This window comes from Athene noctua, chromosome 15 (assembly GCF_965140245.1).
Source record: "Athene noctua chromosome 15, bAthNoc1.hap1.1, whole genome shotgun sequence".
Lineage (NCBI taxonomy): Eukaryota > Metazoa > Chordata > Aves > Strigiformes > Strigidae > Athene > Athene noctua.
Genome location: NC_134051.1, coordinates 13,488,676 through 13,777,033, shown reverse-complemented (window position 1 = coordinate 13,777,033; position 288,358 = coordinate 13,488,676). Strand labels below are relative to the sequence as shown.

At 38.4% G+C, this 288,358-nt stretch overlaps 9 protein-coding genes across 22 annotated transcripts in view; 5 read left to right on the top strand and 4 right to left on the bottom strand.

Moving 5' to 3' along the window:
* SNX29 (sorting nexin 29) overlaps positions 1-73,226 on the bottom strand; it is a 133,533-nt gene extending 60,307 nt beyond the window's left edge. For 2 of the 3 annotated variants that reach the window (XM_074919778.1, XM_074919779.1), the window contains exons 1-18: positions 73,136-73,226; positions 67,701-67,765; positions 66,805-66,857; positions 63,121-63,245; positions 56,685-56,865; positions 54,715-54,785; positions 53,598-53,846; positions 51,166-51,535; positions 50,377-50,495; positions 47,108-47,186; positions 46,525-46,607; positions 38,415-38,478; positions 37,031-37,159; positions 27,226-27,308; positions 22,887-22,993; positions 12,446-12,562; positions 10,000-10,055; positions 8,942-9,023 (exon numbers count right to left, since the gene is read on the bottom strand). In XM_074919778.1, the coding sequence (XP_074775879.1) occupies positions 8,942-9,023; positions 10,000-10,055; positions 12,446-12,562; positions 22,887-22,993; positions 27,226-27,308; positions 37,031-37,159; positions 38,415-38,478; positions 46,525-46,607; positions 47,108-47,186; positions 50,377-50,495; positions 51,166-51,535; positions 53,598-53,846; positions 54,715-54,785; positions 56,685-56,865; positions 63,121-63,245; positions 66,805-66,857; positions 67,701-67,765; positions 73,136-73,142 (2,040 nt within the window). In that variant the 5' untranslated portion in view covers positions 73,143-73,226. Of the gene's footprint in view, positions 1-7,399; positions 7,677-8,941; positions 9,024-9,999; positions 10,056-12,445; positions 12,563-22,886; positions 22,994-27,225; positions 27,309-37,030; positions 37,160-38,414; positions 38,479-46,524; positions 46,608-47,107; positions 47,187-50,376; positions 50,496-51,165; positions 51,536-53,597; positions 53,847-54,714; positions 54,786-56,684; positions 56,866-63,120; positions 63,246-66,804; positions 66,858-67,700; positions 67,766-73,135 lie in introns of those variants that run through there. The other variant, XM_074919780.1, reaches the window with a different exon arrangement.
* A 2,582-nt stretch (positions 73,227-75,808) lies between these two features.
* TNFRSF17 (TNF receptor superfamily member 17) lies at positions 75,809-88,859 on the bottom strand. Its single transcript, XM_074919790.1, has 6 exons — positions 88,848-88,859; positions 86,788-86,883; positions 81,832-81,898; positions 77,545-77,679; positions 77,088-77,216; positions 75,809-76,324 (listed from the first exon to the last, which is right to left on the bottom strand). The coding sequence occupies exons 4-6, from the start codon at positions 77,657-77,659 to the stop codon at positions 76,068-76,070; spliced, it is 501 nt and encodes a 166-aa protein (XP_074775891.1). The 5' UTR covers positions 77,660-77,679; positions 81,832-81,898; positions 86,788-86,883; positions 88,848-88,859; the 3' UTR covers positions 75,809-76,067.
* Positions 88,860-92,729: 3,870 nt separating this feature from the next.
* On the top strand, positions 92,730-119,278 carry GSPT1 (G1 to S phase transition 1). Of its 4 annotated transcripts, none has more exons than XM_074919785.1 (15): positions 92,730-92,748; positions 104,840-104,887; positions 105,301-105,342; positions 106,097-106,324; positions 107,367-107,400; positions 108,906-108,983; positions 110,576-110,756; positions 111,120-111,274; positions 112,711-112,851; positions 113,601-113,694; positions 114,032-114,112; positions 115,811-115,984; positions 116,428-116,517; positions 116,792-116,960; positions 117,543-119,278. In XM_074919785.1, the coding sequence occupies exons 3-15, from the start codon at positions 105,321-105,323 to the stop codon at positions 117,593-117,595; spliced, it is 1,500 nt and encodes a 499-aa protein (XP_074775886.1). In that variant the 5' UTR covers positions 92,730-92,748; positions 104,840-104,887; positions 105,301-105,320; the 3' UTR covers positions 117,596-119,278. The 4 variants fall into 4 exon arrangements, with proteins under 4 accessions (XP_074775886.1, XP_074775883.1, XP_074775882.1 ...); XM_074919782.1 differs by lacking the exon at positions 92,730-92,748 and adding an exon at positions 93,458-93,896; XM_074919781.1 differs by lacking the exon at positions 92,730-92,748 and adding an exon at positions 93,458-93,896 and having other exon boundaries at positions 104,840-104,890.
* Positions 119,279-125,765: 6,487 nt separating this feature from the next.
* Positions 125,766-132,793, top strand: RSL1D1 (ribosomal L1 domain containing 1). The gene is made up of 9 exons (XM_074919787.1): positions 125,766-125,857; positions 125,946-126,085; positions 126,840-126,978; positions 127,601-127,749; positions 127,912-128,013; positions 128,616-128,709; positions 128,795-128,923; positions 129,682-129,885; positions 130,999-132,793. The coding sequence occupies exons 1-9, from the start codon at positions 125,822-125,824 to the stop codon at positions 131,341-131,343; spliced, it is 1,338 nt and encodes a 445-aa protein (XP_074775888.1). The 5' UTR covers positions 125,766-125,821; the 3' UTR covers positions 131,344-132,793.
* Positions 132,794-139,998: 7,205 nt separating this feature from the next.
* On the top strand, positions 139,999-156,569 carry RRN3 (RRN3 homolog, RNA polymerase I transcription factor). Its single transcript, XM_074919786.1, has 18 exons — positions 139,999-140,110; positions 140,295-140,403; positions 140,891-140,947; positions 142,612-142,701; positions 142,789-142,918; positions 143,415-143,474; positions 144,518-144,581; positions 145,056-145,125; positions 146,784-146,882; positions 148,071-148,166; positions 148,671-148,806; positions 149,737-149,867; positions 150,996-151,126; positions 151,968-152,152; positions 152,720-152,828; positions 153,256-153,408; positions 154,357-154,444; positions 155,142-156,569. The coding sequence occupies exons 2-18, from the start codon at positions 140,311-140,313 to the stop codon at positions 155,298-155,300; spliced, it is 1,851 nt and encodes a 616-aa protein (XP_074775887.1). The 5' UTR covers positions 139,999-140,110; positions 140,295-140,310; the 3' UTR covers positions 155,301-156,569.
* Positions 156,570-157,618: 1,049 nt separating this feature from the next.
* On the top strand, positions 157,619-164,641 carry NTAN1 (N-terminal asparagine amidase). Of its 2 annotated transcripts, XM_074919788.1 has the most exons (10): positions 157,619-157,760; positions 158,713-158,815; positions 158,905-158,970; positions 159,592-159,700; positions 160,697-160,770; positions 162,075-162,128; positions 162,896-162,949; positions 163,473-163,570; positions 164,045-164,158; positions 164,327-164,641. In XM_074919788.1, the coding sequence occupies exons 1-10, from the start codon at positions 157,680-157,682 to the stop codon at positions 164,504-164,506; spliced, it is 933 nt and encodes a 310-aa protein (XP_074775889.1). In that variant the 5' UTR covers positions 157,619-157,679; the 3' UTR covers positions 164,507-164,641. The 2 variants fall into 2 exon arrangements, with proteins under 2 accessions (XP_074775889.1, XP_074775890.1); XM_074919789.1 differs by lacking the exon at positions 164,045-164,158.
* A 1,489-nt stretch (positions 164,642-166,130) lies between these two features.
* On the bottom strand, positions 166,131-198,677 carry PDXDC1 (pyridoxal dependent decarboxylase domain containing 1). 4 transcript variants are annotated; one of them, XM_074919076.1, is made up of 24 exons: positions 198,501-198,677; positions 194,369-194,371; positions 191,172-191,245; positions 190,571-190,636; positions 188,170-188,253; positions 187,121-187,267; positions 184,672-184,861; positions 182,008-182,076; positions 181,428-181,506; positions 180,562-180,646; positions 179,649-179,697; positions 179,440-179,541; positions 179,109-179,234; positions 177,823-177,873; positions 176,539-176,602; positions 175,134-175,222; positions 174,325-174,430; positions 173,056-173,227; positions 172,252-172,370; positions 171,282-171,403; positions 169,196-169,288; positions 169,007-169,103; positions 167,685-167,789; positions 166,131-166,853 (listed from the first exon to the last, which is right to left on the bottom strand). In XM_074919076.1, exons 1-24 carry the CDS (start codon positions 198,519-198,521, stop codon positions 166,591-166,593), a joined length of 2,376 nt encoding a protein of 791 aa, XP_074775177.1. In that variant the 5' UTR covers positions 198,522-198,677; the 3' UTR covers positions 166,131-166,590. The 4 variants fall into 4 exon arrangements, with proteins under 4 accessions (XP_074775177.1, XP_074775178.1, XP_074775175.1 ...); XM_074919077.1 differs by lacking the exon at positions 194,369-194,371 and adding an exon at positions 192,112-192,114; XM_074919074.1 differs by lacking the exon at positions 194,369-194,371 and having other exon boundaries at positions 198,501-198,666.
* Positions 198,678-200,171: 1,494 nt separating this feature from the next.
* Positions 200,172-272,416, top strand: LOC141966324 (bMERB domain-containing protein 1). Of its 3 annotated transcripts, none has more exons than XM_074918849.1 (6): positions 200,201-200,717; positions 244,863-244,986; positions 262,072-262,145; positions 265,278-265,392; positions 267,050-267,132; positions 268,569-272,416. In XM_074918849.1, the coding sequence occupies exons 1-6, from the start codon at positions 200,402-200,404 to the stop codon at positions 268,679-268,681; spliced, it is 825 nt and encodes a 274-aa protein (XP_074774950.1). In that variant the 5' UTR covers positions 200,201-200,401; the 3' UTR covers positions 268,682-272,416. The 3 variants fall into 3 exon arrangements, with proteins under 3 accessions (XP_074774952.1, XP_074774950.1, XP_074774951.1); XM_074918850.1 differs by lacking the exon at positions 200,201-200,717 and adding an exon at positions 217,360-217,609 and having other exon boundaries at positions 268,569-272,404; XM_074918851.1 differs by lacking the exons at positions 244,863-244,986; positions 262,072-262,145; positions 265,278-265,392; positions 267,050-267,132; positions 268,569-272,416 and adding exons at positions 202,829-202,899; positions 204,115-204,144; positions 204,314-208,530 and having other exon boundaries at positions 200,172-200,717.
* Positions 272,417-279,245: 6,829 nt separating this feature from the next.
* The window catches only part of MARF1 (meiosis regulator and mRNA stability factor 1), a 27,300-nt gene continuing 18,187 nt past the window's right edge, over positions 279,246-288,358 (bottom strand). Inside the window, exons 20-27 of one of the 3 annotated variants that reach the window (XM_074919020.1) lie at positions 288,330-288,358; positions 287,609-287,836; positions 286,603-286,833; positions 286,282-286,494; positions 285,435-285,495; positions 285,195-285,335; positions 283,992-284,162; positions 279,246-283,439 (exon numbers count right to left, since the gene is read on the bottom strand). The exon at positions 288,330-288,358 is cut by the window's right edge and continues 174 nt beyond it. In XM_074919020.1, coding sequence (XP_074775121.1) covers positions 283,207-283,439; positions 283,992-284,162; positions 285,195-285,335; positions 285,435-285,495; positions 286,282-286,494; positions 286,603-286,833; positions 287,609-287,836; positions 288,330-288,358 — 1,307 coding nt within the window. In that variant the 3' untranslated portion in view covers positions 279,246-283,206. The remainder of the gene's footprint in view (positions 283,440-283,991; positions 284,163-285,194; positions 285,336-285,434; positions 285,496-286,281; positions 286,495-286,602; positions 286,834-287,608; positions 287,837-288,329) is intronic. The other 2 variants (XM_074919022.1, XM_074919021.1) reach the window with 2 other exon arrangements.

Below are 288,358 nucleotides of genomic sequence, written 5' to 3'. Positions count from 1 at the left end.
TATTTTTTGTTATATTAAATCTTCTCCCTTTTGATATTTGTTTCATAAAAATGAACAATACGGTGTCAAATATACAAGAGAATGCGCATCAACGCATGAAGCTTAAAACCAGCCAATACTGTTTTACTAAACAGAAAATGTCATGTATTTTAGGCCTATCCACTTGATTACATACATGCACGGTTCACTGTGTTTCTGTAGTCACAGTTCTGTTTCTATTCACCAAAACAGCACTAAAGTGACTGGACACTAAAGAATAAAACCAGTATGCCTACACTTTTGCTGGATAGAATCAATATCTTTTTCATTTTCAACACAAATCGAATCAGCACAGAAGATTTCACTCAATAACATAATTAGGTCCTTTTGACAGTGAAATATTACTTAGAAAATCCAAAAATAATTAACACCATTTCACAAACATGCACTTTGAACTCATACAGTCATTGCAATGCAAGACAACCACTGCAGGAAGTTTCTGCAGAAGAGAATATAGGTAAAATGACAAAACTGTTGGCTTTTTCTCCAAATTAGAATATGTTGGGTGCTCTGGCCAGAGAAAGGAGGATATCTCACCACTCCGTTTGTAAGTAAGATAACTATTTTTTATCTTGGATATTTATTAGATGTAAATTCTTTTCTTCTTTCTGTAGTAGATAAAAAATTATTTGAAAATTGAAATTCTTTTTTTATTTTCCTTGTACTTTTTGGGTCCAGATTAGCATTTCTATAAGCAAATCAATGTATTAAGTTGTATTATGGTTTTCTTTAGACAAATAGACAGATAATTACAGAAGTCTCCCAGGACTGATCTCGTCTTTGTATAGTCCCTCCATCCCAGCCACTTAAAAACATTTCTACTTTACCTACTCTTATGCTCCTCTGACACATCCTCAGGTCCCATTATGTAGAAAGTGGGATCATAGAGTAATAGAATCATAGACTGGTTTGGGTTGGAAAGGACCTTAAAGATCATCCAGTTCCACCCCCCTGCCACAGGGAGGGACACCTTCCACTAGCCCAGGTTGCTCACAGCCCCGTCCAACCTGGCCTGGAACACTGCCAGGGAGGGGGCAGCCACAGCTTCTCTGGGAAACCTGTGCCAGGGCCTCACCACCCTCACAGGGAAGAATTTCTTCCTCATATCTAAACTAAATCTACCCTCATTCAGTTTAAAACTGCTACCCCTGGTCCTATCCCTATATTCCCTGATCAGGAGTCCCTCCTGGAAGGCTGCTCTAAGATCTCCCCGGAGCCTTCTCTTCTCCAGGTTGAACAGCCCCAACTCTCTCAGCCTGTCCTCACAGGGAAGGTGTTCCAGCTCCACGACCATCTCTGTGGCCTCCTCTGAACCCACAGGAGCAGGTCCATGTCTTTCTTATGCTAAAAAAAATTATTGCCTAAATAGAATTGTTTGTCAAGGTGACATAAATAATCTTGGATATTACGAACCATTTGATTTCAAATCCTGTGGCTGATGTAGGGCCTGTGCATTTTACCTCACCCTGAAATTCCTCTTTCAGTTTTCTGGTATAAGATCCTGCCCCATAACCTTGGTCATCAACAGCAAAGTTTTTACTGGAACCAAGTCATGTCACTTTGTCATCAATTTCTTTTTGACCTTTTAGATCAACACAACATTTTTGGCTATGCACCCTCAAACCATCTCAGAATGCCATGAGCCATATACTTCTCTCAAATTCTCCCCATCATTCTAGGCCCTTTTCTTCTCTAGTTGTCCTGAGCTGCTCTGAGATGGAATATGACTCTAAGACTATTTCTTTCTCCTTTTTGCCTGCTTAGTCCTGCAGCTACTAAAGTAATCCAATTCCTCATATATCAGGGAAGTGAAATTCAACTTACTTTTGCAATTTTTCGCCTACTTTTCAACTATTTTAACTGTCAATCCATCGACTTCCATCTTTGATGAAATACTAAGGCTATGCTGGCTCATGTATAAATTAAAAGGGCAGCAGTCATATCTGGCAGATTCCAGACTCTGCTTTCACTGTTTCATCTCTCACCCGAAGAATTCAGTGGGCATTCTCCCCCTCAAAAACTCTGGAGTATTAGATACGGTTCTCCTCCATCTCTTTTATGTTGTTTCTGTGAAAATTCTTCCCTCAGTTTAAGCAGGAGCATTGAGGTCCTGTGAATAGCCCTTTTATTCAAAACTATACTGCTCTTCCTTCAGAGAGAAAGTGGAGAGGTAAAATAGAACATTTTTTGAAGTAATATATAAAAATACTGTGAGAAAATATATCAGTTAATATTAAACAGTAAGACTGAGGAGAGTCAAAGGAATAAAAAAGTTGTAAGGAAAGCATTCTTCTTGATGATAATCTTAGGGGAGTCCTATTCATATGCAAATAGCAATAGCTGTGTCTGATTAGCATGTTTATCTTAAATCTTATTTGGTATAAGCTAAAATGTTTACTGCTCTGCAAACAAGGCAGATCTGCAAGTAGACATTTAAATACTGATATCACTTTAAGGATCACAAAGTCTCGGTTTCATTATCTTAAGTGTCAGCCATTGGTAATTATAGCAACAAAAGGCATGACTAATAGCATTTGCTGTACACTTCACAGGAAAGTGGAATCCTCATGTATGTAGAGAATAACAAGATACTCTACAGTTGAGAAATATGATAAAGTAATATTATTGCAATAATTATCTTGCTTCACAGGCACTAAAGAAACTGCAACTATCACCATCTAGAGGTAAAATGTAAATGCAAAATTTTTTTTTTATTCTGATGTGGATTCTGTCTTTATCCATGTGAATACACTAGACAAGATGTTATTTTCTAATGGTAGGCTGACTGAGCAACATCTGCCTCACAAAAAACACGGACATCACACCGCACAGATCGCAAACAGGAGTGATTAGAAAGCAACTAGTTAACTAGAGAAGACAGGATGTTTATATGAGAAGAGCAGACATTTGTCAGCATGACCCTGATTTTACAGAGCTGCCTAATATTTAAATTGCTTGTTTCTTAACTATTATTTTGTACAAAATATGTTAGTTTCTTCATATGTGGCTAGGTCCTTTAACGTCTACAACTAATCAGTTTATCACTTACTAATAACCATCACAAACCTTGTAAGAAAATAAAACCTTGAAGCTTCTTTTTAACTCGAAGTGGATAACTGTAATTGTTCTAATGTTCTCACTAGAAGATATTGTTACAACACAGACTGAGCTCCTGCAGAGCCCAGATAATTTCATCCAGTAAAGTCTAAATAATCCTTGTGATTTGTTGATTCATAATAAGAACATTAACTGGTCATCTAATTTAATCTTTCTACTCAGGTGCAAAATTTATTATATTAGTAATCTGTTAGCACTAATGAATGGCAAGACAGTAGTTAAGATATAAACCTTAAGCAAAACAAAGCTGAGCAAGTATAAAGACAAGGGATGTGCTTCTGAAAACATCAGAATGGGTTTGCCATGCATAGCAGATAAATACTAGTGGAAGGAAAGCCATTTCATAATCATACCTTTTATATCCATTTTAGGACTGAATTAGTCATTCTTAGCACAGCATTACAAGGGCAACTCATGTTTAGTTAATCCTACACCATGATCTCCAAGTTTCTTCCACTGTACTGTTACTGTAAGGCATATTGATTTCAACAGTTCAGAAAATTCCTTGGTGAATTATGAAATTATTTCTTTTGTCACACTTAAATATGACCAAAAAAGTATAGTGATATTTATGCAGAAAAGCTGCCTATTTTCCAAAATATTGCTATCTTTGTGTTTGGATTGATTTTTCTTCAATTTAATTAGCTCAATTATTTTCTGAAGTCATAAACTTTCAGTATTCACAAGCTCTGTGGCAAGATGTCTTGCACCCCAATTATATGTTGTGGAGAAAACCACTGTCACATACTTGTTCTGAAACTGCAAGCTAGTAGTTTCAATGGATGCTCCGATTTGCATTCTGAAAGAGTTAAAAATCTCTCCATGTCTTCCACGATTTGAAAGATTGCTATCATATTCCCCTCCAGTTGTCTTTTTTGCAGGCTGAGAATTTCTAATATGCTCCTCAAATGAAAAAGCTTCATTTTTCACCTGTATTCATTCCAATTCTGATATATTTCTTTGGAGAGGACTAGAACTGCACACAGATAAGCCACACATTATATATAGCATAACAGAGTATTCAGTTTTTCTATCCCTTTCCTAATGATTTTTAACAGCTTGGTTTTTAGACCTCCCTAAACCCTTTTAAAAATTGTGTCAGATTAGCTACTTTAAAATCTTCTGGTACCCAAGCCAGAAGCTATTTATCAGTCAGTTTTCAGCTATTTCACCCTTGAACTGATAGGTTCATAGTCTTTCAAACCTATTTGAGGTGCTCTGCAATTCTTTCCACCCTCTTTTGGTCATTTCCAAGGCACTTGATACATACACAGTAGATTATTTTCTGCTAGAAAATATGCATTTATGAGCAAAAAGGGACAGAAGAGGCACAGCAATTCTAAAGTGCATCAACAGTAAATGTGACATAGCAAATCTCCACTGGCACGCTGTCTTACTCCATCAAGTGAAGGGATCCTGAGATACACAATTTCAAATCAGCAAAGGTTAATGAGGTGGCTCATAAAAGGAGGGGAGGAGAGGACAATCTCTTTAGCTTTCTAGTAATAGAAAATGCAGGAGAAATCTAACCATGTTAGAAATACATTTACATGAACTGCATTTGGAAAAGCAGCAGTCAAGGTCCATGCCCTTCTGTAACATCTTAATTTTGCAGTAACACCTTAATAGCATTATGCACAGAATCTAATTTTTGGGCAGGCTAAGCATCTTAAGGCTAGTTTCCAATTAGCGTTAGGTACAGTCGTAAGTATTTAGCACATCTAAAAACAGTGCTTACCCAAAGCCAAAGTTTCAAACTCTGCCTTTTCCAATTGGCACACCAGCTTTCTTGAAGTTTGCTTGACATATTTTTCTCCGAATTAACCAGCACAACCAAGAGCCAGTTTTTACTTCCCAAGTTACAGTTACTCAAGTACTTTCAGAGAAAACTGAACTTCAAAAGATGTGGGTAATGATCTCAATATCAACATTTTGCACTATTCCTACTTTCCTTTACATTGATATACTACAAGCAATTGATACAAAGAGTTATACATGCATTTTAATTTTCTGCCATTGGAGAAAAAAAAATAATAAAACAGCAAAAATAATGTTTATTATGAATAAGAGGACTCTCAGAAATGAGCTCAATCATTTATCCCAATTGTCACTCCCAATCCTTGTCTGTTCATTGCATACTGGTCGCCTGGTAAATATCCTCTTCCACAATTTCAACACTGAATCAAATTCCCTGTAATCAGGAGCACATGTTTTGGCAGAGATTTAACAAGATAAATGCACAGTGCTGTTATTGAGGCTATTTTGAAGTTTTATAAATTAATGCTTTCCTGGTAGCTATAAAATGCAGAACATATATTCAGCAAGCACATGACTACATATTTGCTCAGAGATGTGGCAATCGCTTCAAGTGTTTCATCACAGGGTATATCTATTTAAGAAAATTTCTTCACATGCAAAGTGACAGAAAAAGTTATTTGCTAGAAAGATACTCTTCCCAGCCATACTCCTGAAATCAAAAACTGGTAGGAATGCTATTAATGTATTCTTCCATAAGGAAAGATCTCAGCAGGTACCAAGATCAAAGTTTAATAAGAATCCTAGAAGTTTTAGATCACTTCTACAGGTAAGTCTTGCTTGCTTTTTTTCTAAATATAAAAAGACAAAGTTGAGCAAATACTCCACTGTTCACCAGAAGAATACTATGACATTCTGTGTTGTTCTGTAACTAAAAACAAACTAGTCTGACTACAGAGAGTCTGTATCTATTCTAGATGGCTGCTTTTAACGATCCACATTACATGTATGTCCCATAAATCACTACTGTGAACACATAATGAATAGAGCATATTCAGAAGAACTTGTACATTTTTCAAACACATATATCAATAAACAGAATTTTTCAGACTACGGATACCCAACATTATAGGTATATATTGTAGACAAAGAACTTAAAATTCTGAAAGTTGTCTTTTTGTAAATCTAGAATTTTCAGTCTTTTAGAATTTTGCAGTGATATTTTGATTTCTTTTTTCCCTTCTCAAGAAGCTTAGCTTTCAATCACAAGTTCTTTGTTTTTTTCATTGATGATGAGTAATGGATGAAATCTATTAAAACCCACTCCATACCAGCACAACCTATTTTCTACAATGTCATGCCAATAATAAATAGAAATAAGGTGCAAAAGCACAATAAAAAACCCCTAAATTTTGTTCAAGTCACTGTAGTTAGACCCTTAACCATAGCAAACCGAGAGCAACATCTAACCCTCTACTCACCTCACCATATTTTGGATAAAGCCCAGAATCTCTTATAAATTGGGAAGCTTAGTTTATCTAAGTATTTTTCCTATTAAAAAAAAGATTTGCAGAACATCTATAGCATGTATGAATTCTCATATTTTCCAGGCTTTCATGATGCCAGTTGTATAGTCATGTACAGTCAAACTGCATAAAAAGTATCGTACTCTTCAGTAACTAAGCTTGATATCAAGTTACAAGTAAAACAAACCAAAATTAAGTTCTTCACAGAAATAATGTTTTTAATCCAGTTCTAAAATACCTTAATGAAAAGCACTTTATTACTTTAAAAAAAAGATAGATTTGGCATATTAGATAGCAACCTTATAAATAAATTGGTCTTGGTTCATGTCTTAGTAGTAACAACACTAATTAAACTCAAAATGCAAAAGCAATTTTAATAATAAAAAAGGATTCTTTCTTCCCATTCAACCAAAGAGAATGCAACTGAAAAAGCAAATAATAAAAGTATTGAAAAAAACTGAACTATTTGCAATTCTCCATGACCCTTTTTCAAACAGATATATGCTTATGTGCTTTTCCTTCACATCCTCTTATTTTTTTCTGGCTATTTAACCACTCAGGACCCCCAAACTGGCAGCATATTTTTGGGTTTTTTTAAACAAAACAGCCTCCCTATGCAGTAATAATACTACCACTGAACTTAAGAACCTTTAATAATATACAAAGGCAGTTTTCCTCCCATTCCTTCATCTATTACAGCATCTCCTCTTAAAGAGCTGCCTCTAGCTAAACTCTCTGCTCATCTACAAGCAAATGAAACAATTTTGTTTCTACTTCTTACTAACCATCCAAATGAGGAGGAAAACCTGTGCAAGCAACAGACCATTAGTAAACACACCTCAGACAGCCATAGTTTAAGTTCTTATTAAGTTTTTTATTCACAATTTACACAGAAAAGATTTTCTTTGCAGTGTCTCCCACTGCAACATTCATCTACAGAGGCAGAAACATTAATTCCAAAGATGACTACTACCAAATCAAGGGTGACTAAACAGCACTGTAGACAAGGATGAAGTGCCTGGGGGCCTGACTGGTCTTCTAGATCCTGCCAGTGAAGGAAAAGGCTTGCCTAGGAGCAGACGGATCCTGCGGATCAATACCTGGTTGCACAGCAGGTGCCACTGACAGATTTGACTTTTATGATCATGGGACTGTCTCTAAGGATCAAGGGCTACTGGGAGAGATGAAATCCACCTGACACAGTGGGAGAAGATCATGTTTGCCAACAGGCTGACCAACCTGGTGAGGAAATGGTGGATAGGGTGGGAAGTAAATGGGTCTATGGTGATAGGAAAAGAAATCTAAGAAATAACAAAGCAGGATGAAAGGAATAAAACAGAGCAACCTAGGAAATAAGCAGGAGAAACCAGAGCTCCTCTAGCGGTCACACAACTGCAATATCATTAAAGTAACAGACGTGTGGTGGGATATTGATGCTTCTAAGAATTTCTGTGTTAGCCAACTGGCGTCTGGGTTTAGAACGTGTAGCCAGTGACAGCAGAGCGGAGGAATATGTGAGAGCCAGAAAGACAAAAATAATCACACTTGTCAACAACTTGGGTTTCCAAAAACACTTGTACACCTGAAATTTAGTATTTAATGCTTTTAAACAAATTACTAACTGTTCCGTATTGGTAGCTTTTCATTCCATTATGTAAAGTTTTATTTTTCATTGTCTTTTACTGGCCAAAAGGTGGGTGTTTTCCTGTATTTTTCAACTATCTGTCAACACTTCATAAATGATTCAAAATCCAACAAAGATCATTCAGAGTGAGTGGAATGTTAAAAAGCTTCAGAATTCTTGCTCAGAGCTAAGTACATGTGGCTGAAACAAAAGTGGAAAAATTTTACAGCTGCTAATAATCCACAAGTAAAGAAATACAAACAGCCTGGAACAGCATATTAAAGAGCGTTTAAAGTTTTCCATGCCGTTCTATCCATGGAGGGTACAATTGTTCTGAAACCAAGAATCCAGGAATCGAGCAACAGTACGGGATTTCAGTGCTTCCAACTACAAGGCAGGCTAGAGCACAAACCCCTAAATTCAGACCCAGCTGAAGCAGAACACACTATGAACATGTCCTGTGACACATAGTGAAGGTTTGCTGCACCATTCAAAATGTTTTTGAGTGAGCTGCTACAGAACACCACATGTGTCAGTCTGTCAGGCAACATTCCTGGTCATTGATAACCCCAAAATTGAAATAGAATATGTACATGTATATTAAAGAAGGCATTACTGATTAATACTAAATTGTTGTATTTCCTGGACAATGCAGTTATCTTATTAGCATGTTTTTAAAATATTAAACTATTAAAAGTCAACCCTCAAAATATGCTATTTGGATAATCAACACAATCTTATGGATTAATATATATGAAGTTACTGCTACTGTTCATTAATTGATCTCTAATTAAATTATACTGAGATCTTCAAATTATTAAGATGTGCCGTTTTAGTCAGAAACTTTTACACAGTATGTGTGTTAAGACGTATCACTTACCTGATAAACATGGAATGCATTAGCAGCTTTTCCACGCAGAAAGACTGAGGGAATCCAAACATTAATAAGAGCACGATTTGATCTGAGGAGGAGAGAGAAAAACTTAAAATAGGGAATCATATTTATGTATAAGAATTGCAAAGCAACTACCTCCAGTGATTTAGATAAGGATCAAAGTGATCAACAAAGCAACTTAACATCTCAAATGGAGTATCAGAAAAATTGTAGTTCTGCCTAAACCTTTTATACCTGCTGTATCTAAAAGCATTCTCTAAAATTAACATAACTGGAAAAGGGCACTGAAACAACTCCTCTTGCAGATTTTTGGGTTGGTTTGGGTTTTTTTACACCATGCATTTGATAATATTTGATTATACATATGAAACAAAAACTATTCATTTCAACAAACTCAACATTTTGGTCCACAAAACTCAGCAAAAACCTGAGTTCTTTAAATAACAGAAGAGTACTGCACAATTATGGAGAAGCCATTTTCATCCACACTTTGTAATTCATCTCCAAATTTCTATGATTCAAAGACATCAGCTACATTTTCATGCCCTCATCCACAAAAAGCTATATTCATTAGTCTGACTAACAAAGGCAAAACTCCAAATCACAACACTGTAGAATGATCTGGGATGACCAGCTGGGGTTTTTGTCAAGTTTTTTGTAGTACTATTTGTAGGCATCGATTAGGATTTATTCTGTAAAAATGAGAAAGTCCATCACATTAGGAATAGCATCTAGCATCTATGAAACCCAAAGCAACAGAAAACAGTAACTTTTTGGTGCTTTGTAAGAAAACCAAGACCTAGTACACTGAAAGAGCACTCCAAGAGAATCTTCATAAATCTAAACTCCTTGCATTCAATATTATTAAAAACCACACCAGGGCATGGACTGTGAGCTCTCCGTACTTTTTAACAATGGAATACCACCGCTGAGAATTCAGATACAGGAAATAATACATAAAAAGCAGTTTATTGAATTTGTTTACTTATTCTTCTTTTCCACAAAGACAGTATGAAGAGAAAAATATGTCTTATGAAACTTACATTTCAAAATCTGACAAACTCTGATCTTCAGATGTTTGACTCAAATCTCCAGGGACCTATATTTACAAAACAGAAGTAATTCCCACACAATGGTTATTATGCTTTCTATTAAGAAAGCATAATATTATAAGCAAATTGCAATTCACCATTGCATTTAAATGCCATTTAAGAACTATTACTGAGAAACAATAAGCTATCGTGGAACAGTATTATTAACATATCACCCTTGCAAGTAATTATGTTAGAATTTGCTATACTTTTCTAAAGAAACAAACTGGGGCTTGTTAAAGCATGTAATTTTGAAGGGCATAGAAAACCCAGAAAAAGACATCACTATTAGGCCTTTATAAGCAAAGTATGCTAAAACAAAGTACATTGTGTGTATAAACAATTTATGGGAAGAGATGAAGCATATAAAACCTAGTGATCACTTTCTTTTACAACCAACATTCCATTAAGAGAAAGACACATGATCATTTCATTTTAGCCGTGTTCTTAAAAATATTATGTAATTACAAAAGTTCATAAAGATGGCAATGATGGACTAATACCTGCAGAATCAAAAGAAGTAGCGGTTGTGAGAAAACAAGATTGAAAGTGTTTACAACTGAAACAGCAATAGCCTTTTACCTTACTTTAAATCTAGTTAAACATAAAAGGATATCTTGTCTCCTTTAAATACTGTAAAATGTAAAGCATAACCCAGAATAGTTGGTGTGTTTTGATGAAGAAAAACAGCGAAAAGTTGTGAACTTCCAGAGACAGCTTCTATGTTAGAGCTATGGTGAACCAATATTTAACTATAATGTATGTTGCATGCATATTAATGTTTTTCAGAATATTTGCTGCCTAAGAAACTTAAATATATATTACTGCTTATTGTAAAAGAATATATATATTTATTGCAAAGCAATATAAAATTTCAAGGGGGACTAAAGAAAATCCAGTTCCCAGATGTTTTGACAGACTAGCTCTAGACCTCCTAATGCACAAGACAAAACTGAATTTTGCCTTCCCAAGAGTAAAGCGAAGACGAAGTCATTCCTGTCAGAGAAGAGGAAAAAAGCAAGATTTGTGCAGAGCCAAGACAGCTCCAGGGCATATATACAGGACATATATACATAATCCTGAACACTCTGCTGCCCTTTTTGGGAGGAAAGAGGTGGGAAGGGGCAGTATGACCTCTCTCTCAAATACCACCATCACCTGCCATCTGTTCACAGTCCCGTCCAACCTCCAGTGGCAGCACACAGCCTGGCTTTCCAGGGCTCTCATGCCAGAGAAAGATGTTCTTCTATCTTTTCTACAACCTGCATTCTCTCTTTGATAATTTACATTACAGCCATTAAAATTGATTATCAGCATTAAAAGGAAAAGAGAAGACAGTGAAGAATCATGGAAGCTATTTTTATTACAAACTGCAAATTATATACTATTTTAATAATGAAATGTTAAGAATGTGGCTGATCTTTTCAAACATTTTAAAGGGGGATCAAATATTCATATCCCACTATTTCTGGCAGTTACACACTTCACCCACTTTTAAAGTTCCAATTAAAGTCTACTAATTAACAGACAGGCAATCAGCACAGTTTCGTTTACTAATACAGAATTAAAATGTATCCACTTCTTAGAATTAATGCAATTAATAAATACAGTCCTAAAGACTTTTGCAATTCACAGTTTCATTTTGGACAATAGCAACTAATAACAACTAGCATTTAGCTAGCCCTTAAAAATATAATACCACTTCCACTTCATAAAAATTAGAGAAATTAGTTTTCTCCCAGTAACTACTGAATTAGGATATGGAGATACATGGTTAAAAACAAAACCTCTGAACAGTGACATACAGCCCAAAATCTCCAAGTAAGTGCAGGCATAATACACACATGATTTATCGTTCATTATTTCTTAACACAATAATTTGATTGTTTCCACCTAAAAGACTGAAACTTATAGATTAAAACCTGCTTCACTAATGCACACAGAACCATCATCAGCAACTTTACATAAATGTTATGATAAAATAGGCATGAATGCTTCTGGTGCAAACATAAAGTAAGGAGCAATACTGCATAATCATGAACAAAAATTATCAAAATAATGCCTCCCTCAGAAGATGGACAACTATTAGGAACATCCTCGAGTCCTGTCTCCTCCCTGTTCATTTTCAGATTTCAATCCAATTCTTTCTTTTAACACAAAAAGCCAAAGCAAAGCAATAGTTGGTAGAGAACAATTTTATTGTCTGAATATATCTATTTTACATTCAATTCTGCTAAAGAGACTCCAGCACTATCAAAAATATCAAGTAAGGTGTTCTTGACAGATGTATTATGAGCTGTTATTTCTTATGAGCTAATATATATTTGATTTTATCACAAGTAGTGGTTTTGAGCTTATTCCAGAATGGTATTCTACACTGTAAGAAATAAACACTTACCGGCCCTCTCAAATCAATTAGTTCTTGTCTCATCTGGGACACAAGAGCTTCTTTAGCCATCAGAGCACGGTGCAGCCTCTCATTGAATTCTATTAGTTCCCCATGCATTTCAGCTACCTAAAAAACAAAGCCAAGAGATAACTGTGTGGTAAACTAGAAAAAACCACTATATAATTTCTTACATGCATATCAACTTTTATTTATATTTTTTATTTTACCATAGTCTCCAAGTACTGCATCTCATTTCTAATGCATTAGTTTGAACTGACCATTAAGAACAGACACTGTTACAATAACTTTGACTCATACCTTGAAATGTAGGTTTTGATATTGAATTCAACAAGAGAAAATACAACTCTATGTCTAATTCTATTCCTATCAGAGAAGATCCTATGGCAACTGATTCTAATAAAACACCTATTAACTTATGTTCTCAGTTTTATTCTTTGATGAACACAGCAGTAAACAGTTACAAACTATTCACCCTATTTTGAACTGGGAATAATGCAAAATGCACAAACTGCATTAAACTTTGTGAACAATGCATGAGCAAATATATTCTGCACTCTTTATTTGTGGTTTTAATAGGATTGGAGCTCCAAGTCCACTCACCCCAGGCAATTCTGAGAAGAGCCAAAGGAGTATAAATACCACTGACACAAGCCATGCACAGGTAAATAGTGTGGCCTCAAGCATGGCTGGTTTAGACACCAATTCTAGCCATGTCTGTGCTCTCCATTTTTGGGTCAAAGTGTCAAGAAAGCACCAACTGATGCAGGATGTTTATAAAAGTGAACAGGGCTGGATGAGTGACAAGGATGAAAAAGATACCAATTTACAGAGCAAACTATGTTTGTTAGTTCCCTGACAAGAGAAGCAAGAAACAACAAAACTCAAATCAAGGTTAAAGATTATATTGAGCTCTTGAATTTCTCTTACACAGAAGTGTAAACCTACAGCTTAAAGGGGAAGAACTCCCAAGAGGACAAGAGCTCCCAAATAGCAAAGGTCCAAATAGTAGCAGTAACATGTTATCATCAAGAGAATGAGATGGGGAAACTAGCAGAAACAGGAAGGAAGGCTAAAAGAAACTTAAAATCTCTGTTCAGCAAGATTTTACTCCGATCAGAACCATTATACTATAAAATTGAATGTAAGTTTCAATTACGATGGATGATCCATCAGTATAAAATATACCTAGCAAGGGAGTTGTCTTGAAATGATAATGCTATTCACAGCCTTACTGAAATTTGAGCCAAAAAAAGGACTGTAGAAATCTTTTCAAGGGAAAAGAAAGGCTCTTCAGAAAACCCCACTGTTAGGAGTTTCCAAGGAAATCCTCTCTATATGACTCCTGTATTAAGAAAAGGAATACTGACGAGGGCCATTATCAGAGGCGGAGCACCAGATGAGCAGTCCCAGGGTAGAGCAAGAAAAGCTACAATTTTTACAGTAGTTAGGTGAAAACAGAAGCAGTGAGCAGTTGGCTCCTCTAGTGGGCGTAGCAGGCTACCACAACAATGTCGTTAATCATGTTTTTCAGGTTACAGCAGCTCTCATATAGCCATCCAAAGCTAAGAGAATAGTAGAGGCAACGGGGTAACATTATGAAAGCACAGCTGAGTAAGATGAACACCAATCCACTACCTTCAACAATAGCACAGGGGTTTGGACTACTGCCAAGTCTCTCAAGTGTTCATAGTTTCCCTTCTGGAGGCAGTTCACTACTATCTATGAATTTCATGCTTTCCTTTTCTTAAATTACCACTCTGCCTTCTCCATCTTTCCCAGGGAATTACGTCAAGATAAAGCAGTTTAATTCAATTTGGTTAATTTAGTGTTTGCTTTTAATTTAGTGCTTTGGTCCAGACAATGTGAATCCTTCACATAATCAAAGCAAACAGAAAAAACAGCTTCGATTTGGCAAGCCAGGAGCTGACATCACTAATTAAAAATTAAAAATAAAAATAATTATACCTGAGTTGAACTTTAAGTATTCTATTCCAATTTCTTTTTAAATAAGGAGTCCTTCAAATCCGGTAATTCATCAGTGTGGCACATACGCGAAGAGCACTAAACTAAGCCCAGATATGGTTTGTCCAGACTGATCTCTCTCATTAATTCTGAATTTACAAACTATTCTGAAATACTCAGCAAATTAAGAGCTAAAAACCAGTAACAGTAGTTGAACTAACAACACACTTTCCTTGTAATGGGACTATCAGGATGTACAAAAGCTAAAGATTTCAGAGTGATTATTTAAACACAAACAGGCATTTTTGTTTGCCTAATTACGTAAGCAGTTTTAGATTAATATTGATGCTTTGTCTTACACATCACAATACAAAAAGCCTGCAACACATCTGAGTTACCATTTAGTTCCACTCCACACTTTCCGAAGTGCAAAGGTTTAACATATTATTAATATAGTTTCAAAAATCAAAAGCTTTTTTATTATTTTTATAGTGTACTAAAGCAGCTTTAATTTACTGGCTTTGTTTCTGTTCTTGTCAAGCATTTTTGTTGCACTTAATCCTGTTAGAAAAACTAAATTCCCAGCCTCATAATTAGACTCTTTTCTGACTCCTCCTGATAAAAATCAGGATGTTAGGATTTCCATGTTATCAATTAATGACACTACGTATTCATATCTCAATTGTTCATTCAACATCAGCCTTGATAAAGATTCTTTGATTTCAAACACTTGTTAGTAATTAGTAAGCTTATTTTGCAAAAACAGATATATCTAAATGCGTATGAACTTCTACATTATGTTTAACGTGGTATGTGCCACTTAGCAAGCAGTTTTTCTTCATAAATTACAAACATTTATGAACCAAAATTGCCAACTTTACTAGATAAAGTAATAATGTAACATCATTAGCTCTGGATCAATTATTTTCCATACTAGCTTAACCACTCATTCCAAATCAAAGTGAGTGTGTAATATTTTAAGAATATCATAAGCCCCTCTCTGATTCAGGTTAGTATCAGCAGGTCATTGTTAATCACAGAGAGCCTGGGTTGGGAGGCAGAACTTCCTCGTATTTCACATATAAAAAGATGCAATATGTTACTACTTGCAAATGCACAGAGAAAAACAGTAGTACTGATAGCTGGTTGATTAGTTATCAAAAGCAATTTACAAATTTATGAATGGATGCAAAACTCAATAGGTTACATATCTGAAATCATGTTTGATTTTTTCAGTGCCTGTCTCTATCAGAACAACAAAATCCAAACAATCTGATGTAATACCTGACTGTTTTCTCTCCCTCTAATCTGGATGTCCTTGAAATAACTTTCTGCTTGCAGGCTTGATTAATGAGTAAATTCAACAGCTCGCTCAAAACACTGGAAGTAATACAAAAATTTATGTGTGTCCCTAGCAAAGTTAAATAATAAGAAGAAAATTCAAGAGCAAATAAATCAGCAAATCACTTGTTACATATTATCAAAAAGGACAAACTGTCACATATGTTACTTGTGAAAATCACTTTTATTAGTAATTTACTTCAACACTTTTTCTTGTCAAAGAAGAATGTATTACCATCACAGCAAACCAAAAGGAGTGATGAGATGTACTTCTGAATAATAATATTAATTTAGGTTCCTCTAACTTTTCCTGCATCAAGGTCTGCTAAAAATAAAGAGGTCTCCTTATAATTAGGGGAGATAATTAGCAAGAGACCACTTTTCGTAAACATTCCTAGTCTGCCTCCAAGAGAACAAGACTTGGAACTAAATTAATATTATTACTGGATACTAAAAATCATGGACGTAAAAAAAGTAAATTCACATGCCACAAAACATTACCTAGTGTACATCACTTTGATGATTTAAATTTTTTCAAAAAAAACATTGAGACTGATTTTTACCTAACAGGCTTTACACTAAGACCAGGTATCAACTGTCCTCCCACAACTTGTACAGATCCAACAAAAACACAGATTAGCACAAGTTTTATATTTTTATACTTATGTTTTAGATACACAAATGCTAAAATTGGTGAGGTCATCTGACCTCAGAGTGTACAGATCCAGTATTTATTAATGAACGTGGAACCACAAAGTGTAACAGAAATGCTTCTTTTCTTGGTTATCACAGTCTTCCCATTGTTGTCCCCCATAAGCCATGTTGGAATTGCAATAACCAGACTTCCCACACCTTCTGGGCCCCTGTAGTCCCTCTGGTGAGAGGGCTGCTTAAAGTCATGTCAACCTGTGGTTTCACTATTCCACAGGCATTAATTTGCTGTCACTTATGCCCTTGATAGTAACTCTCTGTTCCTAAACTACTAACCATTCTCTTTTCCTTTAAATCACGACAGATTAACATAGGTAACATAATCAGCAGTTGTTGCCATCCTCTAGGTGCACCTTGGTGTTCGTGGTGTCCAGTGTTTTACAATAAGGAAATCTTTAGCAGTGATCACAAAATACTGCTGCTCTTTGTGTTCATTCATTCCCATCTACACCGTGTGCAGGACTGTCAATCAGACGAGGAAAGTGATCTGAATGAAAATATCTCGAAAATAATTTTTAAGCCAAACCAGGTTCTCAAACCGGTTTGCACCAAGGACATAGAAACCACTGTTGCATTGCAACTGTGGGGTAGGTGTCCTGTGATACAGAAGCAGGACTCACACAGCAGATTGGCTGCTTAAATTGATACTGCCACCAAAGATGCAACATAAACCATAGCATGTGTTTCACCTGAAGAACTTCGTCCATGCTTTCTCCAAGTGTGTGATTTGATATAACAAAAGATACTACCTCTTCCTGAAATCTTGCTTTGATAGCTTACCTTTAACAGTTAAAATACAGTGAGTAAGATAAAAAATAGCTGTGGTTCACTGAAAATGCCACACTGTTTTCTCCTTGTACAACTTGCAGAAGAAACAGCTTAGCACTTACCACAGTTATTTACTATTAACTGGTAAATATTTCTGAGCAGTGACTCAGAAATAAATTTGTTTGTAAAGCAAATAAAACAATCTGACCAGTGTGCACATTAAATGGCTCACTGATTAAGTGGGCACACCATTCTTGACTCAGAAAACTGTTCATCTTACTCAGCCAGGACTAGACTGTCAGTGAGAGAGTAGTAACTTAAAACTGTGCATTGCACACACTAAGAAGTGAACAGCTTATTCAAATTATATTTTTTTTTTATTTGGACATGAAATCTCACTGAGAAAATAAATATACACATACATAAAAACATATTTCACAATTCTTATTAAATAAGACAAATTCTTTTAAGAAGCACAAAAAGAATTTACCCTTGTGCCAAAGCACACTGGACAGATGAAATTACATCTCGCTGTATTTCAGTAACTGACAAAAGCTACAGAAGGCCTTGTGATTCCACAGGAAAGTCCTGACCAATTTAATAATTTAAGACGTGTTTTTTAATATACTGACTTCAAACACAACTAACATTTAAAAACAAGGCTCCGTGCCATGCTAAGACCTTTAAATTAGAAATTAAAATAACAATTTCCAAAAGTGTCACTGTCCACTAATGCATTGATCTCATTTGCCTCCTGAACAAAATCTCATGCTGAATGAAAGTATGCTAATAAAGGAGCTGTCAGTAAATAATATGACTGACAGAACAGATACAAACAGAAGAGATCAAACTTGCACTGTTTATTCAAAGCTAACAAGAGCCAAGGATTGTTTATTTCACAAAAGGGTATTTTTCAATCCTCTCCTTTGAACAACCGTTAAATCTAAGCAAACAAGTGCTCTTATTTAATAATTGTACTTGTAGGCATTTTAATATCTAGGAGAAAAAAAAAAAAAAATCCATCTTTACAGAATCCTGTCAAAGAACACAAAACTTATCTTCTTTGATTTCCAATAAAATGGGTCATGTAGTTCAATGAAATGGTACTCAAGAGAAGTTTTCAATTAAGTTATTTAATATAGCAGTGTATTTCTTAAAGAAAGGTTTCTTTTCATTCTTGTCTTAGAATGTCATTAATATGTAAGAGCACATACTCTTAATACAGTGAAAGGTTCTAGGTTTACCAATAGTTTGTAGAGTCACTTGGGGATCAAAATCAACACAAGAACAAATCAAAATTATTTTTAGAAGAAAAGCATGACAAAAAAAATTGAGAAGCAGTCAAACAATTCTTCATAGCCAGAAATGGGGCTTTTTTAAGCAGGTAACTAATTTGTTCCATGCCTGTCACGGCCTTTCCACATTCTTTAACATGAGATGATTATAAGTAGCGCTTTCTGCAGACATTACCAAAATTTCTGTATCATCAAAATTCCCCACTTCAGAAGAAGAAATTCATTACAATATATTGTTACCTGTTACACTAAACAGAGACAATTCTACAAAGATGCTGACACTTTCTGGCAAAGCTTTTAGTGATTTAAGGTACCTTACTATGTGAGAAGGGATTTTGTAACAAAAAAACCCAAACAAAACTCATGTATTGCATCATGAACAAAGCCATATTTCACATTTGAAAATCCTCCAATATTTAGAAATTTTAACTATCTGACAGCATACTACTGAAAAATTCTTAGTAGAAGATAAATCTGACCAAAATTACATAATAATACATCTCCAGATTTTTTAAGAATGAAAGGCTCTTTTGCACTTTCATTTACTAACAATGGCAGCAGCACAAAGAACCTTAAAGAACATCACACACCTGCTTTTCACATGATACTATAATACTACCTTACTCCATTAACCAAACAAAAAAACCAAACAAATAATTTAAAGGTCAAATATTTAACAGTGTTTAAAAAAAGCCACCTATCCAGCTACAGATACATGCCATAATTTGTTCTTTTCCTGTAATTGCTGGCTCAAAAATACCCTCAAAACTGCTTAAAGCCATTTGAGCACTTTCGAAATGAAACGGAGATTAAAGTTAAAAATCTAGAAGACAGTTTGAGTTCAAATAATCAGTAGCATGCTTTTGAGGCCTCGGGATGCAACTGGCCAACGAATTACTTGTTCAACAAGAAAGAACAGAAGGCATGAAAATTCAGAGTGAAACTCTCCAGAATGGTGAAAACTTAGCTTAATATCCAAAATTACCTTTCATAGATATTTCAAATGTTTGAAACAATTCAACTTTTCAGAAGAGCTGCATAATTTGGCAGGAATTTAAAAAACATACAACTTAACCTTTCTGACAGATGTCAGATCTCATGAATATCTAATACTCAGAAATAAACTCTCTCATCTACTGACTGTATTTATTTGAACAAAGTGATTCACATCTTGAGTTCATGGGATTGGCATATGCACCTTCCACGTCAGAAAGTCTCCCAGGCTCACATACCAAATGCTCAGAGATCAATTTGTCAGACATAAAAATACAATAGTACAGCTACCACATAAAAAGCGGAGTCTGTGAGCTTTAGGAAAAGGTACAAGAGTATTTTCACATTCCTTAAAAAGAAAACTGCATGTTTTCATGAAGATTTGAGAAATACCTAGTTAACTTATGTAGAAAAATTCTGACTCCAAGAAACATTTCTTGTACAGGCTTCTACAAGGAAAGCCTTAGAGAGTTGGAGAGGATTTTTTTTTTTAAACTATTTGGTTTGTCTCCAACATTCCTGTAAGAACGAGTGTTTCTGCAGAACAATAAGGGTTTAATATCTTGCAATACAAGTTTCAGTACATCAAAAGTGTGTTATTCTAGCATAGGAGCTCCTCATTCCCTAGTCTGACAGGATTAGTCTATACCAAGAAACCGAAAATTCTATGTAGTTTACTGAGTCTTTAACACAGTACTCTCATAATACAGTTTTGTACACCACGAGCATAACCTACAACATAACTTTGATGAAATTAAAGTCCACCCCTAAAATTGCTCTAAAATAAAGTACAAAATTATCAAAGGCTGAAACTGCAAAGAAAGTTTAAGTCATGTTCTAATTAGATATATATACTAGTTAATTACTGGTCTACAGCCACAAAAAGAAAGAATAGACCAATTGGAAAGAGTGTCTTACAGACACCAGTCTGACCACAGGTCTTTTAAAGATGTACAAACACCATAATTATTTTAGCTTTTTTGTCTGTTTTGCTTAATTTTAAAACCTTAGCAATATCATGTCAGCAAGTCTCTAGTAATTGTTTGATTTGAGTTTAGCTGCAATGCAAACTATGAAGAGTTTGTCTATCCCTCAGTGTGTAACAGGAAAACTTCTGGTGATACTACTCTGACAAGCCTTACATAAGCAGAAGTGAATGAAATATATTTTTACCTTACAGCAAACTTATGCTAACAATGCATAGCAATGGCCCAAAACATATCTTACAATTATTTTAAACACACTTTATTATTCATGGCTTGAGAGTTGTATAAATTGACCTACTTTCTCTTCTAAAACAAAATAGCATTCTAGTCCCAAAGCATATGACATTGGAAAACATATGGGAATTGCTAGAGGTATCCAAAGACCTAGCAATATCCCAACAAGCTTTGAATGGGGAGTTTAAAAGAAATTGTAACTAATTAGATGTTGCACTACTATTTCTAAGGAAATACACCATAAAAAAAATATGCAGAATTGTTACAAAAATTTCCTAACACTGTTTTAAGCATAACAATCAGTAAAAAGTTTCTTAAGTTTCTTTACTGCTTCAGAATTTTTATTTGTGACTTCTCTTTACCCACTTGGTTCAATCAACCAATCTACAGATCATAATTAAAGAACTTTGATAAATACAAACATTTTTACAAACATGTAAGAGACTGAAAATTTCTTCAATATATTGTTATGAAAAAATCATTTCCAGTGAAAACAAAGGAAAAAAAAATTCTAATTACTCAGCAGAACCATTATTTTTATTCTCTTGACAGCTAGTCATTTCCCCGTGGGGAGACTTCAATATCCTGATCAGCCACCAAAAAATTCAAGGGAATATTTGTCTTCAGATGAAACAACCTACTAGGCACAAGGTAACAGTTACTAAAACTGCTTAAGTCTGAACATTTTTCAGACCCAGTTCTAGCTGAATGGAACTGCCAGAACAGCATTCAAGAGTGGTTTCTATCCTAGTCCTCAATGTGGAATACAATGCAAGCTAACCTTTGAAAGTAAGACTTCACATCTTTCATTTGTGGAGAGAAAAAGGAGTAATGACTTTTGGTAAATACCTCTGGATTGTTACAGGAGTTACATCCTATTTTGAATATGCGAAGATATTGTTACAGACTAGTGAGACCAAGATACGGACCTCCTCTTCTGGATGTGATCTGTAACAAGGTTTTCCAGTGATTACATCTACTGTTGTGCCATCAGTGCTACTGCTAACACTGTCTCTGACAAACTCAGAAGTGTAGCAACAAACTCCTGAACATGCAGAACAAACTGAGTAGAAGCAAGGAGGACGCTTTTAAAGCTGAAAGAGATTTTACCTGTGTTCTTAATTAAGATATTCTTTTGATAGGTATAGAACAGAGGAAAGGAGTCAGAAGAACCCAACCAAAGGTATGCATTAGGGAGAGAATTAGTTTCACATGGTCCTATGAGAAAAGGATAACCAAGTATGAATGTTTCAGAAGAACGGTATTAATCTCTTCGATGCATGACCTGCATTTTTAGTCATCTTCATGTTAATCTGTTAATATGAGTATCCAATTTCAGAGTATTTTGGGCAAGAGAAAGACAGAGAATTGTTTTACTTTTTATAAAAATGTTCATTTAATATTTAATAGGAGATATGGGTATTAGATACTAAATTTCATTACTTCTGTCTGGAAAAATCATTTGTATTTAAATTTAGGATGAAACCCTAATCTTTCTTTTTTTCCTTTAATGAATTTTACATTAGTGTTAAAAGTGAATCTTGCATTAAGAACTTTTTCTAACATGGTCGTATCAACAGAACTAGTAGCTTCCACTATCTGTTTCCATGCTGCAGTATTCAATAAGCTATATGGTAAAGCAATACAAAAAGAAAACGCTAACAATCAGAAAACAGTATGAAAGCACAGAAGAAGCTACAGATTTCAGTATGTCCTCATTTTAAAGCTCAACTAACAAAACAGTAATGCCTGTAACTATGTACTGTAATTTAGACAATACCTGAAACCTATTGTCAGTGATGGTTTCAACTTCACCATCATCAGTTATAACCTTAAGGACCTTGTTTATTTATTAAAACCTTCATTTTAACATCAAAGTATAAATGTGTACCCTTGTTAGGAAATGTTTTTAATTATCTGAATTGCTTTAAATATGCTTTGAAGTTGAATGAACAAATTCATACTTTAACCACAGAATCCTGAAAATTAAATCTTTCCTTTTTTCTTTTTAAGGCAAAAATTAGACTCTTCTTTACAATAACGGAGAAAAAAATAACAACCAGACAAAGAATCTATTTGCAGCTTCAAATGTTATGTTACAATTATGATTCCATAAATCTTGTACAGTACAAACTTTACCTCAATCAATTTTCTTTCATAAGAGCTGGCTAGTTCCTCATTGTTTTCTACTTGCTTTTGCTCTGGAATAGTAAGTTCACCATCAGTGGTCCAAATGTTTGGTAGAACTAAAACAAAGAGATACCTCAAATTAAAAAGTTACATTACATAAACATCTAAGACAACCTGTTTAGAAGTAATAGCTCTTAAAGAAATAGTTATTAGAAGTTTCAAAATAGGATTAATATTAAACAATTTTACAAGTACTAAAATACAAATGATACAGGAAGCTTTCTTGTGAGCAATATTAGACAGGTAGTCTCAACAAAAAAAAAATGCAAACTAAAAGCATTTGGCTGTTCTGTGAGTACAGCTAACTAATATATGTAGGTAGTAACTGCAAATCCTACCTAAAGCCTTTGAAAAGTAAGCCTATGCTCCTCTTTCAAGTCTTTTTTCTACTTCACTTACATAATATAATTTCATAATACTTGCACAGACTACTTACATATCATAGAAATTACAGAAAATAGGGCTGAGAATGGACATTCCATACTTCATCTAGTATTTCATGTTTTTGAGTAAAGCAGAATCAGCTGCAATTATTTCATTCCTGACAGTTAATTGTCTAATTTATACCTTGAAACCTCAAATAATGGAGATTTCATGCTTCCCTGCACAGTCTATTTAAATTTAAGTATTCTTCTCAGAAAGGTTTTCTTGATAGCTAATCAAACTTCCTTCACCTGCCATTTAAGCCCATTGGTTTTTTTCTTATCCAGTGAATGAAAAAGTTTTATTCTATTTCTGTTCCTAGCTACCCTATATGTATTTTATGATCACTTTAAGACCTATTCTAAGTCTTCTCCAAGTTACAAAAAGTAAAATTCAACTTTTTCTCACAGATCATGAATTTCTAAAAAAAACAAGTTAGCACATATAAAGTAAGTAAACAAGCCCTAATAAAAAAGGTTTAACAAATGCTTTCACCATTTTTCAAAATCCAGTCTATATATACGCAACCACCATGAGGTACATAGAGGATATCATAATTCATCTGACTAAATACTCCTAGACTGTGGGAACTGGTTTTGCTTTGAGGAAGAATATATATATTCAAAAGTTAATTATTATTATTTTAAGTTAATTCTGAATGTTATTTTAAGAGCCGTTTCTTGTAAATCTTGCTTGAAGTTCCTCAGCCGAAAACTTCTAAGATCAGCCTTTTCATATACATAATATTATTGTATCTAAGCAGGTCTGAAAAATGGTACACATCCAATTCCTGCCGATGGCTGAGAAATCAGGATGCTCATTTATTAAATATTTAAATACCAATATCAAGCTGCTCAGTCTATGGCAGTGATCATTCATTTTGAAAGCTGGTACAATATTCTGAACTTGTCTGCATTCTGAGTCTTGGGCAATTTATTTATAATCACATTTTCTGAGTGTTTTTTTGGTTTTTTTAAGTCACCACAAGGCAAAGTATTATGCTGAGTTTCATTTATTATTTTAGGAAACTATTTAAAAGCCATACTCAATACCATCTGATCCAATTATTGTGGCAAACATGTAGATTCTTCTCTATTTATAGTCAAAAAAGTAACAGCAGAAGCTCAATTTATTCTGACTCTTTCAAAACAGTGTCACAGAAAGTCTAAACACACAGTGCTCTAAAATCTACAATACATTTAAGACTTTTGTTTTGATACCATTTGGAAGAAGATTAATCATTGTTGGAATTACTCATTATGATAACATAGGGCAGCAGTGAAATTAGTTGTATGCAACAGTTTATGCCTCTGATGAAGACAATTTCCTAGCATTACAGCAAAAGATGACAGCTGGGAGTATTTCAAGTTGAAGCAGATAAGAACTCTATGACACCATCTACATGTAAGGCTAGCTGAAAAGCCAAGAACATTAACCTATGAATGTGTAAATTATTACATATAAAGAAAGCAACAAGAATTTTAACTTAAAATGACAAAAGCCAAGAAAACAGTAGTTTCTTCATCTTATTTTCTTCACATAATTGTCACAACCTCAGAACACAGTAATAAAATAGGTCTTTTAAATATACTCTGTAATCCTTCTGAGCATGTGAGCTAATTAAGAACAAAATGACTTAGTACAGGTTGTTACAATCACTTTAAGTTATACCACAATTGGAATTCAATAATTTGCCTGAAGTTACACAAAGAACTATGTACTGCGAAGTACAAATAGCTCTTTCTAATAATGCAAATTCTTACTTATGAAAGCTCACACCCGAAAAATAAGAATGCCTACGATGAGATAATGCAAGTTATTTATATAAACTATGAGAGCAATAGTTTCTATAAATCTGGTAAAAGAAAAAACTTTTTCTCATTTCACTCTTCTTTTTTCAAGTGTATCTAAATATATTAGTTCTCAGGCATTATTTTCATGTTTAAGTACTTTTTTTTGGAGTCAGAGGCCCAGTACTACTAAAAATTCAACTTAAAAATCTCCAATGGTAGCTAAGGAAAAAATAATTTGGTTTTATAAAACTATAATGCATGAAGTTAGAATATAAGAAAAATTACTACAAATAGTGCATATAACTGAAATTTATTCTGGTCACTAATGATAAATATTACAAAAAATTACCGCGGATTGATAAAATATCCTTTGAGCATAAAGCATACACGTATTCATTTTTAGAGATGTTGGTACTGTTCCATCCCCCTTTTTCATCTATAAAATCTGACCGTCCTACTCAGTTTCTATTCTTATCACTCATTAATTTGCATAATTTTAACATGGCAGAATATAGCTAGCCTAGGAATATTTTTTTTCCTTTTCCTATAATTGCACTCATCATGGAAACTGTCAGTATCCTAATGAAGGATAATTTCTGCTATTATAAGAAGCTTAAAAGATGGTTTTCGTGAATAATTCTTAATATGAATCACTACACTCCAGCAAAGTCGGAAGTAAAAACATGTGTTCTCACTAACAAAATTGCTTTTCAGGATGAATGAAGTTTTTAAACTCCAGATAAGTTTACTTAACTAGCCTTTAAGAGGAGAATTAATGTAGTATTCATTCATACAGCCACTTACATGACCACAATATTGACAATTAAAAAAAAAAAAAAAAAAAGATGTATGGTTCTCATTTCTGAAAAGCTACCTCTGTTTCCCAAAACACCTGTGGTCAGTGGAAATACAGGTCCCACCAGGTGATGATTCAGAATCAAGACTCGAGTTCACCCTGTCATGGACAGTTCTAGCTCCACTGACCACTGAATAAAACAGGTAACACTGCTGATAATTTAACTCGTTATCTTTCAGATATAAAATCTGCTCATTAGAATCAGGGCAATTTAGCAAAGAAAGTTAAATGTCTGGTCTTAAAACGGAGTCTATTTCAAACAGTCTGAAAATACTGATTTCCAAAACAACAGTAATGGTATAATCTAAAGATACTAAATTTTCTCTTCTCAAAAAAATTATTCTTATGTTCCAGTATCACACTAATTCATTGGTTATTTTTTAAAATCACATTTCATCTGATAGCTTTTTCTTGTTGAAAGAAAGATCACCTCATCTAACAGAAAACGTTCTGTAAAAATAAATACAAAAATCTACATCGGTATTTTTCTCAAAAGGAAAAGATATCAAATATGTTATTTTTTACTATTGGGAGATACTACCCTACCATAGTTTGGAGAGGTGAATAGGGCTTATTATTATCTCTTGCTAATCCCACTTTCATGTAAATTATTTCATTTGTTTTGGAAAAGACTCAGCAAGGAAAGCAAAGACTTCTTGAGGGTTTCTACTAAGCAGTAATTTGATGGTATGCCATCACATTCTTTTTGTTTGATATCTGTCTGCATTAAAAAACTGTTCACACAGCAGCAAATACCCAGTCAGAGATGCGTCAGGGACAGTTCTCATAGAAACAAAACTGTCATCTTTTCAGATGCTGATATTTTCCAACAGGGAGAGGGCTGATGTCATACTAGGCAGCATGTGGAAGTGTGAACCATGTTCCCAGCCACACTAGGACTGTTTTGTGTGGCTGAAGTTTTCTGGTTATGGACCAAAACTCTCACAGCATCGGGTGGCTGGTTATCTACAGAGATCCAATCCAGGATCAGTCAGGAAAAAAAAAAAAAAAAAAAAAACAGATTCTTATAAACCAGAGGCATGCTTGTTCACTGGTTATTCTTTCATTGTCAGTTTTTTTATACAATTCCAGGAGTCACTTCCATCACTTTGTTAGTATATCTATGCCTCCAATAAACTCTGTCTCAATGGTTGCATACAGCAAAACAAACCCTGTGCACAGAATTTCCCCCCCCCCCCCTTCATTGTATCCTTACCTTCCACTGTTTGACCTTCTCTTCTGAGCATCTGGACAGCTCCCACATACTTCTTAAGTTGCACTTTCAGCACCTCATTTTCTCTGTTGATAAAAAGAACAGAATAAATAAATATTATTGTTTTCTCGAAATAGAGAAAAGCCTCTTTCAATGGAAAAAAACATACTTTCTGTAATAATAAGCTTTGTCTGAGTTGTGTGATCAAGACGAAAAAAAAGCTACCTGCACATTAAATAATACATCAACAGCAGAGTACCAGGAAACCTACTTTTCCAGGGCCACATAAAGGCATCAGTGAAACAAATTATCTCATAATCAAAAACTTTTCATTAATTGTTTAATTTAGATTTTCTTTACTATGATACATTGACAGAAGAAAAATGATACAGACTATCTAAATCAACAATCAAAAAAATAAAGATGGGATACTAGCACCTTATATTTGGGGGGAAATAAAAGGATTTTAACCAAAGGAATTTTAACTAAAGGTGACAAAATGCATGTCTGAAAATTCATTATCTAAGCTCGTTCAGTTAACCAAGTATGACGGGTGTTTATACAAAAAAAACCCGTAACTAAAACGTGTTGAAAGACAGGGAACTCAGACAACTTTTACTCTTCTTCAAGGGTAGAAAGGGTACTCTTCAGGGTAGAAATACAGAGGTGCTACAGCTGCGGCAGAGAACATCACACACAAGAAACCTGCAACTGGTTAGAGAAGACAGAATATGGGCAGGTCAAGAGCAGTACAAGCTCTAGGAATGGTGAAACCCCAGATATGTAACAGATTACAGGCAGCTGTAATGAGATTATACACCAAAAGGGAGGCATTTATGGGAATTTATTTAAGAACAAGAAGTATTCAGAAACACATGCAAATATGTTTGATGGTCCTTATACTATATATATATATATATACACACACACACACTACATATATATTATATATACACATACACAAAAATAAACTGCTGATGTGAGCAATGCCATATTTATATATAAAAAATCTAGATTGGTACTATATTCATATTTCAATGGATTTCAAATCAGTTTTCTGAACTATGTAATTCAGTTTTATTCAGTTCTTTAGTAGGAGGTTGCTAGAGATGAAACTACTGATTAACTAACTATCAAATTTTAATGAAGTCCTTGATGATTTTATGCATTTTATGATATTTTTTGTTTCCTAGATACAAAGCACAAATCCATTTTTCCACCAGCAATGGACGCTAATATTCAGATTAAGGAAAAAAAAATCAGAAATACAGTTTAATTCTATATACTACATTAAAACAAGTCTAAATAATTCATTCATGAAAAAATATTTATATGACAGCTAGACAAAGTTTCTCACCAGAAATGTAAATATGTCTACATGAAATAACTGTATATAATTACAATACGTTGAGTTTTAAGGATTCTCATGGAATAATCATACACCATTCATTTGAGAATAGACTGAGTACCTTCTGTCTGTACTGAGACAGCATAAAAAAAAAAATCTTTTTTTTACTACTGTGCCTATCAATTAAAATTCATACAGTACAGATGAACTTTAGAAAGACTTTAATTCAGTTAAGATTTTTGATACAAGACTAAAATTCAAAGCAGGATACTATCACCCAGTCACAATTTTCTAATATGCCTCCTTATTATCTTACAAATTCTTATTCTTTGACAACTTTCTCATTACTACTATTCAGCTAGATACCAAAGAGGGTGCGTTCTGATACACATTAATTTATATAGGTCTTTCTATTGCAGCATGCTTAAAAAAATAAATTGGCAAGCACCCACTGTAAAGTCTTTAATGACTTCAAGAGGTATTATATCACATATTCATAGCAACTATGTTGTAGGAGGAGAAACTCCTGTATAGGAGTTAAGGGTCAGATTTGCAGGAGTTCTCATCCAGCTGAACCAACAGTAATACGTATTGTTACGGGTCTTAAATATTTCTATGTGAAGGTCCCAGCTTTACTTCTGTAACTTTTCCAAACTTTACCATCTAACTTGGAGCTAAACTGTTAGCCTGTCATGAGACTAGTGATAAAAACAATGCTTTCAGCATCTTTGAAGTACTCTGAACAATTCCACATTCTGTGCCAAGGAATAAATAACAAGACTGTAAGTAAAAGTTGAAGGGGATAGAGGAAAAAAAAAAAAAAATCAGGCTGAAATACATGGGAAAACAGAAACAGAGAACTATGCCACTAAAAGCACACCCACCTCCAAAATCTCGATTATAATAAATTTTCCTGTCTGATCACTTCTCCCATGTTAGTAAGTAGCTGAAAGACAGAGTGATAATATGCCATTTGTACTCCTACAAATTACTCTTTTTGCTCAAATGGCACAGATCTAGAGTGTGCTGTTGATTAAGCTTTGTATCATAGGTGATTACTCATGCAGAACAATGATATAAAACATACTTTTCTTGGGTTGTTTGATTATAAAACTAGAAAACTGCACATTAAGCACTATATGGAAAAAAATACTAAGGTTCGAAATCCAATCACAAAAAAATGGATTTAAAGCATCCTATGAAACCAGAATTTAACTCCCTCTCGGGTCTCTTTATGATTTATTACTATTTGGGCACACGTAAAAAGCAGATTAGCAGAGCTTCTTTGAAGCTTTGCATCTGCAAGACAAAGAAAAAAACATATGCATTTCTCCACATTTTTTTCCTTAAGACAAATACAAAGTTAGTTTCTGACAGAGCAGATTTATCTCCAAAATCTCTCCAAAAGTATGACTAAAGAAATATAAACAAATTAAATACAGCAACTTATAAATGCCACACAAGTAGAACAGCAGATTTAATTGTATTCCATCTGAACTTTTTTCAACTAACTGTAGGAGTTTCTCCATAGTTCTTTGAATATTCTCCAAAGAAAACCAAATAAAGATATTTCCAAGTTCCAATAAATGTTATTTATAAGCTAATGCGGTAAGAATCAACCTTTTTTAGCAGAGTATAGGTTATTCTATAGCAATTTTATCCAGTGAAATTACTGATGATGCAATTAAACTCTGTAGTCAGCTTTTTGCTTTAGTACTTCTCCCAAAGATAAATCAGAATATTACAAAATTATATGTATCTACTCTCAGCCATCAGCAGTGTCTTTGCTTAAAACCAGAGGAAAAATACAATACTAAATATGGTAGTGAATCAGTATGTAATAACAACTGCAAGCAAAGAGAAGAAGAATGTAAGTATCAAAATCTTAAATGGTGATACATGAATAACTTTTATCAATTTTCTAAAATGGAAGATACCATCTCATAAAATCCCTAAAATGATAAGCATTTTTATGGAGAGACATACTTGAAAATTCACCTGAACCACTGTATGTATTCAAAAGTTATATGAAAAATCTTAATGATTCTACTAAAGTCCTGTACTGAAAGCAAGTTAGAAAAAGGAAAAACATTCAGTAAATTTCTTTCAAGAGTATGCATATGGTCAGGGCTTGTTTATACAGCAATACTTGACTGGCGTTACTATAGTGTAAGGAATCCTTTTTGCCAAAGCTTTGAAGTAAAACATTAATAATAAAGGATTTACTTTTCAATGGCAATATTCAGTGACATTGATCATATTAATACAGAAAGAAAATATTGTGTTGCTGAAAATAAATTTTCTTTTACATTCATGAATGGTACACAGCCATAGAACACCTCAGCAACAACAAACTTATTTATTATCTTTTTGGGAAAATTATCTGCAATGACAAGGAATGATCAATTATATAATAAATCTAAGTTGTCAAATACCTTCAATTCCCTGCCTAATTTTGAAGGAAAAATAATTACACTTCCTCTCAATTTCATTATTTAAAAATTAGCATTTAAAGAAATCCTGCCTAAGAAAAAAAAAAACCTGCTGTAAGAATAATGAATTTTTTTTAGCAGCATAAAACAAGTTCACATTTGGAAAACATATGCCTAACTTCTATGTATACAACAAATGAAAAGGTAGCATGCAATATTACTGATAAAGGCATATCCTCACCAAAAAGTTAATTCATGCCAGGAAAAACAGCAACTGTTCCCTAAGGACTCTCATAACGAGAGGATGAATGTAACAGGATAACAAGCAGCATGTTCTCACATCAAAGGGAAGATAGCATGGAAGAGAGATGCTATTCATCTGGAACACAGCAGTGGATCAGCCCCCCCCTGCTGAGACTTCTGCTGTGTTCTTGGAGAACCACCAACACCCCGCAGGTGAAATCTCCCCCACCTTCCTTGTGCTATAGCATCCCTTTTAAAAACTATCATTATAGCAGGACAAGGGGAGTTGAAGGAGCTTGGTTATTTTCTAGTAATGTCCACAAAGTTTCTGTGACAGATAGTTATGCCTACTGAAGCATGTATACACACACCAAGCAGAGTCAAGGTTTACTATGCAAGTCAAATTAGATACATCTTATGTTTATGAAAAGATTTCTGGCTGTTAATACTAACACCAGTAAGACAGCTTTTATAAAAGCTGACTTCCAACAATTTTATTAAAAGGTTAAAGAATAATATCCCTTTAAGTTGTGATTTATGTTGCAGAGGAAGAGGCCTTATAGGACTTATTTTCCTACACCTTAACAGAAAGAAGAAAAAAAAAAAAAAAGGAAAAAGAAAAAACAAACCCACACAACTTGTTTCTGAAAAAGATACAAAAATTCCTCTAGGGCTTTTGTAAAATGAACATGGTAAGAAAATAATTTGAAAGAGTAGTTTCTCATGTATCTCAACTATAATGGCCTGAAGAATACTTTAATTAAGCTACTGGCACAAACATCAGATAGTAACAAGTGCTTTCTGTGGAGCTGATGCCTAAAACGAGTCTTATTTCTAAATCCAGGCTTATCGAAAAACAAAAACAAAAAATCCAACAGATGTCTGTGTCTTGATAAAAATTTAGTGGTTTAGAAAACACTATAAAGGTATCAAATCTCCAAACACTAAAAAAAAAAAAAAAAATTTAAATGCATGAATCTTGAGAATGAATTGATATAAACAACGTACTGCACGAATATGGAGAATCTACATACAGAGATTGGGCTAGATGACTTCCAGAGATGCCTTCCAACCTGAATTATCCTATTATCTTACTATTAGGCAGTGCAAGATCACAATTAATTGTAGTCATATATACCCTAAATGAAGTAAGAAAAAAAGAGAACTATTACCCATAGAAGTGGAAATTGAACTATCTCTGAAAAATACTGTAATGAAGAATAATGTGATAAACCTAACTGCTTGTCATGAAAGACAAACACCATATGCATGATAAACTGAAAACTATTCTCATGATAGCTTCACAACACAGACTGTGTTCAAATCTAAATTATGAAAGGAGGGTTCTATCTTAGCACTGATATCACATCCGGATGGCTTTGTGGATAATGAATATGGAGAAGTTGCTTATCTTATGAAATAACATAACTAATTTTTTATAAAATGTTTTTGGAACCTGTGACATGTCACCAACTAACTAAGCAGGAAAAAAATCATTGAATATGGGAATATTCAAATTAGTTTTCACAAGCAGGGACAAGATATATTTTCTCCTCTCTCTAAGAAGCTGCTTAAGGTAGTGATGCAATCATTTCAAGATGCATAGCACATCATTTCACCCATCATAGAAGCGCTATGGTCATGAATGAAGTGTTAAAAGAGATTAATATAAAATGCCAAATGCGAAAGCAATGTGGCTTAAATAACACAGACACTAGATAAAAGGAGGCAGATTAGGTTACAGAATGTACAGTAAACAGAAGATACATAAAAGTGTAAAATATAGTCAAATTTTCAACCCTTATTTCCCTACACGGCACATTATCGTCATCTCTTTCTAGCTGCTTTTCTTGCTACAAAGCTTGATCTTTGTAAAATGCTTTCCTCCAACATTTCTGAAAATAGTCTAAGAATATGCAGTCTGAGATTATCCAATTTCACAGTCATCTCCAATAAATTTCTTTGCCTAACAATGGGATGTAAAAGTATTCCATACAGAAGAAAAAAAAAATCTCAATTAAAAAACCTTTGCATTGCCAAAAATCCACGGGTACAATACATCCATGCAATTTGAGAAAGGCTCATTGATGAAGAAAAAAAACGAAAAACAACAAAAAAGGGCTTACAAAATTATACTAGAATGTCTATTTAGTGTATTCTAACAGAAGGCTAGGAAATAGGTAATAGGTTGAAAGCTGAGACTCCTCCTTCTGAAACAGTATCGTAACTGTTATGAAAGAGCTAATCAAATACTTCACATGGAATAGTGAAATTACCACTACTTGAAACTAAAATGACCTAAGAATTTTTCCATTTTTCAAAGAGAAATTCAGAAACTGAGGAAAATTTCTCTATGTAAGCTAGCATTTTGTCTAGGAGATCAGAGACTCTGAAGAGTCTAGACCAGCTGAATAAACCAATTTTGCAGATATCCAGAAGTAATCATTTCAACACTGACTGATGTGTCACTGAAATTTGTGTCTTCAAAGCCTTCAGGAAGATATTTACGTCGAATTCTTCAGAGGAGCTTTGGGGACACACATAAATATCAGCGCTCACAATCTGAAGCATATTTGTTTATCAAATTACAACAGATTGTTATGGAATGATTTTCTTTGCCTTAAGATGTTCAGAATATTACAGTTGAGGAAATTTTTCTACTCTAGTCATGTGATCAATTGTTTTCCAGGTAAACCATGAGTTTTCACTATTACAGAATATCTGAAATTTAGTCTTGTCTCGCTCACCTAGTATTATGCAGCACTTACAAGGCTTTTCCAAAACTTTTGTTATTTCAAATTATTCAGCTTGCCCAAATTCCTGGCTTAAGAGATTTTTTTTTTTTAAATCTTTTTACTTTTATTATTGCAGCAGCATCACCTACAGTGTACAACATGAACCAACAAAAGAATTTAGAAGAAAAACCTATATTCCAAAATAACTGTATGCAAATTTCTTATGTGCTAGAAAATGAGCTGCAATGAATCATTAAAAAAATGCATCCAAAGTCCAAAATAACCAGCGATACAAGAATTTGTTGTACCTAAGCAGCTCTCAACACTGTTTTTGTCATGCGACAAGGTAAACTGACTTTCAGAAGAGCAATCAACAAAATACACCCAGTCTCCACAGCAATAAGAGAAATTAAACAAACATTTAAAAATAACAAGTTGGGCAAGTGAGCATCTCTTTAGATCTTGTTATAAAAGCTCCTTATCTATTCTTTAAAAAGGTATGTGCATGACAAATATCTGATTCACCCATATGTCACTGCAAATTCTAAAACTGTGGGGGAAGTGAGTCAAAGAAATATGAATATACAATTCCTATAACCTGAAACATGAATATTAAATGATGAAGTATTTGCATTGTCTCAATTGCTCTACATCACATGAATGTCAAACCCACTTATGCATATCTCTCCCTCCCTCAAAGTGAGTAGTTTGTTTTGATGTGTCATCAAAAGCAGAATTAGTTCTTTTTTTTTTTTTTTAAGAAAGCTTTATATTTATGACTTTAAGATACAAGTTTTGCTATGCAATAAAAAGCTTATAGGAATCTCAGTTGTGGTACTTCATGACTGACACTAAGCACTCTGCCTGCACGTGCAGAAAACAAACACTTCTCTGTGATAAGGCACAGATTACTAATCTTATTTAACATTTGGGATAGGTTTGTTGTTTGCTATACATGTGAATCATCCCCAAGATTTTAGGCATCATAGGTTAATCTAGAGCTTATTTAGAATTGTAAGAAGAAAATAATCACACTCTTACAGCAGCACTTACCTTCAAAAGTCTTTCTTAAGCTAAATTACATTTAGACAAGGGTTAAAATTCTTTTCCTTCACAATAGCTGTGGCACAAAGTCAATCTGGAGGCAAGTTACTACTGGGGCCCATATTGTTTAACACCTCCATTAAAGACCTGGATGCTGGGACAGAATGCACCCTCAGGAAGTTCACTGACAATACAAAACTGGGGAGCAGTTGATAAACCAGATGGTTATGCTGCCATTCAGAGGGACCTGGACAGGCTGGACTCAGACAAATCCCTTGAAGTTCAACAAGGGGAAATGCAAAGTCCTGCATCCAGGGAGGAATAGCCCTAGGTACCCATATATGCTGTGGGCTGAAAAACAGCTCTGCGGAGGAGGAACTAGGAGTCCTGGTGGAAAACAGGCTGACCACGAGCCAGCGATGCACCCTTTGCAGCAAAGAAAGCCAACAGCACCTTGCATTGCCAATGGGTCACTGCCAACAACACTGCCCAGAGGGGCCGGGAAGTCTCCCATCTCTGGAGATAGTCAAAACCTGACTGGAAGCAGTCCTGAAAAACCTGTTCCAGCTGACCTTCCTGGAGCTAGGGGGAAGCAGTTACACCACTTCAGAAACTACTGTTGATGCTGTTTGGCAACAACTGTTGCTTATGATACAGTTGTTGATAAAGTGGTCAGCCACGAAAACTTGACAACAGGACAAGAAAAAAACATCAGCCCAAGGAAAACAAATTAATGCTTAAATAATGAGATAGAAGGAAGACAGATCAGATGAAAATGTCACTGAAGAAGATGGATAATCCATTCTTTACTGCTTAGATATGTAAGGGTACATACAGAAGGGTATCTGTGTCAGCAGCAGCTGACACTGACATATTCTATAATACTGAAAGCAATAAATATAGCCAGAAACATTCCTACTCAATTTAACTGACACTAGGACCACTCAGCACAACTTCTACTGACTGAAGTAAGAACTTGCTGGGAGGAGAGGGGTCCCCATACTAAACTCAGTGTGGAACTATATTAGACATCTACCAGAGGAATACTGCGGAGTAATATTAAAATTAAATAGTCTCCAAAACAAGCTCTCCCTGGGTCCAGGTGTGAGAGCTAGAACCCCAACAATCTATCTTGTGTATTTTTGGAAAGAAAAAAAAAAAAAACACAACAAATCCTTATGTTTTACACATGCACCAAAGCAGCCATTTCCACTATTAGAATGAGCATTTCATTATTCTGGGACAAAAACATCAGTCAGTTCACAATAAACATTGACACAGTTAACACAGTGTTTCTGTTCCCCTCCTTGCCCTCTATATCAGATTTGAGGTTTGGAAACTACTGTTTGCAGACAGTGCTAGGTACTTCAACATCATTAATATCAAATAGCCAACAGAAAGAAAAAACCAAGGACCTCAGTATTGTGATTTGTTCCAGATTGGGCAGACAGCTATACCAATAATCTCCCAAATATCAAGTAAAACAAAAACTAATTTTAAAAAAAGAGGGGGGTGAGGAGGGGGGCTAGAACTGAGTGAAATAGATATATGAAGAGAGAAAAGTCTTCTTACATTTACCTTTCACATACACATATTCCTTTGTATCGAGTCTCATTATCTAACTGTCGCTATTTTCATGGCTTATATTTCTTAATATTAGTCTAATTACTTTTTTAAATTAAACTTGTTGTTGTCATAAGTTCAGCTCACTGATATTCTTTCCTCTGGAGCTATAACAGTGGTTATACTAATATTTTAAACTCTCACTTACTGTTAACACTTAACAAAACAAAAACCACAAACCCACTGAATTTGACAGAAAATCTTCCAAAGGTTTTTTTTTTTTCAGCTTAAATTCAGCTAAAGGCCATGGGATTTTTCATCCTAAATCACTTATGTTCTTCTGAAAACTAAACTACTCGAAAATGATTTTTTCTTCTTTGCAGAATTTTTCATTCTCTTGTTCCACTGCTGTTACCTTTTATTACACTTTCAGTGCTTCTTACCGTGCCAAGGCTTGGACTTTTGTGGCATGTCGCTCTTCCTGTTCTGCTACTTTTCTTCTCCAGTTGTCCATTTCCTGCCTTAGTGCTGCTGAATGCTCCATCTCTCCATCTAGCAGATTTCTCAGAGATCTGGAATAAGGCAGCAGGCTCTGTTAGAACACTGCCAACACTACCTAGTAATTAGAGAATACTCTACGAATCACGGAGTAGGTTGCCTGAATGATACCATTAATGTCATCCTATCCTAAAATTTTATTATTTAATGTAATAAATTCACCTGAATTGATTATACAACGATATGAAAAGCTACAAGGAAAAAGGACCCAATCAAAACAGTTGTGCTTACTATTAATTTTTATTACAAACTCATCAACATGTCCAAAGCACAACTGTTATGGTATCTATCGTACCTCCATGCAGAAAGAATTTATTATAGAAAACAGCTTATAATCTGGTGTCAGTGCTTCAGTGCAAGTCCATACATCTCAGGAATAATATATAAGCAATATATTTATTAACAAGAGCAGGAGATAGGGGTCTTGTCTCTACTGAGAGCACTGCCATAGACTTCTCTGTGAAACCTTTGATGAGATAGCAAGGGTCAGCATGAAGCATAATGGTAGAACCCAAAACATCCTGGTCCTTCTGCCAAAAAATGCAAAGCTGAATGGGGCAATAACTTGCAATTACTGGAGTAGGGAGGATAAGAGGCAGGAAAATGGCATCAGTAAGTAGTCAAAACATGAAAAAACCACTCACACCAAATTAAAATATCTACAGAAAAATGTAAATTAACAAAATAGCCCTTCTACAGCATAATAACAGTATGCCTTGAATATATTTGTATTTTCATTAATCTAATGATGTGTTTAAATAGACTAAATAAATACAATGTAGGTCTGTCAGCATTTTAAATAAGCAACATCATTTTTGCATTTACATCATCATTTTGCCCCAAGTGAACATAAAGACACTCACAAATGACAGCCACTTTCAGCACATTGTTAGCCACCCTACATCTTTTCTGCACTGGAAGTGGAAAAAATGAAATTTTCTGAATATTTGTACAATGACAAACTTTTACTCATTTGGAAAGCTGTCTTAAAAGACCTTAAGAATCATTTGGTTTTAAGTTTTGGTTTTGAAAAAAACTACAACTGGCAAAAAGTCCCGAGAAAAAAAGAGTTATATGTGATTCAAATTCAAATGAAAAATTTGATGTGCAGCATTACTCTTCAGAATCAACAGCTGAATATTGAAGCGTTAAGCTTACCTTTCACAGACAAATAATAGATAGATGCATAACTTTACACAAAGGACAGTTTGTATTAGGGAACAGATTTTTTAAAATTATAGTGCCTCTTGACTAGAAAAAGAAAACTACCTATTCTGTTCTTCCAGTTCATCCTTTCTATTCATCATGGCCACAATAGCTTGACGAAGTTCATCTAAAGAGAAGGGACAAATAAAGGTGAATTTGTGTGTGTATTTTTGCTCATTTGAAAACTAGATGTCATGTACATAGTGGCACTAATTCAGCACCATACTTAAGATGTTACCAACATCATTTGCTATTCAGCAAAGCACAAAAAGATGCTCTTAATCTCATCACTATTTAAGCAATCTTTCAAAAAAAGTATTATTTAACACAGTATCAGAACTATTGAACAAATCAGATTAGTCTGCATCTGGCTTTAATACAACTGTTTACAAGTTCGCCTGTGGCTGCAGCTGTTTTGTTTTAATCACAGAGGTATGGGACTACACCTTTTCACTACATGCATATTAATGAGATACACTGTTTTTTGTTTAACATCTTCAAATTGCTTGTTTTCCTTGCTTGAAATTCTGAGGAAATATAACTATTACAGTGAGGCCAGAGTAGAGATAGCGTCATTGCTTCTTCATGGCATTTCTTCTAAAGCTCAGTCTTAAAGACTAGCTTAAAGACGATGGGATTTTCTGAATCTTGTAATCTCCTATGAAAACCTTTGTATTTCCTACAAATACCTTAAAAATACTTTCTGTCATTACATTGAGAATAAAAATTGTTTTTAAAAAATTATGACAGAAATTCAGAATTTTTAAAGACTTCTTTACTATTTACTATAACTTTACAAAAAAATATTAGGACTCAATCACCTAATCTAAAACAGATTCTGACTTCCAGATCTTGCATAAATACATGAAATACAACAGATCTTCGAAGATTTGAATGGCTTCTGACAAACATCAGGATGGATACATGTCCTAAACCAGATTTTTTTTTTTTTTCAATTTCATTAACAATTTCACATATGTTAATCAATAACTTCATGAGAGCTTCTGCAGGGACACAATTATGTTAAAATATCCCTCCCAACAGTTAAATGAAATGCTCCTTCATTTATATATAATAAATCAGCCAATTCTGTTCCACAAATATTCAAAGCAGATGTCAGCAAGTTTCTTGTGCTTTTACTGAAAACACACTATCAGAACTGGTATTACTTAATTGCTTCAAGTAAGCAAAGTCATTGGACAACTTTTTTCCCCTTTACACTCAGTTCACTGATTTACCTGTATCTTTCTTAGTATTTTCTATAGTTACAGAAGTTTGGGCCAGTTCACAAAATAACTTAACATTGTCCTGTGGACCAGATTAAGTCTGCCAAACTCCAGTAGTGGACAATATGTGAAAGTTTTTACTATGTCAATCAAATATTCAGTGCAGACACCATACTTGCAGTCTGGCATTGGTAATTTGCTGGATTCGGCAGGGTTCTCGTATCACTTGAAATCAGCCAATCCAATTTCCTCATGCTAGATTTTTTCCAAAATATTTCTGCTTCTTTACCCATGCAGAAAGTAGACGATTACTTTCCTACGCATTCCACATTACAGCTTGAGAACTGACATTAGCAAGAAACATTTCAGTAGGTCATTAGAGGCATTTTGCACTCCATTAATTCAGCACAGAAAGAATAATTATTTTTCTACAGTAACTTAGCATCTTTATATGAGTTCTCTATACAGCTATCAAAAAAAAAAAAAAAAATCCAAATCTTGTAGAAAAGCCAAAAGTGAAATTTGTGGGTATTAAATACTAACACACATTAAAAAAGACTTCTACTTTCTCCCTCGATAATACTACTCACATTCTAAACCAAAGCTGTGATTACATGGCTACTTTAATCAGCCTTCCTAAGGCTGTGCTTTTCCAGGTTACCTTAGCCATCATTGCTACCACCTCCCTTGTTCAGGCACTGGTATTTATACACAGTGTCCTACCTCAAAACTGTTTTCAATTTTTTTTTTTCTGCTGGGCTACTTTTCAGACAAGCAGTTGCTAAGTGATCTTAGAGTTTAATACTGTTACTGGCACAAGACACACAGCAGAAAGTGGTCAGGGCAGAACAGAACAGCCTTTTAGTCAATAAGGACAAGGAATAAAAGGAATACCCTTTCTGGCAAGAATAAAGTTCATATTGCATTGAACTGACCAGGTAACCACTGTGATTCACATAGCAATTGTAGAAAAACTTAGAATGGAAAGATTATATATGACAAAATTTGCTGTCTTCCATTATTTTCATTACTATTTTTCAAAAGATGGTCTATGACAGCTTGTATTGACTATCATTTATTTTGAGGGGGGGGGGGGGGGGGAAAAACCACACCAAACCCTACATTCTGCAATTTAAGTGTGACATTTTATAGCTAAATGTAACACTTTGTGATCATGAAACTCTACACACTATTAGTATTCTTTTTGTCATGATGAGACAGTCACTTTGAGGGCAGACTGGAAAGGTTGGGGGTTTTAAGGTTTTTTTGTTTGGATTTTGTGGTTTGTTGGTGGGGTTTTTGGTGGTGGAAAATTGGTGGGTTGTAAGACGTGAAAAAAATAATATATAGTGTCGTGAAAATGGACCATAATCCATCAGCCTAACTGTGAAATTATAAAATTGTTCTGTGGATGAGAAGAATAGAATAATGCAGGCAGTGTTCAAGACTTGTACAAGTGTATAACACAAGTAAAAAACATCCATAGTACGCTTTCAGGACAGTAACACTAACAAAATAAAGATCTTCAACTATAAAGTTGAATTCAAAGTCCTCCTCAAGAAAGCATCAAGGCAATAGCATTTTAAATATTTCAAGAGTGCCATTAAAATACAATAATGGACAATCTGAGTTAGTTGCTATTATTTCTTTAGCTCTGAATAAATTAAAAGCCATTGCTACTCAGACAAGTTATTGTGGCGCTGGCTCTGCACATGCTGGAGTGACTAATTGCCTGTATGCATACTCAGTCTGTTTAAACGTGTACTGATTTATTAACATTTAAACAGTTGAAGCTATTATAAATTGTCTTCGTTTTTCCAATTTTACCAGCCTATTCAAATTGTAACCTTAACTGGACTAATAACTTAAATCTTCTTTCTCTTATTCCACCCAGAATCTTCTTTACAAGTTGAGAGTTGAAATTCCATCTTCTCTCACTCCCCATCTCCAACACACACATAGGTAAGCAGAGCATGAAAACAACATTCTATTAAAGACCACGGTTTGCATAAAAGAAGAAAAAAGACTTTTGCAATAAAAGATGTTAAAATGCTTTTTATTTCCATTTGCCTCATTTTTTCTGGGAGTTATGGAACTGACAATACTGTGGAGACACAGCAAAGCAGAAACTCCAAATTTCATTATTACTTATAGGACAAAAATCAATGCTTAATTTAGGACCATGAAAACAAACACACTTCATACTCAGCACTTCTTTCTAATTTAGTTCAACTACGGATAGCAGTGGAGATGTGGAAGAAAGCATCAACACAAACAACTAATGTGCACTAGGAGCCCAGGGCTCCAAGAAGGCTTATACAGCCTGTGCTTACCCTAGCAGCAGTATTGCTTCATTGCTATACCAATGTTATTTCTTCTTGAAGTGATGAGTATTAAGGAGGCACATTTTCTATCAATTACTCAGAACAAACACAAGAACTATCTAGTTTATCACCAACACTTCTTTAATCTCTCCATCCACAGTATATATACAACGAGTCAAACATTCACTACTGTAATTCAATATACAAAATGTTACCAAGAAAAAAAAAGACATTTTAATTTCATGATCTTCTGATGCAAGTAACTGAACGGACACTGTCCTATTTAATTCAGGCATAACATTCAAAACTCAAAAATCATGATTTCTTACTCTCACATATGCTTCTTGAAAAATTTTAGCAGCATGTCAGAACAGTCAGCTGAATGCAAACAAAGTAAACCCATTAACATACACTGCGGCAGGTCCACTTCAAATCTGCCAGAACATCCACAGTTCACAAGCTTTTGTTCATAAGCTTTTGTGTTAGATTTTCCTCTGTGATCAGTGTATGATCATATGATTATAACCTAATTTTTTCAGCAGACTTATGTCTCATTCATTGTGTGGGTTAGAAAAAGGAATAAATAAAGTTTAAAAAATCAGGGTTGTAGCAGCAACCATACATTTGGCATTTTCTGACTTCTGGACTTCACAAGCTCAATCTTTCTCCCCCTCTTTTTTTTTTTTTTTTTCTTTTTTTTTTTTTTTTTTTAAATAAAACAGTGGGAGTATGGCCAAGTATACCCACTTCAGAAAACTGTTTGATGCTAGAGTTCATGTCCTACTTCTGAACTGCTTTGTGCTTGATATGTCATTTACATTCTGGAAAATAACATTAACGGAAAGAGACACACTACTGTTATTAAGGATCAGCATTCAACACCAACATATCTAAAATTCAAGTGATAATCAGAGTTTCACAAAGACAGATATAAGAACTAGTGAAGTCTTTCCAATTATGTAATCTTAAGAGATATTTTTGCAACAACTTCTTCAAAACGATTCCCATGTGTAAACCAGTAATTCCAAACCAGGTCTTTATCAGTAAAAAAAACAACATAAAAATCCAGGAATGTGCTAATTAAATTTTCCATATTAAACGTCACTTTTTAAAGTGTATTTTTTCTCTAAAACGTTTTTTAATTCACTTGCATGCTACATGCAAAATCTAGCTTCTATAAAGCTTTTATAAGGTCACATTCAGAGCATGAAATATATAAAAAAGTGCCATGCTTTCAGAAACACCTGTCAATGTCCCATCAACCTCCAGAGCAGTCATAAGTTTCATATGCTGTTTAGCCAAGGATTGGGTAAGTATGGTTTGCAATCACCTGTTATGAAGAATAAGCTGTAAGTGAAATCATCTCTCAGTGTGCACAAGGTCATGCAGCACTCCTCTGCAATCCTGCAGATAGAATATCAGGGTGGGCTGGGAGCAGTCTACAGGAATTATTTTTTTATTTTCCTGAGTGCAAATTTACACAGATATTTTCAGAGACAAATAAAACTTCCAGCAGACTGGTTACATCTTAAATCAGAAGTCTGACCTTTAAAGACACGCTCCCTAAGCTGACTGCAAGAACATTGGCTATTAAGGCTTTATATAGTGCTCCAAAATCTTGTAAATATTATCCTGTCATGTCACTATTAATAGGGCAAATTTTAGTAGGAAACAATTAGACAAAACTGTTCTACTGTATAGAAGGTTCCTGACCAAAAAAAAATTCTGCAAGATGAACTGCAGCTTCTTCTTGGTGATGAAATTCATACGCCCTCTTTCCACAGCTGTGCCTTCAGAGAAGTCACAAGAATTTAGTACCTGTCAGTGACCAGTGGCAACCAAGTTACAGAACAGGTCAGAAGCTATTTAGAGGACAGAGGAAGTACAAAAACATACACCACAGCCAGGATAAAAATATAATTTGTAGGTTTGACTATTCAGTAAAGTTCTTCAGTGATCATGAAAAACTCGTGGCTTTCTCAAGAATATATGAAAAAATATGGAATAATGTACAATGCTACAACCTTTGTGGTTAAGCCCAGTTTTAAAAACTGAGGAAAATTATAGTGGAGAAACTAAGTTCCCAATTATTTACTAAAAATAGCACTATAATCAAAGAACCTTGAAAAGAAGGACACAAGTGGCATCCTTCTAAAATGAAAATTTTGGAACTTCCTTTTTTTCCACCACAGAAACAAAATGGGGAGACTTGTGCTGGTAGGACGGATTTTTCCTGTGTAAAACAATGCTGAAAATATAATCTTCCAATGACAATAATTGAAGGAAAGTTGTTTGCGATTCAAATACACCAAGATAAACACAATCTTTTAAAAACTGGAAAATGACATAATGGAATAGGCACATAAATATAAAACTTCTGACAAACTTAACTCTTATACAATTGGTTATAAGACACAATGATCTGTAAAGAAGGGCAAATTTTCAAATTATGTCTAACATACACAGCAAATCCCTATGGATTAGGATTTCTCTTGAGTGGTATTAGTATTCTTTTGAGACATACCTACTTCTAAGCTAACCTATACTTTACAAATGCATGGGACAAATTCAGGAAAATCATTTGAAATGGCAGAAATTTTAAATTATAGCTTTCGTAACATAATTTTCTAGCCTGTATATCAAAAGAACCAAGAAAAGGTTAGTACTATACTATTAAATTGGAAGGAAGCAGGAAAAGAATAATTTGGGAAAAAAAAATCATTTCAGGCTTTGTCTTCAGAAATAAGAAGCACAAAAATCCAATCACTGGAAACCTCACAGCTTTTCTCACTGCACTATTGCATTCCATTTTTCTTGTCTGATGTGTCAGAATTAGTTGCTACGCAACCAAGCTATGAGCCTCACCATTTAATAATTCTGCTGCTAATTGCAATAGAGAAAAAGAGCTTCAGTGTCTGGCTTTGTCGTAGCACTGATTTCTTCCTGTGCAGAGAATCTACAACCAATAACAATGAACTTAAAAAAGCATTTTTATTGAATGTATCTGGGATCAGCTATTATAAATGTATTAACTTATATGTATAGTCAGCTGAATTTATATTATAATGATAATTACATTATTTACTAAGTGTTCTATTGGCTTTAAAGATTGTTTTGACATGCTTCCACCCTTCCTTCCACCAAAACCTTCTCTAAAATGGGAAATTAATGATAGTGTGTATGTCTCTGTTGATCCTGTGGTTCATTTCATTTACAAATTGCTAAGTATCAAGAATTGAAAAATCTCAAGATTTACTTTCTATTGTATAGCTGTCTTCACTACACATACCAACTAACTGAGCAACTGAAGGAGACCAATTGCGGCCCCTGCTGGTACCTAATACACCTGTGAAATAAATTTAGTAAGAGTGCAATAAAATCAGTTTCCCATTAAAATTCTATTACTGAAAAATAAAATAAAAATGTAAGAGTTGAAGGATATCGTAGTATTAACATGAGCAGAGAATATCCAGTGACCAAAGTATCACAGTAACTATCAACAGTAACTCCATCTACACCTTCAATTATGTCACTTAAGTCTCAAACCAGATTCCAACTTCAAAAAGTACTTTGTAAAACGGGATTTTTCAGCTTTGTAAAGTTCAGTCAGCAGACCCATGCCAGAGCCTGAAATAGTACCCAGCAAAAATGCATGCTCTACCTCCTTTAACATATGTTGAACACAGATATCGTTTGAACATGACATTAGAATATCTTAAGGGTTCATTCATTTTGATAATTTCATAATTCGATTTCAGAAAATAATCTTGGCTGCATCAGTTCTAACTTCCCAAATTTCATCATTTGGAATTTTTACATATTTAAATTTATAAAAACAAACAAACAAACACACACCCCAGAGTCATATACACCTGTTCAGTTACAAAACTTTTTGTACAGTGAGGAAAATAAATCCATACTGGCTTACATGTTTAGACATGTAGTTAGTTTAAGAACTAGGTCTTTGTTCTACAAGCTTATGTGAAGAAAAAAAAGATTAAAGATAGGGTAAACAAACTGCCTATACTTCTACTAATCTATTTCTACAGCAAAGGCTATTTTATCCTGTCCAGCTCAACTCTTAACACCGCTGTAAATATGACTGTCCTCCATCTTAATCTTAAATTTTTGGTTATGAAAGCCCATATTTAAGTTTGGAGCAGATTTCTGTATCAAAACCACAGATTGAGTATACATAGAAAGAGTTCCAGGTTGGTTTGGGTTTTTTTCCCTACTAGGCATTAATGAAAGCAGGCAAAATAATTAAGATCACATCAGAACCAACCATTAGTGTTATCAGAGCTTGCAGAGATTTAAAGATGTTAATCAAATTAAATCATTATCGTTCATTTAACCACTGAAGCCACATCTTGGGTAAAAGATGACATCAGAATCTCTGTGGAAAGAGACGCTAATGTCACAGCAGTTGCAACGAACTATAACATGAGATCTGCAAATTCAAAAATCATTTTAGTGCAGACATTTCTAACATGGCCAGCATATCAGAAATGAAGTGCTGTATGCCTCTATAAACAGATCTTACTGAAATAAAAATAGAAATGAAGAGTTACAGGACTATAAAAGTTAATTCCATCAATTTAGATACATCAAGGAAGTACTTACTAATTGTCATGGATTCTGGCACAGTGGCTGAAGGCAATATAGTGCTTAATGTATTCACTTGAGCTGGAGGATTGACTTCCACTCTAGTCATAAAAGTACAATATCATCAACAAATGGAAACAAAATCCTGAATTCAAAAGTTAAGAAAAAAGCATTCCAGAAAATAGCATTGTCATAATATTCACCCATATTCAATCAACTTATGTTTAATTAGCCTTTAATGTATGTGCTGTGAGTCTGATTTTACACACAAAAAGATCCAAATCAACAGGCCATGCAGAATACACTAAAAAATAACATAAAAACCAGCATAAAACCTGTTTTCAAAAGCAGGAGGCTAAGTCTGCCTGTTACTCGATATGACTACGTGGCTTCAAGATAATTATGAAAAGTTCCATCTATGAAACTATGCAGTAATGAAGTGTAGGCTTTTGCATTTGTCTTTCCAAATATCTGCAAAAGTACCCTGATAAACAGTTTGTTTTCCCAGCACTGAGTAGCTATACATTAGGTAACAATAAGTTGGCAGCTACAGGGTGAAGATTTTTTTTTTTCTTTTACGAAAAACATATTTGACACATACCTGTAAGGAAGATCAGATCTTCTTGGAACCAGTTCCACAGCACGAACATGTTCATGCCCCTCTCCATTCTCCAAGTTATCTAAAGTAGAATGCATAAGCATTAGATTTCTTTGGTTAACAGTACTTAAAAAATAAAATAAAAACCAGAAGAAAGGTAGTTACATTTTTTAACTAGAAATACTGATCTTTACTAAAGCTTTTAAACACTTTAAATTCTTTCTCCAAGGTTGCCTTCTGCACATTCACCCTGAATGCCAGCAGGACCCTTAGAAACACAGCCATCAGTTTAGGAAAACTAGTAACGCACAGTTGCTAAATTATAATTTAGATGTACTTTTACATTAATATCAGTATTGCCAAGCTATGAAGAAACTTCTTACTGAAGTTATTTTTGCAAGCCCCACGATTTCAATCACCATATGGCATCTGATACTCATTACAAATCTGTTTGGGACTTGGAGGAAAAGAATTTGTGGTTAGTCCCCCGTACAAGAAACCTTGCAAAGACACCAGTCCTTTATGCATTGCCAACAGAGAACCATGGCTTTTCTCTGGCTCTTTATGCCTATCCAAACATCAGGAATCAGACAGGTAGGTTTTTTAAAAGCATGGATAATATGCATCTGTCCACAGATGCACAACTGTCAGGATCAAAATATACACATCACTGGGCCTGTCATTACGGTAGTTCAGGTGGAAATAAACAAAAATCAAATTTTAGCGATCTTTTCTGCATTTCACTATGTAAGGGTTATAAAGTTACCATAGAACAACCCTAAAATCATGAGTTAAAGTATCATGGAACTGAAAAGCAGGAATTCTAGAAAAAAAAAGTTAATGGGAATTAGAGTTATGTCAGAATGACCGTGGAGGAGAAAGTTCATTTTTAGAGTTTACTGAAGCTCAGTTCCTAAAATGCATACTCCATTTTTGTTCCAAGCAACTGAATTTTGACTCAGGCTTTCTCATCTCTAGGTACATGGAGATATGATATGCTCTGACACATCCCTAAGCACGGCAACAGACTAAAACTGAAAACACTGATATCAACATACAACACTATAGATTATGCTGTAATCCACGTCAAATATATGTATGTCTTGTTATTGATTTGCATTAAGACCTATAAACCAAAATATTGGGTTAAATTATATACTTTAAAAGAGCTCACTAAGCATGTTTTAGCAAAAATGGTGTCATAATAATAGTGAACTTGCCAGTTACTGGGCTGAACTGCCCTCAGAAATAGCTAACCCACGTTCCCTCTGATATCATTCATCTAACAAAAGTGTAATTCCAAAGTCAAGCAAACAACCACCTAAGACAGCTTTGGATCTCATCAAATTGTCATTATGGCTGGGGAGAGGGTGAGCATACCCATGCGTATCACTCTCCCTGACTGACTGACATTTGGGTTGCATGTTGGGCCTTTTAATGAAGACTGCCTGCACACTCTGGCAGTCCAGGACTGTTCAGAGGGGCCCAGCGAGAGACTGGAAAGTTGAAATCAGGGAATCAGAGAGCAGAATCTGCACTGCTGTTTCCTATAACTGTTGAAGGTTCCTTTCACTAGCCCCACACTGTATCGTTCTGGCTTGCATGTTGGACCATAGGGTCTACCACAAAAACAAAGAGAGGCAGGAGAAGAACTTAAAATATCTGTATACTGTGCCAGAAGAGATCGGAACGGGTCTGTTGATCATCTCTAGCAGTCTGAGCATTGTCTTCAAAACGGTTCTAAGATGAAGCAAGATGAAACAAGGGTCTTTGGTATCTCCTTAATAAAAGTTACATGTTATATTTTTTGTTACATGTTTTGTTATTCTCTCTGGTCATCTGTCTCCAGTACTAAGTCTTGGCTTGGTCTCCAGGCTTTTGATTTCAGCTACAATCCCCTGGCTCTAGCTCCTGAGGCCTTGTGACGCTTGACTGGAGACTATCTCCTACAGCTCAACTGTGAGATCCCATTTCACACACACCCCCATAAACAGGAACCTGCAATCTGTTGCAGTCAGCAAACACTTATAAGTCTATGGACTTTTTCTAACAGTTTCTGTATAAAATTTAAGAGAACACTATACAACAAACGACATAATGTTTTCTAAATCCATTTCTCCATAAATTGAAAAATGAGATAGCACAAGAAACAAAAAATGAAAATGTACTTTCTATTTTTTTTTGAACCACTGGCATTTCTTAAGAGGTACGTGCCTTGAATTACAGCAGAGGGCAGTACAGCATTACTTTACAATTCACATTCTCACCAAACCTACAGAACTGAGTTACACTTTTTCACAGGTCTTCAATTAACGATCCACTTAAACTCTCAGCACGTATAAAGTATATGCAAAAAATATGAACTATGTTAAAAACATTATTTGAATGCCACTGAGAAGATTTCAAGTGATCACGGAAATGAGAATATATACCCAAAGTTTTTATAAAAGCAATGTTTCATTAACAGCTAGCAAAATATTAACTCAGGGAGGGGGAAGGTTTTTTTGTTTGGTTTTTGTACCAATACATTACCATGGCCTGCAATGACAGGACAAGGGGCAACAGTTTTAAACAGAAAGAGGTTAGACTGGATACAAGGAATAAATTTTCTTATGATGAGGGTGGGTGGTCAGGCACTGGAACAGACTGCCCAGAAAGGTTGTGGATGGAATGCCCCTCCCTGGAAGGTCAGGTTGGTCAGGACTTTGGGCAACCTGATCCAGTGAAAGATGTCCCTGCCCATGGCGAGCAGGTGGACTAGATGACCTTTGAAGGTGCCTCCAACACAAACCATTCTGATTCCCATAACCTTTTCCAAAGAAGTATTTCCTAGCCAATCATTCCTCATCCTGTATATAAACAGACAACAGCTTCTACTGAACTGCATCCAATATTTGATACTTTCTCCAATCTGTCAAGATTAATTTGAATTCAAATTCTCAAACACAGTTGCAGCTTCTTCCAGGTTAGTGATATCTAGAGAACAAATAAGGATACTTTCTATTCGACCATCCTAAACATTAACAACATAGAAAACCACAGCTTAATCCCAACAAAACTCTGGTTTATTTTGACACTGATAAATCCTCCTCAACTAAATATCTACTCAAGTGAAGAATTCTGATTCAGATCTAGACTAAATTTAATTGAACCTCCCATCCCAGTTATACAATATCTCCTATGTCCTTACAATCCCATTATTTCTTGACATGGTCTCATGTTAGAAATTCTGTTATAAAGTTTGCTGGAATTCAGCAGATTAAAATACCTACCTGTTTGGGAGTAAGAGCCAACAGCACTGACTGGAAATAGAACATCGGAGTCATCATTCAGGACCTGTAGAGGAGTCCAACTGCATATCTGAGAATTGCATATGCCTATTTCATGAGGCCTATATTTAAAACAAACAAAACAACCTATTCATAACAGTCAACAAGCCTGCTCACAATGCTTATATTTCTTTCAGAGATATCACTGCCAGAAAAATTTTTATTTCAATCTGCTTGCCAATTTCTTGGTTCAGACATACATAAATTCATAAAAGATGAGACCATTCCAAAGCAGATGACACAAGCAGTACTTGCCTGTTTTTCTCCAAAAGGATTTCTGTGTCAGAAATAAAGAGGGCATATTAGTATCTAAAATTATTCTTTTTCTCTCAGTTTTGTCTTAACTATCTAAACTGGTGGTAACAGCCTTATTCTTTAAAATATGTGGTTTTACTGTGAAGTCAAAAGAGAGGTGATATCATACTAAGAATAAGGAAGCTTCAAATACACCAGAATTACAGACTGTATCATGCAACAATTTCAATAACTGAGAATCTGAAGGAGAACAATTCTGTTATCTTGAAATTTTGGTTTTCAGTGGAACTCAGAAGGAAAATACCATCACCACAGCGGTCCAACTGATTTAAAAAAGGGGGGGGGGGGGGGGGGGCAGGAGAGGAAAAGAAAACCTATAGTTCAGTTAGTTACACAAATTTGCCAGTACCCACCAAGGAAGTTGGCAGAGGTGGGGAGCATGGAAAATTTACCACTGATTCCTGTAACATTACTTACTTTTCAGGAGCTTCAGTTTCACCTTCTGTGCATTTATTTTCTAACGTTTTTCCATACAGCTCATCCTCATCTGCATCTTCATCATCAATGCTTTTCACATCTAGTTTCTGGTATTCATACTCTCCATTCATGAATACTGAATTGCTCTTCCATGAATGGTTACTTTCACTCCCACTCAAATTTTTTCCAAGAGTGCTTTCAGATGAGGGTAATACAAAAACTGAAGATCTGTCTACACTCTCCTCTGAACTTTCTCCTGTAATCAGTGTCTTTGTGGCATCTCCCAAATTTTGCTCATCTTCCTCTTCATCAAATGAGATAATATTTGTTACTCTCTTCTTCTTTTTTCGATCTTTTTTATATTTCAAATCTAGTAGCAACATAAAGGTTGACATAGTTTAGAAAAGAGAATCAATGTAATACACTTGTTTTTCTCTTAAAAGAGTTCATGTACTAGATGAGATCAGTAAAGAAAGAACACTTAAATCTACAAGACATTTCATTATCTTTCGATACACATGAGCTTTAAATCTTTAATTATCACCTTTATTTTACATGCCTTACATAATTCAGATTTTAGAAGATAAAATGGAGGTGCATTCATAACAGTATTCGACTGGAACTGGAAAAAAAAGTTCAACAAACTTTTAAAATGAAATTCAGCATAGAAAGTTAGCCTTCCAGTCACTTTCTTCCATGGAATATGGCTAGTGTAGTGTATCTTGCACAGTATGTCTACACAACAGAGAAAACATGAAACACTTCTGGGGAGAAAAAATTAAAAAGAACTCACAACACAAACAAAATACACAACTTGCAATCAAATGAAGCTAGGTTTGTCTATATTCTCAAAACAGAGTCAGTTTTCAGAAAAAGAAATTAAACTTGTTCCCTCCCTCAGCTAATTAGCTCTTGGTCTAGAAATACACTGATATCCTCTCTCATTACATCACATCTTTGCTGTGACAGCGCTTATTTTTAAATTATTACCTATTCACACTGATTCCGATATGCACATGAAGATAAATGATCTTGCAAAGTTGAAGCACTTTAAGAAATACCAGAAATTTACTCACCAAGACAACTCACACTGGGACTAAACTGTTTTGCTTAATTCAAGTCCAGCTGTTATATATCCACAAAACACATAAACATACTTTTAAGAGTAAGAGAATGTTAAAACCCATTCTGGATGCAAATACAATTCCAGAAAAGAACATAGACTTTAATGAAAACATCTGACTTGCTCTAACATTCAACACATAATGGCATTTGAACAAGCCACATTTTTTTAAAGTGACATTTAATTGTAAGTTGTACCTTACTGTACTGTATACACATGTACTGTACACATAATATGTTGTAGACTTATGTGCAGCATATGGTCAATTATTCCGTTATTTCATCTTGCAAGCCTATTCTATACTAATAAAGTTATCCCAAGTCAAGTATCACTTACTATTTTAATTTCATTTAAAGTGCTAAACAACAAAAACTTTACCACAAGCTTGTTTTGAAAGCTATGTTTTGAGACTAAGTCTATTTTAAATGTCAATTAAAAAAAGACTTTATCTTAACTTCTGTTCCAGATAGCATTCACATGTGGGGTTTTTTTTTTCCCTTTCTGTCATAACCAAAACAATTTAAAGCCTAAACTCAAACCTTCTTTCTTAATTGAAAAACACATATATCCCAGAATCTCCCTGCAGTTTTGTACCTTTACAAAGCAAAACATTCTTTCAGCTCAACTTCTGGAAATAACATTAATAAAATATTCCTTTGCTATTTTTGGAATGGAAAATGTATAATGAATATCACATTTTGCTTGATTAATTTCAGGTTATAAGAGATTAAGACTTTGGGTCTTTGTTAGTAATGAACATCCTACAAACTGGTTGCCACACTAACACATTTAAAGGTAAAAAGAGCATATGAGTTAATTTTTATTTGCGGTAATTACATACTTCACATAGGAATTCAGACTGTAAACATGGGTACTGCTTGAAGAAGATTACAAACAAAGATTTTTATCTGATCTATATAACAACAGATATATGGCAGTGTATTTCTGACTGATAAAAGCGCCAAAAGAAAACATATTAAAAGTGAAAAATCATTACATCAGAAACTGCAAGGCATAATCTTATGAATAAGAAATTGAAATTCAGGTTCAAGCAAAGCACTAAGATAGTTTAGCTTTCCTCTCACGGTGATAAAAGAAAGCTAAAATACACATTTATCACCCAGTATTCACACCAGTATTTCTAAAAATTTTCGTAATTTTTATTTCACACTCAACTAGTTTGTATGTGTAGTGAACTTATTTTAAGGGGTTTGTTCCATCATAGTGCATTAAATTTAATTGAAAAAGTTAAACACACCTGAATATTTCATAAGTTTCTGAATGACACTAACATTGCAAAAATGCTTACCTGAATTTACATTCTTTGAGAGAACAGGAAGTGGGTCAGTATCTTGATCAGGTTTTATTAGAATTGAGACACCAGATGATGCAGTTATCTCTCTAAGAAGGCTGCTAACACCCTGAGTGGATTCTTTCAATAATGAGGTTACATTTTGCGTTGATTCCTTTAACAAATCAGACACGGTGGGTGTGCATTTGCTCTGTCCATTTAAATCCTTATTATCAATGTTGATTGCAAAAAGAATGGAGTTCAGACCTTCAGATAAAAGAAAGGGGCAAAAAAGACCAAAAACCCACAATATACTTCATACAAAACTTACGAAGATACAACCTAAGGATTAACAAAACTATGACACGTAAAACATTTTTCCCCAAAAAAATCCCACTGTTCTCCATGCATGAATTCTTATCCTTTCATGTACCATTCATTCTTTTTTAGATGATATTCAAGCTGATGCAATCAGTTCTGAATTTATCTTGATGGCTGTTCAGCTGCACATTAAACAAGCAGTAAGTACTGGGAACTCGTTTATTTATAACCTTTTATTCAAAACCATTTCACTGCAACTTTAATATTTGTTGGTTCCTATATTCTATTTAACAAAAACTCCTGTGAGCCCTATCTTGCAGAATGAAGCATGTGACCATATACCAGAGAAAAGGGGTGTAAAAGATTATAATACATCACTTCTGTGGTCAAAGTCTAGAAAAGTAAGTTATCTGTTGCCATTCCTTACTCTTACTCTCCCTTCATGTATCTACTTAGAATTTGGGTCTTACTATAAAAGTCTAGCATTGTTCTCTTCTAGTCAGGAATAACCCATTTTGTTTTCTCTGAATTGCGCTAGCTTTAAAAAAATGTCCACCTTGTCTGATGAATAGTTAGAAAATTTACACGAAAAACTTTTGAACTGTAGGAAGGCCACATCCAGTGTTTTAATAGTTCATCAATTCATAGCATAAATTGGCATAATACCTTGACTCCTCACCCTGAATGTGCACGTGACACACATTCTCCACATAAGCACAGACTGTTAGAGAAACTCCTCGTAACCAGAAACCGATATAACATCCCAAAACAAAATAGTTTTCCAAGAACAGTAGCATTTAAGAGAAAGTCTTACCAGCTGCCATTGTAGGGATCATACTAGAACGTTCTTCATCCATCAAAAAAGACCAGTCTTCATAGAAGACACTATAATTTGAAAGGAAAAAAGAAAAACAGAATACAGTCCTAAACTAACATATATGCCACTTATAAAAGACAGGAAAACTCTGAAAAGTATGCATACACCAATGAATCAAATTATATATCACAGTAACTCCCTGAAGGCCCGAAATACATAGAACTCCCTGAACAGTTATCAAAGAATTGCTAAATGGTATTTTGTCTTCAGTTTAGCTCTGCATTTTTTTAATGGGAAAAAGCCACTCAGGGCAAGGAGGTTCATACTACATTAGCAGTCACAACATTTCTCTACACCTATTGCTATAGTGCAAATTTAAGTTTTTGAAGAGCTATAGTTGATCATAATTACTAAGCCATTTTATAAAAGATTAGAATGCATGAATACAAGAAAAAGATCCACTTCATCTTGAGCAACCTGGTCTAGTGGAAGGTGTCCCTGCCCATGGCAGGGGGGTTGGACTAGATGATCTTTCAGGTCCCTTCCAACCCAAACCAGTCTGTGACTCTGTGATTCAGTGACCTGTTTCAATATCCAAAACCACATCAATTACCCTACATTGGTAGGGTCAACTAGGAATTTGGATGTATTTTAAAAAAAAAAAAAAAAAAAAAGGTTAACATGAATTTCACTGCAAACACATGAGTTTAATTGTAAACCTAGTTCTTTTTAGTAGTGGGATGCTGTATTTTTACTATCAGCCTTCAGTTAACTAAACATAAAAACAGATAGCAAGAAAACCCTCAATCTATATTAAAAAATTTTGAGAGTAATGTAAAGCTATCCAAAACAGAAAATAATTGGGAATGTAAACTGATTCTGTAAATCCACTCTGACTTTGGGTAACATTTAAATCTTAAATATTCTGGAATAAACCTTTACAGAAATACTGTTTCATGTACAATGCAGAGTCCACTGATAATCCTGATATTGTGTGAGTATTGCTATAAGCATGACAGCAATTAGTGACAAACCAATACAATGGTTTCCAGATTTTTTTTTCCTTTTTCTGTTTCATTCATCTTTATTTGATTTCATATCAAAATCTGCCTTGCGAGAAAGATACAGAGGACTGGAACAGACTAAATATGAAATGGAGGTACTAACGAGCTCAGTTTGGGCAATAACCTTATCCAGTACATCCATTAACTGATGCAAATGGAAATAATGCCTTTCTGCTGAGTCCACTGAATTTGACCAAGCTCAACAGTTATTGACAAAAAAGGAAAATACCTCAAATTTTCAAAAAGAAAAGGAGCTGAAGAAAAAGGTAGGACCCAGTAAAGTACGAACTTAAGTGCATTTTGCACATCCAAAGTACTTTAGGATTTCACAATGCACAGTAAGTTATTCTCAGTAACTCTGTAACAAGTTCATAAACTGGTACAAAACCGCTTCCAAGTGATCTGCAGTAGCAGCCGCCTATTGCATGACTGCTGGAGCTTTTTCAGTTAGAGGATGAGCATCTCCAGAAGGCAAAGGGCAATTACCCCTGATGAACTGGTAAGACCAAGGCTGCAACTGTGTACTATTTTAATGGAATGAGAGTGGCACCTCAAAGCATGGTGTCAAGGTCTCAGTGAGGAAAACTGTTGAAAGAACAGGGAAAGGAATTAGGAAAGAGGATGGAAATGGAGATGGGGACAGAAGCATATATTCTCATGTGCTAGAAAGAAGCCAGTTTCAGGTCACATATTGATATAGCCACAAACCACTACCTTAATTGCTGCCAAAATTTCAAAAATGAACAAAACAGAAGTTTGAGGTTAAGTGGCTTCACTGGCATAGCCATTAATGTGATGTATTATTACAGCTGTGTTTTTTGGTTGGTTGGGTGGGTTTTTTTCATCTCAGTACTTCACTCATCAATACATTTCCCTGCATTACAAATATATCAAATACAGTACCTGAGTCGATTCTTATCTGCAAGCAGCATATGAACATATCTTTCCAGGGAATGTTCATTTAATGCACAGCGCAACCAAGCCCGGCCTCTACCAATATCTGTAGTAATGGTCTTCAGAGAGTAAAAGCGCTGCAGTTCATGTTTATTCAAAACTTCTTTCACATAGTACCAAAACACTGGCTCTGGAATAAAAAAACAAAAAAACAAAACACCACACCAAAAAAGCTAAGCTAATATCTGAATGCATTTACATGCAATTTTATAAAACAAACAGGAAATGGTCCATAACTTTAAACAAAGGTCAATGATTTACCGTCTTGGTAATAACTCTCCAGTTATTTATTTCTACAGGACTTGGACTATTTGAACACTTAGAACTTTTCACTTCATTGAAAAAGCCAAACACACATTAAAGGATTATATCTTACATTTTTAAGTAGAATTCATATTTAAAAGCACATGTAAGCTAGTCTTTCATCCATAGAACAGATTCACTTGTTCAGCTGGGAACACAGTATGCAATGGGAAAAAGTTCTTTAGAACTCAATCTTACTACTGATGGTGAAATGTTAAAAGCTAGGTCCAAAGAATAGGTAGCTCCAGAATTTGTAGACATGCAAATGACAAATTCATGTTACTTCAAAAAACTATTTAAAAGGCAGTAATACCCCTTTCTACTAAAATACTTTCCTTGCCCTGTCCCTAAATATTGATGAAAAGATTTTTTGCAGTTGCCTCAAATTTCTCAATTGGAGGTAACAAAATTCTACATCAGTAATGCTAAATGTACAGTAAAATACCTAGTATCACCTAGTACCTCCTGTTTCTTAACTGAATAAGAACATATTTTAAGGACACATTAATTACAATTAAGCTCTTACCATTATCTCAGGGTGAAAAAAAACAGCCAAACATCAGATAATTCATCTGTAAGACTTGAATCAGAATCATCTAGGTTGGAAAAGACCTTGAAGATCATCCAGTCCAACCATTAACCCAACACTGACAGTTCCCTACTCCTCCAGATCCCTCAGCGCTGTGTCGACCCAACTGTTCAACCCCTCCAGGGATGGGGACTCCCCCCCTGCCCTGGGCAGCCCATCCCAACGCCTGACAACCTGTCCTGGAAAGAAATGCTTCCTAATATCCAGTCTAAACCTTCCCTGGCGCAACTTGAGGCCATTCCCTCTTGTCTATTGCTTGTTACTTGGTTAAAGAGACTCATCCCCAGCTCTCTGCACCCTCCTTTCAGGTAGTTGTAGAGGGCAATAAGGCCTCCCCTCAGCCTCCTCTTCTCCAGACTAAACAACCCCAGTTCATGTGGCTTTGATTTGTTAAAAATAGAATTGCTTTAATGACTAGAATGGTTTGAAAGTTGTTAACCTATACAGTTAGTAACATATTAAGAGACTGAATGTTAAGGAAAATAGGATATTTTTAAAAGCAAAAACATCTGACAAACTCAAGCATTACAAAAAAATTTAAAATGCATCAATCTCTCAAGGAAGACATGCAGGTACTCCTTTTGACGGTTTAATGATTGTCTTTGCTCAACATTTTTTTAGTTAACAAAAAAGGAAAAATAATTCTATTGTACATGTGAATTGTGCACTGTCAACTCAAATATTATGCTGGTTTTTCATCATAATCTCCATCTAGGCAGCATAAAGCAGATGTTTAAAGATGGGTAAAAAATTTCCTCAAAGACACAGAAAAAAAATTCACAAAAGAGAAAACAGATTGAGCCTGCCACTCCTTGCTTATCACTTTTCTGAATCTTTTTTAATGCAGTAAGAATGTTAAGAAAACACCATCCATGATGCTTTTCTTTCTCTCTGCTAAATAAAGAGCATGCAGTCAGATTTTGAATAGGTTTTCACTACAGCTTATGGCTTCTTTTGGTGAAATATGCTCATTTGAGGGTATATGGTTTTTTACTGATCTCTGCTGAAAGCCAAATATAGTATTAGATTAGCAAAGTTTGTAACATAATTTTAGAAACCTAAACACACGACAAGCAAGTTAGACTCATTAACTAAAAATTTTGCCAAACAGGCCTGACACCTATGCAAGAATAACCCAGAGACCTTCTAAATTACACAAATGTGCAAAACACAGAAAGCATTGAATTGACAATGTAGGATGCAAAAATAAAGGTATAGTTTGCTGAACTAGGACCTCATAGGCACATTAACATGCAAAGGTCCAGTGAGCATATAACAGCATTCAAATATCATATGCCCTACTCCTCTGGCTTCAACTTATTTGATTTGCATTTCAAAAATAAAATGCATGTATATGTAAAAAAAAAAAGGCAACCCTTAAAACACCAAATTTGTATCACAATGATAGTAACTTAATTATTTTGTTTTTTCTTTTGACCAATAAAATTCATTTTTCCACCTTGCTAAAGCTCAAAACAGTACTAATGTAGGAAGTGAAAATAGTACAATGAATAGAGAAAAGAAGAAGATTTCCCCTTGTGCTGAGAGTGAAACTCAGTGTTTCTTGGCATTCTGATTATTTACAGATATCAAGGATTTTTTAAAATCAAAATTTGGATTATCATCAGTTTTTAATCACAATCTATTAAATGGAAATAAAGTAATAGCATTCCATACTTACATGTCCTTTCATGACATACTTTATGAAAACAGTAATGTAAGTAGCGTTTTCAAGTTACTAAATTCCCTTCTTTGAGTAGCATTAAATGAAAATCCAAATTCTAACTGTTGATATTATTTTTCATAGCAAATAATCCATTATTTGTTATTTAGAAGTAAGATCATTTTAATTTCAGCAAAATACAATTTGTACAATTTTACTGTAGACAGAGGAGACACTGACATTATGCATTCACCCAAATATCAATCACCTTGTGAAAACAGTTTATTTAATTTTAATAATATCACAGTTCCAGTAACTGCAATCATTAATCAGCACCAAAAGGCAATCATGTCTCAAGATGAGTGCAGAGATCAGTCTAAAGTCAGGTTCAGTGCCTTCTCATGCAGAAAAAAAAAAAAAAGTAAACAACTTACACTGTACAGCCACTGTGCATTTCAGTGTCTGTTCTGTCAAGTAAGTTAAGAACAGTTTCATATTTGTCATGAGTGTCTCACAGTAGAACATTCTTTGCTACAGTTGGAAATATTAGTTCTCTCTCTTTTAATTTAGAGTATCATTAAATAAAGTTTATATTCCATAAGCCTTAGTCTATCATTTTCATTTCTAACCACAGCAACTAATAATTTTACCACATTAGCCCTCAGCATTACTCTACAATGCCCTACTATTCCTAAGCACGTTATGATATGCAAATTAGTAAAACTATAAACATACTGCAACTTAGTGACAATTTTGAAATACATTTCCATTTTTGGTATTGACATGATTTGAGGCTGCGAACAAGCCACATCCATAATTCTGTCATGGTTTATCTATCTGTAAATGGATAATACTACCCTATAGTTACACCATCAAAGCATAAACATTAATCTGTAGCAATATGCAGCACCAGAATGACAAAAAATAAAAAAGCAACAAAGACAACATTTTTCTTCAGCTTGGAGACGAGAAGGCTTACAGGAGGTGCCTAACAGCAGTCCTCCAGTACCTACAAGAAAGTCATCAAGACGACTGATTTAGGCTCTTTGCATCAGCACATAGCAGGAAGACAGCAGACAACAGGCATGACTTAAAACAAGAGAGGCCTAGACTGGATATAAGGAAAATCTCTTTTATCATAAGGATAGCCAAATATTGGAACATTGTTGCCCAAAGAGGTTGTGCAGTCTGTGGAGGTTTTCAAGTCCCAAATGGATAAAGCAACTTGAACGACCTCGTTTAACCTCACTGATGAGCTCTGCAGGACTGCAGACCTCCTGAGCACCCTTCCCACTTGAATTAGCCTATGATCCTCTGACTGAGTGCAGAAAAGACGCTGCTATGAACTATTACTGCTCTTACTGACAGAAAGATTACTCTAATAATACAGTAGAAAGAGCAGCCAGAGGCAATGGAGGAGTTGATCTATTCACGAGTCTTTCAACAACATTGTCCTAATAATTTTTAGTGAATACTGCATCAGCTACAGTATTCTCACATAACTTTAACTGGAGTTAAACAAAGAGACCCTCATATTGTTACAAACTAAATACAGAATACCAGTTTTATTGTTTGCTGGTTTTGTTTAGATTCTTAAAGAAGCTGCATGTCTGTAATGACCATACCAGCAACTGATACCAAATCACATCGATGTTAGGAATGTGTTTACTTGAATATATATTTTAAAAATTAAAATATTTTTAAGGATTTTTAAGTCATAGTTCTAAGGAGCTACTACCGAAGTTTTTATTCAAAACTTCATTTAAGAAAAACAAAGTAAAACACTGAAGCTCTTAAATGCAAAATGATGCTACACTGTTTACAGCCATTTGAAAGTACAGTTTGTCTTAGAGAATGTGTAAATTTCAAATGAAAACCACTGCTGAACAACGGTATTTTTCAAATGTCAAAGCCTGAATGTATAGCCTAAACAACAGTATTCCACTGTGCTAAAGAAAAGATGACACCGGTGATTATGTTAGACAGAATGGAACATAAATCATACCAGACTCATTTGCCTGAAAGTGATAAAAATATAGTTGTACTTTGCAACTGCTTTCAGAAAAAAAAAAACCACCCCAACACTGTAATTCACACAGATAAATGCAGTGGAACCCAATAATTTCCATTAAAAAAGGAAAAAAAAAAGAAGCTTCTCTTCTTAGTCATTGTACAGCATTCAATGTACTGCAAAGCAGTCATGTTTTTGTTCTTTTGTTCTTGAACTTCCATACATTGTTTAACTTTACTAAGGAGTAAAAATGATGTTTTCTTCCTTCTCCCATTCCCCATAGATAACTTTCCCAACTCTCTCTTCTTCCTCCACATCACCTCGCTGACAAGCCCCCAAATGAGACACACATATGCACTAATATATAACTAAGTCGATACTAGGTTCCCAAGCATCAAAAATGCACCTTTGTACTTCTGACCATTAAATATGGGAACAAAAATTTCATACACACTTGACATTACCAACAGGCAAAAGATAAATCATAAGAATTATATGTAATGTCTCCAAATTTAAAGACACACTATTTGCATAAATCAAGAGAGGGCATGACAGGGAGAACATTTTCTGCACCAAAGCATAAGATTCTCAATTGCAAGTTCGGGAGATAAAAAGTAGATAACCAAATCCCTACCCATTAAAGAGCTGAAAACTACCCAGAGGCTGAAAGAGACCACAGAGTATCTAATCCCCAATTACAAACACATACAAGGGAGAAAAAGCATACAAAAGAGCAGAAAAATCTGTAAAGATTGTGTAAACAGCTGAATTTTTCTTACTTGTTCATTTAGAGTCCACAAAGTTTCGAGTCTTGCCCATTACTAAGTAAATAGGCAAACACGGGGAAGTCACCAGGTTCTCTAAAAGCACAGCTATTTTAGCTCCACAAAAAAGCCAAGTCTGGAGCCTTTAACCCATTAGCAGGAAAGTCAGCATGCAAAGACCCAACATTGCACCCTGTCATCCACAGGACACATCTGTTGTTACAGCAATTTAAAACCCCATTATATCAAACTACACATTTTGTGTTAATGTAATATCCATTATATGCAGTTAGTTGTCTGATGTAACTGGAAGTTATGGCTGGAGATCAAAATGTAATAACAATTCTAGTACTACTGAGTATATTTTTTTTTAAAAAAGCAATCCAAAACACCACTATGTGTTACATGTTACACTTGACACAGTTTCAGAACTTCTTTTCTTGAAATGTGGAGCAAGTAATAACTCTGTTTAAGAAGAAAGATACTGTATGTCAAACTTCACAACAGAACTGATGAACGCCTTCATACACTTTTGATAAAAAAACAGGGGAAACTTTAAGGTGAAAGGAATCTTATCTCTAAATGTGGAGAAAGTAATTTAAAAAACAACCGATATAAGTAATGTAAATTTTGCTTTTAAAATTATATCAATCCTCAGAAGTTAAACATATCTGATGCTATAGAATACGGCAGTTAAAGAACAGAGTAAGACAAGGTTAAGAATTAAAACGTTGTGGTAAAAACTTAACAGCACAATTACATAGTGCTCATCCCTACCAGAATTCAAAAGAAATGATGCCAATAATACTATTCATGATGGAACTGTAGGAAGCGCAGGTTTCTAAACACCAAGATTTCTAGACAAACTTGGTATGAAATTTAAGCTAGATTAAGAAAGCAATAACTATTTTCACTGTTTAATGAGAGTCCAAGTATTAAGTATGATACCAACAGTCTGCAGTTTGGTGCACTGCTTAAAATTTCCATTGGAAATTATATCACTTGCTTGCAATTATCAACTGTTCAAAATAGAACAGTTATGATTAACAACTTACCTGTTTCAGTTTTACTGGAGAAACCTGCTGCCTGTTTGATTGCTGCTGCTGTTAATGCTAGTCCTCGGCTCCTCCTCAGACCATGCTGTAACACAGCTTCAAACTGAGCACACAAACAAGTGACTCTGCAACAGAATGTTTAACGAAATCATGTGAAAAACCCATCAACTATGTTCCTATACAGCAGGTTTATTCCAAATCTCTGAATAGGGAACGTAAAGGTGAGCCACTATCCTAGATGTAGTGACAGACTTTATGTGCTAATCTCATTATTTGCAAACGGTATAATCTACTTATACCTACAGTCTCATGATGACTATCCAAAACTGGGGCACAAATTACATTCAGAAGAACTGGCAATCGATTTGAGAAATCATCCTCACCTGCTATGGTGGCTCTTAGTCGTGTTATTTCAGCTTCAGAAATACTTTTCACGTAATGCAACTACATTTTCATAAGTACATGTTGTACTACACATGCAGGGAATGATTTTCTGAAAATATGCTATAACTTCCTATACGATTAATAGACAATTTTATTAATTTGCATTAGGACACTGTAATTCAAGCCTAGGAAAACAATTAAAGTCTTTCAGAATCCTTCAGAAATCCTAGGCATAGGAAAATAAGAAAGATTTTTCTGAAGATGTGTTGAAACTTCAGGTTTTGATGTTCTCTCCAATGCTGTTTATAAATTTTCTGATTTTTATTTTTTTTTAAACATAAACCACTTAATATATCAATTTTCACACAGGTAGAAACATTGTAAAACTTGTAAAGTTTTAAAATTCTGCCTGCCAAAGAATGGAATTCACTGTAACCTACAGGGAATAACTGTTAAGGTATAGCAGACATGAATACAACATGTTTGTTTGAAATCTTATTTTCTCTTGGTTTTATTTTTGCCATTAAATAAACAATACTTAAAACTTAAGCTTTGAGAAAGCTGTCACGTGGCTGACAAAGCTTATTACTAAAAGGAAGGATGGATACTTTAACCAAGTTCAAGCAAATAAATAAGAATAGTTGACGAAGTGGCTCACGGCTCTGCCCCAGCATTCCACAAATAGTGTTCTACTCAGGGTCACAAAAAAATACAAGATCTGAGGGGGAGCACTGACAGAAAAAGAGGTATATTTACCACAACTGCCCTGAACAGAAGAGCTTTTAACACATAATGCTTTCCAATACATCTACGTTAGGAAAACTTTATGAATAAAGCAGAATAGAATTCAAACACTACTCAAGATGACTGTAGAACAGTTGTGATTAATTTTTGCTGAAAAGACTGTTGCTGTTAAAAATGGAAATTCCAGTAGCTACATGACCCCCTCCATGAAAACAAAACAAAAAACCTAACTTTATCAATTCAGAAAAAGCAGAACAGAAACTAGGTTCTGTGAAAGAGCTCATATTATTAAAAATCCACGTGCACTGAGAATCAAAACAAGAAAGCTGTGCAGTATTTTACAGAAAAATTTAGCCACTAGTAAAACCAAATAAACTCTTTTTTGAAAAATCAGATATACTACAATGCCCAACATACCTAGTGCATTTACTGGAAAGCATCACAAGGGGTATGTTAAATAAACAAATAAAGAAAAACATAGAGAAGTCTAGCATACACAGACATAGTAGAACTCGAACGATTATAATCTCAAGGACTAAAAAAACCACTGGGAGAATAACACTTGGATAATCATGCATTTTACTGGATTTTCATCTAAACTCTCAGACTATCCTCATTTTTAATATTGTCTCACAATATTTAGCATAGTAACAAGCTCAAACACCATGAAATTTAGGGAAAAAAAAAACCTATTACTGCAATCTCCACTTCCTTTTTAATCCTACAACTGCCTAGCTATAATCCATTATTCAGGTTGTCTACTGAATTCTAACGAAAATATTTATAAGTAAAATTTGGCCAGCATTGTAACTTTGGAATCCTACCTCTCTCTGTTTATCAGAAGACAAATACTAAATATCATCATTCAAATCATTAAACAGATGTAAGCAAGTAAGTTGTTCAGGCAAACAGAGCAACAACGTAAAAGTTTTAGATCCAAAGGATTTGCTCTACATAGGAAGTACTTACTTCTAGCCATGTTTACACAGTCTACTACAAAGGCAAACATCGCCAATACACTGCCTCGCATAAACCTAAAATTTATTAAATAACGATCTACAGCTGATGCTTCTGTGCCAACAGCTACAGCTGCACCACCAGCCCAACTGCTAAGGTGCTTCAGCCTCAGCATCCTTTCATCCCACCTGAACCTTCTCGCTTCCTCCCTCACACCAGCTTCCATCCAGCAAACCCTGTGCTGAAGAGAGCCTGCACTAAAATGTTTCCACTAAGCTAGTTCAATGAAACACTACTTCTCTCTTTCCCCAAAACACTGTAGGCTGAAACAGCCAAGGGCAGGACAGGATGACAGTAGTAGCCAAAATCAGGCATGCTTAAGCTGCCATGCAGGAGCATTGAGCCTGGTGTTTCATGCACACAGGTAATGCACAGGAGCTACATTACAAGCTGCTCCTCAAAGGAGATGGGTCTGCACTCTCATCCCTTGTTGGTTTTTTCCTCCTCTTCTGTACTTCCCATTTTTCAAGCCGCATGATCTTCCCCTCTGTGCAGAAACTCTAGCATTCACCAGATGTTTTACTAATTTAACTCACCAAAATGGCACAAAGTTAACCTTTTGCACTGTTTCTTCTTTTATTAAATTAATTCAGAGGGGACTGGATGATCACCAGGCATTACTTAAAAAGATGATGGAAGGGAGTAGTACTGAAGTCAGAGACCTTGAGGAGATACATGAACCCTTACCACCCCTTCAATAGCAATGAATTATCATGTTGGTTTTCCAGAGGTCATGAAACCACACCCTTAGACATGTTCTTAAAGGCTGAATTGGGAGGGCTCTGGAGAGAATTTTATGCATCACTTATAAATGATCAACAGATAATTAACTTCTTCCCAAAAGGCAAAGTCAAACTGCAAGGGCATAAGAAAAATGACAACAAAAAAAATGCATTTAATTCTGGTGCTTTAGTTATCCAAGATTCTTTGATAGGCTGGATTCTTAAAAAGACTCAATAGGATGCAAAAAACACTGCAATTTCTGTCTGCCACTCATCTTCTTAAAAGCCTTAGGAACCAATATACCATATCCAACAACAAAAACAACTAACAGGAATTAAATTACTTCTTTTTTTTTACTTACTTAAATAAAAAGGAACAACTTCTAACAGAAAAAGAAAAAAAAAAACACACCAGGTTTAAAACATATCAGGGATAAGAAACAATATGAACAAAGATTTTCTTAATGTCTGTGTTAAACACACTTGACACTTACTTGTCAAGCTTCACAACACACAGGTGTATTGGTAAATATGCATTCATTTTAAAAGAGGTTTTAGGGAAAACAAATTCTCCCAATCTCATGTTCAGACCTCACAAGTCAATGATTTGTCATGAACTCTGCAGCCAGTTAAACACCTGTAACTTCATACAGAAGAACACTCTTTGTTAAACTGGCAGATTTGTAGTAAGATGAAAAATTCCCATGTCAGTGTTTGTGTAAACAAAAGGAACTGGAGGGGGTTTCTGTCAAGTACTTTGTGCCCTATGTTTTATGTCTTGATACAAAAGTCTAAGCATATTAGAAGACTATTTTACCTGCTATCAGAGTCAGAAGCAATTTCTTTTCTTCCTCCAAAACGTATTTGACACTGCGATAAACAGATTTTAAGAAATTTATTACAAACTCAATGTTCTGAAATATTTCCCTATAAGAAACAAAGTCATAACAAAAAAAAAAGCAGTACAAAATAAAGCACTGACATATACAGCTTGCAACCAAAAAGTGCTTTACAGAATCATGTTCCACTAAAGAGCAACTCCTGCAGTTTAAATATATCCTTGCTAGCCAGAACAACACACCTGAAAGTCCTTCAATAAATTTAAAATTTAGTAAAAATTACTACTTTTGAGTTTTAAATGTACACCCACAAAAATAAACACTGCTTCTATTCAGTTCAGTGCTATAATTACGGAAGATTCATTCTTTATGAAACGTATCCATGGCTTACTTTTGAGGCATTATTTTGCCTCCCAAGCTCTCCTGAATTGAATCCAGTCTATGAAATTCTACTTTCTGAAATTCATGCTGATGCAAGATACATACATAAACAAATCTTTACTAGTACTTTAACCATTCAGTAAAATCCTAGTGTGAAGAAAACAAGCTGCTACTGTAAAATGTTAACCAATTTAGCCTTCACAGTACACTACAATTTAGTTCAGCCATGTATTACAAATACGTATATTTATATGTTCTATATTATTATATATATTAATAACATATAGTACAAATATAATGTGTAAAGAACATGAATTTTAAACAAATACTGCATAAAAGGTGTTTGCTAGCAGACAAAAACTCAGTAGCAAGCTGTGAAAGACAAGAGTTCTTCTTTGCCTGGTAAAGAGGAGAAAAAAGGGCAAAGACAATTGCTGACAGTACTGACAACTCAGAGTAAGTATACTATAGAAAGAAGCACTGGACTTCTTACCTGTTTGACTGCATCCAGTAGACGCTCTAGAAGAAATTGTCTTTTAGTGTCATTGTTCTGTGAACCTGAAATTCAACAAAATAATAACATTTTAAAATAAATAGGTTAAGAAAAATACATTTGGGCCGACACAAGGGCCTTGAAAACTTTCTTCCCATGCCAATTATTTCACTACATTTATTAATGTATTTTCTCTAAATAAAATGATGCAGTATAAATTGGTTGGATTAGTTGAATGATAGAGCTCACAATGCAACCCCATAATGTTCATGCTGGGACAATTACCAGGGTAGTATATCATCATAGGACAAGAAAAGAATGGAAAATGAGAAAGAGACAGCAGGAATACCTTCTTACTGTTCAACAACCTTACTGAAGAGTTTTAAGTCAGGTGAACAAAGAACAATTGTTATAATAAATCCCTTAAAATTTAACTGCCAGCACAGTTCTTCCTGATTAACACCTATAAAATTTAGTTTGCTACTATACAAGCAACTACACAAGGCAATCTTTAACTTCTCAATAACCTCAACAAAAAATAGCATAATACTTTGTTTATTGGTATGTGCTTTATAAACTCCCATGAATATGTGCAAAATTTATTGTTTAATTAACCTACATCCCCTCTATAATTTCCTTATTCTGAGCTTAAATTCAAAATATCATTCAAATACCTCTGTGACCTCTCTGGAAGTAAAATAATTTTATTCTTCTTTTCCTCTCAAGGAACATACAACTAATATATGCATAGACTGAAAGCCAATTATCAAAACTCTGCATGAGCAAGTTCCTCCAGATGCTGAAAATCAAACACCACACAGTAAATCCTCTGGTAAATAGAGATGACATCAAAGATATGTGTCTCTTCCTCTTGCTGTCCAACACTGCAATGTCTCAATCCCAGAATTTCCTATCTTCATAATCACATTCAAAGCAGCTTGCCCCTCAACCAGCAAGAGCGCACTAAAATTATTCTGCCTTTGTTTCATCTTAAATATGAGATTAGGAGAACTAAAACCCCACAGTAAGCCCATAATACACAATGCCAGAATAAAGAAAACAACAGGAAAAATGTGCAAATGTAGCTGCTAGCTAACTAAACTTCACAATGCTTATTTAGCTGATTATAGTGGATTTTCAAAAGTTATACTTCCAGTTTTGAAGTCTAACTCAAACTGTGCAGACATGTGATATATGAATTCTGGTTCTGTTATTCAAATACTCCGATGCGTGCAAACTCAGGTGAAGATGCAAACAATGGTCAATGCTAGTAAAGGACTCTAGAAACAAGCCCCATACCATGCAGGTTTTAACTTCCAAACAACTACGCCATTTATGCCACTGTGAAGATAAGGTTAAATTCATATAAACCCTGCTACTCCACTTTGTGCTCCTTCAGAGATGACAATTTTATTAAATTATATTCACTGTTCCTACCATGCATGCATTGCCAAAACCAGACACGTGCCTATGCATCTAAATGCCTTACAATAAATCACATAACTGTAAAATAAGGAAAATAATTAAATCCCAACTTTTACTACAACTCCTCATACACAGTAACATTGAATACACATGAACCTGCCCATTTTCCCTACTGTTTCAAAACTCATTACCTCTGCAGCCTTATGATATCCACATAGCTGCGAGAACAGGCATAGTGCAACATTTAACAGTGTGAACCTACTTCAGAGCAAATACGTGTAATTAATAGTTTTGTGACCTGAAAAACATCTGCCAAATGAAAATACTAAGTATGTGGGTTAAGTTTGTTTTCCAAATGCAATACATGTTAGTTTTTAAATTCATATCTCTTTGGCATCTTTGTATTTATCTGGTAACACAGAAACAGTCTGCAACTAGACACCAGACTGTGAACAATATATAAAAAAAAAAAAAAGCATAAATACAGAAAACCTGCAGATGATCACTATGCTATTTGATGTTCTAAAAGACTAAGTCAGGAGATATCAAACAGCCTTAATACACAGACTGCACTGTAACATGTATTTTGTCTTTATTTTACTTGCAAATTTGTACTAATAACAATTACGACTACACATGATTACAATCAATAATTTCCATAAGCAATTCAGATCACCTTCACCATTAACAGGGCTATGAGGCCACATAATGTCTATACTGAGGGCTGGCTGAGGTTTCTGCCCAATGAATGTCTTCAGAATTCTCCTACTGCTGTGCTTAACATAGAAATTTTGTAGGTAGAAGAAAAAGAATATTCACAAAGTCTAACATTTTTTAAAAACTAAAAGATTAAGTTGCGTGCTTTTACAAGCAGAAGACATTTTTCTTTGTAATAAGCCTAGAAAAAGTAGTACTATTTAGCAATGGTTTTGTTTCAAGTAGATGGAAGGTAAAAATAAATCTTTACTAATTCTGTTTAAGATTTTGCTCTTTTACAGTCTTCATTTTTTAAACTCTTTTTTAAAAAAAAGGCATATTTTCAGACAAGAGCACTGATTAAGTGTGATCAACTGTAACTGACTAAAAGACTAAAGAGTGTATTACAAACTGACCAAAATACCCTCCCACTGATTCAGAATAGTGGTAAAAACTGCAGTAACACACACACAAATACAAAACCTAAGAATGCATAAAAACAGCATTACTCAGAAAAAAGCCTATATTTAGACTATTGCAATAAAAAAAGGAAGTTCATACATGAGTCTAAAAATAATTGTGAAAACATAAGGCTGCAAAAACTAAGAAACTTAAAGAGACTCCTCTCATCAACAACTACTCAATTAAAAAAGGGTTAAAAATAGGGTCAGGTACTGCACCTGCCACTGTGACCCTTGTCATTTTTTGTTGTTCATGGTCATGCTTTCCTGTTTTTAAAACAAACTTCTCTCCATACCCTGTCAGAAATATACACACCTACAGCAGAAGAAAACTGACCATGCAAGTAAACTAAAACGGGATTTTCATCCTGTTCTTTATAGGTACAGCTCTCCTCAGTGCCACATATAGCATATAGGTTAAAAAAAATAGATCTCAGATCGCTCTTGAGGTCTTGTATGCAAAATTTCAGACTGCAATTCCTTTTGCTTGCTCTAGTACAGGTTCAGAGGGTATAAGTTTACATAAAGTAAACACAGACCTAACTTAAATACTACCTTCTACTACATTGTTATGATTCTACTGCCTCATCCTGAATTAGTCGCACTTTTGTATGTTTTCTGAAACTGTCACAACACCCCTAATTCTTGACACACACATAAATCTAGTATCCTTGCATTACTTCTCTTTAAAATTTAGCCATTCAACAGTCCAACAAAATATGAGGATGTAATTAGTAAGCAGCATTAGTAATATTAAAGTAATGCTCAAATCAACAGGAAGTTACCTTCACATCCACTAGAAATACACTGTAGCTAAAAACAATACCTTAGAAATAATTATAGCCGTTAGGGAAAGAGATTCTTCTGTCTATATTTTAGGAACAGCCCTTTTACTTTTAAGAGCTAAAATTGGGCAGGGAAATAAGTATAGACAGTGCTTTTATGGCCACTTATATTAGATGATGTTAACATTACCTTCATCCTTCATCTGAAACAAGTATGATAGTGATACACATTTCTCTGTCCTGATCTGTTCCACTTACATTATTCCAGAAAAAATACTGTAGAGTATTGTACAAAGCTTGGCAAAGTTCAAAATTAGTGTTCTTTATGTTATCTTGCTGTCTAATTGAAATTGTTGGAAAAGCTGTACAGGTCTTGGCAAGGGCTACACATGTAGTCAGCCATACAACTGAACTACTAGCCTTAATGTCACCTTAGGCATTATTATAAGTAATTACATGTTTTCTCTCCTCATAAACCTGTATCTCTTGTTTAAAAAAAAAAAATTTAAAAAAGATTAAAGGCATTATAAATAACTACATGATGAGGCTTTGTGCCACCAGAAGGGCCACCTTGCCTTTTGAGTCACCGAATTCAAATAGTGCTCCCAAAGATGAGTCTCCTAGGAAGATTTAGGCTCTGATTTGCACAAGGATAGTCCCAGCCTGGATTCACCACTGGCAGGCTGAGGTTTTCCATATGAAAGTGCTGATTCTTAAAATCTTCAGAATTAGGATTGTCTATATTGTGTCAAGATCTAAAACATTTGAGAAAAGTTATTTTTCCATGGCTTGAAAGATTTGACAGTTACTTGCATTTTTCACAATAATCTTTTTTACTCTTCATTTCTCCTTCCATAAAAACCTTTGGTTCTCTTCTTACCACAAAGATGAGAACATAACAGAAAAAAATACAACTGAAATGTTATCATTTTTGGTTCCTTTTCAGAAATTACCGCTGTCCATAAAACATTTAGCATTTAGTTATTCCACTTAACTCTTCAATATTTTTTAATATCTTTGGCAACAGATCTCACCATGTATTAAATCAGGGTGGAAGAAACGCATAGGATCTAATTTTCAGATGCAGAGGTTGTTGGCAACTTCCATTACTGAAATTGTATAACCAGAACCATGAAAGCATTTACTGAAGCACCTCCCTTCTTAAAAAAAAAAAAAAAAAAAAAACAAACCAACCCTTGCCAATGTGTTTCGAGACATACTAAGTCCTTTATGTTTACAGTATGAATCTATTAGAATTTATTCCACTGTCCGAACAAATAACTCTCCATGCTGGAGTGCCTAGGCTTCCTCCAGTCCTAAAGTTTATGGGTCCCAATTCTCATTCAAAGCTTTCTACGATTTCCCATCACAGACACCGCAAAAACCTCAGGATTTAGCACATCCACCCAACAGATTCACTGTAACAGAGGCCAGGAATGAACACATCCACAGCCTACATGTCCTCATCGGAACAGGTAGAGAAACACCAACGATCCACCCTAAATACTGGAAGGGACAACTTTTTCCAGTAGCCCTGCTTCTCACCTCTCCCACCAGCTGCAAAACAGTGAGTTCATTTTTATTATTATTTTTATTGGTCATTTATTTTCCCGGGAATATTTCCTGAGATTTTGCACAGTTGAGGCAACGGAGATGCCCGAGCCCAGCATCGCTTGTCCTGAGAGCCAGTGCCACGCTCAAGGGCAGGCTGTAGGATTGAAAACGAAGTAAAACACCACTTCGGGGAGGGGGGGGGTGAGAGCCAAAACGAGGAGCGGGGTGTGGTGATGGAGGCAAGGACTGAGCCCTACCCCGCACTGCGGGGCCAGACAGGCCAAAGTCTCCTGTGCCTCGCCGCGCCACGGCCCCACCGGGGAGAAGCAAGGAGGGAGAAAGGGGCCTCGGCCCGCGGGGGACAGGGCCACGCCTGCCCGAGCAGGCAGCGGAGCGACGGGGACCCCCCGGGCAAGCTCTGCCCGCGCCGGCCCCGACAGCGCCCCAGAGACCCGGCGACCCCACCGAGCGCGCCCCGGCAGCGGAGAGGGCCCCGCTCCAGCCCTCCACTCACCACTCATGGTGGCCGCGGGGCTCGCACCCTCCGTCCGCCAGACCCGGTCCCTCCTCCCGCACAGCCCAGCGCCGGGCCGGCCAGCGCACACGCTCCGCCCCGGAACCCCGCCCCGCCGCCCCGGAAGGTAAACACGGCCCCGCGCCGGAGCGGCGGCCCGGCCGGGCGGCGGGGACCTGCCCTGCCCTGCCCTGCCCTGCCCTGCCCTGCCCTGCCCTGCCCTGCGCCCGCGGCCCCGGCCTGCCCGCCCTCAGGGGCTCCCGAGAAAAAGGCGCGAAGCTGCCAGGCCCGGCCTCTGGGGGCGGCAACGCGGGGTGCTCGGCCCCGAGGGAAACCCCCGGGCCGCTCCTCCACCTCTCGGAAAAGCCTGACGGCCCGCCCGTGCCGTAATTCTGTGGGAAAGTGAAGAAATACCGGGCAGATGAAAGTTGAGAAAAGCGGAAATAAAATCCTGTCACATGTGCCGTGTAAGCTAAGAGTTCTACAAGGTTCACGTCTCAAAAAAAAAAAAAGGTACAGAAATTGTGAAACCTTCGATTAAAAAAAAAAAAAAAAAAAAGCAAGCAATTTGCTTAAATGTTGTAGACTCGTTTTAAGGCATCATCTGGCTGGTTTGTTGCACACACTCAATATAGTGCTGTGTGTTTGCCACATCTTCCACACTGTGTCAGGCAACAGAGCATAGCTTTTTCTTGTTTTTTTTAAGATTTCCTAGATAATAACAGCAAATTTCGTACCTCTGTGGGCCTATTTCAGAGTTGCTGGCTATGTGTGACCAGACCTACACAGCTAACTCATAACTGGCCCAAACGTTGTGGTCAGCCTCCTAAAGATGCTGTAATGGCGATCGTTTGTAAATTTTGTGCAATAATTTGCTAGTCTTAAAACATCTGAATTCATCATTCATTCAAGAACCTGAAATAGAAAATTATCTACAAGTAAAAAGATTGTTGTTGTTTTTGCAGTTTTCCAGGAGTTAAACTGGCCTAATACTGGGAACATAACATTAATGCTTGGGAGACAAGGTGGCAAAAGTACATCCCTAATTTTAGGCCATACAGTAGCATAGCATGACTATATTTAATCAGCAGTCCTTGTACATATAACAAGGGCAAGTATAAAAATTAGTAAAATAGAAAGAAATCTTTATAGAATACAGTCTGAAAAACTCTTTGCACTTAAAGGAAAGTCTGCACCATCAGGAAATACATTGGGATTGCAGGTATGGTGCTTTATAGCACCAGAACCTCGCTTAGTGTGACCTGGAGATGCTATCAGAGCTCCGTACTCTACAAAAATTCATGCATAAGAGTAACTGCCATCATCTACCTGGACTTGTGCAAAGCATGTGACACTGTCCCGCAAAACATCCTTGTCTCTAAATTACAGAGACATGTATGTGATGGATGGACCACTCATGGGTAAGGAATGGGCTGGGTGGTCGCACTCAGAGAGTTGCGGTCAGTGGCTCCATGTCCAAGTGCAGAGCAGTGACGAGTGCCGTTCCCCAGGGGTGGGGTTGGCACCGGCGCTGTTTAACATCTTTGTCGGTGCCGTGGACAGTGGGATGGAGGCACCCTCAGCAAGTTCACCAACGACACCGAGCTGTGTGGTGCGGGGACACGCTGGAGGGAAGGGATGAGCCATCCAGAGGGACTGGACAGGCTGCAGAGGTGGCCTGTGCAAACCTCAGGGATTTCAGCAAGGCCAAGGGCAAGGTCCTGCCCGTGGGTCGGGGCAATCCCAAGCACAGACACAGGCTGGGCAAGGAGAGGACTGAGAGCAGCCCCAAGGAGAAGGACTTGGGGGTGTCAGTGGATGGAAAACTGACTGTGAGCCAGCAATGTGTGCTCACAACCCAGAAAGCCAACCCTGTCCTGGGCTGCACCCAGAGCAGTGTGGGCAGCAGGGTGAGGGGGGGATTCTCCCCCTCTACCCCACTCTCTTGAGCACCCCCCCTGCAGTGCTGTGTCCATCTCTGGGGGCACCAACATCAGAAGGACACGGACCTGCTCGAGCGGGGCCAGAGGAGGCCACAGAGATGATCAGGGGCTGGAGCACCCCCCTGTGAGGACAGGCTGAGAGAGTTGGGGGGGTTCAGGTAGAGAAGAGAAGGCTCTGGGGAGACCTTAGAGCAGCCTCCCAGTATTTAAAGGGGCTACAGGAAAGGTGGGGAGGGACCTTTGATCAGGGGGTGTGGGGATAGGACCAGGGGTAACAGTTTTAAACTGAAAGAGGGTAAACTGCAAGTAGACATAAGGAAGAAATTCTTCCCTGTGAGGGTGGTGAGACACTGGCACAGGTTGCCCAGAGAAGCTGTGGCTGCCCCCTCCCTGGCAGTGTTCAAGGCCAGGTTGGACGGGGCTTTGAGCAGCCTGGGCTAGTGGAAGGTGTCCCTGCCTGTGGCAGGGGGGTTGGGACTGGATGATCTTTAAGGTCCTTTCCAACCCAAACCAGTCTATGATTCTATTATCATAAGAACATTCCTATTTCAAGCATCATAGGAGCTATTTGAAATTATTCTTTACAATACTGGGAATGCATTGTGGGTCTTCATTTCTGCCTCTTGGAGCATTCATTGTGTACCATCAAGCAATTTTTGTTACAAGATCTGAATTTAACATACAATATGTATTTGCAAACTTGTTTATTGATGGATTTGTATATATCCAGCAGAAGTAGATACAATCTCTAAAGGTGGAAAAAGCCATCCTATGTAGGGACTTTCAGAAATTAAAAATTCCAATAACTAATCTGGTACCTGAGAATAATGTAGAAATACTTGACCAAAGAGATACTAGAATCAGAAATAATATGCCAGTATTAACAAAAGCTCAATGGCAGATCTATAAGGATGATGTACTAGCCTTCTCCACTGACTGCAAGTATTAATAGCTACACTGGAATAACTCTATTATTATGCAGGAAATAGTCACCCTGCACCCAGGATATAGTTGCAATAATCAAAAGATTTTGTGGTAACTAGAACAGTAGCTCCTTCTTCTGTAGCTGGTAATGGAAATGAAGTTTCACAGCCAGTCTGAGGTTTTACCAAGCCACAGTCACTGCAGGTACATTCTTCCACTGAATACATTAATGTTTCACTTTGAAGTGAGTATCTAATTCCTTCTGTATTCACACTGCTTTCAGTATTAGCCTTGAGAATATTATTCAGCTCCACAGAAGAGTCTGTAAATATACAAAGTTAATTTAGTAAAGACGTCATGCTATACCAGACATAGAGTTATTAAAGATCCAAATTTCATTATGTTCCAACTATGTCCCTAGACTTAGTGAAAGTTTTAAGATACAGTGAAAGTTTTAAGATGTAGTTATATGTGATAATCTTTTGTTCTATGATAATATACCCCTTATACTGCAGGATAAACATTTAATAATCTAACACGTATTTTCTAATCTGCTATTATTTACTGGCTGAACAGTCCACAAATATTGGTATTTGTAAAATGTAAAAAATAACAATTTTTTCACCTAACCAAAATATATCACATATGCTTCTCACAGATCACAATATTAAGTAAAATTATTTAATGATTTTTAAGATGGAAAGCTAGTATTGGATGTGTATCATGTACCTGGGTAGAATTCCTTTTGCATTCAATGAGAAGAGGATGAAACCCTTATAAAGATCTTTTGCTATTGAGGGTCATAAATGATTTCTCAAACACCAACAAGCCAGGTGTGAATATGCAACAAAACAATCCTGACATGATTCAGAACCAACAAAGAGAGATTGCTGCTTTTACAAGTTATCATTTGGATATTTTATTCCCTGATAACTTTAATAACTTCATTCAGACTATTTGAGGAATATAAAACAATCCAAAGACAGTTATCAGAATGGTATAAATTATATGCAAAATTTACACATGGTAAGTAGCTAAAATGTACAACAATTAAACTTATTTGATAAAGAATCTTATTTATTCACCTGTGTTTTTCAGTTTTTCTTTTAGTTTCTTTAGATGCTTCCATTTAAAGACCATTAAGGTGAACAGAGTGAGCATTAAAATTACTCCTAAGCCCAAACAAATCCAAAGAACTCCACTTGAATCAGTACCTTATGAAATATAAAAGATGCATTAAATTAATTGTAAACAATAACCAATGACCAGTAAACACATAAAACTTCTACATCAAAAGAGCAACTTTATTTCTATTGAGTGACAGCTCAAGTAAAGCTTGAGAGCTTTAAAAATTTACTCTTCTTAACACAAATACTCATATAGGACACACTGGATATGTCTTTAATATTTTTGAGCCCATATATTATTCTGAGAAACACTTTTCAGGTTTTAGACTTTAAGTATTTTAAATGGAATTGTAAACATAAAAACAACATGAAAATGCCCGGCATAGTCACAAAGTATTGCAGAAGCATTACTTACTCTTATCACAGTAGTTTTCACATGAAGGTGGCGGAGTACTAGGACATCGAAGATAACAAGGCTTACAAGAGAGCAGCAAATTATCAAAGTATTCATTTTGGGGGCAGTGTGCCATCAGGGTCGGTAATTACGGAACTGAAAAGCCCAAGAAATTGTGAAAGAGTGAGGATCATCTACAAAGGGCTTTTCAGTTCTCAGTTTTAGCAAATTAAGAACAGCTAGCAATAATAGTTAGACCGATCACAGTACCACTACATAGTATCATGTTAAATAAAAAGGATTTAACTCTGAGGCCCCCAAGGAATTACTGTTCCTTTTTTGGCAATTCACAATTGTAGAAAAACTGAACAGCTGCACCAAGATAATTTTCAATGTAAATTTCGTCTGAAACAGAAAATGGTTATTTATGGAAGCCATTTCTTGAACAGGTGCTAAACATTACAAACTGTAGAAAAGCAAGATCTCCAAACAGGAGTTCATAATAATTGTTCTTGGGTTTAGAATTTTGTGGTTTTTTTCATGGTGATGGGCCACAGTCATTATGTTTTCCTGTAATATGCAGACTATGCGATGCCTAATTTTTGTTCTTTTTGTCTAGTCCAAAGAGCATACGATGAAAAAAATAGAGGCAGGAGGCACAGCAGTAACAAGATATAACCAATCCAGTTTCTAGGTTTGCCCCTGACTCATTCTGCAACTTCAGACACTTCCTTCGTGCCCGTTTCCCTGGTGTCGTGGTTTAAACCCGGCTGGCAGCCAAGCACCACACAGATGCTTGCTCACCCTCCCCCACCCCCAGGGAATGGGGGTGAAAGTTGAAGGGGTAAGGGTAAGGACACTCATAGGTTGTGATAAATATATAATAGTTGAAACAAAATAAAATTGAAATAATAATAATAGAAAATACAAATGGGTAATGCACAGTGTGATTGCTCACTACCCACTGACCAATGCCCAGCCTGTTCCAGGTTAATGATCCCAGAGAAGAGAGATCCTGAAACCACCATCCTGAAAACCTGAGTGGAGCTTCCCAGTCAACCCTTAGCTATATACTGAGCATGACGTCAGATGATATGGAATAGTCCATTGGCCAGTGTGGGTCTGTTGCTTTGGCTGTTCTCCCTCAAAGCTTCTGGTGTACCTGTGCACTAGCAGGACAGGAGAAGTTGTCAAGTCCTTGATTTCTTAGCAACAACTAAAATCATCAGTACGTTATCAACATTCTTCTCATATCAAATCCCATACTGAATCCAAACCACATCACTATTCTAGCTACTAAGAAGGAAGGAAAAGAAAACCAATTAGCTCTATCCCAGCTGAAACAAGAACACCTGGATGTGGATGGACAATAATATTTAGAACACACAGATGATTAAACAATAACTTTTTGTAAATGAATGATTTTCTGATTTTAGATGAGATACTGTTAAAGGACAAGTTCAACAATTACTTCACAACTGTGTTCTACAAAATACATCTAAGGCCTTCAGTTGTAATGGAAAGACAAAAATCTAGAGATTCAGTGACTGGGATATTGCTCCTCAATTCCAAATTATCCTCATTTATCTAGTCTACGACATTTTGGTCAGCTTTTTTGCTTGGTTCATTTTGGGGGTTTTAGATGGTTTTTTGCTTATAACCACAGTTATATGTGAAATTTAATCAGTTTACAATCTAATTGTGAAATAAGACTTATATGTATATTTTCCAATTTTGATTCCAAACATTATCTGCATTTTATCCCTTATTTTTCCATAATGCAGAACTGTTACTGTACTAAAACTGGAGTACCCAGCATGGAAAAATAGGTGTGCCATAGGTTTCAATTCTCGTGGTAGAATGTACACCTCCTTCCCAGCCAGGTGATGGGGCACACTGAGCATGCTTAGATTTGTCTGTGTATATGCAGTGAGTGTATCATTTCTGAAAATACATTTGGTCTTCTCCCAGGAAAAAAAAGGCTTCAATAACAGACTGCCATAATGAAAATAATTTACACATCTTACTTGTATCTTGACTTTTTAATCTAATAGAATTTATTTTAAACACAAAGTTAACCAGTAATATCTAGAAAGTTACTGTAAGTGCCTCGATCCAGTATCAGTGCCACAGATAGAATTACAGACTTATTTATAGTTAAATTTCTGCTCGACATAATTAATTGCCTTTTTGACTACAGAAAGGGAAAAGACAAATATTGTATAAGGAATTGTAATTTCATATCACATTACTATATATGAGACTTATTTTGCCACAAAATGCACCATGTGGAAATACACAAATTGTTTTCAGTGGAATAGTCTACAAAGCAATCTGTCTGTCGGTCTCTAGCACATGGAACTGCTTATGGTGGCTTCTGCACTTGTTTCTATAGGCCAGGTGCACAGCTGGAAGCTTTTCTCCCTATTCAAGATTAATGGATAAACAGGAATTGACAAAATCTGATTTAGGTGTGATATGGATACAGACTGTGGGTGATGCCAAAAATTTCACCAGGAAGTCAGTGCCAGTGCTGAGGTCATAAAACTCATTCTGACTTGCTTCCTACATTCACACTCTAGGGGAAGAAACCTAAGTTAGCACTAGAATATCATTCCTATTTCTGATGAAGCACCATGTGGTAGCTTATGCATAGAGTGATTTGAGTTTTTGCTTTTATGATGCTGTTTAACCTTTTCAGTCATGGCAAGGACAATCACATGTGATCAGAAGGTGCCAGATACTTGTGAAAGTATCTTTGTGGTATCCACACGTATGATAAGTGAATTTCAGAACAGACAAACTGGCTCCAATGCTTTAATCTTTTGTCAGTATAATTCCACTGACTTCAATTAAATGCTCTCTAATTTTACTGGAATTGAATATTTTCATATCTATGACTTGTTCTAAGACCCCTTATTATTTTAGAAAGGAAACAGCTAATTCTATAATTATTTTCTTCAACTGATTCCAACACTATACACCTGCAGGATAGGTACAGTCTTTACTGTAGTAGAATTCCTTATGAAATCAACAGCTCAAATTCCAAAACTCTCAAACTATACTCAGCTGCTGAATGCTTCTAACATTATTTTAGTAGTCTAGAGAAATCACGTGTGCACTATAACAGATAAATGAACTTGTTCCTTAATCAGTTTCACACTTCTTTTTCCCCCAGTTGTACTAGGGGTGTGGGGAAGGACTGCCTGTGTGTGTTTCAGCTGCTTTTATTACAGTTTTCTTGCCTCATTTTTTTAATGTACAGTAATGACACTGGTTTGTGGGTTTTTTATTTTGACTAAATTGTGTAGGTCTATTTATTTTGAACACTAGCTTCCTTGAACAAAGTAGTTTTGCTAAATAGGTGGGTTTATAGCATTTTGGTATTTCACAGCTTCACAACAAAGAGAAAGATCAGATTGACAATGGTGAGTATTTTTGCTGGGAGATAGCAAAATACTGTTTTACACAGCATGTAGAAATCCCAAGTAGGCCACACAGATAATATAAAGCTTGAACAATGGTAACTGATAAACTCCTAAAAGTTCAGTGTTGTTACCACAAAGAAAGAAACCTTGAAATGCTTGCTAGCAGTAGGTTTTGTTAAACAGAACAGCTTTATGTGCCACTTCAGGTCTCCTTCCAAATTTTTTTTTAATGGAGGAGGGATTCTACTGAGAGGTGTCCATGGCTTCTCCCATATACACCGAACATTCTATACCACCGACCAAAGAGCAAAAAACAATGCTTAGCACTCCAGAAGTCAATATATGACCTTTAGTGGTTTTTGTAAAACAGACCTCAAACAAAAATGCGCACAGATACTTACAAGGTAGCTTCAAAAGGTATCAGCTGAAGGAGGATGTAACTCCTACTGTAGGTAGTACTATCAGAGTCTCCACTTTACTTTTTGCTATTAAATTCTTTCCTGTTTTCCTAGTCCAGAAGAAGTGCATCTGGTTTTACTTATTGGCAATGGCTTTTCTTGTGTATGCAAGATACCTCTCTCTCCAAAACAGCATGCTATCACTGTACTTTAATACATCTGCTGTGTGATATGCAAAAGTGTTAATACTGTGATTCCTAAAATATTTTGTCACTCTAATGTAATAAGATACATCCAAAATCAGACTATTTTGGCACAAAGACGATTCATGTGTAATTAGTAAGACCGGTCTGTAAGTCACCAAAGATGTGGCTGGATTATATACAGCTAAGCTGATTAAATATCTTGGGTTTAGCAAAAGCGATAGTCCTGCTCTTCACTCTGCAGTATTCTGAAGCACAAGGAAGGGCTCTAGGGCTTACCTGACCACGTGACAAGCAGCTTTAGTTTGTTAATCCAGTTGGTTCCTAAAGCTTTACTCCCTCAAGCCTGGAATAAGGGCCAGAAACAGAACAGAAAAAAAAATGAAGAGCTGATTATCTAGTGGGGATGTAAAACTAAGTCCACCACGGAAGTACCAATTTGGCAAACTAATGTGCCAATATCTTAATTTAAAAGGTCCTGTCAAACTAAGTACAGCAGAAATTAACTTGTGTCTAATATGATATTGTGTACTTAGGATCATAAAATATTGTGGCAGGTATGCTTACATTCTCTATAACCAGTTGGCCAGAAACAGTTTTCTGGCCAACTAACAGTGGCTAGTTAGAGTTCAAACACATTTATCATAAGACATAGAAGTAAATACAAAGAAGTGTCATCTTTCCAGTCAAACTGTAGGAAACTTCCCCTCAAGTAAAAGGCTAAATACAGCTCATTTCATCAGAGCTCTGGAGAATACTGCTGCTTCTTACAGTAATAATTTTCCTCCTACGATTGGACTACTATTTCCCAAAGCCTACAGCCTTTAGAGATAAATGAATTTTTTGGATCGCTATGCCCCAAAACACAAATGCTTGATTATTAAGCAATACAGTACATTTTTCAGACATAGGAAACTGGGGAGCAATGGTAGTAAAGGGTCTCTAATGTGTCATTCATAGAAACAACCACCATACAAGTCGCAGTCTTTTCTCTTTAGCTATATATAGTTTCACTGATGTATGTAATGTCAAAACAGAGGCAACAAATGGTAGAAAAACTATGAGGAATTACAGCTGTCATGGTCTGTTGCCTTTGTTTTCTGCACATCCAAACATTCCAAAGTCCTACTTCTCAATGGTCTGAAAGCAAGCATATAATTGGAAGATCTTGATAAGCAATAATTCCCAGGGATAGACCTTGTCTACACATCTAAAACAAATATTATTTCAAAATCTACGTCCTGTGGTTCACCTGCTGTTTTCACTGACTACATATCTCAGAACTTCTGAAGACAAGTATCTGTAGAGCGTTTTGAAATTACATTTTGGGGGACCATTTCTCATCTGCCCATGCCTCTAAAAACCATACCAGAAATATTTATTCTCAGAGCAGAAATTAATCCAACATAACTGTTTTTCAATTCAGTAAAACACTGTGTTGCTCACTGTCAAAAACAAGTGTCAAACTGTGCCAGAAAAAGCTAACTCATTCGACAGAGGATTATTTGGTGCAGTGCGCAGAAAATGTATTTGATAGTTATTACGTAGATGGGGTGATGGCACTTGCAGTACAACAGATCTGGGGAAATAATGCGCTACAGGAATAGGGAAGACATTTTCTATCTTAACAAGATTCTTGTGCAACCTTAATTTTTGAGTAACTTTGATAGGAGGAAGTTAATATTTAAAAAAACAAACCTTTAAGCATTTTGTTGGGAGAAGTGGCTTTAATGAGAGATGTAATACCTGAATTCAGAAGCTGTTTATAAAGTAGAATATTGGATTCAGACAAGCAATGAAACAAAACCCAGAAGCATTAAGAATAAATTCATTAAGTGAGATTAAGGTAAGGATATTGTTACTTAGAAACTGTAGTTATGTTAATAATTTATCCACTGCCTAATATAATACACATTAAATCCTGTAAGCAGCAGAATATTTTGGTTTATGTAGACTGCACACACACACCCCCAAAAAAATCTCTAAGATGACTGGATACTGATGGTTCTCCTCCAGTGATATTTACCTTCAGAGAATAATAAATATATGGCTTATTTACCAGTGAAGTTACATTTCAGTTTCTTTTCAGTTACAGGATTTACAGGGCTTGCACTGGCTTTCCACGCAGAGTTACATGTTGCTACTAATAAATGCTTTCTCCTTGTCACTTGGTTTTGCTCCAAAAGGATGACAGAAATTAGTAGAATTGTGAAAAATAAGAAAGGATTTATTGAATATAATAATGAGTCATTTAACTGTAAATCCACAAAGTATTGCCAGGCAAGTATTTCTGCAGTTACATTACTGTAACTTTAGTTCAAAAACTCCCCAAGATATCCTCCAAGAATAATATAATTCAGACAAGTTAAGCTGACTTGCTGAAGTTGACATTATTACAGAGAGTAACGGGAAATAAGTTTAAGAAGAAAAGTGTCAACTGCAGAAACAACAGAAAAAAGAAAAGGAAAAAAATTTCTCAGATTTCTCCTAAAGTGTTTCAGTCTGACTCAAGAGTGACACCCAGGGACAATTTATAAAGACCAGTATGAAATATACTTCTTTGCTCTCCTAATGATTATCAACCACTGACAACTCCTCTCTGAACTTCAAACCTACATCTGGAAGCATTTGTTCTTTAGAAGAATAATTTTAACATACTCTAAATTCTACTAGGGTATCAAACTACTGAACGTGATTTCAAGAAATCAAATCATTTTTACTTGTGAAGGGAGTACAGGTAAGTAACAGCACAGCACAGACCAGGAGGTAGTATCTTGAAGCTGTACACACACACACACACACACTCTAAATTTACAACCTTCTATCATGTGAGCAGAAGTTACATGCCACTTTGGCAGAATATGAGCACACTAGGCACAGAGCATCCAGCCAGAGCATTATCTGCCATGAAACCAAATTTGATTGTTGGTTTCCTTAAACATCTGGAGAAGCCTAAGACTTCCAGAAATCCTTGTCAGTGCCCATGTTTATCATGTGTTAAATTGGTATTACTTATATGACAGAAATTAGCCATCTGAAAAAGGCAAGGAGAATTTTATCTGTCACTATTTAATTTGAAAAAAGCTATTGTGAGTTTCAACACTGAAATAATAAAATGAAAACTCTGAACAGAAAACCAAAGAAAGTAATACTATTATATCAATAATTGAACATAAAGACTGAAATTCATCTCTCACAGAACAGTAGCTTAAGGTCTGTTTACCACACATAACTTCAACAACAAAGCTTTGTTCTGACACTGCCTTGGAGTTTCTCTGTTCGTGACTGTGCCAGCTTTTTTGCCTGACTGTACTTCAGAAATTCTGCTGGCATAATTACATAGCACCGAGAGAAAGAGGGTTTTCTGCTAGGACTATTACATTCCCTTCACAAACAACATTAGCTAGGCTGACAAAGGAATTCTTCTGGCTGTATAGTTGCTTCTACATTGGTCGTTTTATGCTGGCACAGCTCTTCTGGGTAGCACATGTAATTCTTTTTTCCACTCACTAAGGCAACTGACCTACACTAACAAGTCTTACAGTACCAGGCTTGGTCGGAGTCCTCTCCAATTCTCTAAAGCTATTTACAGAAAAAAAATCCAAAGAAAAAAGTCTTTTATCAATCACCTCATCACAACAATCCTAAAAGTCTTCGAGATCAACGTAGATACAAAAACCCCACCACTTTTTCTTCCTAAAAGTTACTGTACTTCAAGGAACAGCAGTGTTACAGACAGTTATCACCTAAAAAAGCGTTAAAACTGTCTGAAACGGTTATTTTCAGAAATCCATATTTTGTTAAATGTATGCTTTAACTGTATGGCTGGGAGGAGATAAACTGTTCTAGGAATGGGGTACACACTGCTAATGAACAAAAGGAAGGGGTTATTAAAGGATCAATCATGTTCATTAACTTTTACAAGCTGCACAGAACAATGCTCTTTTTAGACACAATATTGTTTAATGTCGTTGAGCACAGTGCAAAACCAAGAACAATGTGGATTTTGCCTGTTTGGTTCAGCACATTTTAATTAGACTGCTGCGTTGAAAAGAGTGATGTTGCTACCACTGAAGAGAAAAATGTTCCTTAAAAATAGTAATTAAAATAACAATACTATAAACACAGTCAACTAAATCCCAGATAAGTTCTGTATCCCTTCCTGTGTTCAAAGTTTACTTAGCTAGGAACCAAGTTATGTAAAAGATTAAGTGTGTAGCACAGAAAACCAGTATTAATAGACTCTGAACCTTCTGGGGAAAGAAGATACCTTTTCATTTGTCTGACATTCCACATGTGCCAACATCATTATGTAACTACTAAGGACAATGCATAAAACAATAATTGTGCAAGCAAGTTTGGATTAAGCTAATACTTGTTAGAATGCCAGTTTTTTATGTTAGTGCAATAATTTTTACAGAATGTAAACTTTTTTTTCCCTTAAATTTCATAATGTAAGCACTAACATTTTGTGTTGGAAAAATAATCTCCCACATGCTACTATTTTAGTGACTTTGCGGATGAACAAAACAACTAATCAGTGGTATAATGCCAAAAGGAGTAATGGAGTTACAACAAAAATAAATGTGCATGAACACCTATGAATGACATGAAGTGCTTAGCATACACTAAAGTCTAACAAGAATTTTTCTTCTGATAATTTTAACCAAATTCTCTAGCCATTCATTGTGTGGACAAGTTTAGGTAATACACAATTACTTTATTTCAAACTCCCATGTACAGCATCACACAATGCCAATATATGCTTTCCCTCAAGACGGGAGGGAAATTGTAATTAATTTAGCCATCCCTATTCCAGAATAATTCCCCATGCAAATTGCTTTCTCTGGAATAAAAATACTGGCATAGAATAATTCTAGAGAATTAATGCTATTTAGAAACAAGCTCACTATGTCATTCTCACAATTTCATAATGAAGTAATTATTTTCTACAACAATGTTAACTAGCTATAGAAGAGCTTTAAAAATCCCATGACGCTGTTATTCTTTCTTCATAACAATAATGCCATTTTGCTTTGGTCATTACTGAAACTAAAATCTTAAGGGATCTCTAATGGACAAAATGCTCCCTCAACTAAAATTCTGGAGAATTAAGAAGAAAAAAAGAAAACATATGAAAATCCCACATGGAACTACTTTTCTATTCCCAGCTCCCTGGAGACAGACTGACAGCATCTAAAACTTTCCACATGAAACAAGTGTTATAAAACTTACCACATGTATAAGGCAGGAGATCTGGCCTGGAAATGTTATGGAACCCAACAGTGGACATGGCAACTCTAAGCTTCTCCACGTCAAGGAGTCACTGCACTAAGAAAGGGTGTAAATAAACAGCATGTTACATATCCTGCATTAACCCCCTGTATTGGTATTTTCAGTCCTAAGTTCAACATTTTCATTATCGCACAAAAACATTATTTATTAACACGTAAAATTATGTGAGGTACAGCTGAATTCTGTTTTGATTGCGGGGACTCACCTTGTGCCTGTGTGTCAGACTGTAAGCCCCACTTTAAATGCGAGCCATATTTTCTATGTCTTTACCTCTGTATCAAGCTACAAGATTGAAAATTTGATGGTATCCAGAATTGCACATTCTCTCTGTTTCTTGTCTCCTGCTAGAACAATATTAGCTTTCAGCCAGTGGAAGAACGTTTCCTGAGGATTTGGCACTTAAAAGTTATCATTGTTGCTCAGTCAACCCAGCATCCCAGCCCCTGACATTCTCAGATTTGTCTCAAGTCACAAGGAGCAAAAATATCCTGTTTCCACTTATCACTTCCAGAGAATCTATGTATCTTGGGCTTGTAATATTTACTCTCCACATCTAACAGATTTACAGGTAAAAACAAATTTACTCTAACAAAGCAGAAGGTTAATTTTTTAATCAAAATGTTGCTAATCAAGATGAAAGCATAAGAACACTTGAACAGAGGTCTGGATTGTACTTAACAGGATTTATTTTCAGCTGCTTCAGTATCTTAACTAACATGATGCCTCCTCCCACCAGTCCTACACCTGGCTTTCAGATCTCTAAAACCACACAGACTCTGCCTTTCTCCAAAATAGATTCCCCGCTGTCTCTAACTTTTCCAATCATACCTCAGTCACTGTATACATCATTAAAGTGATCTCATTCTTCCCTTCCTCGGATGTGTGTCCTTTGCTCAGCACATTCCTTCCACATTAAGCAATCCTGTTATTTACAACATTTTCAACTGCCATAAGGTTTATAAACTATGTATAGATTCTTCACAGTGGGCACACCTAAACCCCCATCTTTGTTTATTTTGAGCTTTGATAGCAAAAGAGCCCACACATAACAAACAGCTTTGATAGCAAAACTACTTACCTAACAACCCTCACCCTAGTTTATCAGTCTGGAGACTCATGGTACCAAAAGCACAGAAGAAAATCTATCTAAGGAGTAAACTGCAATGACTGTGCATTGAAGGAGAGGAATCAAAGAACTAGCTAGCACACAAAATACAGATTTTTCAAATCTGAATAGGCCAACTAAGCAATAGATCACACAGCTGAGCCTCCAATTAAAGTCACCTGAAAAAAACCCAAAAAAACCAAACAGATGGCACTGATAAAAAATACGACTTGTCAGTCTTTTTTTCTAGAGATATACAAGCAAGAGAAAGAAAGGCTGTGTATACACACAAAAGTGAGAGACACATGATTACCTAAGCTAAACATATGAAGCAACTGAGAGATAAGGAGATGGACATGGAGAATTATAAACAGGTATTTTAGTGTATAGATCCATGTATTTCCTGTATTATCTAAAGTAAAAACAATTAAATTTATTTTTTGAAGCCTGCAGTATGTGCTTTAACTGCTCCAAAAGAAATGCTTTAATTCTAGACTAGAGACCTCAAAAAGAAGAATCTTGCTCAGAAGCACTCACCAACCTACAGTGAAATGTGTAAGAGATAAGCTGTTAAATTCCTTTGAGGGTACCCCTGTGCAAGCTTGGAGTAATTCTACAGCTGGACTGTGGAAGTGAGTTTATGCTGTGGTGCTACGTTTGGAAGACCAAAGAAGTCTTTCATTTGAATCTTCTCCAATGAAATAGCTTAAAATACATAAAGATAAAACAAATACAGCGATTATGTGAGTGTCCAGCAGAGGGAGAGTAACAGGTCAGAAACAGCTAACATTTGTTAAATAGCAGGGTTAGGACAAACAAGTGAAAAGATGTTTCCAGGTCAAGATATATTAGTTTGGATTATACATGATCTTGTGCCTCTTTGTAATTCACTTACACTTTCAGGAACACCAGCAAAGCTTAGGACAGACTTGGCTTTTGAAGAAGCCATCATGCTGAAACATAGTGTGTTTTTTGTTCTGTAGTTCTCAGCTACATCTCCACAGGCTACCTGGAAAGCAAATTTGCTGGAGTTTAAGAATATTAATTTATAATCTCCTGGCACCTAATCAAACCTAATCTAACTCAGCATTTTCAGTTCTGTGTCAGGCCTCATTAATATTATGAAAGGTATTTAGAAAAATTCTTATACAGCCTTCCTTCAAGAGAGGCATATCACTTGTACTTAGGCACAGCCTTAATGCATGTTTTCCACAAAAACTTTCTACACATTTAACTCTATCTGCTTCTTCTAAGTAATGCTAAACTTAATTTCTAGAATGTCTTTTAAGATCGTTCCTTCACATAAGCCTCAAATAGAGCCATGCTTCTGGAATGGCACTTTCATAGCTGAGCAGTTTCCTATACTTTTCTTTTAATAATTTACCTTGTAACTCTTGTCTTTTCTTCCTCCTAGGTAAATAACTTGTTCTTTTAGCTTTGTTTTTAAAGGCTCATTCTGACTTCAAAGCAATTCTAAACATCAGGCTACTCATTTAAGTGCATAACTAATGTACATATTTGAATACCTTTAAATTTCAGGGCATGGCTCAAAGCGCGTCACTTGAATTTCAGCTTGCTGCCACACCAGAAAGGGAAGTCTTACTCCTTTCCTGCTCCTCCCAATCTCAGCCAAATGCTTTCTTTCCCATTTTGCAGCAGCTCAGCAACTTATCTGATCTCAAGGTAAACTGAGTCAATTCACTCATAACCCAGCACCCTAAAACCACCCTCCTTCCCCCTTAGACTGCTGCTATTTAATGGAGTTTAATAAGCTTACCTGTTGGCTGCAAGCTGTAACCTGCTTGAAGCTGTTAACCTGTTTGAAGACCTCTAGTGATATATATTTCTCTTTTCTGCTTCAGTTCACATAATTAAAACATTGGTATTTCACATCTATCTGCTAGGGTATAAAGTGCTTGTGAGAACCTTGGATGAAAGTTACTACTGAAGTACAGTACTATTCCTAATATCATATGAGTGAAGACCTTCATTTCACTGCTATAGGATTGGCTTATCATTGGCTGCAAACTAGTGGTGAAGCTACCTTGAGATAGTTTATATGTGAATAGCCTGCTCTCACTAAAAAAAAGTCCTGTTCCTCATTCTTACTTTATACCAGATCTGGCATTTGTCAAACACCTCTTAAGAGTTGTTTCATCTCAGTAATCCAGGAGGAAAAGAAAGTCAGTTGTTCTGTAGCTAAATTTAATGAGATAGACTGATTCTGCGAAGGGTCTAACAAGAGCTAGAAGGCAGCACAAGGACAGGTAGAACTGCAGCTGTGGAGGAGATGGTTTCTCTGCACCCCAGTCCCCACATGTTAACCCTGAGGTGGTCCAGTCTCCTCTTTTCTAAGCAGTGCTTTAATAATTTAAGTCAGTCCTGATGTGATGGTGGATTTATATGGGTGGTTCTCAGTAAGAAAAGCTTTTTAGTATTTATTAAATGAAGAGCTAAACATTTTGATGCAAAAGAGATTTAAACAAGAAAAACTTTTACAATGCTTTAATATTTCAAGAGAACATGACAATGTACATATACAGATATTTTGCCAGTAAAATTATCATGATTCCACTTAGATTTTGTTTGGAGTACCAGCTGTTTCTAAGTGGAAAAACAAACTACTAGTCCTGTTAAAAATTTATTATTTGAGTTTACACAATTCCTATGTGTGACACAGCCTGCAAAACAGGTTTGTACACTCTGAAGGACATCTGGCATCTTCTGAAATTCAGTGGACTAATTGTTTATATCCTAGCAAGTACCTGGGGAATAAGTACCTGCCAAGAAAGGAAGGAATGTTGGATAACACAATTCTTTTCCTCTGAAATCAGTGGTAATACACACTTCCATACCCCTGATTGAACGCATATTTGGCCTCACTCCCCGCAACCCACCAAAAAAAAAAAAAAAAATCACAACTCAGTAATTTAGGAGCTGGCAGAGCGAAGCTCCATTTCAAAAAACCTTCAAGAGCCTTTTTAAGGAATGCCAAAGTATATGTAAGAATTTCTGTCCACATGTTCTGTGTGCTGGTATTCTTAAAGTAATTCTTAATTGCCTTGAAAATATAGTACCCACCTCCACTTAAGCCTTTCCTGACTTGTAGGCTGTGTCAAGGCTCCAGTAAAAAACAAGCTTGCAATACAGCATTGCAGTCATTATAAACCTGAGCTATTAAATGCTCATAAGGATGGTAAAAAGTGTACAATAACAAGCCACTTCTGTCAGCAGAATTCATGAAGCTTGTTTTCCACTGGATTTTTATTATTCCACAGTAGTAAACCCATGAGCTCCTTTGTTCCAAATGGTGTTAGCTTGTTTCCATACTAAATGAAATGTATCAGATACCTACTGGTTAATAAATGTCACACAGCAAGCAAAGGTTAGTATTTAAAAACAAAACAAACCCAAACAAACCTTCAGTAAGTTGAGAGTGCTATATTGAGGTGTTCCTTGTGATACTAGGGAAACTTATTTCTTAGTCCTGTAGCTTTACTTCTAACTGCTTCCTCCATTCCCCTAATAAAAAAAAAGGATCATATCCTATTCCTGCTTCTATCCCAGCCTTCAGTGGAACTGCATATGATTTATTTTTTATTTAACAAAAACATGATTCCAACACACAACTGAGAAACTTACTTGTAGTTTAACAAAATTCTAAATATTACAACAGTAACACCGGTGAGAATCTTTAATTATACTCAACTTTCAACAGTAGAGGCCCTGGAAATGCATATCTGAAAACTGAAATGGAATTCTGCACAAGAGAATAATGAGAGTGGCTTTCACAAAGTCTTTAAAACTCATTATTTAGGCTCTAGTGAGGGTAAGCTCTTGGTGCTTGAAGGAAAGACTTCCACTTAGCAAAGGTGTATAGTCTTTCATTGTGAATTACATTTCTTTTTCTTTCAAAATGAATTATCTGTGGTGTTGATAGGGATTTTTTTTTTTTTTTTTTTACTTTTATAAGTGCTGTCCTGTACACTAGTGTTTTCCCTGAATATGATCACTTGGAAACACATTTTTCCATTAACACAAGTGCATTACCTGCCAGGTAGAATTTTTTGCTTGTCAAGGGTGTACATGTTGCTGTTGGTGTGCAGCCAGAAACCATCTGGTTCTTGTGTCAGTATAAGAGTTTGTGTAGTTCTCCAACCAAAACTGCACCAGATTTTGTACTGAATGGAGATCTTTACATTTTAGTTCTAAGCCCATCTGCTTTCAAAACAACTCCATAACCTGCCCTACAGTGTTTTAATATAAATAATGCTGCAGATGACTCAGTCCTCACATGTGAACACTCCAAGAAACTCCCTTCTCCCAAGCACTCGCTTCATCTAGTTATAAACACTTACGCTGAACCTTCTAAGATGAAATGCTGCCACAGACATGTGCAACCTGCTAACCAAAATCTACTCGTTTCCCCTCTGTTCTTCCCCATCTCCTCCAAATATACTTCAAGCAATGTCTTCTGGGGTTGTGGGTGGGGGTTTTTTCTAGTAAGTTTTAATAGTCTTACCAGTCAAGGGCCTCAGTACTTGACAAGTCCTACCGAATTTGGCTTAACTGGATTTTCAAAAATTATAATAACCAAGTTAAAGTGTGCTGTAGAATTGCCAAAATTGGAACTTTTTAACACATCCTGTCAACTTAAGGCTGGACACGCACAGAGACGTTCACTCTCGACTCACGTGGGAGCACGTGTGCTCACAAATCTTCCTTTGGGAGGTTTGCTGACCCAGCGCAGGTGCCATCCCTTTATGTCACTCTGCACCGGCACTTTCTAGGACTAGGTAGGTGCAATTTTGCATAGACAAAAGCTAAACCGAGCATGTCTTCACCTGACCTCCTGACGCCGAGTCCTTAAGGGAGGCGGGAAATCCAGAGAGGTGACACCCCGCCCGGGCCCGCGCTCTCTCCTCAGCCCCCGCCGCGCACCCCCGCGGGCCGGGCCGGCGCTCCGGCGGCGACAGGCGCAGGCGGCCCCTGGGAGCGCCCGGGACAGGCTCATCCCACACGGCTGCTGCCCGTCCCCGTCTGAAACGACCCCGCTGCAGGATGCGGGAACGGGGAGCAGCCATCCGGCGCCGCTGCCCCCTCGCAGCCTCCGCGAACTGCACCTCCCAGAGACCCGCGGGGCCAGGCACAAGCGCCGCCCGAGGGAAGGCTGGCGCCTGGCCTGCCGGGACGGGTAGTTCGTGTCCCGCCTCGGGCGTGCGCGCCAACTACATGTCCCGTCTCCCCCCCCGAAACTGGAGGCGGAGACAGCAGAAACGAAAAGCGAGCGCGAAGGCCGACTGGAATTGTAGTTTCCTAACAGGCAGAAACGGCAGAGAACTACACTTCCCAGCTCTCCCGGGGAGGCGGGACCGGGGCGCTCGCGCAAGGCATGGTGGGCGCCGCAGTTCCGCGCCGCGCCTCGGCCGTACTGTGGGGGTGGCCAAAAACTACTAAAATGGCGGCAGGGGAGGCTGCGGGGAGGGCGTACGGGAGCTCGGGGAGGCCAAACTGCGCTCGCGTCGGGGCGGTGGAGTACACGCGGAATCGCCGGAGCGAGTGCTGAGTCGGTGCCGCCGCCGGCTTCCCCCTTACCCCGGACGCTGGGAGACGCTTCGGGGCCGCAGAGGCTTGTGGGGCAGCCACAAAATGGAGGCGAACGGGAGCGGCAGCAGCAGCGACTCGGCTCCCGACTGCTGGGATCAGGCGGACATCGAGCCGGGCAGCGGCGCTGGCCCGGGGTCCGCCCCGCCGGCCGCGGAGGCCGAGGCCCAGCAGGAACTGCTCGGGGCGGCCTTCAGCCGGCAGCTGAACGTCAACGCCAAGCCCTTCGTGCCCAACGTCCATGCTGCCGAGTTCGTGCCGTCCTTCCTGCGGGGGGGCCCGGCGCCCGGCCTGCCGCCACCCTCGCCCCCGCCCGGCCTGCCGCCGCCGCCGCCCCACGGTAACTGCCGGGACGGGGCTGCGCCGGCGGGTGGGCGCTGAGGGCGGAGGGATGGGGGCCATGTTGGAAGGGCGCGGGGCCGTGCTGCGGAGGGGCCCGGGGCGCGGGCTGTCGGGCCCCCGCGGGGGAGGAGGGAACGGGCCGCCCGGGGCTGGAGCGCGGCGCGGCGGGCCTCCGGCGGGCGGGCGGGGGAACCGCGCCGGGCCGGGCCGGGCTGGGAGGCGGCCGGCAGCGTGGGGACCGGGCGGGTCGGGCTGACGGGGTGCGGGCGGGGCGCCTGGGCGGCAGCACCGGAGGGGGGCGTGGAGGGCAACGCGGGGCGGGGGGGTCCGGGAGGCGACCCGGCCCGGGGATGGGACAGCGACCCGGCCGGGGGGTTGGGGCCCTGGGTCCTAACGGCAGGAGAGCCTCGTCAGCGAGGGGCGAGGGCAGGCGCGGACGGGGGTACGGCCGAGGGGGAACCTTGGCGCGGGAGAGGGGCTTCAGGGAAGGGGCGTAAGGCAGCAGAGCCTGGGCATTGTAGAGGAGCTGGTTGCGGTGTCTGATGAGGCCCCGAGAGTTTGTGGGGGCCCTGGGAGGGGGTCTCCAGGCTGCTGTGGTACAGCTGGGGTGCTGGGGGCTCTGCGGGCTGTGCTGCGGGAGGCAAGCCGTCGTACAGGTGTTGTGCTCAAGGAGCAGCAGTAACTGATGTGGTCTGGCTGTATGTGGATCCTGCGTATGTTTCTCTGGTACCTTTACTCGCAAAAGGTCGCCCATGATGAGAGGAAACCACGTAGCTCTCTTCTTCCTAAAGCATTAAGTTATCGAAGATTTTGGTGGTAATAAATTCAGTAGTGCTGGGGAGAGCAGCCTTGGTTCAGCCATCAGTGGTTCAGGTGTATCTTAAATGTCTTCTTTAACACTATATCAAGTAGGGTGGTTTTTTGCTAGTATCATGCTGGTAAATGATTAGTAGGAAAGGGAGGTTTGTCCAGCTGGCCTCAGTTAATGGAATAACTTGAAATTTACCCTGCTTTTAATTTCAAAGGATCTTTGTGTACGCAACCAATGTTTATACTAGATTTACTTTGCATATGGCAACTTAAAGGAGAGCTGCTTTTTAATTTCCGGCTTCAAACTGAAGGTACTTCCAAACATCAGATATGCTAGTTAACTTTGTGGTAATATTTTAATGTCACTTCTGCAGCTAAGGAGTTTGAGACCTGATCGAGTATGATAGTTTAACACCTTCTTGTGTTTTTCCTACAATTTTCTGTATTCTTATTGGTACAATATGAAACAAGCTAGTATTTCAGATACTGATTCTAGTAACTTAATTTCACTAAAGCAACTACTTGTTATGTTTGTCACTTTCCTGTTGATTGTGGCTTATTATTTGTTGCATTCTGATTTAATATGTTAATTAGTCTTGCCTTTCCTAGTATTGAAATTTGTCAGATGTTAATAGCTAAAATCTGTAATTTTCATAGATAAAGCTTTAAATTTTTCATAACAGTATTAACCCATTTTTTTTTTGTGTTAGAGCAAATGTTAGATTATGTGTGTTTTATAGCTATTTAGCACTCCTGAGTTGTATCACAAATTGTAGCTTGTTCTATGCAGTCAGACCATATGTAAGTGCATTAAAATACACTTCCAAGAAGCCATGGGTAGCCTCTTGGATTCCATTTAGAATAAATGTGTGTGTTAGATCCATGGCTGTAGACTTGATAGCTTGAGGCTGTGCTGATGAACATGTGATGCACCTTTAAATAATCTCCAAAATTTGTTCTAATGTTTTTCAGTCATTGCAACCTGCAACTAAGTCTTTTTTACCTATGTAATCAATACTGTGACTGAGAACTTTCTTGGGGGGGTTGACTGTTATTCTAATAACTCTGATTTTTTTTCCCTGGCTACTTTTGTAAGGTTTCTTCTAAGGTTTCCTATATTTAGATATATTTTTTGTGGGATTTAAACTACATTTCCTCACCTGCTCTTTTTTGTTTTTTCTTCATGCTTTCCTTTTCTCCACTCTTTTGCTACTTCTGAGGCCTGTGATGAGCTTTGTCTTTCCAGAGACTAGAGACAACTTTCCTGAAAGCTTCTTGGTCATCTGGAATGATCATAGTAACTTTTATTTCCATCTTAGTTGCTGAATACATTTCCTATGTAGTGCTATAATCTACGTGGTTTGAATTCACCTTGCTTTTATATCATCTTTAAGGCTTAAAATTTTGAGTTTATATAATTGACTTGGATGTCCCTAAGATTAAGCAGACAAAAATCTGCAGTTAAAAACAAAACTAATCTAGTTTCTTTCTTAACTAGAATACTATACTTGTTACATACTTTTCCAGGTCTGATGTACTCAGTTACAGAAAGTAATTGACAGTCTTGTCCTTGCAGATGTTCGTATAAGGTGACTACTACTTTCCTGGCTAGAAAAACTAGGTGGAGCTTGCTCTGGAAATAAGTCAGAACAACATGTGATTAGACAATGGTGCTGAATAGGTTACTTTTCAGCAACCCAGTTTGCTTTTGCTTCCGTAGGGAGTTAGGTGTTCCGTGACACTCATTCTTCATTACATTGTGAGGAAAAAAAAAGATTTCTATTTCTCATCTGTATTAAGGTCTGTACAAATACTGGTTTGTACTGGAAATAATCTAAATCTTGATTATTAGGAAGAATCTGAAAAGCTGGGTGTCAGTTTGAGAACTTAAGTGGCCTAAAGTTAAGTACTAGTAACACTTTTCTTCTTGTAACTCTCTCTTGGTGAGGTTTTGTTCGAGTCGTAATTCCTTAGTAGTTCAAAGGATGTTGCAGGTAAAGATAAATGTGTGGTAGCAGCATGGCATATAGAGAAATTCCACAGAACTGATCTCTGTTGTGTGGCTGAAGTGTGTAATAGTGTTTCCTTTTATGCACACTAACTTCATTTTTTTTAGTAACTTGTGTAAAATTCCTGTCACTTCTTATATTTAGGGCACTGAAATAACACTCACAGAAGCAATTTGGGGAACAAGATGTTAACTTGCTAAAATTGGGAAACTCCCAAGACCTGCATTCCAAGTAGTTTACTTTAAAGCTTATGTTTTATATGTACTGTCTTTTGATTGCAAATTGTATATTAGGGAGAATATCTGACTGATGTTTACCACTAATATAATTTTGCTTGCAGATAGTTTCAGAATTTGTTTGGAATTAAATTATTGTTTGATTATATGCAAAGAACATATGTTATTTAAATTTTTGAACCTAAGAAACAGATTAAAACCAATATGTTCCAAATGTGGTAGCCACAAGGACTTGCATTTATCAAATTGTGTCCAACTCAAACTCATTTGTATAAAATTTCTCTTTGTTGGCTTCTATCAGAATATGAAATAGAGACTTCTTGATTTTCTGTCTGTGACAGACATTGCTCTACCACAGTTCATGTCAACTATGTCATGAACAAGTTGTACTTCTAGGGAAACTTACAGTAGGTAGTAGTTGCTGGACTAGCAAACTCAACTAAATTAAGGCAAAGTGTGATAGTCAGTAAAATTACAGTAGGTTGTGTTAGGCCCTCCAAACATTCTTAATCACAACTGCTCCTTGCAGCTGCACTGTTCTGTAGAATCTATGACTTTTTTTTTTTGCTATGGTTTATTCATTTTGTAAGTGTATTTAAGATGTAATTACATTTGGGTGGCTTTTTGTTTCTATATCAAGGCATGATTCAGAGATGTAGGGGAACAGTTACACCCCCCACCCCCGCATTAATAGGATTTCTACTATCTAAGTTTTATTTGGATCTCATGTATGAGAGAAGTGAAAAATTTCTGAAAATGTGCTGTCAGCCTGCATTCTTGTGGTTCAAGTTTTGTCATAGTTCTTGAATATTCACAGTATTCTTGGTTAAAGTGATCACAGCTTCCTTGTATGGGCCTTATTTTATGTTAATTTTTCTTCTTTTTAGATGTCATTTTTAAGTACTCACTGTTGACTTTGCTTGGAGCAGGAGACTGAACTAGATAACTTCCTGGGGTCCCTCCCAACCTGAATTGTTCAATGATTTGAAGTATGCAGTGGTTGTGGTAAATAAAAAGTGTGATTAGTGCAAAAGTAACAAGAACTGAAACTGTGTGACAAAACAGCTAGTGTAAAGAAAGATAACATTTATCCTTTTGGTGGTACTAGTGCTACTGCTTCATTTGGTAGCGCTCTCAAGCACTTCTCGAGCACAGAGGTAAATCTCTGAACATAGTGGTTAATGGCTACGGTTCAAACAACTTGCACCTTCAGTCTTGAGCCAAGCAAACATCTGGCTTGAGATTCAGCACCCTTTAGGTTGCTTCACTTCCTAAATATCCTCACTCACCTGCAGTAGTCACTTTTGGAATGGTTACGTTCAAGCAGCTGGACATCCTCAGCCTTCAAATGCTGTAAATAAATGGACATAGCATCTATCTTTCTGATTTTTTCCCTGCCCTCATTCTTCTTGACTTTGTAGCTAGCTGGGACATCCATATATTCCACCTCCCCCACCAATCAGAAACAAAAGAAGTTTCAGTATCTGCCTCAGTTCTGAAGCCTGTAATTTCCAGAGTAGAATGTTGTATGGTGTTCCCCAGCACTGATCATTTCTTGTTTTGCACCATTCTCTGTAGTCTGTATTTTAAGACTCTTCAACAATCCAGTCCTCAAAAGACTTCACTTTGCATGTACACTTGCTAAGAAAGTCTTGTTTGTCTAAAACTAGTAGTCACCATTCAAGAAGCTATCATGTTAAAGTATTACATAGTTTACTTGTATTGACATTTGAATAACCTTATGCTGATGATTTCCTCACAAGTAGGGTGTTGGTAATGCTACAGTTAATACTTCATAACTAAACCTGAATTGCTTACATGACAGCAAATCGGTGTCATATTGTGAATATCAGTATCTGGTATAAATTCTTCTTATCAAAAAAATCTTGATTTGAGTCATCACTTGACTACTAGAACAGTGTTCTTCTGTATCAGCTTCTCTAGACAGATGAACCGCACAACCTCTTTTAAAATGGTCAGTGCAGAGAAAGGCTGGATGTCTTGGCACTGACTTGCCAGATGATCAGATATAATATACCTGTGTGATGCAGTCAAGGTGCCAATGTATTACAGAGATGTCCTTTGTCTGCATGTGAACTGTCCCCAGGAAGGTAGCCAGGATTGTGTTGCTTCTGTTAGAATAATTCATCATGCTTGTGGCCTTTGCATGACTCCAATAAAAGGTAGACCACTGGGAGCTGGCTGTGGACTAGATCAACTGTCCTGGAGTCTACATGCACTCTGCTGACCATGTGTTTAGCACCCTGGTTTGGACTAGTGATTTAATGTATTTGAAAGCCTGATGTTGTTTTAAAACTTGATTGTTCTGTCAAAATGAAGACTAAAATAATTTGGAGTAATTCTTGGATTCTATTAGCAATCTGGTTTTACAATTCTACAGAATTTCGGGATTTCTCTACTGTTTTGTATTGAGACACATGCAAGCAAGAGAGGCAGCTGATTGTATGAAGCTAACATAGATAGATGGTTTTATTTTGTTTTCTTATGAAGGAATAAAGCTGTCAAAATTCAATCAGTGAAATTTATGACTGTTTTGAAGAGGTCTATGTGAAAATGACACTGAATTTCAGTACAAAAGTTAGTTTAGGATGGGTGATGCAATATTAAAAATGTGTTCTCTTGAACAGTCTGAGAATTTATGTGCAAATGTTACTACTCTCTTATGTGTGAATTTAAGATCCTGAGCTTAATCTGCTAAAACAAAACCATGGATTGCTTAGGTTTGGGGTTTTTGTTTTTTAATTTCTATTCCTACTGGGTTATGAGAGATCTTTGTTAGAGAATAGAATCCTTACCTGTTCTAATACAGAGCTTGATTTCTTGACTGTCTCAAAAATAAAGTTATCAACAGAGCACAAATACTTGGCCTTAAGGAAAAGGGGTTTTCATTATATTCCCTGAAAATCCCCATAAGCTTCCTTAGACTTAGTTGTGTAGCATGCTGGGTATAGATAAGATAAATTTAAGGTGTGTCCTCACAGGGGAATGAAAGAAGTGGGCCTTTTACTAACCTAACATGTAGTAAAATCCTATGAATGCAATGCAAGTGCTGATTGTTTTTGGTGAATTTAAAAAGTCATGTTTAAACTATTAAAGGTGCTCTAACATTGCTGCATTTTAAAAACTGGGCATACATCTCCATGTCCACTGGTGAAGCTAGGACATAAGCTACGAAGCAGGGCAGAGACAAGAAGCAAATAATTTTGAGTTTAACTTTCAAAACAATTGCCTTAATTACAGTGAACTCTTGAAAGCCTTTTCTTTCTGTATGTTTTAAAATATTGCATATGTAATACTTGTTTTAGCACTTATTTGTGCTTAAAGTAATTTTTTTTATGTTTTTTTGTTAACTAAGAATCTCTTGGGCTATTTTATTCTGATAGTCATGCTCTGTATGTTTGAATTGGACCTTTATTTTTTTTACTCTGGTGTTATTTCCTTTATGCTTTCATTTAAAAAAAAAAGGTGGGGGAAGGGGGCAAACATCTGTTATGTAATTCATGAAAACTGTTGAGAATATATGACTATTGCATAAATATGTACTGAACTGGGGTATCCAAATCACACAGATGAAAAGGTGATGGGAATCCTAAGGTGGGTGTCATGCATTTCTTCAGCCTTCCAGGAATTCCTGTGAAGGAACTTGATGTCTGTATTGGAGGAGCAACAACAAACTCACTATACAGACCACCTAAGACACTTCTTTGAAACTGAATTTGCCTTTTTTAATTTGTTTTTAAATCTGTCACTATGCCCTGTTCTGCAAACAGTTTCATTAACCCCATAGTCTGCCTCAGTTGTCAGGCACCAGTAGTGTCAAGGTTCTTACCTCTGCAGCTGCAGAGCAGGCTGGGAGCTGTGAGCGCTGCCATGCTTAGCAGCAAATTACAGCCTCTCATCAGTTCTCTAAAGGCATTTGAATTGTGGCTCAGGTAACTGCTTCTGAGGAGTTACCAGTTAGCCACTGAACAGCATCTGCTTGTGTGAGCTTATTCTGTGCATCTGGTAAATACTGCAGTTTATGAAAAGATGGAAGTGTCATTACTGCTTAATGCTTGATTTTGACTTCAAGACTGTATTTTAACTGCAGTTCTTCCAATACTCATTCCTAGTTTACCAGCTATACCTGTTCTATATATGAAAATCTTGTTTCATTCTCATGTAAATTTAATTACAAAGCAGTTTTCTATTGTTTCTATATAAGCATTCTAAACTGTTAATGCTGTCAAGTTCCTGGCTTATGCTGTTTTAAAACAATATTTTCAGAGGTTGAGTGGTAACTTTTTATTTGTTCTACGTGTGCAGCTTTGATTATTATACAACAGAAATGCATGCAAGTGCAAAATGATGTAATATGCAACAAACTCATCAGCTGTAGTGGAATGTCATGTGAATGAAATAGGTAGTGGATTCTTGCAGTATTTTTTTAGGACACTAGCTGTATTTTAAAACACAGTGATTGGTCTCTAAAAGAAGTTGTGCAGTTTTGGACTGCTGGGAGTGTGCATACTCCTCCAGTGAATTTTATATTAAATAATAATTTTTACCTTATTCAGACAAGACTCTGAATTACATACATCCCCGTCTGGTGGTCTACCAGTAGATAAATGCAGCATGTGTATCCATTTTTGCCTTTGGCATTGACAACAAAGATATTAGAAAAGATGTTGTAGGGCTTTGATGTTCAAGAGGACTAAAGATAACTGCTCACCTCATGTAAGAGTAAGGTTGTAACAACATTTCTTGACTTATGGTTCGAGGAGAAAGAGTATGGTGGATGCTATGTAAAATCTAGTTGTTTATCATGTGTAAATCCAAGAATTTGAAGCATTATTTTGAAATTTGGCATCATTTCATGTTCTGACTTTAAAACCAGATTTCATACAAACTGCATTTTGAATCCTTCTCATATGTCAAGATTCCTATCTGAATGATTCTCACTGACAAAGATCTAGAATTTTCAAGCTGAACTTGAAATGTGTTTACAGATTTTTCTAATTTGTGTTTAATTTGCTGTATGTGATGTTTTTATAATAACAGAAAACAATGTTAACCATAAAGGTTGTTGGTTACTTTTCTGACTTAGAGAAAACACAAAATTAAAAACTTGGTGTATCTACTTCAGTGTTTTGGAGAGATCAGGATAAGTTACAAGGACTGCTTAGAGCCTTTCTCAGTTTCCCTCCTCTTTAAAGGTATTTTGCTACAATGTCTGTCTTTATGTTATGTGCAAAATAAGAAAGGTTACTTCAGTTCACCAGATTTGCCCAAACATTTTGCTGTGGGGACAGTGAGGAGTTTGGATTTCTCGTGTCCTAATCCTGTAGTGATTTCTAGGTAGTAAGCCTATCTCAACTAGACTTAGGATTGTCACCTCCTTTTTCTGTGATCTGAAGATTCCCTAGGTGTTTCAGAACTGAAACTTAAAGGTGAAGTGTTTTTCCTTGAATTATTGAGATAGTCTTTCTGTCCTCTCTGCCATGGCACTAGTAGTGCTCTCCCACCCAGCTGATACGTTGCTTCAGAGTCTGATCCACCCAGAAGCTGATAGATCCTTTGCTAGTTCAGTTTTTGGTCAGACCAGCTCCTTTGGTGGAGCTTCAATAGTTATATGTGCACTAGGGCTGACACGAGAGAGGAGATGACAAAGAGCAAAATGTAGCGACCCAATGGTCTAAGAAGCAGTAGGACTGCATCTCTCTTTTCTGGTGACTGTCTTAAAGGCATACTTCAGGCAATCTGTTCACTTCCATGCAGAGCAAGTGATAAATCTGACCCTTTAAAGTCAGACTTTTCTCTTGTATATTTGTTTGCAATGTACCAGTGCATGTTTCATGTAATTCAGTGTCCTCTCTCAAAGCATGTCTGCCACTTGTGTACCAAAGTGACCAGAATTGAACAAGTGGCAGTGGTCATAACTGAGTATGTGTTGCCCTTTGATTGTGTGGCATTAGTACTGTGTTGGATTCATAAACAAACTGTCCCATTGATTCTCTTGTGTGCTAGACTTGTACAAAATTTAACAGATGGACCTTTTTAGGTTAACAATTTCTTACCTCCTCTCTGTTATTTGTGAAGAAACTTTTTTCCTGTCTGCGTGCCTGCTCTGTTACAGACCAGAAAGTAAAAACTGAGTTTAGTATGAATGCTGTTGATTGACAGTGTATGTCTAAGGAATTAACTCTTCAACCACTTGCAGAGCTTCTGTTTCAAGGCAAGTGAATACTGTCATTCAATACTTTTTTCATTATGGACAAACTTCAAGAGTGAAATCAAAAGCTTGTTGACACAATCTTGTAATAAAAATATTTAGGCATCCCAACCATAGTATGTGTGAAATAGCCAACAATCTTCTGATGCATTACAAAATGGAGGCTTTAGGTTCATACCTAGGTTCTATGCCACCTGCTTACCACACTTGAGTCTTTTCCAGCTCTCAAATGGGAGTAATATATCATTTCTTACAAGGAATCTTCAAGGTATTCTAATGTTTTTACTTACTGTGTTAAATCATTCTCTTAAAGTTTTGTTTGTGTGGTTTGGGGACCCTGGAGTGCAGAACATATGATGTAGCACAGGAGTGTAGGGGACAGTTTCTTCATCTGTGTTGCTGTGCCCCCCTCCACTGTTTGCTGCTGGTCACTGGGTGTTGTGCTGTGACCCACATTCACCCTGCCTGCAAGCTTTGTCCCCTGGCCCTCTTCCAGCTTTTGCAGTGCTGCTCCAGTTTATAGAAGTCTGCAGCAAATACACAAACAGTGCGAAAGCAAAGAGGCTTAGATTCAGATCCTTTTCTGTATGTTTTTGTTCTTTTGAGGGGATTTGTTTCATCTTTAGGTCCCATCGTGCATATAGAGCAAGTAATGCTCTAAGATTTGTGGTTTTATAATGGGATTGAAGGAGAGCTGGAGTACAACTAAATAGAGGGTATGAATTTGATATATGGCTGAAAAAAAATAATTAACTTGTTTCAAAGAATTATGAAGTTGAATTTATACCAAGAGAAAACTAAATAGGTTAAGGGTTTGGAGATAATTATAGAAGGCCTCTCGATTATTGGGATAATGTCCCAAAACATCAAGTGGTGTAACTGTTAATTGGAACTTATCACTCTTGGTAGGTTTAACAATTAGTTATACCTCAGCATATAGTTTAGTGGCATGAGTAGTGCATGTGAAGGTTGTGATCTATCCAAAAAAACTTACTTGTGGCTTTGATATGCACATGACTGGTGAGATTGCCCTGCAAGTAATGTGACTATATTAGGGTGTTTAAGAGGACTGGCAAACTTAACAGGCATGTTGAAAGAGTTTATCATCTCTTGACCCTAATAACTACAGAAGATCTTAAAAATTTATTCTTAATAGCTTGTTTCAATTTTCTTATGTGAAATTGAGGCACAATAGCATCATAGATATGCCTATAAGCTGAAGCTGGCTGAGCCTTTCCATACAATTGTGACACCACATGTGCATTGTTTCTTTGGCTACAATGAAACTGCTTCGATGTTTCTAAACACCATTTAGATACTAACACTTAAAATAGCCAGCATGCTGGAAAGGGATGGGCAGGTAAAATACTACATAGAGAAAAATTGCTTCCTTTGAAACTTGCTTTAAGTGTATCTTTCCATGTGCAGAAAAAAAAAAAATGAACTGGTTTTAGAACTGGTGTATTATTTTCACAACTTTGAGGCAGTGTTCTTCAGAAGTCTCTGTGCTTGGAGGCTATATTTAGTACTGCTTGGGGGGGGTTGATGTGTTCTTCGATTCATTTGCAGTGAAGTTGGGAGATGGTCTTTTATGCCTAAATGTGGAAATTGGTTACATCAGTGTGTCTTAAAAGTTGAACTTTGTTATCTGCAGGTGCACCTGTAGAGGCTTCTCCAGAGGAGCAGACAGCCTCTTGTGAAGGTAGTTGTTTTTGTGTTCTGATGGTACACAATACAGCTCCATTAAACATGATTTTTAAAAAATTATTGCAGAAAGTCTCCCTTTTTTTAAAAAATCTCTATGAACCTTTTCCAGTCTTCATTCTCTTTATCCTTGTACTACTATTGTAAGGCAGTGTGGCTATCTGGTTATTTATCATTTTATAGCCAGTCAAGCAAAGCACATAAAGACCAAGTGGTTTACTGAAGGTCATAAAGCTTGCATGATGTAGAATTTTAAAAATTGAATCCGTGTATTAAGTAGCATTGGCAAGTGCCCAAACATCTGAACTATCCTTTTATTAATTTAATTTGGTCACTGTGCTTTTCTTTGTTCTTGATACTGTCATGCTAAATATGTGTCCTTAAGGATTCCTTTTTTTTTCTTTTCCCTAGGTTCAAATGCTGCTGTTAACATGGAAATTTCAGAATCTGTTGGTAAGATGAGAATTGTTCCATTTCACTATGATAGTACTATAAAATACTACTGTAGTGCTTTTGCTGAATCATTGCAAACAAAATTGAAGAACACCTTATTGAGCCTTGGTGGTTTTGGTCCTTACTAATTTTTGTTGTGTCTTTATACTTGGAGTGGGAAATAAGTAATCAAACACTAGTATGTGTTGACAGGTGCAAGTGGATTACTTGGACACTGCAAAAGCATCAGTGCTTTATTAAAAAATAATTTCATATCACAAAATAGTCATATGTGTGAAATGGTGATTAACAAAAACTGAAGTGATCAGTAATAGGAGCAATCAGAATAAGGAAATCGTACCTTTTTTCTTGTATTTGTATGGCTTTTGAGAGAACTTAAACCATTATCCCCCTAGTTTTCTTTCTAAACATATGGTAGTGTGTGTATGTCTGTGAATTCAGATCAGCATGATGGTTTGAGTGGATCTTCAGATTATTTTTTTTCCCTTGTAAAATTGTTGCCTTTTTAAAACAGAAGCCTCTTAATCTCTGTGAATCATAGTCTTCTGATGTCAGCACACAAGCTAGCTTGAAGACTCCCAGTAATAACAATTTCAGAAATGAGTAGCAGTTGCCCATTTTTATATAGGAAGACACTAACAGACTGGATAGTTGAAGTCTTTTGATTTTTATCTTTGGGGCAGGGGCTTTTGTCCATAGTCATTGCTTTTGATTTCATTAACTATTTGAATATATTTAACTGGTTAATTTTTAGTGGAAAATGGAGAGACAGAAATGTCCCCAGAAGAGTCATGGGACCACAAAGAAGAAACAAGTGAAACAGAGCTAGGAAGTGGTCCTGCAGGGGATGCAGGGCCTTCTGAAGAAAGTGCTCAGGAAATGATGGAAGAGGAGGAGGAAATACCAAAACCGAAATCTGTTGTAGCACCACCAGGTGCTCCTAAAAAAGAACATGTAAATGTAGTATTCATTGGGCATGTAGGTAAGTTCTAAGTGAACGTGAAGTAATTGGATCTTTGTGTTATATGTTATCCAGAACTCAGAAGATTAGAAATTAATCCTGTTCTTTGTAGGGATGTATGTATTCACCATGTCTTGAGGTCAAAATGAACATTCATTCTAATGAAGCTGCTCTGGAAAAGTTAAAAAACTTAAAGTAGTAGAGTGGTAGAGTCCCAAGGGGTAGAGTGCTAAGGATAGAGCACCTGTGTTCGCTCAGACACAAGAGCGTCTGTATTCATGATTTCTCAAGTACCTGCTCTATTAAGTGCTTAAGTGATGTATATGTGTTTGTGTTCCAAAGAACAAAAATCAGAAAGCGGTGCTCCTTTTCTGGTGGTTTTAAATATTTCCAGATGGTTTTTATTAACTGTTATTAAATTCAGAAATTATTATTCAAAATATTAAAAATTGTAGAGCTGTGGACAATAGATGACCATAACTCGGGAATAAAAGAAGCATTTATAGCAAAATGTCCCAATTGAATAGTTTCAACAAACTTCAGAAAATTCTTCAGTGGTGTCAAAAGTACAGAAGAATTATTGAATCTTGAGGTTTACAGTAAATTCTGTATTTTCATTTTTAAAGTCTCTTGACACCTTAAAAGTACTGTAACTTAGTCCTCGGGTAAATTCAGGGTGGAGTGCCACAAAGTAAGGAGGCAGTGGGCAGAGGTACATTCCAATACTGAAGAGCAGCCCACAGAAGTTAGGAACAAAAGAGAGAAATCAGGGAAAGGGCTTTTGTAAGAGCTTCCCACAAAACCAATCTTTTGCTGGATCACTGCTTGTTGAGGTTTTTCTTTGTTATGGACAATGCCAAGTTTGTGTGTATGAAACCAGAATTTTCAAAATTCAGTGTAATTGAATTGATGATGAATTATTATGGAAACAAGGGAAACAGATGCTTCAAAAGGATTATGATTTTAAAATCTATCTCTCAAAATAGATTACCTTGTTCATAATTGTTTTCTTTTTTTAGTATTTTATATTGTAAATGACTTAGTTTTTAAAAATTTTTTTTAGATGCTGGCAAGTCAACTATTGGAGGACAAATAATGTAAGGAAATTCAAATAAACTTTTTAGATTTGCTGTTCTTTCTTGTGAATTAAAAACAAATCAAGTAAAATGAGTAATATTTATGGCTTTAGTCAGCATAGATTGGTATTTTTATTAAAATGTTACTTTTCCTGTTAATTTAGTTACTTATTATCTTTGGAATTTCTTAATTCCAGCAGATCTAATCTTAACACTATAGGAGTTTTACTTACTTAATGGAAACAACTATGCAAAAGCATACATTAATATATAAAAAACCTGAGTCCCTTTCTTAGAACATGACTCTGTTTTTATTCAACATTTTAAAATACTATCTGGAACTGCTCTATACCCTTTGTCAAACTTTGTCCTGTTTGTGAAGATTTAAAAATATTATATACCCTTGTTCCCTAGTGCTAACATTGTCAGACATAATTTGATTTCAAAATGTGAAATTATGATAGTTAATCTTTTAAGTCTTATTTTAGAAACAGTATATAGAGGCTGTGATATTTTTGAGACAAAGTAAATCCATGTAGCTAGATCTTACAGTTTGTAAAAAAAAAAAAATGAGAAATGGAAAGTAGTACACGAAGAAATAAAAGCTATCCTGCTGATGCAAAGTATTTCTATGATTTTAAAATAATATTCTCAGCAAAAGCGGCAGGTCTTTGTCTTGGCATTTTCATCTTGTTTTGTTTTGACCAAACTGGAATGTTGGAATTGTCATGCTACATTTAACCTTGTAGTTCATACTAGAGCAAATTAGCATTTTATTATCTGATGTGTCTGAGTGTTCTCCTTGTACAAGGAGATGCCTATTCTTACTGCTCCTACCAATGTGTTATGTTCCTAAAGCTTTTTGTGGTGTTTCATTTTTGCAGAATATCCCTTTGTAAGGGATATAATATATCCTTTGTAAGAGGGGAGAGGTGGGAAAGGGGGTGCTGTACCAACTTTGTCATTAACTCTTTATTTATGGTTATCATTAATTTTCCTTATAAACTAAGTAGATTACTACCAGAAGATCAGGTAGAAATAGGGAAAAATATGAAGGTTTTAACTGTACACTACTTGCTGCTTCTCATAACTGAAAGATCTTTTAAAATATCAGTTTCCTTGTTCTGTCTAAAAAGAATTAAACAAAAAATATTTTTCTTTTCAGAAATGGAGGAGTGGGGGTGGTGAAAAATTTTCCTCTCACAATTCTTACTTAATTTTGAAATATTGGATTAGTCTCAGAAACAGACTTAACAGATGTAGTTCATTTTCAAAACTTGCCTCTGCAGAGCATTTTACAATTAGGCTTAAAAAAACCCCGTTCCTCATACTTCTGCTAAAGTAGTACTGGTGTACTTTTACATATCAGATAATGGTGTGGCTTTTTGTGGAGAAAAAATTCCACTTCTGCTTGCACCAGGTTGTTCCAGTTTTTCAAAATAAGCTGTAGGATTGTCTTAAGTATTTAACTATTTGGAACCATGTTTCTGCTTTATGTAAAATTGCACTTTTTTACCCCTCCTTAGGTATTTGACGGGAATGGTTGACAAAAGAACACTTGAAAAATACGAAAGAGAAGCTAAAGAAAAAAACAGAGAAACATGGTATGAACTTACTGAAGATAATAGCGTGCTTTTGTCTTTGCCCTGTGATGAAAGTGAGAAACTGGTTTTTGGTCTCTGTCCCTGTAGTGCTGGCTTCCTGATGGAATGGGTTTTAAGTGCAGGGGGAGGAATCCCTTGTTTTTCTTCAATACTACTTTTAACTAAAACTATAGAGACATCGTGATTCACATTGGAACAGCTTTTGCTGCTCCAGCGTTTTGGAAAACATAGCTGGTAAAAAGAAGTACAAGGCAGGCACTTCTCTCACATACAGATAGAATGACCTCAAGAGCTGCCTGTCTTTCACCTGTAAACAGCAGAGAAATATCTAAAGGATAGAGATTAAAGCTGTCAGTTTGGCAGACATGAGGAGAGAGCAAGTTAATAGTTTTGGCTGTCACTGTATATCTCTATTTTATATGAACAAAGATGGGATCTGCAATTCTTAAGTTACCTCCAGGCAAGATGATGATGCTGTTATGTGGATTTTTTCGTGGGCCTCTAGTTTGTTTTGGGTTTTGTCGTTGTCTTTTGTGAGGTTGGGTTTTGGCTTTGTGTGTGTATATACAGCACATATAGCAACCTGCTTTCTCCTTCAAACAACCCTTGGAAAATTTGATTTTCTTTCGGGAAGCTTTCCATTTTTGGCTGTGGTGGAGGAAAATAGGGGTTCAACGGGTTCTGGAAAAGAAGCAGCTGAAGACTTCCTTAGGGGTAGAGCAGCAATAGAGCACTCAAGGGGTGGGCATTGACCTGAACTAATTGTATTATATGTGAGAGAGTGGGACAGGAAAGGTGACATGTTCTTTTTGTCAAGCAAGCATCATCCCCCTATTAGGAGTTGACCATACTAATAAATATTTTGGGACCTTCTTCAAAAACCCTGGACAGCTTGAAAAACAGATTTCCTCTTCCCCCTCCTCTTTCAGAGGGTGAGTTGCAGAAGTGTCTCCCTGAATGCTAGTTTTAATCTTTAAAATACGACATGATATACAACAGAAGGTATGATGTACCGCTGTGTCATTATCAAAGATCTTGTTAGCTTGTTTCATATGTTTAGACTCTTGGAATTTGAGCAGTTTTACTTTGTGATTCAGAAAATTCTATACTGTAGTGTGGAGTTGACATTTCAGTCAGAAATGCCTCTTTCCCTAAAAAACTCCATGTGCAAAAAAGGACTTCCCATCCAGCTACCACACAAATTCCCACTTGACTTTTGTTAGCTGAGTAAAACATGACCTTTGGCTTGGCTGAAATCTTCCAGAAACACAGGCCATGGTGAAGATTACCCCAGATAGGAGTGCACATACTGGTACAAACCAAAAACCATTGAAATTGGAAATTGTTTTTTAGAATTGCATCCTTCTAGGTATGAGGGAGAGCTAGCAGTGGACCCTACAGCTCACTATATATACACAAAACATTCAATAAAAAGGTTGCTATTGCTCTTGGAAATGCTAAAGTTAGTAATGCTAAGGTGGTTAGAACATTCGAGCAGGAAAAAAAAAAAGGCATTTTATGATGAACAAACCATCATAAATTCCGTAAAAATTAATACAAAAATAGAGCATTTGGCTGTGATTTTTTTTCAGGTACCTTTCGTGGGCCTTAGATACAAACCAAGAAGAACGAGACAAAGGTAAAACAGTAGAAGTGGGTCGTGCCTATTTTGAAACTGAGAAGAAACACTTCACTATTCTAGATGCTCCTGGACATAAGAGCTTTGTTCCAAATATGATTGGTGGGGCTTCTCAAGCTGATCTTGCTGTGCTGGTAAGGACAAATAGATTCTTCTATTTTGGATATACTGTGGAATTAAGCTTTTAAATTTTATTTTTTGTTTGCTTGTTTACTCTTTTGTTTCATTACAGCAGGCAAAATTTTCAAATCTTAAGTCTACCAAGTTGGGTGGTTTTTGGAGTAACTTCATAAAATTGTCCACAGGTGTCATGTGATTTTTATATATGTCAGCGCAGAAACTAATGGATAATATTGAGGATATACCAGTGGATTTTGAAAACTTTTACCGGTTTTGACTACCCAAATTTATATTTGAATAAGGCAGTATTACCTATTGTTGATTTGATCTGTTGAGAGAATTGTAGAACTCTTATTAAAATGTGTATTTTTAATTAGGTTATTTCTGCAAGAAAAGGAGAGTTTGAAACTGGATTTGAGAAAGGTGGACAAACAAGAGAACATGCCATGTTAGCAAAAACAGCAGGTGTAAAACATTTAATAGTTCTTATTAATAAAATGGATGATCCAACTGTAAACTGGAGTAATGAAAGGTGAGTTTAATGTTAAAATTAATCTTCGTTAAAAGGTACTGAAATAAAATAATTCCTAGGTAATTCTTCTGCATCCCATTTTTGCTGAAAGAATGGTAGACTGGACTAAAACCAGAGGTTATCAAAATTGTGGGCAAAACAGAAGCATAATGCCTAGGACAGTGCCTCTCAACTAAGCTTGAAGTTCTACACTACTTTAAAACATTCACTTTTAACTGTTTGGATCTGTGCAGCCATATCTAACAAGTCCATGCATTCCAACATAGTTTAATTGTTGACTTGGAAACTTTATACTGAACCTAAAAGGAAGCATCTCTATTTTCAGTAGTTTAGTCTGCCAGATTCTTGATCGCTTGGCCACGTTTCTGCTGAACTCCTAACTTAGATTTGGTGAGAACAGCATTATCTCGCTCACCTTATGTGTCCATCCTGTATTGTTTGGAGTTGTTCTTTTATGACAGGCTGAATTGCATAAGCAAATAATATATGAAGAAGTTTGTGATTATAGTCTGAGAAGGGGGGAGGGAATCTTGTGATAATACAGACCAGGTTGAAATAACTAGAAAGTCAATATGTAATATTTAATTAACTAATTAAAAGTATTTATTCTTTTCTGCTTTAATGCTGAAATGTTACTAAAGAGTTTTGATTATTCCAAGTGTCAAAACTTAGGTCTCTTTATGGCTTCTGTCACATCTTTCTTATCACTTCTTTAAGCTGGATGCTAAAAAGTGTAACTTAGTCCTTCCCTAGAGATACTTGTATAATGACAGGATACAGTTTTCTTCTGCAGTGTAATAAAAAGAGTTGTCAGAGAGCTTGCTGTGCTATCAAGAATCATGAAAGTTTTTGTTGAAAGCCATGAGAGACTATGCAACCTTACAACATGAGCCTAGTTTACTAAGAGAATAACACATGCCCAGCTGTGCTGCTTGGTCCTGCCCAACTTTCTGACATGACTGAATTCAGATGAAACTGCCTAAGGGGAAGAAGTGTAATAGAAACAAATAGCATTATGTCTTAAGAAATTATGGAGAAGACTGGAGGAGACCAAGCCACCACTAAAGTGAAAGCCTGCAGCATGACCTCAGTAGCTGTCTGCTTGGTCTGTCCTGCTGCCTTAGCCTGCAGCTCTTGCATAAAAGCAGATATAGCATATGTTGCTGCTTACCCAGCCCAGTAATTGAGGTGTATGGAGAAAACTGATGATGTTTTACGGAGCAGAGGAGTGAGGGGGAAGAGACAGTACCAAGTTGTGCTGGAAGATTGAGGGGAAGAAACAAATAGACCACTAAGCATTATTAGGATTGCTTTCTGCTTACATAATAACTGATGAAAATTAAATGTCTGTGGTTTGGGCTTTTTTTTTTAAAGCAGAGTGTTATGTCATGCTGGAATAATTGAAACTTACCCTGATCTACTTGTCACTTTAATAGATATGAGGAATGTAAAGAGAAACTGGTGCCATTTTTGAAGAAAGTTGGCTTCAATCCCAAAAAGGATATTCATTTCATGCCCTGCTCAGGACTGACTGGAGCAAACCTAAAAGAACAGTCAGAATTCTGTCCTTGGTATATGTATGTATCTTAAATTGAACAACTTGGATATTTGCTATATTTCAATAAAAGTAAATGCTACACTGAAGCTAGGAGAAAGTATAACATGATATTTATAGCTATGTTCTAAAGTGCTTGAGGAAATACAATCAGGGCAACAAGAACACAGCCATGCAGTGAGCCAAATAAAAGCATTTTCTAACTGCAGAAAATTAAAGTTAGCAGGCTCTCTAATAGTATTAGCAGTATTCTTTGGCTTTGAGTTTGAATGCAATACTAGCCCTTGAATTTTCTAGTGATGCTGCAGTTGACGTGTTGCTAGAATGAGTAATTGTTTGATGTGAACAGTTTGTTTGAAGCTGTATTATAATTAGCGACAAGCCATGTCTCTCACTAGATGTCATGTTTTCCAGTATTGTTTATGGCAGTTAAAACATTCATGAAAATCATGTTTGGACCTAGCTTATTTTGTATTTCCAAAACATATTATGCATCTAGCAAGGTTCAAAGGAATGATTTATTTGTGTAAAGTATGCCTGTAATGTAACTTGAAAACTACTTGCGCTTCCTGGGTGTTAACATCTTACCTAGGGTAAAGTGGACACTAATGATGGGATATTACGATAGATTTAACTGTCTTAAAGGTCACTGCTCTTAATGATGACAGGATGAAAATCATTGCTTTTGTTGGACTGCATTTATCCATTCTAAGTAATTTTTAAATAGAAGGGCACTCAGGAAATTGAAACAAATGCCTTCTACTCTTTTAGTGGATTACCATTTATTCCATACCTGGATAATTTGCCAAACTTCAACCGTTCAGTTGATGGACCAATCAGGCTGCCAATTGTGGATAAATATAAGGTACAAAATAAAATAACAGGATTCAAAGTATAAATGGACTGTTTTCAGAAAGCAGTAAATAGAATATTTAACATATTTTTAGAGGGTATCTTTTTTTCTTTGATATGTCTACATTTCCAGCTGTAGAAAAAGAGGCGGGGAGGGGAAGTAAATAATTTGGGGATTATATGAGATTTGAAATCTGTAATCTTTTGTGAGAAGAGTTTCTAAAACATTAAGTATAGTAGTGCTAAATAACTTTGTGGTAATTATAATTAAGTAATTACACTTTGAGTTAAATCATAAACAGAGCATAGCAGACTCTTTAGAAAGATGTTTTCAATTTCTTTTTGTTAAGGATATGGGCACTGTGGTCCTTGGGAAGCTGGAGTCAGGCTCTATTTGCAAAGGACAACAGCTTGTGATGATGCCAAACAAGGTATGGTAATGTTTAGATATTTTAAAATGTTACTACCCTAAAAAAAGAGCTTGATTCTTAAAGATATTAATTACTTAAAATTAGAAAATTTTCTGTTGCTCAGTTGAACGCAACTAAGCTTTCATGTTTTACATGGGTGGCATTTCCAGGTGTGTGTGTCTGCAGTTCCTTAGCATTCAGAGCTCAAGTCGTCTCTCCTTACTGAACTCAATCGCTGGGCTACAAATCATCACAGTTTATTTGAACTGTGTTTTACTTTGTGTTTGTTGGCCTACAAAACTTTTCTCATGCTGGGGGTTAATATTGTTCAAAACTTTCCCTCTTTTTTCCTTTTTTTTCTTTTTCCCTAAAGGGAAATAGGAAAAAACGTAAAGGATGCAAAGAGTACATGGTGTGTTCCAATGAAAGACCTTGCTTTAGTTAAAAATAGGTTGGCTGTGAAGGTAGATAGCTGTTCCGTAATGTAAAATTACGATACGGAATCATTGTGCTGCCCTGAAGAATGTGAAAATATAAAAAGAAAGACTGTGAAAACATAGTTGGAGAGAGGCAGTGGATGACAATAGTGTACACAACAAATGGTGGTGTTTGTTTCCATTGGTTTCTTACAGAAAGGATTTGGAAATTCTGTTTTTATCTATTTGTGTCATCTTGATTTAAGCTGACACCCTTTTTTCCAATTCTGTAGGCTGAGGTAGTTTGCTGGAGAATGTCTTAATAACCAAATGCACAATAAATCTACAGCGTATTGAAAGTTTTTTCTTAATCAAAACATGTAAATTAGATTGACTTCTGTGTCACCTTTCTCAAGAGCTGCTGAAAATTGAAACTAAACTTAGCTTAAAATTATACTTTTCAGTTTTTAAGGCAATTTAACTGACAGTGGCTTTTTATAAAACTGCTTGACATGAATCTGACATCCATTTTATTTGGGGGTTGATTAGGAGAAATTAATAAACTGTAAATGGCTTTAAACCATTACAAAATACGTATTCAGTAAATAGCCAGTGCTTTTGATTACACACATACTTTGGCAGCTAATGAGGATTGAACTAAAACTTTAGGAAGTCAGAGCAATAGAACTCTTTCTGAAACTACTCCTTTTTTAGCTTTTCTGCCTTTTCAGTATTTATTTTCTTTTGGTATCTAGTACTGTGTAAAGAACAAAAATCAGGAGAGAGGTTTTAACATACAGGAACATTGGGAAATACATTTTGGTGTTTACTTAGAGAGCATTTATTAAATGTGTATTTGGTATTTTTATCATCTCCAGGAGAATTTGGGGATTCTAGGATTTCCTGGATTGCATTTAATATTCAGACTGTTACATTTTGAATGTGAAGAGTTTATGCAACAATGTGGCTTCTGTATTCTTAGATAATTTGTATCTGTTGTATCTCTCATCTCTTTATAAATTCTAAGCTAATTTCACTTTGAGAAATAGTGGATGTTTTTAAAATTTGCTTTCCATTGAATATATGACTATAGAATTATAGTGAAATATAATTGACTAAATACGCTATTTTAAATATTAGTAACTCATAATTCAAATATTTTAAATGTTCTGAAGGCTGCAGACCTGAATATAATTAATTTAAACTATAATGGAATGAATTATTGAAATCCTGTTATACTGAAATGGGTTTGTACCAGACTAAAATATTCACAGTAGAAAACTGCATTTTTGCTTTCTTTAAGCACAATGTGGAAGTTCTTGGAATCCTTTCTGATGATGTAGAAACTGATTCAGTAGCCCCGGGTGAAAATCTAAAGATCAGACTGAAGGGAATTGAAGAGGAAGAAATCCTTCCAGGATTTATTCTCTGTGATCCCAACAACTTGTGTCATTCTGGACGCACATTTGATGCCCAGGTAGAATAACTAGCATTTAGTTGCTGTATAGATGGGTAAAAATACTAAAATATTTTGCTTGTATTCACCAAATCTCAACTGAAGTCATTTGTAGGTTCAGTTCAGATTTCTTGTTCACTATCATATCTCTAAATTGACAATAACATATATACCTAACACTCTGACATCATTAATTTGAGGTTTTAAAAATATTTGGGTTTAATGTGACTTTTCAATGAAGTTTTAGATACCTGTAATCATGAAAGCAAGATCTTGTCAGGCCAGTTCTTCAATTTCATACTTTCATATATTAGAAACAACTTAGTTGCACATAAATTTTGTTTCTTTCACAAAAATGTGTTTTATGTGTATTGTTCAAATATTTTGATATAGTGCTGTATTTGGTAATTCTTCACTCTTTTATAATTGAAATGAGGAAAAATGCGCTTTTAATTGTTTTACAGATAGTGATAATTGAGCACAAATCCATTATCTGCCCAGGTTATAATGCTGTGCTGCACATCCACACCTGTATTGAAGAAGTTGAGATAACAGTAAGTGTCTTGAAGTTGTGATGTGCATATAGGCAATCTGCTTGTTGGGGTGAGGAGCTCTGTCAGGGGAATCTTTGGTCAGTGCTGTAACTGTTAGCATAAGCTTTCTGAAAAGTGTGGTAGATCATGATTGACTCTCTTACACAGTAAATTTTAGAAGGATGTTTTTATTATTTCTAAGTGTTTTCTTTCCTAGACCACTTCAGGGGTTTTTTGTAAAGAAAAAATACCCCTTGTTTTTAGCATTCACAGCTATTTTTTTTTTCTTATATAGGCCTTAATCTGCTTGGTAGACAAAAAAACAGGAGAAAAAAGTAAGACACGGCCCCGTTTTGTGAAACAAGATCAAGTATGCATTGCCCGTTTAAGGACAGCAGGAACTATCTGCCTTGAGACATTCAAAGATTTCCCTCAGATGGGTCGCTTTACCTTAAGAGATGAGGGTAAGACTGCTTGATCAACAGCTATCAACTGCTGCAAAAATACGGTTATGTGAAATGGGAGATCATGCATGCAGTGAGGTATTAAAATGCTGGTATCTAGTGGAAATCACTGCCTGGGTAACAATGAAAAAGTAAGTCTAAGCAAATTGTTGTCATTGTGCAGAGTTCTTACTAGTAACAAAAAGTGTGTTTTAGAGGAATAATGTACAAAAATGTGCACTGTGAAACAAAAGGTTGAATTTCCAAAATTACTGGCACTGTTTAATAAATTATCTTTAAAAGCAGTAAACAGATCTGGTGGAATGATTCTGCCTCACCTTCTCATTAGATGAATATAGAGCAGGCTTTCCACAATCTACATTGTATTCTTTACTGTGAGAATAGCAGTTTTACTATTTCCGAGATTTAATTGTGCTCTTAAAATACACTGGTGCTCTCATTTTACAATACAATAATTTATTCTCTGTATTATTTCTAATACTCTGGAGAGGCTGTATTTTGGGGGGAAGTTTTCATGTCCTTGCAGACTTACGCATTCTTTTCACAGTATATGTAACTCTGCTGTTTGTCTCCTTGGTTTAGGTAAGACCATTGCAATTGGAAAAGTTCTGAAACTGGTTCCAGAGAAGGACTAAGCGTTTTTCTCAATGACCCCCGCACAATACTGTGAGGAAAATCGACTCTGCAAAAGCCTACTTCACACCGCCTTCTTATTTTCTGCCCATTGATAAACTTCTCCCCATATTTTGCAAAGACAAATTTCACAGCAAAGGTCCACATTATGTCAGCTTTCTCATATTGAGAGCTCTGCTATGCCACTGTTGAATTTTCCCAAAAAGAGGTTTTTTTTTCTCCCAAATTCTGCTTCCTTGGAAAGATTCGGCAATAGCTTTGTAAGTGATGTGGACATAATTGCCTATAATTATGAAAACCTAAAGGATTTTTAATGTTTAATTTCCCCAAGCATATATATATTAAGACCTCTTTTTTCCAGGCAGATCATTCAGAGTGTGCGAGTGTGTGTGCACATGTTACAAAGATGACTACCATGTTAATAAACTATTCAATTTGAAATCTTTTTCGGTATTTGAATTGCTTTTGAATAATGTTTTTTATCCGGATGTAACGCAGTTGCATTAGCTTTTTAACTTCCCAGTAACCTAGATACTTGGTTACTTGGACTTTTCTAAACTCCTCAGCCTCCCCACACACACAGTTTTAAATGAGGCAATTGGGCACTCAACCAAGTTTGTATTAAAATAATTAGGTTTGCCCCTTCCCTTTGTTGAATGCATTCTCAAAATTAAAAAACATTCATGCAAACGTGGCACCTTCATTAGCTTTACATTTGTTAATATCTTCAGCAAATTTAGATTGACTTAACATCATTACTAGACTCAGTAAGTCAATTTTGAAGGCTAGAACTACATACTATGTCTTTATAAAATTCTGCATTATTAAATTCTTAACTGCAGAAAATGCTAACAACCAGTAAATCAGTGAAACTTGCAAAAGTAAGAGACTTTGTGGCAATAGTGCCTATTAGTATTTATAAGAGCTGCATTTTGTGGGAGAACTGGTCCAATTAAAAAGTGCCAGTTATGTAAGTTACTCAGTTCACCCTGTCTTTGATTTAGAGGGCTTGGATAATCCTTGCTGTTTTAAAGATCAGTCTGAACTGAGAGGGAGAAAGACTATTTAAATCCCTAAGAGTTTGCACATACTGAAATATGGGAGGGTCAGAATCAAGCACAGTCTGTAAATTTTTGCATATCAAAAAGCAATGTAAGCTTATGAGGACCAGTGAAGTTTTTCTTGAGAAATTAAAGCAAAACTGGTTCAAAATAAAGCTTACTCAGTACAACTTGAAGGAGCTGCATAATAAAATCCCATTTAGCTGCACTTTGAAAATGGACTGTCTACAATTGCTGTCCTGATTCTAACAATTAGGATGAAGGCTAATGATTTTTTTTCATTTCCCAGAGTATTAGTAGTAAGTATTAAAAGGTATCTTCAGAGCTTCTTCAGAATGTCTTAAACTAAACATTTTCAGTTGTACAATTGTGGCGAGCCCATCTCCTCCCCCAAAAGTTTACAGTCTAGTGACTGTATCTGAATTCCCAAATAACTCAAAACTGAAACAGATTTACCTTTTTTTTTTGGTTTTGTTTGTTTCTTTGTAACTGTGGAACTCCCATTCATTTCACTTACAGCTACATTGTATGGACAGAAGAAGTTATTGTCCTTCAGTTTCATATGACTACACTTGTAGCTACCGTAATGCATGGAATTTAAATAAATTTTATTATGTCTGCAAATCTCTGGGCTTTTATTTTTTTTGGTAAATCAGAGTTTAAAAGTACCTTTTTCCCCACCACCACCACCAAGTGAACAAAACCCACAGTTCCTTGGATCTTAAACCAATGAAGAAATTAAAAGTCAAGGAAGCTTACTGTCTTGTTCATATTCTGGATTGATTTAAGATTTCCACATATCTGACTGCTTTCTTGAAGTAAGCTCATGGATTTGAAATTTTTAAGGACCATTACTGGAGAATACTTACAGTTATATTCCTAAATTGTTAGAACTTTTTAAAAAAACCCCAAGTTTTAAGCATTGAAATGCATCTCAAGACTACATGATGCTCCAGTAGAATTTTTCAACTTTTGAGCAACCTTATTGAATTTTTAGAATCACTCATTATTTTGAGGCTGGACTGAGCATTTATTAAACTGAAAAAGTCATCTGGTGCATTGAAGTCCCAGTAGATAGAAAGTCTGATCATTTCCATTATTCATCCCATCTAGTGCATTTGATTACCATTTCCATAAATGCAGTTAATGTCACCTTGTCTGTAAAGGGAGGCTAAATTATTTCAAGTTCATTAACAGAATCTACATTATAATTAAAGATACTGCTAATCTGTAGGAGGTTTTTATTTGGGTATAAAATACTTGTATTCTATAGCAAACATACTGATGTGAAAATGTAAGGCATAAATCTGCACACATTGGCTGCATTTTGAGTAGAAGAGCTGGAAGTATTTGAATAGTCCTCAGATTACATCTCAACTTTTTCATTTCATCTCCATTCTACATTTTATAGTCCCATTTTTACTACTATTGAGTACAGCTAAATCTAGATGGAAGAAGAAAAAAAAAAGACAATGTGGCTTTGTTTGAAATAAATACTATTTGCTGATTCACTGATGTAATAAACTTTTTTAAATGACCATTTTGAATCCTTCCTTTTGTGAAAATGTGGTATGCTGCTTTGAAGATGGAAAAAAATAAAGGAGCTGTGCAACCACAACAGTTGAAAGGAAGGAGGAAAAAAAAAAGGGGGGGGGGTGGGTAGGGAGGGAGGGAATAGAAGTTGGATTGATGTTCCAGGAAGCCTAGGAGCACTGCCAGTGTAACTGTGCCAGTGTATGGTACCGGCAGAGTGTTCCTGGGTCCTGGTGTGGATGTAACTCATACCAGCAAAACTGTGAGTGTCTTTCTGCAAAAAGAAGGGATTTGGGGGCTTTTTCCCCCTGGTATAATAGCATTTACAGCAGTCTGTGTGCAGCGTGGTACTTATGAGGATCCCACCTGTTCTCCCTGATTGTTGGCCAAAGTTTGTAGTGTAGATATGGCTTAAGGGTATAGCCATGATGTAATTTATAAATTATAATTCTATAAATTAAGACCTTGTATGTCCTTGAACTGAAAGCCTTGGTATATGTAACAATAATTAAATGTAAAAAAAAAAAAAAAATTGAATGTGAAGCAGTACTAATTATTTTGCAACAGGAAAATAATTACTTGTTTCTGCGAGTTAGAAGAAGTAAAGCACACGAAATGGAGGAATGGGTACACCCATCAGTTGACTAACATTGACATCAGCTACCTACTTGAAACCATTCCAGCTACTTTGGTCATCTTTGCAGACAATCGGGAACTGATACTCAAACGTGATGGCACTGGTTTCCTGAGACACTTATTCTGGTAGTAAATTGTATTCTTGAACAACAAGCTATTGATGATGGTGTAATAGTGTTGTAAGAAAAATGGCTGCTTTAAGGAGGTTTATCCATGGGGATGTTTGCTGGTCATGAATTTATGCCCCTCTACAGATTTTTTTTCAGTGGCATAAAAGCCCAGCGAAAATTGCTCAAAGAAGAACCTCTGTTTTAGACTATTTATGGCACCGGTCCATATATGAAAAACTATGTTAATTATGAGAAATGTGTTTTTATAAGTGTTTATTACTGAATATTACCTAAGAAAAAAAGATTGTTTCAATGTCCCAAGTACTTGATTCTGTATTGCTCTGGCTTTTTGGTTTTTAATGCAGACTGTTTAATGATGGTGTTAAAGCAGATGAAATGTACTCCAGACAAGACTGTTTTCTTCCTGAACTGCTACTTAAAGGCTCTTATTCTGCTGTTTTTGTATACCCTATAGAGGATTTGGTAAAGAAAAATATACCAACAAAACTGGAGTTACTACTGAAGAGTTTATATTGTGAACCTGTTTCTTTCCTTGTGTTTATTTTAACACACTATAAACCTGACAAAATATTTATTTTCCTCTGAAGACATGCTAGAAAGGAGTCTAGTCTTAATATAAAATGGAAATTTATGCTAACAAACCCAAAATCTTTTGTGTGTATATATAACTTCTGATAATACGTATCCTTTCATTGGCTTTCACTCCCAAAAAGTCTGAACTTCCAATGTAAATGGGTTTTCCTACCTCTCCCCTCAGTTGCATACACTTAAAAAAACCTGCATGCTTCTGAATAAGAGTAATAAGAAATATGATAGACTGTTGGATGAAAAGAAAGGTACTTGAGGCTGTGTTCCTGTCATCTATTAAGCCTGTAGAACTGATGATAGGGAAAGGATCATAACAAACCTTTACAGCTTGTGTCACAAAGACGGGTCCCTCTGTTCTTCTGAAAAAGGGGTCTTTGAATAAGCGAGTAACACCGTAAGCATCCATCTATCTGACAATTAATTAGATTCTAGCTAGAGGCTTATACTAGGATTGCAAAGAAACACAATCTAAAGAAAACTAGTGCTTGAATTCCAGATCTAGCCAGGAGATTTTCTTCTGAGATCTCTTGTAAGGGACTTCTTACTCCTGATTTAATTTCTGCATATCCTTTGTGCTAGTTTTGTTGCAAAAAGTACAGTTATAGAGACCTGGGATTTTGACATCTGCCATCAAATTATCTGGAGGAACACAAGCCTGAGGGATGTGGGATACATGCTAAGGGAATAATCTTAAACCTCAAAGACCTGTTTACAGCAGAAACAATTGCTACTTGTACATCCATTTTGCTGGGAGAAAGTATAAAATCAAGGATATATATAGAAACATCCTCTTAAATAACTAATGAGGCAGAATGGCTTGCAATTATGTCATTTTAAATCTTAGCATTTAAATGAGTGTGACAAATGGCTTAAGGAAAAATACTTTTATAATCAGAACAGTTAAATTGGGGACTACAGCAGAATATGTTTAGTGTACAGCAATAACATTGATGAAAATAACAAACCTAATTTCCCTTGTAAGAGTAACTATTAATTTGTGAACTTGCTAAGTTAAAAACACATTCTTTATATTGTGTGCTGTATTAAGGTGGAATATTTCTTATCCAGAGATTAACATTTTTCCAAGACAGCTCTATTAGCTATATTGAACATGTTTAGTTAAATGACATCTAGTAAAATTTAGTCATGTCAGACTTAAAATGTTGTAGAAAAACAAACTTGTATGAGACCAATATATGAAAAATTTTAATTTGAGTCACAACTAATCGTCCCTTTAGTTTTATCCTATTAATGCTATGCTGACCCAGTACAGTCAAGCCTCAAACTTACTGTTCAATCATATCTTGCAAGACTAGCCTGTCTTATTTTCAGAGATGTCCCAACCATCTGACTTTTTCTGGTTTGTTTTAACATGTCACACTAATATGTTGATGTTTTATTAAAACATAGCTGCTCTAAAATATGCAAAGCCTATACAGAAATGGGAGCAAGGCTAATACAATTATCAGATTATGAAACACCACAGCTAGTATCATATGCCTAAATTCTACCAGTGCTGAAAAGATTTTAATGAGTCTGCTCTATCTGGCAACTCCGCATGTTCCTAGCCCTTCAGTAATTTCTCTAATCAATATTTCATATAACTACATGGCAACAAAGGATAGCTTTTCTTAGCCAGTTCCATTTATTTTGTTCATTTGTACAAACTGCACAAGAAAAAATTGAAACTTCTGTTTCCCAGGATTTTTTTCCACTCTTTAATATCAGTATATGACCATATAGTTTTTTCCTAAATACGGAGAAGTCTTGAAGTCATCAACTGTTCCACTGTTGCACCATGAATACTATCAGCAGAATGAAAACATAAATAGTTACATAAAGCAGCTTGTTAAGAGAATAGGGTATTTTAATTCCTTTCTCTTTGTACTGGCACACTGACAGAGCAACTCATTTTGTTGAAAGACAAATGAGAATGTTGAAAGACTGATGAGAAGGAATAAAGCCGTAACCAGAAAGGCAAAGAGCAGGAAAAAAATCTAGAGGAGAAGAGTGAATGACTGAGACTCCTAATCTCATGTGTATTCAATGTCTGGTTATGAATAGCTGCACTATCCAGGGAGCAGCTTACCTGTGTGGTGAACGCAGACAGCCCAAAGCTGCCAAGGCACACACAGCGCTGTGAGAATGAGGCCAAAATAGTTCCAGGCTTGATGTGATCTCAAAACAATGCACTCGCCCAGCATGGTACTGGATGGAGTAAGCATCCCATGGAGTAAGCATCCCACAATTAAGGTACTTCCATGTAGTCAATGCATTTTCTAAACTGAAATGGAGATGCAGAAGTTCTGCCTTTGATATTCGCACATAAGAAAGAAATGGTTTGGCATGTGGTAACCTCAACTGTAGTGACCTGGAAATAGTGGTGTTTAAGATGCTGGGAGGAAAATGAGTAGCAGAGTACAGCCCCTGGACCTCAGGAGAGAGACTGGTTTATTGAGACAACCAGGAGGCAAGATCCCATGGGAGGCAGCTCTGAAGGGCAAAGAAGCTCAGGAAAGCTGCCAGCAGGTCTTTAAGGACAACCTGTTCCAATCATAAAACCAGTCCCTCCTGATACTCAGGAAAACAAGCACCTCTATCAGGAGACTGGCTTAGCCAAACAGGAAACTTATGACTGCACTCCAGTGCAAGAACACAGTAATACAGCAGGTAATATCTGTGGTAGGCTGCAAAGAAGGAATCTAGAAACATTGCTCAGGCATGTAGGGATTGTTTTAGGAGAATAAAAGTTCGCCTACAATTGAAACAGGACAGGATGTCAAGGACAACAAGAAGAGATTATCCTGCTACAGTAGTAGTAAAAGGCCAGACAAGGATGTGGCATGGTTGCAGGTGACTTTGGGTCCAGTTCAGCTGCATTCAATGATGCTGAGAGCTGGCTGAAATCAAACCAAGACTCTTGTAATCTTTGAAAGGAAATTGAGAGACGGTCCCAATGACTGGAGAAAAGCAAATGTTCCCCCACCTTCAGAAAACACCGAGCGGAGGATCTGGGAGCCACAGATGAGTCATGTTCACTTGGTCTAGGAAAATCATGGAACTGGTCCTCTTGAAATACATTTTTGGGCTTATGAAGCAGGTGCTTGAGAACAGTTGTCATGGATTGACGGACTGCAAATCATCCTGACCAACCTGATTACTTTCTAAGAAAATTGCCAGATTTGCAGATGAGGGGAGTGGATGGCATTCACTTGAATTTTAGCACAGTTTTCAACATAATGTTCTTGTACCCTAACCGTTACGGTCTGGGTGAGTAGCCAACTAGATGGCTAACAACTGGTTGGACAATGGGGCTCTGAGGGCAGAGATAATGGCTTGTATACCTGAAGGCCAGTAACAAATGGAGTACTGCTGGGATTTATCCTGGAATATGTTCTAACTAATATCTTTATCAGTGATCTGGTCACATGAAGTTTGTAAATTACTTCAAATTTGGGAACCAGCCGATACCATTGAGGGCAGGGCTCACATACAGAGGCATCTAGACAGGCTGGAGTGACTAGGCAACACAAACCTTTTGATATTCAGTGAAGGCAAATACATCTCTATTTGGGAAGGAGTGACCCCTTGCAACACGAGCTGGGGAACGACTGCCTGGGCAGCAGCTCTGCTGGAAAGGACCTGGGGGACAGCAAGCTAAACACAAGCCACCTAACTATGTTCCCTGGAGGTGAAGGTGGCCAGTGGCATCCCAGGCTGGAACCATACAGCACCATGAACAGATCAAGACGAGTACAATAAAACCCTTTTTTCCACCATGAAGACACTCAAGCATAGGAAGAGGCTGCCCAGACAGGGAGCGCAGTCTCCTGCCCCGGAGGTTGTGAAGCCCTGGTTGGGTACGGCCCTGAGCAACCCGGCCTGACCCCCGGCTGGCCTGCCCGCTGGAGCGGGCTGGACCCAAGGCCTCCGGAGCTCTCTTCCAAGCTGGATTAGCCCGGGCACCTGTGACCGAGCACCGAGGAAGCCCCGCCCGGCTCGGCCCCGCCCGGCTCGGCCCCGCCCGGCTCGGTCCCGCCCGGCTCGGCCCCGCCCGGCTCGGCCCCGCCCGGCTCGGCCCCGCCCTCGGCCAGGCCCGCAGGCGCCACGCGGGGCGCCAGCACCCCACGCACGCGGCGCCCGCCTCCCGGGGAGGAGCCAGGGGTGGGGCGGAAGGGCCGGGACCCCGCCCGCGGCCCCGCCCGCGGCCCCGCCCCGCCGTGCCCCGGAAGGCGGCGTGTGCGCAGGCGCGGCGGCTGCACGTGGCGCCGGCGGAGCCATGGCGGGAGGGCCGGAGCATCTGGAGCGCGCGCAGGTACGGCGGGGCGGCGGGGCGGGAGCGCGGCCGGGCCGGCCCCGGCCGGGCCTTAACTCCGGCTGTCGCCGCTGTCGTGCCGTTGCAGGTGACGAAGGCGGTGGAGGCCCTCCTGGCTTTCACCAGAAGCAAGGCCAAGGGAAAAGCGCCGCTCCTCAACGAGAGCGAGAACGTCCACCTCCTGGTGACGGTGTGGAAGGTGCCGCGGGTGGCACAAGTCATCAAAATGTAAGAAATTCACCCTCGGCCGTGTAGTTGCTCCTGGCCTTTGGCTTGGAAAAGTGCGCTTTGGTGATTCTGAGCTGAAGGGATCTGGCTGCCGCCACCCTGTCGCGGCAGTTCCCGTGTCGTGAGCGAGAACTGTGGGGTCAGGCCACTGTTCACTCCCACCTTCGGTGTAACTGGAAGCTCGGCTGTGCCAGCTGTATGCACAGAGCGCGCTGGTTTTGTTGGTTGCTAGTTACGAGGGATGTGCCGCTCAGTCCTGAAGTTGAAGAAATCAGTTTCTTCTTTGTCTTAACCCACCACCGAGTAATTAGAAAGTCCCCTGCCTCCTTCTTGTGGTACCTCAAAGTGAACATGAATTACAGGTTTTCTTTTAAACTGTAGTTATGATGCTATATTGAGAAAGCTTACATCTGTTTATCTGGGCCCCAGTACTACAAAGACTTGTCTGTTGATTAGATGCAGCCATGGTGTGAAGAGGGGAGAATGGATGGGCCTCCTCCTCCCAGGACCTGGGCTAACTGCTCCTGGCAGGACAGATGGATTCAGCAGGGTATCTGACTGGAGCCATGATGTACCATTGTTTAATTTTTACAGTTATGTGTGCTTTAAAAAGCATAGGTTCCACCGAGGACATTCAGAAGTTAAAGACCAGAATCTGGATACATAGCTTCCCTGTAATACTTCTTAAAGGACCTTGTTCAGAAAAAAATGTCTCTCCTTTTAGACATTCCTTATCCATCTCATATTCTTGTAGACCACTGCCCCATGGCATTCGAACAGAAACAACTGAGGTTTGCCTGTTCACAAAGGATGAACCAAATTTATCAGCAGAACAGACTGAAAATCTGTACAGGAAACTTTTAATCCAGAATGGAATCAGAAATGTTAGCCAGGTAAGAGAGATATATGACGCTATAGTACAGTACTGTTATTTCTTTCTTCTTGTACCAGTGAAAAGGGAGAGTAATTACTGTGTTTTGCTCTTTAATATTCTAATCTCAATGGTTCTGAGTTAATCATCTCTAATAAGATTTTTCTGACTATTCAAACTAGTTTTTTCTAAACTTCAAAATTTACTCAGAATAATTTCTTTAATTTGAAACAGGATCTTTAGCAAACATGTAATTGCTAGATAAATGCTCAATACTATGTTTGAGTAAACAACTGGGAAAACTCACAGTGTAGAATATTTGAGCTCTCTGCAGCTGGATTGTATTGTTTATGCTACTAGCAATAAAATTAGAAAATACTTTTATTGTTGTATTTAACCTGGATCTAGAAGTTACCTTGAACTCAAGTTCTGTTTGGTGATTTGCAGTTACTATGCAAGAGATCCATATTGTTTGATTCTTAAACCAAAACATACTGTATCCTTTTTTTGCTGATTGTCTTCAGCATTCTAAAATAATGCACTGTGGTAGACTATCAGTTATGCAGGTTAATTCTGTGCAGTTCTAAGTAGTACTCTAGGCTGCATTTTCAGCAGTGGGGACTAAACTGTTACTTGTATTGCAGATCATCTCGTACAAAACTCTCAAAAAAGAGTATAAACCATTTGAAGCAAAGCGACGCCTCCTGAACAGATTCGATCTCTTTCTGTCTGATGACCGAATTAGAAGGCTCTTGCCCTCACATCTGGGAAAACATTTTTATGAAAGGAAAAAGTAGGTCTTTAAATTCCGTACATCCATTTTGTGTTATCTTTTTTAAGATTAGGTTATTCTTAGTAAAGTGTTGGTTGGTTGGGTTTGGGGGGGGCATTGGTTTTGTTTTGACTCTTTTAGTTGGTTTGGTTTTTTTTAATTCCCCCCCCTTTTCTTTTTTAGGGCACCTTTATCTGTAAACCTGAAAGCCAGGAATCTTGCTAAGGAAATACAAAAACATATCCAGGGGACTACACTCCCAGTTACCAACAAAGGGTGCTGTTAGTAAGTATGAGCAGATTAATACTTCACTTGAAGGACAGTTGTACCCTAACTGTATAAACTTTAAGTGAGTTATTTTTATTGCATTAATATGTGAATAAAAGAGGTTAATGGTCACCGTTGCAGATGTGGGCCATTTTGAACCTTAATCTATATAAGGAAATCAGTAGTTCTACTTAATAAGAAGTTTTACTGTAAATTTTAGCTTTCGTCTATTTTTCCTTATACGTAAGAAATTTCTAGGTGTCGGTGTCAAACAGCATGTACAATCTTTGAAAAATATTACTGCTAAATTAGATAAAAATTACTTTCAAAATATTCTTGTAAGACTTTTTTAATTTATTGTGCATTTAAAAGAATCTAAATTGGTAATATGATTGGTAATATAAGGCAGAAGTTGCATATCCAAATACAGAAAGGTTAATACAGGTAAATCTGTTTCTAACTGTTACTACAAAAGACTTCTGCAGTAGCCAGCAATCCTTTATGAAAGTTAAGATAATTGCAGGTAAGTGGGCTTTTTTCCTTTCTGGGTAAGCCTAAAAACAAGTATCTTCAAGAATGTTTCTTTGCCCACATGTAAATATTACTCTTCACTTTTTCAGTACAGCACGTATAGGTCACACTGGACTGAAAGCTGAGGAGATAGTAGATAATACCATGGCAGCAGCTGAGGTGATTGCTAAGAAGTTACCAAAGGTACTGCTGATCAATAGCATTAAAGCCAAGTTGCTTCTAATTCAGCCTGTTATTTTTACATAATATACTGGTTTTGTTGTTGCAGAATTGGAAAAATGTAAAAATTCTTCACCTCAAGACACTTAAATCAGTTGCACTTCCGATTTTTACTTCAAATATTTCCAACTTGGATGAGCTTGACAGACAGCCATCTCTCAAAAAAAAGGAAGTAAAGGTAAACAAAAAAAAAATATTTAAACTTTCCATAAACCAAATTGGTTTCCTTCTGTGCATTGTAGTGTCTGATGTGTTGGATTTAAATGTTTTAGTAGTTGATCCCAGGCATGCATGGCTACAGATGGGTTAGACACTCCTGGATCTTAAGTACTTCAAATACTCAGTAATACTGATGAAATTATGGAAACTCCCTGATAGGTTGTAAAGCAAGCTGGAAATAAGTAAGGTGTTTCTAGTCCTAAACTGGAGGGAGCTGAGATTCATTCTTAAAACTTCTGCTTGCATTGTTTATTCATATTTGCCTTCTGAAAATACACTCATTAACATATACAAGGATTCAGACTATGCATTTGTTGGCTAATCAGTGGCATCTGAATAATTCACAAGCTCATATATTTCTGTATATGATAGGGGGCTTGCCTACTTTTTAAAAAGAAGAATGTAATCAGCTATTCCTTCATACTGAGTCCTGCTCATTATGTTCTTGTCTAAAATAAATTTGGAGCATATATATTCAACATAAAGACTCTAATCTTGACATTATTATTGCTTACTTATGAGCTATTTATTATAAACTTCTGAAAGTAATGCATTTCTTCATCTTTTATATAATGGTTGACCAGTCCAGGTCTATTGAACAACAGTATTTAAATAAATGTTGCTAGACCATCATATTTTTAAGCATATTAAAATGATTATTACAAATTTAGAAATGTTATGGGGATTTGTCTGAGGTTTACTTCCAATTAATTCCAGAAGGGAAAGAACAAGAAACCGAAGAAGACAGCTAAAAAACGGAATTCCAGTAAAGTCACTTTGACAACTGAAATTGATGCTGCTGCTACCACCCAGGAGCTTGCAATAAAAGAAAAAGTAGTAGTCCAAGAGTCAGATGATCATGATGATGAAGAAATTCCACAACTGGTGCCTATGCAAACAACCATCTTAGCTGAACTGAAGGTAATTGCATAATAATATTGAGAAACTCACGTTCCAGTTAAAACTAAAGATTTTGAACTGTTTAAAGTGTTAATTGCTTTGTAGGGAACATTGTGTGTTAACACACTTAAAGTGAACTAGATTTTGTTGTGAATATACCGTGAAACCAAGAACTGAGTGTATCGGGAGGGGTGTGCTTTGGGGTGGTGGTTAGTTTTGGGGTTTTTTTATTTTTTAGTTAACCCTTCTTACAAACAAAGGAAGACAGTGGTTATTGTCCTTTTATGTATTTTTCTGAATAGTAACAATTTTGTCTAGGTTGAATATCAAGCCTGAAGTCAGAAAAAGGGGTAAATGATTGACAAGCCTCATACTTAATGAAGTAAATAATAAAATGTTTAATTCAAGGTTTCTTTCAAAATCAAACTTTAATGTACTTTAATATATCATCTTCTGCCTGCAGGGCAAAACTTGAGGAAAAACAAGTAACATTCTCTAGGATAGTAAGATGCAGTGTTAGCAATCACAGAATATAAATTGAGAGCTATCAGCTTGCATGAAGTACTTTTATGGACTTGTTGTCACCAGTATTGGAAATTACGTGGATCATGTCATTAATATGTCTGCAGAACAACCAGACTCATAATACTGACATTTAACAAATACCTAGGAAAGATATTTGGATGAATAAAATAGTAATGCTTGGGAATATGTGCTGGACTCTAGGGAATACTAGGTCTACTGCTCAGATAAGAGTGCAGTCAGTGTGTGTACAGGTGGACTTCAAAGAGAACTGATCTCTATTCAATCTATTAAGTCTGGAAATGTGGCAGAAGAGGACTGTAGTTTGAAGATCTGCCAGCAGAGGTCTGACTTGACTGGCAAAGAGAATCTTGCATCTGTTAACAAAATACTAAGAAAGTAAATAGATTTATTTTTTCATTTTTCATAATTTAGTTCTGTGTTTAGTCCTCTGCTTCCAGACTGAAATTGGAACAGATGATTTGGGCTAGGGTACAGTTCAGTCGATAGAAAACATTTGCCATTTATAATGGTTTTCACTAATACTTCTTGAAAAACAGTAAAGATATTTCTTAGGTAGGAGGGTAACTTTTTTTTGTGTGTTAAATATAGAAAATGGAACCAAGTCCAGATAAAGGTGACAAGGTGAGCAAGAAAACTAAAACACCCCTTGGTAAGAGGAAGAAACAGCCTTTAGCTCCGGAGACTCCAAAAACAAAACATAAAGTTACAGAAGAGTGCAGAGACTCGCAGACATCACCAAAACAGAAAAAAGCCAAGCAGCTCAGCATGCCAAAGGAAGCAATAAAAGAAAAAGAGATGAAAAAGACTCCCAAAAAGCCTGAAGCAAAATCTTTTGCAACACCCAAAGCTGTCAAATCAATACAGTCAACAAAGAAGTCTTCAAAAACTCCAAAACAAGCATCCAAGAAAGCGCACAGGCTACAGTCAGCATGAATGTTCTGTTGTAACACATTTTACATAGTCATTCAGTGGTGTCTTTTTAGTAAACAAATATATTGATGGAGTAAAATACCTTCTAAAGAAAATCTGATCCCAACAGCTTTTTTCACTGAGATCTGTAATGATTCGTTTCTGTTTCCTTCTAAATTAAGAGCTGGAACAAATTCTTAATTGGAAAAAATAAACTCATGATCTTAATTGGCTCTCTTTCTTGCCATTTATCTTTTCCTAGCCCAAATTAATATCACTCAGATTCTTCAAGTGTCAAAGGGCAGGGAGGGGACTATTCCAGGACAAAAAGCTGAGAAACACAAGTGACAACTTCCTAAAGCATATCCTGAAAAACAAGGGCTAAAGCAAAAAGCATACATACCAAGAGCATCCATCTATTTTAACACATGATTTAAAATGTGAAATAGCTGCTACCATTTTTTAAAACTATAATGAAAACAGGTTCCAGATATTTAAGTTAGCAGCCTGATAACAAGCCAAACAACATGTTTTATGTATTTTTATCTAGGGTATTTGGATATTTAAAAAAACCAAACCACAGAAATTTTATTTTTGTCATATGCTTTGACCACTTATGATATCAAGCCAAATCTTACATCCACTTTTGGGCTTTATTTCTGCTACCAGACCAATTGAGGGTCCCCGTGCATGCTGGTAGCAATGCTGATTTTTCCATCTGAAAATCAAACGCTGTATGAATTCCAGGTGTGCCAGCTAAGTGAACCAGTCCCGCAAAGGCATGAAAAATGTACACTGCAGAGCTAAAAGGTTATATATTTGGATTTTTCATCTTGCATTGACAACTAATTTTCTGCTTGTTAACCTGAAGTTGTATTCTAACTCCTCTTTTTAGGCAAACCTCAGGCACACAGTTAAAGCAGTCAATATGACTTTGCAGACGCACATTATACTTATCTTTCCGATCCCTGCTGCCTACTAATAGCTGCCTCCTCTTGCAAGTGTGGAGGCCTACAACACGTACACGCATCTCGAGACCACCTTTTTTGAAGTGCCTACCTTCTAGGGCGTCCGAAAATTGGCAAACTAAGGCAAAGCTCTTTTCCCCCTTCCACAGGTGACACCACCTCAACTAGAAACAGCTCGATGGGTCCAGCGTGTCTGTCTCATGCTGGCCTGCACAAGTTAGTGGCTGTGACTGCCTCTTACGAGGGTAACTCCACTCCGAAATGCTGACAGTCGCTACAGTCCAGTCTTCCACAGCCGCTCCTGCCGTTCTCTCACCGAGTGGAGCAAGGCCTGGAAGCGGCCCCAGCCCCTCGGCGAGGCAGGAGGCGGGGGCCTGTCAGGGGGAGGCCAGCGGTAGGAACGGGACCCGGCGATCGAGGCGCCAGGCGCCCCTCGGGCGGCTTAAGGCAAGACCGGGAAGCTCCCGCGCCGTCCCGGTGGCAGCGGCAGCCCCGAGGGCGGCGGCTCCTCCCGCCTTCCACCTCAGCGGCCGCCGGGGCGTGGCCAGAGCCCCTCGGAGGGGGCGTGGCCCTAGCACAGGTGTGGGGGCGGGGCCGACAAGGCCCCGCCCTCCCCCCAGGTGCGGCCCCGCCCTCCCCTCAGGTGCGGGCGGCCCGAGGCGGCGGTGGCGCCGCTGCTGCCGCCGCTCCCCCGCCATGGCGGCCCCCGGCGGGCTGGGCCGCTGCGTGGCCGCCTTCTGGCTGGCGCTGGCCTTCGACGCGCTGGGCCTGGCCGTGCTGCTGGCCGGCGTCTTCGCCGACGTGTTCTTCTCCGACCTGCTCATCTACGCGGGCGGCATCGGCATCTTCCTCAGCCTCATCTGGTGGGTGTTCTGGTACGCCGGCAACCTGGAGGTGCCGCCGGAGGAGCTGCGCGACGACGTGGGGCTGGCGCCGCCCAAGGGTCGTGGGGACAGCCTGCTGCGGGGGCTGGTGCACGGCCTCAGCCTCCGCCTCTCCTCCGCCTTCGCTCCCGCGCCGCGCTCCCGCGCTGCCGCCGCCGACCTGGAGCTGCAGCGCGCCGGGGGCCCGCGGGGCCGCCCCGCCGACTCTAGCAGGTGGGAACCGGGGAGGCCGGTCCCGGGCCGTGTGACCGTGCCGTGCCGCGACGGGCCTCCGGAGACAGGGGTCAGTGCGAGGGCAGGTGGGGGGGGCAGCCTGAAGTTTGTCTCGCACTTGAGGAAACTCTCTTACCCGAGATTCAGTTGGAAACTTACTACGGTCTTAACTTGCTTACAGCTGGCAGGTTTGTTTTTAAAAAATTGCGGGGAATCTTTCTCAAGTCGGGTGCTAATGGAAACCGAGTGAGAGAGGTGCCCACGTTCGGTGAGGCCGGGATGATACTTCCTGTAGACGTCTAGGAACGGGAAAGGCCCGCGGAGTAAAGCTCGCGGGGGCGCGCCGGGGTTGGCAGGCGGAGAGCTTGCTGCAGGGGCTGTCAGGCTGCAGGCGGGGAAGCCGGGCCCTTCTGAGCTGGCCCTCACAGTCCCTCTAAAGGCTGCCAGAAGTGTGGGGCAATAATGACCGAGCCATTAACCTCTCCGCACAGGGCGCTTGTGAGGGGAAGCTCCCTCTTTAGCAACATGAAATGTTTCTTTCTTAGAGAATAACAAAAAAAGTGAAATGCTGACTTGTATTTAACTTAGGGGCAGAGCTGTAGCTAATAGTTTGAAGCTCATGAATGCAATCAATAGTTAAACAACTTGTCCTGAACCTCATCATCTGGAAAAGATGTGCTACTATCCAGTGTGCAAAGAAAGTGTCCTGGTCCAACTTGGAAACATCATTGAAGATCATCAAGTCTTTCAGAGCATCCCTAGTGTGTTCATTAATATGCACGCTTATTTAGGAAGAAAAGCATGCTCAATGCCTTGGAAAAAAAAAAAAAAAAAAAAAAGTTGGGCTTTCAGTTCGCTATGTAAAATTCTTTTCTGAAGGAACTAAAAACAATTTTGCTCTGTCCGAACTATTCAAGGATTCTGAACATCTTGCAGTTCTGATTCCCTGTGTACAAGGTCAGCTTTTTCTGCTGCTCCTTGAAACTAAATCTTGAAGCTGCTGTTGATTTACAGAGAAGTTTGTGTGGAAATGGCATTCTTTCGTGAAAGCGACAGAATTTTCTTGAGAGGAAGTTCTAAACAGTAGGGAGATACAATATAGATAACGATTGTGTAATACGAAACTTGTAGGAGGGGGAATAAGAACAGCAGCAATACAACTTTAAAAGATTTGTTACTGCTAATTAGTTTATTATTAACTATATCTGCAACTAGAAAATAGGCTATTGGAAATGAGTCATTCTCTTTTTAGACTTCTTTTTCTGAAATGGGTTAGAACTGACTGAGGTCCACATCTGTAGGGAAGAAATGACGTTTGTTAAATGACTATGCCTAACCTTTTTCATCTAAATATTATGGCGATTCTAGGTATTGAGTTCAGTATACAGCATGCTATCTCTGTAGATGATCCTACTTTTAACATGCATACATAGTTGTGTATTTTGCTGTAATAAACTTCTAGTAGTGAAAGTTAACCATTCTTTTAAAATATTTCTAATCTTACATGTTACTGATCTTAATTAGAAGTAATTTATGGTTTATTATTAACTGTAGAGTGCTTTATTACAAGCTCTCCCAAGTAAACAGCAGGTTCTAATGCTACAGTAAACAAACTTTGGTACAATTGCATTACTAATTGTAATTCAGAAGGAACCAAGACAGAGGAAGTGTATGAGTACGACATGCACATTGTAACATCAACTCTGCGATTTTAACTTCCAAGGTAAAAGAAAGGATAGCAAATGGTTGCACCTCCAAAGATAATTCAGTGTTCCTTTTTGAAGTAACGTCATGTGTATCTTCTTACAAACAACTGTCTGAATCAGATCATCCCTTACTGATAGACAAAACCCTCTCCACATCTGGAGATACTTACGAACGTAACCAAACGGGTTAAACATGTTTGGGCAGATATTGTTCAGGAGAGAGGAGGGGCAAAAACGCCACCACCACAAAAAAAACCCAAACCGCCACTGGGGGGGAAGCAAGCAAAACAAAACACCAGAAAATCCCCCAACAAAACAACAAGAAACAAGAGCTTCCTGAGCCATTAACTTCAGTTTTCAACTAGTATAAAAATAAAAATCAAGTGTTTGAAAAATAAACTGTTGCTTTATTAAGGAAGTTTCTTTACAGAAATTATTATTGCATTTTTGTCATTTACTTTTCTGGTTCTTGCCATTAATAACTTTATGAAATTATTAATTAAATACTGCACACTGTTACAATTTCTTATCTAGAAGTGAGTGAGAAGTGTGAGAATTTTCAAGATATGGAATTAATTCTATTAAAGAAATAACAAGTAGATTAGGATCCTTGAGCCTGAAGAGAGATGAAGAGTCAGAAGTGGTGTGGAAAAGGTACATAGGGAAGGCTTCTCCACAAAGCAGGAACCAGTGATTTGTCACAGGCTATGTAACTGAAGTGTGGGATTATTTGGCATGGGGAAACGTGACAGATAAAAATTTACTGATTCAGAAAGCCAGAGGAAGAAACAGAAGAGATGCAAAGATAATGTGTGCGGCTGTAGTAAGACCTGGGGCAGTAAGTGGCAGCTGAGATAATACCCTGAGGAGATGTTACTTGCGTGCTGTATTCTTATGCCATTATTGAGACATCCGTGCTTGCTCACCATTGGAGATGGGCTGTTGACTTGGTGGGTCTTTCATTTGGTTCCTGATTGACTGCTAAACATGAAGAAAAATACTTTTAAGACTGACTTCAAATAGCAGTTTAGAGTTTTATATTAATATTTGTTCTAAGATTATTATGGAGTAACCTTTTCTTAATGTATTATCTTCAGGATCTGTTGAAGACACGACTATTGAAGTTAACTGCCTCTAAAAGTGGGAGAAATGCTGCAAATTGTGGAGAGAGAGTTCCCTACTCAATGCAATAGGATTCTCCCATTATGGAATAATCACTGCAACCATTGTGGACTCTGTATAAAACAGACACATAGAGCCATATCTCTGCCAAATGCACCTATTTCAGTGTTGGACTGGATATTTTTTGTGGGTATTTTTCACCATTTCAAAACATAAATTAGATCTCTGAAGAAGCGAGAACTGAAAAGGAAACAAACCTGATTCATGAAGAAATCACTGCAGCATGTAATATACTTTTTTAAAAAACAATTTTAATAACCTGGGAATGTTTGGATAAAAAGCTCTTGCACAATGAAAAGCTCTTGCACTGTTTTACCAAGGTCTGGAAGTTAGACTCACTGTGAATTTTTATGATGCCAGTGCAATACTTTTGTTTGTAAGGGTGCTTTTAAAATATCTATGTTAAACTATTGATACAAAGTCGCAGTTGTAGTAGAAGTTGTTTATAGTGTAAATACACAATTTACAGTGACTCTTGTAAAGTTTCATCAATATTTTGGAATAACTTGGATTTTGAGATTTTATAAGTAGACAAGTAAAAATAGTGATGTTGGCATAGCAGTACATCCTTCATAGTTGCAAAGGATGTAATATGATGACTATAAGACAATGCATTTTTAGTACAGTGATGTTGAGAATTATTTGCCTAATGCTGAAGCATTTGGGGAGGGGAACCACCAAAAAAAATCCCTGTTGATTAACAATTATTCTTGATGCTTTATAAAATATGAACAAATTTACATTTGGGTATAACTGAGAAGTAGCACCTGGGAAAAGATTTCTATTAAAGTTAATGATACCTAAAATCCTTGTGTGGAGAAATTCCTCATGAGTTCCTCTGGTTTTGAACTAAGAGTTTGAGCCCACCATCAGCAAATATGGGTAGGTCTTAAACTTTTACTGTATGATTGTTTTTATGCCACACCTCATTGAATACTTGAGGTGAATTTAAGGAAAATGTTTACTTGGAATACTGTGGCTGTACTTCCTTGTGGACTCTTGAAATGTCTTCCAATGTTCTCTTTTAAATTACTGGAGTAATTTCTTACATTTCTGTGCATATTCTGATTTTTAAATGTTTTCCAAATACTCTCAGTTTTTCGAAAAGGTTAGATGTACACTAAACTTGAAAGTCTGTAACGTGATTTCTTCTTTACTAACTGCAGTGTTTAAGATGTGTATACAGTTGTTTCCTCCTTTTAGAGGAACTGCAATGTGACACCACTGTGACACATCAGACAATGGTCTGATTAAAAAAAAAGTGTCAAGCTCCTCCCTTAAAATCTATACATCACTGTGTCGTTTGCAATAATTTTTTCATTTTATTATTTTGAACAAAGATAACTGCTTTTTCTCATTCCCCATAGTTTAATTTGTAAGATTAATTATGAGATGTAATGTTTAATAAGTGGAATGACTAGTAGCAGTTATAAATTAAGCCAAAACTTTTGTATGCAGCCATTCACATACTTAGTCTGATGAAAAAAAATATTTCTGATCCAGCGTTGCAGTCATAATTACCAGAGTGAATTGAGCAAGGCTTTGCATTCACTAGATTACAGTGTAATTAATCTTAAATCCAATATCAATACTTTATGATTGTTGCATAGAGTGGTAGCTAGAATGTTGTTGGCTGTTGCAGCTTCACTCGAAAATTGCATGGGATTCAAACATTTACAATAATGAACAGTCTGTATGTTTTCAAAATTAAATATTGGAGCTGACACAGCAGTAAAGGAGGATGTTAATCAGAAAAGCACTAGAATGTTACTAGTATGGTGTGTCTAAATGAGATAAAAGGTACTTGCTGTAGAACAAGGATAACTATTGTAAACTATGATCCTTTCTTTTTAAAATGTAAACCAGTTACCATTTCCTGCAGTCTATTTGCCTTCTAAATAAGGAAGGCTAATACTAAATAGAAACTGGCAACCGATTTATTAGCAGTTAAACATTAACAAATATTGTAACACTATTTTAGTCTCCTGGTATCCTTATCAGTTGTAGCATAATGCAGCACAAAGTCCATTCAAAGAACTTTTATATTGATTGGAAAGAAGCGCTTGTACATATTTAGGAGTGCTTGCTGTTGTGTGAACACGGGGTTTTGGGTCTAAAAGCTAGAATTCCTTTAAAGGACAGTCCTGTGCACTCTGTTTAGAAACAGCCAAAATTGTGAAGAACCAAACTCTGGTTACAGGAGTAAGATTATACAGGAGGTTTTTGTAACTGGTTAAGCCTTAAAACTAGCTCAGAGCAGCATCCTATGTTCCACCAAAGGAAAAAAGCCAAAACCCTCACTTGTAATTATGTAAGATGAAATGTTTATTGTTAGACTCCTTAGATGCAGACTGTATCTAAAGAAAGTTTTAATGTGGAATGTATTTTTTTAGCATATATTATTTTAAATGGAAACAGCTTCTCCAGGGAGAAATTAAATTGAAGTTATTAGTAAATTCTACAAAAACCTGTTTGATGTGACTTCTGGGAGTGAGAGTTGCTGGGAGGGAGATAATTATTGCAGTAGCAGCTTGTGTAGAGAATAAGCAAATATGTACAGTGGTTAAGAGGGTTAAGCTCAAATAATGTCATATGTCACTGTTACAAGTTTAGGTGAATTGGCAAACATTACGTGTTTGGATTTTTTTTTAAAAGAAGGTGCTTTGAGCAGATTGAACAATACTGAAGAACTATACAGAAAATGCATGCTTTCATTTATAATTACACAGGTTCCTTTAAAAGTTACTGAAGGTTTTTAGGTATGTTTAATTACTTTTGAATTATATGATCTGCATGCTGCTACATCCTTTAATGTAGTCAGCTCGTGTGTATTAAAAAGAGGAAAAAAAACCCCAAAACAACCCACCCACCCACCCCAAACTCCATGACCTTTGAAATAAATGAAGGTAATGGATTTTCTCAACGGTAGTATTAGTTGTGTGTGTACACACAATGTTTTGAGAGGAAAAGTGGTTACTAGTTCAGAGACAGAAGAGTCTGTAACGTGTTTTATTTAGAGTATTTAAAGAATGATACAGCTACCGGCGTTGCGCTTGGATGTAGACCTAGCCTACCCGGCGAGGATGAAAACATCCAGCAATCGTGTTTCAACTCCCTAACTGTCCCTCTGGTCTAGTAAATGCCCAATTGCTTCCCAAGGTCAAAGTCGGCCCTCTTTAATCTCGATTCCGTTGTTTGGGTCATTTAGTTTTTCTCCTCTAAATTGCAGTAGCGCCCTTTTCCGTTTGAAAAACCCGCATCGGCTGCCCGGCCGCCGGCCTTGCTGCCCCGGCCCCGCCGTCCTGCGGCTTCGCCTCGTGGGTCAGGGAGAGCTGCCTTGGACATGAACTTAATTCTGCTCGCCCCGTCCTGACGTTGTGGTTAAATCTGAAACAGGACGTGTCACACTCCAACGCTTACGCGGGTTTACGCGCTTACCGACGCTGCCCTTCGGTACCGGCCGCCTGTGCCGGTACGGGACAAGCGCTATCACTACCCCCGGGCGCCAACGTTAAAACCGAAGCGCTGGTGCGGGCGGAGCTGCCCGCCGCTCCCGCCCGGTTTCAGCCCGCCGCGTACCGGGGGGCCGCCCGCCCGCCCCGCGCCCCGCCCCGGCTCCTCGGTCCGCCCGCACCACCGACGGCGTGCCCAGAGCAGCCGCGGCCCTTCCAGCCGCGCCTCTCTATGGTGCGGGGGAGGAGCGCGGCGCGCTTCCGGCGGGGCGGCCGTCCTTTCCGCGCGGGGCGGCATGTGGCGGCGCGGGCAGGCGGCGCGCGAGGGGCGCGGCGCGCGGCGCCTTCTGCCCCGGTAGCGGGGCGCGCGCTGCCGCCACCGCAAGGCGAGGCGAGGCGAGGCGGAGCCGCGGCGGGGCGGGCGGGGCGCCGCGCTCCCGGAGACCGGCGGGCGGGCGGGCTGGGGGGCGGTGGCGGTGACGACGACGACTCCTGCCCGTGTGGCGGGGAGAGGGGCGCGTCGGGCGGGGTGGGGCCCACGGGCGCTCACGCGACTTCGCCTTCCCTCAGGCGCGGAGCCGTGGCCATGCAGGGAGGGGACGAGTTCATCAGCTCCCCGCCGAAGAAGACGGTGCGGTTCGGCGGCACTCTGACGGATATCTTGCTGAAGTACGAAAAGGTGAGCGCGGCTCTCCGCGGGGGGCGCCTCTTCTCCCAGGCCGCCTGGGGTGACATTCGGTGTGAAAGCTCGTTTCGTCTTACACAAGACCGAGTCTGAAGGCTTAGCGAAAAAAAACCTGAAGGTGGCCCGAGTGCTCTAGGCTTGTGCCAGCCGGTTTTGCAGTGCGAGTGAAAAGATTTCCCCTGTGAGTCAACCTGAGTGACGTGGTGGATGGGTGCAGGGCCTGGCTTAGGCCAAGGGCTGTAAAGTGGTCACGGCCCTGTCTGCAGGGAGAGCAGCCAAAAGTGACCCACTGGCTTCAGTTGTGTGTCAGGGACAGCACTCGGTTACTGCTGCTTCAGCCTTCCCTGAGCTTTCTTGCTTACTTGTGTTCTTCATGTTACTGTTACAACAATATTAGGTTGTTCGGATACGTTGATGAAATTTGTATTTTTTTCTGAAAAAAATATGAGTGTTGCTTACTTGCTTTTCTTTCCCCTGTTAGGGTGAGACCACGGATTTTGAGTTGTTAAAGCATCAGCTATCAGATCCAGACATAAAGGTAACAGTTTTGGTAGTAAGGGCTCTGAAAGTCATTCTGGTGCTTGCCCAGATCCGCTGCTTTAAACATTTAGCTGCATTTAACAGCTTTTGCTTTGTGGAAACTTAGCAGAATTAAAACTAAATTTTAAAAAAGCAATTATTTATACACATGCATATCTTATATATAGGATCTTGATGTCTCATGCTGACTGACTCCTTGCTCTTGAGCGAGAAACTTTTTGCTTTGTGATGGGGTCTTTGTTCCAGATACCGTCTTGCTTGTTTTACAGGATACTTCTGTAGATCAAACCATGGTTTCTGACTTTCACAGCCTTCAAGCTGCATGAATTTCTACCTTTTCCAGTTCTCACTAGAAACTTGTTTAATTAGGCGTAAAATTCATATACATTTAGTAGTTATATCCAGAAGTATTGTTTCATAGCTCTTCTGTGTAGCTGTGAGTATCCACCACATTTGCTGTCCTTTCTTTTCCTCTTTTTTTTTTTCTTTTAATTAAACTATAGAGCTATGAGAAGAATGATGCAGGAAGCATAATGCTATATGGAGTTCCTTTTCTCTTTAAAAGGGACATTTTGTAACATACTTTGGATTTAGCAGGCTTTGCGGAGCATACAGAATCACAGAATCATCTGTGTTGGAAAAGACCTTGAAGATCATCCAGTCCAACCATTAACCCAACACTGACAGTTCCCAACTCCACCAGATCCCTCAGCGCTGGGTCAACCCGACTGTTCAACCCCTCCAGGGATGGGGACTCCCCCCCTGCCCTGGGCAGCCCATCCCAACGCCTGACAACCCGTCCTGGAAAGAAATGCTTCCTAATATCCAGTCTAAACCTTCCCTGGTGCAGCCTGAGGCCATTCCCTCTTGTCTATTGCTTGTTACTTGGTTAAAGAGACTCACCCCCCTCTCTGCACCCTCCTGTCAGGGAGCTGTAGAGGGCGATGAGGTCTCCCCTCAGCCTCCTCTTCTCCAGACTAAACCCCCCCAGTTCCCTCAGCCTCTCCCTATCAGACCTGTGCTCCAGACCCTGCACCAGCTCCGTTGCCCTTCTCTGGACACGCTCGAGTCATTCAATGGCCTTTTTGTAGTGAGGGGCCCAAAACTGAACCCAGGAACTGAGGTGCGGCCTCACCAGTGCCGAGCACAGGGGTCAAATCCCTTCCCTGTCCCTGCTTGCCACGCTATTGCTGACACAAGCCAGGATGCCATTGGCCTTCTTGGCCACCTGAGCACACTGCTGGCTCCTGTTCAGCCAGGTATCACTGTAAAATTTTCTGTGTAGGTTTGCTGCTGTTTCAGTATCTGTCTTGTTTCAAGACTTTAATGCCCCTTCCAGTTAAACTAGAGCGAAAAGCGAAGAAAATTATGATTGAATGTCATTTCTTCTAAACTTGCTCTGTGTGAATGAAGTTTGCATGCCATGCTGAGTCTTAACTTAAGCCTTCCAGGCAGACTGTTGGTTTAGAAGTTGGTATGCATTTATTCTTGCATTCAAGAAATTGTATTAGTTAGGACAGAAACTTAAAGAAATTCCTTGCAGGTTAATGTGAAAACAATTTGTATTTACCATCTTAATCTCTGGCTTTTAGGGATTTTGTTATTTTTCTAGTAATACGTAATACTGTTTATTGGATACCTGTTTTTTCTGCTTGTTTTAAGGATGCCCAGATCATTAATTGGCTGCATGAATTTCGAGCTTCTGTTACATATTTGACCAAAGAGCGTGAACAACTGGTCAGAATTTTGCTGGTAAATATCTGTTTGTTACATGGGAAGATTAAGAGTTTAGTACTCAAAACATCTTTCTTTGACATCTTGGTCTTTGCTTACATTCAGAAGCTGCCATGGTTGAGAAGAAGCCGAGAGGTGGTAGAAGAATATCTGGGTTTTCTTGGCAATCTAGTGTCAGCACAAACTGTCCATCTTAGGCCATGCCTCCGGATGATTGTATCACAGTTTGTCCCCCGTAAGTTACTTTTCTCGTAAGCTCCTTTGTTTGCTTATGAAAATATCTTTTCTAGATAACTTCTGTATAAATATCATGCATGACACAGTGCATTATTGGGTTGGGTTTTTTTCCTTTTGACTATTTCTTAACGTGAATAGCTGAGTTGTGATACAGATAGTTTTCTGTGCCTAGATTTTAGAAGACATATTCTAGTGGCTAATACAGACCCCATTTACAAAGATGTCTTGGAAAGGGATGAACTCTGCAGTGTTGTTGTTACTAAAAAAACAAAAGCTGTGGTGAGGACTGTGCCAGATGTTCTCAAGAGCCTCCTGGTTCTGTGAATGAAATAGGGGTTTTTTATGAGTTTATTTTAGAAAGTCTTGTGGATAATTTTGATGCTTTAATCCTGATGAAAACTGTTGCCCGGTGTGTTTGATTTGAATTGAAACTGTTTTGTACAATTTTGATACAATTTGTACAATTTTGGTACAATTATCTCATTTTTTGCTAGCTCGAATAACCATCAGAGAAGGTGATGTGGATATTTCAGATTCTGACGATGATGATGAAAGTAAGTATAAAGGAAGCATGGCTTATATATGCTTGGCTTATATATGTAATACATGAAGCATGGCATATATAAGCATGGCTTATATATGTAATATCTTTACTAATGAAGTATACAGTGCATGTTGCTCCTTTTTTTACAAAATTAACTTAACGCTAAGAAACAGTACATCCTTACGTTCCTAAGTCAAAGACTTTCTTGGACTCAAATCAGTGTTGTGGTGGCCCACTCCTTGTTACTTCCAAAATATTCCTGTTGGTGCAGTATCTGTAGAAATAAGACAATGCATAGGAAAACATTCCTAGATCTAGATTGTTTCAAAGCCAAAGAAAATTTAGGAATTGTTTTGTTTTCCATTTTATTTACCTCAATAAAACTAGGTGGTTTGGGGGATTCTTGAGTCTTTTTTTGTTGTCTGCCTGTGGTAAGCTCAAATACAATTGATACTTAAGAATGCCACATAATTAGTGTGTTAAGACAAATAGCTAAATGTCTTTCAAGAATTTAATGTTTTCTTCTCTTGAATGCTGAAATGAATTTCAGTTCAGATGACACAACTACTCTTCTGCTGTTCACTTGTGACACTGAATAAAAAAGCCTGCTGTAGAAGTCTAATTAGCTGTTTGACTCTTATGAAAGTGAGGCATACTCTTTGAGTAGATTTAATCTAGAGTTACGGAGTTGGATTTAACATATCTTCTAAATATTTGTGTATTGTGGGCTAAATTTTGAATTTCCAAGTTTAGCATTCAGTATGAGAGTGTATAACAACACCAGGCCTTGGGGCTGGCAGCACATTCAGAGTTTACTGATTGCAATACCATGAATTTAATTTGAAATTACTTTTCATGCTTATTTTGGTAGTAAGGCAGTTCAGCTTAAAAAAAAACAAAACAAAACAAAAGACTCACCCAGAAAAAAAAAAATTGGCAAATGCAATTTCCTTGGGAATCTCTGAACTCTTTAGTTGCTATGGTCTACTTTTGCTGGTTCCTGATTTAGTTTTATGTAACCAAATGCATAAGAGTACATTTTTCTTTCTCTAGACCTTCCTGAAAACTTTAATACATGCCATAGAGCATTGCAAACTGTTGCAAGATATGTTCCTTCGTAAGTATATAATCCCATGGGTTTGTGTGCCCTTTCCTTGTAAGATTTAAAGCTTGTGAATGAATTTACTTTTTTTCCTTTTAATTGAAATACAATATTTAGTTTCATTGCATGATTTTTCCTAATATTCACTAAGTGGTGTAACGCTGTATCCAGTTATGAAATTTCTGTAGACATCAGCAGCTGAAAATCCTGTTAATGGAAACGGGAAGTAGGGAAAGTCGTGTTTATAGAAATGTATTTAAAGTGGCTTCTAATAAGTCCACAGTGAAAGTTTGGTGCTTATTATCTATTTGGTGATCCTTGCAAAACAGATTTTATACTATTACTTACCTTTAAAATAAAGTTACTGTGAAATAAGCTTATTCCAGTCTGTCTTTAAAAGAGTGCTGGACCTTCAATATTTGCTCTCCTGGTAATAACCTATAACTTTCAGGTTTGTTTTTGTTGATTTCTTTGTTTTTTAAATTGTAGGACACCACAGTTTCTTATGCCAATACTTGTGGAAAACTTTCCTTTCATTAATAAATCAGAAAGAACTCTGGTAAGAGCTGTGAATGTTTTTGTTTATTTGTTCATTTGTTTTCTAATGTATAAATATAGTCTGTAGTGTGACAACTGATTTGGTGGCATTTGATGCAGATTTTTGATTGTATTGTTTAAAAATCTTGTTATTTTTTAATATTTTTATATATATATATGGGTGTGCCTGTTTAGTACAAGGTTCTCCAAGCATACTTAAGTTCCTTGTGCATAAGCATTATGCTAGTCTTTAATGACATAACTGCATATCTTTTCCACAGGATTGCTTTCTTAATCAATGCACAAGATGGACCTCTTTGACAATGAATCTCAGGGTTGTATAGAAAGGAGATGGTAGGATACTGTCTCATTTGCTGTCAAAACTGGGAAGTATTTATCGGAAGAGCAGGCGATTTGATAAGCAGTCAGAAAGCAATGGATGTTATAGGTGAAATCCAAGCTGCCAGTAGCATAGGGTGTTCAGTTGTTTTATTGCATCTTTGGTATAGTGCTCATGTGTGGTGAAAAACAAGCTGGAATCTTGACAGGTTATGGCTGTTGTGTGATCTTTATATTTACTTATTTCGACTTGATGTATTGGCAGAGCCCTGCTCCACCAGCCAAGTTCAGTTGGAGCTGTGTTTTGAACTCATCAAGTGCTGAAAAACCCCTGAAGTTCTTTGTATACCTTGCTAGTTTTTTATGGGGTTTTGTTTTGTTTTGTTTTTTTTAAAATCCAAATAACTTAGGCATCAGTTCTCTGTCTGTAAAATGAGGGGGATAATAGCTCTTACAAGGTGTTAGGAGAAGTTTTATTTATTTATTTATATAGCAGCTCAGTGAGGAGCAAGTCATGAAGAAATTCATAACTGTTTTCAGGACAGGGTCCGAATGACATGTAATAAAAATACGGTCCATGCATTGTTGTTAAATATTCCCAATTTATACGTTCTCATTAAACTAGCTCTATCCATTTTATGGACTGAGTGAGCTACATGGCCTGTGGAAAAATCATATGTGCTCATGTAATTAAAGGTTGTGTTATAATGCATATTCACAAAGAGACATTGGTGTACTTAAATGTAGTGCTTTACCTGGTTTTATATATTGACTTGACAGTTTTGCTATATGAAAGTTGCAGCCTTGTCTTTTGTACTTAGGTGTGTATACATGGGTGGGCATGTGCACGCTCACAGAACTTCTCTGTTACCTGTTTGAATTCTAATCAGAATGACTCTTAGGAACCTAACCTGTGGAATTTAGAATTGTTGTTGATATATTATAATAACATGAAATAAAGATGTACTCAGTCTCACTTTAAACAGTTCTACTAAAGCTGGTTCTAGATATAGTGAGGAGTATGCTTGTTTTAATTTTCCAAAAGTTTAGATGTAAACTCCTATGGAAACAAATAACTTTTCTCATAGAATATTTATACACTTTCTGCCTAAAGATAGTTGGAAAAATTTGCATGGAAATAGTAGATTAATAACACACCTTAACAACTTAAAATTGATGCTTGGTTTATACATGAACTTATTCTAGATTGAATACAGTCTGTTTAAACCTGTTTCTGGCTCTTTAGATAACAAATCAAGAAACTTGTTTTCTAAAAATCTTTAACAGAAATTAGCCCTTCTGTTAACATTATTATAGATATCAATTAATTTTGTGTTACAGGAATGTTATGTTCATAACCTGCTACGAGTTACGGTGTACCTTCCAACTCTGAGGCTTCAAATTCTGGAGCTTATTATTGAACAGCTGTTGAAGTTGGATGTAAGTTTGTTCTGTATCATCTTTTAAGGAAGCTTGGTGTTAAAATACAGAGTAGAAAATTGAATATGCTTCAGTGTTAAGCTCAACAAAAATATGTTGCAATAGTCCCCATGATCATGAGTATAAAACCAACCAAATTTACACTCCATTCCCAATCCTGGAATGTTCCCACACCTGAGGGATGTGTACTGTTATACCCTTGTCCTGGTTTCAGCTGAGACAGAGTTAATCTTCCTAGTAGCCGGTACAGCGCTGTGTTTTGAATTCACTGTGAGAATAATGTTGATAACACACTGATGTTTTAGCTGATGCTAAGTGGTGCTTACAATAAGTCAAGGATTTTTCAGTTCCCATGCTCTGCCAGCAGGCAGGGGCACAAGAAGCTGGGAGGGAGCACGGCCAGGAGAGCTGACCCGAACTAGCCAAAGGGCTATTCCATACCACAGGGCGTTGTGCTCAGTGCAGAAACTGGGGGAGTTGGCTGGGGGGCGGATCGCTGCTGGGGCATCGGTCAGTCAGCAACTGCGTCGTGAATCACTTGTCTGTCTCAGGTTTTACTTCTTTCTCTCTTTTTATCTTCCTTTTCATTACTATTATTGCTATTATTATATTTTATTATCGTTGATATGATGTTTTATTTTAGTTATTAAACTGATCTTACTTCAATCTGCGAGTTGGTTTTTGTTTTTTTCAGTTGTCTTCCCCATCCCACAGGGAGTGGGGAGGAGCGAGAGAGCGAGCAGCTGCATGGTGCTTAGCTCCTGGCTGGGATTAAATCATAACAACTCTGGAATCTCCATGCCAGAATCAAAATAACTGTTTCATTGTGATCAGTGCTAATGTGCAGAGAATGTGCTTCTCTTTGTGTGGTTGATCTGTTTTATCATCCCTTTGAAGTAAAAGGATTTACAGTCTTAAAAAAGACGGAAGGGGTAGCATTATAAATGATTAAGGCTTTTTAATGGAGAACCTCAGCATATGACAGTCTGGGGAAAGTTTATATTCTGGAGGTAAAGTTTCAAGCAGTTTGGAGCGTGTGTATTACATATCATTATGTTTATTTAGTTAAGGACAAAATCTAGTCTAGAAGTTACTCATGTTGTCATTTCTTATATAAATGATAAAAAAATATTTCATATTATTGTCATGGTCTTCTTCTAAAAATTAATTTATTGTTTGTAACTGCAGGTTAGTAGTCCACAGCAAGATATTGAAGATGCTGAAGAAACTGCTCATAATGCTGATCGTGAGGAAAATTCTACAGAGGAGGGACTTTTTGACATGGTTGGCTATCTTGTTCTAATAAAAGATTTTTAGTAAACTTTTCACTTTTGAGTTGGCTGTGAGCTGAGACAGTGTAGGAATACATTATTGCTTTGTCATTAACTGCACTGCAAACGGAGACAGTGTAGGAATATGTTACTGCTTTGTTGTTACTGCACTGCACACAGCTCTTGAAACCTGGACAGCTGACAAATGAGTAATGTGTTCTCTGGGTGTTGACTTTATTCATGTAAATACCCAATGTACATGCAGTGAGTCAATTCCACTGTGAAAAAACTCAAGCAGCTATACATAGAACTAATGAAACAATTCATGATGATTGGCTTAGTTTACAAAAATTTGCTTACACTAAGCTGTGTAATTAGATACTACTTTTTTTTAAAAAAAAAAAGACAAAACTTTAGCATATCAATGAAAGAGAAATTTTGTTTCGCTTTCCCTGTAATTGATGTCTTTATGATATTGTGTATATAAAAGCTACATGGCTGCCATTTTATCTACCAGGAGGAAGATGAAGAAAGAAAAGGAAACAAAGTTGTCTCTTCCAGCGGTGAGAGAATGGCCCATCCACTTGCAGAGCGCCTTGATATTTTGATGACCACCCTGTTTTCCTATATTAAAGATATTTGCCACGTGGATGGTAAGAACACTTGAACTATAACCAGATTTGCTGTTTTGCTAACAAGTAAGAAAAACTTAACAGGATTTCTTGCTTTCTGCTGCTGCAAGATAGAGCCCTCACCCTTTAGGGCAGAATTCTGCCATCAGCAGGCTGTAGTCTGCATTCCTGCATCTGCCCAGTGTTATTGGCAGAGGATGTGACAATATATTTATGACTTTGAAGGTTTAGTCTTCAGTTGGAGACATTCTGATTATATAAATACGACACTGTATCCAAACTGTTGCATTACAGCCTATAGGGGTAAATAGTTTTGTTTTTCATTGTGCTAGAAAATTTAGGGGATTAGAGGTATTTTCTGATTAACCATAGTGTTTTATCATTTGCTCTACTGTATTGCTTTGAGTAATAGAATTATGAATCCTTTTGACATCACAAAGACTGGAAGTAGATTAAAACAACCAGCCATGTCACTCAGTTGGAATTGTTACAGCAAGACTTTGTGTTATAGGAAAAAAGCTGAAAGAAATGTCTTACACTGGCATTTATTAAGGGTTTGAATTTCTTATATTTATATATTTAAAACAGAATATTTAGAAACCATTTTGCTATCTACTTCATGTAAGTCGGGTCATTTATTTCTTAGTGTTTTCTTCTGGCTCTTCTGATTTAACACATTGAAAAGTTTGCGTGTCTGCCAGTTTTGTGTGTGTGTGCATGCACACACAGATATTCTTCATATATACCACCGTAAAAAGCAGTAGAGCTGAAGGCCTGGAAGGTCTGACTATAAATATTTTTTAGATGTCTGATAAGCCTAGAAGTCAGCTTGGCAGTGTTTCTTTACATATTTCTTACTGGTTTAGAAAGATATGCCCGTTCTGCAGCATGAGGGCAGGAAAAAAGCCCTGAAATGGCTCTGTTTGTTTGTTTTCTTTTTTTGTTGCATAGGCAAGCTTGATATCAACAACACAAAGGATTTGTATCGGGATCTGGTTGCTGTTTTTGACAAACTGATTTTACCAACCCATGCTTCATGTCATGTACAGTATTTCATGTTTTACATCTGTAGCTTTAAATTGGTGAGTAGAAGCTGTTTTTAAGATGCAGTGTCTTCTGTCATTTCTGCATCCTTGTTTTGGCTTTTTTTACAAAACATAGTTGTTTTCTGCAGTAATTCTAGTCTGATTCATTAGTATCTTTGTTTTCTTTTCCTTCTCTGTTACTCCCTTTTTAAAGCTTTTCTTTATGTGGTTGCTCTTCCTATGTTGTTCATAAACTGCAAACAGATGGAATCTAAGCTATTGTGAAGGAACTTGGTTAACAGACCTGTTTTACAAAAATCAGTTGCACTCTTGAACCTGAGACACAGTGCTCCAGCAAGCTTCTTAAAGATACCGTCTGTGTTAGCTCTTCAGTTTGAAAATCAAGTCTGCTGTGTTCCCTCCCTCATTTTCCCATCTCTCAACAAACTACTGTTTCTTTTACTGTATAACAATAAGAACACACGTACTTTTTGCGTAAGTATAACTAAAGATCCAGTTAAGCTAATGCCCTGTCTCTGACAATGGTGAATAATGGACGTGTTGGAAAGAATATCAGAATGAGGTGAGGATGTTATGGTGCTTTGCTAGAATACCCTCTCAGCCTCTAGCAGCAGTCTGGTAACTTCCTGAGCCAAAGTGATGTTCTTTCATGGTAACAGCACACGAGGGAGAAATTTAAAGAGAAAATACCTCACGATACTACACTTTTTGTACTGATGTGAATTTTTGGGATCATTAATTTCTTTGGCAAAAAGTTATACGATGTAACCGTTAAAGGTGAAGAATGACTTCTGTTTCTCTAAATTCATCTTCCTGCTGTTTTCGTTGGTTGTCCCTGACCTCTTCTGCTACAAGAGACAGTAAACAGTCACTTCATGTTTACCTTCTTACTGCTCTTGTTTTTAAACACTTCTTGTGTATCTATTCCTGACTTTTTGCTAGACTTCAGATTCCATTTACTTTTTACAGTAAGCGTAGAAAAAGTCACAGAAAAGAGTGCTCTTCCATCATGTGTAGGAATAGTTATTTACTACAGTTATAGGTAGATTTTATTTTTTTTAAATGGTTTGGTCATGGAAATTACACAAATTGTGTATTAAGAATCTATTACTTAAACAGCATCATCAGTGTAACAACTCATGATTTTGTGTATCTTGTTTCCAGGGGTTGGCTGAAGCATTTTTAGACCATCTTTGGAAAAAACTGCATGATCCAAACAATCCCTCAGTGATCAGGCAGACTGCTGGGAGTTATATTGGCAGCTTCTTGGCAAGAGCTAAATTTATTCCAGTTGTGTAAGTTGTTTTGATATATGAGTGGAACCAAACAATTTATGGTGATTGCCAAGGTTAAGTACAGAATTCACAGAATGCACACAGAGTCTTCTATTCCCACTGCTTTGGTAGTAAGCCTAAATCAGTAGTCTCATTTGTCCTTTCTACAATACTGTTTCAGTATTGTCTTGAAGTTTCCAGGAAAGTTTTGCATTTACAGACTGCAGACTAATGACTTGCTGTTTAAGGCTTCACTTACCAAGAAATGGTGAGTACAGGTAGGTTATGTTGACTTCAGGAAGAGTCATGGATGCCCAGTATATCTGATGTTCAGATATTTTTTAATGCCCTATCTTGGGCATTTTATGTAGACTCTGAGACAGGGAAGTCAAGTGTTCTAGTATTTTGATACAGATGGATTAAGATACCTTAGCAGATGGGTGAAAATGTCATCTTTTCTACGTACACGTTGTATATTTTTATGGTGTTCTGGGCAGGCGTGGTGTCTTTAATGTTGAACTTAATTTGATACTGGAATTACTTGTTGGACACGGGAGGCATTTCTCTCTATATATTACCTGTAGCCCAGAATTCTGATCGTTTACTGTGCTTCACATGTAACGTGTTCACAGATTCATCTCTTCTGGCATCTTATGCTTTCACTGACTGGGGTTTTCAGTGCTGATGCATTGATTCATTTTATGCTTAGATAAAGGAGACAGCTCATAACAGAGTCTCCTTTTTTACAATGAGGTTTTCTTACTGATGTTTTTATAACTGGGATCCTTGAATACTTGTTTAACATCTTTTCTATACCATTTTAGATGCTATTTTTACACTTTTTTTCCTCTCTCCATTATAGTACAGTAAAAGCATGCCTGGATCTCCTGGTAAACTGGATTCATAAATACATCGATAATCAGGATACAGGGGCTAATGCTTTCTGTGATGTAGCTCTCCATGGGCCATTTTATTCTACATGTCAGACAGTGTTCTATACATTTATTTTCCGTCATAAGCAACTTCTAGATGGAAACTTAAGGAAAGGTGAGTATATTAGGTTTGAATGGTATTGGGATTCATTTGCAAGTGTTACTGTTGATGTGTTTTGTAACAGTCAATTCTATCAGGTATATGAGGGCAAGTTTTATGTCGTGCTCTAAATAAAATGAGATGGCTTGTACACCTGTTGAGCTACCAAGCTAAATAATCTTTTTTTTTTCCCCCACTGTTGAAAAAAATGCTGGTAACTCAACATTGATATCTGGCCCACTACTGAACGTGTTTGAATTCCAGCTATATAAAACCAGTGTGGGCTTCAGTTAACAATCTGTCTTGATGACTCTGTGCCTCTGTCAGTCCCCGTAATGGGTGTGTGCATGCAGTGTCTGTTAGAAGGATCCCTGGGCTGTGGCAGGTTACCATTATTTAGAGTAGCTTTTCTGCTAAACAAGCTGTGGGCTGGATTTTTTTGATTTATTGTAAGCAGATGCCCTAGGATGTGCTTCTGTGGTGTTGAGCAGAGTGCAGGCTGGTCAGACTGGAAATTCTTAGAAATGAAGTTCATCTTACATCATATATAACCTGTATTTGTCAATTGTCCTTATTTTCGAGGTCTGTCATATCTGCAGAGTTTAAATTTTGAGCGCATTGTCATGTGTCAGCTAAACCCCCTGAAGATTTGTATACCCTCTATTGTGAACTTGTTTGCTGCCATTACCAGGTACCGACTCATTTAATTCGATTTCAGCTTGATACAGATATTTGTGTGTGCGTGCCTAAAATCAGCACAGTACTTGGAACGTGGGTTTTGTTAGGCACAATATTGAGTATTATCTAAGACAGCTCATAGGACACTGCCCATATTCTAGGTGGGATAAGTTCAGTTTCAACGAAAACCTATGGTACTGTGAAACTGATTGCTTTTTGTTAGAGCCAATATGATTCTACTTGGAGTGAAGTTTCTAAGAGTGCAGAGGGAGAGAATAGTCTCCTTATCTTTTGACTATCTTGAAAACTAGTATCAGTGGGAAAATGGAAGATAGAAATGATGTTTGTTAAAAAATAACTTTGTATTTTAATACTGTCTGAAATTCTTGCTTTTGGTGTGCTAGAAACGCTTATCTTTTTTTTTAATTACGTTTTTAAAGGAAATACCAATTGGTGTTCTGCTACACAATTATTGAGAGGAACAACAGGCAGTTTATACCGGTGGTTCGGAGTGGCGCTGGGGGTGACCTTGTGCAGACATGCACTAACCCGCTTGACAGTTTCTTCCCCTTTGATCCCTACATACTCAAGAGGTATAGTTTAAAAATAACTCATTTCTGCCATGTAGAAAATAATGAACTAAAACTGTAAGAAACTGTCAGTGTTTCTACAGTTCACTTCCTTACCTGATCTTTAGTACCTTTCATGTTGCGTATCTTAACTAGAGATTGTCAAAGGTTTGAATTGAAATTTATCCCCACTGTGGCATATAGTGATGAGGAAGCAACAGGACCCAGTTTTGTGGAAGGTCTAGTTAAGATGTTTGGTGACTTTTCTTTTGGTTTTCCTTGTTTTAAGCAGTCTCTAAAATATCATAATGCTAGCTTAATACATACTTTGTTGGAGTTGTGGTGGTGTGTTGTTTGGTTTGGGTTTTTTGCACCTTGAGAGTATTGCTTCTTGATTGGAGACTTCAGTTTATTTAAAATATCTTGCTTTTTTAATGAAAAGTGGATTATTTGCAGGTTTTCAAAATCTCTAACACTATGATGCTTTAATTGGTTTTTAATATTAGAGGGCAACATTCTGGCTTTTTTTGTCTCTTGAAAAAAAAAAATCTGTCTCCACAGAATGGAGACCTTTCTTGGAAGGAGAAATTATTAATAATTGTAGTAACGGATACTATTAAATTACATAAAATTACATCTCCTGTACGTGTGTATTTATAATGTTAATAATAATCAAATTTTTCAAAAATTTGGAAGAAAACTACACTTACTTGTGAGCATAGTGTAGCTGTTAAAAATACCCGTCAAGGTATTAGGAGGACTGACTGTTTCAGAACTCAAGCAAATAATTGTAATTTGTACTATGTTCTTCATGGGATTAATTGGAGATGATATAGGGATTAATGGAATAGTTTGTAAAACCCTACAGAGGGCTATCAAAATGCCAAGTATTTAATACTGTATTATTAAAATGAAATAACTATGACTTTTCTGAATACATTAGTTCTTACTGTGTTTTAATTCCTCTTTCAGATCAAAGAAGACCATTGATCCTTTTTATCAGTTTTGGGAAGAACTGAGTGCTGAAGATCTTGAGAATCTAAAGAAACCCATTAAAAAGGTAATCTTTTCTGATCAAAATGCAGTTCAGCTCTTGCCAAATCTCTTATCAGCTGCTTCTATTGCAGGATTAATTTTTTTTAGTAGATACGAGTACACTAAACATTTAGGGGAACTGTGATTGAAATTTGGAAGCTTTAGGGACTGATCTGCCCTTGCTTTGAGAACACTTTTCCCCTCTTCTGTGGAGGAGTTAGTTTGGCAGCACAGGACCACTGTGATCACTTATGAACACTCTCAGAATATGGACATGCTGATGTCACTGGGAAATCCACTTTGTAGATATGAATTAGTTCTGTATTTCGTAATGAGAGTACATATAATTTTCTTACCATTACAGCTAGTTACAACAACTGTAGTACGACCCAAATCCTGAATTATCTCCTTCTAAAGCTCCTATGTAGTCTGTTTACCTTCTTGCAGAATGTCTATCCTATGTCAGATTTTTGAGTCCTTCAAATGGTGTGTTTTTCTTTCCTTCCCGTGATAACTTGTAAAAATATGGTGTTGTAGCTTTGTTAACTGGTAACTTTATAAACTTTTCTGTAGCATTTTGATTAGCAGATTTGATTATTGCAACATTTCAGAACTTATTTTAGAAATACCCTTTTTGGTCTCAGCATTCATTACTTCTGTCAAATCTTAATAGACACCTGGAGTATCTCTCTGCTGTCACTGATCCTTTTAAATTTATGCAGGGTACTTCTGAAGATGAAGATGATGACTTTTTGAAAGGAGAAACCCCTCAAAATGATGGTGTGGTTGGAATTGCTCCAAATTCTTATGAGTCAAATACCCGGAGCCCAGTGAGCAGCATTGGCTCTCCTCCAGAGTGTTTTGTGCCATACCCTCAATGACATGGAGAATCGGAAGTGAAAAGGTTGAAAATTGTGTGCAATTTTTTGCTCTGTAAAGAGACTTCAGCCCAACTTACCAAACTGGCGAATGTTTAAGTAACTACATTTAAGAAAAATTATTGTTTCTTAATCATCAGATTTTTAAATATATGTTATGATAAAGTCGTATGTTGCTAGAAAAGCTTAGAGAATAAATAGGGTGATATTTTACAAATTTCACATTGAAATGGTTTTTATGACTTACAAGGATTTTCTGTAGTTTTTCCTGACTTAAAAGATTTGTTTACTAATGTTTCTCTACAAGGTTTTATATATCAGGGGTGAAATTCTGGTCTTTCTTCCTACTGATTTGTGTGGGGACCAGAATTCCATTGTCAGTATTCAAACTGAACTCTGACTGGTTTCAAAGCAATGGTGTGATCCCACGATAGGGAAGCTGTGAATCAAGTCTGACTGATTCTTTTGCACACATCTCTTAAGCTTTTCCTATCTGTAGAACAGTATTTGGTAAAGCCACTTGATAGTGGAAAGTATATTCAGATGATAAGCGTTAATGACTCCTTAAACTGTAGCTAACACACAACTTTCCCAGCTATGAAAGTTCAGAGTTGTAAAAATGATGATTGTTGGAACTGTTGAAAATGGAGTAGCCGAATCTATGATTTGTAGATAGTTTTCTTTCATGTGCTTGTGAAGCACTGTGAGACAAGTATTTATTTTCAGGATTTGAAGTTTATATGTGAATGTTGAAAATACAAAAAAAATTTTTCTCTTGTCGAAAGGAAGTGATGGTGTCACTGGTGTCCTTGTGCTGTGTGTGTTGGTGTAGAGTTTCTCTGCATAGGTTTCCTGTCTTTTCATGATTGCTGGCTTTTAGAGTAGGAATATAAACAGTGGAAAAAAATGTTATTTGTGTGATTTTATGCATTTGGGACTAAACTCTTAATTGCCCTCTTTAGAATCTTAACTTGGAGGCTTTGAAGACAACCTTTTTGTTCAGAGCCAATAAATATTGTTGCAAACAATGTAATTCTTAAACCTTTGAAAAAACAGATCTCTGTATGTAACTAAGGATCTCTCTGTGTAGTCTAGCTTCTAAAAGTTAGGATGTTTGTTCTGACAGTCTGCAAAAATGACTTTTCAGGACGATACTGCAAAATGCATCAGTGGATCTGTTCATTACTGGATAAATTGAGACAGTTTTTGGTTTTAATTTTAGTCCTCTTTACTGTCAGTCCTGAGTAATAAAAAATAGATTACTGTCTTGAAGTAATTGCATTCTCTGCCAGCATGGAAGAACCTTTCCCACAACAACAGCAAACAAAACATCATTTGAAAGCTGCCTCTTTCTGTTCTTTCACTATTACATCTTTAGCAACGTAGCAGCCACATCTTACAAAATGAGGCTGTGTGAAACTTCCCAAGTTGTAACACCAGGTATGTGATTCAGGAACTTCCGTGTGTTACTGAGAGTGAAAAAAGAAAGGTAAGTGCCGTGAAGTATAACGTAAGCAAATATGCTGACATGGAACTGTCTATACTGAAGTTACACAATTAACGTTCATATACTTAAAGGGATTTGCTTAAAGATTCGGGTGGGAGCTCCACAGTGCTTCTGTAACCGTTTCTGTGCTGGATCTGGTTTGCGTGGTGTCACTGCAGACCGGTGAGCTGGCAGGTGCTGGCGCTTTGCCAGGGAGATTTTGTTCCATAAATACCACCAGTATTGCAGGGAAAGCTGATTCGGAAGTGGAAATTTTGCCTTGCCCGAGAAGGACAATGTATCTTTTGAAGAAAATACCTGCTGTAGCTGTTTTAATTTTGTGAAAATCGAGTTGGAAAGGTAGAGCTAGGCTGCTGGGGTTGTTCCTCTCTGTTGGTTGTGCCCGCTGCCCTGGCTGTCGTCTCCCTGCGCAGTGAATTTAACTCTGCTGCTGCCGCGATTGCCTTTCTCACTGTTTGTGCATGGGCAACTGGAGGGAAAATCCCTGGTCTGTGAAGGAAAAACAGCCGTCTTGGGAGCGCCTGAAAATTTCATTTTGTGGTTGCTGGGGCTGGAGAACAGCGGCACGGGTTATCTGTCAGTTTGGGACTATCGTGGGTATTTCCACAACGGCTTCTGGCCGATAAGCTCGCGGTCGCGGGAGGGGTTTTCTGTAACGCTAAAACACCCCCAGGCGGTCCCGCCGCCGGGCCTGGTTCCTGCCGGCGCCTCTCACCGCGTCAGGCGGCGGCCGCGGGAGCCCGCGGGCGGTGCCGCCGCCCGGTCCGGCTGCCCGGGCCCCGCTTTCCCAGCGCCCCGCGCGGCGAGGCCCGGCCCGGCCCGGCGCGGCCCTGCGGAGGAAGCGCGGAGCCGCCGCGGGCCTGGGCGCCGCCGAGATGCCGCTGCTGGTCAACGGCGAGCGGGTCGACCCGGCCCGGCCCGCGGGGGACGTGATCCGCGCCCACCCGCACCTCGAGGTGAGGAGGCGGCGCGCAGGGGCCCGGCAGGAAACCCCCCGCCTCGGCCGGAGCGGGGCGGCCCCGGGCTGAGGCGCGGTCCCGGCCTGGGGCGGCCCGGCCCCGCCGCCCTCCCCGCGCCGGGGCGAGGAGGAGACACGGCTTGACCGAGAGGGCGGTCGGCGTCCGCAAACCTGCGGTCTTGGAGGGGAGCCGCGGCCGGTCGCGGGGGGGGCTGAGCGGCGGCCGCTGCCCTGGCGGGGTGCGGCGGCAGCGCCGGGCCGCCTCTCTCTGAATAACAAAAACTGGTGATAAAGGTCAAGCTAGTGACTTTCAGGGTATTAACCTCGCTTGCGGTGTATAAGTGTGGTAATCCTAACGGCGGGCTGTCGGCCGCTGAGCAGAGCTGTTGGGCAGGTGTTTCTCATCAGAAGATTCTTTGTATTCTTCATTTTCTTTATAGAAACTGCGTTTTTGCAGAAAAACAGTGGGGTTTGAGCCCCAGGATGGAAATCACTCCCTATCCAGAGGGTCTTTGACAAGAATCAGGGGGGTTTATGCACTAAGTAAGCTAATAAATGGCAATATTTTGATATGTACTAAATAAATATTTAGATTGTGGCAGTAGAAGAATGAAACCTTTACATTTTGTTTCCTGTCCTCATTAAACTTCCAAGATCAGCTCTGGTATTGTAATCTTTGCCGAGTCCTATTGCTTTTTGTTGTACCTCCATTTTATCATCTGTAAAGCAGGGATAGGCTTTTGTGTGTCTATGAAATGATGGGATTTAACAATTAACTAGATCAGCAGCAGGAAAGTGGAAAATTCTAACTTCAGAATACTCCATAATACAAAATATGTATATTTCTTGTTGGTCTGGGTCCCTTTGCTTTTCAGAAGTGATGTTTCTATCGAGTAATGGATACACTTGAGAATTCAGCCACTGTAGTCTCTGTTACCATTTATCTTTAGGAGAAGGCAAAACTTCTGAGAAGTCAGCCTGCTCAAATTGTGGAACCCAGAGGTCTTCTGTATGTCCAGCAGAGAGAGTTTGCAGTGACTACCCCTAAAGATGGTGTGTGAGAACATAAACATTTTTTTTCTTCTGCTAAAACAGTGGTTGTGAGAGCAGAGTTCTTACAGTGTTTCTCTCCTTTAAAATAGGTTCTGTTTCAATTCTTGGATCAGATGATGCAACTACCTGCCACATAGTTGTGCTCCGACACACAGGTATCTTCAGAGGGTGGTCAGAACAAAATCTGGACCCTGAAAGCAATGAATTAGTGTTGGTTTATGCTGTATTAATAAAATAACCACAATTTATATAAACTTGAATCTCAAAAACTCACATGATATGTGAACTAATGACTTGTTCAAAGAGTTGGTGTGTTTAGTGTCAGAGGTTCCATGTTCTGGTTGTTCAGTGAGCAGATCCTAAACTTCATCTCTCCCGTGGCCAGCGGGTAGTGGCAGTTGCAGACCTTGGCTGTGTTCAGCTGTTTGGGCCTGCAGGGTTTGGTAATTGTTATTGCCAAAGGTGGAAGGTAGAATTTTTTGAAAGATCCTCGCTACGTGCCTGGATTTCTGACATTGGAGACATTGCCTGGTCCTGGTTAGGAGGGCACTTGTAACCGTCACACGGGTTTGGTGACTTTGTAACGGGGCATGCGCAGAGGTTATTGCCTCGCTCAGTCAGCCCCGATCTTCTCCTGGAAGCTGATGTCCTGAGAGGAAGCCAGGTGGTGGTGGGAATAGCTCCTGCCCTACTATAGCAGCATAAACCGTTTCATTTACAGCAGTGTAAGGGCCTCCAGCGACACCATTAACCAACTCTTCTCACACCTTCCTCAGGCAGCGGAGCTACCTGCTTGACACACTGCGACGGATCCGACACGGAAGCTGAGGTGTCGCTCATCATGAGTTCAGTAAAATCTCTGTCTGACACCACAGGATATGGAAGGTCAGCTCTGCTCTTATTTCTTGTGTACTGTTTTTCACAAAGGTTACTGCAGTTTGTAAGGTGGGGAATTTTTACATGATTATATGGGGTTCAGACAAGGTTGTTGTGAAGGGAATATCTCTTGATCAGGAACCATGTGTAAAGTGAAAATTATTTCCTTGGTGATGGTTCTGAGGGTATTTTTAGCAGTGGTTTAAAGCATGGTTCTGTTCTGAATAGTGTCTCTGTAAAATGCCATTGTGAGGTTTTGTGTCTACTGTTTCCCATTTAACTTTTGTTTCAGATGTGTGAAATTTTCCAAAGAATTGTTCTTGGGTTTATGTTAAATTTTTCCTTCCAGACCGTTGGTCTTGTAAAATCCTTTTGAAATCTGAGGATCCATCTGCGATTTTTCTAAGTCCCACATTTAAAAAAACAAAATGGGGCAGGACAGTGGGGGATAAAAGCTTTGAAATGGAATTTAGCAAACAAGGTTCTTTCTGGATGTGGTTTTTTTGTCCCTGTAGTCTGATAAGAACAAAATCCTCAATAAACTTAGACGATATGGTCTCAAAAAACTCCTGATTTGTCAGGACTTGTCTTTACATAGACACTTCTCAGAGAAGAACCCTGCTTTATGGTTGAAACTAGTTGCGAGGAGGTCACAGGAGCAAAAATCTTCATGTTTAATTAACCCTTTCTGGGGAACTGAAAGGTGGTTACTAAGTTCAGTCCACAGAGGTGCTGACCACCCGAGGTACCACTGGGTTAGATGGATTTGCATGCATGAAATGCCCCTTAAAGTTTTAAATTTGTGCTATTTCCTGGATGATCCCCAGAGCGTTCGGAATGGATTTACCATAACTTGCTATGTAATGCAAACCAACTTGGTGCATGTGACTGTAACAAGTAAGGCTTCTCTAATGATTGCTTTGCAGTTTGGGCTGGGGATTATTTTGTAAAGCTATTCACTTTGTTTTTTTTAATTGCTGTTTCCTGTTATTCCATCTCTGTTAGGCTGGAAGTGCACCTAGTTGGAGGTTTCAATGATGATAGGCAGTTATCACAAAAACTTACTAATCAGCTTCTTAGTAAGTTCACATTTTTTCCACTCTCATGTCCAAGAAAAAATAGTTCTGACTGGATTTGGGTACAGTTTGTTTGTAATCTGAGCCCCCTGTCATTTAATGGAAGGATTCGTTTTGAAGGGTCTTTTCTCTACCTGAGAACTTGGTGTGGAGAGGGGTTGGACTTGTGAGGCCCACACATGGCCAGCGTGTGGGACAGAGGGTCTAAACTGGTAATTTCGTCCTGGCTTATATTCTAGTGTGTAGAATTGAGTGCAGTTCAGCTGGGCTCGATTCCTGGCTCTGCTGCCGATATGCCACGTGATCTTGGTCGAGTGTTGTCACTGTCTAAATCTACACATGTGGGTGGCTTCATGAGTTACTATTCATTTTGTACCTTAATGTGAAGAGGTAAAAATTAATTATTGTTTGGAAATGTCTGATGAAAGATGTTATGTCTGTTTACAAAATCTGTAGTCCAGAGAAGTGGTGGTGGTGCTTTACAAACAAATTGGAAGCGTAAAGGACCTGCTTACCTGTAAGTGCTCTGGCTCATGAGCACTCCTGGGTGTGGAGAGGCCTCGGCCCCGCTGGAGCGGGGAAGGGGCAGGGACGGGGGCAGGTGTCAGGATTGAGGGGAGGTGGCCAAGGGGATAAACAAAAAGGAGAACAGAACCCACAAAGGTCCTGGGATGCACCCACGTGGCCATTGCCCCTGGTGATTCCTGTTACCTGTGTTATATGTCATATGAGAGTTCTGTACAGAATCAAGTGTTTTGGTTAATTTCTTTTTTCAATATTCTGATGCATCTTTCATGCATCAAGTTAAAATTTGGAATGGTAATGCTGTACTGCTATTAGAACTTTGAAAAAGATTTTTTTTTCTAGTGCGTGGGTTGGTGAAAAGCAGAATTAATTTACAGCTAATGGAAGACTGGGTTTGCTCACTATATACGTAACATTTTAGGAAAACACATTTAAAGATAAGCTGTTAAATGTGTAATGAACTAAAGCAGAGCTGATGTGATGGCAGAGCTAGATCAGTGTCAGTAAGAGGAGTGACACTTGTTTAGCATGTTTTTGCTATTACAAATGGCTACTCTCTGTAAATTACTGTTACGTTTAGTAGCTGTGGCTTTATAAAAGTTGGTTTGAAGCAAATGTGCAAAACGCTCTTTGCTCTGTTGCCTTATCTCAGAGCAGTGCGTTGGGTATCTGTGCCCATCTGCTCTGCAGTGCACAGCACTGATACTGCCCCCTCGTCTAGATACAGCTCCTGCTTTGCCACCAGTCAGTCTTATACATTGCTGCTATTGTTGTTGCTGTAGGAGCATTCGATCTCCAGCCAGATGACGTTCACTTAGTGACTTTCTGCGTAACAGGTAAGAAAATGTCTCCTTGGTTTTTGAAGTATCTTTAGCTGCTGAAATCAAAGCGCAGGGGTCTTTCCCCACACGGCCTTTTTATCTGCAGCACGAGGCCTCCATGCTGGTAGTGTGGGTGGTGATGTCAAATAGACCATGCAGCAAGGCTTCTCTCCTTACCAAGTGCTGCTGAAATGTAACTGAGAGTAGAACCACCTGGGATCATTTCCTGGTTATTTCACCACCTTGCCCTGTGGAAAGAGGCTGGTGGCTACGGGTGTCTCGAAGCAGTGGAGAGGCACCTACAGACCTGTGCCCTGCTGGGCTGCCACACCTGCCTCCCTGCAGCTTCGAAGTATTCGTCAGCTCAGTCTGTTAGTTCATAGCATGTGGTGTCACATAAAGGAATGTCATTTCCTTTTCTTCGTATTATGTTTCCATCATCTTCACATTTCAACTCTCTTGGTGATTTACATCTTTGAAACTCGGTGTTGTGGCAGTTTTGCATTGTTGATTTTTTTTCCTGTGAAGTGCCCTTGCAGGAAGGGGAGGGACAGTTGGCCAGCGCTGGCCAGCTGGTAGGAGGTGGAGTTCTGCTCCAGGCCCCAACCTGGTGTTACTGACCCGTACCTTCCTTGCCGTATTTCTTCTAGGCTTCCTTGGTTTTTTTCTGTCTTTATGCATCATCAGATCTGTTCTTCTCTGGTAACACACAACTGAATGAATGCTGCTCAGACAAAAATACAAAGGCCTACAAGTTTTACTTTTTTTTTTTTTTCTTACAGAACTGAATGACAGAGAAGAAAAGGATATTCACTTTCCAATCATTTATGGAATAGGCGAGTTAAATTCAATTCAATTATTTTTTTGTAACTGGATTGCTTTTCAGATTCCAGTAGGAAATGGGCTGCCTTTAATGATTAGGTAAAGCCTGTCCTAAAAGTGAAGTGCTGCTTGTCAGAGACGTAGGTAGAAATAGGTTTTCTTCCAGTACCCCAGTTAGGGAGATGCACACATGGACATGGCTGTGTACAAATGCAGATTTTTTTCATTTAACTGTACCTAAGATTTTGCCAGTCTCAAGGTACTGTACTAACTTTGGGGATTGGAATTCAACCTTCTTTTTGTTGTCCATTCTGTAGTTTTTCTAATTAGTTTATTTCTGAAAACATTCTTTGGGAATATTGAAATGCTGCTAAAGCAAAACAAATAGAAATAAGCAATCACAGGCTACGGGGTCTGTGGTAGAGTAGTATTTGGGTTCTAAAGTTCCTGCAACAATAGTTGGGTTGGGGACATGGTCATTTTAAACAAGTGTTTTTGTAAGAATTGTTTCTGTATTTAAACTCTCTTTCCTACCAGCTGTGAATGTTAAAACAGCAGAGATCTTCCCTGCAACCTTCCCAGAAAAAGGGCCAGATGAGGATTTGCGTTCAGCCCGTGTCTTAACAGGAGCAACAGTGAGTGAAAACAACAGGGGCAAAAAAGAGTGTTTTTGCCAGAAGGGGAGACCAAGTAGGGGCAATGACTTGTCAAAAGTTTGAGGAAAAAATACTTGAGTAGTGTTCTGTTAGTACCAAAGTACCTGAGAAAGAGGAAAGCGCAGAGGTGCAGGGTGACACGGTGGAGATGAGGCTGCTGCTGCCGAGCCGTGTCTGGGCAGCGCAGCTCTTCCCCGGCAGCTTTCAGCAGGGCAGCTCGTGTGAGGAGGTGCAGGTCACGGGCATCGTCCCTGCAGGACCCTTCAGTCCTGGGTTTGCTGTTCGTCAGAATAACTGGTTCATCTCAGCGCAGGGGGAGCGCAGCGGGGCGGGGCTGGCACGCCGCAGGTCTGAGAGAAGCCGCAGCCTAAGGCCTGCCGGGTGCAGGGGCTCTGCTGTCCGGCCCAGGGGTGTGACACTGCCTAACGCTTGAGGCTCCCTGTGTTGTTGCAGCTGACTAACATTTACGATGCAAAGATGGAACAACTACATATTGGGCCTTATTTTTGGAGGCCTTTTCCACATGTGGATTTCTGGTTGGAACAAGATGATGAACAGATTTTACAGGTACCTGCAACTGATTTTTTCTTTTTTTTTTGGTCTGGGCATGGCCTGTCAAAACTTTTCCCAGTGTACTACTGGGGAGGGTGGGAAATAATATTATAAAGAGGCAGAATAATTAAGAACTTTGTATTTTGAATGTCAAGCAGCTCTTGCTACCATTTTGTTTTTCAGAATCTTTCCACATCGCCCCTGGCTGAGCCACCTCACTTTGTTTCCCACATTAGATCTACATTAGCATTTTTGAAAGAACATCCATTTCCATCTCGATCCCTGTTTCCTGACAGGAAACCTCGCATCTACAAAAAAAATGAAGAAGGGTTGTGGGAACAGGTTTGTTCTGACAAGATCTAACCTGAAGCAAACAGCACAGCTGCTTTAGGGAAGTATAGTCCTACAAGAAGAGCAATTTGTTGCAAAAAACACATTGCTGGTCATAAATAAATACCATTGTTCCTGTGCTTTTCAAAATAAAATATTTTGACAGAAGTAACTTGCTCTTTCTGCATTGTTTATGTAGGAATCACTGCGACTTTGAAGTCAGAAGTTGGCTTTGTTTATGTTCTAGTGCTCCAGTGCAGTAACTTGATTGGCACAGGTGAAGAGAGGTAGCAGTGCTGAGACCGAGAAGGTAAGTCAGTGCATTGGTGTGTACTTCAGAAGATGATTTTCCAAACAAAGTGAAAGTTGCACATACTTACTGAAACAGAGGGAAATATCCTGCAACAGTAACTTGATTCAGGAGTAATAATTTGAAGAATCTTTATTGAAACATTCAGATAGTATCTAAAGAATGAAGCTCATTCCAACAAAACTACTGGTTTACACTTCCAAATATAAAAACATTAAAAATTAACCCTTGTGGCGATAACTTTATCCCCAACAAATTACTCTTATTAACATACTTCATTGCACCAAAGAAACCAATGAGGAAGACTAGTCAACTTAATGGTTTTTGCACTTTAGAAAAATTGCACTCTGATTTACATAAATTACCCCAACAGCAAAATTAACCTTGTTCAGTATCTAGAAGCTGAGAGTCAAATCAGGTGACAGTACAATTCAAAAACCCCAAATTTTTCAGATTATTGTAGTCAGTCAGCTACCACTACAGCCGTTATCATGTTAAGGTGTACCTTTTAGGGGGGAGGAGAAAAACCCAAACAACAGAGGAAGCAAACTACAGTACTTGTATCCAGTTCTACAGGGATGGGATGGTTCTCCTCAAAATCATATACCTTAGGGAAAGCAAGCTTTTCCAAAGATCTCCCTTCCACAAGAGGCTCTGAAAACTTGCAGCAAAGTGATTTAAGATCATTGGGGAGGGGAGGGGGGAGTGTAAGACTTCCACACCTTAGCTTCTGATTTCGCCAAAGCTTTGCTTGTGCATTAAGTAGTCCTAGACACTATGAAGTTGTGCTGTAGTGTAAATAACCTATATAATTTCTTTGAGGCTGTACAACTCCTACCATAGGTAAGTTACTGTTATTCAAAAACTAAGTGTTGAAACCATCACAAATGTATTGGTTTTTCAAGCTTTACTACAACTATCTTTAAAAATACACAACAGAAAGAACTCCAGTTACACTACATAAATGTGTTCAATAGTATTTGGTTTATAAATGGCGTGCAAAGGAAGATAACGGTGCGTTGGTGAGTCCTTCCAGTGGCAGGAGCAAGAAGCCGTTCAGGCATGCAGAGGCTCTTTCTCTCTAAGAGGCTCAGGCCTCCCCAACCCCGTCCCCACCGTCCCCAGGGCCTCAGCTGAACACATCAGGTCATTCAACAGCAGGGGAAAAAAAAAAAGTTGATGGCAAAGTACAACCAGTGACTCCTATATACATGGGCATCCCTCCCTCCTGCTCACCGCACCACAGCTGTTTGGCAATGTTCTTTAGAAGGTAAAAAAGGAAGCAAAACAGAGCTAGTGTGACTTCAGCAGATGTTTTGCAGGAGAGGCTAAGCTGATTTTTTAAAAAAAAAAAAAAAGGTGAACAATTGGCAATTGATTTTAAAGTGAATTAACATAAAATAAGATCATTTTACATCTACTGGGTGCAACTGTATTCTGAATCTTGTGTATGGCTGGTTGGTTAGTTAGCAACTATTAGCATGCTTAGACTCCTACAGGAAGGATAACTGCCAATTGTTTTTACAAATGTTTATGAGCACTTAATAAATTTCACTAGTACTTTGGTGACACTGACATGTAGAGGATTAAAGCAACTGTAACAAGTGTATGATAAGACAAATCTCTGTCCCGGGTGGGGGGGGGGAGGGAGGTCGGAATTTATATTTGTGCAAAATCCCAGTTAATAAGTTACAGTAGTTGTTACTGTACTAGTGTGTGGCACTGTTCACATTTCAAAAGCATCATTACCACCCTGCCTCCAGGGCACAGGCTTCCTCTGCAAAGTCTGAAAGCCACAGTCTGGATTTTATCTTTGACTTTCTTGTTCCTCTACCTTCATGCAGTCAGGTGGCGATTTGTCACTTTGAATGTGCTCAGTGTCTGTCTTTGTTGCCTGTGCCACCTCCTTCTGCTCCTCTGGTGTTTCTGTCTCCAGAGTTCCTTGCTCTTGGCCAGGGGATAGAGTCGGGGGTCTCTGATCAATCTTCTCCAGGTCGTCACAGTGGCTGACTGAACTGGTCTCACTGAACGCATCAGAACTTCTTAGAGACCTTTTAAAAATTTTCTGACCTGTAAAGTGAAGAATACAGTGCCAATGACAGCCGCAAAACCAAGATGTGGTATGGACAGTTAAGTTTCAAAAAGTACCTGAATTTTGCAACTGCAGAAATTTTATTTGGGTGCTAACTGGTACCCTGAACACAGAGATAACTTGCAGTTACAGATGCGTATGCAAGGCAATAGCATCTGTTATTTCATCCTGTGTACACAGAGACTGTGAAAGTTCAGCTGAAAAGCAAGCTGCCTGCATGCCCAGTGAAGTCATTCTAGGGTAAGAACTTGCACTGAAAAAAATCACAGGCTGGACCAGCTCAAAAGGTGAGTTAAAACTATGTATGGTTTTCCTGCCAGTCAAATCAACATTAATTATTAATACAGCTACACTGAAAGCCTCATACATTTACTAGATCTTCACCTTAGAATGATTTTGTCCACAGAATATTAGGTAGCAACAGAAATGCAGTTGCTCAAATACATGATTACACATTATTTATGCTTTTATTTCAAACAAAACTTTTGGCTTATTTACCTGCCAATTTTTAAAACTCTATAACCTTATAATATCCCAGAGGAAGATTCCAGACTTCATGGGCAGTTGTCAGTAAATGGGATAACAGCTTCCTTTAGTCCCAGGAAGAATTCTTAGAGAGAAAACCAATTAGGGTGGTGTTCTATGCCATGTTTAAATTAAGGTTTTTAAGCAGACTTAAAGGACTAGAAGATAAGCTGTAGTTCCAGACACTATGAAAGACAGAAAATCATGTGGGTCTTCTTGTGTCTTGCAACTCAAGATGGCAGGATGTCAAGTTTTAGAAATAAAACTAAGATGTAGAAACTTACCAGGAAGTCTTTGCTTTGTAAGGCTGGAAGTAGGAGTTGGTGGTGGAGTGGTGCCTGTTCCTTGAGCTTTTGATACGTATGTAGATTCTGTGGATTCTAGAGAGCCTGCAGGTTTAAAAAAAAAAAAAAAGTAACACAGCCAAGTTAGATATAACACAAACTAGGCAAGTGTTATGCTCATCTGCATTTATAAGGTACGTAACCTTACTTTTAATGCACATTTCTGAACCTGCATGTGCTAGGTTGAGTTGAAACTGCCACTTGATGATGATCCGTTTCTGAGTGCCTGGGGCCAGGAGTGCTGAGACTTACAGAGATGAATAAAGTAGAGCCTGCAGTCCTCTCCCCCCCCGCCATGCGCCCACTGCCAGCTCCTGCCGGGGCCTGCAGAAGGGCTCCCTGCAGAACCTTGCTCTTCTCTGCCGTAAGAGCCTCCCAGCTGATGCAGCAAGAATCAGAAAGAATGATCCCAAATACAGCAGAAAGTCCTCATCGCTGTTTATGGAGACACACAGAGAGCTGGGCTACTGTTCTGCATCTGACAAGACACTTTGCTGAGTTCAGGAATATTCTTAAGACTGCCACAATCTTTTGCAGTGAAACTTTGTAATTTCAGAATGTATTATGTTAGTACATCAGTCTTAATTATGTAAAAGCTATAGACAGTTCTTTCACATCACCAGACATGAATTACAAATGTATGAGTAAATAGTAGCTTTTACATTGTAATATTCCACTCATTACTGTCCCCCCCAAAGCCAGGTTCACGCTAGTCCTCAGGTGGTTTTAGCCTGTCCTTGTCAGACGCCGCACTATTTTGCACACGCACTCACGCTGGATCAGTGCAGCACTAGCCAGAGGCGCTCTCAAACCAGGATTTCAGCCAGAGCCATCACCTTCCAGCAGCACAGCCAAGCACCGCGCTGCAAGCTCGCTCAAGGGGATACGTGGGGAAGCAACCACCTCAGACCTGAGCTGCCCTGCTAGCTTACAGATTTATAAACGCAGCATAAACACCAAACCTTTGCAGCATATGTAGCCAAAAGTCACAGAAATCATTCCTCTATTAATAAATGCCAGTGTTTAACATAGCTTGCTTCTAATGTGACTCAACATGCAAGAACAAAATGTAAACTCTACAAGTGAGGTTAGAAGATTACGGGATGTTACAAAAATAGTGAAGAGCATGTTCTTTTACATCCTGAGGGTGGATTATGTCACTCACGATCAGATCAGCACAAGAAAGGTGTTGCAATTTTAGTATAAAATTGGAAACAGTTCTAACAACAGCACAACACGGCTGCAGATGCACCGAGTCCTACCTGCTGTTAAATTAAATGTTCTTCCCTTTGGTGAGGCTTGGAATGGAGAAAACCAGTTCAGCACAGAGCCAACTACAGGTATTTGTCGTAGCAGTCCCTGCGAAGTACACAACCAAACACTGGCTGGTGAGCAAGTGACCTGTTGTCACAAATTATTTCAAGTTACCTAGATAATGTTTATAGCCTTACCTCTTCCAGAAGTCGTTCTTCATTTGCTTTCTGAAGCTGAAGTTGTGCTTCCTGTATCCCTTTTCTAACAACTTCAGTCATGTTTTCCAACAGCTAATAAAAAACAGAAGTTACATCATTTTATATATTATTTGGACTTGAAATTCTCTTTTTAGTTCAGGTTTTGAGGCTGTAAACACAGTCGTCAGATTTTTTTCTCTATGGCAGTATTTGACAATCACAATTTCATTATGACTGTAAATTGAAGAACGTACAGGCTGACCACAGGTTTTTTTTAGAAGATACACCCAGAGGACAAAGTAATTTTAAACAAGAATGGTACATAAGTTTCTTTTACTTAGAAATGAGCCTGTAACCCAAATTCTTCAAAGATCTGCTCAGCACATAAGTGTTCATCGGATGCTGTATCTGACTGGGAAGAATTTTTAGGTTTATAGAGTACATTTTGGTTTGTAGAAGTACCCAGGACTTAAACCAGCCTCACAGTAAGTCTAACCAGGTATGTGTCAGTCTAGGTCCAACTTTGTTTTTCAAATTTAATATACAACTGCCAATATGATCCCTGTGGCATCCTGTGCCAGCATCAGTGATGTTTTATACTGCAAAGGACAAGCAGTTCACTGGGAGAGCTCTAGGGGCAACAAATGAACCAACCCAAGAGATCAAAAAAGTCACAATGTTGTCTTGTGCAAGATGTTAATTTCCATAACTTAATATGATGCCCAAACTTTGGGTTACAGTCAGTTAATACAAACAAAGAAAAAAAGAGGAAGCTGCTCCTTTTCTCTGGGGGAGAAGCAAACCAGGAACTGACCATGACAGCAGGCACAACACGCCAAGGTACTGCCTACAGGAGGCAGTGACTCCCTCAGGATTGCATTCAGGGTGCAAGGAAGAACCCTGTGTTTTCTGGTCCAGTCAAGATGTTTTGTCTTCAATTTTGGTTCTGCCTTTTAGCATACCTTTGTATATGTCCTAAGGGTCTACTGATACTGGAGTAGTTGGTTTTTTAAAAGCTTCCCTCTTGTGCAGAAATACCCATCACTTATCTAAATGACACAAGTGTCATTCTCACAGATCAGTTCTGCTTCTCGGTTTTGGATCAAATGGTGCAAGATCCTTTCAGTACCAGATTTATTGTGGCTGGTTCCAAGAACTGCACCTTTCTGAGTCCTCCACTACTCTTTGTCCCTCCCTAGAAGCTTCAGGATCAGAGCAGCCCATATTCCAACATTTGGTTCCTAATCTCTCGAGTACAACAGTTAAAAAACTGAAGGTACTCTACAGGCAAACCATCTTTCCTCTCACCTTCAAAGCAGCACAGGGAGTCAAGAGTGCACAGAAAGTCTCCAGAAAGCACTGCTAGAAACTATTTCACTGCCAAAATCAACATATTCCCATGGGCAGAAACATGCAAAGGATTTCTGAAGCTCTATTTATTTTTTAGGTAAGGAAATTAAATGCCCAACACGAGAAGAACGAAAGGACAAACGTTCATTTGTGATGCAGGTCACTTGGGAATTCTACTTTAGAAAACACTTGCAGACCTCTAATCAGGTAAATACCTTTACACAAAGAAATTGCATCAATTTTATTACTTCAATAAGTAATTTGTAATTTCTAGTTTAAGCCACCATTTTTTTTTTCCCCACATTTTAGGGCATAGTCTTATCTTAAAGCTGGTATGTAAGCAATCTCAATCCCACTACATCTAGCAGTGATGAGAAACACCAGGTCACAATCAGCCCCCACCTTCCCTTTTGTTGTGGGTTGGTTGGGGATTTTTCTTTGACAGCTTAAACTTTAGTGACAAAATGAGCCTATTTCAGTACTACTAAAGTTTTTCATTAAAACTACTGCACACAGGACCATGAACATAAATCAGGACATCCACAGAATATCGTAATCCTGTAACCAAAGTTCTCCTTACATAGACACAGATTATTACTTCCACAGTAATTAATACAGTTTGTTGCAGGCAAGTACAATTTTTTTACTTTCACAAAGAACACAACCATGTCCTAAAGCCAATATGGAAGGGGAAAAAAAAAGGTGCTGAAATGCTCTGTGATTTATTAACACATACTCTTGAATTTTCTTCAATTTCTCTTCCTGTTGCTGCAATAGTTTCAACTAACTCCGACACGTCCAGATCCTCAGTTACCATGCCAATATAAACACAGTTCTTCTGCCCTCCAAACTCTGGACCTGTGAGCACAGAGAAAATCGGGTCTTCGTGAGGTACAAAAATGCATTCTCACAATAGATGCAATGCTCATGTTTGTGAATCTGGAAATCCTAACACATACACACACACACTTCAGTAATGAAGGGCAGTATCTGCACAGGTGTAAATTATGCAGACTAAAAAGCTCAGCCCTGTTGGTTTTCAAAAAGAGAAAACATCTAAACAAGAAAAACAGTGGATATTTTATATAGCCAAGGAGTCGTATGATAAATATCAGTGTTGAATATGCTTCAAACTCATTACTTTCTGCCATTTACAGATTACTTGGTTCCACAATTCTAGGTCACCTAATTTTTGAAAGCTGACTAGAAAAAGATCAGAGTTCTGAGTAAGCAAATTAATATTATTTCAGCTATAATGTGACACTATGTAAATGTGGAAATGCTGCTAATTATCAAGAAAGTCATCTGAAGCTTTTAATCTAGCCACAGAAAGCAGCGAACAGGTCAGTGGGTTTTGAATAAGATCTGCTTTTCAGTAGATAGAGCACCAGCTGAGAAGGCTCAGCTTACAAAGAGACCCTCCAGCTTTTATTCTTTCTGACAAGGAAATCCTTTATTGGTCTGGTTGCTCATTTTGACAAATATTTCTGAGAACAGTGCACCTTGCTCACCCTGCTGAACATTAACCAACTGGAAGAGGGGTGAGGAGGAAACAGTTACAGTTGTTGTTTCTACAGTAACCATACCCCCAGCAGTGTAATTCAGCATTATGATGACCCATGTACGAAGGACCTAACGCACCATTATAACACAGCCAGTAAAATGACCATTAGCTTGAACAGAACTTTTTAAAATAGCGCAGTTACCCAAAGAAAACGTGAGATCCGACTCCAGTTCATTTAATTTTTTCAGAAGTTCCGTATTGATTTTTTCTAGTTCTTTTTCTTGTTTGTCATCATTCTTCCCATCGCTGTGATAGTTGTATCTTCAAACCAAGCCAGAAAATAGTAATTTTACTTTACAGTACATACAAAAATATATACACATTTAGCATGTTTCTACAAACCTCTGTATTTTATGAGCCAAAAACCTCAGAGCATTACAGCTTAGGTCAGTAAGTTTATTAGCATTTGTAACCAGAAATTTTGGGATGGGGTGAGCTTGCTGCTGCAAACTTAACACAACAGATTTCTAGGTAATATATTGATTATACTTCAAATGTTTTGCCTGTACAGAATCTTTCCCAGAAGACTGTGTCAGAGGATCAGAACATGCCCTTGAAGGGATTTTTTTGAAGTGGTATTCAGTACATAAGTGAATCTTATTATAGATAAAAATATAAGTTGTGCTTGGCTAAATACAGAAGGATGCACTTGCATATTACATTTCCATCTAACAGATCCACACGCTGCCTCCAATATTAGAACTGTTGCCCTAATTTTGCTGAAACAGCTCTTGAGCTTTTCTTTAAAAAAAAACCAAAAAAACCAAAAGAAACAATGTTAAAAAGGTAATTTTTTAAAAAGCATTGAAAAGCTTCAACTGGGTGCAAAGCCAGATAATAACCAGTAAACAATACATCCAAGTCACCACTGAAGAGACCACATATTCCTTTCTGTTAATGCACAGTCTATCCAAATACGTAACAAAGGACATATTGGAAAATTTACCTTACAACACCTAATCCTGGCCAGCTAAGATCTTCAATGTACAACAGGCCTACTGTTCTTCTCACTTCTTGCTCAAATTCCTCTCTCAGTTGCAGTGTACTTGTCAATACTGGTATCTTCATTTTTAAGCAGTCTACTAACTGATCAACATCTTGTATTTCAGTTCCTAAAACTAAAGAGCTGATGTGTTAGTGTGTGATAAAAGTGAACAGACATCACACAGATGTCTGAATTAAGTAATCTGTAAAGAAGCCACTCTACATCAATCATAAATATAATTACATAGGTCAAGATATTTCAAAACTATCTAACTTTTTTCTGCAGTTATCTATCCATTGATACATCAAAATGGAAAGCACTAAGGATTTCATAAAAAATAAGCCAATAAAAAGGATTTTCTGATGTTACAAACTAATAAGGACAATACCCTTTCTCATTACATCAGTAGCTAGCATCAGAAAAATCCCTCTTCCATAGCCAGATCACGAATTAGCTTCCATGCTGGTTTAAAACAAAATAAAACATCATAGCATCACGAAGTAATTTTATTCTAAGATCTACTTTTCTGTGTACACCAGGATCCTCCCACATCAGCATCAGGTGTTTTGATAGCCTAAGCCACTCACCCCACACAAGCTAAAAGGAGATACCATGCATCACCCTGAGCCCCTGCAAACTGCTCTGTGCATCTGCCAAGTCTAAACAAAGTACACACGCAGTGCTGGCTTAAACGGAATTTAAGACACCTTCCAAAACACTGATTTTTATTCCTCTCCCCACCCTCCAAAATGATTATAGAAATCCCTACAAGTTTAGTAAATAATTTTTCTAGTTAAGTAGCTATATTTTGTACACAAGCACCATGGCAGTGTTGAAACAGCTGTGTAGAAAGGTCGAGCATCTTGTGTTAAGCAACTGAGAGAAAGAACGGTAGGGATGATTTATCCTTCAAATTTATTTTGTAACTGGTAGAAACAAAGAGCTTCTCTCCTTGCTTTTCCTAATGAATTTTAAAAATAATCAGTAAAAGTCTTTCTCTGCAGAGGTAGCAAGGCAGTGTCACCCACAACAGCTGAGCTACCACCAATGCACCCATTGCCGAGGCGCAGCAGAACAACAACAACGCCAAGATAGAGGGGTTTTTTGTTTATATGAAAGTCATTACCACATAAGAATACACTAAAGAGTTTCTTGAGTATATCTGCTTTTACACCAGATTGTTGTAGCAAATTCCAGTTTTCACAAGTGGCTGAAATAAGTGAATGTTACCTGCAGAAGTCATTAGTGGGCTAAAACGCACACATGTGCCTTCATCTTCCAGTTCTACCACATCAACTCCACTGGCAGGAACCAGCTGTGCCAACTGCTCTCCTAGCTGAAGGGATACAGCCAGTTAGGACACGTGCAGAGCATGACCTCCTGCAGTTGCTGACTCAGGTTAGACTTCCCACAGTTAAGGAGAACAAAATGCTAAACACAGTTTCCTGTATTTCTCAAAATCGCTTCTTGTAACAAAATAATTTAGCTTGCTGGTGATATGACAAAGTTGGACATATATTTAAAATTGTGAAAATTCAGGATAAGCTACAAGTGTTACAAGTCAGAATTTTCTGCAAAATTGTCACTGTCATTAGGTATGTCACGATTACTACACAACTGATCTAACCAGTGATGTGCTCAGCTCTCTGAAAGCACAGGTTTCTAGAATTAATTCTCTCAAGATCTGGAAGAGACAGACTCTCTATTCATGAACACACAGACATTGTCTATGAAGTATCTGGCTGATTAAAGTTTTCACATATTCCCACAAGACCAAGTGGAAAAAAAATCCACTACCAATGGCTTAAGATGCAGGAATAATTTCAGTAGTAGTTACACGTAAAATAATCAGAAATGTGAACACAACTTTGCTTCGGAGAAATTTCATCTTTTAAATCCAAAATGCCCACTAGTTTCTCAAAGGATATCAGATCAAGAGTAACTATCAAACTAGTCTACCAGAGGTTTTATGATGAACCCCTAGAAGCATTCTGCTGTCACTTCCTTTTTTCCTAAAGAGAAAAGGCATCCATTCTTACCCACTGATTGAAAGTGTCGTAGATGTGTCTTTCGTTGCTTATTATGGGGTGCTGAATAGTTGAGGCCTGAGCAGCATGTGAGGTTTGATCTGAACCCAAAGATACAAGAAACACAGAAATAGATTTTTATTTCATAAAAGGCAACCTAAAATTTAGATAAAAGACAATTACATTTCCTAGGTAATGTAACAGATCTACACGATGTACTGGACATCAAGTAGACTAACAAGGACTTTTTTTTTTTTAAAGGTATGTTGAACATGACAAATACTAAAAGTAAAAGAGCTGAATATGCCAGTTTCAAAACCAGCCAGGAAGATACTTCTCTCACGTTTGAGGCTCAAATGCCCCAATGGAAATAAAAACAATGTTTTCACAAAGAAAAATCCTGTTACAGCAGCAGGCTGCAGTATTTGAGGCATTCATAAAAATAATACTAAAATTACTATGCACACAAAAATAATACTAAGAATTTCAGAGTCCATTATACACATAAAACACACAAAAATGGCCAAACATCTCACATCCTTCTAATTCAAGTGGGTGAATTCTCCCTAGTAAAGCATTTCAAATAAACGCATCAGTGTACAAAGCAATTCACCAAGTCACTGCACCTGAATATGTTTACTTTGTGAGTGCAACCGCTAATTAAATTAAAACCGAAAACAATCCTCCCCCATGCCCAACACAAAAAATCCACAGGCCATTCAAATCAATGCTCATAACAAAACTACCAAGTTTTCTAGCAGTCTTTTGCCTCATCCCAGCTGGACATGTCCTCACCCTCAGAGTGTGCACATAGAAACAGCACAACTACATCCTCTCTTGTAACAGAGAGCACAAAAACCCTTTCTTAGAGAGCACGTCTAGGTAAGGATGTTCTGCTCAGAGTCACATGTGGCATGGCTGCTGTATACCCATGACAATATTTCCAGGGCTCTTGCTAACATGCTCTGCTGTTTTTAAAATTACTGCAACAGCAAGTGTAATCAGTAAAACAGAGAATCATGGTTCTTGCAACTAGCCACTAAGAGTTTAAAAGGAACAGAAAACCTGAACAAAACCAAGCAATTTCTTCCCCCATCAGTACATGCAAACATAGCTTGCATCTTATGAGAGACTTCCATCATCTGCTCTCAAGATCAAAGTCATATGCAAATCTCTCCTCACTCAAGAAGGCAGAAAATTACTTGTTATGAAAGTTTAACACACTGCAGTCTGTCCAAAAAAAGAAGCTATCACATGTATGGATTCCAGATTACAACCAGCATTCACAACCATTTTAAAAGCATGTTACACAAGAGAAGTGCGCTACATAACATTTACCTCAAAGTCATTTTACAAATTAGCAGTTTAAAAAACTAAAGAGTGGGTTTTTGGTTTTGTTTTTAAATAAATCACATACCTCTATTTGAATATTCCCAGAAGAACTTGAAAACCACCACCGGTGAACTCAGTTCATCTTCAACCTTAAAAAAAAAAAAAATCACAAATTTTTTAAAGATTTAATACTGTGTATAATTCCTCAGACTGCTGAGCAAAGCTGATCATTTTGTTTTGACAGCAGTAGCAATGTTCATATTATCTCAGGATTAGAAGTTAACTCTAGGAGTGTAAGTGAACATATCTGTAAACACAGGAAAGCTAATCATTATTCAGTTAAAGCAGAACTCTACTAATTTAAGGTATGCATAATTAACATTTGGGCACTATAAAGCAAGAAACCTAATCATATTCATTAGCAAATATACTGTATTAAATAGTTTATTTAGCTTTAAGTATTTTCAGATATTAACATTGTAAAAATTCTCTTGGAAATTGCCCCAGAATCATCAGAAAACATCAAGGAAGTTCCAGCAGGAATAAGAGGATGATAATTGATCCTGCTTTGGGGATAGAAGTGGACTGGGCAACTTCTGGAGGCAATCTGAGGCTACATTTCATAATCCTAAACCCGCAAGATTTAGTTAAGTAGAAGGGGGACGTGCTTCAGTAACTTGAACTCCCAAGGCCATTAATACTCTCAGAAAAACATTTTTTACCAAAAATGGTGGTTGTCACTCAGAATGATCCATGAATTATCTATTGCCCCAGAAAACTAAGCTGAATATATTTTCTATACATTATAAATTAAAATATGGGTGGGGCCAGGAAGGAAGAATAAAACCACCAAACCCTGTTGAACAGGACATCTCACAGAAACTGAATTTGGAATGAATACACTAGACATAATTTCTAAAACTACTTCTGGTGTAAAAATCTCAGCTGGAATAATTTTTGCATACAATTTCACAGGGGTCACAAAATTATCTCAAGAGCAGAGTAAGATGCAGACAGAATGTATTAGAGAGGCTTATGGAAACTGGTTTCATAAATGTATTACTGAACAAATCCATGTTTTAAATGGAATTAAATCAACCTCTGGAAACAATTTCTGGATACTGTTCTTTCAGCTCCCCTGAGTGCATGAGTACACAACAATGGAACAAATACAATCTAGAGGTGACACACAACCAAGCCACGCTATTTCACTGAAGACCAGAACTTAACTAGAAAGATACCAAGCATCTTCAAAACAATGGCCTTGATTTAAGCAATATTTTAATATATTTTTTTAATCAAAGTTATTCTTATCATTTAACAAGCAAAGACTAAGCTATACAACCAAAGTATTAAATTTAGACTGTACCGAAGTTTTAATGAAATCCAGGTTTTTCAAGTTTTCCAGCAACCTTTGACTCTAAAAGACCAAAGCAGAAGGGAGACAAAGGGAAGACACAAACGCACCATTTTACAAGTTGACAATTATTTTGAAAAACATTGAATAGTCACCACCATTTCTGAATGAAACCCTACAACACATCAGAGATCCAGTTCTTATTTGTAAATTTAGAATGTAATGGAAAAATATTTTCTGTTTGTAGTAAAACACTGACTACAAAGCAATTTTTATTAAAATAAAGTCTTGGTGTATTTACTGACAAAGTTACAGAGATACTACAACTCCGTTGACTAATGAAAGCACAGTATGTAGCAAAACAGTTCATTTTCTCAAAGCTACCATAGCAACTGGTTATGATTGTCTTTTCTAATGAAAATAATTTAGAAAGCCTTCTTACATTGTGGTTTTAGACTATTAATAGACTATCATAAAAGCTAAGATCAGTCTTAGATGACACAATCTTAATGACTAAATGATACTTTGTCACTCTCTTAGATCTTTTGTGCCAGTAGCTTCTTCACTAACTATTATAGAAACTTTCCATTGCCCTCCTTTGAATATTTTATAAGTGTTGTACCTTTAAGGAAAAATGTTTTGCATATAAACAATGCATTTTTTAACTAACACATTATATTGGACCTTAATTTTTACTAGGGTAAGAACTCAACTTTAAAAATAGCAGACTTGCCACTACCTGAAGAAATATTTTGAAGTACTTCTTGTCAGGCATTTATAATTTACTGTTATTTAAATCAATACAACGCCAAGTAGAGCAGGAAAATAAGTCTTCCTCTGAACAGCTTTCAAGCAAAATAGTTAAAATAGAGAAGTGATGCAAAAAAGGAAGTGATTATGTTACTGTTTAGAAAGAAGATTAAGTATTTCTCATTAGAAAAGCCTAATAAAACATACAATCTAATAGTAAAAGAACATCCCTCCCCCAAACACTTTACTCTGCTTTTGCCATTTGTTTGTAACACAATACAAACCAATATGCTATAGTGTCAACAGCTAGAGTATTTTCAGTTACTTCTTCTACAACGCATCATAATAATCAAAAAGATGTATTAACAGCTATTATAAAAACGTTCCTAAGCATAACGGTGTTCTGCAATAGCCATCTGGATATCACTTGTACTATTGTTGCTACCTGAACTTTGTTTCTGCTGGTGAGGATTCTTAGGAACAGCCACTAACCCATACTCAAAGAAGCAAAGTATCCATAAACAATGGGCCAACAAGCTGCTCCTTACTAGTTGCGAGGCATGCTTTATCCTCTCCACAATCCCATCGTGGCCCAGGTACTGCAAGGACAGCCACAGTGGCAGGGCACGGAGCTTCTCTACAGGCTGACTCGATGTCAGCCCAGCTGCTAAGGACTAAAGAGGAAAATAAACAATGAACGAGTCAGTATTAACCTCTCTTCAATTACTCCATTTTTGCCAGCTTATGGACTATGTCACAGCTCAAACGGGAGCTTTTGCAAATTATGATTTAGATGCTTATGAAAAACAAGATACTACACCATGATCAAAACGAGAAGTTTCAAGATCTTGAGAATAATGACTGAGAAGTTGAACATACCAATGACGGATCCTCATGTCTGTAGAGTGTCACTGCAGGTACAGCCGGGAGGCCCAGCCAGGAACCCAGAGTAAGAGTCATGCTGTCACATTTTGTAGCAGCCTGAAGTTTATTACAATAAGCAGAATATAAGCCATATATATTTTGATTACATCGTGACCTTACAATCTAGAGCACATTATTAACCTTCTAGATATAGTAAAACATACCAGTACAGAAGAGGAGACATAACCCAAAGCCAAAGTTGCCAAATTCACACTAGAAGAAGAAAGTGGTTTTAAACACATATTAAATACACATTAAGAGAAAGCATTTTAATCTTCAGTTTAGATATTTCATGTTGATGTGTAAAGGGAGGTAATTTTTGTTTGTATATTTTGCATTAACAATGCAGTAGATGTTGCTACTTACTATTTCAAGACTGAAAACCCAGAAGTAAAAATCCATTTCAATCTAAGAATGTTTCGGTTCAGCCTTTGGGGAAATCATCCCCTAAAGTCCTACCCATAATTCCGCATCAGTTTGGTCTCAGAAATAAACAGCATGCAAATGTGACACTAAGCAATGAAATATCAGGAGAAGCAGCATCTCTACTCCAGGCTCAAAAAAAAAAAAAAGTCTTAGAGCATTGGAGTCTTCATTAACATTGTCTAATTTCTTGGAATTTCTTTTCCTCTTGGTTTAATCCTCCTCCCAGTTATGCCTCACACTGTACTTGCAGCAGTCTTCTTAACAACCTTCATTAAAGTGTCATCTCTTCCACACTCATTTCATTCTCCTTTCTCATTCTCTGTATGTCTCTCCTGACTTGTCCTACCTATAAGGTCTTTTTATTTGTATTCCAAGCTCTTTAAAGCAAGGGCAGATAGGATTACCATCTGAGTAAAAGTAATCACTAGCCTACACTGAAATAACCACTCCAATTACAAATTATTTTACATATACAGGAATAATTATCTCATACAGTACCAAAATTATAACCATACAAAATGCTTAGTATGACAAAAATAAAGATGGTCCTATGGCTATCTACTAGCTGGTTAGCTGTAAAATTATGTGCTGTCCATTACTTAGACTTTTTAATTAATATAGTTATACAGAAATAAATGTCAAGTTTCATACCCTTCTACATGGAGCCACATATTATACTGCTCACAAAGTTCCTTCAGTCGGCCAAGTTTATCAGTGTGCCCAGCACCTGGTGTCCCTTTGCAGAAAAGGAAAAAAGGCAGTGACAAGGGATAAGCATGCAAACTAGGACTCTACATAAAAGGACCTCTTGTACTGTTGTCAAAAAAGTCACACAAGAGCTGGAAAGGGGATGTTTAAAGAGAGCCCACTACACAATATCTGCATCTGGTTCATCATGACTCGTGAACAATAGGAATTCTAGAGAGAAGTAAAAATACTTGTTTTGCTTGTCAATATATGTTAAAAATACTTAGAAAATTAGATGTCCTAGCCACTAAAAGACTCGGCAGCCTCAGATAAAAAATGCAGACATTTTTATTATGTTCGAAGTATGATATCAACTAAAGGAAATTAAATCAAAATTAACATCTCAGATATTTTTCCAAGTCCAAAGCAGGTCACTGTCACCTCCATTCTTTCTTCAAACAATGAACAATTCTGTTTAACTCGAAGAAAAATATAATTTTTAAAGCTAAAAAGTTGATGGCACATCCATCACAAAATTCTGATGTGTTAACATGAAACTCATTTTCAAGAAGAGATTTACACTCACTAAAATAAGTTCTAGTCATATTAATACATCAACTGACATAAGCAGAACTGTAGCAGTACAAGCCAACTTTAAATCAGTTAAATAAAAATCCCCTTAGATAATTATTGTGTGGTAATTAAGATATTTCCTGATATTTCTTGACATGCAACCACTAAACTGTTTAAGAAAATGTATTTTTATTTTGGATTTTATAAATTTATTAAATAGTGTGCTTTTTTTGTTATTGTTTGCCCATAGCACTTACCAGCATTGGCCACAAGCAACAAAGGCAGTTTTCCAGACTCAACATCATCTTTAATCACTCTGTCCAACAAAGCAACATCCTGTTATCAATAAGAAAAAGATATGTATTTATAAACATGTTTGTCAAACAATACAGAATTGTTTCTGCTGAACTGAAAAAATGCATTAAGAATGAAAATGGACAGCATTCTGAACTTCTGGAAAACATTCTTACTATCTTCGTGGCTTACAGTTTCTTCTTCTCAAAGGCAGAATAACCTGAATGTCAATTAAAGCATTTGTGAAAAATACAATACAAATACATCATGTAGATTTGTATTATATTTCTAGATACATGTGTTCTAGAAATCTTGGACTAAAAAGCACCTTACTATATGCCATTAAAAATATCTTGCAAATGACAAGACCAAGATACAAGCTGCTGACTTTTTAGAAGATTTCCATCTATGATCTGTACAATTATAACACAGAAGACTTAGAGGTTTAAAAAGTAAGCACATTAGTAAGCTTTTCCTAACAAGTTACTTGACATTAATTTAATGAGGCTTTAAAAACAAACAAACAAAAAAAGACAAACTTACCATTTGGTGTTGAGATCCAAACATAGTGTTACAAGGCACACGGCACATGCAAGAAAGGGGTAACCCTAGCTGCAATAAAAACGATGGAATTTCAACAACCAAAACATACTCATTTTAAGTATTCACAGAAATATACAGTAACACAAAAATAGTAAACATGACAATAAAAATCTGGATATTACACTGTAAGATAAGTATCCTGCTAAAATTTATAATCAAATTAATAGCAGAGAAAAGAAAGCACAGGAGAAATTGGAAAAACACAACAGTCAACTTTTAGTTAGCACGTCAGCTGCGTTCAGTTTTTCTAATGAGATACCTGTGCCCTGTACAACAGCTTAAACTCAATCCTCTTTCTTGGCTGTCCCTGCAACTAACACATCTATAAGCAAACACGTGCTTTGTTTACAGGCCACGTTCCACTGGAGGTTCACAGTCACTTTACTACCGAGAGCAATCTGCCTACTTCCGTCCTGTAGCTCAGCTGACTATTCATGCTGGTAAGTCTGAAGTTCTTCCTTTGATATGGAGGCAACTTCCAAACAACTTCTGTATCATTAACCTGAGGGGAGTTGGGGAATCAAGGACTCTTACATTCTGATCTTTAACTTGGAAGATCACTAGACAAGTGAAATGTAATTGATCCTACTCATCACTGAACCAAAGATTCAGCAAATTAAAAGAACTACAATTACAGACTAGTTTGGTTTTCATCCTTTGGCAGAAATTGAATTAATGTCTGATTACTCAGTTCCAGTTGTCTGCTCTACAATATACACCATTTCTCAAAATCCAAGATAAAATGCTATTACTTTTAAATTCAGTGATCACCTTATAAACAAAAGATAAAGCACCATTGTTGTTAGAAGAATCTACTCTACACTTAGAAGCAAAAAGCTCCCAAAATACTTCTTAGCAGTAAATTAAATACTTAGCAGTAAATTAAATACAAAATAAATTCTTAGCAGTATTTCTTGTATCAAGAAGTTTCGGTCAATAACTACATGCAACACTTGGCTGACTAAAGACACCAACTTATTCCAGTGAACTTTCACCACCTACTTGCCAAGTCATTTTGGCTGAGACAAGTTCCATCTACAATACCATTTTTATCTCTCCTCAATCTACATTTTTAACCTGTTAGTAGTACCTCTGCCTGCCTTCTCCAAAGACCTGAAAAACAAAGGCCCTAAGAACTTGACTCTTCATTTCAGTGCATGTTAAGCTTGAAAAATATCACTAGTGCACTGAATGTGAGGTATGTAATAGGAGAGTCTGTATATGGCCTCAATTAGCTTATTTAAGTCTACAAACTTTGATGCAAATAAACACTTGGCAAAACCAATAAGTTTTAAACATAATTAAGAAAAACTGGGCTTCTTTAAAGTGTTGGGTTGTGGGGACAATCTTGCTATTCCAAACAAGACTTTCTGAAATGGGATCAGCACAGCCTACATCTCCCTCAACTGTTTTCCTTAAAAAAATTATAACAGTTATTGAAAATAGAAGTAGAGGGGCATCATTCAGCACAAATTTTACAGTAACTCAGTGTTCGGAAATCCAGTATATTTGGGCTTGGGTCTCTTTCACCATGACCAACAGCTTATGTAAAGTGCAATGCAATCAAGAAACAATCACTTGTTTACAAAAATGTTAGCACATAGGATCCTTTCACTGGAAATATTCAGAAAATTTCTCTTCCTCCCACTGTATCACCGCAGCAAAACATAGACTGTAAATGCAACATGAAAGTATTTTTTCCAGAATAGTGGTTTTAATTTAAACATACAGTCCACTACAGCTACTGAGGTTACCCCCAATATGGACTGTACTTCATTTGCCTATGTTTTATAATTATGTTGGCAATCACAATTAATAAAGCAATACCAACACACTGTATAACATTTTTGTATTACTAACTTGCAGATGTTTGGCTAGCATCAAAGTATGGTTTCACCTCAGACTTCCCTCCCCTCCCACCCCCTGATGCGTTGCTTAGTCACAATTGCTATTGTTTCTACCATGAGGAAAAATAAGTAAGTTTTCAAAAATCACTGAAGTTATGCTTTTCCTAAAATCAACATTTTTGAGGCCAAAGCTCAGTCCTCATTCTTTAAAATGCGCTTTTCCCAAAATCAATATTTTCGAGGCCAAAACTCAGTCCTCATTATTCAGAATGCCTCTTTTCATACTGTATTTCAACAGGCACACATCATCCTAAGTCTTAGAAATGTATATCATTTTATAAGCTATAAAAAACTACTATGTTCACAGAAAGGCAAAGAAGAGACAAGGATGAAGGGAATCTGCTCATGACGAACACTGATTAAGTGAGTGTGTGGAAGGAACAACAGAGATGTGGAAAGAACCTGACTGCTTGCTGAATACATGTATTCAGTTAACATAGTAGCACTGGGAAAAATCTTATAGGAACTTCACTTCTAACAGTGGAAGTTCAAGGCAAACACATGGATCTAAAGGAAAACTTTCACTGGTCCCAACCAATTTACAAGACTGCTGCCAGTAGTGTACCAGACTGTACTGCAAGTACCAGTCTCTTGCAGGAAAGGTGTGAATCTGTTTTTAAAAATCTAAGTTTCAAGTAGGCAATATGAAGTCAGGTAGGTTCTACTTGCAGCTAAAACCCCAACTGATTCACTTTACCTGATTGCAGAGAGCTTGGCCCAAGCCTGTTCTAGCTGCAGAACTAATGTATATGACAGGTTGCTTAGTATATAGTACGTTAAATCCTTCTATTGTATAATCTTCATAGCGTGTGTGGATAACAAGTCGACAGATTTTTAGAAGACCTTCACGATCATCCTCATGATAATATGCTGATCCATTTTCATACCTGCAAGAAAAGCTGAGTAAATATGACCAACAAAACCAACAGCCATTTGAGTGACTAAATTACCACTGACCAGCAAAGGAGCTCACAAGAGGACAAAGAAGATAAACAAAAAACCTTTTCTTTTCCCAAGATAGAGTAGAAGGAAACTTTGATGAGACAGGCTGAGATTAACAATGAGGAAAGCATAGTATATGTTTTCATTTAGACTCAGAGATAAATAAGAAAGAACAAACATCTGGTTTCCTAAGGATTGCCTTTACAGAGTTCAAAACCTTGCTTACTAAGAGCAGAGTGGGGGAGGAAACACACCAAAGGCTTAATTTGGTTTTAATATATGTGTAAATTCCAGACTGCTAATTTTAAAGAGACTGCAACCTGACATTCTTCAAGTTAGTAAAATTGGAATGAGACACATGAAGTAAGGTAAAATGGGCAGAAACTTGCAAACTTTATTATGAAATCACAAATCAAAATATTTTAGAGAGTTTGAAAATAAGACCTCATTTTAGTACAATCTATTCAGTACACTGCAAGACAGTTTTCCAGATGTTTTAAATACATGAGTTACATAAATGAACTATATTTTTTCCCTATGAATATTTTAATGATTTTATGGCTATTTTGCCTTCAATCTGATTTATTAGGCATGTTTCCTTGGTGCTCATGGGGGTGTGGCTCTGTGTGTCTGCTCCTTCCCCACCTTTTTTAACCCTTCCAGAAACCAAACTCTGATCAGCACATTAACATCTATAGCCAAGAAATGGGAGCAAAGTAACCAAAGAAGAGATAAGGTACAAATGTTCCACACCGAGTGCAATCCCTCAGCTGTCTTAAATATAGAAGAGGAAACAACAGTGAAAGTAGTAGCTATGTCGATTTATTAAGCAGCTTGCAAACTAGATTCTTCTTTAGCATTTTTGTGTAACATGTAAGTCAGTGGTCTTGCACAGTTTAAGAGTGGCGTTTATCAACAAATTTACATAAACACCCTGAAACACCTTAGGCTATCACAGACTATCTGATGCACAAAATACTGCTGAGTATTCCAGAGTTAAACTCCAGAATGACCCACATGCAAACATTTATTCACCCTTACACAACAGTTCTATGCTCTAACATGGGCAAAAGGAAAATCCTCTAGTGTTGCTCACAGCCACAAAATATGTCAAGAAGTACAAACCAGTTCACCACATGGTATTTGTTCAATACCATTGCCTATAGGTCACAAAACTTTGGGGACCACAGTTCAATAGATACCCAGTGTTAATCACAAAATAGGACTGTTATTGAGTATTTGATTGAAAACAGAAGTATTTTTTTGTTTGCCATGCCATTCAGAAACAGCACTGACACACTCCCTGTATACACATACATTTGTCACAACAGCTGGATTACCTGCAACTTCTCAAATTTCATCTTTGCACAAGGTTTCAACATTTTTAAGTCAAAGACAGATAATCACTGAAGTTATAAAATAATTCTGATAGAGGTGAGCACATCAATGTAAGAAAAATCCTTTGCAATTCTAACAACTAAATTTGGGTTAACCTCAGTTATATTTTTACCGTTTCGTTTTGCACTGCACTAAAAAAAAAAAAAATTTAAAAAAAAAATCTCCTCAGTAGCACTGGCAAGATTTTCTGAAAGATACAGTATCATGGAGGCAAAAGTGTTTGTGGGTATTTCCTCCCCCCCCCCCCCGGAAGAAAAAAGGACTTTCTAATCAGTGAATCCCCCCCACTCTAACACCCCCACATAGATGACTTCCATTCTTCTTCTCTCATGGAACAGTTTAAGATATCTATGCTACACGATGAAACAGTATTTATGAAAGATTTCGCTGTACTGCAATTTTCAGTAGTGTCACCTACCATACCTGAAAAAATATACCAGAACCAGGAAAAGTTAACTGAAAACATCTTTTAAAAATACTAAGCACCCCAAGCCTCAGCAACAAAGCATATACCTCAAGAAACAAGAATTTAGTTAAATGTTTGTCCAGCTGTATGTCTGCAACTGTACTTTGGCCCTCAGCTCTACCATACAGCCCTTAAGTGGGTTTTAATGGCAACAGTGTTCCTGATATTCAACAGTCGTCTTTTTTTTTTTTTAATTATGTAATATGTTTCAGACCTTTCTAAGAATATTTGTAACTTTGCAGCACAGTGGTTTCTTTTGTTGACGTCCTCAGTCCAGTCACACATATTTTTCAACAATTATCACTACCTAGTCATACAGAAGTTATTCACAGTGACTCACCTGAAAAGCCTGCAGAGCCAGAGAGTAGTATCAGAAAGGATCCTGGTTGTAAGTTTTCTCAGTCTTTCCCTGTCCAGCACTGATATATAAGCAGCCAAACTATGTCCCAGTAGAGCCATGTGACCCTGTTCACCAACATTTTGAAGTCTGCAAGCCAGAACAGAGTAACTGCCAACTAAATACAAGCCATGAACATTACAGGACTTTTAGGTTTGTGTGTTTTTACTGTAGAGTGGCAGAATTTGCTGACATGCAATTTCTAATATTTAGCAGAGAGAAGTACAGTATATACCCCAGTCACCTTCCTGCCATTGTGTATTAGATACTAAAATGCCAGTGCAGCCAAAAGCACTTGCACTTCACTTGGCCTAGGTGCTTACAGTAACCCCTCCGCTCTCTTAGCCAATCAGCTAGCACGAGTTGGAACTAAGCACCTTATCTGCACTGGGACTTTCAAGTGCATCCAACACAAATCTTTCTCTCCTCATGCAGAGGAAACTCAGGAGACATACTATTCTCTTTAGAGGCACAGCTTTCATAGTCTGTTGGAGCTTTTTTGGTTTCTTGGGGCTTTTTTGTTTGGTTTTGGTTTTTCTCTCTCCAAACTGTTTTTCAAATGTTAGTTTTCAATAATCTTCTGAAGATTAGTTAGCATTATTTCCATTTTACAGCAAAATGGAAACAAATATTACTTTTTTTTCCCCTGTAAATTCTACAGAGATGGTAAAAAAATTTATTGGTATCCAAAATTTTGTAAGACTTTCAGACTTCAAACAACTTCTAGAAAGTAGAAAACAAAATGAGCTGTCATATCAGAAACAACTCCCTTGTATAATTCAATCCAGTAATTATTGAAAGCTTTATCGTTTTAAGAAAGCCAAGCCTAATGCATTATTCTGGTTCACTATACAATATAAGTTGCCCTTAAAAAGTTACATGGTTGCACAATATTGTTACACTTTAAAATACTTAAATGTTTAAGTTCTATAATAATCACAATATAACCAAATCAGGTATCTTCCACATACAATAATTCATATTGGCTTTACCGGTAGGCCTGTGAAGCTTCCTCTTCCTCCTCTCCATGCATTAGGTTCTGAACTAACTGAAGTATGCTCACCATATCCTGGCCACTGGCATAGCCGGGAGGGGAAAACAAAAACCACAAAAAACAAACAAACAAAAGGTAAGTACCAGCATCTAACAAAGAGGCCATCTGGGGCACTGCATGGTAAGACCTGAAAACACTGCACTTTTACAGAATGCTGAATATAGCAACAAAAACGATTCCTTGCTCTCAGAAAAAACAGATCATGATGACAAGGTTGCTGAATCCATTAATTCAAAACCCTACTTATAGTATGAACTCCGACTCACAGAAAAACAAATCTACTGAAATATGAAAATTTGGACTGAAAAGTCTGACTTGACAACATATTTTGCTTATTGCTACACAGCAAAGTAAGGTAATAGCTAAGAATCCAAATTCCTCTTCACATGATCCAGCTTCAGCTCCCAAACTCAGCACATCTCATACAATTACATACAAATATTAGTTTCTGGCAAACCAAAGCTACATTAGCTTCTGACATGATGCACTCTGACATGGTAAAATTGGAAAAGACCCACAACACTTCAACTTGTTTAATTCCAACTAAAATTTACAGTAGTATAAGAACTTACACTCTTGACAGTTGAAATCTTATTCTTAGAAATTTTAATTCAGTGTCTCCACTCAAAAGAAAGTTTAGTTTATGTACCTAAAAGACTTACATAGATTTTGCAATCCTTTCTGAAGTATTAGCTTGGGCTCCTGCAGGACCATCTTCCAAAAAGGCTACAACCAATTTAAATCTTAGTTTTCATGTACAATGATCTAACTCGCCTTACTTGCCACAAGAGCTCTGTATAATCTTTTAAGACAGCTATGCTGGAAAGATGGGGGGTTCTGTTTTGTTTTTGTTTTGTGGTTTTAGTTTCTTTTTTCCAAGGTTTTCTATCTTATCATTCGCAGTTATTTTTTTATCTGGGTGTTTTAATGAATCTTTATTCTGTAGCACAATTTTATCTACTTTTACTTTAACTCTCAATCACAGCCATAGGCACCAATACTTCATTAGATTCTAACAATTAAAAATTTCAGTCACCAAGGAGAAGTAAACGTTTTTCTTTTTCCTACATGAGTATGTAAATAATTGTTATGATGGTATATTTTTTTCCCTACACAAGTAAGGAAAAAGTTGATATAATGCTTGACCTGGTCAGTGTTCATGTTTGCATGTATTGGGTTTGTGGGACAAGGGTTTGGTAGCAGGGGGCTACAGGGGGAGCTTCTGTGAGAAACTGCTAGAAGCTTCCCCCATGTCGGATGGAGCCAATGCCAGCAGCTCCAAGATGGACCCACCACTGGCCAAGGCCCAGCCCATCAGCAACAGTGATGGTGCCTCTGGGATAACATATTTAAGAAAGGAGGAAAAAAAAACAAAACTTGGGGGAGCAATTGCAGCCTGAGAGGAGTGAGAATATGCAAGAGAAACAACTCTGCAGACAGCCAGGTCGGTGAGGAAGGAGGGGCAGGAGGTGCTCCAGGCGCCGGAGCAGGGATTCCCCCGCAGGCCCTGGTGCAGCCCCTGGTGAGGCAGGGTGTCCCCTGCACCCATGGAGGGGAACGGCGGGGCAGATCCCACCTGCAGACCCCAGGTGGGTGCCCGAAGGAGGCTGTGACCCCGTGGGAAGGTCCCCGCGCTGGAGCAGGCTCCTGGCAGGACCTGTGGCCCCGTGGAGAGAGGAGCCCACCCTGGAGCAGGTTTGCTGGCAGGATTTATGACCCCGTGGGCAATTCACGCTGGAGCAATTCAGGAAGAGCTGCAGCCTGTGAGAAGGACTCACGCTGGAGAAGTTTGTGGAGGAGTGCAGCCCATGGGAGGGACCCCACACTGAAGCAAGGGAAGAGTGTGAGGAGCCCTCCCCCGAGGAGGAAGGAACGGAAGAAACAACATGTGATGAACTGACCACAGCCCCCATTCCTGTCCCCCTGCACTGCTGGAGGGGAGAAAGTAGAGAATTTGTGAGTAAAGTTAAGCCTGGGAAGAAGGGAGGGGTGGGGGAATATTGTTTTAAGATTTGTTTTATTGCTAATTACCCTACCCCAATTTGACTGGCAATAAATTAAGTTACTTTTCCCAAGCTGAGTCTGTTTTGTCTGTGACAGTAATTGGTGAGTGATCTCCCTGCCCTTATCTTGACCCACACACCTTTCATTATATTCTCTCTCCCTTGTCCAGCTGAGGAGGGGAGTGATAGGGCAGATTTGGTGGGTACCTGGCATCCAGCCAAGGTAAACCCACCATACTGCATTAATATAGAAGTTGCTTGGAAAACAAACATGTCACAGGCATTTTACAGATTCTGAAAAGTAAAGAACATTATCTAAAAATTGCTGTTGCCTACCTGCCTTGGAGTGGTCCAGGAATATCCTTCCGTGCATACTTCTTTTCATTTTCCTCCTCCGCTTTTCTAAGTAAAAGACACAAGAATAAACTATGCACTTAGTTTGTGTTTTATAACATCAAATATACAGTTCACTTTGACTTGCAGAAATACATACTGACATGTTTGCAGTCTATTTCACTGACAATAGTTTCATAAATAAATCAGAAAATAAAACACAAAAGTTTAGTTCAGACTGAATTAAAGAGTTCCTGAGTTGGGTTTTTTTAGTTCTTTAACAGAAAATGTCAAACTTACAGAAGAGTCTCATATATAGGAATTAAAAGTTACTTGCACAGTAATAAGAAATCTAACATCTCTAAAAAACAAACTTGCTGGAATTGATCTATTACAGAACATGCATAAAATTATGTGCATTTATTATTAATATCCAACCATTTGAGAAACAATGATGATTTGTATAGGTGTAAGCTTCAGAATGACAATATGACCTTAAACTACTAGAAAATTAGTTCTTTCCTGCTTAATGACAGTGACATTAATCATCCTCCCCTTAGTACAAACAGTTATTGTTTTTGTAGCTGTCATCCTTCGCACATACCTTTGACTGTCTTCTAGCATCTTCATTGCTTCATTCAGATTCTTCCCCATTTCTGCTAGAGTAGGGTCAACCATCTTTCAGTGAAAAAGATAACAACTTTTAAGAAAAGACAAAAAAATATTTGTCTTACTACCATCCCCATAACACCCTCAATACAAATTCATGCATCAGCCAGATTCTTTTATTTAGTCTGTGTGTACTCATTTAAAAGTACGTTGAATAGCCTGAACTCAAAATATATAAAATGAGAACATACTATTAACCTAAAATAATCCTAAAGAAAACTCAATTCTGATGTGGACTTTATTATTGATATATTCAAGTTTTTTCTCCATATGGAAAGTCAGGACTTTTTCTGATGAATAATGGAAGAAAGAACATCAGAAGGCAAGAAGGATTTGAGAAGTGCAACATGTTCAAGTAAGTGCTCGTTATAATGCTTTAGCTAAAAAATTAAGTATGTTCCACTGTAGTCCAACTGAATGACTTTCTTTCTCATAACCATTCTACACCAGTAAAAAACTTCAACTATTCCCTTAAATGTAAAAATTCACATGCAGTCTTACCGAAAATTAAAAACCAAACTAAACAACCTGCTAAGCGACACCCTAATCTTTCTATAGAGTATGGAAAACGGATTGATACCCCAAATACAATCACAAGTCTTTCAGTAGCAAATCTCATTTAGAAATTATCCTTTCACTTTACCTGAGAACTCATGTTTCTGCACCCAAGAAAACCATTACCATATCCCTCAGCTGAGTTGGCTCAACAGTCAGATCTCATGATGTACAGACTCTCATTAGAAAAACCTAGCCCCTCAGCCATAATAGTAATGGAGAAAAAAATAAAACAACCCACCCCACACCCAAAACAACCCACCAGCAAGCGAGAGCATGATCAGTCGATAAGTACAACACTATTCTTACAAGAAAGTTACCTTCTAGAAAAGTTGTTTGGGAAGCTAAACAACTGAAAAATCTGATCGAGGGAGGGTTTAGTCATTGAGCATTCTAATGCAAATTGAGAGGGAAATTTGCATCATTCTCTTTTTCATTTAGGTTGCCAGTTCAACTGTAAGTTATTCAAATGTGTTCAACTAATAATTCCTAGAAGGGGTTTAAAAAACCCAACATTGCTGACCTAGAAAGACAAGATGATATCATTTAAGACTGCTCTAAAAAAGGCAGAAATAAAATGGCAGTCTTCCCTGCCATTTCCCCATTCAGGTTTCCCTGTCAAACTTTTAGAACAGAAGTTTTCAAAACAGATGAGAAAATACCTAATCCAAATACTCTTGTAAATCTGTTTTTTCCTCATTTCTGCTACCTTTAAACAAATTTTTAATCTTAACTTATTAGAGAGATGCCCTTTAACTAGACAAAAGAGTAGTACTGACCTGAGCAGGCAGCTTAAGGAAAACTTACATGCAGAAAAGGCTTATCTTCCAGCAGTTGCAGCCGTCTAGCTACACAAAACAGGTCAAAAATCCTGGTTTCACTGCTGAAACCCAGCAACAACAGATACTTGCTAAAGAGCCTGTCAGGATGGAAGAGCTTTAAAAATCCTTGAACTTACTTCCCCTGAATGAGCGACAAAGACAAGTGATATTTTCCAAAGAACTGCTTTTGCTTTGAAGAGGTCTCTTTTATGAACTTTAACCCAAGAAGCCTGGCAGAAGCTTGTGACACTGACACAAGAGATGTGGACAGGAATATTTATCCATTTAAGGATTAGATACCATCTCGAAGCTTCCAGAGAATGTAAAAGGTATCATCTGGCAGAGTCTGATTTACCTATAGTGGCCGATATTAACATGTATTTGAAAAACATATATACCCCCATATGAGTGTAGAAGGTAACACCACTGATAAGACCCATCACATTAGTCAGCAAAAACCTCTAAGGTACTCAGATGACCCTGTTACAGAGTCTCTCCTCCCTTTCTCTGTTTCCAAATCTCCTGTAAGCATAGCCTCCATAAATTCAATGTCAACCTTTTTCAAAAGACCAGCCCACATACCTAAGCCTCTAGCAGTTAACCCTTTAGACTGCTGCTAAGGTTGGGGGGTTGCCAGGGGGAGAGGTGGTGGTTATTTAAAAAAAAAAAAATCTGAAACAAGTTTAGTATTTAAAATTACACTATCAACACTGCAGGGATATAATAGTTTGTCTGCTACAGTATTTGAGAAATAGTATTCCTAAAGGCCTGCAGACACTTTCCATCACTGCTGATGGAAACACATGCAACTGTTGCACATGTGCAACACTGGCAAATACATTTGCTCATGTAGATGCAGACACAAAAGCAATTTTAATCACAGAAGGTAGTGGGATTAATTTACATGAGGATTTTACACTATTTTCATCCGGAGGACTGATGAAGAAAAGAAAAAAAATTAAGTTGAGAGTTACCATATGTTCAGAGACTATTTTTACCAAAATATTTAGAGATTTAACTCATATTATAGCAAGTGGTAGGTGGCTGAAAGAATCAGTAGCCAGGCACGGTCACACTGGATCAAAACAAGATTGATAGCTCTCTGTATTCTGTTGCTTTAGAAGTGTCCAGTAACAAATTTTGGGGGGAAGAACAAAAGGACAGTTCAAGTACTCAGTAATATTTTCCCACAAGAACTCCCAGCACTTAGCAATACATGGGTTTTTACACTTCTGGCTTCCACAATACCCAATGGCTATGAGGGCCACAACTCAGTTAAGCACCGAGTAAAAAAGCAGTACAAATACAAGAAGTTCAAGACCTCATCACAAAGATTTAAGAAAATACACACACTGCAAGCATTTGATACTCAGAATACAACATATATAGCTAGAAGAAAAATCTAAATACGATCATTAGCAATATTTCCATACATTTTCAGTGGTTTCCAGAGTTGCACCACATCAAAGAAACTCTAACAGAAATCTTACTTAAAAAAAAAAAGTTTTGGTCCTGGGAGCCTTTAAGAGAGCGACTGACTAGTCACAATCAGGCAGTTATGCCTATCTCACATACTGTAATCCAGGCTGCTATAAAACATGATCAGTGGCTGGAAGGCAGTTATTTGCCTGAACCTTCCTCATCATCACAGGCAAATATTCAAACAGATCTGTTGTAGATGAGGACACAAGATGTTGTGGAGTCATTACAAAAAGGTCTCTGAGCTGCTTTTGTTTGTTACTAACACAAAATTCACCTGCTAGAATTACATCAGATGTTTAAACCTTCACATGCTTACCTTGTGACTCATCCTTTCTCACTTACTAGTAATTACACGTGCATGAAACCCTTCTGCCAATAAACTGGCAGAATAAACACATAAAATACAGTTTGAAAAGTCCTAAGAAGTTACACTAAGGTCCATAAAATGCTATGAAAACCAGAAAGTCTTTGAATTCTGATGTGGGTTTAATCAAAAACAAGGCCCTTCTGGTTTTTTTTCCAACTGCTAAGTGGGTATGCAGCAACTTATTTTCTCCTCTCAATTATGGCTACCTTTTACTGTTGCATACTGAATTTTATGTATGCTTCCTCCTCTGCTCACATTAGTAAGGGCATGGAGGTGGGAAGCAGAAGACTATCTACTTGTTTTAAGCAGAAAGAAAAATAGGTGTGCCAAAATTGCAGCCACAAACCATTCAGTTACGAAACATTTCCGAACACACTTTAGTAACACACCATAATATAGTACCTCGCTTTAGTTTTGTCTGTCAATGACACCAAGTGGGTATAAAATCCAATCAGTAATAAGCAGAATACTTTTTTCATGTTCTTGATCTGTTTTTAAAAAGACTGGTGGATGGGTTGTTGAATACTACCTCCTGAACCACAGGACAACATACTTTTTGAGGGGGTTATTGAATACTAGATTAGCCTTAGTTTCTGCACTCAGTCTGGTGTCACAGGATCAGACTCCGATCACAGGTGATCCTTTGACCAGATGAGTTACAAGCCATGCAATGTCCTTTCAAGCTCTAAGGAGGCACCAGCCATAGCTTCTTCCTTCGAGGTGTCCGTTCAGCAACCCAATGCCTTCTGCTTCCTTAAGCCCTTCAGAGACCCTGACATTCGCTGCCCTACTTTGACTTTTATCAATCGTTGCGTTTGAAATGTGTTAATCCGATTCACTAGGTTAACTTGCAACAGGTTTGATTTGTGGTTACTTCCCTATTTTTTTAACTAATCTGCTACTATTTTTTTAAGCACTTTGAACTGTAAACTGCTTCTGATTTTATAGACAGTATGTCACACCTTGGGGCCACTTGGAAACTGGGGAAGGATAAGGGCCCATTCTCCAGTTGAGAAAACTGTTAACAAAAGGATAGCATTGCTTCACATACCAATGTTTTACAATCTTGATTTTGCATTTCTGTAGGCTGTACTCCTAATGTAAGAAAAGGACTATTTTTAAACAGTCTACATAAACTACTGTGTGTGTGCCAAGAAACTCACAGGTATAGCATTACATATTTCATGAGAAGTATGCCTCATTGTCCCACTACATTATTTGACTAAACTTTTACCATCAAAACCCAAAACCTGTTCTCAACAGTAAATTAATCTCAAACTATATCAGTATTCTTCAGCCAAAATAATACTGTGTTTATTTTCCAGAATAAGATAAGTTAAAATAAAAATTAAAAAAGCAGCCACTTCGTGACAGCTTGAATGAAAACGGAACCATATCACCACAAGGCTTCTGCTGATAGGCATTTGCTCTTCTAATCTTTATCACTTCCCTGACCCGCAGCTGGATTTGAATGCAAGTCTCCTGTCACAAGTTTTCCAGTAAAGTTACCAGGATGTTGTGGTAATTAACACAGTAACAAAAGACAAAAGTTACAGGCTAAGCAAGAAAACAAAACAGTTTTTTCATGTTTAGGGAAAATATTTCTGTAGAGACAGCAAGAAGTTACAAGGAAAGAATTTGTCCTATTTTACCATTGATAAAGTCACCTAGCTTGAAACTTAAAAATGTTAAAATCCTTCAGAAGATTGGTCACATCTATCAAAATATAAATGGGGCAGAAAAAAAATTAAAATCATAGATGTGTTAGCCAAACTTCTGAAGTTGAACACAGGCTTCCAGAAGAACTTAAATCTGAAGATCACCCCAAAAAAGATTCCTGGATTTCAGAAAAAATTCATTCCAATTATACCACTTATGACACACAACATCAATACATTAAAAAAATCCATAACATTTGTCTGGTAAAACAAAGATAATTTGCAAATCAAACTATGAGATTGTTGGCATGCACACCTGTGTGTCAAATTCTATAATGGGTTTTCCTTGCAATCCTATGGTGCAATGTTTTCAATTCTTCAGAAGTTTATCATCTACTATAAAAAACAAACTTTTTCCATTTGCAAGAACCTAATGACTGTAGTCATTCAGTGTCACCATGCATTACAGATAATTAGGTGACTGTACCAAAATGCCTTCTTCATTATGAAAAATACAAAACTTGGACAAATTTTAATACAGGTTAAAAAGTACTTATTACTGACATCTGAATATGCTACGTGTACATATGCATAAGGATGAGAGAATCGATGGCTCAAATAAAAGACAGTCTCAGATCTATTACTATAATGCTTAAATAAGCACATCTCCCAACTTGGATGAATTTCAAATTTATTTAGGAAGAAGATGTCTTACATGTCATGCTGAAGGCTAGATAAAGTGCAGATTGTAGATTTACAACAATATTAACCAAGGACTGTTTCAGGGGGGCACTAACTGCTACGTGTCTAGAAGACAACAATTGTCTTGTGGCGTGCTATTATACAGAGGACTACAGCTTTTATCATACATGGGGAAAAAAGCTATGGCAAACAAGACAGGAAGTAAAACAAATGGTAACTCTTTATACACATCTATTTGCACATATTGAAAAAATCAAGACATGCAAGCTTTTGCAGGGCCCTCATCATTACAGACTATTCCTTACATCAAGAACATAAGTAACTTTTCTTCTGTTAAGAAATTTAGGTATTGAATTCTTACACAGTGGTTTCATTGCTTCTTATGATGACCTAGTCAAAAAAAGTTTGTTAGGATTTTGTCAGTACTACAGGACAAACACTTGCCCTGTACTCATGTGCCCTCTTTAAATATTTCCATATTGTACCATTATTCTGCTTGAGTCTGGTTGATAAAAACCATATTCCAAACCAGTATATTCAATTAAGTTTTACTTAAGTAATTAGAACTCTTCAGAACAAGCAGCAGTCACTATAACTTCTGTCAGCACTAGTAAAGAACTCAAGTTTTTAAAGGCTATCAAATACTCTTTAATATTGTATTCTTCATGTGGATTGTAATATATCAAACCATTTTGCTACCAACTCATTAACCACATCAAAAAGATACTTCCTGAATTTCCTTACTATTCATCTCACTAGAGCACATCCCATTGAAATTTCTCTAGGCAATTCCAAAGATTACGTAAAACCAAACATGGTGCATATAGTAAATGATGCAAAGGGGAAGGATGCCTTAACATGCCTTAAGCATATAAAGTATAAGTTATTTCAAATGTGTACTGTCCCCAAAGACACACAACAATGGTGACAATCTATGTACAGGCAGCCATGCCATCTTCACTCCTAGGGCAGGTGTTCTGAAGCACAGCAGGTGCCATAAAAGCCAGAAGTGTGGCAGGTCCCAGATTACCAAATTCTGACTGACTCACAGTGACAAAGGCAAAGGAAGTTTTGTCAGTCACTTCGGGCATTGCAGAATCAGTATCTGCATTGTACAGGACATTAGGCAGAAGAGAGCAAACATCTCCAGTATAAAAGGAAAAATAAAAAAGTCAGCATCTTCTCTCCTGTCCTGCTGAAGGATAACATTCCCGGGAAATGAGCTCCATCTTCTTTTCAAGAAAACAAGCGAAAAACCCCGTTTCTACAGCATTTCCTGACAGTTATTCACACTTTACGGAGCCGGGACACCGAATTAGACACCGTTCACACAGGCGACGAACGCCAAGCGCCGTGGCTGGGGAGCGGGAGGGGCAGCCCGTGGGCTCCACTGGTGACTCAAGGCTTCGTGAGACAAAGTTGAGTCAGGCCCGTGTGGCACAGGCCCCCCCTCGGCAGGGGCGGGCCAGGAGCCCCGGCGGAGCCGCGACACCGCCGCAGCCGAGGCGCTGCCCCAGGCCTCGCTGACCCCCCGGCCTCGGCCGCGGCCCCACCGCCCCGCCGGGGCCGCGATCGCCAGGGCCCGCCCGCCCCGCGGGGCCCGCCGCCCGCCCCTCGGGGCCCGCCGCGCCCCAGCACCCCTCCGCCCGCAGGTGCCCGGGCCGCCCGCTCCCGCAGACCTTCTCCAGAGAGGCGTCCATAGCCGGCGGGGTCCCCGCTGCGCGCCGCCTGCCCGCCGGGCACTTCCGCCTCAGCCCCGGCCGGCTCCACGCTGGCAGCGCTGACGAGGCCGCGGCGGGCGGGGCGGGGAACGCGCTCACCTAGGGAACGGCGGCAGGCCCGCCCCGCGCCCGCGGCCGGGACCACCGCGGCAGGCGGGCGGGGAGGGCCGGGGCGGCGACACGGCGCCGCGACTGCCCGGGCTGGGGAGAGCGCGGCCCGCCGCCCCCGCCCGGTGGAACAGTCCCGGCGCGCGGCCGGGCGGTGACAGGTACGGGCGCATGCGCAGTGGGCGCGGCCCGGCCGGGCAGCCGAGCAGGGCGGCGGGAGCTGCGCGGAGGCGCCGCCGCCTTCTCGGGGGTCCGGGTTCCCGCGGCCGCGGTAGCCCGGTGTCCCGGGAAGGTTTTGCGTGGCTCCAGCCTTCACAGACCTCCCGGCTGCCACCCCGCTGCCGGCAGCTCGGCCTGCAGGGCCTTGTTAACGGCGGTACCGAAACCCTTCCTCCGCGTACTGCTCCGCAGGGGGACGCTGCGCAGCCCCCAAGAACGGGCTTCGTCCAGACTCGGGGGGGCCCCCGGGTGACACCTGCCCTGGGCAGTAGGCCGCCGTGCTGAGCTCGGTCTCCGGCGGCGGAGGGCACGGGGACATGCCGGGGGGGGGGGGGGGGGGGGCGAGGTGGCCAAGCAGTCCCCGGGGAGCCAAACCCCGTTTTCCGGAGCTTTATTTGTGTCCTTTCAACCTGGAGTTACTTTTCGGTACATATTCCTCTTTCAGCGCCATTTACATTACTTAAGAGCACAACTTGGGATAGCGTTGATGTTCTGGTTTTGGCGCAGCCATGTCAGAGCCATGCTGGTGAGGACAGCTCACGGGCCCTGACACACGGTGTCTCCCAAGCAGTGGGCAGCTCGCCCTACTTTGTTATTAAAATGTTAACATCTATTTCAATCTACAATCTGGCTGTTCATAGTCATTCCCGGAACATTTCACGATAGATTTTAAACGCATTAATCCCTGTCGCTGTTAGGACACAGTGAACTACCGCCTCCTGGCCTGCAGACGGTTCCCTAAGCCAAGCCTGAGCCCTTTGCCAGGCCGGAGGGAACTGCCCGGTGCTCCCGGATGTGCTCGTTGTCTCCCGCAGCCAAAGCCTGCCTTGCAGGACACAAGCCTCGCTTGCTGCCAGCTCACATCACGACTTCAGATCCGCTTTGTGGCAAGGGTTGTGTGTGTACTAAGCTGTGTACACGAGTCTCTTAAATAAACATACATCACTTCTGGCCTTCTCAAATTGTCCCGGTAGCTGAGGGCAGAGCGGATGAACAGCACGGTGTGCTGCTGCTCAGCAGGTGTGCACCAGCCCTGCTCAGTGAAACAGCAGAAAGCAGACTGCAAAGCAACAGCAAAATCGAAAAGAAAAAGCTGTAACCTACTCATGTAAGCAGGCAAGAAGGAGATAATTATTAAAAGGTAATAAGCAAAGAGTGCCTAGTTTTCACTTGTCTGTTAACGGTTGCAGCGATACCGCACGTGCCTCCCCGGTGCTCCGCAGCCCAAAGCCCAGGAGGGGCAGTGACCTACTTCTGAGTGACCGCGCAGTCCTTGAAAAACAAGCCCAGGAGCCGGAGCCCGGGTGCCCAGCGGTCACCCGCGGGCCCACCGCAGACCGGCGCGGCCGCGGGGAGGCCGGGGACGGGGCGCACCGTGTGCTGCCGGCCTTGCCTGGCAGGGGCAGGCCCGGCGGAGGGGGCACCCCCGGCGGGGCAGCCCTGAGGGGGCGCGGGGACCGCAGAGATGGCGGGGGCGGCGGCGGGCGGGCTCGCCGGGAGGAGGCGGCGGCGGGCGGAAGAGGCAGCGGGCGATGGCCGGGCCGCTGCTGCGCGCCGGGGTCCGCCGCTTCCCCTGGCTCTGCAACGTGCTGCTCTACGGCGGGCTCTTCGCGGCGGGCGACGCGGCCCAGCAGCTGTGGCGGCGGCGGCGGCGGGGGCAGCCGCCCGACTGGGCGCAGACGCGGCGCGTAGCGCTGGTGGCCCTCGCCTTCCACGGCAACTTCAGCTACGTCTGGCTGCGGGCGCTGGAGCGGGCGCTGCCCGGCCGCCGCCCGCCCGCCGTCCTCGGCAAGGTGCTCTGCGACCAGCTCCTCGGCGCCCCCATCGCCGTCCTCGCCTTCTACACGGGTGAGTGCGGCGGCCGCCCCGGCACCGCCATCGCGGCGGGGAGCATCGGCGCACGCACGCTGGGCCAGGTCTTGCAGCACCGAAAGCGGGACTTTGCACCCCAAACAGGGTGGGGTGGCTGGGCGCCCCGCGCTGCCCGCCCGGCCTGCCGGGCGGCGATCGCTGCGGGCCGGCTCCCGCAGCCCCAGAAGAGCCGGTGAGGGGCTGCGCGGTCCTCAGGCAGCGGGCTCGCTGCGGGCTGCCGGTCCCCGCCGAGGCGCTGCCGGCACAAAGCCTCGGAAACCGCCGCAGCCGCCCGCGGAGCTGCCCTCGGGGCTGGGGAAGCGGTCGGGGACCCGCAGACGGCGGTAGCTCCCGCCGAGCGTGGCCGCTGGCAGCGCTCCGCCGGGCCGGGCACTTGGGAGCTCCAGGCGAGGGGCCCTGCCAGGGCGGCGTCCTGCCCCGGCTCGCTGGGCCCCTAGCTCCTCATGAGCCGCGAAGAACTCAGAGCACCTTACAAGGACTGGACCGGCCGTGTCTGCTTGCATTGCTCTGCCCAGTCAGTTCTCAACATCAGGCGTCTCATTTCCAAAACGCAATTAATGTAAATGTCGGGAAATACTACAGTGCAGGAAATAAACGGTACCATCTTCTACTGTCAGAGTGTGTAGAATACAGCATACTGCTGATGTGTAAACTCAAAGGCTGACGAATAAGAATAGACATTAGAGAAGACTAGTATCTATTTCAAAAATAAACATGAGGGAATAAGAAAAATAATAGGTGAGACTAGTTCAAAACAAGACTTTAATTTAAACTTCATGTGAAAGAAGACTCTTTTTGCCTGGTATTGGGAGATGTGCATCTTATGGCCCCGACAAGGAAATAATTCCTTTTGTGATTGAAGAGAAATGAAGTGAGAGGTCAAACGCCATATACTTACTCTCAGAATCCTCTCTGCCTGTGTCAGAGAATTGCCCAGGGACCAGAAGGATTTGAAGCACTACTAAAAATCCCTAAACTGGGTATCAGTATGATGTAATAGCAAAATAATTTATCTGTTCAGAGATACTGATAACCTCATGGCATGCAAATATCTAGAAAGATACCTGAGCTGGACTAAGCAACTTCAGGCCTCTGCTTATGTGCAAATGAATAACTTTTGATTTTAGATTGATTTGTTAAAATCAGGTTGTCTAATATCTTTGCTTAATATAGGTCACATCTTTCAGTTAAGGTGGGTGATCTTTGAAGAGCTGCAACATCTCTTAGAAAGATGTTAATTTGACACCTGAGGATTCTTATCGTATGAAATACCATTTAAAGGGTTTATTATTTTGAACCCTTACAATGATACTTCATGTGATGATAGTTCATTCAGTTAATTTATTTCCAGTTTGCATGTGTCTAATATGTAATTTCAAGTCATACCGCTTTTCTCTTGATCTTGTGTGTAATGATGGGAGCCTGTTGTGAGGTCGTGTTTTCCTTGAATCAAGAAGAGTTTGGATCAACTAGAATTTATTTAAGATTTTGGAACGCCGTATGTGGAGGGTTAAACAAGTAGGTTTTGAAGCTGTTCTGCTTGTCGATTCTAGAATGTGGATTTGATGTAGTATTTTTGAAAGTTAAAAAAATCATGTTGATTATGGCCAAAATTTAAAAAACAAACAAACAAACAAAAAACAACCACAAAAACTTGTGTGCCCTTTGCACTGACTTCAGTGGTCTGTAGGGACTTAAACTCTTTCAGGATCTGAGACACTTCTGGCAATTCAGCAAGGTGCAGAATGCCTTATTCTCTCTATCTCATGCGTGTAAAATGTACTTTCATCATATCTGTTCCACTGCCATACCACTGGTGAGTTATGTGACAGGGGAGCAGATGCACCACCCATACAGTATATTCCAGTTGATCCGTGGTGTCAACGCTGAGAGCCAAGTCAATAGATGAGGGGATATGATATACCACTGTTAGGTAGCTGGAATGGTATTTTTTTCTTTGTAATGGTACCAGCTTTTCTTTCAAAGCTATTGTAATATATTTTTAGAACAGTTCGGTATATAATTGAAAAAAAGTGCACATTTCATTTTTGCATTTTTTCTGATTGCTGTAAATATTTTGCCACTAGGTATGAGCATCCTTCAGAGGAAAGAGGACATCTTCTCAGACTGTAAAAAGAAATTTTGGAACACATATAAGGTGAGGCAAGCAATTCACTTATCTCCCAGCTAAGAAAAAATAAAATATTTGAAATATTTGTTCCTCCAACAGCCTTTCTCTCATTCTGTTATTTGATTATGTGCAGGAAGCTCTAAGTACCATCGGTCATGTGAAGTTGGGGTAGTCTGGAGCAGGCACTGCTGCCAGATGGGTAAAATGATGCCATTTAAAAAATGTACAGTGTTTATATACATAAGACTTGCACCTGGCTCTGTTTGAATGGGAGCCCTACAATACAACACTGATTAAGATTGTACTACCTTTTATCTTAAGAAATACCCACATACCGGTGCTTAGTTAGTAATGCTGTTGACAGCACTTATATGAACACCTGTCAAAATCATTAGTTATAGAGACATCTTTTTTAGGAATCATTTTCAGCCTGTACTTTTCAGTGACAGTCTTCTCACTTTCAGAAACACAATCCCTTGTTTTAGGAAGACTTTGGTATAAATAGCTGGTTTTGGTTTGCATTTCTACATATACAGGAAAAAATTATCCATGCTACTTCAGAGCTGAGCAAATAAAAATTTTAAAGATTTCTCAGGGGCAAGAAGAAAAATAGATTAGCAGAAAAAATATAATGGAAGGAGAAACTGTGATGCAGTGTGAATTTCTCTTCACACTGTGACACTATATAGGTAGGATAACAAAGGATTTTTTTTATTCCGATGGAGGATGATTATAAAAACGGTGACCACTATATCCTATCGAATCATAAAGTTTCTATTGACCTTAAGTTCTATAAGTAAATCATCCACTGATTTCTGAAACAAACCCTTACATGTATGAGTAACTAGAAGGAGCATTGCAAGTGTGAAATAAATAGTGTTCAGTGCTGTTTTTCATTCATGGCTGAAACAAATGTTCACATATTTAAACATTTGTTTGCCCATCTGGTAAATGTGTTTATGTATCTGGTGTCGGGTGACTATGAAGACTTAACTGTGCTTCGAGTTTTGTATTTAAAATGAGTTAGAATAATATGTTTGAGGAAATCCTAGCACAGAGGCTCATGAAGATGATTAGAATTTTAATATTGCAACCTCTTAAATTAAGCATCTTAATTTACAATTAAACAGCTTTTATTAACTTTATTCAAATATGTTTCAGTTTTTGCTAAGTGTGGGAAGAAAAAATGAATCTTTGTGGTTGAAGTCTGTAAGAATAATGAATTGTTCATTTTCATTTCAGACAGGACTGATGTACTGGCCTTTTGTGCAGGTGAGTTTTTAGGGTAACTCAGTGAGCCTTGCTTTCTCATAAAACCTGATCTGTGATGCATTCATAGTATATCTAACCCAGTGAGAAGTCAGTGGAGTTGTTGGGTGTGTAGGTGTAAGACCTGACAATGCCTGGAGCACTAACCGAACTCTCTCTCCTTCCAACACAGCTGTCAAACTTCATTTTGGTCCCTGTTTACCTGCGAACAGCTTACACTGGGCTCTGTGGCTTTGTCTGGGCTACCTTCATTTGCTTTTCCCAACAGAGTGGAGATGGCACAGCAAAGTCAGCATTTATGTGGCTCCAAAGAGAGAAGGTCAATGCAGATGAAGAATCATCAGAGAAATAAGAACTTTAGTTCTGAACACATTCTAAACTGTTAAAACTGAGTTTATGAAAGTCAGTAAAGCGCACTGCAGCTTCATTGCTGTGTTTAAATTTAACAGTCATCTCAGCATTTGTTGGTTAGTATAAGCAGTGGAACAGTTTGTCTTTGTGCCTGTTTATTTTTCATAAAAGAGGCCAATTGTATATTGGCATTTAATTATTTTCATGCTGCCAGCCCATCTCTTCTGGGAACAACTGACTTACAGGGCAATGTAAGCATTTGCACATCATGTCAGACTGCTGCACTGGGGAGAAATAGTAACTCTAATTTAATTTTCAAGCAACTTGTAATTGCTAGAAAAAGGGGAATAGAACATTAAATCACCAGTTGTTGGACTTGACAGTTGTTATCAGTGCAAGATTGCTTTTGCTGAACAAAATTTAATGGATTTCTTGTCTAAAAAGTGGCATTGAATCTGGTTTTTTTCATACAAAACGGAAGTGCTGTGTTTTGTAGGGACCACTTTTTTATAGGGGCAAACTTGCTTTGTTCTGCATGCAAATTAATTATTTCACAGAATGTACAAACCTGGAATATATTTGTATATCTTTTATCTTAATTGGGAGTATGAAGTAACTTTGTCAGAGTTCTTTGGGGTGGATGCTGCATATTGACACTTGGGGGAAGTCATAAGCAGTTCCTGCATGATGGAACCTAACTAAACACTGCAGTGAGCTTTTGTTGTATCTGTCAGTGACTTCTTCCTTTGCCCCTCAAGGGCTAAAGTACAGAAGAGCACATGGGAGTGTTGACATCTTGGCTCTTTTCTACCGTTTCATTATGTTCAAGATACAATTAAGATTTTGAAGAAAAAGAGCGTGGGAAGGGAGGCAATGTGAATGCCAGAATCCATCTCAAAACAATCCTGCTATATATAAGGAACTTCAATTTCTTCTTCAAATGGCTTTTAAACATTCCTATTCAAAAAAGACACTGGGTAACTATATGTAGGAGACCAGGAAAAGGTGAAGGTTGATTACAGCTCTGCTTTGTCAACTGAGGATCAGGTCTAGATACAGGTGTGCTCATTGGTATTTTTTAATGTGCACATGTATCTCAGAACAGGAACTGTGCAGATCTCTGTCGTTACCGTAAGTTGAAATCAGACCAGTAGAAGAGCCCTTGGTTTATTAGAATGGGATTTTGTGCCTCAAAGTTACTAAATTGTAAGCTTGAAACAATATCTGATTTAACCCATCTTGATGATTGTTGTTACAATAATAACCACTTTGAGGAGTGTCTGAATTCCTCATTCTTGTCTAAATTGTAAACTAAAGCCTGCTTAGGCTATAAACCTACATTTCTTTGGCCAGCAGCTGTAGTACTTAACATATTGGTTACCATTATTTGTTACTTTGGGAGCCCAATGCTGCTTAGTTTGGACAGGGAAAGGGATCATGCAAGCACTGCCCAATCTATTGCAGGTAAAATCAACGTGTTTAGCATAACCCAGTTGTCAAGAGTGATGTGAGGTACCCATGTGGCTTTGACTACAGGACTGCCGCAGATGGGAGGAGAGTAGATGGTGGGGTGGGGGGCTGCTACGGTTTGTTTTGCTGGCAGGCAAGTGGAGGAGGTAGCTTCCCTCTCAGGATAGACAAGTCATTGCAATTCCATCTTCAGCTGCACAGGCAGACCTGGAAGAGGACACCTGCCTACGCTTTTAAGGTGGAATTAATTTTAATTGACTTTTGACATCTGTAGTGTGGACATTTGCAACTTGACTAATTAGTTTAAGCTCTGTTTACAGTCAGTGGAGGAAAATTGGCAGTTTTAGACATCTGTTTTAGTGTCTGGTGAATTGTGCAGCATCTATTTCTTTCCACCAATAACAGAGAGTCTGGGGTGACAGGTTGCTGTGTAGATAGCTTCATTGTAGATTAGGTGAGTTGAATTCCCCGGCTTGGTGTCTATCTTACATGTCTCTATGGGAGCAATATAGTGGATGTTGCTGTGTGAACCCCACAGTGTGAACTGGGCAATCCTGATGCTAGACATCCCAGTAGGAATAGAAATCCACAGAGGAACTAACTGCATTTTATGTCTTCAAAAATTGAAAGATGAGTGAATAGATGTTTCAGATAGCCACAGCTGTCGAATTGTTATTGTGCATACTAAGTCCTCAGGATAAAAAAGCAATTTCAGTAGTGTTTTTTCTGTTGGTATTTTTAGGATCAGTGTAGTGTTTTAAAGTCTGTTCTATTCAATGAGACTTAAAAGTTTCTGATAAGGTGTGCTAATTAAGTATTTGACTTTTTTTTACAGATGCTATTTATTTTTATGTCTGCTTGTGCCTTAAGTGTCTAATGATTAATAGAATTCACTTGGAGACGGGAACTGGAAAATAATGACAATACAGGGAGAGGGAAATAGCTAAATGGTTTGCTGTAAGCAACATGCAATGTTCTGTTGCAACCCAGTGCAAAAAATATTTCTGCATGGGTATAGTTGGTAAAACTTGATCCCCAGGCGTATCAAGAATGTAAAACTATTCTCATGATCTGTATAATGCTGATGCTTTTCTTCAGCAGGAGTATTTAATGAATGGAAGATCCATCTGTTATTTTAAACAGCTTAAAAGCTTATACAAGCTGTGCTTTATTGCTGTATGCTATTGTGCTGCTAGCTTTTTGATTGGGAATTTGAGCTAAATCCTGCTTTGTCTTCAGGTTTCTCTGACTGTGGGCTTCAGGGTTTCCCTCCATATTTCTGTTACTTTAAGTACCGTTCTTTCATGTAGTGGAAGCCTGTAGCTCTTATGTTTCAGTAAACTTTAGATTCTGCATAATCCTTTCACTCTCTCTGTTTCTCATGTTAAGATACTTTACAGTTAAGTAACCCAAGTCCCTTTTCACATTAAAAAAACCTGGTTGTTTTTTTTTTTTAATTACCAGCACTGACAGGTCTTATGAACATTTCAGACACACATAGTACAAAACAGCGTAGCTGTATTGGAACAAATTCTCAGTGTGCATAAATTAATGCTCCTTCTAAAGATTTTCTGCCTCTGTCAATTTAGTCTGAGGACCTAACCCCTTTGTTGTTAAAGACTTTAGTATTTCTTGACATTTTTTTGTCTTGGAAGATTAATTGCACAGAATAACAGAATGGTTGAGGTTTGAAAGAATCTCTGGATGTCCAGCCCAGGTCATCTAGTCTAATCCTATTTGACATGCAGATAAACTTTTGTTTGCTTCTTCTAGGAAATCAGTAATTTCTTAAAAAAAAGATGGGTGGGACTTGTCTTAATGTCTCCACCACCCTTTCAAAAACAGTCATAAGGGCTTTATGACTATTTCAAGGAATTGCACTGATCTTATTGCCAGCTGAACATGCAGATTTCAATAACCAGAAAGATGAACAGAATTATACATCATGTAGGTGCTCAGGAAGGAGGGAACACCCTGCCAATAGCTACTAGGCATGCATCCAGATGATGTTTTCATGTCACGGGTTCTCTCTAAGAGCAAATGGGATGAGAAGACATTTATATCAGGTGCAGTTCCAGCTTTGTGTTATTCTGGATAGCTGTGGAGATGTAGAGTCTGAATTTGATAAAATGAGAATTTCAAAATGTATTTTTCTACTGCAAATCTTTTATGCAAATGAACCTCCTGTGCTTACTGGTATGTGAAATACATCCTTCTAGGCTTGGAAAATTCACCAGAAGGCCTCTGTCTTTTTCACACCAGAAACAACCATCCAGTAACATACCATTAAAAAACCAGTTTCATACTGCAGTGAAGGTGGAACTGCCTGTAGTTTGTTACCGTATCTGATATGTTAAGTTCTCTGTATAGCACAACCTTTGAAATCTATGCAGCTTCAGCCTTCCGATTCTCTGCTCTAAGTGCCAATGCTTTCTGCTTATGCTGCTTCTTCTACTGCTAGTGCCAATCCAGTGAGATGTGCAAGAAATACTTGAATTTGACTAAAATAATTAATTTCAAGTTGAATGAAAAATGTCTGTGTTTTTGCAAAGGCTTAATAAACATTAAATGCTGTTCTTTGGCTCTGTCTGTCTTTAACTAGTATGTGTATAAACAAAGCCAGGTCTTTTATAAAGTTCTTATGGCATCTATCATGGACCACACGCAGCAAAAAGCTCGATTTGATGTTACAGACCTTAACACAGCAGCAGAGTAAATGATAAGCAAGGATTATTCACTCCCTTTCAAGGTTAGTTACATACATCAAGTTATCTGCCACTTCTCAACAAATTCAGAGCAGAATTCCCATCTTCAAAGCTTTATGCTGAAGCCAGTGGACTTAATTTATTTTTATTAAAAAATGGTAAAACTTTGATGTGATGATCTGTTCAGATAATTAATACATTTTCAGAAGGAACTGAGGAATTCAGGTAGGAAAGAAGATAGAAACAGCTTTTAAAGAGAGCAGGGGTTAGCAATGGGGTCTTCATTGAAGGACTACACTCAGTGTAGTTTGTGTGGGATTTTCTTGGGAAAGAAACTGTTTAGATGATTTGAAGCTGAAGGGAGTAATGTATTCCACAACTGGAAGAGAGACACCACCTCCGTTCCCCGCTGTAACTTCTTGTATATATAGAATGAGGAGGAAGCTTTATGGAAAGGTTTCAAGTTGAAAAAATTCTGTTTCATAGACTTCATGGCCAATGGGGACAAAAAAGATCATTCAGTCTGAATCCCTGCATAATGCAAAGCAAAGAGTTTTTCCTGAATCAAACCAGTGATGTTGAGTCTCGTGCCATCTTCTAGAAAGGTATCCAAAGACTTCAAACAATGGATGATCTTCTTCATCTCTGAGAAATTATTTATGTATTTTTATGAAATCTTATCACCTATCTAAATCAATCTAGCCTTAACATTCTAATAAGATACTGTTATTCCCTTTCTGACAAGATTTAAAGAGTTGGTACAGCAGACAAAGCTTTCTGTATGCATGTAGCAGTAAACTCTTAAAGTTTTTGTTTATTCCTTGGATAAACAATGATAGGTTTAGCTCTGTTAGCCCCTCACTAAATCATTCTTCATGCTTTTTTGTGAACCCTTTTTTGCTGTGCAATCTCTAATTTGTAATGTAGACAGTAAGGCTGTAAAGATTAATCCCAGTGACCATTTCACATATGCTTCACATAGATAATTTTCTTTTCTACTTCTGCTTAACATTCCTGTGCTTAAGCAGCCAAAGACTGTATGTGCTCCCTTAATTTTGAAGTTGCAGAATTCACATTCAGTTGCCAGTTCACAATGATAAAAGTTACTGTAATGCATGTTAAAACAAGAATGTATGTGTGTTGCATATACTCTTCAACACCATCCACTGTAAGAAACACTGCCTTCCCATTTTTTGTAGTTTATTATTTTAATGGGGCAGTGGCCAAAAGCCTTTCACCGTGTATCCAGATAGAAAAACAGACTTCATTGCAAAGAGTGTAGTAAAATACGCCATTCCCCTCTATGCAACGCTAGTAACAATTACAGTTATTTGTGCTGAGATAAGTCTCAGCACCAGAAGAGACTAATGAGGTGTGGAGTATGTTCAGAAAATACATTGTCAAGGACAGCTCTGCTGTAGCAGCGGGTACATGAGAGAACTTCAGAAACTGAAGAATGGGCCTTTTTGTTTGCTATGTTCAGAGAAAGCCAGTTGTGAAGTGGGGTCGTAAAACAACAGGGGGAGAAGGACAGCAGGTCAGAGTCAGTGCGCACATGGATGATTTTGGTAAGGGACATAACCTGGGACGTCTGTGCAAATGTTCCCCTCTGTCAGGAGAAGACCTTAAATATGGGATCTTTATTGGGATCTACAGTCCACTCTGCTTCATTTTACACTGTCAAGACTGATTAAATCAAAGAGAGACCAAGAGGAAGCATGAATATATAGCCTAGTAGGTAGTTCAGTCACCAGAGGTATAGGGAGAGTGGGAATATGCTGTTCCCAGTTCATTACTGTACTTTATGCAGTTACAGCAGAAGTAAAACGCATAAGCACTCAGATGGCTGTGATAAATACAGTGTCTGGCCCATATGGACTCACAAGCCATGCACACAGAGTTCTACACCACATGAGATCCTTCATCTGTGGAGGAAGTGTCAGCTTCATTCTGAATTGTATGTCCTTTTACAGGGTATAATTTGGTGGCAGGGTAAATTAAGTTACAGCATTCTTGCCTGGAATCAGTATATAAGTATGTATTTCACTCTGCACTTAGTGTGTGCATACATAAGAATAAACGTTCACACTATTACTTCTTAGATATGTCAGGAAAGCAGTCATCTTCTCATTGCACAAATATTTAGAGAAGAAAATACAAGCTTTTTGCTTCTTTTTCCACCTCTAGTCTTTCTCTTGTTCTAGGCTGGCCTGGAGAAATCTACCTCTCAAAGCCTGGCTCCCTGTGGTATTCTTATCTTACCATTACTTCTATCTCTCTCTGAAGTAAAAACCACCTTTACTTATCTACTAAGTGTGTTCAGCTACTTCCATTTCACGCATCACGTACTTTTCCATCCGAAATGTAACAGGACTGTTAGCTGCAGCTGATTTGCTGTGATAACGCCAGTGACAGTGAAGGATTTTGCACAGAGTGGTCATCATACAGTAACGAATTATTATGTGTTCATAGTAATTACACTTGACGTGATATCACAATTACCTATACAGTGTTTTACTTACTGTTTTGGGGCAGAAGTTGAAAAACAATGGGATACGGGTTTTCTATCACTGAAGGCCAAATATGGAGAGAAATTCAAGTCATAAAAAAAGCCTTTTCGGAATGCAGGGCTGTGACATTATAGCTTCCACTTCCAGTGAAAGGGGTAGCAAAACACTCCACGGAAGTGATGGGCAGGCCCGTTAGAATGCAAGGGCAGTGGAGCACGTACATTGCACAGGAACATGGATCAGCACGATGCTGACACACTTTCTTTGTGTGCCTCACAGCTCGTAAGCAGTTTTGAGCTCTCTGTGTAAGATCCAAACTTGTGTAGGTAAGGTGGAGGCTTACAGAAAGTCACCTTTACATTTTGCACTAAGTGAAATGAGGAAAACCTCAGGCCCTAAGAGAGCTGTTCTTGGGGATGCATGCTGCTGTGCCTGCACATTTTACACAGTATATTACTTTAAAATGGACATGCCCACATACACACCAGAATATTACTTATTTTTGGCTGTGTTTGCAGGTCTCCTAAAATGGCCCAGACCAATTTATCTCAACATTTAAATTTTCTGAACTCAAACATTTGGTTTTCTATGATTCTGTGGACACCCATCACTGATACAAAAGCCACCTGCACAATAATGACTCACATACACAGCAGTGAGTCCAGTCATAGCACTGGAGTTCACTCCAAATACCAAAAATAAGACTCTTATATGGACAACTTCACTACCCGTGGTATTAGTAACATATCTGGCAGATGCTATAACAGCTTTTTCTGTAAAATTCGTACCTTATAAGGAGAGTGAATGTAGAAAGAGTTTACTAAGACAAAAATAAAATGGGAAGGAAAAAAATTTAGAGAAGTATGTGTCTGATATCTGTGTTAGTCACAACTACAGCCATTGGTCTGTGCAGATTTTTTCCATTCTTTCTACTAGACATATATGCCCTGCCTCTTCTGCTACTGTATCTCCTGAATTTTTGCTGTGGTTTTGGACCTTCTATACTGAAAATAGCTGAGATAAATCTAAATAAGTGGAAAGTACTGTGCCAGCTTTAGTAATCTCTGTTACTCACCTCCCAGGAACATTTGCAAATAGGCTCAGTACAGGTACAGACACAATTGTCAAACACAGACACTTCAAAACTCAGCATAACTGAGCACAGGCCATTGATTTATGAGTTCAGTTTCACCTGAATCGTATGTTAAACTCCAAAGGTTTAAGAAGCTGTGTTCAGCCTAGACTGTTTTTTGGGAGCTCATTTCTGCAAGGCTCTGTCTTGATTTGAGATAGAAAGGCAATTAAGTACTCGTCCTTCTTAGAGTTATCTAAATATTTGCTAGGTCAGACCCAACTTCACTGGATAGATCTCCAAATCTAGATAAGAGATAGGCAGGCAAATGCTGTAGCTCCAGTGCTGCCCGTTAACATTTATTGCATTCAAGTCAAATCATAAGCAGCAATATGCAGAGATTTTAAAAAACAGAAAAATTTCCTAGGAAAACAGTTTCTAGGACATGAAGTACTTCAGTATTGTTCAAACCAGACACTGTGAAGCATGTCATACCTAACACATTATTAGTGGCACACTGTTCACTAAAATTTGCCTTTAAATGCTAATCTTACTTCCGTAGCTCTACTAGAAATTCAGCTTTGGAGTAAGTTGAATATATAGTCAATTTTTTTTCTGGGTGCATGTCTGATGAAACAGTTAACGACACATAGAAACCAGCACTACAGTCATACAATATTTCACATGGAAGAAGTATTAAAAAATTTTAAAAATGGAATAAGATGGCATTTAATAGGTGTTCAGGTAGAAATACTTATGAACACTCAAATGTTTGGATCACTGTCATACCTCAGACTCATGACATTAATTTCAAGGCACCTCATTTGACTTTTAACAAGCTCATTAGAATACCTTGCTTGCATGCAATACACACTGCTTTTAAGCTGTAGATGCACTTTTCTATCCTGACCAAGATTGAGGGTAACTGTGGAAAAGGACCAACATCCTAGTTACTTTACTGCAACTGTTGTGAATTATTTATGAATTTAGCCTAAAAAATATTGTAAAAGGAATGGTTAATATATGGAAAGGCTGTAATTCTAAATAAATAAGTACACAAAGAGCATTAGCTAAACAAAAGGTGAATGAATTTTACTCTGGTCTAATACAGGTCTTTTAGGGAGAGCAATAATACAAATGTGTAAGAAATATACTTAGAATGACACAGTCCTCATTTTCTGTGATAACTTGAATTCATGATCCAGTAAGATCCCATTTACTCAGATAAACTCATACTGTGTTATGAAACAGGCAAGGGATGCTAACACATTAGAACTATTTTCCCCCTCTATGTAAAGCTGTCTATGTAGACTGGTCATAATAATTTGGGAAAAGGTGAAGTACAAAGTAGAGATTTACCACTATAGCTTCCAGGACATCACACTGCCACCATACCACACAATATGGCCGTAGCCGCAGATCTGAACAGACCCTCACTCACTGGTAAGCACTGTGCTGAGTAAAGCTTTGTCTGTTTGCCCCCAGTGCTCACCCTGGCCATGTGGTACACAGTATGTAGCAGGGATTCTGGCTGCAGCAGCCTCAGACAAGCCCTGTACTAGGTTATGACACTGGTTTCTGCTCACACCATAGGACAAAGTTGGATCCTTGAAAAAGTCATGAGTTGGCTGAATTTCAAGCACAGATAAACCCCATTATTGCAGGGATTATTTTATATGAATGGTGCCCTACAACAGCCCTATTGTGATAAGGGTTTGTGTGGGTTCTTTAGCTTAATTGTGGCCCTCTGTCCATCCCACCGCAACTCTGCTGCATAGGACCATGCAGGGGAGGGCGCATCATGGAGCTATGTGTGTGCCTTCCAAAATGTGTTTGACCATCAGGTTTGCCAACAGATGGGCCTTTTACTTCAGTGCTCTGTCGCAGCCTTTCACCTGTGCCAGGACATTTTTGTGCCATGCATACGCCTGGCAAGTGAGATCTGGAGGTGGCAGAGAGGCTGTAGCACAGCAGTGTGAATGTGTGGAGGCTGACACCCCCCCAGGCTCCTTATGTATTGCTGAAATAGCTTGTGGGCTGCACGGTCAGAGCTTGCACAGGGTACCAGCTCCAACTGGGGAAATTCTAAGGGGCTGGAACTACAGAGAACCCTAAGTGTTGAGGGATGAAGATTCAAGAGGAGGTATTTTCACATGATATAGGATTAACCATTACATAAAATATTAAGGAATTATGGTAACTCCTCCAACTCAGAAATGTTCTGAAACAAGACTTACTGAAAAAAATATTACAGGACAGATTTGTAGGAGTCGCACAACCTGTGTTATGCAAGCAGTCAGTTTACATGAGCAGTGACACTTCTGTCCCTCCTAGATATGGATCTGGGTATTTCTGCACACAAAATGGAATAATTGTGCCTAATCCACTTAATTTTCATTTTGTTTTAATTTTCATTTTGTTTCATGAACTAAGTTGCAGGGTTTTATTATACCTGGGCAAAATTTTAACACTTTCTGGTGTTTTTTTGTTAGAATGACAGTACTGTCTGACAAAGAACAACTCTGACTTTTACCTTCACTGCAGCCCACCCCAGACCCCCAAAGCAGCTTTATAAAATCTTTTGATATACTAGATGTGCCCATAAAGGCAAGAGAGCTCTGAGAACTTCAGACTGAGAAATCTAAGATGCTTAAGAAGCTCCATGAAAGCAAAGACTGTTTTCCCCTAGCTGATTTACAAGTTATACTGATGTTAGGGATTTTGCCTGAGTAAAGTGTGCCAGTTGGTATATATAGTGTCGTGTCTGCCATGGGACATCAGTGATGTCTAATGGAGGCTAAATAGCAATAAATGAGAGAGTGGATCTGCCAACTGCCACTGACCAGCTATAGCTCCTTATGGCAGGACTTAATTGAGAAATGGGAACTAAAGCAGTCATGGGAAATGACTATAAGAACAAAGTGCATCTCTCTTTTTCTACCAGGGACTATTTTACAAACAGAAAATACCTGAATTTTTATATTTTCTTCCTTAATAGTGCTTTCAGTAGAAGAAAACCAATGTTTGTGAGTGAAGGAATGCATATGTATTGCTGAGGTCCACTGAAAGGCATCATCAGTAGTGGAAATTTAATTCCACTTGCAAATGCAGCAGTGAAAACGCTTCAAAGTCACAACAGCAAAAATGCTAATCTTAGAACATCAGCAAAATAATTGGTACATACTTAAGCTCCAATCTTGCAAAAACTTCTGTGCAAATGAACTCAGCGGGACTGCTTCCACATACCTGCTCTTATGTTTAATAGTCTGCAGGACTAGGCCCTTAGTGAATTTTGTGACTTTTTCAAAATGGGCAGGTGAAAACTTCCTAGTTATGGTAAATCACCTTGTACATTCTTTGCTTTATGTAAGTAAAGTCTGTGCATACAAGTTTTGAGCTAGTGGGTGTTTTTCTTCCATACCAACAAATGCAGAGCTTTAAATATTCAACCAATTCCTCCCTCTCCTAAACAATGCCCTTGGATTATAATTATCAAAAAAACTTGAAGGGATGGATTGAAGCTAAATAGTCTTCAGATCCACCAAAAATTGGCCCTTCTCCCTAATCAGCCTGTTTCCCTTAGTCCAGCTCTCATCCAGATCCCAGATGGGCTCGTATGTTCCTCCCACACTTGTGTGCCTCACTTCTAAAAGTGAGTCAGTCCAGCCCACCCCAGCAGGCAGCTGCACTGTCACCCAAAATCAGCTGTGCAGAGTGCTGCTGCCCCCAACTTTTCTGCTTGACTCACAGCTCTGTTTGGGCTCCATCTCTAAAGGCCAAAGCCAGCGAGGAAGGAGCATTGCACAGTCAGCAAGAGCTCTTCCAGCATGTCTGGTGCTTGAATCATGGCATATCCCTGGGGAGCACAGCTGACAGAAAAATCAGAGAGCCCTGAAGATCTTCTAAAACATTGTCCAACTCATTTTAATTTGTTAGCTAATTCCAGTTCTCAGAAAAAGCAGAGAAATGGTAACAGGGATTTTCAGTGTTACAATTTTAAAACCCATGTGGAGGTTTTCTCTCCTCCGACATGTGAAGCACCCCAAACAGAATTGTTCATGAGTATAGCAGCAATGTACGTCAGTCCAGTTAGTAAGTACATCATTGACTACGGAAATAGTACTTTTGAAGTATTGATAACTGAAGGGCAAGACAAAGTTTGTAGGCAAAGGTAGGTTTCAAACAAACAATCTTTCATGCACCCAGTATTCATTAAGCATTCCCAGTACACCATGACTCCTCGTAAATCAGACAAGGAGTGCTAAAACCCTGATTTGCTGTGGGACACTGAACAACCTGCCAAACTCCTGCTTCATTGTCTTTACATCGGAAATGATACCACACACAGCAAAGTGCAATGGGATTTCACTAGAAAAGGTATTCTCCAACTGTAAAACGCTGTTCGGGGATTTTATCCATATAACCTCCTCTACGATAAAAGAAAAAAAAATAATAACAACAATAATTATCATCACACTTGTGCTTTCTGCATAGTCATTTCCTTCTCTTCTAATCCCAGCAGGCTGCATAAGCAGTAGAGCTGCATGCTTATGAAAAATACATATGGTTATGGGAAATACAAAATCCTGTCTCTTGTTTGGGTGCTGTCCTCTGGCTTTTGGGAACATGATGCTGAAATGAGTGTCACTCCATTCAGGACTTTCCAGAAAGCCAAAGGCTACATGCACAGCAACCTGAGATGTGTTAGACTGCAAAAGCCATGAGTGTCTGTGGATTTTACCATTATTCCCCAGCTGCTGAGGCCAGAAGATGTGCTCAGTGCCGAGAGACAAGACGGACGGTCCCCCCGTGCCCCGGCAGTGAGCGTAGTCACTAACTCCCGCTTCCCCGAGTCGCTCCGGCGGTGCGGCGGGAGCGCACGCCGCAGGTGCAGGGATGGGCAGCCAGCCCCGCCAGCCCGGGCTCTGGGCTGCGCCGCAGCAGCCTTGCGGGGCTCGGGCTGCCCATCCAAGCGGCGGAGGGAACCGACTCGCCCGGGGGGGCCGGGCGGGCGGGGCGTGTGTGCAGCATGTGCGGGGTGCCGGCCCCCCGCGGGGGGTTACGGCCGCATTGTTTCCCTGCCTCCTCCCGCCCTAGCCCCGCACTGAGCATGTGCGCAGCGCCCCTTCCCCCCCCCGCCCGTCCGCGGGTCCGCGCAGAGGAGCGGTGAGCTCCGCGTTGTCTCCGCGGCAGCCGGGCCGCAGTCCCGCTGGCATGGAGTGAGGTGCGGAGCCCCGCGCCGCCCGGCCCGGCCATGGAGCTGAGGAGGTCCATCTCGGCCAGCGCGGAGGCCGACAGACCCCTGAGGCGCTACGGGGCAGTGGAGGAGACGGAATGGAAGGCGGAGGCGCTGGGCAGAAGTGAGTGGGGGGCGCGGGTGCGGGGCTGGCCGGCCAAGGCAGCCCCCAGCGGCGGGGGGCGCCGGCTCCGGCGGCGCGGAGCGGTGCGGTGTAACGCGGTTGCGGCGCGGCGCGGCGCGGTCCTCCTGGCCCCGCGTCCGGCCACCGGCGGCCCCTGTTAGCGAGGCGAAGCCACCTTGGGGGGCTGCTCGGGGAGGAGGCTGGGTGTGAGCGCTTTGCCCCGCGGGGCCCGTGGCGGAGCCAGCCCCTTCCCTGAGCCCAGGGCCGGGGCCGGGCCGGGCGCCGCAGGGCTGCCCTGCGGGTGGGCTGCTCGCTCCGCAAAGTGAAGCGACGAGAGGGTGGCACAGGAGGGGTGGCTGGGACGTTGGCTCTCGTTTATTAGGTGGGATTTAGTGTACGGCTTTTCCTAAAGATTGGAAGTGTTTAATGTGCTTCACATTTGAAAGGCACGGGTGACAACCACGTTATTCCCTCTTGCTATCTTAGGCAGAGGGTACAGGAATACAGCACTGAGTTCACTTCTTCAGCGGTTGCACTGTGTTTATGAGCTCAACAAATGCTCTGTGGTGGAAGAGCTTTCCTGAAATCATATTTTTCCAGAAAGCAGCACTTGACATAACCTTTCCGAAGTGCAGACGGAAAGAGTAGTTAAAAAGATCCGTAGTTGCCACTTCAAGTTATCAATGGGACTTTGTCTTCTCTAAGATACCTGTTATTCTATCATTGGCAGAACTAGTTTCTGTACAACCTAATAAGCCTGTAAACTCCTAATTTCGAGGTAACCACTGAGGCAAGAAATCTTGGAAAGACTGTCACAAAAAGCTCAGTACTAGTACAGAGAAAAATATTTTTGAAGTTTTATGAAGTATTTGATTAGGCCATCGGAAAAAAACACCTTTGTATCTGTTGTGACACCTTCATTTTGGCTGATGCAGAGGTTACTGATGCTCATGATTCACTATCCATCTTTTGATGTGCGTGGTGAAGTCTAACCTGGATGTCTTGTAACATCCCATGGCTTTGCAGCATCCTGGTAGCAGAGTTTAGCCAGCACTTTTGCTGTGTTTAGACTTCTCAGATACTGCTGTGTTCTGGAATCATACTTCACCTCTGGCTTCAGTTTTTCATGCATACGTTACTGTCTACCATATGCTGATGACAGGGGTGTAACTCTCCCACTCTGATGCTTCAGTTGCAGTGTTGGTTTTGTTGCAGTGCCTGGCATAGGTTCAGGACTGAGTAACTCCACACTTTCTAAAATGGAATTGAAGACTGAAATTGCTGTTGACTGACTTGGTTGACTCAGACATATGCAACAGTTTTGCAGGTTCTCTGGCATGATACAGACATGTGCTTTTCTTGTTCTCATAAATGTGTCTGGTTTTGCTCCAGAGCTCAGGAGCTGAGTGCAGTGATAATAATAACTGGTAGCTTGAAGTGACAGAAGGGTTATGCATTACAAGCTTTGGACAAAGATCATCTGTTTGGCAGAGGGTAATGTGGAGGCCGAGTGGGAGACCCAATCTGCTCAAAAATATGTGCTCAGCATTAAGCTTCCACCCAAATCACAGTTTGACCCGGTATCAGAATGGGCTGTTGGTAGCACTAGAGCCACATGTCCAGGTGTCTGCACCCCGGCTCTGCTGCCGAGCTGCCCTTCTACACACTAGATTCAGTTAAATGAGAATATTTCTCTGTGTATAACAGTTTGGATATAGAATAGGAAGTAATCTAGAGGCCATGGTCTGTTCTTGGAAAAGTAGAAAATTGTTATGACTGACTTTCCTATTTGAATAATTGATCTGTTTTGTTTGCTCATAGGCTTCAACTTTCTTAAAGCACTGTGGAAAATGCTATTTATGGTAGCTGTTTTGGGTGATGCCTGCATATGTTCCCTATTTTAACACTAACACTGACTTCTGGTCACACTTTTGCATTGATTAAAAATAAGTAGATCTTACTATTTAATGCTCCCTTACAGCATAGGTCCTAAATTGCATGGCATGATGACAGTAGTATGCAGAAGGTCTGAGGAGCTGGAAAAGCATCATCCCCTTTTTTACTAATGTCAACAATTAGCATTTGGTATTTGCATATTGATTTAAATATGAAATCCTAAGTAATAGTATTAACAAAAGCAGAAGCCTATTACTGCATATGCATTTGCCCTTTCTACTCTGATGATTTGTTGTATCTTAAATCAGGATTTCTTTAGAGGCAGACCTTTTGTATCTGTACAACACTCTGCATGACAGAGTGCCATTTCCTGGTCAGTGCCTTTTAATGTGAGTGTAGTTGTATCACAAGAGCATGTGCATCCTGATTATAGCCATTACAGAAAGAATGTTATGGAAGTTAGGTAGTTTCTATTTAATCTGTTATATGGACAGGGAGTTGTGTGCTAACCTCTATCTGTGGTACAGAAAGCATTGCTGGTTATTGGTTATAACCAAAGATCAGTTACTTCATAGCAATGAACTGTAACATTATGCACATTTCTAATCTACGATGGCCTCTTTCAACCCCCGGTTATCAATGGGGTTAAGCTGGTTCACAGTATCTGAGGATCTGATGCCCTACAGCCTGAGGGTGTAATGATCTCCAGTGGGTTTGCATGCCAAATACAAAGCAGATTGTTTAAAGGTGTCTTAAACAGGACACTGAAGCCTCTCTCTTCACATACAGGAGGGAATTTCCAAGGAAGTAGAGAACATTAAAAATGGCAGTTTACCACGTACAGAGCAACTCATACATTTTCTAGTGCATGTACATAAAACACAGTCAGGCTTATAAATTGTCAGGCTTGTATAATAATAATGTGGTTACAGCTTTCTCTGTAAATGATCTTTACAATAAAGTCTTGGGGAGTCTGCTCTGAAGCAGAGCACTCGAGCGTTTTGGTCAGTCCTCATTACCAAGTGCCCAGCTTCATTTAGAACCATCTATCTTGCTGTCGACAGGGACTCATAATGCCCGGCTTAAATAACTGCATGCCACACAGAAAAATAGCCACAAAGAAACAAAGCAGTTTTTCACCATCCTTTTGAGCATTACACTTCTCAGATACATTTCTGCTGATCTTGTCCTTCCTCTTTCAACCTGTGTGAGGTCTGGAAGTATATGCAAAACTCATGGTGAATGCCCCAGCTTTAGTCAGTATAAGGAAGCAGAAATGCCAGAAAACTGCAAAGGTGATGTTTTGATGCAATTTAGTGCACCATGAAAATTGCTTGTTGTTTTCATTTGAATGGTAACTCAGAATTGGAGGTAAGCTGCCACACTCCTATACTGCAGAGATCTACCTTTTCAACTGTTTTTGAATATGAAGTGGAGATTAGGGGGAAAGGGGCCCTATTACAGGACAGCACTGAAGAGGAAGCTGGAGATTCCCCGCAAGAGACTCAATAGTAGCATGAAGCCTCCATAGCCAGTTTTACCTGTTCTCCCTTCATGCTGTTAATGTTGTATCACAGATTATGTCCAGGCAAGGTACTGTGAGATTGAAGCGCACTCCAGAACAGCACCAGTGGGGTGATTTTATCTATTTCTGAGATTGCTCTGATATGTTCCAACAGCAGAAAGATAGCGCTGTTCCCAGGTTCACAGAGATCCTGGGCTGACACATGTGAAACCTTATTTCACCATAATCAGTTAGTTTATCTTGAAAACCTTTCTAAGTTTGTTAGCCAGAAAGAGACTCTTGTATGTATTTATATGCTCAGCTGCTGAGGACTCAATTCAAACGCTGAAAATATGGACTATTTAATACTTTGCATTTGCATTTCTTGGCAGCATGGGAAGGTAGACAACTTGTATCTGTCTGGAGCATTTTTGATTCAAGACCAGCTTCTTTTAGAAGTGCTGCTACGTAGAGATGGTCTTTCAGCTTGCAGAAGCTTGAAAAGCTAAAAAGAAAATGACCACAGATTGCAATATCATAGATAGTGGTCATATAGCCAGGTCATCTTTTCTTTTTGGTGAACAAAGAATGAAGAAAATGCATTTATACCCCTGTTATGGGCACGTGCTTTATCTAATCTGCTTGTGTCACCTTTAAGGCCTGATTTCATTAACAGAACAGAATGGCTGCATCTTAGAACAGGATCTATCTCATGATGTTTTAATGTTGCTTAATAACATAATAATTTGCAAAATTTCTGTTGCAATATTAAAGAATCAATCAGGTAGCAAAAGAGAAACACATGTGTCTTGCACAGCAAAGCTTGCACAGCTAGTGTTCTGCGACATCTGTCATTCTGGTCACTGATGAGTAGTTAGGAGGGGTTTTGTATTAATCATATGCCTCTAGGTATCAGTCAAAAAGTAGGTAAATACCAATTTTCTCTTGAATTTTTGTGTCAGCTGTATAAAATTTGGAGATTTAATAGCTCCCTATATGTCTGGTAGAGACAGACGGGATAGTATGTTGGTTCCCTTGAGATATCAGTACACTTTTCTACAGAAAAAAAGACTGTAGAAAAGCAAACTTATTTAGACTCTAGCAAAGGTGGACACAGCCCTGGTACTTGGTGGGGGGTATAGCTGAATGTCCTCATTCTTCTTCCTCCTGTATGGCTTCATGAGAGTGAAAAGTGAGTTGTGTCGTCTCACAAGACGGGGAAGGAAATATGATTAGGAAGTTGCAATGGTGCTCAGGGTTGCCAAGTCAGAAACTACAGAGCAATGCTGGGAATTCAGGAGTTAGCATAAGGGAAGACTCATGAGATGGCAATGACAAGGGTCTGAAGTTTACTCTGCACCACCCACAGTTAAATACAAACCTGCATCAATCGTAGCTGTTTCTATCATCTGGTAGTTAAATATTCAAACATACACCTTTGCACCTTCTTCCATAATACCCCACGTCTTGCACAGACATCTACAAGCCCACTTCAGTGCTCTGCATAAAAACTCTCTGTTACTGTAATACCTCTCCAGTCAGTCAGGAATGCAGTATGAGCGTGCCTGTCTGCTCTCGTGATACTGTCCACCAGTCTCATCACATCTCTACTCTGATTTAAAAAAAGAAAGAAAGAAAAAAAAAAGACGTTTCACAGGCACAGCATTTATATAGCCCAACTGCCACTGCTGTTCTTTTGCAGTGATGCCCTTGTACTGTAAATTCCCCTAAATTGTTAATTGTATCTATTAGCGGTAATAAACTAGACAAAATAGATTAGGCTTATTCAAACCATCTACTACGATAGGTGGGAAAGAAGCTAACAAGGATATACACAATTAAGTTTCTTTACATAGAAGCAGTAAGACTGCTAGCTTTATGAAGGTCTGAATACAGGCTTCAAATAGAGAATGTAATTAATATTTTTTTCATGTCTTAATTTTAAAAACATCCCAAACAACTGTGTGCAGATTTTGAAAAGAGAGTGACCAAGAAATTCAACTGTGACAATAAAACACTAATACCCATGCCTTTTTAGAAAATACCCACACCTTTTTAGAAAATACTTGACAAAATATTCTGATCAACAAAGAGAACTGATTCAAAGGATGATGCCAGTTCTAGATTTTTTTCTTGGTCATAATTATTAACATTAACATATTTATATTGTAGTTCAAGAGGAAAAGCAGCCTGTGTCTGATCTGTGAAACCAAGACAGAACTCCCACACTGAAAATCAGGAAGGATTTCTAGAGAGAACTGAGGCTGTTTTCTACAAAACAGTTGTAAAACCTACCTGTTTCAATGGCAGTCAGATAGTTCTAAAATTCTCCTACACAGCTTGGTGTTTCTACAAGTCCCTGATGAATTTGGCTAGCAGTATGCACATACAATTTTTCTGCATTTTCATTGCTCATCCACTTTTACACATAGTATGTGCTGATCCTTCTCCTGAAAAATATTTCTTAAATACAGAACCTACCTATTAATATCTCTGCCAGGTCATTCCTGCATGATCTATAACTCAAAGGAAGGGAGTGTCTTGGTTTTGTTTTACTTCATAAAGAGCCAGGACAATGATTTACAGAGTCTACACTTTGTCTTATTTTTCTAATTCCTCCTCCCACAGCTGGATGCTCCAGGCAGCTCCTGGGACAGAGGAAGAAGGAAAAGGGAGAACTGGAAATATTTTAATGCCTCAGAGTGCATTCCTGCTAAAATATTAGTTAAGAGTGGGAAGAACTGTGACCCTTAGAGCAGCTTCTTGCAGGTGCTACTTCATGTTGGTCTCCCAAGTCCACAGAGTTCTGTTTCACAGATTCCTATAGAAATATACTTTCCTATTTGGTGACAAACAAAATCAGTTAATGGGATACTCTTGCCCCTGTAGACTCCCTGTTGTATTTCATGAGTTCTGCTCTTCCTTCACTTTTCTATCTAGCTATGGGCTATGTGTATCCAAGGTTTCTCAACAAGCAGTGCATCTAATTTACCCCGTAACTTATCCGGTGGTTCTGAAGACAATTGTCTCTTGACAATACTTTGTATCCTGCAAAGTCCAACCTGTTCTACAAAACATAGACAAATGGGAAAAACAACAACCAAACCTACCCTATTCTAATCAAAGCTGAAGGGGTGAGTGTAGCAGGAGTCTGGCTAATTCTGGATAGGGGCTACCTTGCAAAAAACATGTTGGTTATTATGGATCAGGATCTTACTGCTGCACTTTTACTCGCGTATGTCAGCAAAAACATTTCTCTTGGCTGAGATACTCATAAATTAGAGGGTTAATGACTTCCAAAATCTCTGCACCCAACTGTGTGTACCAGGCAGGAAATGAGCACTTAATGTGTAATGCAGTGTTTATATTCAAACCAGTGCCAACCAATAATTGTTGGAAAAGTTATAGATGAGGCTGAAGTGTTATATTTGGGACTGTTGCTCATGAATTTTCCTATTTTCTTTAAAGATGTTTTACAGAAAAAATGCCTTAGACCTGGAAAGTAGGACACTTTGGACTACACACATTATCCTTGCTGCTGGTACCCTGTGGGATTATGGACTCAGACTGTGTAACTTCTTTGACTATGTTTGGTAATTGATCCCTTAGTTGCATTGCATGTTTTCATCAGAGTAACCACTTGCAAGAATGTGTGTGTGTCTGTCTCAAGAGTGCATTATAAAACAGGATTAAAAATTTACATTCAGGATTATTGGGCATACGCTGCAAATTACTGTGTATCACGCATGAAGTGTATAGAATTTTCTTGTAGTTACTGAGCACAAGGAGGGTTGGAACTCAGCGCTCTGTAATGCTGAATCTCAAAGTGGTTTTCTGCTGTAGCTGAATGCGTTCCATTTTCATAGAAGTCTTGCTCAGTAAAATAGTCCCAGAGTCTCAATAAATAATGCTAATTTATTTCCATGAAACATGTTCTGCTGTCTGTCTACATAAAAGGCATAATATAAAAGCATTCAAAACTCAAAGAAGAAAAATGTATGCTTGGAGGGCAAACTATGAGAAATCAGCAGGAGCACCCTTGGATAATGATGTTAGTTGTCCTTCAGGATCAGCAATGAAACATTAATTATCAACATTTTGTCAGTTCATAAAGGGCAAAATATTTGAGAAAATAATTTCAAGGGAATTTGTCATTAAATGAGGATGGATGATTTTCAGTGAGACAAGCTGGTTGTTGCAAAAGCCTAATGATTGCAAACACTACCAAAATGCAAGAGGTAATTTGTTATTGTAAGAATATCAGCTGTGTTTAAGGATCTTTTTATTGCCCTGAGCCCTTCTCTCACCCAAACCTCTATTGATGAGGGATTTAAGAGGGTTTGTACAGACACATTTGGTTTTTTTATATACTGATAAAATTGGAACAAACGATTCTCATTATAAAGTGGTTTAATGGTTTTGTTCATCTCTTGGAGAAAACAACTCCAAAACCAGAAAAGAAATCAACAGATAGTTCTACCACAAATGCCCTTTCAGTACCTGCAACCAAAGTAAGTTTTAGAATAATGGTGTTGAAACCACATGAGCAAGACAGGGACGTGACCTCCCTGGGAAGTGACAGAGAAGCGTGACTGACACTTTCTTAGTTACAAATACAAAACACAGTCCTGACTTTATTGACATCAGTGGAAATTTCCTCACTGGTTTCAACAGAAGCAAAACTGGACTGGGCTCTCTGCCTTTCTCTCCTGGAGCCCTGTTCACCTCAGTTCTCTTTAGAAAGCTCTGGTGAGGGATTCTGGGGGCTGTGTCAGTTCCATGAGGATTCTCCTGGGGGGTCTGTGTCAGGTTTCCCCATGAGTTTGATCTCTCTGCCCTCACTTCTCACTGGGCATGTCCTACAGTCCTGCAGAGCCTTGGCAAGCAGCGACAAGCATTTGCTCCCTGGAGAACCATTTACACTGGCAGGGGTAATGCCATTTCATTCTTCTTGTCTCTGAGCAGTGAATCATTAGCTAATATATTGGAGCTCCTATGGTGAGTGGCTGTTCCTCAAACTATCCTATTTCACAGAAGAGGAAATCACAGAAATTCAGTTATGCATCTGTGCCCCCGCTCTCCTTATCCAATCTGTAGTTTCTCTCATCTTCTACCATGGATTCCCGAATAACTTCCTCTGGGCACTGTGCCTGGGAGGGGACTAAAGTTACTGCAGTTTGGCAGACTTTAAGACATTTTCCTTCAGGCTGATGCTTGTCTGTAGCACAGAGTGAGTATGTGGGATGTGATAGTGAAGGGCACAGCCATGGAGTTTGGAAAGCAAGTAAAATCAAGATCCGTTTGTCTCTGCCTTGGTAAGGTGTGAAACATCCCACAATTGCAAAATTTCTTTCATTCTCTCATACAAAGAGAAGGTGACAGCCAGCTGTCCATTTGTCTTGGTGATGTAGATTAAGACTCTGTTGGACTGCCTTTATTTCCTCTCCTCTGAGACCTGCAGGGAGGCAGTCAGCTCAGCCCCACATCAGCCCAATGCCAATTGAGAGAAAGAAAATACTAGCATATTTAAAGAAAACTGAATCAAAATTAAGTGTGTAAAAGTGATTAACTTGGAGAAAATAGAATTTCTTGCTAGAGGATGACTCCTCATCCACAGATGAAAGGCAAGTGCAGAATAGAGTTGTTTGCCAACTGTCATCATTATTTTGTTAAAGAGATGGAGCCCTGTGCAGTTTCAACTGAGCGTACACTGAGAAAGAACCAGCTGGTTTTGGCTCTACTGGCTCTGGTAATTTAATCTTTAAGGAGGGCCATAGCTTTTGCCTGTGGCTCACTGGAAGCACTGTGTGCTTCATATGTTGGAGAACAAGATCCCAGTATGATTTTCTGTTGCCTTCCTCTTTGCTGTCAGACTGTACATATTGTATGCCCGTGGCCTTAGGAATAGCAACATTCATCCCCCCGGGAAATTACTAGTCTTTTCTCCAATGAAATGTGAAATGCCTTTTTTCTTGGCTTCTGAGGAGCATCTTCTCAATATTTAATTACCTGCTGGAGTGGGAATCTGTTATGTGAACCAATTTCTTTACTGTCCGAAGCAGTTCTCCATACCAGTATCACTTTGGCTTTTACTGGATTGGAGTCCTTTGTCTATAATATTTATCCAATGGTTTTAAGGTTGCCTAAAATTATCTACCAGCTGCTGGGAAGATGTTTAGAGCACTGTTAGAAAACTCTTATTAGAGAATCATGTCATGGGGGAGAGAAACAGGCTTTCTGGTATGGTATTGAATAATTTCAAAGGAGATTATTGTAAAGATGTGAAATTTGGAAACATCAGTGGCCATTTTACTATTATTTCACTTGCAACGTATGCTGGTCTTTATCAGCTGATGTTCATAGGAGAAACCATAAATCCATATATTCCTAAAGAGGTTTGTAAGACTTTTTGAGACTGAACATTTTGTTGACTTTTTTTTCTGAAACAGAAAAATTCATGAAGATAGAAACAGTCTTGTAAAAATACCAAACTAAATAAGCTTTAAAAACCTGAACATTAGCTGTAGCTGGCACTGTTACAGCATTTTAAACTTAAATGCTGAAGCTCTGTGTTACTATTACAGTATCAGAATATGGCTCTAGTGAGTAATAAAATGGAAAGCCACAGGCTGTTTCCATTGACCACTGAGCAAAATGACAGAAGTAAATGAACAAGTAATGTGTGTTTCTTAATACTGCTTTTTAATTCTCCATTACGTAAGATGAATGGATGAAGCATGAATTGTTTTCCTTGGACTGTGGCTTAAACCCAGTCTTGTTCCATCCAGATGGGAATGTGCATTGATTTCAGTGGGAGCACCACACTAGGGAAGGTACCTACCACAGTAACGAACTGTACCAGTTTCGATTCACAGCCTTCTGATAGCACTGAATCTCATGCAGGGTTGTGGCAAGGTTGGGCATGGAAACCCTTTCCTATGTCTTCCTGACTCCTGGCAGTCTTCCTGAGCCAGACTGAAATAGCTTCTTGCAGATAAAGGTCTAACCCAGCGCCACTGAATAAAACTGACAACAAAGGCTTTTGGGTCAGACCTTCAAAGGTAAATCTTTCATTTTTTCTGTCTCATTTTGGATCCATTTTCTCATAGGAACAGCTGTCAGATCATATACACTGTGCAGACTTTCTCACCAGGCTGCATATAGCTGCATATTCTCCCCATTCTCTGACAGACAAACTGCTGTTTAAGGTGCACGAGGTTGTATTTTCAGTTCATAACATGATGGGAAAAGGTGAAAGGAATATGCAAAATACCAACAGTAACTGCATTGTCATTGTAATGATTTCTTTGAATGTAACCAAGTTTTCATCTCACACAGATTTATTTTGAAAAATAAAATATTATTCTAAGCAGTCAGTCCATTCCCTTGTCCCTCTGTTCTACACACCCCTCCCCATGAACACCCGCCAGCTCCCGGTATGACAATGTTAAAGAGCAGATACTGAGAGCTAGGTCTTTAGATACTAGAATCTCCTGTCTCTTTTGCACGAGCCTTAAGATAATCAGAAAGATACTAGAAAAGATAGTCCCTGTTCTCACAAATCAGACCCCTAAAAATAGGTAACTAACGCAGTTTGATTTCTGGATGGTTTTTATATGTCTCTGAGGCACTAGAGGTCATTAGAGAGAGGACAAAGGGACTGGTGCTTGTGGTGTGAGAAGCACTGAGGTACGTGGAGGCAGTCAGTGACCAGCATGGTCCTTTTTATTTTTGTATTTATAAAGTGAAAAACTGTTCAACAGAGATGTAACATGGTACCAGGACAATACTTGGGGGAGGAGTGGAATATTAAGGCCTATTTCAAGGCTTGTCTACATTTTCTGAGATTATTTCCATATACTACTGTGGGGTTCTGATCAAGATGGGTGCCAGAGCTCTTGTACTGGCTCCAGCAACATTTTCCACTACATTTAATTCTCCTCTTTGACATACAGACATGGTGTGCTAAAATGAATGACTGAGCTTAATTCATCCCCTCTCCTTGATTTCTCCTCTCTTTACTGCAGCTCTCTCTGCCTTATCTCCTAAGTATGTTCATTCAAAGAAAAAAAAACAGTTATGACTCAAACCACAGCACTTCTACTCTAGGGTTTGTATATACAAAACTGCAGTGATTTGAGAACTGGACAGACCACACTTTAATGTGTGTAAAGCACTCTGAGCTTGTGTAGTCCAAGGTTTGTCTGTTCAGAGGTGTAATGCAGGGGTGCTGAAACTTCACGTTAATTCGCAGAAGTAATTAGGGAATTACTTCAGGGAACTTCCCTGAAGTTGTATGAGAGCTCTTCCAACAGGAATCTTAGTCAGGCAATCAAGCATTTTCCTAGTTTTATTTTGTTGCAGTGATGTCATAATTGCTTTTTTCCTCAGAAATTGTTAAAAAAAAATTATTTTATTTACCTTTTATGTAGAATAGTCTGGATATAAAATACCTTGGTAATAATTTCTTCTAGTGAAGAAAATCATAGCACTTAATTTCATTCTTTTAAAATTAGGTGGCTAGCCACAACAGAGTAAATCTAATGTAACTATTTTCATGCGGGGAAGGTGTTACACCACTGTGTTGCAAGCAAGACAAAAAGTGTTTACTTCTGTTTCTCCACATATATAGGTATTTACACCAAAGAAAACATTGTGCTTGTGGCATGTTTTCATTCACTCTGCACAAGGGAGAAAATGCATTTCTTAGAAGTAAAATCGTTTGCATGTTTGTAAGGAGGCCATCCGCTGCCCTTCACAGGAGTAAAATATACAGGGACAGGAAGCAACCTCTTCTCATAGAACATCCTTTTAATAATTTGCCCAGCCTTCCTTATTCTGGAGTGGTAGAAAGGCAAAATATCCCAGCTAGAAACCATTTAATATCTATGAGCACAGATGATCAGAATTTTCATCGGTTTCCAGGTACTGTGGAAAGTGCTCTTCTACAAACAGTAGGGACAGTTTTCTGTATGCTATCCAAGAAGACTGGATAGCAATGACATTTCTGTGGGCAAAACCAGGGTATGACCAGGTGTTGGCAAGGACAAGATGGGTGTTTGCTGGTGAGTCAAATAAAGAAACAGGCAGCATGGTAGATGGTCATTTTGAGATGTGTATCTTTCTAAATGAATCGGTATTGCAGATGAGCTGAAAACTGTGCAGACATGCAAATAAAATAGCATGAACCGTTTACAGCAATGCTTGAGTATTAGTTTATATCCCAGTCTGCACCAATAAAAGTAGGCCAGAGATAATCAATTCAGAAGAAAGGCTGCTAAAAATGAGACTCATCACCAAAGGCTTACTTAATCCAGGAGGTGATTAACTTTGCATAGTGACTTCTGAGGACATAATTGAAAGGAACTTTTTCTTTTTTTCTTTTTTTCACATAAATTCCCATTAAAAATAAGATTTTGTAAACAGAACTTAAAATTGCAAACAAAAGGTAAATTCATTACTTAATCCTGTAGAATTTACTTAAATCACGCCTCTGTAAGATCTGTTATTAGTCTGCTAATAGCAACATGTATGAACAGTGGTCTGAGACAGGTTATAGTGTTATGTCTATTCAGTCTATCTGATAACACTTCCTGAATAGAGTCAGTATTATTTTCTTTGCTGGTTACAAGAAGTTTTCAGATAGCAAAGGGAGAGATATACACACCTAATGAAATACGCAAATCTTATTGTAAAGCCAAAAAAACTGAATAGGAAAGATTACCTGAGGGGGAAAGAGGAAGAAAAAAGGAAGCAATTTAGCTTAATTCATTTTTAAAAACAACAGATTTCATGCTAGTGTCATCCCAATATTTTACTGAATGACAAATCTGTTTCTAGCTCTTTTTGAGCTTATGTTTAGTTCATGTAGGGAATTTCCACTTAAGAAACACAGGAGTTTGGTCTGTTGGTTTTGTGGTGGCTGATTCCCAGAGGTGTGTATGTTCAGCATATGTCAAAGATCTAGACCTCAACCTTTGTAATGTGGAGATTTACTGAGATCAGATTCTGGGTTCAGATGAAAAAAACTAACATTTTTTCTAAGACCTACCTCATAAGAAAGCTTGCCTCTCATATAAGAGACCTCCAACTTTGCACCAGGTATTTGTATCACACACTGATTTTTGCAAAACAGAATTATCTTTCAATTTCCTGGTGTGAGGGGATGAGGTCACATATTACCTTGATAGGGAGGATTTCTCTGGGTAGCATTTCAAATGGGACACTTTCCCAGGCTGGGTATATAATTAAGGAAATCTTCTATAAGCCTGTGATATGTGATATAGCTGTGACAAGAAACAGCTGTTTGTTAAAGAAAGTAAGCAGTTCCCTTTCCATCCCAAAGCTGCTCAAATCTTGGGCCTAAGCTGCTTATGACTAAAGCACAGCAAATTGGGCGTCTGTATCTTCCCTAAAACAGGCAAGAGGAGTGAGGAACTGGCATGGCCATTACTCTGTCCTTCTTGACTGCTGGAAAGATTTAGCAGGTGCAAGTTGAAATGGAAAGATGTACAGCAATTTACTACACTTTTTCTCCTGTGCCAGGAGGAAGCAGAGCACAGCTGGATGCAGAGCCCTTTGGCTAATGCCCCTGTTCTCAATCTCAGAGAAAACCAACCTCTGCACCAAAGCTGCCGGCTACTCCTCACAAAATCTAGGTCAGGCCGAGGCAAGCTGGACAGCAGTAATGACTACTTGGTCACAAACAAATGAGCTAAATCACTAAGTTTTCTGCAGGCAGCACTCACTTGAGTGCTGAAACAATATCATGCAAGATCAGGTAATTTGTCTCATCTGCGGAGATTTATTTATTTATTTTTTTGTCTGTGTGTAGGGGAAGAAAGAAGAGGGAGAAACCAGAAGAACAGAATACTGGCAGAAGCTTCTGGTTTTAGATATACTGGGATATTGAGGGCACCCTTCTGTCACGTTAGGTCAACAGGAGAATCACTGATATGAAACACATGGTGGTACATCCCCTAGAAAGAGGTGGGAAAATGCCACTTTATTATTTCAGTTACAGAAAGACAAATTAGGTTGCTTAGTTTCAGACTGACATGTAATGTGGTCTGGGGGAAATTGCTTTCACACCTCACCTAAAGCCACCAGCCAAATGTGTGAAAAATCCTGTTGTCAGAGCATCTGGCAACAAGGAATGTGGTACTGATACCCAAACTAGAGTTTATTTAAAATTGGAAATAGCAGTAGGAAGTCTGGAAAACGTTCTTGCACAATTCAATTACAGTACTTTTAAGTCTGTCATAATTCTCTGCAGACCTAATTATATGGACAGCTCTTCTTTAAATCCCACTCAAAACCATTTAATCCTTCTTTATACACAACAGAAATGGCTGGATGAGGTACCACAGGCTATTTTGCAAATGGACTGTACTAGTCTTGAAGAGAGTTAGTGGCTCAGTTCCGGCACTGGGGATGCTGGAAACTGAAGTCTGAAATGGTCACGCCAATCATGGTGATGCCCTTCCAGCATGCTGTAATTGCTCTGAAAAATTTCTGTATCTGAGTAAGTCCTTTCTCCACTCTATCAGTATATCTGAGACACCAGTAAAGACACTCTGTGTTGCTAGATTTTTATATCTGATGTGTGATGGGAACTGTACTGAGATGATACTAAACTGGCTACTGATCAGTCAGTCACTTGCAGACCAGCTTGCATCTGAAGGCGTAAGCTGTAGTGACCTTATCACAGCCACCATAAGAAAAAAAAAAGTTAAACCTGCCGAATTTAGAATCTGGATATTTGAAAACCATCTCAACTCAGAGATGAAATTTATATTTCATCTGAGTGGAGAATCACGTGTGAATCCATGAATAAAGTCTCTGGGGTTTCTTAATTCAGTGGGAATTGAGTTTAAGAAGCATTTTATAAAAAGACATTAATTCCAAACTCCCTTTTCTGTTTTCATGATTCTATTTTCCTCATTGTTATGCATTTACCCTCTAAGAGGCTGAAGAGATGTGTGCAACCTTGTTATCATTGACTGTAATGGAAATTGGCTGGGGCATGCAAATTGCCTAGACAGTCCTGGAATCAACTTCAAAGTAGCAAGGTTGAGCCCTGTAATTGGACTGTCAAAGCCTCTAAGGGTTTTCAAGACCCAATCTGTGAATGTCATTAGGGTCGTTTATGTTAGTGGACATACTTCTGTGTACTCTGAATTTATTTATGTCAGAAGCACTTTCTGCAAATTTCAAACACATTAAAAAAAAAATCTGTATTTTTGACTTTATATTATGGTGCAGTCAAATCAGGCCTGGGGCTTTTATTTCATTGTTTATAGGAAGACTTTCATAGGAAGTTATATTTATCTTATATTTTAAAAAAACACATTTTGTTCAATGTTAAGTTCTGACTCCTTAGGCACTTACTGCTGTGAGTGCTGAAATTCTGTTTCCTGACCTGTAAATATGGTTTGTATTAGCTTTTAAACTGCTGCCAGAGGGGGTACTACTAAGGAAATTCATCCCTTTCCCCCTAAAATTGACTGTTTAGGAGACTGTCCAGGTTATTGTGAGTCACAGGTCAAAGACATGATATAAAAATAGAGAAAGTTAGTAGAACTCTCCGTAGTAGAAAAAACCCTACATGTAAATTATGATAGTGCTATAATCGAGCACCAAATCATATACAGATTTACAGCTAGAAAATAAATTATTCTAGTTACAGATAATTAGGTAGCAAATTGTCCTATTGTACTGAGTCAGTTCCTTGCATAAAGAAACACCCTTAGATCCAGATGGAAGAATATGCAGAGATGGTGCACTATCTTGAAGTGATAGTTTAATCTGACAGGATGGATCCTTATGACTTCATGCAAGGAGAGTCTGGAATCTTTGTGTGGGCAATGTCTGACTCCAGAGGACACTGGACCTAAATCCTACCTTAAAGAGTAAAGCCCCAGATAATGGTCAAATTAATCTTTTCTGCTTTCTGAGTCCACCCTCCTACAAATGCAGAAAATCATACAATACCTGAGCTCATTCACAGGACCTGTCTGTTATTTTTATTTTCCCCCAACAAGTGAGGCCAGACCATTAAAATATCCATATGTTCTGATCTTAGTTTAAAACAGCCTTGTTTCCTTTTCTCCAATATCCTACCTGAAAGACTGCTTCAGATTGTTATTGCTTTGGATAGTTATTAGTTTCCAGTCTAAACTTATTCTTACCTCTACTTAATTTTATACCAACCATTATCTTTTAACATAAACAATCCTTTCCTTTGTCCTTGATTCTTTCCTCTTAGCTATCCAAAATCTCTATCTTCACAAGTACCACAATTTTGACAGCATCAAAAGACGGGAGAATGTGGAAATCTGAAAGCTTAAGTGCAAGATAGAACAAATGGAATTTATCATCCAAACACAGGATTGCAGTATAGCTTTTAAGATACATTAAGTCTGAATATGACATTAAAGTCCTATGCATCACATTAGATTTCTACTAGAACTCCAAACTTGTGCAGATTCACATGATCTTCTTTGTCAGAGAAGGATGAACAACTATTGAGAGATGAGCTGATTTTTTTTCAGGATATCATTACCACCAAAATGAAGTCTTCTATGCAGAAAGCAGTTTCTTAAGAGTAGAGAGATCTTTTTCCCGGGGGAAGTGTGAGATTAAAGGGTTGCATAATTACCCACTTAGGAAATTGGAACTGTCATAAATTGACAAAAGACAAAGCCAAGAATAATTACTGCTTATGAATTTCTCAGGATAACAAACAAGACAATTTAATTCATGCTTTTTTTAAGAGGCAAGATCTTTATAGATGTTATCATTATGGACTTGTGGTGATACATATCTTTAAATAGGGAACAAAAAAAGAAAATGGTCCCTAAATTAAAAAGTGCGAACCATCATATAACTATATAACTTCTAGTTAGCAAAATATTGAAGACCATCCTTAATTAGCAACCACTTTTACTGCCTGAATGTCTATTTCTGCTTGGAAATAAATATAGTTGAGTTGGAAAACTCAAAGCAGGATCTCTTTCAGGTTCAGTCTTTAAACCAGCCTTTCCTCAGTGTAATACTGCTTGATCTACAGAAGTGCAGCATAAAAGATGCAAAGCAACTAGGAATCTCGTTTCAGCACTGGGCAGGTACAGGCACTTTCTTACATCAGACGTGAAAGGAGTCATTGTGTGCAATACTTTGAGTATGATACCATAGAAACCAAAAGGACTTTTGAGGGTTAGAGGAAGGAGTTAATATTCAGCACTGTGAATCTGGTGTTTATATTTCAAGAGAAATCTCAGTGAGACCACATTGTACAAAAGCCTGAAATGGAAAAGAATAGACTGCTGCCAAGAGGCTTTTTGCAAAGGTAAATAATGAAATGTAAAAGGTCAAAGCTTGAAGATAAGAACAAGAACGTACAGGATAAGCAACTAAAAATCTTTTTATAACAAGAGGCTCTTGGATATGGAACAGACAGGGCTGTGATTCTGGAAGGGCAGAGGGCAATTGCACCCAGTGCTTTTTATATTCCTATATTACCTAATTTTAAAATGGGGTCATATGGTAGAGTGTGAGTTAGATGCTTTTGAAGTAGAAACTCAGGTTGTAATATGTCTAGACTGTAAATTTAACTGTGATAATTTAAAAAAATAAATCATGACCTGGACAAAATAAATCCTAATATAATTGTGCTGTTGAACTCAGACTGTTCAGCGACTGTTTGAACAGAGCCATCTCCAATCATATCAGATGATTTAATATACCTTGGAAGGAAATATCTGGTGGTTTTTAGCAATAGGGTTTTTTGTTACCATGTGATGGTTCAAAGACTCATTCAAATTCTGTTGAACTCAACAAAATTATGAGTATCAGTTCTGTCTTGCTATTTTGTTTTTTTTCTAGTCTTTTTTCCCTCAACGTTGACCAAAGGCTGGCATATCACAGCCCAGCTCCACAAAATTCATCAGGTGGTTAGTCATTTTTAGAGAATACTAAAAGATTTCTACAGATTTCTAAAAAGCCAAGTTTCAACTTCCAAGACTTTTTCAAACTTATTTTTCAAAGGCAAAAATAGCTGCATGCCTGGAAGGGCAAGTTATATATGACACATGCCAAAAAAAAAAAAGAAAAAAAATAGTCTGTAGTGAAAGACTCCTGTAGACTTCAGTGAGCCTTAGATTAGGAGAAGGGACCTGTGGAGCTAATCATCTCCACAAGACAAATTCATACTTTCCTGTCCCCTCAACCCAGCTGCTTTTTCTTCTGCAGAGTCTGTGTGGTGTAGGGCTTACTGCTGAGATTTCTGCATAAAAGAAAACTCGTAAGTTTTGTTTTGTCTATAATTTTGAAGTTAGTTTATATGTGCTTACTGAATGCTGATCAGACTATTGAAAAATGGCAGAAAATATATATATAACAGCTTCAAGCTATGCATAAAACTGCACATACTCCATAAGTCATGGTAGCCTATTATTAGAAAACAGGAAGGAGTAATTTCGTGTATGACAGAAACAGACTAACTTTGATATTCAATGTTGAATACTAAACAAGACTGAGAGGTGGTGAAATACTGAATGAGAAGAGGCAAATTAATAGAACAAAAGAAATAATCGTAGTATCCATATGACTTATTCCAAAGGTTAATTTGGCAAATTAATTAAGCAAAATTTGAAACAAAACCTTCAAAAATTGGTATATTTGCCATATAATAAATATGTCTTTTTAGGTTGTTAATGCTTTTCTTAGTCTTTACTAATGCTGTTATCAGAAAATTTTCATTTTGATTACAAAAAAAAAAAATTATTTTTTTTCCATAAGAAATCTGTGCAAAAGCAGCTATCATCCTAAGGGTAGAAAGTATTTTTTATTCTTTCCAGTTGCAAAATAAAATTATTTTCACTGCAGCTGATGCTGCAACAGTGGTTTTCCCAGTGATTCTAACCATTACTATTGAAAGCAAGATTTCCTCTCCTCCCACAAATGGAAAGTTTAAATGCATGATAATTAATTTTGATCATCTCAGAGAGATGTTGTGCTTCTCTACAGGTTGTACCAGAGTGTCCATCTACAGACATGAAATTCTGATCTCTTGACTAAGGAGCTGCTGAATGGACCGTAGATGTGAAGGGACTGCTCTAGTCTAGCAGCATATCTCAGAGCATAAGTGATTTTTACACAGCACAGTATAGAGCTGAGGTGGCCAGTAATTTGTATTTCAGGTTTATTGGAAGCATAGCTGCACTACAATTCCCCGTGAACCAGAAAAATATTCCATTTTCTTTTTCTCCTTCCCCAAATGACTGTTCAGAAGCAGGGCTACTTGGTGACTGTGACATTCCCTGAGATCCTGGCATTTGATCGGCTTTCTGTATGCATCCCCGGTTCCTTCCTGCCAAAGGGGTTCCCTAGAGCTGCCAGATTTCACAGCTGCCTGTCACAAAACCAAGCTGTAAGGGAATTCAACCAGCCCAGAGGTTTACCCTGGGACATGGAGCATGTGAAAAAAACAGCTTTGGGATTTCTAGGTGTCCTGCTGTCTGGCAAAAATATTGGAAACTTTGATGCCTAATTTTAAGTCGGTATTTCAGGACTCTGGGAATACCTCCTGTGCACCTGGGAGCTGCACTGCAGCTGAAACTTCTGTTTCCAGGGTTTTATGGAGAATTTACCATCTCCAGAACTGCAAGGCTGCACTGGATCCTCATGCACTGTTAAGAAACCAGGCTGTTTACACAGAGGCATTCCTTTTGATTTCATAGTAAAGGTACTGAATCCAAGATGTTATCCCCACTCTGAATGCCACTTCTGGCATTTTCTAGAGAGTCAGTTTTATCAGAAAGTTTCTGGCCACCACTGCTTCCAGGAACAAAGCACATCTAGCCACCTGTGAAAGATGCTCAGTTGGTGTCAGCTCAAAGTGCACTTCATGCCAGTGATTCCAAAATAAATGTGTTGCTCAACCCATAGAAAAGTATTAATAGAGATTCAAAAGAGAAGAAAAAAAAAATCAGCTTCTTGCTAAAAGGAAAAATTCAGCTGTGTCATCTCCAGCGTTCAGTGCTATTGATGGCAGTGGAAGCAAAGTGATTCTGAGAACTTTAGCACATCTAAGGGGAATAGAACATTAGTCTTTTGCTCCTCGAGTAACACTATTGTCTTTAGAGATTACTTTTTCCCCAGTGTTAAAACCCATCAGGTATGTGTGCTCCTGTTGCCTCAGTGTAGCCTATTAGCTGGTTACTGAGGCCTGATAGAACCACCATTATGATTCCGACTTTTTCTAAATTGTCTGTCATCACCAGTCTGGTTTCACTGCAAGAGATGAAACAGGAGGGCCAACTGTCAAGCGGAAGGAAGATTGCCTTGAGGGAGAAGAGAAGGATACAGCATTTTCTGAAATAACCCACTGAAATAGACTGTGGACTTGTACTCTGCAGCAGGATGAGGACTGATTCCTGAGATACATGTAGAGCAGCCTCTTATCTCAAAGCCATTGGGACTCACAGGCAATACAAAAATATTCATAATATTGTTCATGGAAAGAGAGAATGGGAAGCACAGAGTTTATGTAATGCACTTAGAAGCAGGTAATGCACTGCTGTTTGAAACAGATGTGCAGTGAGCTGGTACCAGTTCCCACACTCTGTATTTATATGTGCAGATTCCTTTGGAATTTCTCCAGAAATCATCAAAAGTAAGAAAGGGAAACCATGGTGAGGTGAGTGAGCCTTTGTCCAAGGTTCACTTCAGTCATGATGAGTATTTCTGTTAATAACTGTAGGTGGAGGATCAGTGCTGGATACAAGAAGGGCTGGCAGCTCCGAAAGTAGGCAAGACCTGTGCCTCAGCATCACAAGGCAGGCAGGGGCAGGGCATGGCCCAATGATACGTGACCAAAGAAAGCAGAGCAGGCCTGGTGACAACAACCTGCGTCAGCCACAGTCCGGATCTCCAGGCAAATCCCTAGTACAGGCAGGCCCAAGGTCAAGTGGGAAGTCAAGTCCAGGTTCCCCAGGGGAGGAGCAAGGGCCAAGGGCCAGTGTTTTCTTGAAATGTGCTCCTGAGCGAAAGGAGGGGGAGCCCCTGCTGAGGCTTCTCAAAGCCAGACACCTGCACCATGTCCAAACCAACCCTGAGCCCAAGCAGTCAGACCAGCGGGAGTGGTGGGATGTGCTCAGCACCATGACCATCAGGTCACTTCCAACTGGTACTATCCTATGTCACCTTCCCCCATTCTCCCAGTTTACCCATTTTAAATTGTACAAAGTTTCCTGCCTGTTAGGGAAGCCAGGAACAAAATATATTGCAGCTGTTTGTATTGTGTTTAGCCATTAGCTATATTTATATGGTAATTCCAGCATGAAACATTGAATAAGTACAGTTTCACACACATGCCAAACTTAATCATTGTTAGGATTCACGGTAATAGAATGCTGCAGCAGGCTAGATTAGAGATAAGCAATTAGATGTAGGGGTATTTTTGTACAAGTTAGTTATTGGCCACTGCATCCTGCTCCAGATGGGTTAAATCAAAGATTAAAAAAACCAAACTCTGAGCCTCTGAATACATTTAAGGCAATGGTAAAAGGTATAGAAAAAGTCCTGGCTACAAGACTAGTCATTCATGCCTCCAGGTGACAAGCTAGTGACAAACTACAGGAATCATCTGATTCTTTTCACACAAACATTTTTGTATCTGGATTATTTTGTACTATAACAATTTATTTTTCTGCATTATGCAACTATTTCAGTTTCCACCAAGTGTGCTGTTTTTAAGTTCCACCAGCTGGTTCTCTTCATCCACCTCTAACCTGTGCCTCCTGCTTAACTTCTGCTTTCGTTCTTCAACTAATAGTGGTCTCGAAAGTCTTGATTTTGATACCTGAGACAGCATTAAGAGTGCACTTGCTGCACCATGCTTTATTAGCATTTAATATACTTCAGTGAGAAAGGATTAATTCAAGAATTTCACTAAATTCTTGAGAATGCCCCAAAAGTGCTGACCCAGATTTGGAACAGAATTTAGTCATTAACAGTATTTTAACAAGGATTATTTTGTTACTGGACATTTTAAGGGAGTGGAAATAGGCCTCAAGTTTCTCAGTTTGAATCCAGTCCAGGACAACAATGACTTAAAATAATTTTCAACTGAAGCGCTGTAATTGAGTGGGCTGAGCAGCCAGGTTTGTTGCTAAGTGGTGTCCACATTAGAGAAGCCATGCAGCTGATTTGTACTGCAGTGCTTTAAAGAGCTCTCAGCAGTCATGAGTTGAACAAACACAGGGTCTCATTTAAGGTTCATCCATGTCAAAGATGGTTAAAGAAGTGGCAGAGTACCTGGGTTATTATCCACCCTTACCTATGCTGGAGGTCTTCTGTTGCTAAATTACTGAGATGACTCTTCAAGGCCGAGCGACTGAGTTTCCAACAGCAGCAGATTCACCAGCAAGAAAAAGGATAAACAATGTCCTGAAGAGACTCCATGATTCAGCAGACCTTGTACTGGCTCTGCCACAGACTTGCTATGTAGCCTTAAGCAACTCATCACTCAGCTCTTACTGCCTCTAGACTGCAAATTACCTGCATACTGCTTTAGGGGTTCATGGAGTAGAGGTCTGATTGCTGTTCCGTATGTGGATACCACCAGAATAATGACGACCTAGTTTTGGGTTCCTATAGCATAGGTTTGAGACCCTTTGTGTTACTGATACACCTCACCTTCTCCATGCCTCTTTTACAGAGATGATGATAACAAAACCCCCAAATTAGAATTAAACCAGCTAATGGTTGTAGAGCACAGTGAGCTTCTCAGTGAACATGCTCGCATCAAGTGACAGCAGCGGGATTTTTGCTGATAATTACTTTTTTTCTTACGGATTCCTTACCAATTTGTTTGAAACTATTGACACCAGGTGTAATGCATTCTCCCATTTCTCACTTCAGGCTTCTTTTAAAGTTTTCTTTGCGCTTATTGATTTAATAGGCATTTTATTTTTTTGTTGCTTTTCATCACAGGTGGCTAATGTTCCATTTCTGGTTGTCACACTGAGGACGAAATGTGATCATTAAGTTAATACCCAGTTTAACTATACCAGTCTGCATTTAAATTGAAGCAAAAATATGCATAATTAGCTTCAGGTTTACCTCTTCAGTCCCTCTCATTATATATAACAGCTTGATAATTTTATTTCTATATAGTAATTATTTTCATGCTAATATCTTTTTGTGTATACAGTAATAATATTTTACTTGTTTCTTTGTCACCGAAAATTATCCTGGAGATTGCAGAGCAAATGAAATAGTTTCATCCTGTCACTCACTGTGTCTAATCTCAGTGTTGTCTCCACTTTTGCTTTATGAATTTTGGCTCATTACCAGAAACAGAGTGCAATAACAATATATGCTAAAAAATAGTTGACTAATGCATGCCTGCTTTAAATAAAAGGAAACATTTTTCTTTCTTTTATGAAAAGGTAAGAGACTCTTGTGTGAAGCTGTTCAGAATCATGTCTTAAAGTTCTAAAGGTATCATTCATCACTGGGACAGAGCTAGAGCTTTACTCAAAGGCTTAATAATGTTAATGTATTCTTTCCCAAGTGGTTTACAACCCAGGAGCTCAAACCATTTTATGAAAAATAATCAATTATCCTTCAGCATAGCTGCTGCCAAGTAGGCCAAACAGTTATCTACAATATTAGAAAAGAAATTCCAACACAAACAGGTTGGTAATTTGTGAGGAGCACAGTGGTGAAGGTGTGAGGTAGGAATCCTGGCCGGTGGCCTCTTCAGAGGCTTGTATTTTCAGAGTGTCCTCACACCTGGGCTCTACTATTTTGGGATTTCTGTGAAATACAGTGTTCTAATTGTGCCTTTCCCCTCAAAGCCTGCCTTAAAAATGTATGCTCTTCAGAGTGGGCCAAAGCGAGTGATATACTGTAGCTGTGTTGGGTTTATGTCACCTATACAGTAAACATGCTAAGTAAGGATTGACTTCAGTTCCTTCTTCTTGGAAGACCATGCCTACTCTCTAGAACTGGCTCTTAACCTCTTCCAGCACCACACTGTCTCCATATTCAGTTCTCTATCCTCACCTTAAAATTTCTTCCTTTTTCAACTGCCCAGTCTGGTTTTTCCTCTCAGAGTTCCCATAATCTAGCTCTTACCAATCCTCCTTCCAGTTTGAGATCTCCATAAGAATTAATCACCTTACAGTATGTTCACAGCACATGTATTCCTATGAAGATAAACTAAACCACTCCTTATCTCTTTGTATTATTCTAGCTACATCTCTAAGTTTGCAGACAAGTTGTGAACTAATATTTTACGGTTTCTATATTTATTTCCCTCCACTTTCAAACTTGTGGTGCCTCACTTACATTTTTGATTCTTTTGAAAACATTGCATAATTATGGATAGCTTTCAAAAATATTTTCTCTGGTTCAAGCACACGTTGAGTGGGATGTGAAGGAGAATCTGTGACTGTTCTGCAAGAGGTCAGACTAGACTTGCTTATCACACTAATTCTTGTGTTGGTTTTAAGCACATACTCAGGGCATAAGGCTTGTTCATGATTTCCCTCCTGAATTATTGAAATTGTGGTATGATATCTGATCTGATCCAAGGGGTAACGCTGGGACATTTACAGCTAGAGTTGCAGAGTGGAAATAAAGATAGTTACTTCTCCCCCCCCCCGTTTTCTGAGCTCTTGAGAACTAATTTTAAAATATGTATATATGTGTAATATATTTGTGGTTTATCTTTCTAATTACCAGTATTCATGGTAGCATCAGAATAACTTCCTATCTCCTCCTTAATATTTTTGGAAAATAAATTTGCACCAAAGCCAATTTTGCTGCAAGCAGTTAAATTTAACTCCACAACCCTGAAAGGGAGCAAGAGGCAAAACTATACTTACAGAGTCTTTGCTCTAATTTCTTTTGACTGATGTCTGATAAACATCTAGTGAATACTGAATTATAATTCTGCCCATCTGTTAGTGGTAGCACAGCGTATTAGGTACTTTGCTACTGAGTTCAAGACTTTGCTATGGTTCCTCATTCCCACACACCCAGAGAAGGGTGCGTGGGGAGGGAAAGGGTGGGGCTGGCTACAGTCCCTAAGGTATTTTCAGTGGTGTTCAAACTTCCTCAAAGAGATCTAGATTCTCCAAGGTTTTTAGGTTGTATTTCAAGATTTAAGATAGTGTCTGGGACTTGGAAAGCTTCATAAACTTTACACTGTGAAGCTACCCATTGATGACAGAGCTGGAACAGCACCTCTTAGGACATCTGGGCAATACCTCAACTAAATATACCCCAACAATCACAATGATTTCTAATAGGAAAATCAATCTTCTACAGGCAGCAGTTGTGTTTTCAGACACATGAGAGCACCTTACTTTATCAACCAGTTTCGCAATTTGAGTTTTAAAAATAACTGAGAAATGATTGTTCTCTCATGAGAGATATTTCAAAATTTGTCACTTTTTTCCTTGAGATTCTGTTATCTTGAAAAAACCAGCAATTTTTAATATTTCTTTGCACACTTTCTTCATTATGAAGTGAAGCCAAAACTTGCTGACAATACTATCAGGATAACTTTAAAAATATATATTTTTTTAAAATATATTTTTGTATATAAAGAAAATATATTTTCTTTATATCCTATAGAATTTCTTTACTTTGTTTCCATTTTGGGAGAGCAGGTCTTTGTGAGCTAAGCTCATACAGGGACTGTGTTTGTTAGATTTTGTAGTTTCATTTCTACTCCAAGTTTCTGTCAGAAATTCTTAGCTGTTTGTGCTTAGTCTGTCAAGAGACACTTGAGAATTCATCTTCTCTTAATTAATTGAACAGCTTTTTTTTTTCATGCTTTTTGTCTCCTGTTTTCTGCATAATCATGCTGAGTACATTTTGACCTCTCCATTTTCCTTTTTTAAACCAGTACAGCTGAAACAGACCTGCCTTCAGGAATGTGTCTCCATTTGGGTACCAAAACATGCAGGCACTCTATTTTTTAGTCTCTAAATTCTTGTTCAAAATACAGGCCAATTATGGTGAACCCTTGGAATAAGGTTTTCCAGAGACCAGGTTGCTCCTTTCCAAATACATCTTCTATAAATTGGTTCCTTCAGCGTACAATGAACACAGTTCATAGCCCTGCTTCTTTCTGGTTTAGATAAGGTAACACATCAGTTATAGAGAAAAAAAAAATCATAGAAGGACCCTGGCCTTACCAGTTGCCAGTTAATTACTACAAACTGCTGTTTGTCTCCTCAACTGATTTCAGTGTCCTAGTGAGAGACACTCAGCCCCTCAAAGGACTAGACCCTATGTCATTTGTAATCATATCCTTGGCTCCTCTCTAGTAGGTCTAGGCTTTAGCTGTTAGTTAACGTGAGATGGTGGAATGGCATGAAGAGTTACAAGAATTAAATACGGAAAACCTTCATCAGTTTACATTGCCTGCGCTTGCACCATGATAGGACACTTCAGAGTTGCAAGTAATTGCTTTGAGTGAGTTTTGTAGCAGTCTGTGGCTGTTCTTTCAAAGTTTGTAGTGATATAGGTTAAGGAACAGTAGCTATAGTTATGTACTGGGTTGGGATTCCTTAGAGTTATGATGGATTCTGACTAACAAAATGGATGTTACTTTGGCTTAGGGATTCTTTCACTTCAAAATGGTTACATTGAAAGCAATAAGCAAAACAATAGAGAAACCAGTCAACATAGCATTCAGCTAGAATATTCTTTACCAATTGCATTAATTACCCCATAGTCAGATAGCTCTGTGATTAAATTTACTTCCTAAAAAAACCTCATTGAGACAGTTTGACTACCTTAATTCATTATCTCTGCTTTCACACACAGATCAACTTGACATCATTTCAATGGCTGAAACAACAATGATGCCTGAGGAAATTGAGCTTGAGATGGCAAAGATCCAGAGACTTCGGGAAGTCTTAGTCAGAAGAGAATCGGAACTCAGGTTTATGTAAGTATAAATACTACTGGGAAAACACTATGCAAAATTAATCAAAATAGGAAAGAATGCTATTTAGAAGACTTTTATCTGCTTGACATTTTAAAAGGAAGAAAGATAAAGAGCATCCCAGTTAGGTGAATGCTTGCAAAATGCCATTGGGAAATGATTTTTGTAGTTGTAAAGGAAATTACCTTTTTTGTTTAGCACCTTTTTTATTCAGCATGATTTGCAGAAGATGTAAAAGGGATCTATTACTTACAAAAGGAAACTTTAGCAAAGTACGTGTCTACAGAGCATATTTTTATACCCAACTTCAGTCCTTTGTGGGAAGGATATTTGTCTGAAGAAAATAACAGGTAGGGGATCTGGAGCTTCCACAGCCTAACCTAATTCAGGCTTTATCTCTCACTTCATTAGTGATCTCAGACAGCTCATGTCACAAAAGAGCACACTGTGTTCTGGACTAATAGCAACCAAGATTTGACATTTGTTAAATGGAAGCCTTTAAGTTATGAACACATTTTGATGTATCAAATTAAACAGCAATACTCCAAGAGAGATTTTCAAAACTGCCAAAAGGGTCAGGCATAGGAGCCTCACTGAAGGTTAATGAATATTAATCTAGTTCTGTTGATGAAGTCCATAGGGTTTATATTCCTAAATCACTGAATCTAGAAGACCAGGATTTATTAAGAAGGAGTATATTATTTTGAAGTCCCATCTGCCTGTGAGTACCTGAGGTCAGAAACTAATGCCTTTGCTGACAGGCCAAGAACCTCAGTAAATCTAAAGCCTGCTGAACCCAGACCCTTGGCATTAACGAAGCTACAGTAGCCTGAAAAAAATCACTTGCTCTCTTCTCTCTTTAAAGTACAAAGATAGGAGTGGTACTTTAACCCTCACACCTGGAGGTTAATTTCAGTGCCCTGACTTGAACCGCCAGAAGGTAAAAGCCTCGCCCTCAAACAGCACAGACATCTGTCTTTGAGTATTATTCCACAAGACTTCAGCCCAGAATCACTGCTTAGACACCTTTGGAAATAAGGACTGGTAATATTGACACTGACTTTTAATAATGCTGTAGTGGCACAAATAAACAGGAAAGGTTTTGTCACACCTGCTCCTGGTAGTCAAATAACTACTTGGTTATTGGCTTGTACATAAATTTAGTCTGGAAGAAGCTTTATCATTGAACCCTGCACTTCTCTTGACATTTTCTATATCAAACAAAGCACTGAAATAAACTGTCCCAGTGAATAAGAGCCATGGTGGATATCTGCTTGTCATCGTTTCTCACGTTCTTCACTTGTTCCATTTGTTCTTGTATCCAGTCTGTTCTTTTCATTTCCCCCATGCTCACACTCATCACACCCTTTACTCTTTATTGCCTAGCAGGTGTTTGAGTAAGGAATTCAACATAGAGGAGCTTGCTTATTGAAAAGGGAATATAACTGACATTCATACTGTGCAACAGTACTCTTCCTGCAGTAGGTATCTAAACACACTGCCTAGAGCTACCCAAGAGCACTCCCCAGCTGTTCGCTGGCTGAGTGAGGAAAGCTCTTCTGAGCATCAAAGTCTTCACTAGGTTTGGCCCTAGGTGTTAGCAAAGCAGGCAGGTGATAGACACAGCAACTGCCAGAGATAGTCACATGTTTTTGTCTTTTCTAAGTCATGGAAAGCCAAGCTTGTTGCTGCTGCCACTGTCTTCAGAAAGAGGGACTGAGGTGTGTGCCACTGCCACAGACCCTCTCATTCCTTTAGCAGCTGCAGGCCAAGATGAATACTTTTCCAGGGATATTCACAGAGCTTTCTAGCCCAACTGCTCCCTTCTCTGCGGCAGCTTATTAATGCTTGAGGCAGTTAAATTCAGTTTGTTAACACCACTAAATGAAATGGTGAGATAGCATCTGTCTCTGCACTGAGATTCTACTTGCAAACCAAGACTACATTGATCATGATTTTTCAAGCCCTGTGTAGGCTTCCCATCTTTCTAAGCCCATTTGCAACAGGCTTCCAGAATTAGAACATGCTTCCCTTAATAGCTTTTAAGAGTCAAAAAAATTGTTTGTTTGACTTCATCTCATTTTTAAAAATGTTTTTACATTTTTTTCCTGACAAGTGAGAAGCATGTTGCTAGTGACACCCAAGTAATATAGCAGCACCTGTTCTTTACTGCCTTTCATTCTGGATAGTTTACACTGACAGAGTGGCTTGGTTGCATTTGTTTTCAATGACAAATGTCTTTTAATACCCTCTTGCTGAGGTCAACAGCACAACTCACAGTTACATCAGTGGTCCAAGTTTTGTATCTGTTTAAGCAAATTACATAAACTGTAATTCATACACTTATTGTGGAAGACTTTCTATGTGGCCATACTTAATTTTTTTCACTTGTTTCCTGAAGTAATGCACTGCCAGTGTCCCAAGACCAGAAGTCTGTATGTAGGTCATCAATTTTAGTAATTGTTTTCTTCTGACAGGACTAGATTCCCCTGTGAATGACCTATACAGCCAACTGCATGAAACTGAGCCACCTCTGACAGGTTTAAGGCAGACTCGACTTTGAACATGTGGCTGCTAACTAGCAGTACTACACACCTATGCTCAGTTCACTGAGTCCAAGACCAACTTTAATGAGAACCAGCTCTCTTTACTTCTTGTACCTGCTTTAGCTTTTCATTCAGTTATAACAAAAGGATAAAACATACATCTAGTAATGGAGAAAATGTGTGGTATGTTTGTATTCTCTTTTTTTCCCCTCATGCTGTTAGCAACAGAGTAGAAATTATCTTGAGTTAAATTTGGCTTCTTTTAGTTCTTATAAAAGCATGAACATGATGAAATAAATCCATATCACACATCCAGCCACAATTTACAGATCTAGCTACATTTTTTAAAGTGATGGTTCGTTCTTCTCCCTGTCTCTCTGTGTGACTGATTTTTTTTTTTTTTTTTTTTACTCACATGTAGCCAGATTGTAAAGCTAGGACAGAGTACACTGTAGCTGTGCTTTAAAATAAATAAATAAGTGAATAAAGGACAAAATAAAGCACAAGTTAGAGGACTTGTGCTCTGAGCATATCACCATGCTGACCATGGCTCCCTCCTGTTAGAGGCATACACTCTGTCAGCTTTACTTACACCAGCAACTACCACAACTCTTCACAGCACAGACATTGTATTTTAACAATATTCACACTCTTAGAATAAGAAAACAAACCACTAGAAGCTAGACCTGTTGCTGGTGGAAATCAGACCAAGCCCTTCCCCTGCCAGAGTGATGCAGGTTTAATCCATGGAAGGAATTTGCTCTAAGACTACTAACTGAAATTAGCGTTTTCCTTGAACAAGACACCCAAAGAAGATCCAGGTTAGCATATCTGCCAAAAAAAAACCCAAAACCTAAAACCCAAAAAAACAAACCCTACTGAAAAAAACCCTAGCAAGGTCTGGATGATCAGCAGTCCTGGAGTTGGTTTGCATTTTTCACACTTCTGTGCGTGAACCACTAAAAACTTGCCCTGCTGATATGTGAAATCATCAATAACTTAATATTCTTGCAGGCAGTTCCTCACCTGTGATCTATACAGTATGTGTCTCTCTTCAAATGCCATGAACTCTACAGGAGGAGTCTTTAGCAAAACATACAGACAGCTTTCCTTTCTTTGAAAGTTAATGCATCAAGGCCTTATTTTTACCATAGTAATACTATGAGGTCCATATTCCCTCTCCCCCTGAACAATGTAACACCAATGACTAATGAAGTCTGTAGGACAACAAAAGGGATAAAATGAAATATGTTGCTCCAATGTCACTACGCAAATGTTACATTACAGTACTCACAGTTGGTAACACTTCAGTATCTAAAGAAAATCTTTACTGAAGAGTTCATCGTCACTAAAAGCTTTAGAAGAGTAACCCTATAGAGGTGAAAAAGAGTGGGATGGTAAAGAAATAAAAGCTAGATACTTAGTCATCATTATTATTTCAAAACAAGTCATAAAGTATTTCAGAATCAGGCAGTGGGATTAAACTAAATAATAAAAGGATTTAATAGTACTAGACTTAAGAAGTGGTATAGAGTAGTGTTCAAAAACCATACAAAACTATGGGTTTTTTCTCATATGTATCCACACAGGCTCTGTGTCTCAACTGTTAGCCTTTGTCTATCAAACATATATTCAACAGACCCAGATTTTCAGTTTTCAACATTGAATGAGGAAAACTTCAATTATATTTGGACAATTTTCACATACATTTCTGTGATTAAGTATTGAGTTAAAACATCAAAGCTTGTGGGGTTTTAGTTTATGAATTTTCCCCCACCTCTTATCAACGTCATGCTGTGAATAAGCAAGTTGCTTTGTGCTTTACTGGATATTAAAATTACTCACAATCTTCGCTCTGGGGTATTGACAGAAAGGTTAATCTCCTCAGGAAGAAATTTTCCACCTTTAGAGAGAGAGATTTGGACACCCAGTCAGCAACAGTAACTCACATGATCCTGAAGTCAGTCACCAGATAAAACACCTCACCTGCCTTCTGGTTAAAGAAGGGAAAGGGCATAAAAAAACTCCTTTAATAAGGAGCACACCTGATTTTTCAAGTTTAGGAGTCCTTCGTAGGAGCCCTTGCACTGCAGAGCCACGCAGGGCAGTGCTAACTGCTTGCCCTCACAGGTGGAATGAGCGCTGCAGCTGCATGATACAAAATGGCTGCCCTTCTGTGGCAGCTCAACCACATAACACAAAATGGCTGCACTGTGTGTGAAGCCACTGTGTGTGAAGCCACTGCCGCGCCTCTTCCCCTGACACCCACCTTCCTCTTTCAACAGCTTTGAGGAATTTTTTTCCTTCCTCATAAACTCTGTGTGCACTCCTTATTGTCTCCTGGGCTGTGTGACACAGAGGACTGTTGACTGCTAGCTAAGGCTCTCAGAAACCTGTTTTTCTAGCAAATACCTCCAATGCCCCTGACTCCAGTGGGAGGCAATGAAGCACGGGTGAGTCCATCCCAGGAGGCCTTTTTGAAAACTGGGGGGATATTTGGATGCAGGGCTGTTAAATGTATGTGTCCTCCACCTGTCCTTCAACAAAAACACCTGCTGCTCAGAGTACAGCACCCCAGAAGGCCACATACCCCAGTCCAAACCTGAACTCAGTGCAGTTTATGAGGCACAGCTCTGAAAATCAAACCGTATGGCAGACATCTACCGACAGCTTCCAGAAATTGCATCATACCTGACTGGTGGACAAGTCAAGCATGTACTAATATCCATCAAAATTATTCTAAAATTTAAAGATATCTTTAAGAAGGTGATATCATTTGTCTGTGTCTCTGTACCAGGCCCACAAATCATGTACTGTCCATAGCCCCACAGAGCAATTCATACTGGGTTTTAGTCCAGACCAGTCATTTACTGTTGAAGGGAAGTATTTGGTTTTGCTCTTAGACAAATATTGATATTTCCGTAGTCTGCCTATTCCTGTGTTAAAGAAAAACTTCCCCAAAATAAGAAGTGAACATTCAGTGAGAACAGTGGAAAATGGATTTACCCTGTTTAAAATGAAACACCGAAAACTTAAGACCACAAATACCTACACAGTTTCAATACATGTGATTTTTGTCTCTTTTGTACTCCTTTGTAGTTCTTTCTATGCTCTTTTGTCTCTGCCTTGTTGCAGATAGAAGTGGAAATTCTTTACTGGTGTACTAAACTTAATGTGAGACATCATTTCAGTAATTAAAAACTAAAATACATTTAAACAGTGTAACTGTGGAACTCTGTAGTGAAGCAAAAACATACAGTAGAGGAACCTCCAATCGACATCTCTGATTTTCAAATTTGTGAGGCTTCTTTATTGCAAAACAGAGCTTTTTAATTTTGCTGAGTGAAGCTCAATAAAATTAGAAGTGTGACAGCATGTTCTTAGCCTGTGCCCTGAATTTTTTTTATCTGAAAAGCAAGGAAAGCAGCTGAACTCTTTTATCTTTTTAACAGATTACATAAAATAGTTCATCTTGTAATGTATACTTTAAAAGAGGCCAGCTTTCTGATAATTCTTGGTTTTCTTTTAATTGATACAAAAAAATAAAGAAAACAACATCAGCTGAAGCAGTTGATTAACAGGTCAGGATGTTTCTTTGACCTGTGTGCAAATTGCAAGTCAGATATTAGCCTCTGTAAGCCTGTCCTTTGCTTTGCTCCATGCTGTTATTTCCTCCTTTAAAAAGAAAAGGAGGGCAGCTGAAGACAGCTGTACTCTTCATATCCAGGAAGTCTATACTATTTCCAGCTGGATACCTGTCTGCTATGAAGAATTACCTGAAGTTTACATGGAACAAATTTTCAGATTATAAAATCAAGCCTTCGTCAATTAGGTAATGCCACAATTTACATTGTGCAATCCCATTTTAGCTCAGGCAACCACAGTCACAGCAGAGCAGATGCACTGTGATTTGCTCTGTAATTACATTACTGAATCCTATTTTTGTCTCAAGACCCTGCCTCACTTAGTGCCCAGGATGGACCTCCTCAGGATATGTCAAGGATATGTAGCAATTGTGTCTGTTTATAGCATCTCTCTTTCTATGCTACTGATATTGTGAAATTTCATAAAATTATGCCAGGAGCTGTTGTGGCCATCTCCAGCCAGCCCAGGAAATGAAAATATAGCTTAAAGCCATCATACGCTATCTCCAGCTCTTCTGGGTTTATTTTCAGAAAAGCTGAGCACTCAGCATGTATTGATATGAAGGAGACAATATGTACAGAAAAGCATCAGTTTATAGCTAGCCAGCATTCCCCCTCATTTGCTTCTCAGGCTTCTCTCAGCTCATTTCTTAAAATGTTCACTATAAAAAGACTTTTGGGTCAAACTGGAAATTTTCAATCTGTCTTTGCTGTTAAGCACAGCAAACATACCACTTCAGAACATGAACACTCTCCCTTTCTAATTCTCCTGTCCCACTTTCTTTTTTTTCTTTCCTGGTGAGATAACAGTCCCAAAAGCTGAGGGAGCTGCTCAGGCAACATCGCTCTTTGTTGCACATTCAATGTGTTACTGCTACGGATACTTGTGTGTGCCTTCACTGATGCCTATCACTGGGGGGCATGGAAATGTATGGTGCTGAAAGACATGATTGTAAAAATGGATAATGCATGTGTTAGCTCAGTTCAGCTGACAGAGGAGACAGGCAGCAAAACCTCAGACCTGTGATATAGGAACAGATCAAAACTGAACCTCCGAATCATTTGTAGTGCAAAATTCATGCATTTTTAAATGTATTAGCATATTCTGACCGAGTAAATATTAATAGTATAGGTGAGATCTTATCACCCACAGTTACTGCCTATGCCTGTGAATAGAAAAGACATGGAGTTCTTAGAAATAGCATTCACTGTCATCATGAAGCAAGCTCCTTGGGAAATCTGTCAGTGCCTGATACTGCTGGCTTTCCAGATGGAAAGCAAAACTTGAAGCCAGCTATATTGGATGACCTTGAACTAAAACTGTGGAAGTTGCTTCCACCTGTAATAGCTGTCTTGGGAGTGGTTATTTCTGCCATGTAGGTTAGACTGAATGGCAATTTTTTTTATATATGGGGAATATAACATATTAAATAGTAAGCCCTATTAGGTTGCTTTAGGCAGTTATTGAAAACTGTTTTACTTACATCATTAAACTTGTTTTATCTGTAGAAATATAACACAGTATTTGTTTAATGTCTGTGTGGTTATTACATTCCTAAACTAATACTGTGAAAAAGCCAAATTCAGCTCCACATTGACTTAGCAGAATTAAAATTGGTCATTGTCTTTGTACACTCTCACTGCACACTACTAGATGACTCCCTCTTCTCCAGAGTGCTCATAATATCTACATCATCCAAATTCTCCATAGATCCATTCAGGTTTTTAGACCATTTTACACTATTATGTTTGCTTACTTGTAATCCCAGGAACAATTACCTTTTATGTAAATAAGTTTGCTGCAACTTGACTTTGCCCTGGTAATAAATTCATACTAGCAGTCCCACAGCTTCATTAGCTGTCCAGAGCACATAATGAATCCCTGATTTTGGTGTGGGCTTGTTTCTTTTTTTTTTTTTTTTTTGCTTCTAATCAGGCTTACTTTTTCTTTACTTGCCTTTTTAATCCTTATCCTTTTACCACTTTGCAAAAAACTCCATATATCTCTCATTTGCTGTTGTGACATTGGTGTATTCATTGCTAGTAGTAGAGGTGGGATAGTCAGTAATGGTCTTGGACTTGGTATTGGACATAAATTTAGGGCAAATTCATCATGGAGGAAAATTTATAGTCCATATGCCTTCTAAGAACATTGACACATCAACAGAGGTCAGACAGGATTCTCACCTTTATGTCTTTTCCTAAAGTACAAAAAGGTATGTCTGCTGATTGCCTGGCTTTATGCAGCTGCTGCAAAGTGAAGCAACATTAAGCTACAGATTGCAGAAATGAGAGGTTAACTCCTTCGGTGATGATAACCTTCAATAAATCAACTTAGAAATCCTATGTTTTAATGTAGAATGAGTGCAGCAAATCTAGTAGACTCACACAAATTGGGAACATGAAACACTGCTGGCTAAACTTGAATAGTAGTATTGTACTACAAAGCCTGCTTACATGGAGTGTTTCCATTCTGAAGTGAGAAAGGCAGCAATGACTGCTATCTTTGTATTAATGAAATTTATACAATGTTAATTACTTTTTTAACCAAATACTTTGTTTCTAGTGACACACTAATGTAGCATCAACTGTGTCTTCTCAGTGGCATAATACCATGTGTGGCAACAGTGACACACTGAGCATCACCCTGTGTAAGGGTGAGAGGGGAAGGTGTAAAGAGATAAACAAGCTGTCAAAGGTGTGAATAGCAGTGGTAATTAACTGGTTATATATTGCTGAGTAGGTGTTCTGACTTTGGCTTTATTGTCTAGTTTTGATTCTTTGCTACTTTTTGTCTTTGTACTGTATATTACCTATTTTCTCTAAGTTTAAGCATGGAATTCTCTTTAAGATTGTTTAGTTACATACATACGGCATTAGTGCTTTTCTCTGAGTTTGGCACCTAGTTATTACTATAGTGCAAAGAAATAACAGCAACAAAACCAGATTTTTTTCATTAGTAGAGCTGTTGTTGTCAGTGTTTTCTGATAAGATCTGTCTTTTCATGGAAAGGAGTAATAAATCTTTTCTCCTTTACAATTCTAGAATCTTAACAATACAGTATAACTTACTGTGAATTCCTTCCTTTTTTTCCTGATTGTATCATGCTCTAGGAACATAGGATACACTTTGGGATGCTGTAGAGAAGGAGACAGTTGTGTGATGATACATATTTTTCAATAAATATACATGCCAGGTTGTCAGCATTATAAGATAAGGTACCATTAGGGAAAATACCAAGTGCATCTTTACGGGGGATACTATGGATGTCCCACTGATAAGCCTGGTGTGGCACGTTCTTCTGCAAGATATGATGAATTTGTGGCTGCGACCATTCACCTTTCCCATCCCAAGCACATTGCAATGGTGTCTCACCTGCAAATACCCAGAGCCCTTAAGAAAATAGCCAGGAAACTGTAAACTGGCAAATGGCACAACTTGGTTTCTGTAATAGAAGTTGTCAGATACTCAAAGCTTGAGGCTTCTGAGACTAGGCACAGCATTTCTAGGCAACTGCCATGGATCTGGGAGCTTCAAGAATTTCAGTATACCCACTGTAGAACTGGGAACTCCTGAAAGGTCCAGCTCTGGCAAGGGTCTCCCATCTCTTCACATGGGAGCCTGGAAGCCTCAAGAACATGAGTTCAGGACAGAATTGCAAAGTTCTGGACTGCACATTTTAAGCTGAAAGTATAAATACAAGTCAGCTCTCAAAGTGGAAAGAAAAATGCCTTTGTTCAGTTTGATCTCCCTGCAGAACCATGTCCTTTGCCCTGTTTGACAGCAATCAACCCACCCCAGAGGAAAATATGACATTACACTTTCAACTGTGCAGCAGTAAAAATGCTACTTTAAAATGCTCAGAAAGGAAAAGCTTTTTTTTAGTGGTGTATAATGATAAACATATTGGCAAAGTATTTAATGAATTGTAGACTTAGTACTTGTTAGTCGAGATGTTTGTGTCTTAAAAAAATGTAAAATTATCTCTGTTGGATAGCTAGGAAAATAATTATTTAATAGAAAATTTTATTTAAGTAGCATACTTACGGTTGTTACAAATTGCTGTTAATAGGCGAACAGCTCTGGGTATCTTTAATCTTTTGACTTAGTCATTTTTAGGTCAATAATTTAGCACTGTATTTCTAAATGTAACCTTTATTCCCAAACTGGTTTTGATTTCCCAGTTCTTAGCTACCTGTGGTCTGGTTTGCATGAGTGGATGTAGAATGAATTGTCTCCCGTGATACCATCTATCCAAGATAACATAATACATCATACATATATAGTACTCAGAGTTACTGTGGCCCACCCTTTTGCACAGCTGATCTTCCTGTAGGTAAGGATGCTTTGTAATAATGTGTAACTCTTGACCTGTGGTATTACAGTGGTCTCTCTCACTTGCCTTCCTGCTGTAAATAGAGAGTATAGATCAGTGATGATTCAACAGTGAATTGAAAAGTCCTGAAATGGACTGACTGTCAGTGTTTAATTTTATACCAGATACCTTTATATTCTTTTCAGCTTTGATACCTAGTAGTTGTTCTCCTAGTTTTAAAAGTAAGAAAAGGTTAAATATGGAGGCAAATTAAGAAGGAAATTTTATCATCGATTTTGCTAGAAGACAATACACAGCCAGACCCAGAGTTTCCCACTTCTGCTGCCCAATAACAAAAAAAAACCCCCTACCAGACCAGTTTAAATGAACCATGTACATAAATTGGCCCAATGCTTTTACATGCAGTCTTCTGTATGCTACTGCAATAGGGTTGGATATTTCTAAATTTAACTTCTCTATTGTATGTTTTCTAGACAAATTAATGTAGTGACTAATTTTTGCCATGTAGAGAAATATTCTCCTCCACAGTTGGGCATTTCCACGAATTGAAGTTGACAGTAAAACTTCATAACTGGCAGAGGAGATGACCAAACTCAAGAGAATTTAACAGTGTCAGTGAGAATGAAATACAGACAGCTTCTTTAGACACTACTCTGAATTTGTGAAATATGCCTTAAATATGACCTCCAGGGACTGAGATTGTCAAGTCTGGCCATCTTCAATTGTCTGAAACAACAGCTGAATTACATTACTTCACAAGTTGCAGTCCAGTGCTTCTATCCACTGGTCCTCCATTGGAGAGCACTTTTAACTACAGAAGATAAACACACTTATTTTAATAGTTAAAGTTAATCATAAGACTTTTGATTTGTAACCTGACCTGCTAAGCATGCTGGTCAGCAATCTGTTATCTTAATTGCCAGCTCTGTGTCTTCCAGCCTGAGCAGCACCAGGTGCTGAGATAAATAACAAGGTGATAAAAACACACCATAATGACTCAGATAATGTGTGCTATATTCATTAAATGTTGCCTGTGATTTCACAGATTTATAATTAGAAGCTTTAAGAAACTAAGATGAGTTGACAGGGACAAAAATGAAGTCAAATGCAGAAGAGGGGTATACATAAACTTCTTGTTTTCTTCTGTTCCCAGAATACTCTCACCATTCCAGATTTCTCACAGCTTTGGCAAGGCCTTAAAACCTGCAGTCCTCAAAGGCAGCCTCCACTGATGACCCTGCTCCTCACCTCAGCCCTTATTTTAATGAATCTGCAGCTTGACAACACATTACCGTCTCTGTCTGAGCAAGTCTCTTTTATTTTTACACAGCTCTTTAGCTCAGTCACCTACATTTCTCCATCACTACTGGCTGCTCTTGGCTGGTGTTCAGTATATTCTTTAGTGACACCACCAAGGAGATGATCTTCTTATCCCTATACGGGGACCTCTTCCAGATACATATAATCATGTCAACTCGTGACTTAGCATGACATCCGATTCTTAATCCATCTCCTAGACTGGCACTATCAAACTCTTCAGAAACTCTTAGCAATTACAAGCATTTTACTTTTGGGACAGGAATATATTAAGATAGAACTAAAAATCACCTAGATGCCTGCAAACCCCCTTGGAAGAGATGGAAGGAAACCAACCAAACCACTCTACATTCATTTTTTAACTTCAAGCACTTTAATGGAATAGCAGAAAACGATCTCAGACCTCCTCTTATAGACATGCTAGAGGGAGCACAGATCTATTTCTAGCTTTGAAAGTCATTCAGCAGAGGCAGCAGCTCTCTAGACACATTGAACTGCTCTGCTTGTCCTGAAATCAATGTAAAAAAGATACTTGATGCTTATGTAGCTGTTACTAATAGTTCTGACTCTCAAATCTTAAGCATTCAACAAACTTGTTGGCCATCTCTTTTTCTTTGACTGACCATTAAGATGAGGATTTAGTGACTTTCCTGCTGCCTTTTACTATCCTTTTTGCTTTTTTTCTATTCATGCTCTAGATGGTACCTACATCTTACACTAGGGAATTTGGTTTTCTTCCTCAGCTGAAAAGACAGAAAAATTTAACTGTTACTGAATAACTTCTGATGAAACAAAACAAAACATTTCTGTGCACAGTAGAGAATGTTTCTTTTTTAAGTCTTGTCTGCCATTATCTTCCACAGCCTCCGAGACCTGACAGGGCACAGCTGAATAGGAGCTCTCCTCTGTTTCCTTGCCCTGCTCCCCCTCAGTCCAGATGGTGCACAGCAGAGGTGACTCATGCTGTCACCTCACTTGTGAATCTTATGGGAATGACAACGCTCAGAGCATTCTTCTCCTGGTAACTGGACCACAGAAACACATATTGGGGCTGAGTCACTGTGCCAGATTACTGCAGACTCTTCCGACCCACTTATTTTCCTGTCATTTTGTGACACGTTTAGAAAATCTTTTGCTCATGCTGTGTATTCATTATGAGCTATTTCATCTTTTTTTTTTTTTTTTTTTTCGGCAAACAGAGTCTGTTTTTAGGTTTTGATGATATAGCTTGAAATACCAAGACAGAAAATAATAATACATGCTTAAGTGATATCTCCAAGCGTACAGAGGGTTTCTTGCCATAAGCCATCAAGAAACAGAAAAGCAGAATTGCAGACGGTGTGTCAGGAATACATGAAAGCACACTGAGAATTCATCCCTAGTTCAGTACTACTGCAGTTACTCCAGAAATGGATTTGGGCTCTTACTAAGAAATGTTTTATCATACTCAAATGTTTAAGATTGCTGGGCAGACATTTAAAGCTCAGCTCTGGGGGAAAACCTGACATATTTTAACCGCTGTTTGCTTTACTGCTGTTTTTTTCTGCAACATCAAAACCAAATTCACAGGGACTGGAAAGAATGTACTGTCTATTCCAGAGAACAGAGAGTTGGGCGAAGGTTGTTTGTGTACTGCAAATGTTATGCAAATGTCTGGAGCAGCTTTGCAAATAACAAACAGCCCCGGGGGGGTGTCATTTCAGTACCCTATACCATGCTGTATCTGTAGGGAAAAAGCCACTACATTCTGCACAGACCAACAACCTGACTGTGCTGCTCTCCTTCAAGAAAAGCACCAGATACACAGGGAGCATAACAGTGCTCTTAAATAAGCTGGACAATAGTCTGTGTAACTTCTTCTCTTGCCCATCTTGCACTCTGATAAATCTAACTTATAATGTAGGAGAAAAAGTGCTGCAGGATTAGGCTGAGTGTGTTTCTCCAGTTTCTCTGTAGAGGGTTAAGGGGGCCAGAGGAGTTTTGTTTTCTCTCCTCTGCAGATTCCTCCTTTCTTTAAGATTCCCAAAAGCTCTTTTTACTTCCTAAAGAGGTCTGACAGTAATACAAATATTCTCTCAGTCAAACCCTGCTGACTATCCAGCTTTCAGATGATAAATCCACTGGGATTTGATTTTTTTTTTTCAGAAGCAATATTAACTTTTCCTGGGCCTCCTGTAGCTGCTCACATCCAAGAACCAGAGCATAAAGGGAAAAAGAGACAAGAGGCGTAGTACCGGTACAGATGGAATGGCCTTCCAAGAGCTTTCTTTCCCAGGAGTTCTTCCTCTTCCCTTTTCTTTGAGGGCAACAAGGTGACTCTTGCCCAGGACAGCAATTGTAGCCCTACATTCAGTATTATTTGCTAGCAGATGTGTGATGTGCTTTATAGTTACAAGCAACTACACCTCCTACTTTAATTAAATCAGATGGATTAAGCCTTCACGTAGTTTTTATGAATATGTCCCATAAATTTGGTCATTTAAGCATATCTTATTTTTTTCCTAATCAGCACCATGGAGTGGATGAAACACAAAGGCTCTTTGACACAGATGGGAGGAAAGATGGTCCATGTGCTTAATGGGATTGGTACTGATGCTGGCTTTAGTCTTTGTCCATCATCAGAATGCACTAGGCTAGAGAGCTGGGACACCAGGGATGTCATCTGGCTTATGACTTTCAGAATGCAGATTGTCACAGAGCTGTTACAGCCCATAAGTGCTTGGCCACTTATTTACTTCTCTCCTGTGAGTTACAAGGCAGGAACAAAGTTTAGGTCTCAGGAGAAAGAGATGCAAAGAATGTATAGAGAAAGTGCTAGCTATGTGCTCTGCAGTCAGATTTAAAAAAAAAGAGTGAAAATAATGGGAGAAATTGCAACTACAGTTGCAATAAGGCCAGCACCTTTGCCACAAATTGAGCATAGAGGCTGTAGGGACTACTAAACATCAGTGATCTTACTCACTTGGAACATACTGCCAATATTTTAAATTCTTGAAAATCCTGAGAGAAGAGCAGTGGCATTAGCTTTTAGAAGTTCCTTGAGGACAGGGAACAAAACTGATAAAGTGAAGTATTTTAATTAGTATCTTTCAGATCTTCCCAGCATGAAGTGCAACCTACCTGATACAGAAGAAAGAATATCCTCTATCTGTATGTCATGGAGATCTCTCTTGTAGAAATTCAGTGTTATTTTCACTAGCTGAAGGTCTGGCCCCTAGATATCATTTGAATACAGCAGTTCAATACTGAACATTTCTAGCCAACAGTCATCTTGTTAACTGTGGTCATTTTCCTTAAATATATTAACACATTGTATTAATATGACACCCAAACTGCATGAACGCCAAATGGATAAGGAGCTGTAAGCCTTGCTTACATCCCAGCACATTTTGAATATTGATTCTCCTGAGGGGTATACTGTTTAAGATTGTTAATTGATAGAAGTAATTTCAGTAGCATTTAGCATGATAGATCTCAAGAGTATAACAGGTTTTGCTTATAATCAGCATGAATATATAGTGAGCCCAAGCAACAATAATCATCAGTAGAAATGTCTCTGCCTCCAAGTGTCCTAAACACATACAGCAGTGAACCACAGACTAACCCTGAGGCTAGCATGCTAATCTTTCCAATAAAAATAAGTCTTACAAGACAGATGTATGGTGGGAGAGCAGATCCCCAGCAGAGGTGACAGTGGCACCTAAACGAGGAAGAGACATCAGCAAGAAAAATTATCAGAGGTATTTTCACTGTCATATTTTGGGAAGAGAGAAGTAAACAGGCAGGAATAGTTGTCACAGAATCACTGAGGTTGGAAAAAAACATTAAGATTATTGAATCCTACCACGCACAATGAAAGTAGCAGAACAGGCAAGATGGAATTAACCAAAGCAGCAAATAATAAAAGGATCAACATGTTTTAATAAGGTGAGCAAAGCAGCTGAAGGGCAGCTCCCTGTGGAGACCTGCATCCCTTGCAGAGGCAGCAGGCAGAATAACAGCTCTCAGGTTGTGATTGAAATCTTTTTGGTGCCAGAAACAGCTACTTTCTTCACTCCTCACTTAATTCAATAATTTGACTGCGTTATCCTTTGTGTGCTCGCTCTCACATACACACACTTTAATCTCTTAGGTTTCTTCTCTTGAAATACCACTGTGACTACCCCTGTTCTGATAGCACTTCAGCTCCCTTCAGGTACTTAGGCAACAGGCAATCCACCTTTCAGGCACAGGATTATGAAACAAGGGCACCGAGATCTGTGGGCAAGGATAGTGTTGATGACATCCAAGTTGAAGAATGTACAATTATTCACAAAGGCAGGTTTTTCTGTATTCTTCAGGGTGTGATTTCAAAACGGAAGCCCATAATGCAGCCCTCAGAACCAACACCTGAGCCTTGGCTGCCAATATGGCTGAGATGCCAAAATAAAACATTTGTCAGGAAGCTAATGCTGAAGCTAGCTCACTTCCAGGGGAATAATTCATTATAGCAGCTCTCAAGATAGGTATCAGTTTCAGTAAGAACTGAACATGCAGTTTCTGCTAACGTTACAGATTTTTTTTTTAGCTGTCTTCTATGACTTAATGGACTTTCTGCACACATCAAGGATTTGAAGCAGTCACATCAACCACAGAAGACATTCACCCAAGGCACAACTTCAAAATAGTTAGATGCTGAATTATGACAGTTTTCAGATCTTTGATATTAGGGCTAAATTATTAGTAAGGTTGCAAGAAAAGTTGGTAGTGAAATATAAGCCTTGTCTTGGCTGTGCCAAATAATGTATGGGCTTCTGCTGCCCCTTCCCAGGCTCCCTGTTATTCTCAGCCTTGCTCTTTTCCCTAGTGAAAAACTGTTGCTGCAGTATGTGCAATATGGCACACCTGTCTTTTTTATGATTATTAAATACACAGATGCCCATTCCAGAATGTTTGGTGATGTTCAAGAAAGCAAAAAGGCATCTGAAATAATACGCAGTAACAGATATGGCCTACACACAAATTAGATCCCAGTAAGATAAGTAATCAAGGCCTCAACAGACATTTAGTATTAAATACCTTTTGCTATCTGTTAAAACTGATGAATGAACAGTGTCTGTGTCCCAAGGTTAAACCTCTGCATTTCAAGCTGATGCACAGGTCCCAGGCAAGGGACAGTATCATGTATTCAGATGAGATCTGGCCAATCCCATCACCACAGGATGGAGTTTGCATGTCTCTGACCATGCTTTTTCTGTTTCTGCAGGATGGATGACATCCAGCTGTGCAAAGACATTATGAACCTTAAGAAGGAGCTGCAGAGCTTGGTAGCAGTCCCAGGTAATGGCTATCTCCAATCCAATATTAGGATAATGCTTGGGTGATGCATGGATGGGTGAGATGTCAGGAACACACCTCTGTCCCTGACAATTAGAAGTATCTCCCCAAGGTTGAGTTTCATATCTCTTTCCTCTAGTCCTTATTTTTTCTTCCTATTTTCCTTCCCACCTTTAATGTCCTGGTCTCTAAATTTCTTTTCAGGCTGTATTTCACTGCTCCCTTGGCAGCAACCCTGCAAGTATCACTCAAACAAGGTGCACATTTCTTAGTTCTTGTACTCCCTTGGCAATCTCTAGGGAATCAAGTGGCACAGAGATTGTCAGGTAGAAAAGACAAAGGGCTGAGATACCCAAGATAAAAGGGAGAAAGAGGAGGGGTTTTATAACCATCACTGAGTGAATTTTTTTCCTTGGTACACCAATTCATTGTCACACCTGTAGTTAAATCGACCTCCTAGAATAAAGTAAAATGGATTTCTGCAAAAAGCAAGGGGCAAATGTCTTCTTTGTGTTTTGCCTTAATTCTCTGGAAATTCACTGCTCTAAGGAGGGACAGACTTGTGGGCAGTTTTGCAGTCCTTAGCTCCAAACTCCAGCTGAAATCAATGAGTGATTTTGCTTCACTACAGCTTTGCTGTTTTAGATCATCCACAACAGTCCTGCTCTGTTCAAGAGAAAATGTGGAGGCAGATCCCACAAAACACTTAGCAGCTGCAGTGGGTTATTTACACTGGATATTACTGCATGGCCTCTAGCACCCTTCAGAAATAATTTGCAGCTACCTAACTATTAAGAACAAGTTTTGACTTTCCTTTGGTTATACTCATTTTTCCCCCCACATTTCATTGTGCAACTTTAAAGGACAACTTTCTGCCCAGAAAGGAGAGAGAAGGTCACTCATGAAACAGGGGTCTACTCTGAGGCCACATGTTCTTAGTTGTACGAGAACTTTTCCAGTTTTCTTTACACCCAACAAAAGTGGATCCATAATCTTTCTTATTTTTTCTTTCTTTCTTTATGCTTAGTTACTTATAGGTCACATTTTTATTTTCTAATAGCACTGTTGGTACGTTACTGGTTTAAACAGTATTGAAAAAGATTATGGATCCTAGAAAACATCAGAATTATTCCCATTGCCTTGCCTCATCTAGTCTGCAGCTTTCCTACCCATACTTTTAATTAACAGGTAAGGGTTGATTGGTTTCCTTTTTTGTTTGTTTGGGTTTTTTTTAATTAAAAACCTTTAAGAAACTATTTTTCAGTCACAAAGTCTTAAGCAGAGATCCACAGAAGTTTCTCCTTAGCACTTAGCAAATCTCAAACTTAAGAATTAAGTACGTGCAGTTCCAGTAGCACCACCTTTTGGCAGACTCATAAGAATACTTTTGTCTTAAAGACAAAGCTGCTGGCATTCACACAGAACTAAGTGCTGACACAGCATGTGCCTAACCTAGAAAAACACTTCCCAGAAATGAGTTCAGTCATAACGTCTTTATCATAATTTTCCTGTTAGTATAGAGACTTGCAGAGTGAGACCTGCTCTTTGGTTTCGGTAGACATGGGATCAGTCATTTAGTACACAGAGCATGCAGTACTTTGCCACAATTCAGGATGCATGTATTTGGCAGGCAGCTTCCTGGAAGATGTCATGGGAGAGCACATCCCAATCTGGGAAGAGGATAGATTGAAAGGAAGTATAGAAAGTAGCTTCTACCTTCAGTAGTGAGGAGATCCCTTGCTCCACAGATGTAAGAGGCAAAGCAAGAAAAAGCAGTGATTTCTAAGCATTCTCCTTTTTTCTCTGCTGCAAATTCAGCATTAATCACAGGAATTCTTTGTAGGTAACAATGCAGAGGTCTTGAAATCTTCATAGCAGTCAATAACCACCTTCCTTTATCATTTATAAAAGATAAAACACACAAAATGCATCCTAGACAAAGCAGCCTTATGTTATGTTACAAATTATTTCCTCTGCTACTGTCAGACCATAATTCAAAAATTCTCCAAGGAATATGCATTTGAGATTGAGACTTACAGAATTTCACTGTCTTGAAAATATATTCAAGGTGCTTTTGCCTTACTTACTAAAGAATGGATTTATTACAGAAATTCCCAGCAGTACATGTCCTGAAGCCCATGATCCAAAATTAAGCTGTATTAAATAATTATTTTCAAATGTCTGATTTATTTAGCTGTTTAATCTTAAGTTCAATCAACAGACATAACGTAGCTTAGATGCATCAGACTGCAAGCAGCTTGCCCTCCTTCCCTCAACTCTTACTGTATTTTATTTTATGGTTCTCTAAGCACAGCTCTACTGCTCAAAAGCAAAATTCTTGATTTAATGCAAAGTGTCTTCTCAGCTAGTCAAAATTTTCAGCTTGAGGAAATGTGGGCTGGGGTTTGCCTCTGGCTTTCTAATCTCTGCTCTACTTGCTAGTTTTAAAGATTTCAGTTCACTATTTGCTTTATAATCTTAAACTACAGCTCTGTAATCCTTAACATTCATGAGTTTTAGCTTGTGACAGGCACTTTTTTTTTTTCCCCCACAGAAATTGTGTTTATAGCAGCCTAGTCATTACAGACTGGCCACTTAACAAGGACATACATTACCTGGAATTTTGAAGCACAGGGAAAATAAACACTTTCATTTATTTTTCCACATTTTACAGTTTATGCTATTTGTGTGGATTTGCAGCTCACCTGCCTTACCAGAGTAGAAAAAAAAAAGTGTTCAACAGCCAAAGCTGTCATGAAATACAGTGAAGTAGTTCCTTTCTGTGTAGTCTCATTGCTCCTATGGTCAAAGGGAGTTTGTACCATGGATTTTAATGAAGCATCCTGGACTGTTTTCTTACCAAAGCTCTTTAAAAAATTCAAAGCAGTGTCTTGCAGAGTAATTTAATATTAAAAGCAGGCTTGGCAAGCCCCACGGAGTGTCCAGACCATTAAGCTGATCAGATACAACAGCAGCAAGTGGAAGAGAGGAAAGAGGCAGTGACCAGAACTTGCTGGGGTTTTAGTGACTCAGGTCTGAAGAGCCATTGACTTGAATCAGCAGTTCATTCTTAGACATCTGCAATGTCCACCCCACAGAATCCAAAGTAATAGTATCTCCTCTGTTTTTGACCAGAAAAAGAAAAAACAAAGATGGAGAAGCAGAGAGAGGATGAACTGATTCAGAAGATTCATAGACTGGTACAAAAAAGAGATTTTCTTGTAGATGATGCAGAGGTGGAGAGATTACGGTAAGAACTAAAAGAAAGTGAACTTATTAATGAGATTTCACAAGTCTAATACTACACTGGAGCAAGTGACAGAATTTACATTGACATAAATGGAAGAGAATTGGTCCTTTAAAACAACTTACTAAGTTAAAAGTCTCCTGGTTCCATAGGAAAAACATTAAAACTAGATGCCTGCTCTTCTGTGACTTTATCCCATTAGTGATTCAGTCATCTCATGATTACAGCTGGGTTTGGCTTTTTACTTTCCTACCATAAAGTGTCTGGGCATTTACCATTAAAACAGGGAGGATTTTTGCTGCTACCAGAGGATCACCTTGGCATAGAAGACATGAAATGGAATTCTACAAGGGGGGTATTTGTAGACATCTAAAATCTGCCTTTTTATTTTCTTTTTTTTAATTCCCAAACAAATTATTAATGTGGTCAGATTTTATTACTACTATTCTCACCCTGCCACAACAAAAAAGAGAATTCAATCAGTAACACAGGTCTAACTAACCTAAAGCGTAAGTGAGTTCAGAATGGTTTCATCTCGGTATTTTAGCCCAAAGTTGCTGAGAAAACTGTGGTCTTCCTTAAAAGTTGATTTTCAGCTGTCGCACTGAGATCCCACCACTCTACAAATAGTTTTGCTAATACTTCACCTGTCTCTTTCAACAGTAAAGATGCAAGGCTCATCAATCCATTTATCCCAACTAACAGTATCTCTTCCAACACATTTAAATTCTAAGCAAGCAAAGGACAGGAGAGGAGAAAGCTTGCCAGAGTCCCGCAGCTGATCAAAGAGAGCTGGCCAAAGTCAGCAGCTGACAAGAAGCCTGGGCTAGTAATGTAATGCAGAGCTCTCAACTGCTAGTTCGATGTGAAAATCACAAAAACCTCAGCAGCAGCAGCCAGACAATACAGAAGCTTAATTGTAGACTACTGAAAATGTACTGCTGTGCACTATGCAAATGTGAATGCATCAGTGTCAATTCACATCTGCAGTAAAACCCAAGGCTTTTCTTTAGAAGTCTTGATAAGAATATCTGCTTTTTCTCTAAACTGAGATACTCAGTGTGCCCACTGTTAATGTTTCAGTAACAAAATAGCAAAGGAACTAACACAGAAATACTGTTGATAGATACAATCAAGGTTTGCAACACAGTCTTTTTATTTTGGGCCTAATGCTGTCATCTTCATGCAGAGAGAAATATACTTGGTTTTGCTAAACACAAACAGGAGAAGACCACAAGATCCAGTCTTCTGTCTAAGGTGGCCTTTAAAAATAAGCAGTACAGTCACAGCCATACGTGTCCTCTGGTTTACTCTGTAGAGGAAACATTGTGAAGCACTTGTGAGGCCAACTTGAAGTAGGTGATACATTATGGTTTAAATCGATTGACTAGGGAATATAACAAATCCAACACTGTCAGAAAGAAGTAAAGAACCTTGTGGAAAATTCTGTCTTGGTTCTACAAGAAGTTTGGTACTGTTTTCATGTAAGCAAATATTTTGCTCTTTAGTAAGCAGCAAAATTAAGTGTTTTTAAAAAGAACAAAGAAGTGAATTGTTTACTAGTGATTTGATCCTAGCTACTCTAGCTTTTACTGTCTCATTTACAGAGAAAAAAATTGTTATTTCTGTAACAGATTTGTTTTCTTTTTTTCCCCATCAGAGAGAAAGAAGAAGACAAAGAGATGGCTGAATTCCTTCGCACCAAGTTAAAACCCTTAGACAAAGCAACACAGTCTCCTACAAGTGAGTTCCTAAACATTAAGAAAAACAAGAATAGGAAAAACTCCAAGGACACTGTATAAAAAATAATTTTCAAAGGCCATGCTGGGGCAGCCTCTGCCAAAAGCTAGGTTTATCTAGCTAGATCACCCTGAAACAAGACAGTGTGTCAGCAGTTGCTGGCCACTTAGAATTCAGATGCCCAATTACCCCTTAAAACTCAGTCCATCTATGGTCATCTATGGCCACTTTAAAATTGCTTTGTGTGTTTTAAATATGCAAAGTATATTTGAATACGTGTTACCACAACCCACTTTAGTAAGCAACTAGATTTATTTTTGCCAATAGTTTTCCCATCTGGTTTTGCAAAAATGACCAAGAAAAATATCTCTTTATATGCTAGGGTACCTGAAGCAAAGGTTGCTTGTTTTACTGTAGGCAAAATGGAAACCAGAGAAGAGACTGCAAAATTCCATAGCTGCCCCAAATATCTTACATCTTACCAGCATAAATAGGCTTTTTGATCACATCAACCCCAATCACTTATGGACAGAACTCCAATCACATGAATTTCTCAGAAACTATGCAGATTACATGATCCCCTGGAAGCTTTTAGCTGCAACTTTCAAAGAAAACAGTCAGAGCATGAGCTCTAAAAGTTAACAGGTTGATTTCTGACCTGTCTCGAACTGAACTCTTGGACAGGAATATAGTCAAGTAAGAGTGGTGCCCTTCTTAGAAAGTGCATTTGGTCTACCAGCTGAAGATGTTGGTATCCAAACACACTGCCATTTTACACAGATCACAATCTTGCTAAAGAGTTTCCAGAAGGATGTGGAATGACTATGAAGTTCAAGTACAAGGTTGACAGACACATTTTAAGATGGATCACTAATTATTTATGCCCTTTTAGTCACAGGGAGCATGACTTGTCTCCCTTGTTAGTTTACTTCATGTCACTGCATTTAAATGCGAAGTTAGAGATAAAGATTCTTTTCACCCTGAAAAATTAAAACCTACCTTTATCTTGTTCTCCTCCATATGACATCCAAATTGATGAGAGAATAAATCTAGCAATACTTTTGTTCTTCAACTCCTTAGTTGTTAGGGTTTAAACACAGTAAGATGACCTTCTGTGGAAGGACCTGTTATCTGACCCTGTGGCTGTGAACAGGAACACCTGGATTGAAGAAGATTTGAGAAGTTTACCCTCCCCTTGGGTAAATCCTCTTGGATTCTTTACTTCCTCTTAACTCCCTTCCCTGAAGACTTCCTGAGCAGTCTGAATCCACATACCAGCTTGGTTACTACCAAAGTGTTAGATGTATTGTTCAAACAAGAGTTAAAAAAATTCAGGGTTGCGGGGGAGGGCAGGAAAGGTTTGCATTCTTTAAGCCAGAAATAGGAAGAAAGTTTGAGCAGCTCTTGGTTTCAATCGTGTCCTGTTTTGAACATTGCAGGCAGCCCAGCAGAAAAGAAGGCAGAACCTCCTCCAAGCAAGCCCACCATAGCCAAAGCAGGATTGGCTATTATTAAAGATTGTTGTGGGGCCACACAATGCAACATCATGTAGCTCTGGCCTCTCTACTATGTTTGTCTTTTCAAAGGTTTTCATTGAATGAAACTGTAGAGTGAGGGGAACTAACAGCATCCTGCTAACGGAATCAAGAGCAACTGGTACAACAGTAATACATGGAATGTACAATGGCAGGTTCTTCACTGTTGCATGGATCGCTCAACACGCATGCCTAAAAACAAAAGAAATCTATATAGTGGCTGTCCGGTGACCAGAAAAGATCTGTAGTAGTCAACAAAAACACCCCAGTGATAAAAGTGAAAAGAGGATATGTTTCATCCAGTAAGGCATAAACCAGCTATTTTAACAGGCCATCACTTTGTAAGAATTTGTTGTACACTTTTCCCCCCTGACAAACATCACTCAAAAAATTGCTGAAATACCCCATTTTGTCTGCTTTTCAAAACAAAAGCCACAAGTAGCAATGCTGTATATAGTGCAACTGGCAAGTGAAGCAACTTTAGGACAACTTATGTTGTATACAAAATATTATCAAATTAGCGTGATGTCCAACTACTTTGCTGTGGAGTTTCACTTCCAATTCTTTCTAAAGAATGAGGATCAGTGACAAGGATGCTGCAAGTAGAGATAGATTTTTATATCCCATATGATTTCTGAGTTACTCAAGTCAAATGAATATTGCGTGTACCAGGGAAAATAAGTCTCTGGTAAAGCTTTAGCAAGCACAGTTACAGTAATCTGCCAATAGATGGATGTAGTCCAAAGCAGTGTCATCCCTCTTTTAGATCACCACCTCACATGAAGTCAGAGAAATATTCACCCAGAGAGTTTTGTCCACTATTAGAAATTACACGTAGTATGAGATTATTTATCACTGGTAGGTTGCTGGGAGGAGAGTGGAAGACAAACAAAATTTAACTAATACTTAAACAATGCTTAAAACAACTATTGATTGCATATTTCATGACCATAAGAAATATAAACTATCAAGCATAGGAAGACACTAGCCACCCAAGACAAATTAACCACAAGACAAATGGACAACTCCAGAAGTAGATATTTGTGATAGAAGGATCACCGTCTACACAAATGGGTTTAAAATTAAGGGAAATACAGGAAGACTTATCTGTGTTTCACCATTAAATGTGTTTCTGGTCTCTATGCAGATTAAGCCTTGTGGAATCTAATATCTATATTAGCTGTCAGTAGCTGGTTTGTCTGTGTGATGGTATTCCATATAAATGTACTGTGATAGGTGTAAATAGTAAAATAAATGTACATGGATCTAATGTGAAAAATCTCAGGCTTAGAAATAACAAACAGATAGCAAAGAGTTCCTAAAATAAAGTTTTTCAAGAGGAACTTCCATTTTGTAAAGCCAGCTAAGTGAAGTGTGCACTTACATACAAAGGAACTACAGTTACAGTAAAGGAAGAAAAAAGAAATTAACAGCAGTTACCCAAAAAGGATGAACAGTAATATTTTTGAGAGAGAGAGTATCTTATTAAGGTTTGAGGAGACAGACACTGTCTGAAGTCAGACTACTCTTGTACAAATAAGACTAATCCCTAGCATCAGACTGATTCGATGAAGAACATCTGCATTTCCAGAATCATTTGTTTCAGTATTGCAGACTCACTTGAGATAAAGAACATATGTCAGTAAGTTCCTTAAGGTTTAAGGATCAAAGTGAAAAACAGAACAAAACACAAAAAGCTTCCACCAAGACATGAAGCACTTTAATTATTTTTGACCAAAGACACGGGAACGAGGACAAAACATATCCAAAGGCTGAATAGTCATAGGTAGTTATTGCATCCTTCTTGATACATACAACATCCCATTAAGCTCTGTAGCTGTTAATATCTACTCTATCTGCTGTGGGTTGGACTCTGTACAGCACCTGCATACATTAACAGAGCTATGTGGAAAACTGCTTTTAAGGGAGAATACATGCTGGAGGGGAAGAAACACTCACTGGGTTCTGTAAAATTCAACAGCCTCTTGAAGTTGCTGGTATCCAGTTAAGACACCAGGAATTATCAGTATCTTAAGACAAGAGGCAGGTGTTAGTGCCATTAACAAAGGCAAAAGGAAGTTAGGAAAAAAACCTGTAGTGGAGCACCAAAGCCTTAAGAGAATCAACTGTTACAACCAAGTATTGTGAATGCTGGCAATTAAAGGATCCTGAAGGACTTCACACACAGGTTTTTTAAGGCAATAGGTGACTTACTATTGTTTAAACCAGGCTGAGCTGATGACTGGGGCTATCCCTCCGTGCTGCACAGAATCTACAGTCCCTTGGGAAGAAAAGTGAAATCGGTAGAATGTAGGTTTGTATGGAAAAATGTCATTAACAGGAAATGGAGCTAGACATTTCTGGGATGCACCACTCACAATTGGCTACAGAGCCCCCTCCTTCCATTAAACTGAAGAGAAAACAGCAAATATGAATATATACTATTTGTATACAGTTAGGCACTGGCAGCCAGTGCCCCAAAGGGACCTGAACTACAGCAGTATTAGTGAGAGTGAACTTCATTTTCAGAAGTTCCAGCTCGGCTCAGCTGAAAAGTTTTCTTTCTGTAAGTTTGTTTTGTTTTTAATTAGCCAATGCTTCAGTTCTGTTTTTATTTGGGTGGGTTTGAACAGCTTTCCTGCAGTGCACCAGTGGTTCCTTCAGACAGGGGTCAGTGATGCTGCTTAGCAATAAAGTCCTGGATTTTTTAGACTGTGAGGTCAGATTCTTAACTGTGTTCAACACTATCTTCCAATATTGTCCATCCAGAACACAGCAGAGCCCTAATGGCTTCAAACATAATGGTTGTAGTTAAACAAATTAAAATTTAGGTGTGTAAAACTCCTGGTCCTTGTTTTTAAAAGTCAGACTAAACCACTGAGTATTCTCAGGAACAACAAGGGACTTTAACTTTCATTATCCTATAAACATAGCTCATTATGCAATCCCCATTTGTAAAATCAGCAGAAAATCAGATTAGTATCTTTAGGTGACTACACTGATTAACTGGCATAATTTCAGAGCTGATTTTCAAATATCTGTTACTGTCTGCAAAGAGGGACATCGGTTGACTGAAGCACCCAAAAATCTCTTCTGGAAATCTTGGCTATTTATCACTTCAGAAGGCAGGCAAGGCATCAGAAAAGAAGAAAATAAAAGGGGGATTTGACACGCTGTTTCCTCTATGAACTGGTAAACGTGGCTATATTTAGGAAAGGATCTTGGTCTACTGTGAAAAACAAAAGTGCTGAAGTGCTATTTGTACAATCACCAATTCTACCAGCACATGGTTCTCTTGTACCTTCCCCTAGGCGTACTGAATCTCTTCAGCAAAGTTAAACATATTTCCAAATAAACTAAGCTGCTGTGTTATACTAAGCATATGTTTCTTCCTGTTACTGAAGGAAGTGGTTGTGTAGTAATAGAGTGGGATGTAGTTACTGTGCTGCTATACTTTTCAAAAATAATATTTATTATTCTGCAAGAAAGGAAGAATTTGGTAAGTTAGTGATGCTATTGAAATAAAAATAAAGGGTTTTATCTCACTAAAAAACCCCCATAGTTTCTCCAGTGACACTCCAAACAAAAACCACCAAAACCACCAGTCTCATAATGCTTTTAGATGACTTGAAACCTCACTACAGCCCAGAGCACTGAACAGATAAGAAGACAGTTCCCAGCTCTACATTAAAGGTCCCAACATAGTTGAGTATCAAAATTATTGCTAAGCCAGAAGGACTTAACAGCAATTAGAAAAAAGAAAAAGTCATCACTGTCTGGTCTGCTCACCAGAGTGGTTTTACAGATGCTACCTGAAGTGTAGGGCTCTGGAGACCAGAGACAACATGACCAGATACAGTGGATGAGATAGAAATCCACCCCTAGATGCACTTGAGTCATGTTGCTGCTTTGCTCTCATTGCCCCAACCTTCCTCCTGTGGGAAGCAAACACAATGAAGTCAAAATCTGTATTAACAGAGGGTTGGTGTTGGGAGTCAGCTAAGAAATACCTAACAGCAATGGTGTATCATCTGAACAAGAGGTGTGGAAAACAAGTTTCTCTTCTCCCCCACCCCCCAGAATAAAATAATTCAGCTCCACAGAAAGCTTAAAGTGTAACCTGCAGCCAGCTGAGGAATCCTAAATCAGAAGTCAGCAAATACACAGGAGACAGATTGCATCACCCAGACTTTCTCTGCCTAGTTGTACCCTAGTGATGTTACAAATGCGTTGTTAACCAAGATACAGTTAACAGGAGTTAACAAGTACTTTTACAAATAAACCCATTCCATCCTCCAGAAAGAACAGTACTTAAAAAACAATATTAAGTTGCATTTGACTGCAGGCTGAAATGTGGGGCTGCAAAAGGTAACTAGAGCATGCTTTCATCTTTGTGGCTGGTGACCGCAAGTTCATGTGTGACTCAGGTTTTGTCACACTTAGTCTTCCTACACAGGCATAAGAACATGTTTTCATTTGCAACTAAGCAGATGGTTAAGGAGAACAGTTTTCCCAATATTCTGTTCAGCTTGATCTCAAACCATGCCACTTGGAACTAAAACATTTACAGCAGACTGAAATCAGTTACCTCAAATTGTGAATTTGAGTTTATTCTACGCAAGATGTGTAGAATACACATACTCTACCTATATCTTTATCTATAGTCCCTGCCTCTATAGCGGTTAGAATCTTTACTGGCATTTTGGAGTCAGCTCTTGGAAAGTAAGAGTTTAACTACTGGCTCCAAAACCAAAAAGATCTCAGACTTCTTTTACAGTTAAAACTGAATTAAAATTCCTGCCAAAAATGAATAGACAACCTGCAAGTTAGATTCACTGGTAAACAATTACCACAGAAAATATTCCTGGTCATCAAGAATAATATTTTTCTTACAAAAAAGGTATTTGAAGGAATTGAGTTCAGAATATATTTTTTTTTTTCCGATAAACATGCTATCTCTCACAGTAGAAAGACAATCACACACTCATTACACAAACAACCCAGAGAATATGTACTCTGCAGTACAGAGTCTTCGAGATGTGCAAATAAACCAAGTTGCTCTGTGTGGTTTGCTCCTATTTAAAACAATGGAAAATTTCTTGGCACTCCAACATATACAGTAATGTCAACACTTGAAAAATCAAGTGCCAGCAGGTCACCACACCAAACTCTCACATTCCAGGAGCAGGCTGAAGAAAAGCAAAGCATTTTTTCTTCTGTTGTGACCTTGAAGAAAAGGCAGCTCCTTCTCCTATTCCAGACCTAGCATGTACCCCCCGAACAACTCAAAGTCCAAGCCACTCTTCCAAAGTAGTCACGTTACTTAAATGAACACAGCCCTACTCTGCCCCAGCATAAATGCTACCTTTGTTGTCAAGGTGCATCTTGTACCACATAATCCCATCAGTCCTGCAAACAGCCAGCCAAGCAGGCTGCTCTGGAACAGGTTCACATCATAAAAACATTAAGGTCCAAAACTTACTCTTCCCTCTATGTGGATACAACACTTCACATAGGATCTTGAGAACACCTCGATATCTAGACCTGGATCCAGACAGCCTAGGCAACAGCTTAGACTCAGAGATGAATAATGAAGTGTCTTAGCAGTATCACTTCCCTTACGTTTAAGCTTATATCCTTTACAGCATTATTAGCTTCTTAACTAGAGACAGTTTTCTGCTCTAATACATCATGTGAGGTTGAACAATTGTGATAAAGACATCAAGAGATGTTTAAACTGACACATAAAAAGTAAACCTCATCAGCTACAGAAATCAGAAGATTATAGTAGGCTGGATGTTACAATGGATTAGATTTTCAAACCTCTTTGACATGCTTTAGACAGACTCACTCCAGCAAGTAATACAGCTAAACAAAGAACTTCCAATTTAGGATTTTTAAGTTACAAGAATAGAGAGCTTGTGCGCCACAGAGAGCTACAAATGATAGCAAGAATGCATTTAACTATTCCTGTCTTCACTTAAAAACATCAGAAATTCCATTGACTAGAAGTATGTGCTTGGTTTTCCTAACAAATATTAAGAGTTCCACTAAATGGGCCTTTCGAGCCAACTACATATGACTAGATCTGCAATGCAGAAAAAAAGTTTTCCTTTATGACAGTACTAGTATTGAAGCTTTTGTAAACACACCTATATCCTATTACTATTTGCTTGTGCACCTTCAGGCCAGAAACCCCCTCAATGACCTAGCTTTATTTCACTGGGCAACCAAAGCTGCTCTAATAAAATACCATAATGTAAAAGCTTCTTAGCTACTTGAGAACACAGAAGACTCATGGTAATCTTACCTTCTGTAACTAGCACAAAATAAGCCTAACTGACAAAGTCTTACAGCCCTCAATCAACTTATATTGAACAAAAGAAGGTCTATGGAAATGTATCTGGAGGACAAGATTATGCAGTGAACTGCAACTACCAAAGGCACTGTTAAACACACTCCTCCCGAAGCATGAGACAGCGGCGTCTTTATTAGCAAAACCAGAGACAAACCACAAGAAAGCAGCAGAGCAATCTTACCTCAGTTTACAACTGCTTATTTTAAAACTAAGCGTATCAACTGAATGAAAGATTTGACTCGCTCCTCGGGGTCATGACTATAGTTTTGAAGTTATAGTCATCCACTTGTTTCTCAGGCAAATTCATGCTCTTAAACAGTGACTCATGTCCAAGAGAGCCCACACAAGTACATCTTCCCCACAGGGAAACAAATGACAGATTCCTTCCTGCAGACACCTTTCCTTTTAGGATCTGAGGTAGCATCTTGAGTAAGGCCACCCTGACTCATTAATGAGCAGCTAACTGTGCTCTAAGAGCCCAGTTAGCTCTTAGGTACCAAAACCATACTCAGCTGCATTCTACTCAAGAGAGTAATGTATCAAAAGGTTTTATCAGAAGATTTACCTTTAAGAGATCATTTACACATCTGAAGAAACTTAAGTAGAAATACATGTCCTTAGAAAGCAACAGCAGAGACCAGAGTCAAATGGAGAGGTCGTCTTGACAACTGTGCAGTCCAGAAAAACACCACTGCAGCTCCCTCAGCATCACTGGCAAGTGCCTTAACACAGAGACAGTGATGGACTCCACCCTGCATTCCTGGTGTCCTTCACCATCCATCAAAGTATGCACTGTGCCCAGGACACCAGGAATCTGGTAAAACAGTTGCCATCGGGATTTCAGAGGTGGAACATCTGTGAGAACTCCATCCATGCCCGCAGTGGTCATCCCAGCGCACAGAGCTTCAGCACGAGGAACACCTCAGTGCCCAGGCCTTGTCTCACACCACTCCCGGCCGGTTTGGTAAAGCTGCACCTAAATGTACCTGCAGGGTCTGTCAGAGCTAATGAAATATTTGCTGGCCTGTTGAGCATTCCATTTTATGGCTTGGGCTTCTACCAAAAGTTACTTCAGGTAAATTGCAGAGTAGTTTAAGAAAGCTCAGAACCTGCAGAGACGATTGCAGCTAACTCCAGGTTTCTTGGAGCCAATTACCTCATTTCATCTACACTGACAGAGTGGTTTGTTGTTTTTTTCTAGTAGACTTCATCACACAAAACAGGTTTTCTGGCAGAAAGCCATTTTTATTACTTTTGAATCCAGTAACTGAAAGGCTGATTTGAGACTCGTGCCCACAGCATGACATGTAATAGTGCTTTGACAGCCACGTACCATCCAACCCACTGGAATGCCTGAGGCTTTATCATGCCCTGTACCCCAGCATCACTGAATAAGGTTGCAGGCAAGTCAGCTCAGCATTACTGTCTGTGACATATACTAAGTAGAATAGCTTCCGGCAGTAATACACATTCCAAATCTCGAGGTGAAATGAATAAAGGTCAACTCAAGTCTGCAACAGCTGATGTTTCTCACCATCCTTCTTCCTGAATTACTACGAACTTATCTTTGGCACAGTGTCACATCTCACAAACTGCTTTGCTTTTGAGCTGGCAAAGGCTGCTCTACGACCTCCTTCAACAGGCACACAAGGTTGGATTATAATCACTCCAAACCCTTATTTGTTACAGATATGTTTTAAAGGAAATATTTTAAAGGCTTTTGCTTTAAAACTGTCAAATTCAGGAGATACAGAGAGATTTTCCAAAGGGGTCACCTGTATCCTCATGAGCAATAAGAACACTCCAATCTCCATCATTTGCATTGGGACTAAGAACAGTCCCTTTTAACGCAAAACACAGAGCTGAGCACCAGCAGTATAAGCCAGATGCTTTTATGCCTTGTCTGTACCTACACAGGCCATCTGTAAAAGCAGGAAGATCATCTTGGTGCAACTTGTCAGCTGAAAAACTGAGCAAGGGCAAGGAATTTCTGCATCTGTCATCTTGCTACTGCACTGTTACTCCTCCTGCAGACATTACCTATGCTTCAAAGTCCAGAATATCTGGAAAGTCCTGCAGGATAAGGATCCTTCAAGATAGTGACCACAAGCTTCAAGATACCACTTTCAGGAAGTTTTCCTATTCCTTCCCTAATCCATTTGCAATTATTTTATCTCAGCTCTCTTCTCTCAGAGCATCCTGAAGTTTGCACATACTTGTCATATTCCACCCTCACATTCCTTCCCACACATTTAAAACACAACAGAAAATATGAAAGCAATCTCTGGTTACAAGACTATCGTGTGAACTATTACTCTCTCCCTTCGCACAACTTAATTGTTTTTCTCTGAATTCCCATCCCATACTAAATCCTACTCTTTGAGTAAAATTAAATTACTTGTCTGCAGTCTGATGTGGTACTTGGGTCTCACTATCCACTGTCTCACTATCCTCCTTATCCCAAGTCTGTTGGCAACAAACTTCAGTCACCTTTTAAGAATGTCTTAATAGCTTGAGCTTAAATTTGAGATGTCTTCAAATGCACCAGTCTGCACTTGAAAAAACTTTGCCTTTAAGTACAACCAGCATGGTCAGGCTGCTTCTGCCAAGCTTGTCACTACTTCCAGTCAAACTGTTAAAAGCTTAAGGAAAACAAATGCAACTCTGTCAGAGGCAATTAGCCAAAAGAGGAAAACACAAACAAAATCTCTTCCTTCAATAAGTACTCTAGATACAAGAGAACTAAGGATTAGCTAGCACTAGTGGAACATCTAAAAGGCCTTAAAACAGATCTAGATAAGCCTTTTTTTTATTTACACTCTACAAAAAATGCTCACAAATAATACCTTGAAGTGGCATCTCAAAAACTTCTTATAAAATGGTATTTTTTTTTATATCAATCTGCTTCCTGTAGCACATGTATAGCACCACAAACCATTTTAATAGTGTCATGGTTTGAGCCCAGAGAGCAACCGAGCACCATGCTGCCATTCACTCACCCCTTCCCCCCAGAGCTGGGAAGGACAAAATGAAACAAAAGGCTCAGGAATGGAGATAAGGACAGGGAGAAGTCACTCACCCACTTAATAGTCACAGGTAAAAGACAGGCTTATTAGGGGAAGAAAACAAGAACATCATTAATTCACACACTAACAAAACCAACACAACAGACAGAATGGGACAGGGAGAAGTGTTGCCATATCTTAAAATACCTTCACCCACCCCTCCCTTCTTCCTGGGCCCAGTTTTGTTCCTGATATCTCTACCTCCTCCTGCAGGGACAGGGGATGGAGGGTGCTGTCAGTCCTGCTGCTTCTTCCTCCAAGGAGTAGGGGGAAGCACTCCTCTGCATTCTTCCCCCTACTCCACATGGCTCCCCTCTTGGGAGACTGAGTCCTCCCCACAGGATGCATTCTTCTCAAGATGCTCCGGTGTGGGTCCCCCCCCCCGTGCTGCAGTCCTCCCAGCACAACTACAACCACAGGGGCTGCCTCTTCCCACAGAGTCCCAGGGGTCCTCCACAGGTGGGTGGGTCTCTGCTCTTCCAGTAACCCCCAGGGGGGCAGGGGGGCCCTGGCATCTCATCACAGGATACAGGGGGGTGTGGGGTGTCTCCACTCCAGCGCACCTCCCTCTCTTCCTCCTTCTCCCACTGACCTCGATGTTCACGCAGGTGTCCTTGTAATTAGTCCTTAGTTCCACCCTCCTCCCTCCCAGGTTCCCCTTTTCAAATAGTTCTCAGGTGCAGCCACCATCAATAATTGGCTCAGCTTCGGTGGGTCTGACTTGGAGCCAGGGGAGCTTTGAGAAGCTTCTCACACGAGCCATCCCTGTAGCCTCCTCACCCATTACCAAATTTTTCTGATTTTCTCCATCTGTGTAATACTAAAGATAGTATTCCTAATTGTGTGGACTGTTTCTATGTTAAAAGTAATGCATGCTGGAAGAGTAGAGAAGTATCTCATCCTCTGAACAAATGCCAGATAAATTGTGGGAAAATAACTGAAAGATCTAGAGGTATCTCAATTGTTCCAATAGCATTCATCCACTGTAAGGCATCACACTATACATTAATAAAATGCTGACTTTAAAGTACATCAGTTAAAGTAAGAAATCAGTTAAAGTAAACTCTAGTTCTCAAAGGCAGACATTAAATATTCAAATTTTAAAAAGGTTAGCTGCAAAGACAATATATTCAAGTGTCAGAGGCAAGAAATTAAGTGACAAGATTAAAAGGAAGGGTTACTTCCAGACTGATAAACAGGCTTCATCAATAACACTCAGTTTTCAGTTGCTCACATTCCTGTCAACAGCTACACTAAGCAAAGCCAGGCCATGTTTCTTCCTCCAAGCAGTTTTTCTCTCCATACCAAAGTCCTGAGACTGTCTAAAATACATAAAGCGATCTCTCCTTCATGGCCAAAACCAAAGTCCTCAGCCTATTCTATAAAAAGATTGCTTGCTTTCTTACTCTTTCACACTCAAAAGCTTTACTTTGTCCAAAGGAAAAGCCTTTTGTCAGCCTCTCTGTTCAAAAACTTCAAAGGTTAAGGAACAGCCTCATGTTCTCTGTTCTCTTTGAGAGTCATGCTTCCTATCAGCATTATTTCACATTACACCTGAAACATCAGTTAAGTCAGTCACTTCAGCCTTTGTCTGGCATTAAGCCCAAGTCTCTCCCTGTTGGGCCTTTTTATTTTTTTAAAAATTACAGTTAATAGAAATAGGAGTTAAACCATAGTTCACCATGCAACTACACTCCGTCCTGTTACATTATGGCAGACAAAAGAAGCCACATTAATTTTAGAAAAAAAATATCAAGTTATTTCCATCATGACTTTTAAAAACTTGTTATTAAACAGATGGCTTAACATGAGAATGAAAGAAGTGGGAATGTTTGCTACATGACAACAGAAGAACAATTAAAATCAGACTCACCTTTTGAAGGTAATCACATACCAGGTGTTATGAGGGATTTTACTCATGTATACTTAAAACATTCACAACTACTGAAAGAATGAAATTAGAGTGGTGATTATACAGTTTGTGGTGTTGCTTAAGATGCTATAGAAAGTATTTATAAGTTTCCTGCCCCTCCTTTTAGAGTGATATTTATTACACTATTTACAGAGAGTTTCCAGTGAAATAAGTTCAGGCAGTTGCTTTAAAATTGTTTACTGAACAAGCAAGTACCCTGCAAGGTCAATTGAACATTTACCTGCGGCAGACCAGACTTTTACTCTAGCAGACTGTTCCACTTAACAGTTCCATTAAGTGAGAATATGTAATAAGACCACAAGAAAAAAAAAGTCAGGAGTAGCTCAACCGTCTCCTTCCTTTTGTCCATAAAGCTGTCAGATGACAGAGAACACCAATTTAGTTGCAGATTTATTTTTTTTATTATTCCGTTAGATTCTGAAATAAAGTTCAGAGCACTCTAGTGAAGCTGCAAAGTAACTAGCTTGACAGACTTCTAGTTTCTGGATAATTACTATCTTCAGCAAGCTGGAAAACAAGGCTATTATAACTCAGAAGTGACTTGTTCACTTTACTGCACAGTAACACTCCATGTGACATTATTCACAACAATTTTAACACTTCTAAGTGGGACTACAGCTCAGGAAGAACACCTTACTTGCACTGAACACTCCTTTCTCCATCTTTCTCTTCAGGCTGATAAACAGTACAGTTTCCTTCTAAAATAAACCCTAAACATTAGGTTGTATGAAGAGCAGTAATAGCTATGGAGTACATATGTTAACAGCTGAATTGCAAAAATTGGGAGAACACTCATTCTCCAGAATAGCAGGGTGTGGATTTATGGTGTTTCTTTGGTTTCACTAAATCCCAAGTTTTAGCTCTCTGCTGTCTGGAAAATTGAACTTAATGTGACACTTCAGCAAGTTAATGATTCTAGACAGGTGTGGGGTTGGGTTTTTTTTTTTTTTGAGTCTTCAGACAAGGACAGGAGTTATGCTTGCTTGAAAATTTTATTGACACAACTGTTTGGTCCCAACACACAAAACAGCACTTGAGCCACAAAAGAAAGTGTCCAAACAAAGTAGACAGCTAAGAAAAGAAATTTTTTTCTCCCTCCCATTCCAAGAAAAAGATAGTGCATAAATTGAGGGCTTCAGTGACATGAATCTGAAGTAGTACATTTCATTGTTAAATTAAAGAATTTCATGGTTGTAATGCTTTTAAATCTGTAAGTCACATCATTCATTTAACCCTTTGAATAAAAAAATATATTGCAATTCAATTAGCTATTTTGTTACACTATGAACACAACTTCTCAAAAGTATTATTCTATTACTTTCAAATAGCAATTTCATCAGAATCACACATGAATCCAGAAAAGATATGCTGACCTCCATAAATGGTATAACCACCACACTCACTTTAACAAATACCATTATTTTCCTCTGAAGCAAAAACCTGGTTTTCTTTAGTACTCCAGATGACTTGTAGCTGCATCCCATAAGAATGTAATTTCAGGTTGGTCTTTTCTCCAATGCATGCTTTTCTGAAACAAAGATCTAGACTGATCAGTGTTAACCTTATCAAACTTAAGGTGAAAGCAGATGTTCTTGCATTTAACTCATTAAAAGCATTCCAAGAAAGCTTACTTCTAAACTTCTCTTTCTATAGCAGTATGTCTGTAGAGGTTTACTAAGGACTCAAAATACTGTACCATAATGCTCAGAAAAACTTCCAAGTGTTTCTCTGCACTCACAATGGCTATAAGTTCACTACTGGTAATACTTCCCTAAATTTAAAAGATTTCCTAACAAAATCTGACTAGTAAAATTCTGTCTATAGCCATTATTCAGTGGTATTTCCTGTTGCTGGCTGAGAAATTAGAGCCCGTGTTCCATCTCTTGTATATTACAATAGAACCCACCCCAAAAAATACTCAGTCGGCCAGTGGAAAACCTCTAGTATAGGTTCTTTCAATGCTACAAGCAATTTGTTTGCTGCCTGGCAAATACAACCCATTGTAAATGCCATGGTTACCCAGAATGGGTATAAAGTCTCATACACCGGACATCTCTGCTAACTAGAGTTAAGGTCATCCACTGATTTTACCCCTCTTTCAAAGCTGGCCCTTTCAAAAGCCAAAACAAGATACCACAAATGGAAAAAAGCTTCCAACACTAGGAGTAAGTTTTAGAATAAAACCAGACACAGCTAAAAGATAGCACATCAAAGAATAAGCTTCCCATTTACTCAACATTCTTAAAAACAGAAAACAAGGTTAGGCATAACAACCTTAGCATTTCCACATGTAGTTAGAACTTTCCTTACAAGTGGAAATAGCATCAATACCTTCCATCACAAAACATTTTAATAATACCAGCTCCATTATCTGTAATTTATGCATTAAATGCATATTTCAGAAATATCAGAATCTTTCTAACTTCTTTTCTAGACACAATAAAATGTGTGTGTCTGTATCTTAAACTCATGACACCAAGACAGACTTTTCCTTAACAAAATCCAAGCCAGACTGGAACTAAATATAAAAGAGAAGCTTATAGCATCAGTGTCCTAGGAAGCTCCTAAATGGAACTGAAAGCTACAGAAAACATTTAAAACAAGTTTCACAAAAATCCACATAATCTTCTACAGACATCTTTAGACAAAAGAATTTCCAATGCAGTTACAAGTCATCTGAGAGGTCAGAGAACAAGCTTCTCCTCTGATATACAATCAACTCCATCACTCTTGTAATTTCAGGTCAGCAAGTTAAAGTTTCTCAACAGGCTTTTGAAAGACAGATCATGCATTTTATTAATACTGTCTGAAACAATACCAGTAAGCAACAGCCTATAGAATACAATTGTGCTACATGTATGATTAACACCACCAACGAGGCTTAAAGAAAATAAAATCTGTTCCATTTCAGTTGAATTAATGTTTTGCTTTTACTGAACACACACTTATGAAAAACTGTAAAATTTAAGAATAATTTAATGAATGCCAGAATATTTTTTTCAAAATAATAGAAAAAATTTGCTCTGCTAACAGCTGTGTTCAGTTAAAAGAAACAAAATCTTCACAGAATACATTAAATACAAATTAATTCTTCTAGGCCTTTCATTAAAATACATAAGGACTAGCAAATAGCTTTACTTTGTGCAGAATCCATCGGTATTTGTCTTTCACACTAAAAAGAAAGAGTTAAAGCTTGGTTACAGGTGCAAGTGAAAAGTTTGCTGCCAACTTCACCTTGTTTTTGTGTTGCTTTTTGGCTGGGCTGTCCATTGCTTCCTTGCTTAGATGGGTATCAGAGGACTGACAGGGAGGCACTGAAGCATTCTCCGTGGTGTTAGATACCACAGAACCAGAGGCTAGTTTTTCTTGAGCTGTGGTAACAATTCTTTGTTTTTCTTCTTCTGTTAAAATCATAATCTCTAAAATAAATAAGACAACTCAACTTATTGATGTTCTGTTCTTAAAGTAAAGAATCTTCTCTGGTAATAGGCAACAAAATATTTTAAAATAATCTGTCAGCCTGATTTAAAACCAGGAGATATGTCATGTTCACCTCTGCAGCTGATGTGATGTTTGTTTCTGGCTCTGTCTACATCATGTGCTATTCAGAAGGTTTAATTTAACTCTCACACATTAAGTCTCTCAGTACTCAGAAAAGCACTATGAAATTACTGTGGTGAAGAGTTGCTACAGGTTGGCAAGAAGCCATTTTAGCGGTGGATAAGGTCCCTATAAAAATTCACCCCAGAGAATCACAGTAGGGTGCTCAAGTACTTAAAGTCAGGGTATTTAAGTCAGTACTGAAGTTTCTAATGGAAGACACTTGCATTTCCAACACATCCCATGGTACAATATATATGCATGGATTTAAATGGAACTTTCTATAATCAACCATTTGTTTAATGTTTTATTTCCCAAATTGTAGGAGTTACCATCCATAAGTAATACAACATAAGCAAGCAAACTCTTACCAGAGAGGGGTGCAGGGCGTTCCTCAAACTGAATGAGGTCTGCAGACTCAAGAACCACTGGATCAGGTCTCAGTTGTGGGGATGGTAGGCAGGAAGGGACTGGCTCACACAAGAGGTCAACGGGAGATGTATTTGTGAGGCAAAGAAGTTCTTGCTCAGTTTGACTAGAAACTACAAAAAATAAAAGAACATCTTTCAAAGTATCTGTAAGCTGCAAAAGTGTCACTATTTCAGAGCTAGTATATGTAAAGTCTTCAAAAGTGATTCTGAGGATTTGAGAGCTATGTCGTATTTGGAATACTATCAAACTAATTTAATGCTGAATGACCTCAGATTCATTCAACAGTTACTTTGCTGGCTCAAGAGCATCTAACTAATTACAATACAGCAGACAAAGCAATAGTTAAACCTGTTGCTTGCCTAAGTAAATATACCCCTATAGTAAAACGTGGTGTTTGCCAAACTTGAACAACAGAACAGCAGCTGAGGAAACAAGTCCTACAGGAACAGTCTTTAACAGAGAAGGGCTCATTACCAGACAACTCCCCTGCAGACATACTAATATCCTACTAACTGTTTATGTACTACACATTTACATGTCAAAATTAAGCTGAAAGCTTCAAAATAAAGTGATTTGCCCTTATTAAAAGGGACAAGCCTAGACTTCTGAAATAACTCAAGAACCATTCCACAAGTTCTCTGCAGGTAGTAAAAGACTGGAGACCACAGCAAGGTATGAACTATGACGTCACTATTTCCCAGTTATTTTTATTTGGAGGCAGATTTATACCAACAGGACTGCCATTATTATTTGCAAGTAACAACACAAAATCAACACAAAAACACCACAAAAGAGCATGATAATCTCATCAGAATACAGGAGATGTTTCCAGCAGAAGCTGCTACAGACCATCTTCTCTTATTAGCTTTATGGTTATATACATGAATTTCCACTAAAACCCATGTGAAACAGTATGTTAGCAGCTACATATATACTGACATCTGAGGAAAACAGACGCCCTTATCAAGAGGACACATGCCTAACTACATACTTTGGAAGAAGTTCAACAGCGTTCAAGCCATAAAGCATTTCTGCAGAAGTTCACATTGACTAACTCACACAGCTTTCCCCATGCTGTTTTGATTACTCTGCGTATTTCCTCTAAGATAGTAAGTTCCTTATATAAATCAATTTTGCATTACCATTGCTAGGTGTTCCTAGACTTAGTTCCATTGTTGAAGTAGATCCTGGGGTCTCCATAATATGTCCATTATTGTCGGCAAGTTGATTTCCATGATCATCCACATGATCAGCAGGGGGAAAACTAGGTGAGCTAAAACGAGCTACAAAAAGGCAAGTTCATTTGGTTCGTTTACTCAAGTCACCTCTTAAAAAAAGAAAAAAAGGAAACCAAGATACTGCTTAAAATTGAAATGGCTTACTTTTCATGTCATTCTTTAGTACCACAATTCTCTTATGGCCATGTCCTTTAATCCAGACTACCTATGGAGAAAAAAAAATAGCAGAATTAAACATCAGCGCATAGTAAGGTCAGAGCCTAAGGTAACTTATTTTTTGCCTTTCATCTAGCCTTGCAGTGACATTATTTCTTAGCAACATGATTTAGTTGACTCTTATTTGTACCACACTACCCAAGTAAAAGCTCTGTCTCAAAAGAACTGATGCCAAACTATTGAACTAGAAAGCGTACTAACTATATTAACAGAACTGTATGTTCAAACATGGAGTTGCAGAATTCCAATCTGTCACTCTCCAGAAAGAATAATTTAGTTAAAGGAAAGCTTATAGCCATGAACTGAGTTACCAAGTTATCCTAGAGCACTTCGTACATGGGTATAAGAAGATGCCACAGCAAAATTCCACTATGTGGAACTTCTGACAATGTCCCACAACTCTTGGTTCCTAAAAATCAATAATCTACCCTGATCAAGATGAAGCTTAAGTATTGTACAGTCATTCATTCAAGACAGAAAACAATTATCTCACTTGATAGAGATGCTAAGGATATTTGTGGCCTCACCGGGAACAGCTCTTAAGAAAAATCTGACCAAAATGTGTAAAGAAAAAAAATAAAAAAATAAAATAAAAAAAAAATCTTTCCTTATTACACAGTCCAGATTTCCAAGAAGCTATTTAAACCGGTCTAAGCCTCCTTGGAGGCTTACTATTCCAGTAATTCACACCAATTAACAGAAACCACAACTGTGTAACTACTTTTAATCCATGCAGAAGTCTCAATGTAACTGTGCAAAACAGAATTCTTCACACCTGTGGAATTGCTCCTAAGAGCTCTTCTAAATTGTTGCATCCATATGCTTTAGGTTGCAGCACTTCTCCTGTGTATTTGCTATATGCTACTGGGAACTCATGAAGAAAAATCTGTTGATAATGGTAAGTGTGAAGTAAGGACCTTACATTCTTTGCAAACATATACAGATTTGTAAGCTTCACACATTCTTCTGCTGCACCATTGGTAAAAATCTATTAGAAAAAGAGAAAGAATTAGAGTGTATACTTCCATATCATCCTCTAGTTATAATAACTTTTCAAAGTATGAAACACACCAGAAAGAAAGAAGAGCTTATATACCTCAACCAAGTAAGGCAGACTCTTCAGGAGTTCAGTTAAGGTCATAAATCCATATTCACATGGATTAAGTGAAGTACTATGGGTTGTTTCATAATGCTGTTTAAGCTGTTCAACGGAGAGAAAGGATGTTCCATCCCAGGACATCAACAAGACTAGCAATTGGGCAGTAAGAGTCCGTAGAGATTTTCTATTTATCAGCTGAATTTGCTTGCCAGAGTCTGTGTCAACAACCTAAAAAAATGAATTGGGAATGAGACTAGGGAAAGTGAAGAGATTAATTTATAAATTGTGTAGCTGGGGTTTGTCTGAGCACAGCTGTATGAGATACCACATTACCAGCATCCCATAGCCACAACACAGGAAAAAGCAGCTTATTACACAGCAATATTTACTTTAAATATACAAAAACCTGTATAGCAGTTTCTGTCCACACGTTAAGACATGATTTTACTCTTTGTTCTAAGCCAGCTGGACCTGACTGAGCTCCAGCCTGAACACCAGCCATTAAATTAACAGAACTGGAGAAACTAAACCAGTATGCCCATGTACACATAGATGTAACCTTTCTTTTCCACTGACATGTAACACCATCTATGGATTTACATTTTGATCAAAGCCTCAAACCACAGATCAAAACTGTTAGGAATATAAAATGTCAGGAACCTGATAACTACTATGGCTATCAAGAAACCATTGCTTTTACACAGCTAGAAGTTAGGTGGGAAAAACTAATTTGTATTGTTAAAATAAGCACCACTTCTTATTTGCTAAACAAGCATAAGTTCTCCCAGAAAAAGTTAAAAGGTTACATGAGAACATGAAGAACATCACAGGAATACAGAAGCTATATTTAAAATCCCTTTGTAATTTCCCTCCCCCCAACTTCATGAAATATTGTTTCTGGAGTACAGTACTAAGCACACTGAGACCTGTAATTTGATACAAGAAATTCCTTAACAGAACATTACATACCTTTTAGAGGGATAAGTTAAAGATAAAAGATTACCTTTACAACATGGCAAAGTTTTTGCATTAAAGCTGAAACTGAGCTAACATCATAGTCATGAAGACGCAGTGTGTACCCAAATGTTTTACTGTACTCTGTCAGTAAATCAGTCATCATGAGGCAGTTGTCTTTCTGAGACCGCAGCAGTTTAACAAACTGGGCAGCAACTGCTTTGACTTGTTCCACTTCTGTGAGTGTGAGAATTTTCTCCTCCCCACATTCCAATACCTACAAAACAGAAGTTATATTTTATTAAAGTGATTTACCTCGTCTAGATTGAAAAAAAAAAAATGTAATCTGCAACTGAAATTCAGTGCTTGCAAGCAATCATTTGCTATGTAGCAGGGCTCAGCTACCTCAAGATACCTACATAAGCAAGCAAAACTATGCAATTTCTGAAATACAACAAAACAGGCAATGAAATAGTTATTAACCTTTTTTAAAGCAAGTTTAAACACAACTTTAATGAAATTTAGCTCTAATTTTGATGTACTGAATTTTGTAAATATAATCCAATTTAGAAAACTTGAATTTGTTAAACTTAGCCTGAACATGCTAAAAACCTTGGACATTTTACCAAAACAACTATACAAAAGACTTGCTTAAATACAGCTAACAGTGTGAGTTATAAACTGTGCACTGGTGAAGTTGATGAGGAATGATGAAACAGTTGTACAGATCTCAAAAATGCTTTAGTACAGCTTAGAATTTTAGAACTTACAAGCAAGACATCTGGTATGGCTTCAAAGA

Bases quoted from the DNA above. Each gene is read 5' to 3' on its own strand.
- TNFRSF17 (XM_074919790.1), bottom strand. From the start codon at position 77,659: ATGGCACACTGCCCCCAAAATGAATACTTTGATAATTTGCTGCTCTCT. The intron at 77,217-77,544 runs GTAAGTAATGCT...ATATTTCATAAG, and splicing joins TGAAAACTACTGTGATAAGA to GTACTGATTCAAGTGGAGTT. The intron at 76,325-77,087 runs GTGAATAAATAA...GTATATTTACAG, and splicing joins AGAAAAACTGAAAAACACAG to ACTCTTCTGTGGAGCTGAAT.
- GSPT1 (XM_074919781.1), top strand. From the start codon at position 93,602: ATGGAGGCGAACGGGAGCGGCAGCAGCAGCGACTCGGCTCCCGACTGC. The intron at 106,325-107,366 runs GTAAGTTCTAAG...AATTTTTTTTAG, and splicing joins AGTATTCATTGGGCATGTAG to ATGCTGGCAAGTCAACTATT. The intron at 108,984-110,575 runs GTATGAACTTAC...ATTTTTTTTCAG, and splicing joins GAAAAAAACAGAGAAACATG to GTACCTTTCGTGGGCCTTAG.
- RSL1D1 (XM_074919787.1), top strand. From the start codon at position 125,822: ATGGCGGGAGGGCCGGAGCATCTGGAGCGCGCGCAG. The intron at 126,086-126,839 runs GTAAGAAATTCA...ATATTCTTGTAG, and splicing joins GTGGCACAAGTCATCAAAAT to ACCACTGCCCCATGGCATTC. The intron at 126,979-127,600 runs GTAAGAGAGATA...CTTGTATTGCAG, and splicing joins GAATCAGAAATGTTAGCCAG to ATCATCTCGTACAAAACTCT.
- RRN3 (XM_074919786.1), top strand. From the start codon at position 140,311: ATGCAGGGAGGGGACGAGTTCATCAGCTCCCCGCCGAAGAAGACGGTG. The intron at 146,883-148,070 runs GTAAGTTTGTTC...TTGTAACTGCAG, and splicing joins AACAGCTGTTGAAGTTGGAT to GTTAGTAGTCCACAGCAAGA. The intron at 152,829-153,255 runs GTACCGACTCAT...ACGTTTTTAAAG, and splicing joins TTGTTTGCTGCCATTACCAG to GAAATACCAATTGGTGTTCT.
- NTAN1 (XM_074919788.1), top strand. From the start codon at position 157,680: ATGCCGCTGCTGGTCAACGGCGAGCGGGTCGACCCGGCCCGGCCCGCG. The intron at 160,771-162,074 runs GTAAGTTCACAT...TTGTTGCTGTAG, and splicing joins ACTTACTAATCAGCTTCTTA to GAGCATTCGATCTCCAGCCA. The intron at 162,129-162,895 runs GTAAGAAAATGT...TTTTTCTTACAG, and splicing joins AGTGACTTTCTGCGTAACAG to AACTGAATGACAGAGAAGAA.
- PDXDC1 (XM_074919076.1), bottom strand. From the start codon at position 198,521: ATGGACGCCTCTCTGGAGAAG. The intron at 188,254-190,570 runs GTAGGCAACAGC...CGGCTATGCCAG, and splicing joins CCTGGACCACTCCAAGGCAG to TGGCCAGGATATGGTGAGCA. The intron at 179,698-180,561 runs GTATGAAACTTG...TTCTTCTTCTAG, and splicing joins ATGTGGCTCCATGTAGAAGG to TGTGAATTTGGCAACTTTGG.
- LOC141966324 (XM_074918849.1), top strand. From the start codon at position 200,402: ATGGCCGGGCCGCTGCTGCGCGCCGGGGTCCGCCGCTTCCCCTGGCTC. The intron at 244,987-262,071 runs GTAAGTATAAAT...CTGTTTCTGCAG, and splicing joins GAATCGGAACTCAGGTTTAT to GATGGATGACATCCAGCTGT. The intron at 265,393-267,049 runs GTAAGAACTAAA...TTTCCCCATCAG, and splicing joins GCAGAGGTGGAGAGATTACG to AGAGAAAGAAGAAGACAAAG.